The 282,088-nt window shown below is 46.3% G+C and overlaps 11 protein-coding genes across 23 annotated transcripts; 6 read left to right on the forward strand and 5 right to left on the reverse strand.

The window, feature by feature from the left end:
• Positions 1-444: 444 nt before the first annotated feature.
• Tyro3 (TYRO3 protein tyrosine kinase) lies at positions 445-20,349 on the reverse strand. 4 transcript variants are annotated; one of them, XM_060372187.1, is made up of 19 exons: positions 20,329-20,349; positions 17,208-17,391; positions 16,738-16,838; positions 15,660-15,830; positions 14,162-14,248; positions 13,342-13,457; positions 10,564-10,741; positions 9,622-9,767; positions 8,955-9,099; positions 8,486-8,615; positions 8,302-8,402; positions 7,944-8,039; positions 7,565-7,645; positions 6,806-6,898; positions 6,311-6,432; positions 5,797-5,906; positions 5,508-5,667; positions 5,150-5,286; positions 445-1,893 (listed from the first exon to the last, which is right to left on the reverse strand). In XM_060372187.1, exons 2-19 carry the CDS (start codon positions 17,378-17,380, stop codon positions 1,503-1,505), a joined length of 2,538 nt encoding a protein of 845 aa, XP_060228170.1. In that variant the 5' UTR covers positions 17,381-17,391; positions 20,329-20,349; the 3' UTR covers positions 445-1,502. The 4 variants fall into 4 exon arrangements, with proteins under 4 accessions (XP_060228170.1, XP_021496249.1, XP_060228171.1 ...); XM_021640574.2 differs by lacking the exon at positions 20,329-20,349 and adding an exon at positions 19,065-19,403; XM_060372188.1 differs by lacking the exon at positions 20,329-20,349 and adding an exon at positions 18,444-18,458.
• A 10,307-nt stretch (positions 20,350-30,656) lies between these two features.
• On the forward strand, positions 30,657-52,690 carry Rpap1 (RNA polymerase II associated protein 1). 3 transcript variants are annotated; one of them, XM_021640581.2, is made up of 25 exons: positions 30,657-31,054; positions 33,510-33,757; positions 34,216-34,364; positions 34,587-34,676; positions 37,072-37,192; positions 38,511-38,732; positions 40,279-40,458; positions 41,849-41,964; positions 42,204-42,302; positions 43,035-43,136; positions 43,314-43,481; positions 43,713-43,895; positions 44,029-44,163; positions 44,430-44,600; positions 45,215-45,372; positions 45,760-45,918; positions 46,063-46,264; positions 46,748-46,857; positions 47,092-47,287; positions 47,469-47,621; positions 47,841-47,983; positions 48,675-49,431; positions 51,715-51,891; positions 52,021-52,080; positions 52,182-52,690. In XM_021640581.2, exons 2-25 carry the CDS (start codon positions 33,580-33,582, stop codon positions 52,329-52,331), a joined length of 4,179 nt encoding a protein of 1,392 aa, XP_021496256.1. In that variant the 5' UTR covers positions 30,657-31,054; positions 33,510-33,579; the 3' UTR covers positions 52,332-52,690. The 3 variants fall into 3 exon arrangements, with proteins under 3 accessions (XP_021496256.1, XP_060228124.1, XP_060228125.1); XM_060372141.1 differs by having other exon boundaries at positions 30,657-30,977; XM_060372142.1 differs by lacking the exons at positions 30,657-31,054; positions 33,510-33,757; positions 34,216-34,364; positions 34,587-34,676; positions 37,072-37,192 and adding an exon at positions 38,185-38,294.
• Positions 52,691-56,016: 3,326 nt separating this feature from the next.
• Ltk (leukocyte receptor tyrosine kinase) lies at positions 56,017-64,884 on the forward strand. Its single transcript, XM_021640576.2, has 20 exons — positions 56,017-56,180; positions 56,636-56,779; positions 56,875-57,046; positions 57,134-57,284; positions 57,386-57,538; positions 57,670-57,826; positions 58,216-58,398; positions 60,043-60,141; positions 60,702-60,854; positions 61,405-61,500; positions 61,775-61,970; positions 62,390-62,480; positions 62,603-62,667; positions 62,845-62,974; positions 63,068-63,165; positions 63,486-63,578; positions 63,672-63,773; positions 63,897-64,031; positions 64,106-64,196; positions 64,305-64,884. Exons 1-20 carry the CDS (start codon positions 56,138-56,140, stop codon positions 64,632-64,634), a joined length of 2,682 nt encoding a protein of 893 aa, XP_021496251.1. The 5' UTR covers positions 56,017-56,137; the 3' UTR covers positions 64,635-64,884.
• Positions 64,885-64,977: 93 nt separating this feature from the next.
• On the reverse strand, positions 64,978-73,518 carry Itpka (inositol-trisphosphate 3-kinase A). Its single transcript, XM_021640578.2, has 7 exons — positions 72,953-73,518; positions 66,986-67,082; positions 66,693-66,909; positions 66,363-66,567; positions 66,027-66,128; positions 65,683-65,754; positions 64,978-65,570 (listed from the first exon to the last, which is right to left on the reverse strand). The coding sequence occupies exons 1-7, from the start codon at positions 73,433-73,435 to the stop codon at positions 65,367-65,369; spliced, it is 1,380 nt and encodes a 459-aa protein (XP_021496253.1). The 5' UTR covers positions 73,436-73,518; the 3' UTR covers positions 64,978-65,366.
• Positions 73,519-80,797: 7,279 nt separating this feature from the next.
• Positions 80,798-139,733, reverse strand: Rtf1 (RTF1 homolog, Paf1/RNA polymerase II complex component). The gene is made up of 18 exons (XM_021640588.2): positions 139,524-139,733; positions 125,489-125,599; positions 114,393-114,540; positions 110,747-110,951; positions 106,375-106,489; positions 105,632-105,743; positions 99,681-99,816; positions 98,976-99,153; positions 94,860-94,942; positions 93,238-93,325; positions 93,042-93,149; positions 92,071-92,148; positions 91,011-91,132; positions 90,817-90,874; positions 89,699-89,776; positions 88,647-88,742; positions 83,636-83,747; positions 80,798-83,382 (listed from the first exon to the last, which is right to left on the reverse strand). Exons 1-18 carry the CDS (start codon positions 139,728-139,730, stop codon positions 83,276-83,278), a joined length of 2,142 nt encoding a protein of 713 aa, XP_021496263.1. The 5' UTR covers positions 139,731-139,733; the 3' UTR covers positions 80,798-83,275.
• Positions 139,734-142,881: 3,148 nt separating this feature from the next.
• Ndufaf1 (NADH:ubiquinone oxidoreductase complex assembly factor 1) lies at positions 142,882-154,592 on the forward strand. Of its 2 annotated transcripts, XM_021640558.2 has the most exons (6): positions 142,882-143,190; positions 143,288-143,507; positions 147,203-147,860; positions 150,394-150,579; positions 152,247-152,321; positions 153,321-154,592. In XM_021640558.2, exons 3-6 carry the CDS (start codon positions 147,288-147,290, stop codon positions 153,465-153,467), a joined length of 981 nt encoding a protein of 326 aa, XP_021496233.1. In that variant the 5' UTR covers positions 142,882-143,190; positions 143,288-143,507; positions 147,203-147,287; the 3' UTR covers positions 153,468-154,592. The 2 variants fall into 2 exon arrangements, with proteins under 2 accessions (XP_021496233.1, XP_021496232.1); XM_021640557.2 differs by lacking the exon at positions 143,288-143,507 and having other exon boundaries at positions 142,890-143,190.
• Positions 154,593-159,397: 4,805 nt separating this feature from the next.
• On the reverse strand, positions 159,398-214,315 carry Nusap1 (nucleolar and spindle associated protein 1). Of its 5 annotated transcripts, XM_060371599.1 has the most exons (13): positions 214,186-214,315; positions 212,080-212,163; positions 208,426-209,293; positions 181,495-181,563; positions 178,626-178,772; positions 176,664-176,820; positions 175,016-175,108; positions 173,590-173,699; positions 171,255-171,373; positions 169,931-170,091; positions 165,193-165,309; positions 162,160-162,268; positions 159,398-160,283 (listed from the first exon to the last, which is right to left on the reverse strand). In XM_060371599.1, the coding sequence occupies exons 3-13, from the start codon at positions 208,426-208,428 to the stop codon at positions 160,187-160,189; spliced, it is 1,182 nt and encodes a 393-aa protein (XP_060227582.1). In that variant the 5' UTR covers positions 208,429-209,293; positions 212,080-212,163; positions 214,186-214,315; the 3' UTR covers positions 159,398-160,186. The 5 variants fall into 5 exon arrangements, 3 of the variants coding, with proteins under 3 accessions (XP_060227582.1, XP_021496268.1, XP_021496267.1); XM_021640593.2 differs by lacking the exons at positions 208,426-209,293; positions 212,080-212,163; positions 214,186-214,315 and adding an exon at positions 185,706-186,086 and having other exon boundaries at positions 171,255-171,370; XM_021640592.2 differs by lacking the exons at positions 208,426-209,293; positions 212,080-212,163; positions 214,186-214,315 and adding an exon at positions 185,706-186,086.
• Positions 186,130-194,697, forward strand: Oip5 (Opa interacting protein 5). The gene is made up of 5 exons (XM_021640594.2): positions 186,130-186,433; positions 186,654-186,720; positions 190,346-190,468; positions 194,052-194,133; positions 194,593-194,697. Exons 1-5 carry the CDS (start codon positions 186,130-186,132, stop codon positions 194,686-194,688), a joined length of 672 nt encoding a protein of 223 aa, XP_021496269.2. The 3' UTR covers positions 194,689-194,697.
• On the forward strand, positions 213,800-217,305 carry LOC132648976 (putative uncharacterized protein WWC2-AS2). The gene is made up of 2 exons (XM_060371601.1): positions 213,800-214,395; positions 215,630-217,305. The coding sequence occupies exons 1-2, from the start codon at positions 213,941-213,943 to the stop codon at positions 215,646-215,648; spliced, it is 474 nt and encodes a 157-aa protein (XP_060227584.1). The 5' UTR covers positions 213,800-213,940; the 3' UTR covers positions 215,649-217,305.
• A 4,833-nt stretch (positions 217,306-222,138) lies between these two features.
• Positions 222,139-250,516, reverse strand: Chp1 (calcineurin like EF-hand protein 1). The gene is made up of 7 exons (XM_021640572.2): positions 250,306-250,516; positions 240,739-240,811; positions 236,351-236,431; positions 233,006-233,133; positions 227,420-227,481; positions 224,433-224,555; positions 222,139-223,989 (listed from the first exon to the last, which is right to left on the reverse strand). The coding sequence occupies exons 1-7, from the start codon at positions 250,370-250,372 to the stop codon at positions 223,936-223,938; spliced, it is 588 nt and encodes a 195-aa protein (XP_021496247.1). The 5' UTR covers positions 250,373-250,516; the 3' UTR covers positions 222,139-223,935.
• A 119-nt stretch (positions 250,517-250,635) lies between these two features.
• On the forward strand, positions 250,636-277,358 carry Exd1 (exonuclease 3'-5' domain containing 1). Of its 3 annotated transcripts, none has more exons than XM_060371825.1 (12): positions 250,636-250,832; positions 256,043-256,229; positions 257,457-257,525; positions 259,442-259,496; positions 259,770-259,897; positions 260,963-261,021; positions 264,112-264,198; positions 267,999-268,103; positions 268,188-268,268; positions 271,945-272,088; positions 273,204-273,395; positions 275,875-277,358. In XM_060371825.1, exons 2-12 carry the CDS (start codon positions 256,097-256,099, stop codon positions 276,532-276,534), a joined length of 1,713 nt encoding a protein of 570 aa, XP_060227808.1. In that variant the 5' UTR covers positions 250,636-250,832; positions 256,043-256,096; the 3' UTR covers positions 276,535-277,358. The 3 variants fall into 3 exon arrangements, with proteins under 3 accessions (XP_060227808.1, XP_021496271.1, XP_021496272.1); XM_021640596.2 differs by lacking the exon at positions 250,636-250,832 and adding an exon at positions 251,426-251,590; XM_021640597.2 differs by lacking the exons at positions 250,636-250,832; positions 256,043-256,229 and adding an exon at positions 256,236-256,402.
• Positions 277,359-282,088: the final 4,730 nt, after the last annotated feature.

The raw sequence follows: 282,088 nt of genomic DNA on the forward strand, positions 1-282,088 counted from the left end.
GTTGTCTACAAAGACTATGTATTATCTTTAACATGGCCAGAGTGGCTGGGATCTAATCTGCCTATGAGAAAAAGCGCATTGTGTTCAACTCAGAAAATGTAGGAAAGCGGAAGAAAAAGAATTCCTTAATCATATCATGTAAAGCGAACAGCTGTACACACATTGGCACGTCTTTTCCAGGCTTTTCTCTGTGCAGAGATGCTTCATTGTTTTGTGATCGGAAATGGAAAAAAAAAAATTAAAAGCCAAAGCCTTGGGTTGGGCATAGTAGCACATGCCTTTAATCTAGCACTCAGGAGGATGAGGCAGGTCCATCTCTGATCTCCAGGCCAGCTAGGGATACCTAGTAAGTAACCCTGTCTCAAAACAACAACAAAAACCCAAAACAAAACCAATAATAATAAGAATTGTTATTATTATTTTAAAAGCAAAATAAAACAAAGCTTTGATTCTTTAGTTTTCAATTTTATTTGTTTTTGAAACAGCAACTTAACAGCTTGGAAATGTTCCTAACATCAAGAGCCTGCCCCATGCATTCCAGGAGGTTCCTGGAGTCTAGACCCCAGCCCTGACTCCAGTAACTTCTCTAACCTACATCAGCATCAGCTTATTCCCTTTCTAGAGACTTGGGACAAAAGAAGATGTCCATTTAGAGAGGAGAGTGGACCTCAGGGTCACCATGTGGAAGGGCTGGGCTCAGACAAAACTGCCCGTTGGTTTTGGGACGTTTGGGGGCTTGGGAGCATGCTCAGACAGACTGTGGGAAGCTTAGAGTGGTCCTGAACTGCCTCACCCCTGGGCCATCCCCTTAGCTCCCCTCCATCTGCCAGGCTCAGAAGTCCTGCCTTTAGAGGCCGGATCTCTGTAGCCTTTTGTTCTCTTGCATGCCTCAGAGGAGCCTGGCCAGTTCCAGGCTTTGGCAGGGTAGGGAATCAGGAAGGTGATGAGGATTCAGACCTGAGAAGATCCCATCATCTCCTGCCACAGGGTTTTGGGACCCCAGTGTGTCAGTCCCTTCCTGTCACCTGAAAGGGGACAATACAAGGACATCTCTTTGAGAGCTGGAGGGGCCAATGTGGCATTAAAGCCCAAGTGTGGTGGACAATGCTGAGCCTCCAGGCTGCAGGCAGCTCCAAGCAGGCACTAAAAGTAGGAGCAGCTCAGCTGGGAGGGTAGAGGCCCACGGGGCTGCTGCTTACCCACCCCTACTGCCATCCACACCCATGGTACCCATGGAAACAGTCACCTCCCCTCCTGCCAGCTGCCTGCATTCAGGCAACCAGCTCTGGCTCACCTCCTCTATGCCAAAGCCTGAGCTGCTGCCAGGCCGGCCAGAGTGGCTGCAGGAAGAACTGGGATTGGACAATTTGGTCAGTCCAGGTGCCAGCACAGCTCGGGAGAGCTACCACAGGAGCCTCCAAACCTTGCTGCCTGGGCTGTGGTCAGACAGGGCTTACTCCGCCGGCACAGCCAGGTGGCCCCAGCTGCCGTCTGCCCATGGGTTAACAGCTACTGTGAGGCAGTAGCCCTTGCTGCAGCAGCAGCAGCCGCTGGGTCTCATTGAGGGGGCTTTCTGGCTGCTGCTCCGGCTCCCCGGGGGACTCCGCCAACCCTCCAGGGCTGAAGATGTACCGACAGTCACCGGGGACGCCACCTACTGCCCCCACGCCACTGCCATCCCCTGCCTCGCCGCTAGCCTGCTCCCCGCAGGGCAGCTCAGGGCCGCCACTCTCGGCAGGCTGCTCCGCTCTCTCAAGATTGATGTACAAGGGGTCCTGGCTGGTGGACAGCACAGATAGGTGGCCAAGGATGTTCTCCAGTTCCATCCGCAGGCACGTGAAGCTTGGCCGCTGCTTTGGGTCGGCGCTCCAGCACTGGTACATGAGATCATACCTGAGGCAGAAAGAAGGGTTAAGGGGAAGGAGGTTTCTGTTTTGTATTTTCAAGACAGGGTTTCTCTGTGCAGCCCTGGCTGGGCTGGACTCACTTTGTAGATCAGGCTGGCCTCGAACTCACAGCCATACACCTGCCTCTGCCTCCCTGCGTGCTAGAATTACAGGTGTGTGCTACCACGCCTGGCTGGGAAAACAGTTCTTTTAACGCTAGTGTGGAAGGCTTACTATGCCTCAGGTTAAAATTACATGTATTTAGTGTGTGTGTGTGTGTGTGTGTGTGTGTGTGTGTGCGTGCGCGCGCGCACGTGCCCATGTGCGTGTGTGTAAAGGTGTACACGTGAACCCATATGCATGCACCACAGTATACTTGTTGAAGTCAAAGGACAAGTTTCAGGGAATGGTTTTCTCCTTCCACTGTGTGGGTCCCTGGGGTTAAACTCAGGTTGTCAGGCTTAGCCATCCTGCCAGCCCCACGCCTAACAGTTTCTATTTTGAAAATATGGAAATTAAAGCATGGAGAGATTAATAACCTTGACTCCAGCTGGAGAAATGGCTCAGCGGTTAGGAGTGAGCCCTGCTTTTTGGCGGGACCCAAGTTCACTGCCTGCCTTCGTCTCGCTAGTGCTGGGGCTGGAGGCCTGCACCACCACCACCCTGCTTAGGCGTAAGTCTTTTAAAAATCCTTAATAAAGTAGCAAGCGACGGGCAGGCTTGTGTGACGAAGCACACCTGTCACCGCAGAACTCAGGAGGGGAGGCAGGAGGATCGGCACCAGTTTGGGACGGGCTCAGGGTACGTTTCGAGTACAGGGCCAGCCAAAGCTACATGGCAAAGCCCTGTTTCAAAAAGTACAAAACAGGGCTGGGAAGGTGGCCATTTGGTGGGCTGCACACACACAGGTCTCATCTCCAATACCTCAGAGCTGCTGCACTCCTGTACCTCTGGCACCTGGGAGGCGGAGGCAGGAGGCTCTGAAGTTTATAAAGTGCCCCTCAGCCACACAGCTGGCCTGAGTCTGGTCTAGGATGAGACCCTGTCTCAAACAAATTCCCCGAGGTCACAGAGCTATGATTTGAAGCCACAAGGGCTAGTGCCCAACTTTGTTCTGAGCTGTCACGGGATGGGGGGACTGAAATAAAAGTAGTTTTGTCTTACGCAAGAGACTGGAGTTCTCTTGATTTTTGTTCTATGGCGCTGGAGAACCTAGGGCCTTGTGCATACTAAGCAAGTACTCTATCACTGAGCTACCAGACCCCAGACCCCGGGTCAATGTTATACTTTTAGGGGGTAGACTTGTATATTCCTCTTTTTGTCCCAAGTCCACACGCGGCAGCACCCACTCATGTGTGCTTATATTTTCAGAAAAGTTTCCAGCCCTTTTCCTCTTTGAGGAAAACCCCACCTGCACTTATTTCACTAGCCTTATAGATTCTCTTATAACTATCCCTGTAAGGACACACAGACGGATACACACACACATACACACACACACAAACACACATACCTCTCCTCCCCTCCCCTCGTGGGGAAGGTCTGAGGCAAAGTGCCATCAGCAATGCCTGACTTCTGCCCATGGCAAAAGCCCCAAGTACTGTCTCTCTCACACACACACAAAAGTCTTCCTAATAGGGGCCCCAGTGGCAGGAAGAATCATGCCAGACCCCTGGCACACTGTGGGAATGGTCCAGAAGTACGGGTATACAGCCAGACTGGGACGTATTCTCAAGGCTGTGCCAGAAGCCACCTGGCGCCCTTCCACCAAGCTGCCTGGTGGGAGCCCGGCACCCGCCCACCCTTCACCGACAGCAGCAGCTCCAGTCTGGGAGAAGGCTGAGCCAGGCTCGGTCCCGCTCCCTACTGCTCAGAGCTCAGCTTCTGCAGCTCAAGGAGAGGGCTGAGGCTGGGTACGGCCACAAGGAGACCTGAGCTTTCAATTTCAACACTGCCCTGAACTCGGCTTGATGAACAGGTATGCAGGCAGGGCTGCTCCCTGCACTCAGACTTCTATCTAAAGCATGCAGCCAGGGGCTGCATGTAGCTCAGTGGTGGAACACTTGTTTATCATATACAGTCTGGAGTTCAATTCCCAGCATCACGATAAATAAATAAGTAAATAAATGATTTAATTTTTTTTTCTTTTGGTGCCCAGGCTCCAGGCACTCAAACCCAGTGCTCTGGAGGAGAGTGCTGCTCAGCTTTTCTCGGCCTGCTCGTGGCTGGGACACTCTGGAGACCTAACTCCCAAACCACAAAGCAATATGTATGTATTCCCCTGGACCACACTCTGTCCTGACTGGCGTCAGGGAGTAATACTAGAACAGACCAAACACACTCGATTTCACAGTTGAGAACATGAACACTGAAACCACAAGAATCTAGGTTCGAGTACCAACCTAGTCACATAATAGCTGTGTGACCTTGGCTGTGTTACTTAACCTCTTTAATCCTATTTCCTCATCCACAAAGTGGAGAAGCCTTTTCCTTATAGGGTTAGAGGAAGCCTGCCTGGGAGAATGAACACCTGAAGGGCCCAGCTAAGTGACAATTATGTCACCCTGTCACAAGGGCTTGTTTACAGTCCAGTGGGAGTGCCTCCCTGCCCCACGCTTTTGGACTTGCAGCAAAGAAAGGGGTCAGTTTCCTTCTTCCCAGGATCTCAGGATCTCTCCTTCAAGGGGAGTCCAGAGAACAAGGAAAAAGCCCAGCTCCTCACGTTGTCCCAGCCAAGAAGGGACAGCCAGTCAAGGGCTGCTTGTTTCTCCTGGGGCCCTGTGCAGCCCTGTGAGAAGGGTGCTAGAGGCAGGCTTCTGGACTAGCTGCATTTCCAAGACGGGAGACCTGCCGCACTGCAGAGCTCTGTCCTCTGCCTTGTGCGGTCCCTGAGTCTCTCTAGAAACTGCAAACACCGAAGTCAGGAAAAGCCAGAAGAGTGAAAAAGGGGTAGGAGCCAGGCATAGTGGTTCATGGCTGTGATGCCAGCATTCTGGAGGTTGAGGCAAAGGGAATGCAGAGTTTGAGGCAGAGTTTGAGCCGCCTAAGAAAACTGTCTCAACAGTTCCCCTCCCAGGGGAAAAAAAAAAAAAGGGACGAGGAGAGAGAAAACAGGAGCTTGAGGGTAAATATGGAATGCGGGGTAGAGGCCAGTCTTCACTCTTAACTACCAGGACCAGAGGAAGGACTAACAGAAATCCAGTGGAGGTTCTGAGCTCATCGTGAGATAGCAGCTACAGCAGCAGCCCCGAGCCAATACTCACACTTCCTCCATACACTCTGGAGGCTGTTTCAGGCGGTTCCCGCCGATGAGGTAGTTGTAAATCTCAGCATTTTCGATACCAGCGTATGGCGTCTGCCCACGAGTCATGATTTCCCACATGGTCACCCCGAAGGCCCACTAGGACAGAATCGGGGTTGGGGAAGAGTGTTACTAGGTTTCCGGAGCCGAGCAGGGCCATATCTTGGGATTCCAGGGTCTCATGACTAGGCGATTAGGGCTCAGAGAACACAACTTTGCTGGTCCTTTTTGGCTCCTGAAGACACACCCACACACTAACCCTCCCTAGCCACGTTATCAAGCCCACTGGGCGCCCCCCCCCGCCCCCCTCCCCCGCTCACCACATCGCTGTGTACAGTATACAAGTTGTCAGCTAAGCTCTCCAGGGCCAGCCACTTGACAGGCAGTTTGGAGGCACAGCCCTGGCGGTAGTAGTCCCCACTGTAGATTTTCCGGGAGAGTCCAAAGTCAGCCACACACACTGTCATGTCCTCGGCCAGCCTGAGGGGGTGTTGAAAGGCAGAGTCAGTCTTCTCCAGGCTCAGGGCCCTTTAAAGCCAGGCTATCCCCATCAACAGGAGGTTCCATCCTCCATCCGAGGCCCACCCACCAGGCCACCGGGATTCCTACATGCAATTCCGGGCTGCTAGATCTCGATGGATGAAGTTCCGGGAGCTCAGGTACTCCATGCCACAGGCAATGTCCACCATGAACCGGACCAGGGTCTGTAGGGGCAGGTTCTGGTAGGCAGACAGGGAAAGCTCAGGTTGGACCTCCCTGCTCTGCAGGGAGTACAATGAATGAAGTTCCCTGGCCAGAAAGCCTAAACACTATCTTAATCACAGAAAGGGAGGCAGGGGACCAAGGGCCTTCTGAGGAAGCTCTGGCAAGCCTGACAAATCACTGGAGAATCAAATGTCTTCTTCCCAGAAAGGTCTTTGATTCATCTACAATTCCCAACAGGGCTTCAAGAGGGAAAAGAAAGCTAGCTGAAACCCTCAGCTGGGCCCCGACGCCCTCCCTCGACAGCTCTCCGGCTCCAGCCCACCAGGCCTCGTCTCCCCGAGGTTCTTCGCCCCTTTTCCAGACACAGCTCTCCCTCCCACCCTTTCACTCCTGGCCACCCCTCACCCGAGGCACTCACAAAAGGGTTCTCCCCAATTCGGGAGGCGAGCAGAAAGGCATGCAAGTCTCCGTGCTTCATGAAGGGCAGGATGACCATGGGAATGGGGAGGCGACCTTTAGCCCTGCTGCGGAGGCTCACCCCTGGGAGACAAGGGAGAGTCAAGAGGTGGACACGTAGAGGTCTAAGGACAGCTGGGGGTCTGCCTCAGGCCCTAGCTGCTGGCTTCCTTCTGTAGCCCCTCTCTTTCACCACGGCACTCTTCCTCCTTCCCGGGGACTACCTACGAAAGGCTATGCCTGCTGTTCCTTGCTCCGGGTGCGCCTTCTCTGTCCCTCCTCCACCCACACGAGCAATTTGGAGCTCCGCTCCCTACAGCCAGATTTCAGACAGGCCCTCACTCACTACCTGCTTGCTCACTGGGTACCCAAACTTCTCTCCTCCACGCTGCCCTCTCACGTTGGTGGAGCATATTTTTAGCCCTATTCTATATCTGCCTCCTCCAAATGGGCTCACCAACAAGCTTGGCCACGTGCGGATGGTCAAACTCCTTCATGCAAGCTGCTTCCCTGAGGAACTCTTCTATGTCGCTTGAGGCAATGATGTCAGCTGGGAGAAAGGAAGGGGGAGGAATGGAGACAGGATTCACCGACCTTCTCCCAAGGCTCCTAGGAAGCCCTGGGGGCCTGGGAACGGGGCTTTCCAACATTTTCTCTGCCTGCTCATGTTTTCCTGTTTACTTTCTCCTCATCTGCTTGTCGGCGACAGGGTCTCCCTCTGCAGTCCGACCTGGTGACCTCAGGCTTGTGACCCTTCTGCCTTACTCCTCACACGTACTAGAATTACCACTCCAGGCCTGATGTTTTAAACTTTTCTTTTAGGTCTCATCCACTATAGAGCCCAGGCTGGCTGTATACTGAAACTCAATATGTAGCCCAGGATGGCCTCAAACTTGTTAACAATCCCTAACCTCAGCCTCCTCCAGGGAGAGATTACCAGCCTTTCCCTTTGACAGCCCGGAGACTCCACCAATCACAGCTGTAATCACCCAAGAGTGAACCTTGAGGCCTGTCACCGCTGATGGCAGAGAGCAAAGCCGGGGCACAAATCTTTGTGTGGGCTTATGCTTTTGAATTACTCACTCCGTACAGCCAGCATTTCTGCTAGTGCTGACTAGCTTCTTGGGAAAGCTCAGGCGGAGCAGCGCCTGCTTCAGGATCACTCACCCCATCACCCTCCTCCCCAGCTGCCAACAAATCCTACAGTCTCACTCACCCTTTAGCATCTTCACGGCCACTTTCACGAAGGAGCCATCCTCCTGCTTTAGTTGGGCTTCCCGCACTGACCCAAACTCTCCTAAGCAAGAAGCCAATGAACAGGGTGAGACACCTTGGGCTCCCTACTTCCTTCCCTCCCGGGTGACTCTCCACACAGTCATTAAATCATTAACTACAGCTTTTTCTCAGAGGCTGCCATGTTGGGAATGGCTCCCTGTCCTCCCTGTCTCTAGTTACCATTCCTTGTAATACCCCCAGATCAGGCATCCATAGATATATCTTGTTTCAAGCAGCTGGTCCAAATTCACAGCCTGGAAGTCACAGAACAACCCACTCGGAGAGGACAGACTAACACTGGACCCCGCACAGCCCCACACCTTTGCCCAGCATCCGGCCGAGGGTGAACTGCTGCTCTGGGATGAGGACATCCTCCAGCTTCTCCTTCAGCTCGTCGCTGATGCCCAGGCTATCCACTGCAGGGAGGAGAGGAGAAAGGAGTGGGGCTGTAGCCAGATCCACACTCTAGCCTGCCTCCACCCAGCTCTTGGCCCTCAGCACAGAGCCTGCATTTCCCACACTTCGGTGATAAGCTCCCCCAGGCAATTTGGTGTGTCTTTTTTTTAATCACTCTGGGACTTATCAAGGTTCAGATACTTTATCTGTATTAAGGAGTTGGTAAAGGGTAGGGACACAACATAGCTTGTCTTCTCCCTTCTATGATCCTCCACCACTCACACGTAGCTTCAATGCGTTCAGGCCTTTCTCGATTGAAAGACCGGGCAGCCCGGAAGTGTACAGCTGGCTCGCCTCGGGCCATGACACTGTCAAAGGCTTGCCTAAAGAGAAACCCAGGACCTCAGGTAAATTACAAGGCCTCCTGTTACCACCTATTTCATTTGCCACAGCCCCACTTCCTTACCCGAACCGCGTCTCCTTTCGTCTCTTTCGAAGCAGGATGAGGGCCAAGGCAGCAGCAGTGATGAGGGCTGTGAGCACACCCAGGACCACAGGCACCCAGGATGCCCGGCTATGAGGAGGGCCCTGTCTCCCTGTGGAAGGGGAAGGCAATGTCACGAGCCAGGCAGACACTGAAATGTCCTTTTAGAACTTTCCTGGGACGGCCATCTCACTTAGCCTTGTCAAAAGACTTCCTAAGCCAGGAGGAAGGGACCCCAGGGAAAATACAAGAATTTCTACCCGAGCTGTGATGGTGACCCGCAGTGTGACCAAAGCAAAGGGAGGAAAACCATGACGGAAAAACCAACCCTGGTCTCAACTGCCTGACCCCTTCATTTGCGGGGTGCGAGTAGAGGGGCGCCCTGGCAAGACAGGTGTCCCCAGCCTATCAGCCTATCCTATCCCCACCTGTCCCCCACCTGCGTGCCTACCTGCGTGGTCATGGGGAGACACTACCAGTGGCTGACTCCAGGGCCCATAGCCAATTGCATTGGAGACACACACACGCAGAATCAGGTCCTTCTGGGGATCCCAGCTGGTCAGATTGGCCCTGGTCCCTTCCACCATCAGCTCATCCTGCAGCCAAGAAAAGCCCCACCCCCACACTGAGCCCGTGGAAGCCAAGAAAAGCCCCACCCCCACACTGAGCCTCTAGGGAAGACACCAGTGGGGTGGGAGGGTAGAGAAAAGTTCAGCTGGGAGTCCGGGAGCCTCAGGGACGCAGTGAGTGTTAGGGGCTGTAGAAACAGGGCCCAAGAGTCACCTCACCGCATTCCCACCCTAGGCTGCAGGGAAGAGGCCTCTCTGGAATATAAACAAGCCTCATCACTAGAGGAAGCCGGGCTTGGGCTGGGGACAAAGCCTTATCTGTACCCCCCAGCCCCACCCCCTTTTGCAGGGGCAGGGTTAGGCTTCCTGCTTTGCATACAAAGTGGTCACCGGGCTAGCCCAGCTAAGAGACGGGGAGCTTGCCTCACCAGGAGGTAGGTAGGAGGCCAAGACCCTCCAGGACCTTCTAAAGCTCTTCAAAGTCTCAGGAGTAGAGGGCGGAATCTGGAACACAGTAGGGAAAGGGGGGAGGGGGGCTGTCTCCCTTACCTGGGTTCCGTTTTCTTGGACCCAGGACAGCTTATAAGGTCCCAGGGGAGCTTCCCCAGGATCCTCAGGAATCACTTCTTCCCATTCCAGGATAAGGCCTGAGTCGGTTGGAATGGCATGGAGATTCTGGGGAGCTCTGGCTGGTGCTGTCCCCAAAGACAGAAAGTTGTTAGGATCTTTCCCTTTCCCACCATCATCAGCCCACACAAACCAAGAGCTAAACAGCCCAGAAAGCAGAGGATGAGGAAAGGGCTGCAACTGCTAACATCACCTGTGCTGGGGAGAGGAAGCCTGGGCAGGACAGAAGCGGCCCAGCCCCCACATCTCAGTGGTGCTGCTCTGCTCCTCACCACCCTGGTACTGCCTTGTCCTCCCCCCACTCAGCCTCCTTTAACTGCCAGAGAACTTCAGGCAAGTTCCTAGGCAGTGTTCTTTGACTTGCTCTACCTTTAACCTTGCTGCACTTTCCCACAAAACGTTTGTAAGGCTCCTTTTTATCCTGTAGGCCTCACTCATGCCTCTGTCACCCAGGCCTTTCCAACCCAGAGCCCAGGGGCCTTATGAATAAATAAAATCATAAACTTACTTAAAATGTGAGTTTTCTTTTTCACCAGCACGCCCTTCATTAGACAGCCTTCCAGTGTCGGAAGGCTGGCCACCCCAGCAGCATTTTTTTATTTTTAGAGGTATTGGGGACTGAACCTAGGCCCTCTCAAATACCAGCCAAGGGATCGCCACTGAGCTAGCTGTATGCTAGCGTTCTTTAGGGGATTTTGCTTGGCCATCCTGGAGTATTCTTGCCATACTGTCCTGTCTTTTCCAGTTTGCTTATCTACTCTTCCCATAAGAACTAAATATAGAGTGGTATGGAGTAGCATGCAGTAGGTGCTCAGTAATCGCTGACTGAATGAAGCCTTCCCTCCCCAGTCCTGAGTCCCTTACCTAGGCCCTTTGTCTGAAAGGGCACCCAGTCACCGTAAGGGGAAGGCCCCAAGGCGTTGGCACAGCGCACCCTAAGGCTATAGTTGGTGGCAGGGGCCAAGTTCCGAAGCAGGCAGGTAAAGGGTGGCACAGGGGCCACGACAGCCAGGAACTCCCGGTCTCCTGGGGCCTTTGCCACCTTCAGAAAACAAAACAAAACAGAAAAGCACAAAACTGATGACATCAGGTAAGAAGATTCCTGAGGTCTCGGAGATGAGATGGAAGAAAGCATAGAGGTATGGGCCCGGGGAACTTGAGTGAACATTTGCTCTGAGCTTGTCAGCAAACACCTGTCCCAACTGGTCTCCACCCCAAGACCGTACCAGGCTCAACTTCGGTATTTTGCAGGTGCTATTCCTTTTGCTTGGGAAGACCTGCTGTTCCTCTAGAAGTCCTACTTCCTCTGAGACTTAGGGCAAGCTCAGTGGTAGACTGCTCGTGGGCCAGGCCCTGCGTTCAATACCCAGCAAAGAGCAGGGAATACAGGACAAGTGTCCTCTGGTTGTTTTTGAGACAGGATCTCACTATGTAGCTCTGGTTGTTTTGGAACTCACTATGTAGACCAGGCTGGCCTGGAACTCAGAGATTGCTTGCTTCTGCCTCCCAAGTGCCAGGATTAAAGGAAAGGAGTGCCCACTATGACAGGCTAAATGTTCCTCTCTGTCTTTTGTTTTATTTTGTTCAAGACAGGGTTTCTCTTTGTAGCCCTGGCTATCCTGGATGGAAAGCACTCTGTATACTGGGCTGGCCCAGTACTCAGAGCTCTGCCTATCTCTGCCTCTGGAGAACTGGGATTAAAGGCGTGTGCCACTGTGTCATACTGGTGTCACTTTCTTGAGGTCTCAGCAACTCCAGAAAACTTGGCTTTGCCTATTTGTACTTAGTACTTGACTGTTTCAGAGTATCTGCCATCTGTCTACTCATCACCCTAAAGCTCAGAGCTTCTCAAGGTAAGAAAAATGGGAAACAATCTTACGTTTTAGAGGCCTAGAACAAGAGTACAAGCAAAGGCCTATGTGTGTGTCTAGGGACATAGCTCATTCGCAGAGTACTCACTTAACATTCAAAGAGCCCCAGGTTCAATCCCTGGCATCTCCCCCTCCCTCCCCCCAACATCCACACACAATCCATATACACCACGGTTCAATTAACATTTAAATTAAATGTTAAGTTAAACTTTTGAAATTATCCAATACATGTATTTACTTATTTACTTAGAAGTATTGGGGATCAAATCCGGGGCCTTATGCTTATGGCACTGTAACCCTAGCCTAGTTTCTTTTCAGGGTCATATTCGCTTTCTCTCTCCCTCCCCCTTCCTCAACCAGGGTCTCAAGTAATTCAGGCTAGCCTTGAATTCATTCTAGAACCAAGAATATCCTTGAATTTCCTGAGAACTGGGATTAGAAGTGTGTGACACAATGCCTGATTTTAGGTGGTGTTAGGGATAGAATCCAGGGCTTTCTACAAGCTAAATAAGCACTCTACCAACTGAGCTACATCTCCAGGCAACCCTCACTCCCCACTCCTTTGGTGGGGGTCGGGGAGGAAAGAACGAGGGCAAAATCTTACATAGCTGGCCTGACTCTACCTCCCAAGTGCTAGGATTATAGGTGTTTAACAACCATGCCTGGCTCTATATTGCTAACTTGACAAAAAACAAAACAAACAAACAAAAAAAACCTTCAAAACTACCTGGAAGGTTGCATTTCCATTTACAATTCTCTAAATCCTGTGTGTGGTGGCTTGGGAGAGCTGGGCTCAGGAAAGAACCCACACCATGGGGGCCTTCCAGTGCATGGACATGGACAATGCTGGCTGTTCCCCACCCACCTACCCCCAGTGGCTGCCATTAGACACAGAATTTCACACCTCAAGGCAAGGTCTACCTTTGGAAGACCTTTGGGTCGGACAAGAGGCCCATTCAGGCCCTAGACTCAGACCCAGGGCAGCCAGGCACAACATTCTGAATGTATAGTGTTATGTGGCAATGATATCACCCAGATAAGCTTGTCCCATTGGCCCTGCAAACTCTGCCCAAAGGACAAAGGCCTGGGACCAGAGTAAAGCCAGGGAGGGGCCATTCCGTCCTGGGGACGTGATTAGAAAAGTCTCAAAGGTTCTCACAAAAGGACCAGGAATCATATAGTCACAGAGTGTCTACTTAGCATGGCCTTGGGTATGTTCCCAGCATAGGAAAAACAAACAAACAAATAAATAAATAAGCAAGGTTCTCATTAAATACCCTTTGAATAAATATGAAAGCAAGCAAGCCTGTAATGGCTCTAGCCCCCTTTTCTATTCACCAAGGTTTAGCATCCCTTCTTGTCCTCTGGCTTTCTTTAGGGGCAAGTGGCAGGATGTGAGAGGGAAGAATATCAGATATGTTAAAAGAAAAAACTCTTTAAACTTGGTGGTCTAGGGCTTGCCTGGTGAGTGAGAGGCCTTGATTCTTAGCACTGAAAAATGGGGTTGGGAGTGAAAGAAAGAAACTATTCTTCCAGATACCCAAGTCTGCCCTGAACCTGCTTTCTAGCATAAAGAAGGTACGGGTCTTGAGCCTGTCTGCAGTCTCCGCTACTAAAATAAAGGACAGAGAGCCAGGAGCCTGCCTCTTCCTACCGAGGAGCAGCATCTGAATAGTGCTACAGACCCAGAGTCCAGGCAGGCCTGTAAATGTGACTACAGTGTTACAAAGTGTAAATGAACGCAGTAAGCAGCTGTGCTGTTTCAGCCTACCTGTACTGTACAGGAATGCAGCAGAGCCAAGCCGTCAGCACCTGGCACCCAGGCCACACTGGCATTGCTGCTGGAGATCGTTGTCACTGTGATGTTGAAAGGAGCTGCAGGCGGTGCTGTGGACAGGGACTTAGCGTCAGGGCACAGTAAAAACAGGAGGGGAGGGAAGAAGGCATGGGAATCAAGCCCTGAAGCCGTCCTGAGGCCTGGAGCCACCCCTAAAGATGGCATAGCCAGCCACCAGTAGGGTACTCTTGTTCGTACCTAGGAGAGTGCCTAGGTTGTGGGCAGAGGCTGGCTACCCGAATAAAGGCCCTGAACAAAGAACAAGATGGAGGAGGGGGCGTTCTGGGGCTACAAGGAGAAACAGGCAACTGCCTTGCTTCCACAGATAAGTGCCTCTGCATACTGGCTTGTTTCCTCCCTTCCCCTCCTCTGCACCAACACCTTGGGTGCCTTCTGTCATCTGCCAGGCTGCTGCCCCCACCCCCATTCCTTCTATAGGAAGACAGAAACAGGTTGAATAAAAGCCTTGACCATCTCCTGCTGGCTCCATCCCTCCTTCCCTCCCGGGGACTCTGCTTCGTGATGGGAAATCTGCTGTGACGTCAGGATGCTATTCTTGGCTCAGCTGTGATAGGGTCTCAGGTGCTCACACTAGGAATGGGAGCTATGCCAGTTCCCCCTCACCTGCAGATTCCTGCAGGGCCTCTGCTGGCTGGCTGGCAAGCCAGCTAATTCTGCTGCTAGACAGCTAAGCTGGCTGAGGCTGCCCCTGTCCTTTCACCCCCCACCCCCACCGCAGCCTGTGTCCCCCTACCTTGAAGGCGAACAATGGCTGGTCGGGAAGTGGCCAGGCCTTTTATATTATGGGCTTCACAAGAGAACTCTGTGCGCTGGGTCACTCCTGGAGCCAGAAAACCACAGTCAGCCCCCCAAGCAGCGACTCCCACTGAGTTGAGGAAGGAGGGACTTCGATTCAGGCTCTCGCCAGAACATCAGAGAAGTCCTTCCAACCAAAGGAAGGGGTTGGACAGGAGGGTATGGTGGAGCGGGACAAGGACCTTGCAGTCTAAAAGGCTTGGGTGGTGCTCCGTTTCCCCATCTGTTGAATGGGACACTTTTAAGGCAATGGATTTAAAGTAAGCCGTACACAATGCGAGCTTGAAGAAATGTTCTAGCTGTCCCTTCCACCTCAACCCCATCTCCCACAAGCAGCACAGGGCACCTCCCTCTTCTCCTTGACTGAGCTCACCAGAGCCCTTTTGTTTGTTCTCTGCCCGTAACGGTCGAGTCTGGAGAGTCTTAGCTTTTTAAGGCTCAGCTCCTCATGCGCGTGTCTACCCAACCAGCCTAAATTCTTCGGAGGCTGGTAAGGTGGCTTCTCTCCTTTTGTTTTCCTTCCATTCCCTGTGGTGCCCAGCAGTGTGGTGTGTGCGGTAGGAGTTCGGGAGCCGCACTGAATGCTTATTATCTCAGGCTGGCCGCCTGAGGGGCCTAACCACGCACATCTGGAGGGAAGCTGGAAGCTGGGAGCTTCGAGCCAGCGTATTCTCTGAACAGAGCCTGCCATAACCAGCAGGTCCTATGGTACCTCAATCAAGATTCAAAGGCCTGCGTACCTCCCTTTCATGCTCAGATTTATTTTGCACAATTCAAGCCTCAACTGGAAACAGTACACTTAGTTTCACACATCAGTAAATCTCACAAACATGTGATGGATACGCCCAGGATAGCGTGCGTGCGTGTGTGTGTGTGTGTGTGTGTGTGTGTGTCGGTCTGGGAGAGTGTTTGGGTGTGGCTACTTGCAGTCTAAAACTATATAGGGATATGAAGAGATACAGTTATTCAGGAAATTTTCTAGAAAGGATCATCATCAGGTGAGGAGCCCCTGTATTTCTCTGCTGGCCTCTCTCTCCCCTTTGCCCTCCCCCATTTCCCTTTCTATAGCCTGAGCTGTCTTCTCCCTGTTTGCCAGACACTCCTCCCGAGCTCTGCGTGGGCTGGCTTCTGGCTCCTTCCCTGGGGAGGGGGAGGATGGGTGCCCCTAATCTCATACAATGTCTCTCTCAGGGCCAGACTGTTGTGGGTGAGGAAAGGAGGCCCCTGCAGCCTCTTTAGGCACACGCAGCAGGATCACACCTAATCAGCCCACCTAGCCAGCATAGCACACCTGACTTAGCAATGGTGCGGCTCATGCACCCCACACCGGGATCAGCTCTGGACACTCATTCGACAAACTCAGAAACTCTACAGCATTCCTCCCAGGCAGGGACCCAGCTTGCTCTCTGCTCAAAGCCCCTCCTGAGGCTGCTCACCTGTCACATTTAAAACAGAGGGAGAAGGAGCAGGTCCCCCAACCTTAGTGGGGCCTCTCCACCAGAAAATGGTTACAGGTTCCGGAGGGCCCACAGCCTCACAAGACAATTGAAAAGGGACGTTGGGTGGCACGGCCACATCTTTCGGTTCCACTGTGAAGAATGGCACACCTAGAGAAAAAAAGGAGGGGGAGTTAGCCTTGCCACCTCTCAGCTCCATTTCCATTTGAAGAACTCTGTATGGACAGTCACACATGACCCTTACGAATGGGTCAGCTGCAAACAGGCGTCAGGTGTGGTGGGAAGGGGCAGTGTGGGCTTTGTTTTCATCACTTTTTTCCTTTTCTGCTGCCCCCTTAGGCAAGACATATTTCTGCTGCCAGCCCCCACAGTCCCTTCCCAGACCTGATCTGACAGCCGTTCTCAGAGCACTGGAGAGGCTGGAGTGGGGAGGAGGGGAGAGGAGCATCCAGGGAGGGGGGAGCTTTCACAGAGTTCTGCTGGCAGGCCCCAGCTCCTGTTCAGGGCCCTTTGTTACTTTCTTAGTCACTTTGTTTTCCAGGGCTGAGCAGCTCTGAGCTCAGGCAGCTGTGGAGCCTCCTTCCCCTCCCCCACCTCCCTCCCCCTTTCCGTAGGTCCGCTTGGCAGAACCAGGGCCAGCCTCTGATGAATGCTTGACAAAAGGGCTGAAACAGACTGGACGTCGGAGATTGTGGGTCCTAGTGGCCTCCGTGGTTCTTACACAGCCAGACTTCAACAGATAGGGTCCCTGATGACTGGATGGGCCTAGAGCAGTGGTCCTCAACCTGTGGTTTGAGACCCCTTTGGCAAACTCTTATCTCTAAAAATATTTACATTATGGTTCGTAATGGTAGCAAAATTACAGTTATGAAGTAGCAATGAAAATAATTTTACGGTTGGGGGTCACCACAACGTGAACTGCATGAAGGGGCGGCAGGCTGAAAAGGCCGCAGGCCTAGAGGCTAGGCCACAGGAGGCGGTAGGGCAGTCCTTCTGGTAGAGGGATCCGTCTTAACTCCATGCTAAATGGCCCGTGCGGCTAGTACCGCCTTCTCACCTTCTACAGTGAGCCATACCGACTGAGAGATCTTGGTTTCTTCCCCGTCCTTCACCTGGCACCAGTACAGGCCAGCATCAGAGCGCTCCACTGACTTCAGGCTGTGGAAGAGGGTATCAGGCTTAGTTCCCAGAGTCAGGAGAGGCGGGTGGGTCCTCTAATCCAGCACCCCAGAGGTTGAGGCGAGTGGCCTGGGAGTCTGAGGCTAGACCTGTCTATACAGAGAGAGGGTAAACTCCAAGATTGAGACCCTGTCTAAAAACAGAAAACGGGGGGAGGGGAGGAGATACAACTCTGCTGGGCAGACTTAATGGATTTAGCATGGCCAGTTTCTAGGAGGTTCCACCGTTTGCCAAACTGTAGAACCACAGATGGCTAGACATCAGCAACACCTCAGTTCCCTGGGCCTTGGGAAATGGGCACAGGCTGTCTGGCCCCCAGCCGTCACCCCACACCTTCCCCCAACGCACCTGAGTATGCCAATCCAGTTCTGCTCACTTATTGAGATGGACACCTGGCTTGCGTTCTGAACCACACTGCCATCCTTCATCCAGTGTATGTCGGGGTCCTCCATCCCCTCCACACTGCAGTTGAGCTTCACCGGCTGCCCCTGGGACACTGTCATCTTCACTGGGGCTCCCATGAGCTTCAGGCCTGAAGGATAGGAAGGAGACTGTGTCTGTGTGACTGAGACAGCCTTGTCTCTAGGAGCATCTCCCATTCTCTTCGGGAAAACAGTTTCTATGCTGGAAGCCTCATTCTCGGCCAGTGCCAAGGAAGCGGAGGCAGGATGCTATGCGAAGGAAGGTGGCCTGAACCCAGGCCGGGAGAAAAGGCAGGACAAGACTTCCAGTCTTTCTGTTATCGCCCAGTCCCCTAGGCAATAAGGACCTCTTCCCCATAGCTCCCTATTGCCCAATCACCAGAAACAGTGCAGACTTGTCACCTCCAGGAGCAGGCACTGTCCTGGGAGTGACTGCTCTACCCAACCAGTGCAACAGGCTGCCAGCTCGTCTCCCAGGGTGTCAGTCAAGCCCCTGAACCGCTTCCAGTAGCCCGGCACCCCACCCCGCAGAACGAAGGAAGGGAGGCTGAGGAAGGGAAGGAGGGAACGCTCCCCTCAAGTGGGGAACATATGGCTAGAGCACCACGTCAGATCAAACACATGGCAGCCGCCTGCTCTATTAATACCTGAATGTGTGCAGGGGCGGGAGCTAGGAAAAACGGCAGGCAGAGGGGAGGGCTGGGGCCCGAAGCGCAAGCCCCGAGACCACAGAGCTACGGTGGCATCAACAGGGCCCACCTATCGGAACCTTGCCCTCCTCAGGCAGGGGTGGACACACACAAATACACCCCCCCCAAAACACACACACCACACACACACACACACACACACACCCTCCTAGCATGTGTTTTTAAGCAGATGGGCAGGTGAAGAAACTGCACAATTGAAATCCCAGACCTGTTCCCTTCTGCTCTTCACTGTGTAACCCTAGGTAATGTCCCCAGGCTCTCCGAGCACCAGATAGGCACCTCGAAGGTTGTAAATACTTTCCTGTTCTCTTTCTCGTCCCTTCCTTGAGAGGCTGCTAATGGCAAAGAACTCCGTTTTTAAGAAATGCTGGCTGGATGGCGGCTGCCCTGGCCCCTGTCTCGACCCTACTACCCCTTTCACCCTCCCAAGACAGGGAGAAATGGCCTCACACCCCCTCCTGGAGCAGCCAGCAGCTCCTGGTGTGTGCAGGGCGAACTTGCCAAGGGTGCTGCCCTCCTGTCTCGGGGAAATGCCTCGGCGGCTATGTGGCAGCGTAAAGCTAATCTTCCCGAGGAGCAGTAACCTTCACCCAGCCCAAGCTCTTCAACGTTCGGGTTTCCGGGAGCTCCAAGGGCCACAGGAACTGGAGTACCGCCAGAGGTCTTTCAGAACCCCGCGCCTTCACAGCCCCGGGTGCTCGAACCCAGACCCCCGTAGTTTCAGAGTGGGACCTGAGGGGGTGGGGAGCTCGGAAGGCTGAACGGGTCCTTTGGACTGGCGAAAGGGGAACAAACAACTAGGAACACAGAGGCGGGAAAATACAATCCTAAGCACCCCCGGCTGCCCACACCCCCCACTCCCTTCCTTCGCACTGAGCCAGCCCCGGGCGCGAGAAAGTTGGGGGCGGGGGCCGCGGCCGGGGGTCCAGCAGCCGACCCCCGCCGCGTCCCAGCCTCGGCCTTCCAGCCCGGGGCCACCGACCCCCACCTCTGGCCGGCCCAGGCCCGGGTCTCGCCCGCCGCCGTCCCCCCTCCTTCCCGCCGCCTCCCCGGGCCACCCCCCCCCCCCTTACCTGCGGCCGCGGACCCGGGGAGCAGCAGAGAGGCCAGCCCCGCCAGCAGCAGCGGCGGGAGCCCCGGCCGCCCCATGCTCCGCCTCAGCGCCATCGGCGGCGACGCCGCACCATGCCGGGCCCCGGCCCGCGAGCGAGCGAGCGAGCGCCGGGAGAGAGGAGGGCGGCGGAGGAGGAGGGGCGGGAGACCCGCGGGAGGGGCGGGGGGCGGCGCTCGGCCGGGGCGTCCCGGACCCGCGGCCGCCGCCGTCAGCGCCGAGGAGTCCCCGGGGCCGCTGCCGGGCCAGCGCGCTCCTTCCCCAGCCCCAGCCGCCGCCGCCGCCGCTGATTCATGTTCTCCGGCTAGCCGCCGCCTCCTCCCGGCCCGCCCGCCCTCCGCGGAGCTCGTGCCGCGCCCCCTCCCCCCCCCCCCCCGCCGCCGTGCAGCCCGGGTGGCGAGAGCCGAGCGCTACCCTCGGCCGCCGCCCGACCTCCCGCCCACCTCCGGGCGGCGCATCCCGGCCCGCGCCCCGGCCGCTCTGCCGCCGCCGCGGCCGGGAGGACCTGCCTCGCTCCCCGGACGGGCACCCGGCCACGCCCCTGCTCTCCGGTCCGCAGCGCGGCGCCCGGGATCCTCGCCCCAGGACCCCCCACTTGGACGCCCCTGCCGCGGCTCAGCGCGGTTCGAAATCCTCACCTCGGGGTCCCGCACAGCCCTCCCGGAGCGTAAAGCACCTACGACCGCGACCCTCACCTGCCCCCGGGACGGCTGGGACGGCTCAGCCAGGACCTTCCAGCATCCCTGCACCCCTTTCCCTGAGCTTTTCACACACACCCCTTTTTTTCTTATTCGTTCTCTGCAGCCTACCTTTTATCGCCAAAGATTCTCTCCAGCCCACCCTCCCAGGGTCTTTTACAGCTTGTCGGACCTCTAGAGTTTTCCAAGACCCGTTTAGTAAATGCAGCATCCCCGCTGCCAGCCCGCACAGGCCAAAGCCAGATCGCCGGGTACTGGGGGCTGTCTTTCTAACCCCCCACTCCTAGAACATAGTGTGAACACAGGCGTTGCCTTCCTACTGGCCAGCGAAGCGTGTGCTGTTATTAATAGACCACCTTGCGCACAGTAGGCGCTCCGTAAACAAACAGGCAGATCCTGTTGAAGGAATGAATAATTGCCTCTCCACAACCAGTAGTCGCGGGAGGCGGCCCTGCCCACGGACATCCTGTCAGGAAGATGCAGAGCTGGTTCCAGATCACACCTGCCAGGTCCTAGACTTGTCCTTACCTCTGCTTGACCCCTGGAGGCCGACCCACAAAGCCCTTTCCAGAGGTCCTGGATGGGGAGGAGGAACAAGCCAGTGAGCCGTCCCAAGAGGCGCTCTCCCTGGATCCTTTCAAGGGAGCAGCAGCAGCCCCCTCTTCCTCCGCTTGGCCCCATCAGTGCTTGTTTATTAATTATCTTAATGATAACAGCAGTGCTGGCGGCAGCCTCAGACCCAGCTGGGGGCGCCCCCAGGCGGCTGCACAGGAAGACACTTGGGAAGTCTCCTCAACAGTTGGATAGCAGGGGCCCGACTTGCTGCTGAGCTCTCTGCCAATTTTTTGAGGGGGGGGGCGGACTCTTGGATGGCTCCAGGACCTTTTCCTAAAGGGAAAAAAAAAGAAAAAGAAAACCAAAAACCACATAAACCTGCGCTTTCCAAGAGCTTTGGAATCTGGAGTGTCAGACAGTCTGGAATGGAAGCCAGGGTGGCTGAGCTGCTGTCACCTTCTACATTGTCACCCCTCGCTTCTCAAGAGTCTTCTCCATCCCTTCTCCATTGGGGAATTCAAGTCTCCGGTAAGGGGACACTCCTCTTCATTTCAACTGACCTTAAAAAACAGTCTTCCTGGAAGATGTTGAATCTTTAGGCCAAACTCAACTTCTGCTTGCTTTTCTTCCTTCCTGAGTGGATAGGGAATTCTAGTCCAAGGGGTTACAACTCTGTTATCAGTCAAACTGGATCCTTAGGCAAGTCATGGATGTGCCTTTATTCTCCATTTATAAAAATTTCTCATGCTAGCTGCAAGCCTGGGCTACATTACCACCCTGCCAGGGAGCACACTTTCCCTGCAGGACAGGGAGTCCTGGCTCCTTGTTTTCTCCCTAATTTCACTCCAGTATCCCTCCTGGCTCTCTATACTTCTACTTACAGGGCCAAAGTGGCAGGCAGAAACCTGTGGGGTTCTAATACACTTTTTTATCTCATATACAATGATAGTTAGTTCCAAAGTTCTTACAACCCACTCAGTCTCTCTCTCTCTTTCAGCATAGCATAGAAATGTGCTTCTAGGGGTATGTGAGCAGGTGTGATTTCTGTGGAAGAGATGTGTAGGTGGCTGAGAGGGTGTGCATTGTGATGTATGAGGGAGGGTGTGCGTTTGTGCAAATTCTAAATGTGACTGACACTTTGTGGGCGGATGGGGAGAAAGTGTGTTCTTGTGTGTGTCTGTGTGTGTGTGTGTGTGTGACTGGAGGAGGATGGCTGCCTGTGCAAATGCATGCCTGCAAAAGTCCCCTTCCTTCCGTAAATGCCTTGCTTGGAGGGAAACTAATCAAATCAGCAGGAAATGTATTTGACCTAACGGGGAAGCAGCTGTCCCTGGAGTTCCTGTCCTCGGGACAGAACCAGAGCTGTCTGTCTCAGGGGAGGGATATGCTGGTGCATGGATAAAAGAGTGCTGTGAAAGGAAGAGCTAGTGGCAGCTAGTGGACAGGTCAAAGTTGACCATAGCCTCTCCTGACTCTGTTCAATGTTAAAACTTAGGGCTAGTAAAATGGTCCAGTGGTTTGGTGCACTTACTGCTCTTGCAGAAAACCCCAGGTTTCACTCCCTGGTCCCACATGATGGCTCACAACCATCTCTAACTCCGGGTCCAGGGGATGTGACAACCTCTTGTGACCTCCTCAGACCCCAGGCACACACATGAAGCACACACTTAACGTGCAGGCAACACTCATACATGTACCACTACCCACAGTATCGGGACACCGGAGGCCAATTTCCAAGGTCCTAGGAAACAGCCACTTCAATTTCTTCAGATTTGAGGCCCTGTACCCGAGGACCTGTTCTTCCCTAATCACCATCTCTCTAGTGTTGGCATTCAAGGAGTGAGGAAGACTACAGAATATGGTCGTTATCACTTTATAGGCAAACATTGTTTGCTTTGGGGGTTTACTAGGGAAAATAATGCCTATAGTTAAATTCTAAGGGTGCTGGAAACTGTTGCTATGCCTACCAAATGCTAACCAGGAGATCACGCCACTCCTTGCCCCACAGAAAATGAAACAGAAAGGTATGTTCCCAGAGGGGACTACACTTTCCCTTAGACTCACTAGAAAAAGTCTTAAGAATAGTAAGGGAAAAAAAAAAAGTTTGGGCTTTCTGAAAGGGAAGATGGGTCCAAAAGTGTAAGAAAAGAGACATGGCTAGGTGGTTAAGAACACTTGCAGAGGTCCTGGGTTAGTTCCCAGCACCTACATGGCGGCTCATAACCCTCTAGGGACCCAGCACCATCTTCTTGTCTCCTTGGCACCAAGCACACATCTGTTGCATACACATATGTGAATAAAAATAAGTGTTTTGAAAACAACTTCAACCGGAGAGGGAAATGCTTGAGGGGAAGAATTGCATATTTGAATGTGTCTATGTATCTTACTAGTCTTTATTAGTGTTCACAGGGCTCAGTGCACACTTGTGACCCCAGCACTTGGGGAGGCAGAGGCAGGCAGATCTCTGTGAGTTCGAGGCCAGCCTGGTCTACAAAGCGTGTCCAGGACAGCCAGGGCCACACAGAGAAACTTTGTCTTGAAAAAGAAACAAACAAATTACTGTGTGCTTGTGTACAAGATTCAGCCTGTAAGGAGGCTCATGTCACAGCCTGCGTGTAGCCAGCACAGCACAACTTTGTGGAATTAGTGAGGGTTTTTTTTTTTTTTTTTTTTCTACTTTTTCTTGAGTTTTGAGGGATCAAACTCAAGTTTCCAGGCTGGCATGCCAAGCACATTCACTGAGCCATCTTGGCAGCTCCTCAGTTCTCTTTAATTGTGGCCTGGAAGGCGAGGACTTTTCTTATTTATTTATTTATTTATTTATTTAATTTATTTATATAGTATTCTGCCCCCATATTTGTCTGCACAACAGAGGAATGCACCAGATCTCACTATAGATGGTTTTGAGCCACCATGTGGTTGCTGGGAATTGAATTCAGAACCTTTGGAAGAACAGCCAGTGCTCTTAACCTCTGAGCCGTCTCTCCAGTCCCCAGGTGAGGATTTTTCATCTCTAATTTATTCACTTATGTTGAGGTATGTGTGTATATGTACATGCACATATGTGGAGTTTTTAAACATTAACTTTATTTGGGGTGGTTAGGCCTCTACCTCCCTTCCAACTCCCAACCCTACGTAGGAGAGAGAAGGTTAGTGGAGGGAGGGTGTGCAGACCCCTTTACTTCTTCTGCCCGTTTAGGGTTGATGGGCCTTTGTGGGATATGCCAATTTTTGTCAACAGTAAACACAGCCAGCAATCTCCTCCAAGCCGCTGCACCCCAAAGTGTCTGTCCGCTCCAAATCACCACACCGTCCGTCTCTGGTCTCTCCAAACTGCTACATGCCAACAGGCCACCACCGCAGGCCACACCACTCTTTCTGGGCTCTCAAATTTATATCCTCAGAGCTCTAGACCATGACCCTTTCCCTCTGCACAAGGTAGGCCATTCCCAGCTGGCAAAATCCCCACCCAGCAGAAGACCATTAACAGGTGTAGACAAACGATAGCCCAACTAAAAAACTAAAATCTCACACTTGAATTAAAACAAAAACATATTCATATAACATAACTGGGTTTTGTGTGTGTGTGTGTGTGTGTGTGTGTGTGTGTGTGTTTGGTTTGTTTGGTTTTGGTTTTGGCTTTTTGAGACAGGGTTTCTCTGTGTAGTCTTGGCTGTCTTGGACTCGCATAATAGAGTAGGCTGACCTCGAACTCACAGAGATCCTCCTGCCTCTGCCTTCCTGAGTGCTGGGATTACAGGTGTGAGCTGCTGTGCCTGACTCATAACTGAGTTTTTGGAAAAAACCGAAACTTCCATTACACGTGCACATGTCCCTGTGTTCACGTGTGTGCGCGTGTCAATCTCACATGTCGCTTCTTCTCCCAATCCCCTTCTGAGACGTCATCTCACTGTGTTGCCCTGCCTGACCTGGAACTCGTAAGGTAGACCAGGAGGCTGGCCTCAAGCTCTGAGATCCAGCTCTCTCTACCTCTGGAGTGCTGGGATTAAGGACATGTACCATGACCGGTTCTACCTCCTTTTTTTTTTTTTTTTTTTTAATTGTTGAAACAGGGTATCTAAATGATCCAGGAGATTAGACTCGGTAGCTACCAAGCCCAGGGATGTGCTTGTCTCTGCTTTCCCACAAGTAGGCTTAAAAGCGTGTTCTCCACGGTGTCCAGTTTTTCAACGTGGGCACTCAACTGCTCCTTCTGCCATGCCTTTGCTCCCCGATCCTGGACTCTTAACTCTCTGGACCTGTAAGCCCCGTTAAACACTTTCTTTTCTAGGTTGCTTTGGTCATGGTTGTTTTCACAGCAATAGAAAAGTAACGGACACAAACAAAGGAGGCTAGACTTGGTGTTAAACATCTAGAACCCTGGCACTGGAAAGGTAGAGTAGAGGCAGGAAGATTGTCACCTGGCCAAGGCTAGCCTGGTCTAGACGGAAAGTTCAGGACAGCCAAGGTGACAGAGACCCTGTTTCAACAAATCCAAACCAGGGGCTGGAGAGATGGCTCAGTGGTTAGGGCTGACTACTCTTCCTGAGGACTTGGAGTCAGTTCTCAGCACTCACATGGTAGCTCACAGCCATGTGCAACTCTAGGCACAGGGGATTCTTCTGGTCTTTGCAGAGGCTGCACACACATAGCATACAGACATACATTTAGGCAAAATACCCATACACAAAAGCCCATATTGGGCCCTTTGATCTATACCTGCACTTCCAGCTACCTTGGGGCTAGGAAGATGACTCCCTTGAACCCAGGAGTTCAACATAAGCCTGGGCAGCAGCCTGAGCAACAAAATAAAACCTTGCCTCAAAAAGCAAAACAAAAAATCAGGCGTGGTGGTACAAAGCTGTAATCCCAACACTCAGGGAAGCAAAGGCAGGCAGAAGCAGGCATATCTCTGTGAGTTTGAGGCCATCCTGGTTTACAAAGCAAGTTCAGGATAGGGATAGCCAAGGCCACACAGAGAAACCCTGTCTCAAAAAACCAAACCAAACTAAACCAAACAAAAACATGTATAACCTAAGTCTAATCCTAAAAGAAACATCAGAACAATCCTGAGTGAAAATGGGGTGATGCCGCTACTAGGTACATGGCTGAGGAAAGGGGTTTATTTTGGACATGAGGGAGAAGTCAGCCAAAAGCATCTGGAAGGGCCCTGACTTAATCAGGCCATGAGAGGAGAGATCGGGAGAGTGAGAAAAGAGAGCCAAGAAGCCAAGAGAAAACTAAGACAGCACACATGGCCAAAATGGCTGGGTTATATAGACATCAGAAACTAGGGGTAGGGAAGCCCAGCCCCTGGGGTGGAGAGGTAGAGGTAGGGGCCTAGGGGCCAGGGTGAGAAGTACTGGGAGGAGCCGCAGGTGCTGAGTGCCGCTTGTGCCGAGTGCCGCTTGTGCCAGATTTCTTTGGACCTGACAAATACCCTGCCAATACTACCATGAAACTGCCAAAGTCAACAAAACCATAAAATATCTAGAACGCTCAGCTGGGGATGTGGCCCAGCGGTAAAGGACATCCTTAGCATGCTCCAGGTCGTGGGTTCAGTCTTCAGCAATCCCAACTCCCAAAATGCTTAAGAAATTGTTAGTTATAGACATAGAAACCAAACATATGAGACATGCTTGATATGGTCTCAGGACAGAAAAAGAATGTATGGGGAGAAAATGAATATATCTGTGTAAAACTGGTGGTCAATATCCACTATTCATTTTAAAACATGCCCTGTTAATATTATACATTGCTGCTGGGAGGCAGAGGCAGGCAGATCTTTTTGAGTTCAAGGCCAGCCTGGTCTACATAACAACCCAGGACAGCCAGAGATGTGTTACACAGAGAAACCCTGTCTTGAAAAAAAATTTACATATTTCCAAGCTTGGCAACTCAAGACTATAATCTCAGGTATGAGGCGGGAAGGGGGTCAGAGAGTGATTGGACAGGATGAGCAATTTCAAGACCTGAGCAAGGTTGGCAGTGATAGCACAGGCTGGGATTTTTGCTGACAAAGCAGAGGCAGGAGGCCAGGAGTCAGAGGAGTCAGAGGCCAGAATGGGATACACATTTTGGGCTGGATATGGTGGTCCATGCCTTTAATCCCAGGATTCGGGAAGAAGAGGCAGGAGACCTCTGTGAGTTCAAGGCCGGCCTGGTCTACAGAGTGAGTTCTAGGATAGCCAAGACTATACAGAGGAACCCTATCTTGAAAAACAAACAAAAACAAAAAAGAAGTCAAGATCATCTTTGACTACATACTGAGTTCTAGGTCAGCCTGGGATATAATGATACACACACACAAACACACACACACACACACACACACTCCACCCTGCCCATGCTTGTAATCTCAGCTGTGAGATTAACTTGTGAGAGCTTGTGAGAGGCTAATGTGGACAAGACAAGGAGACTCTGTGTCAAACAAAATAAAAGAAAATGTAAGGGGACTGCTGGGAAAGTAAGTCCGTTGGTGGAGTTGCCCGGCCATCATTCAGTTAAACTGGTTGTGGTGAAACACGTGCCTGCAATCTCAGCACTCAGGAAGTAGAGGATCGGGATTTAAGGGTCACTCTCTGTTAGAGAGTAAGCTGGAAGCCAGCCTGGGCTGCTCAGTGCTTAAGAGCGCATCCTGCTCTTCCAACGGAAGCACCCACATCAGGCAGCTTCTCTGCCGCCTGTAACTCCAGCTGCAGGGGTATCTAACACCTCTGGCCTCTGTAGGCAGTTAATGCACGTGCCCTCAGAAGATAGGCACACAGATATGTCATTAAAATAAAAATAAATCTTTAAACAAACAAACAAACAACAAACAAAAGCCACCGGTGGGTTGAATGGCTCATGGTGTAATTCCAGCACTCACGAGGCTAGCCTCAACTACAAAGTGAGTTCCAGGGGAGCCTGGGCTGCACTGCCTTAATGGAGCAGTGATGATAAAAGCAGACAAATAAGGACTACATGTTCAGCCTAAGATAGCTCTATAAGTAATTTTAAATCTACAAGAGATTTTCCCTTCTCTCCTAGACATTTAGTTAATAAAACAAATTGGCTACTGGTGCAGTTGTCCACAATTGGATTTAGCTAATTGTGTTCTTGAGTCCTTGTATATTAAGTTCCTGTACTGCTATTATTCTGACTGCTAGGTTCTCATGCTTGACTATATTCTGATTTTTTTTTTTTTTAGACAAGTGGTGTGCCAAGCGGTGGTGCATGCCTTTAATCCCAGCACTTGGGAGGCAGAGGCAGGTGATCTCTGTGAGTTTGAGACCAGCTTGATATACAGAATGAGTTCTAGGACAGCCAGGTCTACACAGAGAAACCTTGTCTCAAAACAAACAAACAAACAAGAAAGAATTCTTGGATATTTTGTACTTCTAAGCCATCAAATTAAGAGGGAAATTGTGTGCAACTGTTTCACCTTTAGTGATGTTAAGGTTTGTCAGTAAAGGCTGGGTGGATGGAGTAAACATTGAGGGATGGAGGCAGGAGGATCTGAGAATTCAAGGTCATCCTTGGTTGCACAGCAAATTCAAGGCCAGCCTGAGCTACATTAGACCCTGTGAGGGTTCAAAAACATATAGGTTGGATGTACGTAGTTGGTAGAGTATTCACCTGCGTCCATTATTTCATCCTGAGCTACGGCTTCCTCTTTTCATTCTGCAGCTTTCTGCCAGCCACTTCCCCTACCTCCTGAACTTCTTACTAGGTCTAATACTGTTTGAAAGTCTGGCTGAAGACTCTTGGCTCAAGTTTACAGATGTGACAAAGACCTGGAGACTCTGTGAGGGATTCTGTAGATTTGAAGGACCATTAGTATTACCTGAAAAACTTTTTAGAAGTACAAACTCTTGGGTCTTTAAAAAGCTCTGAGGTGAGGCATATAAATGTTTTCTTCTTCTTGTTTTTTGTTTTTTTTCGACACAGGTTTTCTCTGTGGAGCTGAGTAGTTTCTCTGTGTGGCTGTCCTGAACTCGCTTAGTAGCCAGGCTGACCCTTGGACTGCAGCAATCCCATTGCCTGTCACCCTGGCCAGCATCATAAATGTGTTATAACAAGTCTTCCCAGTAAATTATGATAGCTGTTAAAAGTTTTATTTACTTATTTATTTACCTTTATTTTATGTGCATTGATGTTTTGCCTACATGTGTGTCTGTGTGAGAGTGTCAGATCTTGGAGTGACAGGCAGTTGTGAGCTGCCGTGTGGCGCTGGGATTTGAACCCAGGTCCTCTGGAAGAGTAGTCAGTGTCCTTAACTGCCGGGCTATCTTTCCAGACTACCGCCTGCTAAAGTTTTAAGTCACTGAATTAACATTGGCTGTCCTGGGATGGGCTCAAACAATGATTTACTAAGAATAAGAATAAGCACAACAATACACTGATTGCTGAACATTACGAAGCTAGGGACAAGGACCCATGCTCACAGGGAAGTCAGTCTACCCAGGGCTGTTTGTTTGTTTGGGGACAGGTTTTCTCGGTGTAGCCTTGGCTGTCCTGAACCTGCTTGGTAGACCACGCTGGCTTCTGACTCTCTGAGTGCTGGGATTACAGGCAAGCAGCAGCACGCCTGGTAACACAGGGCTTTTTATTTTGTCAAAACAGAGTGTTGGGCTGATGAAATGGCTCATCAATTAAGGGTCCTTGTTGTTCTTGCAAAGAACCCGGGTTTGGCTTGTGGCATCCAAAGTCATTCACAGCTGTCTATAACTCCAGTTCCTGGATATCCAATACCCTCTTGACATCCTCTTTTTAATTCCTTGGGCTCCAGGCAGGAATGTGGTAAATATACACTTACATACAAACAAAAACACTTATACAATAAAATAGACACATATAAAATATTTTCTTGGGTATTTTTAAAAACCTAATTTTAACTTTTTAAAAAAAGATTTATTATATATACAGTGTTCTGCCTACATGCCAGAAGGCGGCACCAGATCTCATTATAGATGGTTATGAGCCACCATGTGGTTGCTGGAAATTGAACTCAAGGACAGGCAGTGCTCTTACCTTCTGAGCCATATCTCCAGCCCCTCCCCCCTTTTTTGTTTTTTGTTTTGTTTTGTTTTTTTGAGACAGGCTTTCTCTGTGTAGCCTTGAGTGTCCTGGACTTGCTTTGTAGACCAGGCTGGCCTCGAACTCACAGCAATCCACCTGCCTCTGTCTCCCTGAGCGCTGGGATTATAGGCATGAACCGCTATGCCTGGTTTATCATCATCATCATCATCATCATCATCATTTTTGAGAAAGGGTTTCTCTGTGTAGCCTTGGCTATCCTGGACTTGCTTTGTAGGCCAGGCTAGCCATGAATTCACAGAGATCTGCCTGCCTCTGCTTCCCTGAGTGCTGGGATTACAGGTATGCACCTGTAAAAAAAACATTTTTTTTTTCAAAGAGCACCTACTTGTTGTTCTTGCAGAGGACCTGGGTTCGATTCCCAGCACCCACATGGCAGCTCACAACTGTCTGTAACTCCAGTTCCAGGGAGGTCTAACTTCCTCTTCTGGCTTCCCAGGGAACCAGGCATGCACATGGTACACAAATACACATCCAAGCAAAACATTTGTATATTGAAAAGGAAATAAATACATCTAAAAATATAAAAGCATGGTCTCACCTGTCAGTGGTGGTGCATGCCTTTAATCCCAGCACTTGGAAGTCTAAGTCTGAGGCCAGGCTGGTCTACAGAGTGAGTTCCTGGACAGCCAGGACCACACAGAGAAACTGTCTGGAAAAAAAAAACAAAACCAACCAAACAACAACAAAAACAGGGGTCTTATGGTGTAGTTCATTGGCCCTTGAATTTGTCATCCTCCGATATCAAGCTTCCAAGTACTGGGATTACAAAAAATATATAAGCCTTCTGCATCACAAGGCTGAAAGAACTTTTGTGAAAAGGTAACTAGTAATTGTTGCAGCTGGCTACCTAAGTAATCAGCACAGGCCACTTAGATTTCCAAGTTCAGAAGTTCAGACCTGATTGGTACACCAAAGGTTCTGCTGTTGGCCCTGGCTAGACCTTAAAGGGGAAAGACTCTGTGGGAGAAGGCAGTAGAGGAAGCTGTTGAATTTCCTGGAAGGGAGAGTGGCAAGAACAAAGGCAAGATGCTCAGGAAGCCCGGAAGCGGGTAACCTTGATGACAACCGGGCCCTTTTCTTTCCAGTCTTTCCAGGAACACAGAGTGCTTACAGTGCTCTCTGGGAGTGTTGCTTCCTTTGGGTCACTCTCACAGTTACCTTCCCGCTCGTCCGTAATCACCCTGGGGAGGTTAGGTTGGTGTTTGGGCAGACTCTTCTCTGCTGACTGCGGGGACTGAAATGTGGGATGCGGTTGAGCACGGCGGTGAGCGGAGAAGGACGGGCTAGTTTGTGCCTCTGCCAGTGATGCTGTGTGTGGGAAGGCCTGAGTCTGCAGTACACCAAACCCCAGTGTCCCGAGGGTCTGTGCAGGGATGAGACGCCTGGGGCTCAGAAGGACGACGCAGGGCAGGGAGCCTTAGAGTGACCGCGTCCGAGCCAGAGCGGCAGGCGGGGCTGCTCTGCGGAAGCTGGACGCCAGTGGCGGCGGAAGTGCCGCTCCGCGCGGGCAAGATGGCGGCGCCCAGGGGGTCCTCGTTGGAGTAGGTGGCTGGTTGCAGGGACCTGCTTGTCCTCAGGCTCACCCGCGGGCGGCTCGGGCGGAGGACCCAGGAGCAAGGTGTCGGATTGCTTTGTCATAACTTGCTTAGGAATCTCTGCAGAGAAGTGGCCGAGGCCCCTGTGCTGCACAGACCTCCGGCTACACACCCCTTCATTTAGAGCCGCCCGAGCAGGCGCTCGGTGGCCGACGTGGGTGGCCCGGGAGGCTTTAACTGAAACCTTAGGCGCAGGCTCGGGACGAGTTGTGTCGCCGAGGTATACGCTGCAGTGTAAGGGGCAATTCGAAAACCCAGTAGATCCATTGTTAGTTTTCCTTCGCCTCAGAGATGATCTGTAGGAATCATCCTTATTTTAATTTGGGGTGTAACTTGTAGGACAAATTGATTTTAGACAACCCCCCCCTCCTGGGGTTTGTAGGAGAGTTTGCTTCTTTACCTAGCACGGGACTAGCTGTTTTCATTCACTGAGGTTTATTTATATAACAGGTACTGTGGTAGGCTCGTTGCGTGAGATAATCTTTCGCTGTTGTTGTTTTGAAAGGTTTCATGTATCCCAGAGTGACTCGAAACTCCTTATCCTCCTTCCACTTCCCAAGTGCTAGGATTATGGGTGGCCCAGGCCTCTGCACTTTACAGTCTTGAAACTGCTTTCGGGATAGCTTAAATAATTTGCTTTACACTAGCAAGTAGTGGAGCTGATACTTGATTTCTGACTTACTGATTTTTTTTTTTCTATTATAGTCTTTTTGTACACTCCTCTGCCCAAAGTAAACTCCCGAAAGCGTTTTTAGTGGTAACATTGTTTTTTTATCTTGCTATATTATAGCACAAGCTGTCTTGGGACTCTCAATCCTTCTTTAACAAACTCCTGAGTGCTAGGGTTCCAGGCATCGCCAGTCACAGCTCACTTTCGGTACTATTCCTTAAGTTACACATTTGTGATTATTTTGACGTTTCTGCCCCCTTTAGCTCTTGTGTTAGGGATATTTTCTCTACTGGTGTAGTAATTCTAGTTATTACATCTGCTCCTGCATAGGGTTGGAGAGTGAGGAAGTATATTGTCTCTGTTGCTATTCAGACCTCTCTGTCTTGTCTCTTCCTGCTTCTTACTGGTCTCAGCCTTTGGAAGATGTTGCCTCACTGGGCTCTCCTGTGGGCCAGATTTTTACATTTAACTTTTATTACATTTATTTATGTATTTTGTGGAGGGGCGGCACACATGCCACACTGCTTGTGGGGGTCAGACGGCAGTTTGCAGGGACTGGTTCTCTCTCCTCACCCTGTGGGTTGGGAATTAGATTCAGGTTGCCAGTCTCGGCAGCAAGTGGTTGAGCCTTTGAGCTCCTGTTGATTTGTTTGTTTATTGTTTTTGACAGTATCTGTGGAGACCAAGGTAGCCTCAGATTCACAGAGATCCACTAGCTTTTGCCACCCTAAAGACATGTGCCACCCTGCCTGGTGAATGTATCTGTTTAAAGTGTACAGTTCAGTGGCTTTTTAGTACATATAAAAGGTCGCTACCAACATCATGTAATCTGAGAGATTTTTGAGAGCTTTGTCACCCATAGATTGTAAACAACCTAATTTGGCTATACTTTTTGGTGGTTGTTTTGTTTTTTCAGACATGGTCTCACTGTGTAACCCTGGCTGTCCTGGAACTCACTAGGTAGACCAGGTTGGCTTCAGACTCACAGAGATCCACCTGCCTCTGCCTCCCAAGTACTGGAATTAAAGTTGTGCACCATTGTGCATGGCTCTTGTTTGTTTTTTTGGCACAGAGTTTTATGGATCTCAGACTGGCTTTTGAACTTACAGTACAGCCAAGGATAACCCGGAACTCTTTACCCTCTTGCCTTCACTCCCAAGCGCTGGGGTTCCAGGCTTGTGCTGACACCCTTGTGTTGGCGTAATTTTTAAAAACTCTTTTATTTACATTTCTTACATCTTTCTCCCTACTGCACCCCAATCCCTTCCAACACCAGACAGGAGAGAGAAGGGGTTAGTGGGAAAGGGGCACAGTTCTCTTAGCTGCTTCCTGCTGGCTAGGGTCGTCAGGTTCCTCAGAGCCAGTGCAGTCCTCATCTTAGGAGATCTCCAGCTTCCTGTCTCACTGCAGCAACAGCAACCAGGAGCTGCAAGGGGGAAGCAGTAGCAGCCTTGCTCTTCCTCGGAGTCACTCCACACTCTCTAGGTTCTGGCATTTATTCTCTCTCCAGAGTCCTCAGATTTAAACTATCTGCAGCTGGCAAAGAGCTCCTCTCAGAGCCCGCAGGAGGCAAATAGTCTGCTGCTGTGGACCATCTGAGTCAGGCCCACATCCCACACCTGGGATTAAAACAGAAACCTTTTTAGATCCACAACACCCTTACCTTGGCTATAACTAATTTTACTAGATTGTCCGCCAAGGAGGACCGAAAGAGAAGGAAGTGGCAATGAGGATGAGGTCACACTAACCCATGAGAAAGATCGATACTTAGTGTTCAGTTAGAAAGGCCGTTGTTTCTTTGCTTTCAGGGGTGACTGAGAGGGATTCTCCCAGCAGTGCTGGAAGGAGTCATACAAAGGTTACCACTCCAGTGTCATCATGCTGTCCAGACCAAAGCCTGGGGAGTCTGAGGTGGACCTACTGCGCTTCCAGACCCAGTTCCTCCAGGCTGGTGCAGCGCCAGCGGTGCAGCTGGTGAAAGGAAGTAGAAGGCGAGGCGATACCCATCCAGACCAGCTTGCACGGCAGGGCCATCGGGATGTGGTGCAACTAGACAGTGAGTTCCTGTGGGCGTGGTCTCGAGGAGAGGGGGGTCGGCCTGAGGGACCCCACTTTTATTCTGAGCTGGCCGAATTCTGCTCCAGCCATAACCTCTGTTGCTGAAAAAAACAGCAGAGGTTTTGTTTTGTTTTTGTTTTTAAGTATTCTATTTTGTTTGTGAGAAAGGCTCTTGCTCTGTGACACTAGCTTGCTTGAAACTCACTATTAAGCACAAACTGACTTTGAACTTGTGACCACCTTCTACCTAAGCTCTGCAAATATTGGGATACCAGGTGTGCACGGCCACACCCAGCCCCGCAGCTCCATTATGTAGATAAAGAAGCTGAGGTTCAGAGAAGTTAAATGTCAGACCCAAGATAACACAGCTTGAGCCGGGGCCCAGAGCAGCTGTCTTCTGTTCTTTTCCTTAGGAAAGTGTGACTATCCTCAACATCTGGATTCTTTTGCTTTCAGATCTCCCGGATTTGCCCCCAGCCCTGGTTCCAGCCCCTGCAAAGAGAGCTAAACCCAACCCTGGCCACCCCCCGCCTCCTGATGAAGACCCTGAAGAGAGTCTGAATAGACATGATCAGCACATCACTGCTGTCTTGTCTAAGATTATTGTACGTGTCAGCCCAGCTGGTGGGGGAGGGCCGCCCACCTGGGGGGGGGTTGGTGGAGGGTGCTGCAGAAAGGCAGAGTTGGACACTCCACAGTCAGGTTGGGGCTAGGTAAGCAGCGCCCAGACTGGATCCAACATGGGTTCATGAGCCCCTGGAATGAGGGAGAGGGTTCAGCCTGGAGAAGCCTGTGCATCTTCATTACTTCGTGTTCTGTTGTCACAGGAACGAGATACAAGTTCAGTCACCATGACTCTCCCCGTGCCCAGTGGTGTTGCCTTCCCTCCCGTGTTCCATCGCTCACAGGACAGACAGGTAAGCAGAAGTCACCTGAGGTCAAGCCTTAGTCAGGTTTCTGTTGCTTTGAAACACAATGACCAAAAGCAATTTGGAGATGAAAGGGTTTATTTCAGTATCACTTTCATCGGGACACGAACTCAAGCAGGGCGGAAACCTGTAGGCAGACGCTGGTGCAGGGGCCCTGAAGGGGTACTGCTCACCGGCTTACTCCTCACGGTTTACTCAGCCTGCTTTCTTATAGAACCCAGGACCACCAGGCCAGGGATGTCACTACCCACAGCAGGCCCGACCCTCCTTAAAGCCAGGCAGTGGTTGGGCACGCCTTTAATCCCAGCACTCAGGAGGCAGAGGCAGGTGGATCACTGAGTCTGAGGCCAGCCTGGGCTGCAGCGTGAATTCCAGGACACCCAGAGCTGCACAGAGAAACCCTGTCTGGCGAAACAACGAGGACAGAGAGCTGACTCTGCCTGAGAGCTGACTCTCCTTTCAGATGGCTCTAGCTTGTGTCCAGCCGACAGGAAGCCGTCCAGCACAGGCAGCGCTTAGGTTTCGAGAGGCTCGCAGAGTGCGCCTTCCCTAGGAAGCGACTTTGGGTAGTGACGACAAAACCTTTTATGTTTTCTAAAGATTTAAAAACCACGTCTATGTATCTGTGTGTGGGTAGGTACATGTGAGTGCTGGTGCCTGCAGCAGCCAGAAAGGAGTTCCCTCGGAGCTGGAGTTACAGGTGCCTGTGAGCTCTCTGATGATGGTGCTGCGGGCTGAATTTAGGTCCTCTGGAAGAATAGGCATCAAGTGGCCTTAGCTGCTGCGCCATCTCGCTAGCCTTGTTTAATATTTTGTTTTTATTTGGATGAGTGTCTCGCCTGCATGATGTATGCATGTGCGCCACGTTGCACGCCTGGTGCCCATGGAGATCAGAAGAGGGTCTCTGATCCCCTGGAATGGCAGTTAATCAGTGTCCGTGAGGCACTTTGTGGGGGCTAGTACTTGAACTCAAGTTTTCTACAAGAAAAGCAAGTGCTCCTAACCACTGAGCCATCTGTCCAGCCCCTCCCCACTCCACCACCCCACCCCCCTTTTTTTTTGAGACTGGGTAGGAGGCTGCCTTAGACTCACAAAAATGTCTTTGCCTCATCCTTCCCAAGTCTTGGAATTGCTTTTTTTGTTGTTGGGTTGTTTTTTTTTTAAACATTTATTTATTATTTATACAGTGTATAGTATTCTGCCTGCATGTGTCCCTATAAACCAGAAAGAGGGCACCAGATTACAGTAGAGATGGTTGTGAGACACCATGTGGTTGCTGGGAATTGAACTCGGGACCTTTGGAAGAACAGCAAGTGCTCTTAACCTCTGAGCCATCTATCTGACCCTGTTGTTGGTTTTTGTTTCGTTTTGTTTTGTTTGCAGTGCTGGGAGTTGAATCCAGTGCTTCCCCATGGTGGGCAGGAGATGCACCCTGATCTCTTCCCACAGTTGAAGTCCTACCTTCTCCCTCCTTTTGGTGTGTGTCTGTATATGTGTGTATGATGTGTGGGCACAAGTTTGTATGTGTGAGTTTTAGAGGGCAGAAGATCACCTCAGGTGTCATTTCCTGCCTTCTACCTTCTTTAAAATAGTACCTCTTTGTTGTTCACCGCTTTGTATGTCAGATTAGATGGCCTATGGTTTTTGTTTTGTTTTTTGAGATGTCTCTCTATGTAGCCTTAGAAAGTCACTCTAAAGACCAGACTGGCCTCAGATTCACAGAGATCCTCCTGCCTCTACCTCTGGAGTGCTGGGATTGAGGGCGTGCACCACCACCCTTAGCCATAGATGGATGGCCTTTGAATTTCCAGGGATTCTTTTTTCTGTCTCCCGTCTTGCTTTAAAAAGTTTGGGATTACAGATACATGCTAATTGTACCCAGTCTTACACGTGTTATAGGGATTCAAGCGCAATTCCTCATGCTTACAGAGCATGTACTTTTATATATGTGTGTGTGTTTGCTTGTGCGTGTGCATGCATGAGTATGTTCAGACCTGAGCATGGAATCAGAAGAAAACCTGTAAGAGTCAGTGCTCTCCTTCCAACATGTGGGTCCCATGGGACAAGCCCATGTTGTCAGGCTTCAAGTACCCTTACTAAGCCATATTGCTAGCCCTCTCTTTTTCTTCCTCTTCCTCCCTCCCTTTTACACTAGGTCTCACTTCTCGTGTGCAGGCTTCAAACCTCCTGAATAGCAGAGAGCGTCTTGAACTCCTTTCTGCCTGTACCTCCAGAGTGCTCGGGTTTCGATGTTTACCATCACATCCCAGAAGTTCTGCTTTCTCTGGGAAAGTTTCTTTTCTTTTGTCGTTCCAGAGCTAAGGAAGAGCAGGTAATTAACATCAACAATTTGGGGTTTTCTTATTTTCCCTTCGCCCTCTAGGCGAAACTTGCACCGTCTGGGAAGAGGAGCATCTTTGCCCAAGAGATCGCAGCAAGGAGAGTCGCAGAAAACAGGGTCTCATCAGCTGGGCATGTTGTCCCCAACCTAGATCCACCGGAGGGTGAGTGCTGCTGGGCTGGAACTGCTTAAGCTTGGGCTCCTCTGTCTCTTACAAACATTTCTTTTTTGGTGGTGGTGGAGCGAGCTGAAACAAGCTCTAGTGTATTGCCAGTCTGGCCTCGAACTCAGAGCTCAATGGAGAATGACTTAAAAATTGCCTATGCATTGCTGGCAATGCAGACTTGTGCCATCGTGCCCTGTGTATGTGGTTATAGGGAGCAAACTCAGGGCTTCATGTATCCTAGCAAGGATCTGCAGCTGCATTCTGTCCCCGGCCTCTCAAAGGTACACTCATTTATTTATTTATTCTTTCTTTAAATTTTTTTGCTGGGGCTGGAGTGATGGCTCAGGTGAAGAGCACTGGCTGTTTTACCAAAGGTCCTGAGTTCAATTCCCAGCAACCACATGGTGGCTCACACTCACCTATGGTGAGATCTGATGCCCTCTACTGGTGAGCAAGAGTACATATAAGCAAAACACTATACATAATAAATAAATAAATAAACAAACTTGAATTTGTATCACTATACCAAAATTAATTTTTTTTTTCTGGGTTTCGTGGCACACACCTGTAATCCCAGCACTCAGGAGGCAGAGGCAGGTGGATCTCTGTGAATCTGAGGCCAGCCTGGTCTACAAAGTGAGTCCAGATAGCTAGGGCTACACAAAGAAACCCTGTCTCGGGCAAAACAAAACAAAAACAAACTGAAAAAAAAAAAAAAAAACCTAATACAAATAAAAATTGTTTAGATTTCTTTAGTTTTATTTTATGTGTGCTGTGTTCTGCTTACACATGTAGGTGTATCGTGTGCATGCGTGGTGCTCTCTGAGGTCAGAAAGGGGCATGGGATCCCCTGGAACTGGAGTTTTGGATGGTTGTGAGTCACCATGTCGGTGATCAGAACTAAGCCTGGGACCTCTGCAAGAAGAGCAAGTGCTCTTAGCCCCTGAGCCGTCTCTCCAGCTCCCCCCAGCATGCTTTTAATTGATTTCAGATACAAACTACTAAGGGAGGGTGAGTCATTAATGCTGCCACTCATCCTTGGAAACTACCTCATCGACAGCATTGAAAGCCAAGACCCTGGGCTGGAGAGAGGGCTCAGGTGAAGACTCCCGCAGAGGGTCCTAATTTGATTGCTAGCTCCTATGTCGGGCGGCTTAACAACTACGTGTGATCCCAGCTCGAGGGAGCTGCCTCAGGTTGATCGCCCCCTAGGTTGATCGCTGGTCTCTGGGCTAGCCGCCTTACTGAAGAGGCCAGAGGGTCTAGGTAGAGCCGAGAGGGCAGAGCAATAAAAGTGATTGTGCCCTTCTTTCAGGTGCTGTGCCCTGTGAGACACCCTCCTCCAGGGACAAGGACAGCCAGCTTCCAGGGAGTAGCCATGGCTTCCGTAGACCAAATCTGATCACAGGGAAGGGGCTCAGGAGCCAGGCGGCTGAGCAGGAAGCCCAGACCATCCATGAAGAGAACGTAGCAAGACTGCAAGCCATGCATCCTGAGGAAATCCTGAAGGAGCAGCAGCAGTTACTGGCTCAGCTTGGTATGGATGCTAGGCCTTCTTGCTAGGGGCAAGCTAAGCAGGAGCTGCCACTTGCAGGGAAGACTTACTGTGAGTGCCGGGCTGTGCCGTGTGTGTGCGTGTGTGTGTGTGTGTGTGTGTGTGTGTGTGTGTGTGTGTGTGTGTGTAGCTAGGATTGAACTCTAGTCCTCACATATTCTAGGCAAGTGCCCTACCACGGAACCATACCCCCAGCCCCTAAAGGAGTTGAGGAAAGCAGTGAGCCACTAAGGTATACAAGTACAGGGCAGACATGTCTGGACTATTTACTTATTTAGTGGCATTGGAGATTGATGAGCTATATGCTGAATACTTTCATGCATGTTTTGTCCTAAAATTGTTCCTCTACTCCTGGGAGAGACATGGTATTAACTTAGTTAGTAATTATGGTATTTACTAATGAAAAAACAAAACAGGCTCTGCTGCTCAGGGTGGTCCATGGCCTTTAACCCCAGCACTTAGGAAGTAGAGGAGGAAAGACCAACGTCCCTGCTTAGCTTCATGGCTAGTTTTAGGCCACCCTGGCTCTGGGAGACCCTTCCTTAAGAACATAAAACCTGACGCTCATGAGATGGCTCAGTGGGGAACTGTTTGTGAGCAGGCTCATGGCCAGAGTGGGATTCCTAGAGCCCACGTAAAGTGGAAGAGCACTGGTTCCGCTGAGCTGTTCTCTGTCCTCCATGTACACCACGGCGCATAGTGCCTCTCCATGCCCCAGTAACAGCTTAGACCAAGAGATCCTCCAAGGAAAACCTGTGAGGCTCAGAAATGTAAGAACTTCTCCACAAGTCCCATAGCTGCCGAGGACGGTAGAATGGATTAATGGGGTGGGGGTCCCAGTGCTACCGCTGGAACCCAGAGCCTTGGACATGCCAGAAAGGACTATGCATCTAGTCCTACAGATTGGATTGAGACACCTAGAGGGTTAAATCCAAGATTCAGTGCTTCTGACGGGTCTAGCCACGCCGGCCCCGTTTGGTGTTGCTGTGCTAGCTGGTGCAGCTCATGCCGCGCTTTATTAAGCCACACCGTGCCCTCTAGTGAAACCACGTACGCTCTGTGGTCCATACGGCAGTGTGCTCTGCCACCCCTTGCTTCTGCTCAGTCTTGTTCCCACTCTGTATGGAGTGCTTGTGTGATACATACTCAGTTTTTAGTCAGTGTGTGTACAACCTGAGAGAAAATGAAAGAAACTGTTTGGCTAAGCGCTTTCCTTTTGGCTCCAGTCACTTGTTTTCTCCCACAGCCACTTCAGACTTCTGACCTGTTGGCAGAGGTTCAGGCATAGGAGCGAGAGCCAGAGGACTCTGGAGGCAGGGGCATGGGGGATAGTCAGGCCCAGGGGCAGGTTGGGCTGCCAGGGTCATTAAAGAGCCATAGAAGAACACAGGGGGCCTGGGCCAAGATGGGGAAGCAATTTGTCTTGACCTTGGCACTCAGAGATGGGGAGCTTCATCAGGCGTCAGGTGTGTAGGAGGCTGGGGAGTGCCCACCCTGCTTCTTCTTCTCTCTCCACCTCTACCCCTAGACCCCAGCTTGGTGGCCTTCTTGAGATCTCATAGCCATGCCTGGGAGCAAACAGGAACAGAGGCCTCTAAGGAGCAGAGCCCGGAAAGACCCTCAGTTCCTATCACTAAGGAAGAGCCCATCACGTCAACTTCTACCGGCGAGCCAAGCAAGGAGGACGAGCTGGAGCCCGGAGCCCCAGGTTTGGAGGAGAGATGCATCTTTTGGTGGGTAAGAGTAGAGAAGAAAGAAAGAGCCAGCAGTGGTGCCGTAGCCCTTTAATTCCAGCACCCTTGAGAGGTAGAGTTAGGCAATGTCTGTCAGTTTGAGGCCAGCCTGGCGTCTACATGTCGGGTTCTAAGACAGCCGCAGCTACGAAAGAGGGGAGTGGGCTAATGAGATGACTCAAGAGAATCCAGGTGCATGCTCCAAGCCTGACCGCCTGACTTAGGCCCCTGAGGCCTGCGTGGTAGAAGACAAAGCAGCTCCCACCTATTGTTTTCTGACTTCCACACCCATAGCACACACGCACACTCCTGCACTTGCACACACACACACACACCACACACACACACCACACACACACACACACACACACACACACACACCCCTCTCCTCATACACAAAATAAATAACTGAAAAAAGAAAAAGGTAGAAAAAAATGTCCTTTGTCCTTGGCCTGGCTGATGGAGAAGAGACACGCTGGACTGCCCTTGGACATGGAATGTTAATCTTGGTTAGTCCTTTAAATTGGCCCGGATTGTCCTCACTTGCTGGAGCACAGCTTCCTGCACACACTTCTGGTTTCTTGTCCTCTTGCTACTGCTTCTCCCCCCCACCCAAAGACGCAGCAAGGTGTGACTGAGGCTCCTTCCCCAGGCAGACCATCTCCTGCTGCAGCTGCCCAGCTCCCCCTTCGCTTACAGTGTTCTGTTGGGGTGGGTGGTGGCAGGACCAGGGTAGGGGGAGAAGAGTCTGGTGCAGGACTACGGACAGGCCTGACCAGAAGCAGAGGCCAGTGGAAGCACTCATTTCCCAGAAACAAGATTATTCCATTAGGGATTAACAAAAGGGGAAATTGAATTATGACAGCCGGAGCTTCCTGCTCCTGGAGGACGGCTGGGCCAGCCAGACAGGTTGAGTGGGGGGCGGGGTGGGGTGAGGAACAGGAGGCCATGTTAGAGGTGTTTCCATATTCTGCCCCCTGGAGCAGCATAGCTGTCTGCTCTTTGTCCCTGTCCCCTTGCTCCTTCAGAGGGCTGGTACCAAAGAGTGGACTTCTGGACTTTCCTTGACGTATGGTGCCTGTCTTCCTTTTCTGTCCTTCCTCTGCTTCCTTTTCTTCTCCTCCTCCAAGCAAATCTTTGGAGTCAGCAGGGGGCTGGAGCCAGGGCCAGCTGTGTCTGCTGTAGTTGAAACATCCATCCAGTTGCCAGGGGTTCCAGCCCCGAAGCCATACCAGTTAGCCACAGCTCAGGGCGGGAGCTGCTAGGTTCAGTGCAGGGGGCCTGAGGCAGCTGCTTTCTGCCAGTAGGGATCTTACAGACCCGGGAGCTGAGCCCTGGAGGAATACTGTGCTTCTCCCTCCCTAGCGCCGAAGCTGCCTGTGACCCCCCACAAAGAGTGGTTGCATATGGACACTGTTGAGCTGGAAAAGCTCCACTGGACCCAGGACCTGCCCCCACTCCGGCAGCAGCAGACCAAGGAGGTGAGGGAAACAGGTGGGATGGGGCTGCTGCTGCTCTTCTGCCCCAGAACCGGGGCCTGAGAAACAGCTCTTCTTAGCATTCAGCTTCTCTTCCATCATGCTGCCTGGTCCTAAGGCCACACAAGCCTTATTTCCAATCAGGTAGAGCCCAGACCTAATCCTAAAAGGCCTGAGATTGAAGGTGATTGAGTTTGGAGAAGCCCCTGCTGTACCCAGCCCAGTCTTTTTCTTTCTCTTAGAGGATGCAGGCCCGATTCAGCCTTCAGGGAGAGCTCCTGGCACCGGATGTGGATCTGCCCACCCATCTGGGCCTGCATCACCATGGAGAAGAGGCGGAAGTAAGGCATGGGACAAGGAAAAATGGGCATCTCTTGGAAGTGTTTAACACTATGCAGTAAAAAGAGCCCTGGTCAGCTGCCTTGTCCTCCAGTGTGTCCTGTTCCAGCTCATGGTCTTGCTGTCACTCAATTTCTCAGAGTGAAAATGCTGTTCTTTCTACTGTGTTCTGGAACTCGACAGCCAGGCCTTGCGTGTTTTCCCTCAGGCCATTCCCTCCTCCCTCATGGGCCGCCATCCTGATTTCTTCTGGCCTAACTCAAGCTATCCCTTATTTTGGAAACTTTCCCAGCTCACCTTTGCTCACACAATAATGTTCTAGTTCCTCATGTTGGCAGGACAGTCCATAGACCCTCAAGCTTTGCCTCCTTTGCTCCTGTGTACTACTCTGCTGATGCCGCCACATGGTACCCGTGTTTTCACAGCCTAACATAGCTCACTCCAAAGAATGTCTGTACCCTAGTCCATGCTGGCCGCTGAGGCCATACCCAAGCACTGAGACCAGGTTCCTCTTCCACACCTGGCCTCTGACTGGAAATTAAACATGAGCCACTCTATCCCTGTTTGCTTTATGCCACCTTTGCTGTGTCGTGTCCTGTATCATCTCTCAGCTTGAGGCTGCAGGGAGAGCAGGTTATCACTTGTTTATCTTACCTTTTTCTTGACGCCTTCTTGGGTATTTAGGGCAACTGCCCTGGGTCTTGATTGCTTCTGACTTTCTGTCCCTGCATCAGAGAGCAGGGTACTCTCTACAGGAGCTGTTCCACCTGACCCGCAGCCAGGTGTCCCAGCAGAGAGCGCTTGCATTGCACGTGTTGTCCCAGATCATCGGCAGGGTGAGTGTACTGCTAGTCTGGTCCTCCTAGCCCTGCCCCACCCCTCACCCCCCAATCTTAGACTTTTCCCTTTTACTGTGGGTCTGACTAGGAATGAGGTAAATGCAGGCTCATGGGTCAGCAAAGGTTCTATACAACTTCTGCTTCTTCAACAAAGTTTATTCCTCCTGTCCCAAGGCCCAGGCTGGTGAGTTTGGGGACCGCCTGGTGGGCAGTATCTTGCGCCTCCTCTTGGATGCCGGTTTCCTCTTCCTGCTGCGCTTCTCTCTGGATGACAGGGTGGACGGTGTCATCGCGGCAGCTGTCCGGGCTCTCCGTACTCTGCTCGTAGCTCCTGGAGATGAGGTATGGTGGGGACAGGAATGGGTTCTGAGGTGGCAGGGCTCTGCTCCTCATTCTGGGTGTGCCCTTTGCCCAGGCTTTGCAGGCAGAATGGAGAATAGGGGGCCAGGTGTCAGCCACTTCTAAAGGCCACAGCCCAGGAGCCTTGCCTCCCTGCTGTTTGTGTGTGTCCTTTATTCCAGAACCATTTTTGCCTTTCTGTCTCTTCCCACCTCTGTTCCCGTGCTCTGGCAGGAGCTCCTTGACAGCACCTTCTCTTGGTATCATGGAGCTTCGGTGTTCCCTCTGATGCCCAGCCAGGAGGACAAAGAGGATGAAGGTGAGGATGAAGAACCCGCAACAGAAAAGGCAAAGAAGAAGACACCTGAGGAAGGAAACCGCCCTCCACCTGACCTGGCCAGACATGATGTCATCAAGGTAGAGGGCAATCTTTTTTCCTACCCTTGACCTAGAGGGCAGGTCAAGGTCAGGAGACCTTTGTTGGGCAGGAGAGGTCACCAAGACCTGGGTGTCCCCCTTATGTGGCAATGGATTTCTTTCTGAGTCCTAGGGGCTCCTGGCTACCAACCTGCTGCCTCGCCTTCGCTATGTGCTGGAGGTGACCTGCCCCGGACCCTCTGTGGTCCTTGATATCCTAGCTGTGCTTATCCGCTTGGCCCGGCATTCCCTGGAGTCAGCCACAAGGGTAAGAAGGAAGGGAGGGCAATGAATGGACAAACCTTTTTCTTGTTTTATGTTTTGCTTTTCTCTTTTCTTTTTGTTGTGCTGTTGTTTTGAGATAGGGTCTTATTATAGCTCAGGCTGGCCTAGAGCTCACTGTATAGCTTAGGCTGGCCTGAAACTTGTGGAAATCCTTCCTCAGCTTCCTGAGTACTGAGATTATAGGCATAATAAGCCTGTGGTCTGTGCTCAGACGGTGGACCTCATCTTGCTCGTCTCTGTCTCCCACAGGTTCTGGAGTGTCCTCGGCTAATAGAGACCGTAGTTCAAGAGTTCCTGCCGACCAGTTGGGCCCCCATTGGGGTGGGGCCTACTCCCAGTCTATCCAAAGTACCTTGTGCTGCTGCCATGAAACTGCTGAGAGTCCTGGCTTCCGCCGGGAGGAATATTGCTGCCCGGCTGGTAAGCAGGACACAGAGCAAGAGATGGAGGGCATAAGACAAGGCTGGTTTGGGCTGGATGAAGCATGACCCCTGGATAGCTACCTCAATCCTCCTCCTCCTCTCTGGTCCAGTTGCTTAGAAATCCAACAGAAGCCAGCAGGCAGACACCTGGTCACCTGGGTCATGATGTAGGAAGGGCTCCCTGACCCCAGCCTGTCCAAAGTTGCTGCATACAGACAGGCACTTATCACCTATAGCCGAGTAGAAGAAGTACCTACCAGATACCATGTAAAAAGAAGGAAGGAGCACTGGCCGGTGAGGTGGCTCAGCAGGTAAAAGTGCTTGCTGCCAAGCCTGATAACCTGAGTTCAGTCTCTGGAACCCACATGGAAAAAGGAGGAAAGTGACTCAAGTTTCATCTGATTTCCGTATGCATGTTCTGACATATGAGTGCCTGTAGCCCCAAATAAATGCTAAAGTAAAAAAAAAAAGACGAAGGAGGGGGCCAAGGTTCTTTCACCCCTGCCCAGAGCCACAGGCCCTGTGGCATCACAGAGACTTAGAAGAGGAGCAGCTTGAGCCCTTTTCCAAGAGAACCGGATGACCCTGATGCCCACACCTTCTCCTCTCCAGCTGAGCAGCTTTGACATCAGGAGCCGTCTGTGCAGATTCATTGCTGAAGTTCCACAGGAACTGGCCTTGCCGCCTGAGGAGGCAGAGACGCTGAGCACCGAGGCCTTCCGTCTGTGGGCCGTGGCCGCTTCCTATGGCCAGGGTGGTGACCTTTACAGGTGAGGAGAGGCAGAGATAGCCTTCTCATACTGCCCTGCCATTCTGCGTTTACTTTTCCTCAGCTTTGTTCACAGTCCCAAGGAAGGGAGGCCAATGGTGAGGGGGTTTCTGCTGGGTGTGAGGTAGCTGGGCAAGAGAGAATAGCTGCATTCTTTGTCAGAAGCACTAGTGTCCTGGGGAAATCAGAGTCTGTTCCCCACTGGGGCCACCCTTGAAGGTTTGCAGCCTTCTCCCTTTCCAGGACCTGGCCTTGCACGAGTGTCTCTGTCCTGGGCCTTTCTCCCTCCTCCTCCCCTTTCACCAGACTGAAGCTCCTGGCAGGACTGTGCTTCGTGCCTTCACCTTGGTCTCTCTTCATACAGTGATGGGCAGTTTTTTTTTCCCAGGGAGCTGTACCCAGTGCTCATGCGGGCCTTGCAGACACTGCCTGCAGAGCTCAGCACTCGTCCCCCACAGCCCCTGTCCGTGCAGCGGATGGCCTCTCTGCTCACTCTTCTTACCCAGCTGACGCTGGCAGCTGGCAGCACACATCCCGAACCCACTAGGTAGGCCGGCTCCAAGCCTGCCAGCAGGCATGCCCAGTAGCCACCCCAGGACAGATGGGGACCCTCCTCCACTGGGAAGGTGGTTGGAGTTCAGGGGAGTCAGGCAGCCAGATCCTTACTTTCACCTCTTTGGCACTCCTGCAGTGGCTCTGCTGAGTCCTGTGTGTCGGCCATCCCTTCCTCAGTCACCTGGACACAGGTATCTGGACTTAAGCCATTGGTCGAGCCATGTCTAAAGCAGACCCTGAAGTTTCTGCCCAGACCTGATGTGTGGAATGCCCTGGGCCCAGTGCCCAGTGCTTGCCTTCTGTTCCTGGGCGCCTACTATCAGGCCTGGAGCCAGCAGGTGAGTGCAGCCTTCCTTTGTCTGAACCATGCTCACTTTGTCCTGCTCCTACTCCTTCCCCACTTCTTCTCTACTGGCACCTTTCCTCCCGCTGCCCTTTCTGTGGCTTTGGATGTAGGTGTGTGGATGTGGTATTGAGTGGAATCCAGAGCCTCACACAGGACAGTTGCTTCTCTACTGAGCCCTACCCTCACCTTTCATGTCTGTTTCTTCTACTGCTGTTTCCCATTGGAGCTTTCAAGAACCATGTTGATGGGACCAGAGACCCCAAGAGCAGTTCAGCTTTCCTCTGTGCTCCTCATGCACCCTAGATGTCGTGCACTAAAGCGAGCTCAGGGCTCTCTTTCAGAAAGGTCAGGCTGTGGAAGTGTCCAAACAGATTTTTGTTTGAGACCCTCAGCATGGTAGGACTGGTCTGGATATATAGGGCTAGGAATATGGGTGTTTTGGCCCATCAGCTCAGTGAACCTCTTGGTCCTCCAGTCAAGCCTGTGCCCAGAAGATTGGCTTCAGGACATGGAGCGCTTTGTGGATGAGTTCCTGCTGCCTCTGCTGAGACATCCTTCTCTGGGCAGTCTGTGGGATTCCTTAAGGTATGTTCTGTGTAGGCAGCTGGGGGTATGTGGGGTGGAGGTAGTTCCTCTCCTGAGAGGCTCCTGGGTCTCTGTCTCCCCAATCCATCCCAGGATGTGGCCCTTCAGGGGCCTGAAGAAACCCAGCTTCCCAGCAGGGAGCAACCCTGAACTCTGAGGAACTGGTCTACACAGCCAAGTCCCGGTTTGACTCAGCAAACCAGAATACCCTGAGCATCTGCATTCTCCCTGCAGGCACTGCTCCCCGCTCTGCAATCCGCTGTCCTGTGCTGCTGCCCCTGAAGCTCTCCCCAGCCTTGCGTCACTGGGCTGTGCAGGAGGTCGGCCCTCTCTTAGTGTGGCTGGCTCAGCCTCACCCTTCCCATTCCTCACTGCCCTCCTCTCTCTTGTCAACATTCTGGCCCGGATCCACAAGGGGCTTTGTGGGCAGGTAAGCCTAGGGTGCCTGTTTAGAGGCCAGGCTTGGGGATAAGATAGCAGAGGTAAGGGGGTGGGGTGGGTGGAAGAAGGGAGGCCTGATTTTTCTAGGTGGCTGGGAAAGGGCAGCAATCTGGGGAGCCCTAGAACACTTCAGAGTCAGTTTCTGGATCTAAACAAACGTGTTTCCTCAGCTGGCCGCTGTGCTGACTGCCCCAGGACTCCAGAACTACACCCTCCAGTGTGTGGCTCCTGCGCCTGCCCCACAGCTCACACCCTTCTCCGCCTGGGCCCTGCGCCATGAGTACCACCTGCAGTACCTGGTGCTCGCCCTGGCCCAGAAAGCGGTGGGTCCCTGTCTGCAGGCTCAGCCCCACCCTGTGGTCCCTCCTGCCCTCTGCTGCCCGTGCTCCTTCTACTCAGCCATGCAAGCTCTGTGTTAGCTCTATTCCCTGCTTTATATCTTCCGTCTTTCCATCTATTCCCTCGCTCTTTTCTGCTTCTCTGCTTTGTGCTCTCCATGCTGCCTTCTTTGCACTGCCTACCTCCCTGTCTTTCCTCCCTAGGCAACATCGCAGCCAGAGCCAGCCGCCAGTACCGCTCTCTACCATGCCATGGCTTTGGTCCTGCTGAGCCGGCTGCTGCCCGGAACTGAATACCTCGCCCAGGAGCTGCTGCTGAGCTGTGTGTTCCGGCTGGAGTTCCTGCCGTAAGTCTAGGGGGGGTCAGGCTTCAGGGGTTTGGCACTTTTGGATACTGCTAAATTCTGTTAACACAACAGCATCTGAGAGCCAGGAAACCCGGGTTTTAGTCTCTTTCTTTCACATGTTACACTTAATTTGATATTCTCTCAGTAAAATAAAGATAAGGCTACTGATCTTCATCCCATCTGAGAGTGATAAGACTTCACAGTATGACAGTGGTAAAAAAAAAAAAAAAAAAGTTACATAAGCTAGGGATGTAGTTGAACAGTAAATCTCCTGCTTGGCACATCTGGCTCTGACTTAAGGGGCACCTGGTATGGTGTTACACACCTATCATCCCAGCACTTGGGAGGTAGCTACCTGCCAAGTTCTAGGTTAGCCTGGGCTACATGAGAATGGGATTGCCTCAAAGATAAATACATAAATAAATGCGTAGGTAAGTACATAAGTAAATAAATGGGAAAGAAGGAGTTGGGTGGAACACACCTTAATCCCAGCACAGCTGGAGCGCAAGCATAGAAGCTTAAGTCAGTTTGCCCCTGTTCCATCTTCTAACTCTCTTGCAATACAGTGGAGTGAAAGGCAGTGGGGGGAGCAGAAAGGCCCACGACTGACCTTGAAACCCTCGAGAACTGGGACAGTTGTGTGGGTGCTATAGTTCCAGCCCTCAGTTTTGGCTTTTGGATCCTGTTACAGGGAAAATGCATCAGGGGGACCAGAGGCGGCTGACTTCTCCGATGGACTGTCATTAGGGAACAGTGGGGACCCTCAGTGTAGACGAGGCTCTCTCCTAGCTCAAGCTTGCCAGGATCTCCCCAGCATCCGCAGCTGCTACCTGGCCCACTGTTCCTCAGCCCGAGCCAGTCTGCTGACCTCCCAAGCCCTGTACCGTGGGGAGCTACTGCGAGTGTCAAGCCTGCTGCTGCCTGTGCCTAAGGAGCCGCTGCTGCCCACTGACTGGCCTTTCCAGCCTTTGATACAGCTCTACCACCAGGCTACAGATACTGCCTCTGGGCTGCCTGCTGCTGACACTCTGGGCATCGCCATGCGTGTCCTCCAGTGGGTGCTAGTTCTGGAGAGCTGGCGCCCTGAAGCCCTCTGGGCTGTGCCTCCGGCTGCCCGCCTGGCACGGCTCATGTGTATGTTCCTGGTGGACAGCGAGCTGTTTCGAGAGACTCCCATCCAGCATCTGGTGACGGCTCTTTTGGCAAGGCTCTGTCGGCCCCAAGTCTTGCCAAGCCTCAACCTGGACTGCCCGCTCCCCGGCCTGTCCTCTTTTCCTGACCTCTACGCCAGCTTCTTAGAGCACTTCGAGGCTGTCTCTTTTGGAGACCACTTATTTGGAGCTCTGGTCCTCCTTCCTCTGCAGCGCCGGTTCACTGTCACTTTGCGCCTTGCCCTCTTTGGGGAGCACGTGGGAGTCTTGCGTGCACTTGGCCTGCCTCTGACTCAGGTGCGTTCTCAGCCTATTTAGGCCTGCTTAGGACCCGTGAACGGGACACTAGAAGCAGTCCTGAGCAGTGTGGAGCTTTGGTGGGCCTCAGGTCCTCCTTACCTCTTTGAAGGTATCAAGATGGTAGAGATTAGAAGGGTTTTTACCATGTGTGTGCCAGAGAGTAGATATTTATATTATTATTAGTGGTAGTAGTACTTTGTTTTTGACTTTTGAGACAGGATTTCTCTGTGTAGCCCTGGCTGTCTGTCCTGGAATTCTGGAGACCAGGCTGGCCTGGACTCACAGAGATCCATCTTCTGCCCTCTGAGTGCTGGGATTACAGGCCTGTGTCACTATCACCTGGCAGTGATTCATGCTATTAACAAGGTTTGACTTCTGCTTATAAACTATAGTCAAGGTGAAAAATATGCTAAGACCAAAAAACAAAGTCATATTTCTGTGTTTTTTGTTTGTTTGTTTGTTTGTTTATGTTTTTTTTCTTTTTCTTTTTTAGGGGGGTGGTTTTGTTTTGTTGGTTTTTCGAGACAGGGTTTCTCTGTGTAGCTTTGGCTGTCTTGGAACCAACAGTAGACCAGGCTGACCTCGGGCACACAAAGATCCACCTGGCTCTGCCTCTTGTTCAAGGACAGCCATAGAGAGTTCTAGTCTGGTCTAGGCTTCAGAGCAGACACTGTCTCCACAGCAGCAGGTTCTAAGTAAGGATTGTAGCTCAGCTAACAGTGCTCGCCGATGCCGCTCCAGCTCCATATTGGATGAGACTGTCTGAAAGGAGTAAGACAGGGAAGCAGAACAGGGGATCCAGTGTCCTCCAGCTCTGCTGCCGCTTGAGCATGCACACCTGCCCACAGAGGTGCATTCACACACAGACACACCTAAAGCATAGACTGAAAAAAATTTAAAAAGGTTTATAGTTACATATAATAATGTTTTTATTTTTAAAAGTTTTAGAGCCAGGGGAGGTGTACACCTTTAATTGCAGCACGTTAGGAGGCAGAGGCAGGTGAGTGTCTGACTCTGAGGCCAGCCCAGTTTACACAGAAGTTCAGAGCCAGAGCTACATAAAGACCCTGTCTCAAGAAATAAGTTTTTGAGATAGTGTCTTCCCTTGTAACCCAGGCTGACTCAGTCTTTTGGTTCCCCTGCCTTAGCCTTCTGTATGAGTTCAGAAATGGTGGGCTTCCACTCCCAGCTCGGCCACAATCATTTTAATTTCTATTTTTTCCAGTCTCTTTTGTATGCTTGTGTATTTTTTTTTAAAGATTTATTTATTATTTATACAACATTCTGCCTGCACACCAGATCTTAGTATAGTTGGTTATGAGCCACCATGTGGTTGCTGGGAATTGAACTCAGGACCTTTGGAAGAACAAAGAGTGTTCTTAATCTCTGAGCCATCTCTCCAACCCCCGTGTGTATTTTTATAAAATTGGAATTACTGCATAATGAATTGTTTCATTTAACCTTACATCATATTTGCCGACATTACATACTCTTAAGAAGGTGACTGGAGAGTTGGCTCAGTGATTACGTACGCTTGTTACGAGGACCAGGGCTGATTCCCAGCACCCATGCAGAGGCTCGCCACCTCCTCAAGCACCAGCACCTGTGGTGCAGACGCACACGAAGGCAAAACTCGCATGTACGTTAAATAATGTATAAAAAAAATACTCTTTAAGAAATGAGCACAGGGGCTGGAGAGATGGCTCAGAGGGGAAGCGCACCAGCTACTCTTCCAAAAGTCCTTGAGTTCAATTCCCAGCATCCACATGATCTGGTGCCCTCTTCTGATGTGCAGGCGTACATGCAGGCAGAGTACTGTACACATAATAAATGAATAAATAAACAAATAAGAGATCAGTACGGGGCTGAAGAGATGGCTCAGGGGTTAAGAGCACTGGCTGCTCTTACTGAGTTCAATTCCCAGCAACCACATGGTGGTCCACAACCATCTATAATGAGATCTGGTGCCCTCTTCTGGTGTGTGGGCAGAACACTGTATACGTAATAAATCTTTAAAAGAAAAGAAAAAAAAGACACACTTTGTGTGTCAGCGCACCTGTGTGCTCTGACAATGAAACCCTGGGCTTTATGCGTCCTTGGATGCTCAGGCTCAGCAATGTTTGTTGCTGGATGCTCCAGCACCAGTCTCTGCTCTTTAGTTCACCCATGTCTTTCCAGGATCTGATCTCTGCCTGATGGTGTGGTGTCATGTGACCAGCAGTCATCCACTGCTGCACATTTCCACACTGGCCCTGAGCATATCATCTCCCTCCATCGCAGCTGCCTGTGCCTCTGGAGTGCTACACGGAGCCTGCTGAAGACAGCCTGGCTCTCCTCCAGCTCTATTTCCGGGCCCTGGTTACCGGGGCACTCCGCCCACGCTGGTGCCCCATCCTCTACGTTGTAGCTGTGGCTCACGTCAATAGTTTTATCTTCTCCCAAGACCCGAAGAGCTCGGTAAGTGACATCCCTACCTTCAAAGGGAGGTGGGGAGCTAGTGGGCCGGTTGGGGATGGGGTGAGGGTTAAGCAAGGCCGGTGGTGGGTACCAGTCCTTGCTTAGCGCCACATCCTCTTATGCTCCTAGGATGAGGTGAAGGCTGCCCGAAGGAGCATGCTGCAGAAAACGTGGCTGCTGGCTGATGAGGTAGTATTGTGGTATCAGGCAGGTGAAAGCTCCAGGGGGCTTAAGGAACCAAATCTCAACAAACTCTCACCACCCACTTTTTGGGTTTTGCCTCTCTACAGGGGCTGCGGCAGCATCTCCTCCACTATAAGCTTCCCAACGCCAGCCTCCCAGAGGGCTTTGAGCTGTATTCTCAGTTACCTCGCCTGAGGCAGCAGCATCTCCAGACATTGCCCTCAGAGGTGCTCCAGAATGGAAGAGTCAAGGCATAGCAACTTGCCAGCAGCCAGGGATGAGTGTTCTCCAGGGCTTGCAAGTGGAGGTCTGCCCATACAGGACAGCATGTCATAAGGAAGAGTGGGAGACAGAGGAGCGCACGGCTTGCCTTCCCGAGGGCACTGTTTGAGCCTTTCTTTCTTGGAACAGAAGAACTCTCATTACATCATGATGCTGGAGGGCAGGGTCTGGGGCCTAGAGAACTGCAAGGAATGGAGGGTGGGTTTGCTGTTTGTTTACCCCATGGCGGGCATGGGACAGTCCGGGTACAGCTCCCCTCACCCCTTCCAGTCTCCACCGGTGCAGCGTGCGTGACTGCTTTGCTCCAGTTGAAATAAATCCTTTTCTAGTCTAACTGATCTGGACTGATTTTTGTCATGTTCAAAGTTGGCAGCGAGGGTGGTTACCTCGAGGAGAGACAAAAACAGTCTTCATCTGGGGACAGGAGAGGTGTGCGTCCCGGGAGTGTGTGACGGTGGCAATGCTCTTGGGAGTGGGTGTGTTCCCGGAGAACTCTGTAGGCCCCTGGAAGCAAAGCCAGCCTGATGGACTGCTCTTCCTATGCCATTCTCAGTGGGCTTTTTGTTTTTATTTTTTAATGTGTGTTTATCTATGGATGTATATATGGCATGTGTACAGAGGCCAGAAGATAATGTTGGATCCCCCTGGAGCTGTAATTGTAGGTGATTCTGAGCTGCCTACTGTAGGTACTAGAAACCAAACTTGGTGCACTAACCACTGAGCCATCCTCCAGCCCCACACAGTAGACTTTCCTGAGTAGGAGCATGGCTAGCAAAGCATAAACTGTCTTACGTGATTTTTACTTTTTAAACACGTGCACACCATTGCCCTCAGCTTTTTAACTTTAAATGATGTTTTATTCAGTTTGTGTGCGTGTGTTTAAGGGGGTGAAGATCAGAGAGGCACTTAGAGAGTTTTCTTCCACCACGTGGGTCCCAGGGATCTGATTTGGGTCATCAAGTTTGGCAGCCTTGGGCCTTGCCAGGACACAGAGGAAGAGGAGACTTGATAAGCTAGGGTCAGGTGGCAGAGAACTCCCCCTCTCAGTGAACTAAGGGAAGGGGACGGGGGAGAAGATGGAGGGAGGGTGGGACTTGGAAGGAATTGAGGGAGGGGGCTACAATCGGGATATACAATGAATAATTGTAAAAAACAAAAATTTAAAGAAGTTCAGCAGCCAACACCTTTTCTCAGTGTGCCACCTCAACTGGCCCCATATTTTCTTGTATGCGGTGCCTCACGCAGCTCAGACTACGCAGCCTAGGCTGAACTCCGTCTGTAGCTTAGGAGAGCATTGAACTGATCTTCCTGCATTTAGCTCCAAAGTGCTGAGATTACAGGCATTTGTCATCACTGCTTGCTTCTTGTATTTCAAATGTTGGGGCTTTTAAAAATTATTTTATTTACGTTTGTGTTTTGCCTTCATGTGTGTATGTATGAGGGTGTCAGATCTCCTGGAACTGGAGTTACAGACAGTTGTCAACTGCCATGTGGGTGCTGGGATTTGAACCTAGGTCCTTTGGAAGAGCAGCCAGTGCTCTTCACCACTGACCCACCTCTCCAGCCCCAGTTTTTGTTGTCCTTAAGATAGATTTTGGTACTTTCTAGATTACCCTTCTCTCTGAGGGTCACTGGCTTTCTTTAACTTTTTTTTTTAATACTGTACCAGGCATTGTGGAGCATGGGTGTAATCCCAGCACTTGAGAGGCAGAGGCAGGCAAAGCTCTGAGTTTGAGGACAGGCTGGTCTACATATGCTGTCTTGAAAACCATATATATGTGCGTGTGTGTAAATATACATATATATGTATATTTATATGTTGCTATACTATGTGTAGCAAGAACTTTTTGCTTCTTTAAAAACACAGAAATGCTATGGGATTATGTTTCAGTCCCAGGTGTGGGATATGGGGCTGCTTCAGATTGTCCACAGCAGCTTATGAATTTGTCTCATGCTCTAGCAGGGTCGTGATTTTGCTAGCTGCAGAGTTTCTGCAAGAGTATGACAGCTGGAATTCTGGGGGCTCGTGAGAGGGTATATAAATGCTGGAGCCCTGAGAGGGGCCCCTTGGTGGCTGCTCCTGCTCCTGCTGCTGCTGTATTCTGCACAGAGAGGAGAAGAAATTGAATATCCTGACAGTGAAGACCAAACTTGCCCCAAAGAACTTGATGCCCCTAATCAGCAGAAAGTAGTCTAACGATAACCTTTCTCCTGTCCCCTCTATCCTTCTTTCCTGGGGGTTGGAAGGGTGGAAAAGAGTAAGGAACTCACAAAGTAGCAAACACCGACTACAGCTATGCAGATGGATGCTTGCTTAACGTATGTGCCTGTGCATCACGTGTGTGCTTGGTACACCTTGGAGGCCAGATAGGGACATCAGGTCCCTCTGGAACTGGAGTTGCAGACAGTTGTGACGCATCCTGTAGTTGCTGGGAATTGAGCGCTGGTCCTCTTGAAGAGCAGCCAGTTCTCTTAAGGGTTGAGCTGTCTCTCCAGCCCAACACAGCCTTTCTTACCTTATCATTTGCTGTGTGGAAGGACACACAATTCATCAGGAGAGGTCCACTATGAGTCAGCGGGCCAGCATAGAACTATGCAAAGTTTTATGAACTGCCTACTGTATAAAACAACTTTCAGCATCCTGGGGGCTTCACACCCATGGCTTAGAAATTAGCACTGTTACCAGGTGACATCTTTTTTCCTGCAGATGGTTGAAGATACCCTTTGCAAAAGATTTATTCTGATAGAGGGGTCTTTTTGTTTTTGTTTTGAGGGAAGTCATAACAATCCTGCCTCAGCCTTCTAAATTTTGGAATTACAGGCATGAACCACTATGCCTAGCTTAACGTTAGCATTTTGAGCAAAAGATAGAGGACACGATATACAAAACTACCCGAAGGCTTAATTCTGGCGGCCCTCTCAGGATTCGGGTGTCTGTGGCTTTCAGAAGGTTCCTTCTGTGTGATTCCGCAGGTGGTCAACTGTGGCTGTGCTGGTCGGCATTGCCTGGGGATGCTAGCTAGCACTTGACTCTTCTGATGCCTTTCTAAAATTCTACGAGCTTTTTGAGAGGAGGTCTCATGTAGCCCAGGCTGGCATCCAGTTTGACAGCAGAGGATAACCTTGAACACCGGTTCCCAGCTCCACTTCTAAGTGTGAGCTACCTGGAAACCTTGTCCAGCCACAGCAGGAAGAACGTGTGCACAGGACAGTGGAACTGTGGGCCACAAATGCAGAAATTCATGTTTCTGAGGTATCGGATGCTGCCTTGTGGTCAGAAAGGGACTGATAAGCACAACAGTGGCAAGCAATAATAACTTACTGGGGACAGTTTAGAAAGTGCTTCCTGCAAGGCATGGTCGTGTGTACACCATTGATCCCAGCATTCGGGTGGCAGAGGCAGTAGCTCTTTGGAGGCCATCGCCATGAAGAGCTAAGATATGGCTAGCCGCCGTTCAGGCTGCTATCTCAAAGGAATAGATAGAGTCAACTTTTTTCTCCTAACACTAACTCACTGTCACCAAGGGCTGGAGACTGAGAGCCTCCGTGTGGGAGTTCAGCAAGGCTCCTCCCGGAAGCTGGGGGACCTCGCTGCCCACATGCCCCGCCTTTCCTGCTCCATTTCCCGGGGTCTGATGTGGGTGTAGCCGGGCCAACGGGAGGTCTGGGAGGTCTGCGGGGCGGCGGTGATGACTCAGACTGCCGGGGACACTCCTAAACGCTTCGGACAGGCCTGCGAGTTCCGAACCATCACCCTGAGCTAGAAGCAAGGCGTCGGGCGATGGGCTGCTCGGGCCGGCTGCTGCTGTGGCTGGGAGCCGCGGGTAAGTGCTGTCCGGTGGTCAGGGGACTAGAGACACATGGGCTTGGGGCCGCTTAGAGACAGACCAGCTTCCAACGGCTCCTTGTAAGGCGCCCCCCACCCCCGCGCTTCTGGAGGGCAGCAAGAAAGGTTGGGAGCGCGTCCAGTTCTAAGAACCAGGGAGAGCCTCCGCACTGCCGGGGAGTGAGGACGCCCATCTAAACCGAGGAAAGGGGTGTGGGGCCTGCCGGGCGCGGCGGAGTCCCACGTCGCTCAGAGAACCTGGTACATGCAGACACCTCGCGGGGCTCGGCTGGGTGGTAGGTACCTGGCTCCAGGCTCTGTGGGCACCAGCTGGGTCGCGTTAAGGGTGTGGTTGCAAGCAGGAGACCGCTAAGTGGCTGTCTCGCTCGCTCATACGGCCCTCCCTTCACATTCTGCACCCTCAGACACCTCTCCCTCCATGTCACCTTTCAGGGACTATCCTCTGCTCCAACTCGGAGCTCCGGGCACGTTTTTTAACACCCTCACCTCTGCCGGCGCCGGTCCCCAATTCCCAGGGACAGAAAGTCAGCCCCGCGCGCAGTGGCCTGGAGCCAGCTTCCCTCCCTAATCCTCTAGGTGAGCTCCGGGCTCCTCCCTTTCCTCCGCTCCGCACCTCCAGATTCCCAGGCCCCGGGCAGGACCCCGACTCTTACCTGTCCCCCTGTCCCCAGGCGCGCGAGGGCCTTGGCTGTTCACCACGTGTGGCGCCAGCGGCCGGAGGGGACCCACACAAACGCAGTGCGACGGCGCGTACGCAGGCAGCAGCGTGCTGGTGACCGTGGGGGCCGCCGGGCCGCCGGGCGGCGCGCAGCTGTGGCGGGTGCCGGCCACCGGGCAGTACCTGTGAGTGCCGGGGGAGGCGGGTGGCGAGCGCGGGCCTGGCCGAGGTCCCGCAGTCCAGGCGCCAACGCTGCGCCCCTCCTCCCGCAGGATCTCCGCCTCCGGGGCGGCGGGCGGCAAAGGCGCCAGGAACCACCTGTCCCGGGCGCACGGCATCTTCCTCTCGGCAGTCTTCCTCCTCCGTGGCGGGGAGCCGCTGTACATCCTTGTGGGCCAGCAGGGCGAGGATGCCTGTCCCGGAGTAAGCGGGGCGCCGGCCTGGGAGCCGGAGGGGGCGTCCTCGGGGGCCTGGACCACTGCCCGGGGAGGACAGGGTCCCCGGTCACGCGCATTTCCACCCAGGGGAGCCCCGAGAGCCAGCTCGTCTGTCTCGGGGAGTCTTGGGCCACCGGAGAGCACGCGACGACGACGACGAACGGGACCGCCGGGGTCCCCGGCCGGAGACGTTGGGCCGGCGGGGGCGGGGGTGGCGGGGGCGCCACCTACATCTTTCGGGTAGGTGCACCGGGTGCTGGTGGCCTGGACCCCTGGCTGGGCGTTAAGTGTCCCAGGCTCCTCTCTCTGTCTGGGTGACCTCGGGGTTAGCCCCCCGGGGCGCGGCCCTTGACCGGCCCCTGGACCCGTAGCTGCGCGCGGGGGAGCCGGAGCCGCTGCTGGTGGCGGCGGGAGGCGGCGGGAGGGCCTACTGGAGGCGACCGGACGGAGGCCGGACTCGGGCGGCCCCCGAGAAGCTGGAGAACCGCGGGGCGGCGCCCGGGAGCGGCGGGAGAGGAGGCGCGGCAGGTGAGCGCGCTGGCCCGGGAAGAGGGGCGTGGCAACGGGGAGGGGCGTGGCGGAGGGCGTGGCGTGGCGATGGAAGGGGCGGGGCGGCGGGAGGGAGGGGCGTAGCTGTGGAAAGGGGCGTGGTGCGGCTGGGAGAGGAGGCGCGGCAGGTGAGCGCGCTGGCCCGCGAGGAGGGGCGTGGCGAGGGAAAGGAGCGTGGCGTGGCGGCAGGGGGCGTGGCGGTGGATGGGAGGGCGGGGCGATGGAAGGGGCGGGGCGGGGCGGGGCGGCGGGGCGGGGCGGCGGGGCGGGGCGGCGGGGCGGGGCGGCGGGGCGGGGCGGCGGGGCGGGGCGGCGGGGCGCGGGCGGCTCCGCCCCGCCACTGCCTGTCCTCTGCCGTCGCTCCGCAGGTGGCGGGGGCGGCTGGACCTCGCGGGCCGCGTCCCCGCAGGCCGGACGCTCGCTGCGGGAAGGCGCCGAGGGCGGCGAGGGCTGCGCGGAGGCCTGGGCAGCGCTCCGCTGGGCCGCGGCGGGAGGCTTCGGGGGCGGCGGCGGGGCCTGCACGGCGGGCGGCGGCGGCGGAGGCTACCGGGGTAGGTGCGCCTGTGGCCCGGTGACGTGAAGGAGAGATGGGGAATGCCCTGCCCTGCGCTGTGCCAGACCACAGCGGGTGCTCTTAGAGAGGAGGTCAGCCCCGGGCGTGGCGGCACACCCGCCTGCACGTGCGTGCCGGAGGCAGGAGGATTTCAAGTAGCTACTGAGTTGAGTTTGAGGCCAGGCGGGACTACAGTCTGGTCTTGTTTTGCCTTTTCTTTCTTTCTTGTCTGCCTTCCTTCCTTTCTTTTTTCCTTCCTTTCTCTCTTTCTCTCTCATTTTCTTTTTTTTTTTTTACCCCGGTTTTTTGAGACAGGGTTTCTCTGTGTAGCTTTGGCCATCCTAGACTCTGCTCCTTTACAGGAGCCTCTGCCTCCCTGGCTGCTGGGATTACAGGCCACCACATCCCGCTTGTTTTGTTTTTTAAAAAGGGCCGAATTAGCCAAGCTTGGCGGCACATTCCTTAATCATACTACTCAGGAAGCAGAAACAGGCAGATCTCTGTGAGTTCCAGGCCAGCCAGGGCCTCAAAGTGAAACTCTGGAAAAAAAAAAAAAAAAGCCCAAATCAATTGCAAATTACACATGCAGTTAAATGGCATTCCCGTTCCAAAACAAATCCTTCCTCTTCTTTAACAGTCTAAGGAATTTAGCTCAGCTTGTTAGCAACCTGAGCTGGGAAGGGGAAGGGCAAGGATGGTTTAAGTCAGTAGTTCTCAAAGTGTGGTCATCATAGAAGTTGTTAGAAATACAAACTCAGGGTTGGAAGCTGGGAAGATGTTGGTCAAACGTTTAAAAAAAATTAGATGAAAGGAGTGAATTTAAGTTATCCTTAGTTCAATAGGGTAACCCACAATTAATAACAATGGTTTTGGTTCTGTCAGTGCAGGGGATAAAGCCCAGCCGGTGGGTTGAACCCTGGGCCTTGAGTATGCTAGAGAAGGGCTCTACCCCTAAGCTGCATCCCTAGTCCCAGTAACAACATCGCTAAGGTAACAGATCTGAGGTGTTCCACAAACAATGAATGAAATGGTACATAGGTCTGTTGGCTTAAATGATTGTGTAATGCATGTACATTTCAAAGTATCATATTCAGTATGTACACAAACCTTGTTAATAAAAATTAATTGCTATGATTAACTTTCAAAAGAAATGCGTGGCCAGTCTCCGGAATCCATGACTCCAGGGGAGGGTACTGGCCATCTGTTTTAATTGGCCCTCGGAGGCTCTAGAGTTCAGGGACACTGATGTGAAGAATTAGAATCTCATCTGTCAGGACTGGACTGTTCATAAATATTTTATGGCATGCCTCTTTGTTCAGACAGAAATGGAAGTTGTGGGCTGAACTCTCATTTCGCAGCTCAGAATGTGGCCTGGAGGGGCTATGACAGAGAAGGGGGGGGTCTCAGCCAGGCTAAGCTAGGTCTTTGGGTTCCAGCAGAACAGCCAAGTCCCCACTTCTCTACCCCCTCAGCAGCTGTACGGCAGTGTCATTGCAGAGAGGGCCACACAGGACTTATACTGGGAGGCCTCAGCTTTCCTGCCGTTCCTAAGCCAGCTTCCCAACTGCAAGGCAGCTATGTGTTCTCCTCCAGCCCCACTCCACGCTTTTGTGCTTAAACCCCCATCACTCTCAATTTCAAGGTGGCGACACTTCTGAGTCTGACACCCTCTGGGCTAATGGGGAAGATGGCATATCCTTTGTACACCCGAGTAGCGAGCTCTACCTGCAGCCTCTGGCAGGTAAGTGCCCCACACCCCTCCCTCTCAGCCTGGTCAGCCATCCTCTGAATCCCTGGGCCCACAACCATAGGTACGAGATACCCAGTACTTAAATGGCACAGGAACATTTGAGAAGTACCTGCAAGTCGTGATTCTAGCATCCTAGACTGCTAGTCAAGTGTCCTTGCTGCAAATTCTCTCCAGATACCCCAGGGCTCAAGTGTCCCACAAAATGTGAGGCTTGACTGAAGGCCCCTGGCTGGGCCAGCAAGATGGCTTGGCAGGTAAAACCCTTACCTCTCAAGTCTGATAAGCCGAGTTTGTTGCTCAGGATCCACAGTGGAAGAAGATGAATTCTGACTTGTACAATCATGTGCACGGACGCCTCTCTTTGTCTCGGAATAAAATCGACCGACAAAAAAGAAGCCCCCAAGCTCTGTGGTCACCCTGTGTGTTGGTGTGACTGGGATCACTGCTTACCTTATAACTCCTGACCAGAATTAACCACGCTGCTGCAAAGTCCTGCATGCCCCGTTCCCATCCCCTTTCCCACTCCGCCGCATCTCTTCTTTCACTCACAGTCACAGAGGGCCATGGGGAGGTGGAGATCCGAAAGCACCCCAACTGTAGTCATTGTCCTTTCAAAGACTGCCAGTGGCAGGAAGAACTCCAGATGGCTGAATGCATATGCCCCGAGGGCATGGAGCTGGCCGAGGATAGTGTCACCTGCCTGCGTACGTCTTGCCTTTGCCCTAAGTCTGACTGCTGGGTCACAGGCAGGTATGAGGAGTGGGGCGCCCGGAAAGACAATGTAGAGGCCTGTTGTGTGCACACAGGCACTGTGTGGAGTGCTGTGTAGAGGGCTGCCAGTACAGCAGGGCACAGTCTGCTGTCAAGAACACGTAGGCCAGGGTGGGAGGCAAGATGGATGTTTTGATGTAGACATGTATCTAAAAATGGCAGTTGCTATGGAAGGTATCAAATAGTTAAGGGGTTCTCAGGAGGGAGAGCTGTTTTTGTCCAGGACAACTGGGAGGCATCGTGGGAAAGTAAACACCAAGCTGAGCCTCGAAGCATGGATGGATTTCAGGGCACCCAGACATGGCACCACACAGGTGCAATCCCAGCAGGGGTAGGCTAGCACGGAACTGAGTCTGAGGTCTGAGGCCAGCCCGGGTTATACTGGGAGACCCTGTCTCAAAATAAAACACAAAACAAATAAGAAATGCATTGGAGGGTAGAGGGACAGAGGAGCCTCACGTAGATGGCTTGCTCCCTCCCTAGACCCGCCAACCACCAGCAGCCCACTGATTCTCATGGGAGCTGTAGTGGCAGCCCTGACACTGAGTCTCCTCCTGATGTGCGGAGTCCTGATTCTAGGTATGGGCACCAGCTTGCATGGCTGGTGCAGGCCGACCCTTCTCTTCCAGGCTTGCAATGGGCTTTGCGCTTCTAGGGTAAATGTGGCTGACTCCGGGGCCCTTATCCCCACAGAGCGATGCTAGACTCCTCTACGCTTCTAGGCGAAGCCGAGGAGTCATGGGAAGAAAGCGCATTTGAAAAGACTTTTTGGAAAGGTGTTCTGGGTGCGGGGAAGCAGAGTGGGCCTGACGGGATAGGCAGAGGGCATGCCTGTGTTCTTCTCACCCGCAAGTGAACCAGAAGAAGTGGCAGAACCTGCGGGGGACCAGGCTGCCAGGCCCCGAGCTTGAGCTGAGCAAGCTTCGCACCTCTGCCATCAAGACAGCCCCCAATCCCTATTACCGTCAGATGGGGCTCAGCCCTGCCCGGTCCTGGCCTCTGCCCCCGGGGCTCACCGAGGTTTCCCCAGCCAACGTCACTCTGCTCAGGTGCGTCTTCTATCTCCCCCTGAGATGGTATACACCCCAACCCCCCTTCTCCATCCTTCCTCCTCTCACGGTGCATATTGACTCCCAGAGAACATCCAACTCAAACCCTTGATGCAGAGGAGATGGAGACCCCACGAGCTCCAAAAGATGGAAGTTCTGAGGTGCAGAGACTGGGAACATCTCCCAGTGTATTAACACAAGCAGAGGCCTGATTCCACTTTACCACCCTCAGGCCCCGTCTGCCCTCTCTTCTGCCCCAGTCAGCCTTAGCTTGTGCCCGTGAACATCCGTGGCCCCAGAGAGTGTTCAGACAGGGTCATTTGGGGCATATTGGGTAGGAACCAAAGAGGGGCACTAGCGCAGCCCCTCTATACAACTTGTGCATGTCATCCACTCCCTTCCAACTTGTCTTCTTGTAGAGCCCTTGGCCATGGTGCCTTTGGGGAGGTGTATGAGGGCCTAGTAGTTGGTCTTCCTGGGGACTCCAGCCCTCTGCAGGTGGCTATCAAGGTGAGAAGGGGCGGGGCTCCTGGTTGGGGTAGGTAACGGAGAGACGGACTGATGCTAGAGCCTTTGTTAATCAGCCTCCTAAAGCACCCGCAAAGCTCAGGAATGCTCCGCCCCCTCTCCAGACTCTGCCAGGGCTCTGCTCCAATCAGGATGAGCTGGACTTTCTCATGGAGGCTCTCATCATCAGGTACAACGGAGGCCAGGCGGGAGGGTGTGGCAGGAGGCGGGACCTGCCTACAGGAATGGCCTTTCCTCAGCTGAGAGGCAGCCTTCTAAGGGCACAGAGGTTTTCTGCAGTTTAACGGGGTCTAGAACATGCTCATCTCCCCGCTGGTGACGGGGTACGTGCTCCATTTCCACTCAGCAAGTTCAGCCATCAGAACATTGTGCGCTGCGTGGGGCTCAGCTTCCGGGCTGCCCCTCGCCTCATTCTGCTAGAGCTGATGTCTGGAGGGGATATGAAGAGTTTTCTGAGGCTTAGCAGACCACAGCCGGTAAGCCCCCTCTCTGACTCCCCAGAGCCCGCTAAGACCTTGGCCCTCTGTCCTAAGACCTCGATCAACTGGGATACCTTTTGCCCCATCCAGGGCCAGCCGTCACCTCTGACCACGTGGGACCTACTCAAGTTGGCCCAGGACATAGCCCAGGGCTGTCGCTACCTGGAGGAAAATCACTTCATCCACAGGTCGGAAGCAATCTCAACCCAGGAAACTGTCACATCCCTCATATACGAACTTCTAAAGAAACGTATCAGAACCAGCTCTGAGTTCTGGCATGACTATTGTCTTTTGTGTTGTTGTTTTAACTTTTTATTATTTATTTGATCAACATTGGTGTTTGACAGTGTGTATGTCTATGTGAGGGTATCAGATCCCCTGGAGGAGGAGTTACAGTTGTGAGCTGCCATGTAGTTCCTGGGAATTGAACCCAGGTCCTCTGGAAGAGCTGTCAGTGCTCTTAACTGCTGAGCCATCTCTCCAGCCTTAATAACTGTCTGTTCTACAGAGACATTGCTGCCCGTAACTGTCTACTGAGCTGTACTGGACCCAACCGTGTGGCCAAGATTGGAGACTTCGGAATGGCAAGAGATATCTACCGGTGAGTAGGAACTGGGGAAGTGGGAAAGCTGCTCCTAGGAGACAGGCTTGACAGCATGTGAAAACCCGACCTCTCTCTTTCTCCTTCATACAGAGCCAGTTATTACCGCAAGGGGGGCCGGGCCTTGCTCCCAGTCAAGTGGATGCCCCCGGAAGCTCTCCTGGAGGGCATTTTCACATCCAAGACGGACTCCTGGTGATAGCATGGCCTCCCTTGTGCTCCTTTCCTCGGCCCTAAAGCTAATCCTATCCTTTGAGGCCACCTCTGTGACAGCAGGGGAGGCTGCCATGACGGATCTCACTTGTCCCTCTGATGTAGGTCTTTTGGGGTCCTGCTCTGGGAGATCTTCTCACTGGGTTTTATGCCCTACCCTGGGCATACCAACCAGGAGGTTCTAGACTTCATCGTCACGGGGAACCGGATGAACCCTCCTCGGAGCTGTCCTGGTCCAGTGTGAGTTAATGGTGCTGCCCGGGGAGGGAGGTCCCTCAAGATTTGGGGAGGCATAAGCCCCTGCCTCTCCCCAGTTACCGAATCATGACCCAGTGCTGGCAGCACCAACCTGAGCTCCGGCCTGACTTTGCCAGCATCTTGGAGCGCCTTCGCTTCTGCACTCAGGTGTGGCCCCTGCATATGCCTTTGGTCCCCTCTAACTATCCTGGTTCTGTAGGACAGAAGCCATAAAATGGCTATACAGATCCCTATTGCCCAACTGTCTCACTACAGGACCCTGATGTGCTGACCTCACCCCTGCCGGTGGAAGCAGGGCCCACTCTAGAGGAAGAAGCAGCTTCTAGGCTGGAGAACAGGGCTCTGGAGGGTCTGAGAGCCCCACAGCCCCTGGAGCTGAGTTCAGAGAACTTGAAAAGCTGGGGAGGAAGCCTTGGCTCTTGGCTGCCCTCTGGTCTCAAGGCCCTCAAATCCAGACACCTCCGACCTCAGGACATCTGGAACCCCACCTATGGCTCCTGGACCCCAAGGGGCCCCAAGGGTGAAGACTTGGGCATTGACCTCAGCAATGGCTCCTCCTTGCATTCCTTTCCAGGCATCCAGTAGCCTCTACCCCCTGCAGTCTGTGCTGCGTGTTCAGGCATGTTTCAGGGCTGTCCTGGCAGCCTGGCCCGTCCACACTGGAAACCAGTCCAAACCCTGTGGGGAAGCACCTGGGCTACTCTCAGTCTTTGGTCTTAGGTCCACCTACACACCTACCCACTGCAGGGGTCAGTTGGAAATCCTGGACTGTCCTCTCCCCATATGTATCCTCCCTTTGACCTATCCCAGTATTACAAATGATGATGATGAAGAACCTTCTGATTCTTCAGTTCTATGAGTGGATGTGAGAGTCTGGAACAAGGACAGGAGACCAGGAGTGACGGGGAGGAGGCTGAGGCACAGAAGCTGCGGCTTTGAGTTTTATTAGGAAGGGTGTCCTCGGTAGTGTAGGAAGTTAGGCCAGTAATTCTATACACCTGTGAAGAACGACTCCGGATCTGGTCCCTCTAGAGAGGTGTGAAGCCACTTGAGAAGAGCTGGGGTGGGGGAGTAGCCCTCTGTTCCCTTCCCCTCCTATAAATTAGTGTCATTGAGCTCTAGGAAACAGGCTTGTGTGGAGGCCAACTCCTGGCGTTGGCAGTGTGCCCCCTCACTGGATGGCACCTGGCCCTGCAGGACCATGTGAACTGCCCGCCCAGCGGGGTTCCAGTCTCTTGCCGGCATGCATGGTGGGGACGCAGCCACAGGTCCACATCTGTCTGACCAGCCGGCCCAAGTGGGGGAAAGGGCCCTGCCTCATCTCTCAGCCAGGCTGGCCAAGATGCCAATGAGATTGTCCAGCCCCAGCAAGTAGCCGTCCTCACGATTGCCCTCCTCCCAGGGCCGCCGATGATCCAGGATCTGGCCATCGGGGAGGGGCGTGGTCTTGCCAAAATCGATGAGCCACACTCCGGCACGATGGCAATGGTCATGCACGAAGAGGAGTGAGCTGCCAATCACCTGCCGACCCCCATGGCAGTCAGGCCACCCGCCTTTCCCAGAGGCCCCCCGCCTTTTCCGTTCTCCACTCCGTAAAGCTCGAACCCAGCCCCTGAGCCCACCCACCTCTTACCTCATGCCTTCTGAAGAAATCTGAGATCTCCAGGGTGTCCCTGATCTGCTGCAGGCGGTTCAGGTACCTCCTCTGGAAGAGTTAGGGTGGACAGATTACTTTCCCACCCAGGGCGGCTTTGCTGCACCATGCATTTCCGCTCGCCTGATACCGTGGTGAGGAAGAGCCCCACCCACGTGGCTCGCATAGGAGAGGAAAAAACAAAACGATTACAGTACCATGAGGGAAATGCCACCACTGGGGATGACATAGTTGAGGGCGCTAGAAAGAATAACCAAGAGGCACCCACCCTCGTAGAGGGGTGCGCCCAAACCTCAGGGTCCTAGAACCCTCCCCTCACTCACCAGCACTTCGGCATCTCCCTGCATGAACTCCTCAAAGACACGCGTCACTTGCTCTCGGCTCCTTGTCGTTTTGAAATCAGTGCTGCACGATCCGTCGGCTTTCTGAAGGAGGTGGGCAAGGAGTGTCAGGGACCCGGACCCATCTGAGGGGAGAGAGGATCATGCAAAGGGCAATGGTCCCTCCCTGGGGCCTTAACCTCTGGGGTCCAAGAGATGGCTACCAGGGCGCGGGCTCGGCTCCTGGTGGCGACTGAGGCAGTAGGCCCGGAAACGGAAGCACGCGCTGAAGTAGGGGCAGGAGAAAGGCCATGCAGAGCCGGGGTTTGCCCAACCCACCTTGATGCCCTCAATGCGGAAGCCCAGCGTAGTGCTGGAGCTGATGCCTTCGCGCCACTGCATGTAGCGTGGCTTGGTGACCGCGCGCTGCGCATGCTCCTCCTCAGTAGGCGCCTCAGGGTCCACAGCCAGCATCTTCTTGTACATGTCCTTCCGCAGCTTGGGCCTCTCTCGGGCTTTGGTCAGCTCCTCCTCTAGGTAAGTTCTGTGAGGCGCAGGCCGGGGCCGGTGCATGAAGGCACGCACACAGGGACTCCCATCTGAGCTTTTCCCCCAGTCCCTTGGTCTCCCCCACCCCCATTCTGCCCGACCAAGGGAGGGGCCACAAACCTGACCCCCATCTTGCAGTCGAGCACACAGGGCCCATCAAAGCCGTCGAGCAGGTCCTGTAACTGCAGGTAGCTCTCGCCATCCCGCTCCACCACGCCGTGGAAGGCGGGCACACACCCGCGCAGCACGTCGGCCATCAGGCGCACCAGACAGTAGTGTTCCGGCTCCGAGCTCCGCTTCAGGATCAGGCCGCTGGTGCCCGCGGCTTTGAAACTCCCTGCGGAGGGGCTCCCGTTAGAAGGGCCCAGCGATTTCCTGTCGCGGCGACCTCACCCTTCCGCACCGGTGCTCACCTGTGTGCCCTGCCAGCTGCACCCACGAGTAGCGCCTTTTGAAAGGGCTCATGACCGGCAGGTTGACCATGGTCCGGATCTTCTGCCAGTGGCTTTTCTGAAAGCAGTAAGTCCAGGGCTGCGCGTCAGCGTCTCAGTAACCTGTAGGCCCTCCCCATCTCACGCAGAAATCCAACCTGACTCTACCTCACAGAGAAGCACTGAAGGTCTTTCATGCAGGCTTTCACTGCTCACTCACTCACCTACCCACCCAAAGAAAATGTGCGGCAGGTACTGAGACAGGCAGAGAAAAGGTCATTTCTAGCTTCGCAGATAGTCTGAATGGAGCCCTGGATTTAGCATCAGAAGGCTCAGGGTTGAAACTAGCTCCGCCACTGGATGAGCAGGTGACTGGACTGCTCAGCCAAGGCTTTTGAACTTGGTGAATATCAGAGTCACTTGATGGCCAGCCTTGAAGCTGATTCTCACATCTACCACAGAGATGGAACTAAAAATCTGCCTATCTACCAAGGCCCAAGGAAGATGCTTCTGGGAAAAGGGGAGACGGTTTCTCTTTCAGCACTATTGGAATGAGGGACGCTCGAGTCTGACTCTCCTCATTCCTTGGCATGGAGAGAATTGGGCCAAATTAAGATACGGGATTTACTAACTTGGGACCCAGTTCTCTCACTCAGGAGGGCAGACCAACCCCAGTCAACCCTTACCACAGGGTCAGGGAAGGGAGGCCAGCCTGCCAGGGCTTGAGGCGCTCTGGACTCTGGCTGCCCTTGGATCCCACACGAATCTTTCTAGCAAACAAAGCTAAAACCCCAAGGCACCCACGGTTGTGATCTGGACGGAGAAACCTACTGCCTGAAGATGAGATGAAAAGCTGAAAGCCTGGTTTCTTCGATAAAACTGCAGGTAAATGCAGCTATTGTGGGCGTTATCTCTTGTCCCCTAGCCATTACTCTGGCTTCTCCTCAATTCTGAAAGCGGCTCACACTTTGGACCTTTCCACCTCCTACCCCAAACTCAGCAGTCCTGCATCTGCTCCCTGAAGTGCAGGGATTTGTGTGTCTTGTCTGTGGCCTTGTCCCACGGACTCCTATCTGATAGAGGAGTTCCTAGAACCCAGGAACAAGCCTCCTTGCTGAAAAAGAACGCTAAGAAATGAGGTAGCTTAAGTGGAAGAGGCAGGGCTGGTGATAACGCGATGGGTAGGAGTGAGCAGTCACTTAGAGCAGTCCTGGCTGGCTCCTTTTCACTTTCTAGCTCAGTGAGTCCAGGCAAGTGCTGTTTCCTCCATGAGGATGTAGCGGCTGCCCTAACACGAGCCAGCATTTCCTGACTGCCTACCGCATGCCAGGCACCTTCTCATCTTCCCACAGGCATCCCTGCTCTCACTTTCCCAACACAGCACACCAGGGCGTGATCACATGTCCAATTCCCAGGGATCTGGGGGTGTAGCCAGAAGCAGCCCACTAGAAACATGACATCTTTCAAAACTCCTTTTATAAAGCTTTAAATACATACAAGGTTTGCATTCTGCTGCATAATGAATCTCAGTTTTCTTATAAAACCCCCCTCCTCCCAAATCCTCAAGTAAAATTCCAGGAAGGTGATGTCTGTAGCGTGTGTGTTCAGCACATGAATCCTCGACCTCCTCTCTCACACTCACCTTGAGAACAATGATGGTCACGATGCCCACACACAGCACGGGTATGAGCTGCTATCAGTCCCATCACACAAGGAAGCCAAGGCTCAGAGAAGTTAGCATCCTCACGTCCTGCTTCTAGACCCCCAGCCTATGGCTTATGCTCTCTATCAGCCCAACTTCCTCCCACAATCCAATCATTCCAGCCGTTTTTTTATAGTTTCCTTCTGGGGGGGGGGGGGGACAAAGGGGATATCACATGACAGGCAGCTTTTACAGGGTGAAACAATTTACAGCTGTAGGGTGCCGTGAAGACTTTAATCTCCGAGATGGACCTGGGCATCTCCCCCTTCTGCCTTTATCCAAAGGATGAACTTGATGGTGAAAGGCTTGGGTGGTTGAAAAGCCTAACAAAATTTTTGGGGAAAGGGGGGGCAAGAATGAACTTAGCCAGGGTACATCTAGTTCTGTAGTCATCCTGGTGGGAGGACCAGCTTGGGCTGTGGAGGAAACTGCACCATCCTTCCTTTTGGGGTTTTGTGATTTCCTGAAGAGATTTAAGGTGGAAGAGGAGTCCCATTGAAGTGGGCTGATTGCACATGGCTGTAGTCCTAGCTACCTGGGAAGCTGGAAAAGGAAGACTGTGAACCCAGGAGTTTGAGGCCTGCCTCTTGTCCCTAAGCTGATAGGAAATAGATCCCTTACCCACTCTCCCTGCCTTGATTCTGTGAGTCTCACATGAGCAAACAGCAGTAGATTCTAACTGCGGGTAACAAGGGGCTTTGACGTCCATTATCTGAGCAGTGCCTCCCAGACAGCTGAGGTTTCTTATAGCAAAATGGAGCTCCCTTGCTAGTCACAGACACGGTCAAACATGAAACCCAGGTGATGCAAACGGCACGGAAGCCACGTCGCCGCCATCTTCCCTCCTTAGCATGATTCCTTCTGCAGGGAACATGATGCACTCACAGAAGAATGCATCCAAAAAGCCTGCTAGGGAGTCAATCTTGGGTTGGTGGGTGGTGAAGATTTTGGCTCATAAACAGGAAAGACATGGTAAAGCCCTCCTTCCGTAGTAAAGAGGCTGTTTCCACCAACCAACACACAGCCATAGGCTACCTGGACATTTGGTGCAAAGGCCAAGAAACCTGCACCCAGGACCCTCTGATGATGATGCAGGAGGAGCCTGATAATTTCTCATCCCTACAGATGAGGAGAAAGTGTGTCTCCATAGGTAGGGCCCTGTTGTGTCCTAGCCTTAGACCCTCCCTTGTCTAAGCTCTGTTTGGAAGCCTTCAGGGCGTCATCCCAGACACCAACCCAGGCAGCCTGTTTCCTACCAGACTACATCCTTTGCTTCTGGCTTTAGTCCCATCTTGTTCCCTGCCTCTACACAGAGGTTCTCCAAATGTGCGTCATGACCCCTTCGGGCGGGGGTGGAGGGGCAAACAAATCTTTCACAGGGGTCATCTAAGACCATCAGAAAACACAGATATTTGCATCATGGTTCATAACGGTAGCAAACTTACAGTTATGAAGCAGCAACAAAAGTACCTCTACGGTTGGGGTCACCATAACATGAGAACATGCTTTAAAGGGTCGCAGCATTAGGAAGGTTGAGAACCACTGCTCCATAGAGCCATCAATGCCGGCTGAAATTTTTGCCAGCCCAACACCCTCCCCATGTTCCAATTGTCCTATCAAGCTAGCACTCCCTGTGGTGATGGTGGGGAGAGCCAGCAATTTAAATTTACCAAGCGATGTGCACTAAGGTATAAGTGACCCACGACTTCGCCTTCCCAAGGGCATCTGCTTTTTAAAAAGGAAGTCTGTTAACCTAAATTCTGCTCTATAATTAGTGGGAAATGATGTGTGGGGGTTCTGAGTCCAGGAGGGGACAGCATTCAGGTCTTCCTACCTAGTCTGAGTTACTGAGAGAATAAAATCAGATGAATAAGAACAAAAAGGCCTTCTCTTCTGCTAGGGTCACCCCCACCACTGTCTTGTTGGAGTAGGCCTCCTGTTTCTTCCTTGGCTTGCTCAGCTTTTCTTGTTTCTGAATGTTCCCTCTATCAGAGAAAAGGAGGCTGGAGCGGAGCAGCGCTGCCCAGCTCTACCTGCCCTGCTATGAGCAGGCTGTACAAGGGCCTAGAAGTAAAGGCAAGGTCACAGAGGCTGGCTGAGGCAGGCAGAGCCTTCTGGGGTCTGGGGTGTGAGGTGCTGGCATTTAGTGTCATCCTTGGAATGCAGCCACGGGGTGCATCCGTAACAGTCAGCGGGACGACTCTGCTTCCTGCCTGGGGAAGCCCTTAAAGGCGGCCGGGGCAGGCGCACTGTGAGGCAAAGTCCGATCCTGGCCCTTCCACGCAGACGCAGGCACAGCCTCTGTCAACAGCTCCAGGCTTATCTGCAGCTCCGGGGCTGTTTGCCTTCGGGGAGGCCCCGGCGTGCTGGGGGTTGGGAAGGCCTGAAGACAGCCTGAGGGTTTCAAAGGGCCCGGAGAGGCTCTCTGGACCCGCTCCTGGAGGCTCCCCGAGACACGGAGGCCCAGGGTGGAAGAGGAGGATGAGCACTTGCAGGGGACGGCTAGCTTCAGCCTCTCCTCGGTGTCCTGGCCCCAGCCGGGGCTGCCTACACTGCACCCAGATTTAGGCTAAGGGACCTCCTTCGCGCGGCCTCTCCCCGAGCGTTTAGACGCGTCCTCGAAGGCAAAACAGGAAAGCGAGAGTGCCTGGCGTCCCAGCCCGGGTCCTCCCAGCTCTTATCGGTCGCACCCTTCCCAGGGGCCCGCCTCTCCGGTGTCAGAGATTGGAGCAGGGGAGTGGCCGATCTGCGGCTCCCGCTCCGCACAGGTCCTCCCCCTGCTCACAAGCCTCGGTCTCGGGGAGGAGGAGGAGGGTCTCGGCGACCTTCGCCTCGTTGCCTAGTCTAGAGTCGCCCTGAGAACGACCACCCGTCCGGGAGGGGGGGGGCGCTGACTCGCCAGGGCAAAGGGCGCAGCGAACTGGAGACTGAGCCCCGACACGCACACCTGGCGACAGGGAGGGGGAGGGGCGGCACTGCACCCTCGCCGGGAGCCCTCCCCACCCCACCCCCGTGTCAGCCCCTCTCTGGGTACCGTAAGTCTCTGAGTCACAACGCCACTGCCTCCCTCGCTCGCTCCAATCCCAGCGAGCAGGGATGCCGGGTTCCAGAAGGCCCGGGACACACCTCGGGGCCTTTCTCAAGGCCTCAGGGCCACACGGGCAAGGTTTCACTCTGGAAGTCCAGTCTCCAGGACCCGGCCTTCTGGGCAGGGCTGGGGGGTCCTGGAGGCAGAGCGCCCTGGCGTTCCCGGACTCTCTCTTTCCACTCGAGGAGCGCTCTCGTAAAAACGCATCGAGAGCAACGCTGCACAAGGTCCCAGGCAGCGCGCTCAGGGATCTGGCCGTGGTTCAGACGAGGGAGACGACTGGAGCGGGCCGGGCGCAAGTTCAAGGCCTGAAGGGGGCTACAGGCTGTGCTTTGTTCTAACTTGGCAATTCAGTACCGCCCTGTCTCGAGGTAAAGGGGGCCCGCGGATGTGTGTAACTCGGCAGCGGAGTGCGTGCCTACCGTGTACAGTCTCCAGGAGAGGGGTGCGAGGTGAGGACGGGGCCAGACCACAAAGAACAACCTCACCTCACGCTGGCCCGTGTTGCCTGAGGGCTGGGTCGGCCCCAGGAAACTCCCACACTGTCAGAGGCAGAGACTACCAAGCAAGCTCCTGTCAGCCTCAGTTTACCTCCCCCCCAGGCACTCGGCAGTGGTCGGCCAGGGCGAGGAGGGGAGGGGGGCGCAGCAGGTGGATCTCGGTTCCGCTCGGTCCCCATCCCGGCGCCCCTCCCTCCCCGCGTCCACGCCTCCCAGGCGCACGCGGGGAGCAGACGGCAGCGGCTCCGGAGCCGAGCCAGGAGCTCCGCTCCACTCCCACTCAGGAGAGGGAAACCGTGGCAACGGCGGGGGTGGGGCCGCGGCACCGAGGGGGGGGTGGAGGAGAGAGCTCACGCGTCCCTTTCTCCCCAGGGCTCCCGGGGCAAGGCTCCCCGGCTCTGAGCTCTCCAAACCCTGACGGTTAGCCCCGGTCCGCCCGCCGACCCCGCCCCGTGGGGCGCCTGCTCCCCACCCACCCCCCTTTAGACGCCCAAACGCTCAGCTACCGTCGCCCGCCCACACACACCCCAGGCGGGAGGCCGTCCTGGGGTCCCCCTCCGTCCCCGGGCCCCTCGGGCTCCTCGGCGGGGCACCCCGGCCCGGTCCCTCCCCGCCACCCGGCGAGCTGCCCCCGCCGGCCCCGCCCCCGCGGCCCGTACCTGCCCCACGTCCTCGCTGGCTTCCAGCTGCACGTTGCCGCGGCTCCGGCTCTCGCTGTCGCTCAGCAGATCGTCCTCCGAGTCCTCGAGCGGCGACGAGGAGCCGGTGGAGGAGAGGGACGAGGTGGAGGGGCGGCGCGGCTGCTGCAGGTGCGAGCCCGCGGCCGGGAGCCAGGCCCCCTCCCGCTCGGGCGGCCCGGGGCTGGCCGGGGCCACGTCGTCCTCGGTGGTCACGGTGAGCTGCGGGATCACCGGGGCGGGGGCGGTCCGCGGGAGCCCGTTGGGCACTCGCCCCCCGCGCCGCTTGGCCCCGCGGGCCCGGGGCTCCCCGGCGGCGGCGGCGGCGGCGACCGCGGCGCAGCGCGCCTCGAAGAGCAGGCGCAGCTCCCCGACGCTCCGGCGCGGGGCCCGCTCCAGCCCGGGGCTGCAGGGCCCCGCGCCCCGTGGCCGCGCCATGCCCGTCGGGCGCCCGGGCAGGGTCATGTCCCGACACCAGAGCGGCAGCCGAGCCCACCAGCCCGCGGCGCGGCGGGGACTGGGGACGCTCGGCGCCTCGGGCTCGGGACTGCCCCGGGGGCGGAGCCTCGGCGACGCCCGCCCCGCCCCGCCCCGCCCCGCCGCGGCCGCGCCCCCCGCCCACTCCTTTCGCTTTCGGAGAAAGCGCGGGCCTCCCGCTGCCCTCGCCGCCCGCCCGCGGAACGCCAGGGGGGCCCCGGGGATCGCGGGGAGGTCTGGCCCGGGGCCCCCGCGGGATCTCTCCACCTGCCCTCGAGGAGGAGGAGGAGGGAGGAGCTGCCCCTCCCCCGAGCCCTGGTGCCCTCCCTCCCCCCACCCCTCCCCCCGGGCTTCCGAAGGATTCCTTCAGAGCGAACCGAGGGTCTTGACCTGCACAGGAAGGAGCTGCCTGTTCCTTCGCGGCCTTCCTCGAGCTCTTTTCCGTGTCCCAACCTTCCTGGTCAAAGGTTTCTGAGTCCCTCAGGCTCTCCTCTGGCCTGGGTCCCTTAATCCGGGGTTCAAGGCCGTCGGCCACCCAAGGGAGACACACGCCAATGCATGCGCCCAGCTGCAGAGACCGCTCCCCACCCCCACCCCTCGGAGCTCCCCACTTCCCGGCGGGCAGAGAACAAGGTCAAGAGGCGGAGCCTGAGTCTCTGCAAGTCTCCCAGCCAGCCCAGTCGTGCCTTTTCCCGGCCCCCCACTAGCTGGAGGTGCTGTCTCCTCCTCCCCCTCCCCCGCCGCTTCCTCTGGAGCCTTGGGGCCGCAGAGCCTTTTCGCCCCTCTGAACTGCTGGTTCTCCTTCGGAGCGGAGCGGTCAGAGGGTTGCTCTCAGAGTAAAATTTAGAGGTGGCTGTTGAGCGCGTAGCTCGGTGGTAGAGCACTTACTTGCCTTGCGTGTGACAAATGCTGGATTCCGTGCCCAACATGGAAGGAAGGAAAAAAGGGCTGATGCTCTAAAATGTGAGAGCCTTTTAGAGCTGTGATAGACAGCCAGTCCCTTAGGCCCACCGCGTCTTAGATGGAAACTTAGGCTCGCCTCTTCCATCATTTCCCTATTTGTAAACGGAAGAAAACCTCACCCGACCTAGAGTTGCGGTTGTGTATTGAAAAGAACACTGACGTCGAAGTTCAGACACCGCGAAGTCCTTGTCACCTCTGGATAGGTCAGTGGACTGTGCGTGCTGGTGGTCAGCTGACCGCAAGGCTACTGTGAGCGGGAGCCAGAATTTTCTGCTTTCCCCTAAATGCCAGAGGATTGAGGGCCCCTCATTGGACACCTGGGATTAGGGCATTTCCAGGAAAATTGCCTCCAAGACTGATAAGGGCCCAGGGGCGTGTACTCACCTTCCCTTTTCTCTGTTCAGCAAGAGTTTAAGCTGGTCCAGGAGACGGGGAAATGAGTGTTGATAGGGAAAATGAGAACCTCTGACAAAGAGAAAAGATTCCTTGGGGATTGACGGAGGAGGAGAGAGAAAGAGAAGAAAAGAGAGGAGGGAGGGAGGGAGAGAGAGAGGCAGAAGGAATGAAAGCACAAGAGAAAGGAAAACACACAAGTTTGAACACTTACCTCTTTCTTGGAAAAGTCAAGAAACAAGATGGACACATGGACACAGACAACTTTTCTGGGGCAGAAGTGTGGAGGTCTGGATTCTTGAGCCTAGAGCTATGCCAGCCTGTAGCACGCGATTCAGAAGCGCTGTCCTCAGAGGGTAGACTGGGACCTGGCAGAGGAAAATGAGAAGAGGGAGAAGGGAACATGTTCCTGGGTGCCAGGCGATGTGTGGGCAATACTGGAAGTAGGCTGGAGTCTGACCTAGCTGCTAAGAGAACGCCAAGAACAATTCTTTTCTTAATCCATGTACTCACTCAAGTCTTAGGTCCACCACAGCAGGAACCAAAGAATTGATCTTTGTTGCTGGGTGTGATGGTGAATGCCTGTAATACCCTTGCTAGGACTTGTTAGGCAGAAGTAGGAGAAGCAGGCGTTCCAGCTGTCCATCCTGAGCGGCAAAGCTGGCCAGCCTGGGCTACAAGAAACCTTTTCTCAACAATAACAACATAAATTGTTCTTCGCCGTGCCTGTCTAGGTGTATTCTGTTGGATGGGTAAGTACAATGTGGAATAGGTGAGCTGAGAGCTAGAGGCCTCCCGTGCATCGTGTCTTCCTCACTTACTACAGAAGAGAGAAGGGCTCCGCCAGGATGCTGGTTAGGACACTTGCTCAAGGCCTGGCTGAGCCCCTGGTTTCTGTCCCTGTGTTCATGTTAAATTTCTCCCTCCCTGCCTTCCTACTTCCTCTTCCCTGCATTCCTTGATATAAAATCTCCTCCTGTAGTCAGACTGTCCTGGAACTCACTCTGTAGACCAGGCTGGCCTCACACTCACAGAGATCTGCCTGCCTCTGCCTCCCGAGTAGTGGGTTAAAGCATGCACCTCCATTGAACCCACTCTGTAGTCCATCTCGGCCTCAGACTCCGAGCATTGAGCGTTGCTTCTATCTGAGCCTCCAGGGCGCTGGGATTTGTAGGCGTGCACCACCACAGCACAGGTGGCAGTTTTTGTTTTGTTTTGTTTTTTTGGTTTTTTTCATCAAGGGGCTTGTAGTTCTTTATACAATGAAGCAAGGGTCTGTCTCCACCTACTTCAGGCAGAAAACACAGGGAACATACTGAGGCAAGGCCTGGAGAGGTCATAATAAAGTCATCAATAGTAAGCTGCCAAATCTAGTAATCTCCTGCCTCGGCCTCTCCAGTACCAGGGCCCCAGATGGAAGCCATCATGCCCAGCTTTTGGTGCTTGAGGAGAAGGGATGTGAAGAAAATCCCATGGCATATGTGGCCTCTTGTGTGCTTAAAAGGAAAGGGCTGAAAGGGACAGGGAGAAAGTAACTGGGCACGGAAGAGTATGTGAAGGTTAAGGGATTGCCCTGAGCTAGGCCATGGGAGTCACTCTGCTCTGGCCACGGACCAGCTTGAAGTCAGTGGAAACAAACTTTCTCCTCCATTTCCTCCTCCTCCTTTGTTTTCCTCTTTCTCTCTCCTCCTCCTCCCTTTTTCTTCTTTGCCGTCCTTCTGAGCGCTGGGATCACAGGCATGTACCCCCCCCAACTTTCAACATGTTTTCTTGGGGCATCTCAATGGCATGGTCTTCCTAGACCTTCAAACACCGGGTCCTAAGGTGCCTGAGTCTTCTTCCTGTGCCTGGCCCTCTGGACTCAATATGTGTCTCTCCTGGACGGTAACAACCATGGGACAAAAATATGGGAAGAGGGGAGGCCTGAAAATGGGATGCATCACCCCCCCCCCCATCAGGTCAGGTGCAGTTTCTAAAGCTTCTTTAAACAAAACAAAACAAAACAAAACATTTTATTTGATGTGTGTGTTCTGCCCAAATGCCTGCCTGTGCACCACGCGAGTACCCAGTGCTCACAGAGGCCAGTAGAGAGTGCCCTTTCCCCTGGGATCAGAGTTGTAGATTGTTGTGAGCTGCCAGGCGGGTGCTGGGAATCAAATCTGGGTCCTCTGGAAGAGCACTGCTGAAACATCTCTCCAGCTCCCCTAAAGCTTTTCAAAGTCAAGCAGAGGGAGAGAAATGGCAGGAAAGCATGCACTCTTGACTTAGGGACTCGTTACTCTGAGATTCCAGGTCCTCCTCCATGGAGCCAGCACTGGGATGGAGGGGACCAGGTGGGATTAGTACAAAAATCTCATTCTAGTAACATATTCCCTAGGGAATTTCTTTTTTTTATTTTTTTATTTTATTCTATTTATTTATTTTTGGCTGTCCTGGACTCTTCTTTGTAAACCAGGCTGGCCTCGCACTCAGCACTCACAGCGATCCACCTGCCTCTGCCTCCCCGAGTGCTGGGATTACAGGAGTGCACCACTGCACCCAGCGAGCTTGGACCTTCTAAGAGATGTTCTGAACATAAGACTCCAGTGTTCTGTGGGAATACTTTGACTCACTCACTGAGCAAGCAAACACCTGTTGAGTAGCTGCAATCAACCGGACACTGTGCTAGGTGCAAAGGAACAATTGGCCCCGTTACTGGGAGTGAGTATCATTTCCCATTTTTATGGAAGAAAACCACTCAGAAGCTGACAGAAACAGTGAAGACCTTCCCTCACTGTTTCCAATGGGTTGTCAGGGGAAACCTATGCATCTTGGTCATGTATTTCCAGCCTTCTCAAGTGGTCGCTCTCCTCTGATGTTTGGCTCTGCCTGGGGCATTCTTGAAAGAGGATTGGTGGGAACCTGGACCCGCCCTCAACTGTGGCGGGGGGGGGGGGAGGGGGGGGAAGAGCAGTCCTGGAAGAGGAAATGTACAGATGTCTTACATGATAGTCCCAACTTCTGACACTTCTCGGCCCCGGGTGTTGGGGACTGCTCTGGTGCTCTGTGTATTCAGATGCTAAATTCTGGGCCCCAGATCTGATGACAGTCTAGACAAGTGCCTTCTCAGCTACACCGAATGATGTGTGTAATCTCTGCTTCCCAGTCACCTCTGACTGGCTAATAAAAAAATGGCTGGACAGCTTGTAACTGGGCAGAAGACAGAGGTCGGTGGAGCGCCTGTTCCTGGCGTTTGGGGTCTCAGGTGGGGACCACGGAGATGGGGAGGAGGAAAAGGAAGATGGAGAGAAAGGACATGGCCTGATAGAGCAGCTACAGCCCAGACGGGACCAATATCGGCAAGTAACTTGGGGTGTATGGCTGGGACCCAGACTAGCTGGAAATTTAGTATAAATCATACTAAAGCCTGTTGAATAAATCAATAAGTTTCAATTATTTGGGAGCTAGCCGGGTTAGAAAAAACTGACGAATTAACAAATTTTCTACAATATCTGAGTTTTTTTTTCCTTCTTTTTTCCTAGCAATCTGCCCCATACCTATAGCTTAGTCTTTGTGACAATATTCTGGAATATTCACGATAGCAGGATTGACCGACCCTCCATAATCTTTCACTCTTGTCTAAAACAAAATGTGTCGCCATGCCTGTGTGTGTGCTTTAACAACTCTCCTACTTCAGGACCAAGGTTTGCGGTCCCTCCAGGAGCCTGGATTCCTGAGTCTCCTGGATTCTCCACCGTCTCTTGAGGACAGGGACCTGCAGGGCCTCTCCCAGTAGCTGGCAACTTGGAGGCGATGACCTCCCGGAGGGTCCGAGGTCAGAGACTCAGAATCCCCACGCACAGTAGCTATGTGCTGGGCCTGTCTAAGAGTAAGCGCTCACCAGGGAACTCCCCTGCCTCTCCCAGTCGCCACGGGAGACTCGGCTCTCAACTAGAACATGGTTCCAGCAGGTATGACTGTCACTCGGGGGCCCTGGTGATGGACTCCACAGAGCAGAGTCGAACTGGGAGTAGGAACCGTGGGAAGCTGCCATTGCATTGGCTCAGGGTGCCAGGGGCTAGGGCCCACTGCAGTTGAGTTTAAGCTACTGAGTAACCTGGCCCAAGTGTCACGACTTCGCTTCCTTAAGACCGGGGGCGAGCTAGGCGGAGTGCAAGCGCGCGCTCTCGGGGCGCGGGCAGCGCAGACGCTCCATCCCAGCTGCTGCTCACCCGCCCGTCGCTCCTCCTGGACCCATCACATCCCAGACACACGTGCGCTCAACGCCAGACCGCCAGCTCCATGCTTCGCAGCCAACAGGCGAGAAGACCGGCCTCCCATTGCCTCGCGCTGTGATAAGGGAGTCCCGGGGCGCGGTGGAAGCTGCAGGGGTCCGCTTGGTGCCTTTCCGGTCCTTCCTTCCTCCCCGTCTGCGCTTCCTGGACAGGTGGGGGAGCTGGAAGGGCTCCCACAGAGAGGTAGGTCCCAGGAAGGCTTCCCCAGAGGTGACTTTCTCAGCTGGCCGGGGAAGGGGAAGAGGGAGGGGAAGGGGAGAAGTCGATGGAGATAAACTCACACTCGGACTTCAATGTAGTTATGGCAAGAACCAGATGTTTGTTGATGAGTCTTTATAGTTTTCTGGCTTGAGTTCCAATATTTTTGGTAGTGGCGTACGCTGGAAGGATAGAGGTAATGACGGGGGCGGGGGGGGCGCTCCGGAAGATTCCCCGAGCCAGGTTGTCTATGGAGCTGAAGATGGCCTTGAATTTTTATCAGTCCAATCTCCACCTCCTTACTCTTGGGGTTGGGAGGCGATTGCTGATGGAGAGTGACTTTAGGGCCTTGTGAACACCAAACACTGCTAACAGCTGTTTTGGTGGCTGTGCTGGGATTAAAGACTCGGGCCACCATGCCCAGTTCATTATCCATTTAAACGATGGGGTACTGTGCCACAGAGAAATAGGTTATCCCTGGGGATTGAGCGGTAGTGCTTGGAGCCCTGAAGCATCTTGCTGACTCTGGCCTTTGGTCTGTCTTGGGTGCAGGGCAGGCTGGAGTTCCCAGGATTAGCTTGTGCTCCAGTGGCTTGGGTGCTACCCTTGGCCAAGAAACTGCATTCCACCGACCAGGCACTGGGGCAGGCCTTGGCAGCCTTCTATCAACAGCAGACCCTTTTACAGATGCTGTTCCTTGTAGCTCCCAGTACAGCCCAAGGAAACCCAGGGTCAGCCTTTGGTCTTTAAAATCATGAAAAAAAAAAACAAAAACCCAAAAACAACAAAAAACCATTTGAGTGGAGTTTGTGCCTCCCCGGGCCACTCAAACAACATTCTCCTCTCCTGGGAGAAGCTGCCCATCTTAGCCCCTTCTCCTCTCCACCTAAATTTTATTGGAGTTGCTTTCTCCAGAGTTAGGCAGCAAGTGGCTGCCCCACAGCAACCAGATCCTGAAAACTAAGTGGCTTATTAACTCATCCTCTGCTCTAATGGACTCATTGCACCCGTCAAGCAGTGAGTGATAAAAAGTGTGGTCCGCTTGGGGGTCCCACCTTATCAACAGCAGACAGCCTTACCCACGGCCTAGACCATCTCGGTGGAGGATGGCTGTAGTTTGCTGCTTAGCCAACACAGTGGTAAAGTACGACACAGCCTCAGCACTGTGGAGGGCCCTCATAGATCTCACCCACGCAGGACAGGACTGCCAGAATCTGCTGGACTCAGTCTCTGGCTCCCTTGGCTCCACACAACAATAGGCAAAAGCTGTGCCTAGGTCATGAGAAAGCCGTTAGGGCCAGGTTCTCACTGGGGTTAGGCAGACATTAGGCACCACTTGCTCAGTTATATGATGCTGAGCTAGCGCTGGGTCAGGGAACTCCCATTATGAGGATGTTGCTTGTGAGCTGACAGCCACTTCATTCTGGCAGAGCAGAACCTGAAAGTGGGGTTGGAGCAAAGGAGGTCTTTGGGATTTGTTAAGGGTGCCACTCGGGATGCAAGCTTTGGACTAAATCTGATCCCTTGTTAAAATGCCATCAAGTTTATTTACAAATATATTTACAGTTTGGGTGACAAATCAGGACTTCACAGAAAAAAATAACAAAAACAGACTTTCTCTGCCCCTGTCAGAAATCAGAGAGACAACAGATCTACAGACAGCATGAGCTAGGCATATGGACACTGACTCTTACTTCCCAGAACTGAAAAAATGTAGGAGACAGCCATTGGTGTTACACTCTTCAACAATGACGTGAAGTTGGGGTGATGGAGGAGCCACTGAAGCTATTCACCAGCAAAGGAACACTGAGCCACCAGGAAGCCAGTTGTTGGGACAGAGCTAATGCCTTCTGACTGGCTGAGATCAGAATCACCAGGCAGGCAGGGCAGTGGCTAGGGTAACTTTCCGTCTTCTTTGGTGGGCTTTTTGCCCTGCCCTGTGCTTTGGCATGAGGGTTTCAGCAGCTGCGGGTGGGGGTGGCAAAGGGGCTACAGTGTGTGGCAGTTTTAATAAAAATTTTATTACACAGCCATATCATTGACACTTGTCCAAAGCCAAATGATAATAGATACAGATCTACATGTGGGTCAGGATGACGCCACAGATTATATGGATTCTATGGTTTTATGTCCTTTAAACAAGAAGAAAAAAAGTCCAAGTATGACATGATGGGAGAGGTCCCAGAAGCTCCAGAGCTTTGCTAGAGTGCACGTGGCCTTCAGTGATCTGTGATTCCACACTGCCATAGCCGTCTATAAAGAGCTTCGGTCAATGGACTCTTCAAGTATGTATGGTCGCAACAAGTCCATCACCACTCCTCTGTCCACAGCTACGACAAAGCTGGGGCACAGCCACATTTCCCAATTCTACAGTCACACACTTCTTCAAAACCTTCGTTGCTGCTTTGTAAAAAAGTAAAAATGTAAACTAGGATAAAGCAACACCCAGGCTTTACTCAACCAGAAGAGCTATTAAGTCCATTTTTGTTTAAATACTACTTAATTCCATGATTTCCCATCATTCCTCCCTCATACAAAAGTCAGTGAAGTCCAGAGCAGAGCTCGGTTCCTCATCACTGTGGAGATCAGCGGCTCTCAGCTGTTTCTTTAGCTTAGTGCTTGGTGAATATCATCAGCTGTACTTTGTTCTGAGAAGATTTGTTAAATGCCACTTTATTTACAGTTGGAGCTTTACACCTGAGAATGATTATCAAGCAGTCAGCTTATCTCTTTTTCAAACATTTCATAATGACATACACACCTCTTTGCTGGCTTCACCCTAGCTGCACAACAGTATATATATATGCTTACCATATATATGCGCTCACACAGACACACACAGGCACGCACGCACGCACCGCTGCACATGCTGGTAACATTTGCAACTACATCTTTTTGTGTTTGCTCTCCACATCCATGTTGAATCATTTCTTCAAAAAAACAGAACAACGAGTTATTCTTGCCAAACATCAAGGATTGAGTCACCAGGTAGACGGGGTGGGGACGAGACACGCTGGGGTAAGTAAGGAAGCGACAGGCTGTGCCTGGGGAGTGAGTAAGGCTCTCCGGCCGCCTTTCCCGGGACCTACCACGAGCTTCCTGCCCCCAGCCAGGACCTAGCCTGTGGGGCAAGTGGGCTAGACGGGGGTTTCCAGAGGGGGAGGGCAGTGCTGGGGTGGAGAGGGAGGGGAGTCACACAGCTACAGCAGTCAGGCCTGTTTAGTAAGAAGAATCACATTTAATCAGTTTCTTTCTTGCAGTTTCAGATGCTCAAGTACAGCTCAAAAAAAAAAAAAAATCTGAAACAGCTATAGACCCATGACAGACTGATACAAAGAGTACTGCATTTTAAAAAATGATAAAAAATCCACACATACACACACACACACACACACACACTCTCTCTCTCTCTCTCTCTCTCTCTCAGATTAGACCCCCTCCCTCCCCATAAATGTACACTTTTTGGAAACTAAACTGGTTTTGAAAATCCCTCTTCCATGGACACAGGAAGAAGAGGAAGATGAGAGAAAAGAGGATGGCAGACGCCCAGCCCCGACTCTCTCTGCAAGGGTTAGATACCAAATGTTCCATGGTCTGACCCAAGGCAGTCTGAAGAGGACACTGAGGTGCTGCCGCTACTGCCACCATGGGCTCCAGGAAGAGCCCCAGCTCCATGGTAATACTGAATGTGCAGCGTGGCCGAACTGTGCTAGTTAAAAACCAAAAGTGGGTGGGGAGGGCAAACACAAATCTAAAGACATGAAAAAAAAATCCCCAACCAACCCAGATCCACCTTGGGTGGGGCCTGGGAGGGCTGGTGGGAGATGGTGCAGACAAGGGAGGTCTATACAGCAAATAGTTTATGTTACAATGACTGGCAGTTTAGAGTCTCTTCCCAGCTACACGGCTGCTCCAGCCCGAAGAGGGCAAATCAGAGGAAAAGAGGGAAGGTGGGAGGACGACAGGGCATGCAGGGTTGGAAGCAGCAGGCCGGGAGTGCTCAGATAAGCCCCCGTCGTTTTTTGTAGTCTTCTAAGTTCAGAGATCTCCTTGGAGCTCCGTCCTTGGCTGGTGGGGCCTTGGATGTGATGGCCAAAGCTTTTGACTCTGGGAAAGGAGAACAAATTGGCAAAATAAGGACCTGTATAGAACTTCTGATTTTTGGTTCCACTTCTTCAGGAAGCCTTGCTGACCGAAGCCTGCTCTTTTTCAAGACTGACCTGACATTGGCTCTATAGATCAGGAGATGTAGGTACACATCCCGTCCCCCCCTTCTTCTCCATAGTCAAGACTCCAAGCTAAGAGATCCACAAACCTATCTGTTCCTTAGGGCCCTCCCTCTGAGCCCCAACATACACACCTGAGCTTGGAACCTGTAAGTCAATCTTCACATCAAAGTCATGTACTTTGAACAAGTCTTCTGAGAGGTCACTGGCTGACTTAGAATTCAAATCTTTATCCTTTCCCTGACCCTGCAAAGAGACAAGGGGGACAAAACACAAACCTATAACACATAAATGCAAGCAGAGGGGTCTGGAGGGCTGACTCAGTGGTTGAGAGCACTGTCAGAGGACCTGGATTCAGTTCCTAGTAGCCACATGATGGTTCACAACCATCTATAACTCCAGTTCCAGGGCACTGGAAACCTTCCAACCTCCGTGGACACTGGGCACATCACGTGGTGTACATACATAAATGCAGGCAAAACATCAGTATACAAAACATAAATAAAATGCAAATAGATTTCAAGAAACAGTAGACACTGATAGTCAAAACGCTCACTCAAGATCATGTGATTTTCTTTTTTTTAGGTTTATTATGTGTACAGGGTCTGCCTGCATGTGTGCGTGCAGGGCAGAAAAGGTCACCAGATGTCCTTACAGATGGTTGTGAGCCACCATATGGGTGCTGGGAACTGAACTCAGGCCCTTTGGAAGGGCAGCCAGTGCTCTTACCCTCTGAGCCCTCACGTGATTTTCATAATAAGCTCCCTATCTTTTTTAATGTACACACATGTGCCACAGAGAAAACAGGGGATAAAGGAATGAATGTTGTGTTTTAGGATACCAGCAAAAAATTTACTGTGGCTGCTACAGCTGGGACATGCCCAGAGGGGATTTTTTTGTTTTTTTTTCCCCTGGGAGAATGGCTGAGCAGTTAGAAAAATTACAAGTAGAAATGGGAAGGCATGAGAAACAAAAAATGGCTGAAATGGAAAAGCAAAGAAAGTCATTCTACCTTTTCTGAAAGGACTGCAGAATTGGTGGGGCAACTGGAAAAAGTGTGGGTGGAAATGGAAGCACTTGGGAATCGAGGAGAACCAGAAAAGGGAGAACAAAAAAAAAAAAAAAAACAAAAAAAACAACTCAGTCCTGATGCCTGAGCAAGAAAGTGGGAGTTTCTCAAGTGAGGAAAGAGGAAAAGAAACTGCACTGGAGGGTGGTCAGGGTAGAGAAAGGCTGACAAGGTGGGAAGATAGTCTGAGAGAGCCCATTTCAAGAGAAAGGGTTAATCAAACCAACCATGCTGCCAGAGGGGGAGGAGGAGGAGGAGTGGTCTGGGCTTATGAGATCACCACCATCACCTTCCCAGGATTTGTACAGCAAATGCCTGCTCAAAGTGGGGACCACGGTTATGATGAGATAGGATGGTGTCCTACAGTAATGACAGACCTAAGGTGGGTTTTTTTAATAGTTAAACATTTATTTATTTATATGAGAGCTTTAGCTGCATGTACATGTGCATGACAGAAGAGAGCACCAGATCCCATTTTTGCGAATTAAACTCAGGACTTCTGGAGGAGCAGCCAGTGCTCTTAACCACTGAGCCATTTCTCCAGCTCCAGATCTAAGGTGTTTTAAAGAGGCCATTATTTCATATGGGATGCACTCACCTTATGTGATTGAAAATTCACCTTCCGTGAAACAAATTTTAAATAACTGAGCTACTCAAAATAGAATTATTCCCCAAGACTGGAAGGGATTGTTGACAGCTGTACTAGGGGACTGTCCACAGTTGGAATAAGTTAACATGGTGGTGGGAAGAAGCCATGAATATTACACAGTGAAAAAGAGGGAGGGGAATGAATACAGTAAAGATCAGTTGCTGGGTGAAGGGCGGTACTCATAAACAACAACAGACTCAATTTGATGAGGCTACTAAAGAACAATGTTGATTAGTGGTTTTAAGGGCTTGAGACAAAATTGAGGAGCTCAGGAAAAAGTCCATCTCATTTACAAAGATTATAAAAGGTTCTGGAGAAGCGTTCGTGGATTTTTACATAGACTAGTTTGAGTTGTGAAAAAAAGCTGTATCAGACCCTGACACAATATAGGTATTGAGAAAGACCTTGGTATATAAAAATGTGAATACCAAATGCAAAGAAGTTATTAAACTATTCCTGTGTTTACAGACAAGTGGATATGGCTAATATTGGTTCTAATGTGTACCATGCTAATATTAAAGGTCAAGCTACAGCAAGTGGTCTCTAATATCAAAATGACCAATGCTTCAACTTCAGAAGGTATGGTCATTTGCAAAGAGACTGTGGCTAAGCTGCTAAAGGTCTCAGGTCTCAAAATGGTCGATGCTTTAATTGTGGGAAATTTGATCAATTGCAACAGAATCGTGAACAAGGCATCTCTAAGGGCAATGGGTTTTCTAACTATAAACCAAAAATAGGCCTAGGCTTCCAGAGGCATGCAGGCAATGTGGTAAGCGTTGCCACTGGACCAATGAGTGTAGGTCCCAGAGAGCCAAGGGAAATGGTTAAGAAAAGGTTTGAGGCCTCAAAGTAAAAATTACAAGTCATTTCAGATAAGAGTAGCTGAGATTCACCAGATTATAGGAAAAAAAGAAAATGTAAAATTAAACAGCCTACATACTATAAGGATGTTTTAACATCAGAATGGAAAAAGTTTTGCATTGGGAACACAGATTTGCTTATATTTCCACAGAAAATGAAAAGCTGGGGGTATCAGGGGCTGGAGAGATGGCTCAGTGGTTAAGAGCACTGTCTGCTCTTCCAAAGGACCCAGGTTCAATTCCCAGCACCAACATGATGGCAGCTCACAACTGTCTATAACTCCAGTTCTAAGGGATCTGACATCTTCACACTGATGCACATAAAATGAAATTAAATAAATTATTAAAAAAAAAGAAAAGCTGGGGGGTACCATCAAAACTTATAAAGATTAGAACTGAACAAATGAGGTCTCCAGAAGATCTTGCCTAATGACCCAAAAAGTGCTTATTTCACTGAAAATGTCTCCGTATCTATTTTCCTGCTACACACAGCATAATTATTGGCTTAAACAGAAATGAGGAAATGCAGTGACAATGCAGGAATTTGTGTTTCTTTTAAAAAACATAGAGCTGGGTGGTGGTGGCCCATACTCTTAATCCCAGCACTCGAGGAGCAGAGGCAGGTGGATCTCTGTGAGTTTGAAGCCAGCCTAGTCTACAGAGTGAGCACCAGGATAGCCACAGAAACCCTGTATCAAAAAAACAAACAACCCATAGAAATATTTTAAGAATGTTTACATTTTAATCCCGGGTGTGAGGATATGGGGCTGCTGCAGCATCTGAAGCAGCTAACCATGACTTGCCTCGTGCTCTGGCAGGGTCATGACTTTACCAGCTGCAGACAGTTTCTAAGATTGTGTGAAGTTTGGAATTCTGGGGACTTTTCAGAGGGTACATAAATGCTAGGGTCCTGAGAGGCAAGCTAGAATGTTGGATGCTGTTGGTTATGGTTTTTTAATTAGCTGTTTCGAAAAGAAAAAACAAGAAATTAGATATCCTGAAGGGAAAGATCCGACCTGCCCCAAGGAGGTCAAGGTCCCTAATCAGCAGGAAGTAATCTCACAATACTGCCATCCCTTTCTGACCCCTGACCTTAGTTAGGGATCTCTTTCCTTTCCTCTCTACTCTTTTCCTTTCTTTTTGAATGGGAAGAAGAAAAGGTAAAGAATGGTAAGAGAAGAACCCACAAAGTAGCTAATGCTGGTTACACACACGTGTGACATGTATGTGGAGCTCAGACAAGCTATTTATCTCCTTTCAGAAAGGAGCTCTCATTGGCCTTGAGCTCACCAATTAGGCTAGGCTAGCTGCCCAGGAATCTTCCTCTGCCTCCTCAGCACTGTGATCACAGACATAATCCACTATGCTAGGTTTTTTTTTAAAACACAGGTTCTGGGGATCAAACTCAAGTCTTCATGTTTCTGAGGGAAGAATTTACTCACTGAGTCATCTCCCTAGCTTCCCCACCCCCCTTGATTGACACTTTTTTCTAAAAAGAAAAAAAATTATTCATATATATGCCCACACATACATACATACATAAGCATTTTACTTTTTAATAAAAGGATTTTTGTGTGGTGCTTGTGGGTGGAACTCAGTGCCTTGTGCTTGCCAGGCACACCCTCTCCAACTGTGCTGCAATTTCCAGCTCTAAGGCCCTTTTCATATTGTTTCTCTCAGGGAGACCAGGAGAGGCCATCAACAAAGCCTTCTCTTACAGAACCTTTTTAGGCTTCAAAGTGAAAAAGAGAAGGAAGACTTGACTGCAGCATGAGTGGAAAGGGTGGGCTTAGGATGACAGGCCCCTTTCAGAACCATGATTTTGAGTCATTAATGGGTTAGTCAGGGAAACTGAGTGTTTTCAGCATCAGCCTCCCTCCTGAGTGGAGCATTATGGGCAGGAGCCACCCACGCCGGCTTCCTGCTGGGCATGTTACATCAGGTGAGCACTGTATCAACTGAACCCCACACCAAGCTCCTATTCATTTCTTGTTTCTTTGAAACAGGGTCTCATGTAACTCAGGCTGGCCTCTAAACTCCTTAGCTCCTAATATTCATTTCTTTACCTCCTGAATACTCAGGCATGTGGCCCCGCATCTGTAATCTCAGCACTTGGAGGAAGCAGACGCAGGAGGGTCCCTGCAAGTTCAAGCCCAGCCAAGGCTAAATAGTAAAAATGTTTCTGAGACTAGAAAAACAAAACAAACAAAAAGCCGATAAATGAGCCTCTCCTGTATTACCATTTTGCCTTCACTGTTAAATCTGTCTCACCCTTACTTGTCACCCATTCCTTCTAACTACCCTGTAAGGTACACAGGACAGTTTTCTACCTAAGAAAACGAGCGGCAGAAGTCTAGAAAGCAGGGGCCTGAAGACATAGACAAGAGTCCGTTAAAGACTGGTCAGGACTCAGGACAGGTGATCACCCTTCTAAGTAACTGAAGAAAAGACTGCAAGCACTTCTCCACGGTGCTGCATGTGCAAACAGGCGAATACAAGGCGAGGCGGCCTGTCAAGCTTCTCGACAGCAGCCTGGCTCCAAAGCCTCAGGGTGGTTTTCTACTTGCCTTGTTCATTTCCTTTGGAGCATCTGGTAATACTCCAGAACCATATTTCGCATTTAGCTGGGCCAAAATGGCAGCCTGAACAGCTGGGTCTCTGGACTGGGAGAAAAAAAATACATAAATTATTTTAAAGACTACTTAACTTCAGAGTCCCATGCCAGATTCTTTCCCATTTACTCCAACTAACATCAAAAATACGACATGTAGGTCATCCATTAGCAAGTGAGTAAAGTTTTCCTCAAGTCAAAAAAGCACAATTTAAAGCCTGGTGTGGTGGCACACCCCTTTGATCGCAGCACTGTGAGAGGCAGAGGCAGGCTGATCTCTGAGTTTAAGGCCAGCCTGGTCTGCAAAGGAGTCCAGGACAGCCAAGACTACACAGAGAAACCCTGTCTTGAAAAACCAAAAGGAAAAAAGCACAAATAAAACCTTTAAAGCCACCTAGGGCTCCATGCTAACTAACATATTCAGGCTGTGCACTTTCTACTATAAAAATCCAAATCCCACAATGCTTCAATGCCTAAAATTTTGTGCACCATCATGGTGCTTCAAGTGGAAAATTCCACATCTGATCTTATGTACTGTCAAAGCCAGGTACTAAAAGTATAATTAAAAAACCCTTCAGGTGATATACACAAACATTGGAAACCAATGCCTTTCTTCTGTACACCTGGGTCTCGTCCCCAGGCTATCTCAATATGAACTGCATATATTTCCAAGTATGAAATGCCCAAGCTCTGGAAGGCTTCTAGTCACAAGCGTTGTGGGTTAGGGATACATATCCAGCACTTACATTTGTTACACTGAAAATGCACCCTGGAACAGGGAGTTAACTCCTAGGTTTTCACTACATGTATGCCCTACAGCAAGATACATACATACATATGTATGTATATAAAAGAATCGAGACCCAAGCTCAAGGCAAGCAGATCCCAGCTAGAAAAAATTATTTTTAACTTCATTACTAATTTCCTAATAGAATTCATTTTATTTCCTAGAATCTAGGCCCCAAACAAAAAAACCAAAAACCAAAAACCCTCCTCTTCAGCACTCACATTGGAAACGATGGTGGGTTTGCATTGCCGCCTGGTAAAGGGATCCATCTGCTGGTTTTTCATGTTGTGACTTTCAGCCTAAAACAGGAAGTATGCATTAGATCTCCTCCTCCTCTCTCAATCATTCTAGGCTTACATATAAATAACATCTTGCAAGAAACTAGGAAAAAAAATCAAAAGCTGTCTGTCCTTTCAGTGATAAAGCACTTGCTTAGCATACAAGGGTTCAAGGATGAGCACTGCAGAGCAAGAACAAAGCAAAACAACCCAAAAGAATAGATGCTGGAGCAACAACCCCCCCTTACAAAACAGATACAGGAGCAGGAACCACCCCTCCCCCCAACGAAACAGATACAGGAGGAATAATGCAACATTCTTCCAACAAAATATAACAGGCCCTCAGTAGATACAGGAGAAACAATCCTCTCCCCAAATAGATACTGGAACAATGATCAAACATTCCCCAACAGAATAGATACAGGAACAACCAAACACAGGCCCACCTACCCCAAAAAACAAATACAGGTGCAACAACCAGCAGGGGTAACAGGCCAGGAGACTGTTACTATGTATCACAGGCTACAAATACTGTGAGAAGATGTGAAGCAGAGACTGCACACACGCTAAGAGGACATGCCATTTCAATCATCTAAAACACACATGGATAACATACAAAAAGAGATTTTATTTTCCTTTAACTTAATAATTTTTTTTAATTTGTGGGGAAACGCACGCCTGCCATGATGTCTGTATGGAGGTCAAAGGACAATTTTGTAGAAGTGTTTCTCTCCTTCCAGGGCTTGAATTCAGGGCACCAAGCTTGCATGCACTCTTACCTGCTAGGCCATCTCACCAGCCCTAATTTTTTTGAACAGGGTCTTCTAAAACTGGCCTTGGACAGTAATGCAGCTGCCCTACTGTCCCAGCACTCAGGAAGGCAGAGGAAGAGGCAGACACACCGATGTGAGTTTGGGACCAGTCTGGTCTACAAATGCAGCTGCAATCTACTGGTCCTCCTGCTGCCATCCCCAAGTGTTGGTTTACAGGTGTGTGCAACATCTGGGAACTCCTACCATTTTACTGGAACTCTCCTTCAGTAATCTATGTCTAAAACTCACCACCAGGGCCTTCTCAGACTCCACAATGTTCCACTCCCGATTCCGCTGGTTGATGTAGCTACAAGGGAAGCGGGATCAGTCAGTGGGCTGTAGGAGGCTGGAACAGCATGGACCCTCAGCACCCCAGAGATCTGTGGGGTCTGTGCCGCACTGAATGTAGAAGGCTACAGGCTGGCCACGGACAGAGTCCTTACCTGATAGCAGATATGTTCTTGGTCCGCTGGCGGTCCAGGGCTTCTGCCCTCTCCTCCAGCTCGTTTAGCTGGTCTTGTATTTGCTTGGCTTTATCCTGATCTCCCAGGTCCTCAGCCATGGCCTGCACAGAAACATGGCTGTAACTAGTTCTCTGTTAAATATCTTGTACAGCACAGGTAAGGCACCTCATGGGATGAACCAATGATAGGAAATGTGAAGGAACAGTGGCAAAGTACCTGACAAAGACAAGATGTCTTTTTCCTTACAGTAAGAATACCTACCTTCTCATTAGTTACTGGGGTCTGCGCCATATGACGCAACATTAACCTTTAAGAATATAGGCCTACATGGCCTAGCATGGTGATGGACACCTTTAATCCCAGTACTTGGGAGGCAGAGCCAGGTGGATCTCTGTGAGTCCATGGCCAGCCTGGTCTACAGAGTGAGCTATAGGACAGCCAAGGCTATACAGGAAACCCTGTCTGTCTCGAAAAATTAACAAATAAATAAAGACATAAAGAATAGACTGAACTTCACATGACTGAACTTCATAGCTAGGTCCATCCTTTCCTGCTGGATGAAATGGGAAACCACCTGCCATAGTGGGGTTCGCAGTACAAACAAAACAAAGGCATAGAAAACTAAGGAAAATGGGAGCTGGGTGAGTGGTGCAAGCCTTTGATTCCCAGCACTCAGGAAGGCAGAGGAAGAGGCAGACAGAATGATGTGAGTTTGGGACCAGTCTGGTCTACAAAGCAAGTCCGGGCCAGCCAAGGCTACACAGAAAAACCCTGTCTTGAAAAACCAAAAGAAAGAAAGGGGGAGGGGAAGAGAAAAGGAAGGGAACAGGGAAGGAAGGAAGACAGAAAACCAAGAATAACTGCATTTACAAGAAGGAAAGATGCCTGGGTTATCGACAATACCCTGTTTTACTTATCACAGAGCCCAGGATGTTTTCCCAATCCTGCCATCACTGAGTTGGTGACAGAGGATAGACAAGTCAGCATGATTTCTCCATCTTAACAAGACAGACAGACAAAAGGGCTTTTTAGCTCTTACCTTTTCCTTTAGCAGCTGAGTCTTCTTCATAGCATAGTTTGGTGGAGCTTTTCTGAACCTTTCTTTCTCTTTCACAATCTGTGAAAGAGAGCAGGACGAGCAGTGAGGTATTCCTAAACTTTTTTTTTTTTTAAAGATTATGTATACAGTGTTTTGCCTGCATGTATATCTGCACGACAGAGGAGGGCACCAGATCCCTGGGAATTGAACTCAGGACCTCTGGAAGAGCAGCCACTGTTCTTAACCTCTAAGCCATCTCTCCAGACACCCTAAACTACTTTTGTGGACAGTGAGGTGAGCCCATTTTGGAGGTAAGCTGCTAGTTAAAGGGGTGTCATGTCCAGAAGGCAAACAAATTCCTTTCAAGGAACACTCTGCTATTTCCAGGCAATTCCGGGATACTCTGAAGGAGCATACACCAATACTCTCTCTCTTTGTGTCTCTCTCTCACACACACAAGAAACAAAGAAAAGCCAGGTGATGATGATACACGTCTTTAATCCCAGCACTTGGGAGGCAGAGGCAGGAGCAACTCTGTGAGTTTGAGGCCAGCCTGGTCGACAGCAATCTCCAGGACAGCCAAGGCTGCACAGAGAAACCCTGTCTCAAAAAAAACAACCAAACAGAACCCCCCCCAAAAAAAAAACAACAACAAATAAACAAACAAAACCCAGCTGCAGCAGTATCAAGCCTGGAATTATACGGCTAGCCACTGTCCAAGAGAACAGAGATCCAAAAATTTTACCACAATGTTTTGGAGAAAGAAGAAGTAAACCTAAGGGAACAAACATCCTAACAGACTGGAGTCTGTAGAGTCTCATTGAGACTCTACAGGGAAAAGCCTGATGAAGTGTGAGTAACAAGACAGCATCCTTTCATTCCACATAATGGAGGAAATAGCAAGACCAGCCTGGTTCTTCTCCAAACTGGTCCTTAAAGAGCCGCCAGGCTCCGGGGTTCCGGCTTCTTACCTCCTCAATGTCCTGATCATTGAATTTATAATTGAGAGCTTCTTTAATTGATAATTCCTTTTTATTGATTTCATCTAGTGTGGGCAGCTGCATGCCAGCAGAAAACATCTGGACCAAAATGTGATAAAAAGCTATCAGAAAGGGATTTAGGAAACACCATGTTTACCAACAGCTGCTAGGCAGTCTAGCCGCTTACCGCTTCTTTCCACTTCATGAATTCACTTTCAGTGAATTCTTGGTTTGACACAAACTCTAGGCGGAACACTCGTTGGTCATTGCCATGCCTGTGTAAGAGAAAGACAGCATCTCAGAGAACGTGCACATGACTATAACCAGCGAAGGGCCTGCCAGACTCTGTACCGTACCCGTGTCCGTGGCCTCATCCTGGCTACCTCCTCAATTACCAAGGAGACTGTAACGCTAAAGCACCAACTACATCTACTAAGCCCAGATTTCTGGGTGTAAGAACCAGGCACAAAACCAACCCCCCAGAGGTTGTTTCAGTGGGCAACCAGGATGGAGCTTACAAAGCTAAGTGGAAGTGTAGGGGCCTGGGGAGTGCATTAGAAGTCTGTTTACTGTAAACCCTCCAGAGTGTCAGGGATGTGTACTCTGCACAGTTCGTGGAATGAACAAAGGAACAGAGTTTCTGCTGAGCAGTGCCTTGGCAAGGATTGAGGGCTCAGTACTATGCTTTTGAGATTTCTCTGAATACTATCCAACCATCTCTTTTTTATTTCTTTAGAAAAAAAAATTGTGTATGTATGACTGTCCACAAGTATCTACGGTGTGTCGGAGAGGCCAGAAATGAAATTTCAGAGGACAATTTACAAGAGTCAGTTCTCTCCTTAAACCACATGGTTCCAGGGACTGAACTCAAACCATTAGTCTTGGTGGCAGGTACCACCACCATCTTGCCAGCCCCCAAACTCTTTTTAAATAAACCAGGGAGGATGTGCAATAAGGATCTGGGAGGGGACTATCTATTACTTGTTATCTGCTACATGATTCTGGCAAACTCCTTTTATACCTTCTGATATGGTTCTTTAAATTTGTTAGGGTTCAAGAGGGAAGGGGCACGGATTTGAGTATTTGTTATTCCCTTTATCCTAATGTCAAGAACAGTGCCAGGCAGAGTAGAAATTCAGGAAACACTCCATTTCCATTTCATTGAAGAGGAAACTAAGTCTAGAAAGCTGACCTTGTCAAAGGTGGAGCTAATTAAGAGACCAAGGTTCAGAAAGAAGCAAGCCTCCTGACTGACCTCACAGAAAATGCATGTTGGCTCTGGTAGGAAGGTCTCAAGGACCTGATTATTATCCTCCTGTACATCAAAACAAGTTGTAGCCTTGTCCCTCATGAGAGGCAGTAACTGTATAGAAAAAAAAAAATAGATCCAAGCTTTTCTCTATATGGTTTCTATGTAGAGACCAGACATAGGGCTCAATGCTATGAAAATTATATTGGAAGCCGTGACAGCCCAAGAGGCAGTGACTGTCCAAAAAGGAAGCTAACGTGGCCATAGAAGGACCTCTTAGAATTGGCACACACCAGTTATGCCAACCCTTGGAAGGCTAAGGCAGGATTATGAGTTTGTGACTAGCTTGGGTTATACAGAAAGACCTTGTCTCAAAAAAGACAAGGAAAAGGGTGAGCACAGGATGAGAGGGAGAACACAGCTCCTTGGGTAACTCTAGGTGGCCTGGAGCGCACCATATCCATCAGGCTGGCCTTGAACTTGAAGCAAGTCTCCCGCTTCTGTCACTGCAGTGCTGGGATCACAAAGGTGTCTTATTATGCCTGGGGAGTGCATCTTACCGTAGCTGTAGCCCTTTGTTTGTTCTGGTGCCACCCAACTGGTAAACTTTGGCAGTTTCCACAACGCCTGTGATCTCAGCCACCTAAGAGAAGAACAGAGACCCCAGTAAAAAGCCTCTTGCAGAGCTTTCTACACCGTGCTTCATTTGATTCCATCTACCCAAACACTAAAGGGCTGTGAAAGAGGAGTCCAGAAAGGGCCTGTCTCCTGTTTAAGAATTCAGATGGCTGAGGCCAGTAAGTCTTGTGCCCGGGGAAAGCAAAGCCCAGAAGAAAAGGCAGTCAGTCTGGAGGGGCCCAATGTGGAAAAGTAAAGGTTTAGTTCTTTCTTGTTTTTGTTGTTGAGTGTTGAACATTAGGTAAGAGAGTGATATTGCCAGCACCTCATGGTTAAACTACAACAAAATGCCAACATTTACTAATTTATGTGTGTGCACATGCAGGCACACAGGGGCCAGAGCATGGAGGCCAGAAGACAACCTGGGAGCGTCATCCTCCTGTATTGATTTCACATTAGTTGTCAGGCTTGGTGGTAAACGCTTTAAGAACTGAAACACCTCAGCCCCACCCCAGCTAACATTCTTGCCAGGGCACATGTGGCGCTCAGAGGACAACTCTCTTCCCACCTTGAAGGTTCTGGGGATTAAACTCAGGTGGGCAGGCCTGCTGACAAATACCCTTCCTACCGTTTTTGTTGTTGTTGTTTTTTAATAAGACAGGGTTTTACTATGTTGACCAGGCTATTCTTGAACTCCAGGCTCAAGTGATCTTCCTGGCTCTGTTACCCAAACATCCAGGAATTCAGGCTTCTAGTACTGGACTAGACCTGCTTCTTATTTATGCTGTTGTTTTTTTTTTTTCCCTTTTTTCTTTTCTTTTTATAAGACAAGTTTGGGCCAGGGTATAGATGGTTCAGAAGGCAAATCAGTTAAGTACAAAAGCCTGACAACACAAGTAGGACATCTAGAACCTATATAATAAGATGTGAGCTGGGCTTGGGGCACATGTTTAATCCCAGCACCTGAGAGGGAGAGACAGGTGCATCTCTGAGTTTGATACCAACCTGGTCTACATAGTTAATTCCAGGACATCAGGTCTCACAGAGAAACCCTGTCTCACCCTATCCTATACCCCCATAAGAAGCTAGATATGTAATCCCAGAACTTCCATGGGGTGATGACAGCAGAGACAGAAGAATTAACCCAAAGCTCACCAGCCAGCTGGCCTCCTAGAGTACACAGGGTGGCAGAGGCAAGAGACCATCTAAGCAAGGCAAAAATACAGAACTGGATTCTTAAACTTGCCCTCAGACCCCCACACATGCACCGTATCACTTACGACAGTAATAAATTAAAGAAAAAAAAAAAAGCAGGACTGGCAAGCTGGTTGAGTGGGTAAAGGGACTTGCTACTTGATGAGGCAAGTCTAACAACGTCCCCGTAGCTCACACAAAGGTGCAGAGAGAACCAACACTGTCCTCTCAATTCTACATGCACACCATACATGTATAACTTCCCTCGCACACATCTTTTATGAAATTATTTACTTTTATGTATATGAGTGTAATCTGTCTTCATACACACCAGAAGAGGAAATCAGATCCCATTACAGATGGTTATGAGCTGCCATGGGGTTTCTGGGAATTGAACTCAGGAAGAGCAGCCAGTGCTCTTAACTGCTGAGTCACTTCTCCAGCACTACCATCCCCATACATCTGACACACAGTAATAATAAATACTTAAAAAAAAAAAAATTCTACTTATCCACTTGTTTATTATGTATGCGGTGTTCTGCTTGCACGCCAGAAGAGGGCACCAGATCCCATTATAGATGGCTGTGAGGCATTATGTGGGTGCTGGGAATTAAACTCAGGAACTTTAGAAGAGCAGCCAGTGCTCTTAACCTCTGAGCCATCCCTCCAGCCCAATAAATACTTTTTTAAGGTTTTAAAATCTGTGTGTGCATGTGAGTGAGTGTGCTTGCCTGTGTGTGTGTGTTCATAAGGAGGCCAGAAGGTCATGTGTCCTCTATCATTTTCTACCTTAGTTTTTTGTGATGAGGTTCCTCACTTAACTGGGAGATTGCTGTTCCAGCTGGACAGGCCAGTGAGTTCCTGGGATGTCTGTCTTTGACCCTCAGCACAGGTGCCAAGTCTTTATGTGGGTGGTGGGACCCGAACTCAAATCCTCATGCTCATGTAGAAGCGCCTTCCCCACTGAGCCTTCTCCCTAGCCTGAGAACCTAGTATTTGAGCACTACTTTTTTTTTTTTTAATTGAGACAGTTTTGAATGTAGTATTACTATGTAGCCCAGGCTGACCTCAAACTCACTGAGTTTGTTCTGCCTCAGTTTCTGACTGTAAGTACTATAAACATGCATTACCATGCCTGGCAATCTGGCCAATTCTGTCACTCAAATGAGAGGAGCATGAAGGTGAGTTTCACGGCTATTAGTACTTCTACAAGGAATGAACTACATGAAAACTAGACCACTGAAAACAAACAAGCAAAACAAAACAATCAAACAATCAAATGAGGCAGCATGGGTATAATTCTGCACGTGGGAGGCTGAGGCCAGAGGATCAGGAGCTCAACGCCAAGCCAGGTACGGTGGTACACACCTTCAATCCCTGCAGGCCACAGGTGAGATTCTGTGTCTGGGTGTGCACACGTGTGAGCGGCGTGCGTGTAAGCGGCACGCGTGTCTCATTAGGTGGCAGCATGCACCTTTGACCTCAGCACTTGGGAGCTGAATTAGAGGACAGCCTTGTCTATAAAGCAAACTCCGGGACAGCCAGAGCTGCAGAGAGACTGTCTTAGGGAAAGAGTGGGGTGGGGAGGAGTTCAAGGTCAGTGTGGGCTATGGAACATGACTAAAAACTTAATCAGAAACAAACAAACAAACAAACAAAGCAGCTAGGCTCTAGTCCCAAAGCACAGCAACAATTCGGAACACACGAGAGCCAGGGCAGAGCCAGAGGTACTCTTTTCTCTTCCTTAGGTCTAGGTGACTTGGTACCATACACAGAAATATTTCATTCACCTAGTTTTCAAACAAACAAAACCTCTATGTTACTTAAGTCTGGACATCTCTGTCATGCTGAAATGAGGAAAGAAAATGGTTCTAAATTCAAGCCCACCAGTTCTCTGGGCTCCCAAGTACTCTGTCAGTCAGTTACGAATGACTGTCGCTGCTGTATGAGCTGCCCCACTGCATTCCAGTGTCTCCTCTGCTAGTCTGGCTCCTAACCGTCCCCCAAAGGCCCATGCGCTGAAGAAGTCTCAGTCTTTGAGTTGGCAATACTGGCAGGTGGCAGAAACCACTGGGAGGTTTCCTTGGCTTGTCCTTATTTCTGAGATGGTCTCACAATGTAGTCTTGCCTTTCCTATATAGACCAGGCTGGCCTCAAACTTACAGAGAGCCACCTGCCTCTGCAGTGCTGGGATTAAATGAGTATACCACCATGTTCAGCAGCTGGGAAGTTCGAGGTCATTGGCATGCGCTCAGGGGAACTATGAGCTTAGACCTCTTCCTCTCATCCAAATCCGGGGAGGTCAGGTTTGCTTCCTTATACACCTCTTGCATAAGCCCCTCCTTCAAGGTCTTTCCCCACCCTGTCCCAAAGACAGGGCTTCTCTCCGTAGTCCTGGCTGGCCTGGAACTCACTCTGTAGACTAGGCTGGCCTTGAACTCATCTGTCTGCCTCTCCCACTGGAGTGCTGAGGCTAACTGTGTGTGCCACCATGCTCAGCCCCTTAATAGCACTGACCAGTCTAGAAATTAATATGTACACTAGACTGACTTGTGGCAGCTATCCTGCTTCTGTCTCTTAAGTGCTAAAATTATAGGTCTGTACCACTATCGCTAGCCCTTTCTGTTCTCGAGACAGGGTCTCACTCTGTAGCCCAGCCTGGCTTCAAACTCGCAGCAATTCTCAAAACAGCCTCCCAACTGCTAGAATTACAGGCGTGGGCTACTTTTCCTAGTTATAAGGGAAGCTGACTAATACAGTCAAATGGTGGAAGAAGAGTAACAGATTTGTTCAGCAGCTCCCACTCCCAGGAGATGATCATTAGATTTAAAATATGGAGAATTGTCCAAGGGAAGAATACCAACCCGGTAAACTGGCTTGCTATTGTGGTTTCCAATGCCAATCCGTACAAAACATCCTGTGACAGTTTTAGCAAAGAAGGGCATGTGACACCAGCGTTCTAGCTTATGCCTTGATAAGCGAACCCGATTCAGTTCCTCAGGTAAGGAGACTGGCTGTGATTTTGGAGGGATTTCTTCTTTCCTGTGAGAAAAAGAGGGCAGTAGTCACTGTAAAACCACCAGAGAAGACAGTCGGCAAATTCTCAATACCCAAAGAACATGTGATTAATTTAGGAGGTGAAATAAAAGACCAGATAAGAACCACAGTCTTATCTATAGAGTCCACTGCCCTGAATGAAAAGAAGCTGCAGGCTAGTCTGAGGTGATATGCAGTCAGTTCCTATCTGTAAGGCCCAGGGGAAATGTCCATGGGTGCAGCCAGGAGCCAGAGGCAGGAGAAATGGAAGATGCAGCCCCTCCATCTATACTAAGCTGATAACTGCCTTGGGAGGGCCCAGGGCACTGTGGGCAGTGCCCTCCCTGGGCAGGTGGCCTGGGTTAGATGAGAGAGCTGACTGGGCAAGAGCCAGACTGAGCAAGCCAATAAGCAGCAATTTTTCTGTTGGTTTGTGCTTCAAGCTCTTGCCTTGGCTCCCCTTAATGATGAAACCTTTATAAATAATAAACTCCTTCACCTCCCTGCCTCCAATCAAAACAGAGATAGCTTACTCTTCTTCTTCATCAGAGGACGACGTTCGGGAGGAGCGGTCTGACTTCTCACTGGACTTGTCGTCATCTTCCTCTTCCTCATCATCGGAGTAGACCTCACTGGTTTTCAATGGCTGTTTTTTGGCGAGGAGTTCAGCTAGAATTAAGAGGGAACATTAACCTATGTAGTCTCCACAAGCAAGAAAGTGACTCGTCTTTAACAGGTGAAAAGACCGGAACCCAGAAAAGGACCCAAGCAGACAGTCTACCTTTTCTAGACTGGTCTGTGATAACTTGAGCCATACTGAGGAAAATCACAATTAAGCATTAGGCACCAAGATCAGGTCCCACAGACAAAAAATAAATAAAAATAAAAATAAAAATAAAAAAAAGTTAGAAGGTTGCTACAACTAGGTACAAGTTAACAATCATACTGACATTCCCATATAGTGGGGATTGAACCCAGGACTCTTCCATGCTAGGCAAGCGTGATACCAGTGAGCTGTATATTCAGCCCTTGTTCTCTTTAAGAAAAGGTATTTAATTACTTCATTGATATACATATGTGTGTGGAGGTCAGAGGAAAACATGCAGGCATCAGGTCTCTCCTTCCATCGTGTGGGTTCTAGGACTTGAAGTCAGGCTGTCAGTCATGGGGGCAGATGCCTTTACCTGCTGAGCTAACTTGCTAGTTCCCTTGTTGTCTTTTACTGTACTCAAGATGCTTGATATCAGGCAGAAAAGAACGAAGAAAACTCCTAATTGTCTTTTGTTTTTCTCTTTCTTTTAACCTGTTGTGTGCAGACACCCATGTGTGCGCTGTGAACTGACTCACGTCTGACAGAAGAACAGTAAGCACTCCTAACCACTGAACCATCCCATCAGCACTGTTTGGCTTTTGACAGTTTCACTACATAGTTTAGGCTAGCCTTGAACTTCGGGAGTACCACTCAATCACCCATGCCACTTCCATTTCAGTAAAGCTGTGAAAAATGAGTGAAAAAACATACAAAAAGAGGAGATGGACTAGAGAGATGGCTCAGTGATTAGGAGTCCCTACTGCTCTTCCAGAGGACCCGGTTCAGATTCAGCACCCACATGAGGTGGCTCACAACCACCTCTAACTCTAGCTCCAGAGGATCGGGTGCCTTCTTCTGGCATCCTCATATACAGAAACACAAGTGCACATACATACAACTAAGAATAAACCTTCCTTTCTTTCTTTCTTTTTAGTTTTTTCAAGAAAGGATTTTCCTGTGTATCAAGCCCCCGCTGTCCTGAATTCGATTTGTAGACCAGGCCGGTCTTAAACTAAGAGATCCATCTACCTCTGCCTCCCGAGCGATGGGACTAAAAGCATGTGCCACCACTGCCCGGCAATAACTCTTTCAAAGGAAGAAAGACATTATCATTTTCTGTGTGACAGGTGAGCTTTAAAGGGCCAGCTGGCAAACACTGCAGGCTTCTGTTTCAGTGCATTGTTTCAACCACCTAGCTGCTGCAGAGCAAAGATGGTCCGAATGGCAAGCAAGCACAGATGACTGGTGCTTTGTTCTAGTTAAGTCCTTCCCTCAGTGATGAGCCTGCCTCGTGAATGCCGTTCCTCTCCCTAGCTGTCAATTCACAAAAGAGGTTGTCTTCCAGCAGCTATAAAAAAGAATGGAAGCAGAGCTTCGTGTAGTGTGGAGTAATGCTTGTCTATACCCCCACCTCCTTAGGAAGCTGAGCCAGGAGGAAGTTGAGTTTGAGGTCAGTATGGGAGCCTTAGAAAGATCTTGACTCAAAATAAAAAAGCAGGGCTGGGGGGTCTAGAGAGATGGCTCAGAGGTTAAGGGTACCGGCTGATCTTCCAGAGGCCCTGAGTTCAATTCCCAGAAACCAAATGGTGGCTCACAGCCATCTATCATGAGATCTGGTGCCCTCTTCTGGCTTGTAGGTGTACATGTATAAATAATAAATAAATAAATCTTAACAAAAAAAAAAAAAAAAAAAAAAAGGGGGGCTGGGGAGGTGGCTCAAAAGGTGCTCGTCACCAAGTCTGACAACCTGAGTTCTATCCCCAGAATCCACATGGTAGAAGGGCAGAATCAACTCTCAAAAGATGTCTTCTGAATTCTAAATATATGGGATATATGTGCCCCCATATACACAAACAAAAGATGAATATAATAAAATAATCTTCTCATATACAAATATGCAGGAGGGGTCTTTCTCCCTATACTTAAAAAACCTAAGCAACAATAAACCTACCCCAAACCCCTATCAGGAATAACCCCCAGAATACAAAATTCATACAACTACCAAAAAGGAAGGAAGGAAAGAAGATTATGTATGTTTATGTATGTATGTATGTTTATGTATGTATGTATGTATGGCATGTTACCCATTGATGGCTGATGGAAGACAGCATGTGAGTCTGTCTTTATGTTTTTAAAAAAAAAATACATAGAGAAATAGGGTCTGACATATTTTAGATTGGCTTTGAACTTGCTATGTGGCCAAGAATAACCTCAAACTTGTAATTATACTGCCTCAAGTACCCCAAATGCTGGGGGATTAGAGGGATGCCTTCATGGCTGGGATCAAACCCCGGGCTTTGTGCATGGCTGGCAAAGCATCCTAGTAACTGAGTGACACCCATCTCCTCGGCATGTATATGAACTGCTTCAGTGATGCCCACTGTAGGAAGAGGGCAAGGAAGGCATCAAGTAGAAGGATATGGAGGCTAAACTTCCCCTTGATATACCTTGTGTGACATTAGGAAATACATCTTCATTCCCTTTCCTGGCACACAACTCCTAAAATCCATGGAATCTTCAATGTGAGAGTGTCTTTTAGTATGCTAATAAGTTGAGTGGTGGCTGCAAGCCCATAGGTAGCTTCAGGACAGGGGCTGGTCCCTGGAAAGACCAAGGCAGTATTAGAGCGGAGAGTCAGATTCTCTGAAGAGAAGAGAGCGCTGAAGGTTAAACAGATTATCAATGGCCAGTGATTTGCTCAATCCTTCCTCTGTAATTAAGCCTCAAAAACACAAACAAAAATAAAAAATAAAAGAATCTTCCATAGGATAATATATAGAGAGCTGGGTGGCTGAACCAGTGGAAGTTCCTAGAGAATGGCCTGGCCCTCAAATGCCCCACCCTCTGAATCATTTCAGCTGGATCCACTGTAACAGCTTTTATAAATAAACTGATAACTGAGAGTACAGAGCTGTAATCCTAGCACTTGGGAAGTAGACACACAAGGATTACAAATCCAAGGTCAACTAAGACCACACAGAATTCCAGGCCAGACTAAGCTCCTAAGACCTTGTCTTTAACAAAACACAGGCAAACAAATTTAAGTCCCGTGCAACACTGTAGCAAATTAACTGAAATCAAAGGGAAGCAGGACTAGGCCCATAGCTCAGAAGCACATAAAAGAACCTGGATATTCAACGGAGGACTGAGCCCTCAACTTGTGGGCAGACAGTGTCAGCACAGCGCTTGAACTGAATTACAGGACACTTAGTCGGTGTCTGGTATAGAATCAGCTGCTAGTTTGCCAGTGGGAGAAATTATGATACCAGAGACCATACAAGCTTTGTGTTGACTACTGTTAAAAAGCATGTAAGAAACCGAGTTTGGGGGCTGAGCAGATGGCTCAGTGGTTTAAAGATGGCACTAGTTGCTCTTCAGAGGACCCTGGCTCAGTTCCCAGCACCCACACAGTAGGTTATACCTATCTCTAACTCTAATTCTAGGGTTTGTGATAACAGCACACAGGCACCAGGTACATAGATATGCATGCAGGAAAAACACTCATACATATAAAACAGATAAATCTAAAGAAACTGAGTTTGTCTTTGCTTTGTTCTCTTTATCTGCAGATGCTTATTAGAAGATCTGAATTTGGAACCATGGATTTTATAATTTATTCATGAAACAGTAAGAATTTAAAGGTTATTTTTTTAACATCAAAATCAAAATATTCATTTGATGAATAACTACACAGAAAGGAACTGTAATGAGTAACTTTAAAAAAATATTTGAGTGTGATATGATGCAAGCCTGTAATTCTAACATTTTTAGGACGGTCTGGGATATGAGTCTTTATCTTAAATAAATCAAGAGGGGAGAGTTGCGCCAATGGCTTAGCTGGCAAAATCCTTCCCAAATGTCATAAAGACCCACGCTCAGATCCCCGGACCTCACATACAAAGCCAGGTGCAGGGTCACATACCTGTAATCCCAGCATAGGCAAGACAGACAAGCAGATTCCTGGAGCTTATTGGCCAGTCTGAGGAGCCAGAGTGTCAAGTTCCAGGTCAATCGAGAGACCCCATCTTGAATAATGAAGTGGAGAGCAACTGAGGAATACACCTGATGTCCACCTTTGGCTTCCACCCCTAAGAAGAGGTGTGTGTGTGTGTTCGAGCTTGTGTGCCTCCATGTATGTGTGTGTATCACATGCATGCAGTAGCTCCCAGAAGTCAAAAGAAGGTACCAGATCCCCTGGAACTGACTCAAAGGTGGTTGTGAGCCACCATGTGGGTGCTGGGAATTGAACACAGGCCCTCAAAAGAGCAGCTGGTGCTCCTAAATGCTGAGTCAGCTGTCCATTCCTCTTATCAACTTTTTTTTCTAAAGACAGCAATCTGTCTATTTTTAAAAGAGCAGCCTTTTATTTTTTTTAAATGGGCAAATGTGTCTTCAACAATGAGTGTTGAAGCCAGGCAGTTGTGGCACCCACCTTTAATTCCAGCACTAGAAGGCAAAGGCAGGCAGGCAGATCTCTAAGCCCAGAATGAGTTCTAGGACAACTAGAGCTATACAGAGAAACCCTGTTTCAAAACAAGATAAAACAATTCCCAAACAAACAACGATGGATACTGAGGAAACTGGATAATAATATAAAACAGAAGAAAGATGTTAATAAGCCCCTTTATGCCATATATTAAAATTAACTGAAGATGGATCAAAGATCTAAATGTAAAAACTAAACTGTAAGTCTTAGAGGAAATGACTGGTGAATCATGACATTGGATCTGGCAAGGATTTCTTGGATGCATTATCAAACGCTCAAACAAACAAAAAAAGAGATATCAGCTGGTGTGGTGGCACATGCCTTTAAGCCCAGCATTTGGGAGACAGAGTCAGGCTGATCTCTGTGAGTTCAAGGCTAGTCTTGTGTACATAGCGAGATACAGGACAGCTCTGGCCTACAAAAAGAAATCTGCCTTAAAGAAGGGGGGAGGAAAGAAGGAAGGAAGGAGGGAGGAAAGAGGGAGAGAGAGAGGGAGGAGGATAAGAGGAAGAAAGGCAGGGAGAGAAGGAGGGAGGGAGGGAAAAGAAAAGGAAAAAAAGCCAGGAATAAAAAGATTACACATATATAATTTCATGTATAATAAATATTTAGAAAGTAGATTAGTGGCTGCATTAGGCTGAGAAATTGTGGATCTGTGAGTTTCTTATGGGTAAATGCATAAAAAGTACTGTTTTACTGTACAGACCTGTGAATACCACATACTAAACGCTGCCTGCTTGTAAACTTTTTGTGAGTATACAGTATTTCATAATCTTTTTCTCAATAAAGTTGGTATAAAAATCAAAGAAATAATACTCGGGCCCTTGTCTATAAAAGATATTGAATTATTATAGTTAAAACATGGCATTGTTGGGGCTGGAGAGATGGCTCTGAGTTAATGTAAGAGGACTGGCTGAGTCCAAAGGTCCTGAGTCCAATTCCCAGAAACTACAGAGTTGCTCATAACCATCTATAATAAGATCTGGTGTCTTCTTCTTGCCTGCAGGCACACATTCAGGCAGGTTACTGTTTAAGTAACAAATAAGCACATCTATAAAAGGTACCCCTGGCGTCGTTGGTATTCATTTTAAAACAATCTGACGGAAAAAGGGAATACAGGTTAACAAGAAAGGCCATGGGCTAAGTAGAGGCTGAATAACGGGATCATCATTCAATTCTCCACTCACCCGTTCTGTTCTTCCGTTTTTCTCGCTCTGCTTTTAGCTCCTCCATGGCTTGAGATTTCTTATCTAGTTTCTCATCCCGCTTGGAGCGCCGTTCTTTGTTGTGGGAAGTCACCTGAGGAGGTATGGAGTTGGCCATTTCACTCAGTGTTGGGAAGAGACCAACACTTTTGGTCCCTGTGAATTACTGACTGTACGAACTGAAAAACCCAGCTGAACACAGTGGCACATGCCTTTAGTTCTAGTACTTGAGAGGCAGAGGCAGGTGGATCTCTTTGAGTTTGAGTCCAGCCTGGTCTATGTATCAAGTTCCAGGACAGCTGAGGCTACACAGTCAGACCTTGACTTAAAAAAAAAAAAAAAGTGAACTCTTCCTAGAAGAACACTCTATATTACGATCTAATTTCTGTTGATAATGTTACTTCAAGTGCAGAGAGGAGTAATTTTTATAACTGTATTTACACTAACTCTAGGGTGACACACGTCTCAGTAAATACAATCAAGGTGGTTATCTGGGAAAGGAGGTTTACCAACTTACCCTGCAAGGGCACCCCTAGCTAGCCAGTCTTGCCTGAACAAGTCCTAAGGAGTTCCTCAGTGTGGCCGACGGTGCAGAGATGTTCAGAGACTAGTGAGACTCCAGGCTGCAGCTGCTGACGTAGCCCGCACTGACTAGCCCAGGCTAGAGCCGCCCGCCCCGAGTACAGTTCACCAAACACACAGCTGTGCTGTCAATGGCCTCCTACCTGAGATTCTTGAATCTGAGTCAGCTTTTTCTTTTCTTGTTCTTCTTCCTGCTTTTTCTTTTTTTCTTTCTTTTCTTTCTTTTTGGCCGTTTTTAGTTTTTTCTTAATTTCAAATCTGGTTAAAAGATATTTGGCTTTTAAAAAGCAATAATATATATATATATATATAAAGACTGTTTTTTTCCTTTTCTTTTTTTTTTTTCTCTCTCTCTCTTTTTTGGCTTTTTGAGACAGGGTTTCTCTGTGTAGCCTTGGCTGTCCTGAACTCGATTTGTAGGGTAGGCCAGGCTGGCCTCAAACTCACAGAGAACCACCTGCCTCTGCCTCCCAGAGTGCTGGGATTACAGGAGTTCGCCACTGCACCGGGCAAGACTGTTTCCTATTGGCTAGAAGACAGGAAATGAGGAAAGGAGTCACACAAAAAATAATTTCTTGGCTTCCTGAAACTCCAATGCTCTGTAAGTATATTAAAATTGTTGACTGTGGTTGTAGAGATGGCCTAGTAGTGACTTAGAACACTGCCTGCTCATCCAGAGAACCCACATGGCAGCTCACAACTGTCTGTAGCTCCAGGAACCTAATACCCTTTTCCGGCTTCTGTGGGCACCAAGCATGCATGCGGTACAAAGACAAGCAAAGCACCTATACATGTAAACCAAACTAAAAAACAAATAATAACAAAAACAAAGTAAAAAAAAAAATATTCAAAAGCATTACGTTGGAGTAGACTTGAGAGAAAATACTCAGATCAGAGTTCCAGGTCATCCTCAGCTATATAATGAGTTTGAGGCCAGCTTGGGATATATGAAACTCTGTCTCAATAAAGAAAATAATTTTGTGTATCAAGTGAAAACACTGCAGAATATACCCAAATTAACTGAAAATAGGTATCCAAATGTTTGAATATCAACATTTAGAATAGCATTATTCATAGTAGAAAAATGCAGAACTGACTCTAATGGCAATTGAGCGAATTCACAAACCGCAGCATGTACGTCTAATGGAATGCCACTCCGCTCTAACAAGGAGTGAAGTGTCAGTGTATGCACATGGACTGATTTTAAAAACATGGTAAGTGAAGCTGAGCACCGCGCATACAGCGGTGTCGCACCAGGAGGTGGGTGCTGAGGTGAAAGGAAAACGGCAAGATTCTGTGTCTAGGGGGCTGGAAAGATGGCTCCTCAATGCTTAGGTGCACAGGCCTGGATTTATTCCCAGAACTCACAGTGGCTCACAGCCTAAATTAGCTCCAGCTCCAAGTGATGTGATATCCTCTTCTAGCCTCTGCAGGTTCCAGGCACACACACGGTACACAGACATACATGTAGGCCAAGCACCCATACACAAAGTAAAATTAAAAAAAAAAAAAAATTCTTTTTAAAAAGACAAGAAAAAAGCTGGGCAATGGTGCCACAGGCCTTAAATTCCAGCACTCAGGAGGCAGAAGCAGGGGGATCTCTGTGAGTTCAAGGCCAGCCTGGTCTACAGAGAAACTACAGTGTTTCAAGAAAGCCAGGGCTACATAAAAAAACCTCCTGTATAATCTCCCCTCTTGGGGTGGGAGCTGAGAGGGATCAGTGCTAGGTTGGACCAGGATTTCAGCTTCTATGTAGGTCTTTGCTAAGGGACCTCAGCCTCTGGATCTGACATCTCCCTTTTAAATAAGAGCCCTAATATGATGAACTCATCAGGTCATAGGAAGAACAGGCCTTTGTACAAGTTGCTCATATTTTCAAAATGTGAAGCAGTTTCTAAATGTTTATTAAAATTAAAAAAAAAAAAGAAAAAGAAAAAAAACCTTAGTGAGTCCAGGACAGCCAAGGATACACAGAGAAACCCTGTCTTGAATGAAAGGGAAGGAAAGGAAGGGAAGGAAAGAAGGGGAGGGGAGGGGAGGGGAGGGGAGAAAGAGAGAGGGAAGGAAGCAAGGAAGGAAGGAAAGAAGGAAGGAAGGAGAAAGAAAGAAAGAGAGAAAGAGAGAGAGAGAGAAAAGAAAGAGAGAGACCAACAAAAGATGAATTTTCTAAGTGAATTTACTGTATTGCTCAGTGCTTCTAAGTACTTTTGTCATCACCTTCAACATTCTTCTAGTTGCTAAAAAATGTCACTCTGCTTCTTTTAAAAAATTATTTATTTATTTATTACAAACACAGTGTTCTGCCTACATGTATGCCTGCAGGCCAGAAGAGGGCACCAGATCTCATCTGATGGTTGTGAGCCACCATGTGGTTGCTGGGAATTGAACTCAGGACCTTTGGAAAAACAGCCAGTGCTCTTAACCTCTGAGCCATTTCTCCAGCCCTATCAACTGCTTCTAAGGGGGGGGGGGGACCTAAGCAAGAGTCTCAGTGACAGTATACTTCCCTATTATTAAAAAGCTTCCTGGGTTCGATCCCCACCTCATCCACTCCCCCGAGATAAAACTCACTGTGTGTGGTGATACATGCTTTTAGTCACAGCACTCAAGAGACAGAGGCAGGTGCATCTTTGTGAGTTTAAGGCCAGCCTGGTCTACATAGCAGGTTCCAGGCCACTCAGAGTTACATACCGAGAAACTGTCTCAAAAATAATAAAATAAAAAGGTAAACGTCAAATATAAAGTTTGGGACAAACTGCTCTCAAAATTTGTGATCCTGGCCTTTTATGTCAACCTTTATGGTCTCCATAATGACCACAGATCCAAACTTTGGAAGTCACCCTTCCTCACTCACAACTCCAGCACAGTATTCCAAATCCTGTTTGTTGCAATACAGGTTACCTCGGAGGCAGACACACTCAAAACGAATGCCTACCACTTTCTGCTGACTGAAAGGGAACATTCTTGTCTAGGATAACTCACTATACTTAATATGGTCTCTAGAAGGGACAAACAGGCTCTCTGAGACAACTGAACCAATTGCCAGAGTGCGTCAATTTTCTTCTCAAGATACTAGGTAGACAGGAAAAGAAACTAGTTCTGAGGACTCCATTACCTAAGACAAAAGCCACGTTTACTTTGATCTTTCTGGGAGATGAGAAAGAACTTCTGCCATTTAAAGTAAAAAAGCCCCAGGAGCCTGAAGCAGCTTCTGATTAAATACGTCAGGATGCAAGGCAATGCTCATGACTGAACCTAGGGTCTTGGGAAAACCATGCAAGCAATTTACACTGAGACACATCACCAGTCCAACATTTCAGCCTTCTGTTTTACTTAAGAGTTTCATTCTAGAGCCCCAGCATGGCCTCCTGAGTGCTGGGATTATTTTCGTTAATTAATAAAATGACATTCTAAACTTGAAGGCTGGAGAGATGGCTCAGTGATTAAGAGCACAATCATGAGATACAGAGCTCATATCCCTGCATCCACGCAACAAGCCACGCAGCCTACACATACCTGTAATCCCAGCTCCACGGGGGATGGAAACAGGACAGTCAATGGAGCTTGCTGGTTTCCAGCTTAGCCAAGAAAACCCTGCCTCAAATGAATAGGTAAAATACAAGACACCTGACAGCCTCTTCTGACCTTCGTGTGCACACACAGTCATGAGTACCTACATATATGTTGTAAACACACACACATACACATGCGCACACGCACTGTAAAAACGAAGACAAGATTATGACTTTCTCAATAATTTTTGTCTGGTAAAAATGAAATAATATACTTTACTTTTTATTTAAAAAATTTAATTATAGCAGGTGGTGGTGGCATATTGCCTTTAATCCCGACGATTACTCCTGGTATGTAGACCATGCTGGCCTCGAAATCCACGAGATCCACCTGCCTTTGCCTCACAAATGCTGGGATTAATGGCAAGTGCTGGGATTAATGGCGAGTGCTACTACACCAAGCAAAAAGTTGTCTTAAAACAAAAATCAAAAAGAGGGACACAGCTCAGTAATCTTGTCCAGCATGCCTGAGGCCCTTGGTTCACATCACCAGAACCACAAAAAGCTTATTGAAAAATGCACATTAGAAAAGGATCAATAAATGTGACCCTCAGCTATTTGGTTTACATTATACTAACAATCACATCTCTAACTGCCTATTCCTATGAACAGATCCCTTCAGCTTATTAAGGGACTACATTTCAACCCACTTGGAGCTGAAACCCTGAAAGCTGAAAATGCAGTTACTATACCCAACCTACCAAACATCACAGCCTAGCCTGACTCAAGCATGCTCAAACTCAAGCATGTTATAGTTTGGCAAAACCATTTTCACAAAGCCTCCTGTGAAAGGAAATGTTTGGCATTCCATGTAATTTATGAAAAATTGTAATGAATGAGAAGACCAATTGTATGGGTAGAAGCTCTCATCACTGTGAAGCTGGAAAAAAGAATCTTCAACTGTGAGAAACAAACTGAGCGCACAGGGTAGCAAGAGCCTTACCTTCTTTTCAACACCTCCCTCTTCTCTATGCGGTTGAACAGCTCCTGCTCCCTCTCCTTCTCCGTCATCTGCTCCAGGCGGGCCCTGTCTTCCTCATCTCCCATAAGATCCTCTCCGTAGCCATCATGGAACTCTTCATCTTCTGACGAGGAGTCTGAGTCTGAACTGGAGGAGGAGCTGTTGCTGTCAGAGTCTGACACTTCACCTGCAGCAAAGGACAAGTGTCAGAGCACCCCATGCTGTGTGACCCCAGGGCGACACCTGCCTCCCCTGGGTACACACCCACTGCCACTCACTGGGGATGTCTCCTTGATCTGCCTTTAGTTAAATACGAACAGACTAGGAAAATCTAGGCAGGAAACATAAGCCAACACACTCTTTTCCTCTTTGAGACAGGGTTTTCTATGTAGTGCAAGACATCTTTAAACTCACGGTCTTCCTGCCTCTGCCTGCTGAGCCCCGGGTTTACAGGCCTGCTGCCTACCATACTTTCACCTCAACTCTGTTACTGTGAAAAAAAAAAAAAAATCACAGGCCCTATAAAAACAACCTGTAAACAAACAAACAGTCACATTTTTGCCGGGTGGTGGTGGTGCACACCTTCGATCCCAGCGCTTGGGAGGTAGAGGCACGAAGATCATGAGATCTCTAGAGTTCCAGGACAGTCAGGGCTAAACAGAGAAACCCTGTCTCAAAAAACCAAAACCAAAACCAAACAACAAAATAAATAAATAAATAAATAGAAAGAAATATAAAGGCTACTTTTTATTAAAGGATACTGGAGAGATGTGTAATGTACAGGCAATGATAACAAATGATCTAAGTAAAGAGAGTATGAAGGTCTAATTAGTCTGTCTGTTTTTGAGACAGGATTTCCCTGTGTAGTCCTGGCTGTCCTGGAACTCGCTCTGTAGCCCAGAACTCAGAGATCTGCCTGCCTTTGCCTCCTGAGTACCACCACCTGGCTATATTTCTTAATTAAAAAAAATTTATTTATTTCTATGTATATTTTGTTGTTTTGCCTACACATATATATGTAGATATCTGTGTGAGGGGGTTGGAGTCCCTGGAAGTTGAGTTGCAGACAGTTGTGAGCTGCCATGTGGTTGCTGGACTTGAACCTGGGTTTTCTGGAGGAGCATCCAATGCTCTTAACTGCTGAGCCATCTCTCCAGCTTATTTCTTAATTTTTAAAATTTTAATTAAATTTTATTACACTTGCTTATTTTGTGTGTGTGTGTGTGTGAGAGAGAGAGAGAGTACGAGAGAGCATGTGTCAGAGCTCATGTGTAGGGGTGAAAGGACAAACCTTTAGAGTGAGTAATTTCCTAACATCTGGGTTCCAGGGTTTGCGTTCTCTTGCTGGCAAGCATCTTGATCCACTGAGCCATCTAGCCAGCACAGTTAATGTTGTGAGGCTCACTATGTTGTCCAGGCTGACCCCCCAATTCTGAGTTCCTGTGGCTGAACTGCCTCAGCCTCCTGAGCAGCTGGGACTACGGGGTGCACCACCAAGCATAGGTCAGCCTCTCTCTCAACAGCATTACAGTTTGAAGAATTACAGTCTGCTACATTGCTTAACAGAATCCTGAGGTGGTAATGAAAATATTTACAATGCGAAGCTTATTCTGTATATGATGGTAAAGACTGTCAACTTGACTCCATCTAGAATCACAAGATTCTGGGCGCGCCTATGAGGGGATATCTTGATTCAGGTAACTGAAGTGGGAAGGCCGACCCTAAAATGAGCGGCATCATTCTCTGGGTTTAAACCCTGGATCAACACAACAAAGAAAGGGAGCCAAGCACCAGCATTCATCTGTCTCTGCTTCCTGACAGCAGACATACTGCGGCCAGCTCCTCAGGCTTCTTCCACCAGGCCTTTCCTGCTACATGATGGACTATACCCCAAAACTGTGAGCTGAAATAAACCTTCTCTCCCTTAGTTTATTACAGCAACAGAAAAAGTTAATAAACCCATGTTACCGTGCAGCCCTGGCTGACCTGGAACTTTCCATGTAGACCAGGCTGCCCCACCACCCCCTAACTCACAAGTGTCGAGACTGAAAATACATACTACCAAACCTTGCCCACCTCTGGAGTGTGTAGTCTTCTCTACCTGAAAAGCTGCAAATGGGGATGCCCTGTCTTACACATCTCAATCTTTATGCCATGAGTGAATAAGCCTGTATTTTTTTAATTTAAATTTTATTTTTATTATGTGCATGTGTCTCTGTGTGGGAATGTGCCCAGGTGTAGTACCTTCGGGGGCCCAGGTATCCAATCCTCCTGGAGCTTGGGCTTCATTTACTGGGAACTAGCTCAGGTCTTCTGTCAGTGTGTATTGCTCTTAACTACCAAGCCATCTCCCCATTTCAGCCTTTTTTTTTTTTTTTTTTAAATAAATAATCCTTCATTCAAATGGTACCTGCCATGGGTGGCTTACAGACAATTGAAATGTGAGTACCGAAACTGAGAAACTAAATTTTAAATACAAATTTAATTTTATTTAAGTTTTAATAGTCATAGTTATCCTCCAATTTGGTTTAGTTTGTTCTGTCAAGAAAGAATTTAGGTTATGAATTTGGCAAGCATTTTCCGAAAGTGATTTATGTTCTTTGCTGCTGTCCCAACTCCATGGTGCTATGGATCAAACTCAGAGCTTTGAGTATAACAGACAAGTTGGCTGCCACCAAGCTACAATCCAACCCCTTTAAAAAAAAGTTGCCTTCATCCCTCCTCTTCCTCACCCTGGCATTCCTGGCTTGGGGGGGTGGTGTCTGGGCTAGGCTCTGGTGCTGCTGTAGTTTTTTCCTCCCCTAGGCAACTCTGCTCTGCCTTCCCTTTCAGGGTCACCGAAGTACGTAATACCTGTCTGTGGCTCCAGGCGTTGGTAGCTTGGATCACCTGATTAGAAACTGCCCCCAGGTTTTCCTGCATGAAGGCTAGAATGTACTAGGCGATGCTTTCAGCCCACATAAACATCTCGTTCCCCACAAACTCAAACCCATCCATTAGATTTTGATAATTCTGCATTCTTTTTTACTTTACTCAGACTCAGAAGTTTGAGAAAGGAAGGAGGATCAACAGTCTCTGGACTGCAAAGAGAGTACAAGGCCAGTTTGACCTAAATAGCGAAAAACCAAAAACAACAATGAAACAAAAAAAGACAGCATATATTACTAATGGATTTTAAATCATCAATTATACCAGAGTTTGCTTGATTCGACTTGCATTCATAAACATGGGCTTAAAACCAGGTAAGGCCATTTTTTGGCTAAAAAAAAAAAGTTTACTATTTTAGTCCTGGAATAAGTTCAGCTGTCAAACGAATATTGACAAAAAAAAAATGCATAATTTCTGAACTGTCTTCATGGAAGAATATTTTCTATGGGATTTAGTATCTGTTTCAAAGATTTCCTTTCTCAGTCAGACAAAATTTCCAGAAAAAAGAAGAGAAGGTACTCAAGACTGAGAGGAGCCCACAGCATGGGATCTATGGCAAACTCCAGTGGCCTCGCCAACCCTTTGGTATTACAAACCCATGGCCACTGAGGAAACAAGCTCTCCAGCAGACGCCCAGCTGTAGGACAGGCCCCTTTTTCCCCGGTCTCACACCTCCTTCTGGGCTGGATGCTGGGCTCACCTTCCTCAGGAGCTGAGCTCTCAGCTGAACTGTCTTTGTCTGAACTGCCCGAGGAGGCAGTTTTGTTGGCTTGTTTCTTCATGGCTCCTTTCTTCTCTATTTTTCTGGCTTTTCCTTTCTTCTTATTTTTATTGCTCCCAAATGTCCACTATAAGGGGGGGAGAAAAGGAAAATTGAAATAGGACTACGCACTTTAATGACGTGATACACGCGTATAATACCAGTACTCCTGAAGTGGAAGCCAGAGGGTTCTGAGTTTGAAGCTAGGCTAGGGTTGCACAGTGAGACTGTGGTTTTAAAAACAAACACAAAACCAACAGAAAACAACTGGCCCTATTTTCTGTGGTAAAATTGCTGAGGGCTGGCATGCTGGGTTAGAGCACTCAGGTTAGAGCCGAGTACTCAGGGGGGGTCTCGGGAAGGCAGAGAGCTTTTTGCAGGCTAAAAATGACAAAAAGCACAGGGAGAAAGGGCCAAGGCCATTTTTTGGCACAAATAGTAGCATCGACAACTCCGAGGAAGCAGTAAGTGAAGTTAGTTTGTTAAGTCTTGTTTTAAAATCTGGACTGTGAGGCTCAAGAGACAGCTCAACGGTTAAGAGTCCATACTGTTCTTGTAGAGGACCCAATTCAGTTACACAGACAGGCACTAAGTTACATTGCTAGTAAGTGCAGAAACAGATTTGCAACAGAGACCTAACTCATAAAATACACTGAGGCAGTGTTGTCTCCTGCTTCCTGTTACTTTTATTTCTTTTTCTGTTGGTAGTGTACATGTGGACGTGAGTGCCCATGCACCAGCCGGAGGTCAAGGTCAAGGGTCTCTTCCCCCACTGCTCTCCACGTCAGTGTGTGAGACAGAGTCTCTTACTGAGATTGGCTGGAAGTGAGCTCCAAGGACCCGTCTGTCGTCCCTGCTCCCAGTGGAGTTACAGACATGCTACCCAGCTTTCGTGTGGGTGCTGGGGATCTGAACTCTGTCTTCACGCCTGCATGGTGGGCACTGCACTGACAGCAGTGACAAAGACTGAGGGCTGGAGATGACTCAGAAGCTAAGAGTTCTGGGTGCCCTTTTAGAGGACCCGGGTTCACTCTCCAGCACCCATGTGGCAGCTCAATTTCAGGAGATCCAAAGTGCTTTTCTGGTCTCCGTGGCACCAGGCACCCAAGTGGTGCAGACATACATGCAAGTAAAACATACAAACACATTTAAAAAAAAAGTAATCTAAGATTACACTGTAATAGTGTTTCATTAGATCACAAACATGAGATCCTGGACTTCTCCACTTCAGGAACCTGCAATCTGGGTCATTAAAATAACAAGCGGCACATGTTTGTAATTCTAGCCTTCTGATAGTCTAACCTGCTGCTCTAGAAAGACTTTAGTAACTGAAAAGTAACTGATGAGTTTTAGTCTACTTTTTAATTTTCATTCTATAAGGAATTTGCACTAAATTATGATGATCCTTTCATCCCCACAGACCATTCATTTTCGTAAACTACACTTTCTACATGTACTATTTAACAAAAGCACAGTGTTTTTGATCCTACTCTAACAGGATGATAAACTTCGCTCCCCCAGGATCAGTACACTAATCCTGGGTAGTTTTTGTTGTTTTGGTGGCTCTGGGGAAGAAGCCACCTTATCGGTGTCTCACAGCAGCTCTTCCTAAGACCATCCCTCTTACTTCATCTTGATAAAAATATTCTTGTAGGTGCTTTATTTTCTTTTTAGAGACTAAATCTTCCTATGGAACCCAGGCTGAACTCAAACCCGCAATCCTCCTTAGCATTAATGGTGTGATATAATTACTTTAATTGCTGTTTACTTTTCATTTAAAGGGGAATGAAAATAAAACAACTGTATGTTCTGGGATAAGATATTATATGAGTGAATAGTGACTTGTATAGGTGAATTTGCTTTCTAAACTGTTAATTTCAACACCTAGGTCATCATCTAGAAAGAAAATGTAATTTTCTCTTAAACCTGAAGTTTCAGGCATTTCTGATTTTAAATGCTTAAGGAAAGTGATTTGCAAGTCAGTTTAAAAGAATTAAAAACCGTTCACAATGTTTTTTAGCTAAAACACACACACACCAATTTTCCATACAGACAGTATTAAAAGTCAATAATGTATACTGCTCCATTGGCTCTTGTTATAAGAAATAGGACAAAAGTATATACACTACTCTAGGTTTCAGTTATGAAAACGGCCTCAATCCACCTTTCCCAAACAGGGTCTGGACGCCTCCCCAACAAAAATATGAGGCAGTTCAGAGTGAGTTACCAGGGTCATGTGTGAGTCAAAGTGGCCAGGTCTATGTTTGCCTACGGGTGTGGGTTTCTAATGTGCAATAGAGCCAAACTCTGGACTCCCGGGGGAGTGGGTGTCGACCAGAGAAAAACTACCTAAGTGTGAAGTCACACAAATGAACCCAGCTGGGAAAGAAGCGTGAAGCCAGGGCTTCCTCATGCTTCTGCTCTTCTTCTCTCTGCCTAAGCTTCAACCGCCTCCCATCTGTTGCATGTGACACTGCTTTATGGGGAGGGACAAAAAACAACAGTAAAAACAGACAAAAATTCAATGCTGACCTAAAGGGGGCTTCTTTGCTGAGCCTAAGTGTGAAAAGGGTGTCGGCTGTCTTTGATTCAACAACTTTCTGAAGATGATGGCAAAGCTGCCCTTTTCCCCCAACGAGGCTGACTCAGGGAGCTCTATGACACCAAACGAAAATAACCAACAGTGCAGTATGTGACCCTCTAGGAAAATGAGAATATTACACCTAAAAATAAATTTCTGGGGGCTGAAGAGATGACTCAGAGGTTAAGAGCACTGCTTGCTCTTCCAAAGGTCCTGAGTTCAATTCCCAGCAACCACATGGTGGCTCACAACCATCTGTAATGGAATCTGATTCCTTCTTCTGGTGTTCGTGAAAAAAAATCAGCTTGACAAGCTGAGTTCAATCTCAAGAACCCACATGGTGGGAGGAGAGAACCAACTCCTGAAAGTCGCCCTCTGACCTCCACGTGTATGCCATGACTCATGCATGCCCAGATGAACGCACACACAAAATTGAAAACTCTTAAAACATTTTTTTTGGCTGAAGGTGTACTCACTGGTAGAAGACTTCGCTATCAGTGAATGCCCTTTGCTCAGCTCTGACACCAGGGTGGGAGAATCACCTCTATTCCCGATACCCAAAATAAACACTGAAAATCTGAGAATTTCAGGAAGACTCAAAGAGTTCCAATAATCAGCCAAAGATTTTTTTTGCCCCTGGAGGATAGATCATATTTGCAGTATTTTACATTAAAATGTATAAACAGATATTCCTAGATGTTTTTTGACCTAAGTACATATATTAAATATTTGTGTAATACCCATTCTATCAAAGTATAAATGAGGATAATCAACACTTCATGTCAAGAGAAACAACAGAGAAATATTTTACTCCAGTCTTTCTGTTAGAGACCGCTGGAGACAGCTTACCTATCACATCAAATCCCTTATTCTTCTGAGTCTGAGACAGAGGAAATACGAAGTCTTTCCTTGTCAGAGTGACAGTAAGTGGAGTGAGGGGAGGCAGGGCAGAATTGATGCTCTGATGATTTGTCCACTGAGGATAAAGTACAGGAAATGAGCTGCATGTTATGATTTTTTTTGGGGGAACTAAGGCAGTAGTGAAGGGAAAGCCCTGTTGCTATCTGTCAAAAGTCCAAGCCTCTATTTTCTTATCTGTGGAATGATGAGTCCAGATGATCTCTAAGACCCTCGGCATTATTGGATTTTTATATTACGTGGATGTTTGTCAGGAGGGCTCTGTATTCATTATCCTAGAAACTAAAAAGCCACAAAAGCAGTATCTGAGAAGGGATAGTTTCTGAACTTTGTGTTTTGTTTACTTTTATCCTGAAGATTAAAAGAGTCACAGAAACTGAAGAGTATATCTTATGTCAGTACAAAGGCCCCTGAACTCTGAGCACAGGGGCCAGAGCATCCCCAGTGAGAGCCACCATAAACTACCAAGGAAAGGAGGAGAACTGGCTGTCAGTCAGGACTCTCATACGTATTGACACCCTGTTGCTTTCCAAAGCACCCTGTTGCTTTCCAAAGCCCCACCCAACACCAGACAAGCAGTGATATAGACACACATCAAAGACAGACCAAAATACAAGCCAGAGGGAAGATGTTTCTTATTTAATAAGACAGGCTACAGCCTGACTCTCACTGAGGTAACAGCTTAATGGCAGCAGTCAAGTAACAAATCAGAAGGTGTGTACCAAACTACCCCACATCATCCTAAGGGTGTGTGGATGTTACAAGCAACCTAGGACCAGTTTCCTTCCAAACACTAAGACGGAAGATGGGCTGGAACAGAGAGTGGAAGTGGTTTCAGACTTGAGAAGCCCTGACTTACTAAGAACTGTGAATATTTTGGAGGCAGGAGAATAAAGAAACTTGAAGATGTCAGACAGCATCCCTAAGATGCCTAGGTCTTGGAATCCAGAGCAGAAGCCATTCTAGCTCTTTGAGCTATAGCACTATTGTTGTTGTTTTTGCCCCCTTGAGCTAGGGTCTCATGTAACCCAGTCTGGCCTCAAATTCACTACAGAGCCAAGAATAAACTTGACCTTCTGACCCTCCTGCCTCATTCTCCAGCACAGAGAATATAGGCATAAATCTCCATGCTGGTTCCGAATTAAATTTATATGTGAAATAAAAACATTTCAAGTAAATAGTGTTCAGGAATAATAGCTAACAAATGATTCTAGAATTGGGTCAAAAGAACCGGAAAAGAGCCACGCCTTTTAACCTGAGACTGTTTTCTTCTCTGTAAATACAAGTAACACACTGACTTGACTGCTTACTATGGGTAACATGAGGCTAAAAGGAGACAGGATACGGAAGGCTTCACTCTCGTAAGCCATGTGCTAGCTGTGCAGAGCTCGGTGGCTAGAGTGCTTACTTGACACGCAGGAAGCCCTGGTTTTGATCCTCAGCAGATCATAACTGGAGACATGGCTCATTAGTTAGTTGTACATACTGCTCGTGCAGAGGCCCTGATTCCAGCACTCACATCAGGTCCACAGCTGTCTGTAAGTCAGTTCCAGATCTGACGTCTCTGGACTTCCATAGGACTGTACTCACAGGCACATACCACATAGACACACATACACAAAATTAAAAATAAAAAGCATTATAGAAAAGGAGAAAGTTCATTTTTGGCTACATAATGAGTTTCAAGCCAGCCTGGAACATATTAAACCCTGTCTCAAACAAACAAAAAACAAAAACAAAATAAGCAAACAAACAAAAACCCAGCAGGGAGTAAAGGTGCACGGCATTTAACTTCAGCACATAGGAGGCAGAGGCAAACCTCTGTGAATTCAAGGCCAGCCTTGAACAGCAAATTCAAGGACACTTAGGACTACATAGAGAGACCCTATCTCCAAAACAAAAGCCCCGTTCTACATAAAAGCAATTCGGTATTTTACGTTGAAAAAAGAAAATCAGAACTTCCATTGAAGCTGTTTTTCTCCTTCCTTCCCTCCTTTCTTGTGCTGAAAACAAAGCAATTGTCTAAAGGGTTCTGTATTCACTTTTACAGATGCTGACAGTGGCCAAAACAAAATTATTTGAGATAGCACGATTCCTCAAGTTGTTTTTTTTCCCCATCCTGAATATGAAAAGGGAGTTGAAGAGTAAATGCAACTTAATATTGGCACCCAACATATCAAGAAGACTGGTGGGCTGGGAAGTGGTGGCACGCGCTTTTAATCCTAACACTCAAACGGCGGATCTCTGTGAGTTTAAGCCCAGCCTGGCCTACAAAGAGAGTCCAGGACAGTCAAGGTCCAAAACAGAGAAACCCTATCTTGAAAAACAAAAACAAAAAACAAATCAAAGGCTGGTGGGATGGCTCAATGGTTCCCGTTGTTTGTTGCTTAACTGACAACTTGAGTTTGATCCCCAGAGCCCAGTGAGTAGAAGTTGCCCTATGACTTCCACAATGGATACTATGGCATGTACACACACACAGACATTATAAATTTTATAAAGAACATAAAAATGGCTTGGCTTTCTTTTTCTTCCATTGTAGTACAAAATTAATGTGCAAAAGGTTCCACTGTATTTTAAAATCTGGTAATCACATAACTTGTCAAAAGCCAAAAAGAAGTGATAAAGAGACAAGTAAAATATAATGAATACTTTATCATCTTGTCTGGTAGGAAGCAGTAATAGTCTTTATTGGAAGCATATGCTATTATCATCTTTATGATACAACAAGAACAAAATGCTCCCAGCCATGTAGACCAACTTACCCAAAAAGCTGCTTTTAAGTAAATTTAAAAGTCAAAGTTTAGGCCAGGCAGTGGTGATGTCAGCCTTTAATCCCAGCACTTAGGATACAGAGGCAGGAGGATCTCTGTAAGTTCGAGGCCAGTCTACAGAACAAATTTCAGGACAGCCATGGCTACACAGAGAAACCCTGTCTCAAACAAACAAACATACAAAAAAGAAAAGAAAAAGAAAAAAAGTAAAAGTTGTATTTTTTTTCAAAGTGTTCTACTCCATTGTTGTTGAAACAGGCTCTTTCTGTGCAACCCAATCTGACTTTGAACTCTTGACACTCCTGCCTTAGTAACCTGCATGTTGGGTTAGCGCCTGCCTGGCTCTATTGACTTTCTTCTATTAATACATGCATTAGACACCCCCAGAGATTACAGAGCGTTAAGCAGTGGCACAACTAGATCCAAGTGAAAAGCCTGAAAAACCAGGTGGGTCAGAGAAGGAGAACGCAGAAGTTTCAGGGAGGAAAAGTGAAATAGATTAACAGCTAGAAGACAGCAGAGTCTAAGAGGTGAGTGTGGGCATAAACACGACTCAGAAAGGCTGGAAGAAGTTCTGGGACAGAAGACACAGCAGCGACAAGTGCTGAACTGCAGGCTGGGCCAAATGCCCAGCTCAAAACTGCTGGAAACAAGGCTATATCCACAATACTTTTAATATAACTCTCTCTAGGTGTGGTAGCAAAATGCCTGTAATCTCAGCATTTGGGAATTAGAGGGAGACAGATCAGAAGTTCAGTGTCATTCTCTGCTACATATTGAGTTTAAGGTCAGCCTGAATTATATGAGAGCCTGTCTCAAAAGTTAATAAAAATTTTAAAATTAGGGGCTGGAGATAGCTCAGAGGTTAAGAGCACTGGCTGCTCTTCCAATGGTCCTAAATTCAATTCTTAGCAACCACATGGTGGCTCATAACCATCTATAGAGATCTGGTGCCCTCTTCTGGTGTGCAGGCATATATGCAGGCACAACACTATATAATAAAATCTTTTTAAAAATTTTTAAATCAAATATTATAAAAGAAAACAAAAATTATTTAGGTAAATACTTCAGCTATTTTTTTAACTTTATTTAAATGTAGCTGATATTCAGCTTTGAAAAAAATAAGCCATTCAAAGGTTTTTGGGTTTTTTTCTCCTTAAGACAAGGGAGAATTCACATTTCCTTATCTAGTTGTTTCTAAAAAGGACTCTGAAAGTGTCTCATGTACATTAAGTTATTTTTATAAAATTGTGTTTCTTTCTCTTAGTTTCTCTCTTAACCAAGATATCACACAAATAACTAGACTCTTTTGTATCTGTTTAATAATAAGTGTCACAACATAAGAACTGAGCAGTTTTAATTCTACACCCTCTGCACAGCACTATAGCTTTCAGCCACTAAAGTGTTCTTTGCAATTTCTGAGGCTTGGTCCCATTGATCTTTTAAATTAGCTGCTCTTGGTCCGTGGCTCAGCAAGTTAAAGGTGCCTGCCACCAAGCCTGATGACCTGAGTTTAGTTCCTGAAACCACACGAGGAAACAAAGCCCGATTCTTCTTGTAAGCTGTCCTCTGACCTCTACATGTGCCACATGGTAAAGGTGCTCACGCATACACTACACTCACTCATACACAGAATAAATAAAACTGTAAAAACTTCAAAGTAACTGTTCTCATCAATTTTCTGACTTACAGAATCTAAGGGGACAAAACATTTCTCCATATGAATACTCATGATTCACTAATGTAAACAGTATCCAGGTATGGCGGCTCATACTTATAATGCCAGCACCTGGGAGATGGAGGCAGGAGGACTGCTGCATATACTAAGACCCTGTCTCCAATGAGCAAAGAACAAACAAACTAAAAGACAAAAATAAAGGAGCATATTCGAAAAAACTCCAGGAAGCATCTGGTGTGTGTACATTTGGTTGGTGAAGAGGATGGCCACTTCACCAACCAAAACTTTTTAAAAGGCTGGTTTGCAAGTCGCAAAGATGTAAAATCAAAGCAGAAATGATACAGCACAGTACTGTTTTTTTCCCCAGACAGATGTGTGGATGGACATCATTACAGCAGAGGAAAAAAAGACAATAATCTCTATCTCAAATTTCATGGATTCCTCAGGAATCCCCAACCCAACCTAAACTATCTAGAGCAACCTTAATTCTGGATCACAGTACTACCACTGAGTCCTCTAGGCCAGATTAGAACGAAACAAGGTTTCACTGTATAGTCTTATGTTACCTCCTAGCTGTCCAAAGAAGTAAAACATGTGCTCTTAGCTGTGCAAGGTGACACACATAAAGTAATCCCAGCACTCCGGGAGGCTGAGGCAGGCAAATCTCTGTAGCTCAAGGCTTGTCTGGTTTACAAAGTGAGTCCAGGACAGTCAAGGCTGAGAAACCCTGTCTCGGAAAACAAAAACAACAACAAAACCATTCTAATTCTCAAGTCTTCTGTACTAGGTGGAAAGATGATCTTTCAGAATAGTTGGCAGAGAGGCTGCTATTCCCCAGCAGACAGGGCTACAGTAGGCCTGTGGGCCTGGGCAGCAGCAGGAATTGAGAATTCGTATGGGCTGCTGAAGAGATGCTGACTGGTTAAGAACCTTTTGCTGCTCGTTCCCAGCACCCACATCAGGCAGCTCACAGCCACCTGTAACTCCAGCTTAAGGGGATCTCGTGCTCTCTTCTGGCCATTTCACTGGCACCCAAGTGCGTGCGTGCGTGCGTGCGTGCGCGCGCGCGCGCGCGCGCGCACACACACACACACACACGTAGATATACAGCTAACTAAAAACAAACTTTAAACAAAACAACCTTCAAAAGGGAAAAGCTACTCCAGACTCCATTCCTTGGTAGAAGGGGCGCACCCTAACAGTCAAGCTTTTCTTTAAGTACATAAATAGCTGAGGTAAAGAATAATGACTTGGGTTGTTTTGTTTGTTTCGGTTTTTTTGTTGTTGTTTTTGTTTTTGCTTTGTTTCTTTTTTGAGACAGGGTTTCTCTGTGAAGCCTTGGTTGTCCTGGACTTGTTTTGTAGACCAGACTGGCCTCGAACTTAGAGATTCACCTGCCTCTGCCTCCCAGAGTGCTGGAATTAAAGGCGTGCTGAGAGAGGATCTTGATAAATAAGTCCCAGCTAGTTTCCATTCAATTCAAGATACTTCTGCCTCTGCAATGTTAAGGTCACCATGTCTGGCTAAGGTAAGAAGTGCTTATGTAACTAGAGCAAAGGCAAGCCTAACTATAAAGACGCATCACTGAGACGACTGTTACGGAGCTGTGGACGCCAACGCTGTGCAGCTGGCATACTTCACCTCTGTAGGAGAAGCAGTCAGGACGGGCGGATGGGGAGATGCGCAGTGGTACAAGCCTCTAAGCCCAGAATCTGGGAGTAAGGGCAGAAGGCTCAGGTGTTTAAGACCAGCCTCAGCTACATAGTGAGATCCCAGCCAACCAAGACTACAGAGGAAGACACCATCTCAAAACAGAGAAACGGTACCAAAACAAAGGTTTTTCTGCACTGTTAATGCACTAAAAAAAAAAAAAAAAAAAAAAAAAAAAAAAGACTCAAAATCAAGTTAGTTCATAGGCCTCACAAATTTTGTATTAGACCACGTAATTTTATTGAGGCAAATTACAGTCCCTGCATTGGAAAAATAAACATTTACTGTCTCTTGCTGTGGAAAGCAATTTTAGGTCTCCTGAATTATTTAAGACCAGGAGAATATTACTACAGTCAATCAGAATGCAAGCATTCTTAATTTACAAACATTGGGAACTGGTAAATAGTTTGGATGTTAATTAAGCTTCATGTTATTAAATAAATGTTTTAAAATTTACTGCTAAAAAGCATTTGCTTGGATTACGGAATAAGAGGCTGAAGAGAAGGGCATTATCTCTCTCTCTCCAGGAAATCACTGAAGGGAAAAGTTCTTCCATCAAGAACACCTGCCTACTCTCCCAACTCCAATTTTCAGGGCTTTGCTTTTGCTACTGGACTTTGAGAAAGTTGCCGTAGCTTAGACAATGACAGCTGTCTGGCTTGGTATTTAACAGCCTCTGAAGTTAACCCCATCATTTAGAGGGGTGGCAGATCAAGCTTCCCAAAGAAAGCTTTGTGGCTCAAAGTATTGACTATTAAAATAAATACATCACATACATTTTTTCTATATTATTTTTCTCTTGGGTCTTGTATAAGCCAGTTAGCCTTGAACTCTTGATCCCACTTCTTCAGCTTCCTGAATGCTGAGATTATAGGCATATACCACAAAGCCTGACTTAAATTTTTTTCTAAAATGAAAGCAGTATTTAAAAGATGACTTTTTTTATTAAAAAAAAAAAAAAAGACTACTGGCTAGGCAGTGGTGGTGCATGCCTTATTCCTAGCACTTGAGAGGTAAAAGCAGGCAGCTCTCTCCAAGCTTCAGGCCAACCTGGTCTACAACATAAGTTCAAGGACAGCCAAAGCTACACAGAGAAACCCTGTCTCAAAAAAATAAAAATAAAAAAAAAAAAAGAGGAGGATGAGGAAAGAAGAGGAGGAGAAGAAGGAAAAAGTGACTAATGTTTGGCCCTTCCACAATAGAGAGAATGACTACCAAGTAAGGCACATAATTCAAAGCTTTGTTCACATAATTTCTTTTTCCTATCAAGTTCTTGTAGGTCTTTAGTTATAGGTCTTAGTTTAAGGTAGCAAAATCACCAGGCATCACCAAGCCAGGAATCTTCAACACACAGGCCTAGCTCCTCCACACCCACCTCATCATCACTGTCTGACGTCTCTGAGTCTGATGAGGCTGCAGGCTGATTCACAGGAGGCTCCTTCTCCTCAGAGTCACTGCGCTTCCGCTTTGCCAGGGACAAGAGCTCCTAATTGGGCAGAAATAGTCACATCAGTTTTGTTCAGCAGAAAAGTATAATGAAATGTCCGTTCTCCCTGATCTCCTCTACATGTCTGTGCTTTCAAAATGACATACACTCATGCGCACTGGGCACATGAGCAGAGACAGAACCAGCATTCACGTGTAAAACCTGAACTTCAAATCTGCCCTCCCTTGAAGGAGTGATACAAACAGGAAATGGAACTGGAGCTACCATTAAATTTTCAGATTCCCCTCTAAACTGCTGAGTCCCTACCACCCATATTGCATGGCAAGATCTATGTCTGCAAAGGTAATCTGCCTCATGATTTAAATGGCAGACAGCCAATACTCCAAGGATCTTTTACAGTATTTCATAGTAAAATTAGCATTTTACTAATAAGCTTGCAAACTAGAAGTTTCTGAGATCATTTTATATTCTGAAAACGTAAATCAGAAAAGAGGAAGTATATTTCTGATATATAATCCAGAGTCACAAAGTAAGTAGGATTACTTTGGCCAGAATTCTAATTGATAATCCCGACATTCGCATTCACTACCCTGTTGATTTAAATACAAGGGGTGATGGTGCTATCTGCCGTACATAGTTTCCTATTACTTTTCCTCCCTTATGCTCAGTCCAGTTACTCAAAACATGACAAAAGGTCACTTGCTCTACTCTCTGCAATAACAAAACAAGCTGACAACTGGGTTGTTCTTACTAGATGCCCGGCTCTCTTCTCAGCATCCGACACGACACAATCTGTATCATTATCATCCCCATTTAAAGATAAAGAAGCAGCTGGAGGGCTGGTGAGATGGCTCAGTGCTTGCTGCTAAAGCCTGATGACCTAAGTTTGGGCCTTAGAACCCAAGTATAAGTGGAAAGAAATAACAGACTCCATTAGCAGTCCTCCAACTACACACGCGCCAGCCCATACACATGCATCACACACACACAATTTTACATACACATCTTTAAAAAAAAATCATCTATTTCTATTTTATGTGCACTGGTGTTTTGCCTGCATACAAGTTTGTCTGTGAAAGGGTATTGGATCCACTGGAACTGGAGTTACAGAGAGTTGTGAGCTGCCATGTGGGTGCTGAGAATTGAACCCAGGTCCTCTGGAAGAGCAGTCAGTGCTCTTAACCACTGACCCATCTCTCCAGCCCTTAAACACACATTTTTAAAAGCAGCATCTGGAGCAGGAGAGGATAAGTAATGTTTCTGAGCTGTATAACATACTTAGCAAAAGAAGTACACAAGAGAACAGGATTTGAACCTGGCAGTAGAATCTCGGCTCCTAAAACAGTTATGATTTACTAGTCTAAAATATTTTCTTTTGTACCAGAGAAGGAGCAGTTAATCAATATTGGTAGTAGCGATCCTTGATGATGGTAGTGCTAAACAATTAGAAGTGAAGAGCAGGACAGATTTTAAAGTAGCACACTGCTGCAAAGCACCTGTTTTCTTCCGCCAGTCCCTTTCTATTTTAGGAGTACCGTCCTTCCTTGTCCAGGATGAGAAAGTGACCTTCTGAGATTAACAGCTGACCCGCTTCTTCTACATAAGCAGTCTTGAGATGTCTGTCACTCTTCTCATGTCACTGGAGAATGAGCACCAGATTCTGGAAAGGCTAGGCGTCTCAAGAACAGCCCTCTGTGACCAGAGGTAACTACAGATTAAATATATAGTATGATAATATCTCTGCTTAATCCCTTAAAAATAATAGCTGGGCATGGTGGCACATACCTTTAGTCCCAGCACCGGGGAGGTAGAGGCAATTGGATATATCTGACTTTGAGGCCAGCCTGGTCTACAGAGTATGTTCCAGGACAGTCTAGGCTACACAGAGAGACCCTGTCTTAAAAAATCAAACCAAATCAAAAACAAATAAACAAAAAACTTCCCTTCATTCCACTATATGAAGGCATCCCAGTGTACATTACCTACCAGATGAAAACCACTTAGACTATTTCCATCTGGGGACAATTTCATGGTCATAGATTCCATTTCACCTAGATAAAATCTAAAAAACAGGATTGTATTTGAATTTGTCATGGTCTTTATTATTATCCTTCCCCCAAATGCAAAATTATAAACATAAATTTTATAATGTATTGTTATTATCTTTTTTTTTTTTTTTTTTAATTTTCAAGACAGAGTTTCTCTGTGTAGCCCTGGCTATTCCAGAACTCATTCTGCAAACCAGGATGGCCTCAAACTCGAGAGATCTGCTTGCTTCTGCCTTCTAAGTGCTGGGATTAAAAGTGTGCACCACTACTGCCTGACTAAACTTAAATTTTTTACGACATTTACTTGTGTGTGTGAGTGTACACAGTGAGGTTGTGGATGTCAAAGGACAACCTGTGCCAGTCAGTTCTCTCCTTCCGTCAGAACCTTTCACCTGGGTCTTAGAGAGTGAATTCAGGTTGTCAAGCTTGGCAGCAGGCACCTGTACCTGCTAAACAACCTTACATCGCTATGAGGACTGCAGAATTCCAGTTTTAATACCAACTCATTACAACAGGTATTTGGATACACTTGTGCTCTGGTTTGAATATGTTTTGTTCCCCTGAACCCTTGCAGTATTTTGTTGTTGTTCTGAGACAGAGTCTCACTGTGTAGCCCTGGTGGCCTGGAGCTCACAGAGATCTGTCTACCTAACACTGGGACTAAAGGCATATGCCACAAAACTTAGCTTCTTGCAGTAGTTTAATCCCCAGAGTAACTTGATGGTATTAAGAGGAGAGGAAGTTGCCAGGTATGGTGCACACCTGTGATCCCAGCACTCTGGGAGGCAGAGGCACTCGGATCTCTGTGAGTTCGAGGCCCACCTGGTCTACAAACCAAATCCAGGACAGTCAAGGCTACACAGAGAAACACTGTCTTGAAAAAAAAAAAACAAAACAAAACAAAAAAAGGAGAGGAAACTGATTTGGCTATGGTGTGCCTAAATGGGGTTTTGGGAAGTTACACCTTCATGACTGAAGCCTGCCAGCTTTTGTAAGCAGACAGACACATGGACTATTTATTTCTCCTACCATGATGTGGTGCAACCTGAGTCTGTACCATGCTGTTGGTTTCTAGCTTTCAAAACCGTGAGCTAAGCACACTTTTCTCCCTAAGAAGTGACCTAATTCATCAGAGTAATGAGATTTTGACTTCAGCTTGCAATCAAGTCCTTCACTGAAATAGCAGCTATTACATTCAGTAGATATTCATTAGAAGTCACTAAAACTGGGCTGGCAAGATGGCTCTAGTAGGTGAAAGGAAGCAGCCACTGAGTATGAAAACCTGCATTCAATCCCTAGAACCCATATGGTGAAAGGACAGAACCAACCACCTCAAGTTGTCTCGATACCCACACACCCATGCCCACACACACCCGTTATGTGGCACCATAAATCTGTAACTTCAGCACCTGGAAGACTAAAGAAATGACACAAGCTTGAGGCCAGCCTGGGTTGAAAGGATTTCCAGACCATCCTGGGCTAGAGAACAAGACCCTATAGCAATTAAAAAACAAAAACAAAAAGCAAGGTGAAGTGGAAGTTTCCGGTTTCTTTGAAGATTCAGCTGAGTCATGTGATGTTGCTGAACGATATCTTGAGAGCATGTGATATTCTTTTGGAGGCTGGCTTGTGAGAGGGCATGTGATGTTTTGCTGTGAGCTCTCTCAGGTGAGTGGTGTGACTTTGGCCAGCTGAGAACATCCCTGGGTGGACTCTGAGGAGAGGCGATACACAGAAGCTCACTGACAGTGAGACACGATTTTTGGATCAACACCGCTGCACTGATCTTCATGCTTTGACATAACTTAACTGAGTCTTGCGGCTTTCTCTGATTCATTCAGATCTTCTGAATCATGCCGATTCGTGTTGCTGCTTGGTGTTGGCCTTTGGACTGGACTGCTGGTATCCAGCCAACAAGAGTGGACACTTCTCAAGGAACTACTTCTAAGAAGGCCCACAACCCCCTTTGCCTAATATCCTTTTTTCTCCCCTACCTCTGGTCAGTGGGGAGAAGGGAGGTAGAAGCTTTTAAGAACCCTAAATAAGAGGTTTGGTGAAAAATCTAAGCCTACAAAGAGGTTCCAGTTGTACTAAAAGCAAATGTCTTTCCACCAATGAGCAAACATACCTGACAGGCTTCCACACTGTGCAGCACATCAGCCACAGCACGACGACAGTGTAGAGACAACAAACACCTTCACAGTGTGAAAACTTGCCCTCTCCTTTCAGAATTCAATACAGAAAGCTACTGGGGAACTTCTGGCCAAATTACTCTACTCTGTGGCTTAGCTCTTTATAGCCTGAGGGCTTTTAGGTACAGATGGCTAGAACAATGTGACAATGAAATGTCTCCATAATTCCGCACACAGGAAGAAGTTATTATTTTTATTTACATGTGTGTATCTGTGTGTGTGTGACTGCAGGACAGAAGAGGGTGTAAGATCCCCTGGAGCTGAAGTTACAGGTCGCTATGAGCCACCTAACAGGGGTACTGGGAGCCAAACCTGAATCCTCTGGAACTGTTTAGCCATCTCTCCACCTACAACACGAAGAGATTTTTAGAGGGTGATTTATTTGGTAACTGTACTGATTTGATATCACATTTTTTTTTTAAAATGGTCCACACACATGGGGAAAACTGAGAGTAAGACAAGAAAATAAGATAAAGAAGTCAGTTGACAAAGCTAAGGCCTAAGAAGGAAGTGAATCAAGAATGTAGGCGCCTACCTGCCCAAGCAGAGTGGGAAAGGAGGGCATGCAGGATTCCCTACTGAGAACTCCAGGACAGCTAAGGCCATCAAGCTGATGCTGGCTCAAAGAACTGAAAGAGAAACTGTTACTGATGTTTAAGCAAGGGAGAGGGGCGGGGAGCAGAGGGGATGAAACAGGTGGGTGGGAGTAAAAAGACAGTGTATCAGAGGATTACAAAGCAGGGTCAGGGGTAGCGATTTTATCTGAAGGCAACAAGAAACCACCAAAGGTGGGAAGCAGCGGTGTAACCCTACCCACTGAGGATTTGAGGAGCCCCTGGGGCCAGGGTGGAAGTAGAGGAGTCAGCTCACCCCGCCCTCAGCAGGTTAGTGGCCTGACAAAGCAAGCAGCCACGGGGGATGAAGAAAACTGGGAAGTCCCAAACAGTGTTAAGAACAATCCACAGTATGTTGTATTATGGCTCACAGAGACACTGGCAGAGGAATGTAATTCAAAGAGTGGGCACTGGTTATTTACTGAGAGTAAAGAGGAGGGCTGGAGTGACGGCTCAGAAGTTAAGAGCCCTGGCTGTCCAGTGAGGGCCAGAGTTCAAATCCGAGCAACCACATGGTGGCTCTCATCCATAACGAGATCTGGTGCCCTCTTCTGGCGTGCAGGCATACATGCAGGCAGGACATTGTATAAATCATAGATAAACAAATCTTAAAAAAAAAAATAAAGAGTGAAGTGGAGTGTGGTGAAGCGATTGCTCAGCATGTGAAGGTGCTTGCTGCCAAGCCTGACAACCAAAGTCCCATCACTGGGACTCGCAAGCCAATTCCCAGAGGCTGTCCTCTCACCTTCACGTGCATGCACACGAAACACCAAAGGGCAAGTAAAATAAAACCCCAGCCATTAAGAAGAGACCGCGATAGAGCTCAGTTAGCAGAGGGTTTATCTAGCGTGTACACGGTCTGATCCCTCACACCATATAAACCAGCTATGGCGGCCCACACTTACAATCTCAGCACGGAGAGGTACAGACAAAAGATCAGAAGCTCAAGGTCATTGGCTACATAGCCTGGACCACCGTGGGCCCTGTCTCAAAACAAACAAACCCTTCTTTTTCTGTTTCTAAGGTTTTTGTTTGGTTTTACTATTGCATCTGTTTACTTCCTGTGTATGGATGCATGCCAGCAGGCCCCTACACACACATGTGTGCCAGAGCGCACATGTGGAGGTCTGCGGACAATGTGCTGCAGTTCTTTCCTTTCACAGTGGAGGTCCCAGAGACTGAACTCACGTCAGAAAGCTCGAGCAAGTGCCTCTACCTGCTGAGCCGTCTCACTGGACCAAACAAAACCCTTCTGAAGCACTAATTTCCAGAGTAGCAGTGTAACAATCCCTTAAATTCCACATAATCAACACCCAATGTTTCAAATTTCCAGCAAAGTTATTATAAGTGGAGGAAAGAATATGGAGCTCTGGAAATGTCTCAACTATTGCAGAACTTGTATGTCACGTCAGAGTGGGCCAGGAAGAAGAGAGAGGGTCTGCTGACATTCCACGGCATTTCCCTTCCCCTCATTTCTTCTATGAGATGATTCTGCCCAAATTCAGAGTAGGGCTCCATGCCTCAGCTAAACCTCTCTGAAACACTCTCACTGATATACCCAAAGCTACCACTTCCAGGTGATTTTGTTGTGGGGTCTCATGCAGCCCAGGCAGGCACCAAATTCACTATGTGTCTCTGAGTCCCTTAATCTCCCTGCCTCCACCTCCCTACTGTGGTATTACAGGTGTCTTACCAGGACTGGCTTTCCTCCCCTCCCCTCCGTGTGTGTGTGTGTGTGTGTGTGTGTGTGTGTGTGTGTGTGTGCGCTTCCTTAGCTCTATGGTTTTCAACTTTTTAAAAAGTATGTTTGTTTATTTACGTGTGTACAGGCTTGAGTTCCATGGCATGTAGGTGAAGGTCAAAATACAACTTGCAAAAGTTGGTTCTCTCCTTCTGCCATGTGGGTCCCAAAGACTGAATTCAGGTCATTAAGCTTAGGAGCAGATGCCTTTACCTGAGCCAGCTCAGGGGCTCCCCCTTGGTCTTTGGAGACACTGTTACTATACCTTTGAAACTGGCTTCCGACTTTTAAGTGTCCTACTTCAGCTGAGAGTAAGGGAACTTTAGACAAGCACCACTACACGAGGCTAAAGACTTATTTGTAATCCCAGTTTGCAGTAAAATTAAGTTATACATCTATCACATAGATAAATGAAATACAAGTTTATTGAAACAATACTTATAATATCCAATAAACGTGAGGTTTTCTATTCAAGTTTATCTTTACTCCTTAATGTTGCCTATAATCCATTAACCTTGACTTCTCCATCCTCAGCTTCTGCTTCTATAGCTAGGTTAGGTGGTTCACATCTGTAATGCTAGCACTTAGAAGACTGAGGGAAAAGGACTGCCATTAATTCAAGGCCAGTCTGCATTGCAAAATGAGATCCTGTTTCAAAAAACAAAACAAGATGCAAAAAGAACCTAACCCCGAGTTTCACATGTGCAGCTTCTTCATTCGCTCTGGGTCCCCCCCTCCCCCCAGTTTTATGACAGGGCTCAGCCTTTCCTGCTTGGCTTCGTCTATACATACTGGCCCATCAAAAATAAAAACAGAACAATCTCTCTCCCCTTTATTCTTCAGTCTCCTAATCTCCTTTCTAAAACATCTGCTCCAGGTCTCATAGGCCAGTAAACGCCCCATATATATTTGCCCTTCCTTCATAACCTACAGTCGAAGTTTAAGAGAACGACTCCAAGCAGTTTGCTCTTTCTCTGCCAACTCTCTCTCTCTCTCTCTCTCTCTCTCTCTCTCTTTCTCTCTCGTCCTTGAAGGAGGCAAACACTTCTGTTTCTTTCATCTAGCCTAACATGTTTGTTGAAAAACAACAATCTCTACTCTTGAATGAACAATAAATATACCAACAGGGCCAAGTCTAAAGTGAGTTTTAGGCTGATGAGATGGCTTAGCAGAAAAGGGTGCATGCCTCCAAGGCTGACAGTCTGAGTTCGATTCCCAGATCCTCAGAACCTACACTGTGGAAGAAGAGAACCACTTATACACTCTGGTTTCTAAACATGTGCCCCCACCCACATAAAGAAAATATTTGTTAAAAGTTTTTTAAATGGTTTTTGTCTTTTCCTTAAAAGCTTTGGTATCAGAGCTGCATAAGGGGTTGGAGATAGAGATCAGTGGTAGAGAGCCTACCTAGCATACCTAGAGTGCCTGGGTTCAATCAGGAATGAACACACAGGCACAGACTGACAGACAGACACACGCACACAGAGAGAGAACTAATCAGAACTGCCAAAAGACTTCACTCTTCTCTAACCATTTCCAAATAAAAGCCACATGAAGTTAGTAAACTATTTACAGCAAGCTATGTAACATTGTTGTACAAACTTAAAACTTCACAGTTACCATCGGCACCCTTTACAGTGGCATTACAGCCTTCAAAATCTGCCTCTGCCTAACATAAGACAGTATTAATAAAAAGATTAACTTTTAAATTTCCCAAGTCTTATGAGCAATATTTATAGAAGGATACTTTATATCAATGCTAAGCAGAGGTCCTAGAAAATATCTAGAGGGCCTACCCAAGATAAAGACTACTGCTTTTTTTCAGCAGGGGGGTTGGAACCTAAAGCCTCCTGCACACTAGTGAACACTCTAACACTAAATCTTTCTAGCTCTCTTTTTGCCTTTTGAGATGGTTTCACTATGTTGCCTAGTCAGTTTAGCTGTCAGCTTACTCTACAGCACAAGCAGGCCCTGTGATTCCTCTGCTTTGGCCTGAGTAGAGTGGCTGGGACTATACAGGCTGTGCCACAAGGCCATCTCCAAAAACAACTTTGATTGCTGCCACTTCAAGTTGATGAGCAAAAACAAACCAACAAAAACAATATAGAATCTATGAAACAGGAATGGTGACTCACACTGTAATCCTGGCACTTGCAAGACTGAGGCAGGCAGACTGTCATTTTTCAGGCCAGCCTAGCTACAAGTGAGGAGAGAGAGAGACACAGATAAGACAGACAGACAGACACACATACGCACACACAGAGAGAGAGAGAGAGAGAGAGAGAGAGAGAGAGAGAGAGAGAAAGAGAGAGGGAGAGAGAGAGAGAGAGAAGGAGAGCGGGTAGGAGGGAAGGAGAAAAAAGAGGGAAAGAGAGAAGGTGAGAGAGCAAAGAAGAAGGGAAGGAAGGAAGGAAGGAAGGAAGGAAGGAAGGAAGGAAGGACAGACTGAAATGAATGAGTCTTATTATGTAGTCTTGTCTGTCCTTGAACTCTTGCTCCTCCTGCTTCAGGTTCCTGAGTGCTAGGATTACAATTGTGCACTCCCATGGAAAGTTAGGGCTGAATAAAGCACCAATGACAAGTACCCTGCAATTTAAAAATGGGAAAGGAATAATGTGGGCAAAAGGAAAACCCTCCAAGGCTTGAAAGTAAACCTTAGTGGCAGGGCATGTGCCTAGCATGTGTGACGCCTTGGGTTTGATTTCCAAGGTTAAACTTGTATGAATGTACACACACATATACAAAGACCCTCCAAAATTAAAAAAAAAAAAAAAAAAAGATCAGTTTTTTAGCTGGGAATGCAGGTTCAGTTGGTACAGTGCTTGCCCACTATGTGGGCAAATCTCTCTAATTCCATCTCCAGCACCACATAATATGGTGGCACACACCTGTGGCCCTACACTTGGGAGCAGAGGTAGTTAAGAAATGAAGACAGCCAGATCATCCTCAGCTACCATACTAAGTTTGAGGCCAGCCTGAGTTCCATGAGACTTCTTTCATCTCTAAACACACAAACACGCATGCATGCACGCACACACACACCTTACCAAGAAGAAAGAATGAATGACTTAAAAAAAAAGAATCTCTAGGGCTGGAGAGATGGCTCTTCCAGAGGACCTGGGTTTAGCTCCCAGCAACCACATGGCAGCTCATCATTATCTGGAACTCCAGTTCCAGGGGATCTGACACAGTCTTCAGTCCTTTGCAGGCACCACGCATGAATGTGGTACACAATCATACATGCAGGCAAAATACCCAAATACATATTTAAAAAAAATTAAAAAGGGGAGGAGATGGCTTAGTGATTAAGAGCACTAGCTGCTCTACCACAGGACCCATTCCCAGCTCCCACATTACAACTTACAACTGTATATAACCCTAGTTCTAGAATATCCAACACCCTCACACAGACACGCAGGCAAAACACCAATGTAAATGAAATTAGAAATAAATAAATATATATGTATATGTTTGTGTGTGTGTGTATATGTGTATATGCACACACACATATTTTAAAGCACCTTCTAGTGACTAGGTATACAGCTCAGTAGCAAAGCATGTACTCGGTATGCATGATGTCCTGGGTTCAATGCTAGCAGCAGCAAAAAAACAAAACAAAACAAAACAAAACAAAAAAACCCACAAAAGCCATCCTACCAATAAAATCACATTAGAGATTTAAATGAGCTAGCAGTTTTGGCACTTTAAACACCTCTATCAAGTTCTCTGGCTTACATGTATGCCCTTAACTTAGATATATTATAGGAAACACAAGCAGCTACTTCCCTCCTCAATGAGTTACAATGTCTTACTAAAAAAGATGAACTTGCAAACAAACAGTGGTCTCAATCATGAACATAAATCATAATTGCCTGGCCTGTACCTGTTACAAATATAGAATCCAGGACTTTGGTCTCTGGGGTCTGACTTAGTAGACCGGAGCTAAGAGCTATGCCTCTCAAGCCCCCAGTCATACAAACTATTGGCTTTATAGCCAGTCTACACCTTAAACATGCAACCCAACCTGGCTTCAACACTGCTTCCTCACCTCCCTTCAAAACATGCCAAGTTGGAGGTGTTAGAGTAATTCCGACATAATGGCATGGATCCGCACTTGGCAACTAAGGGACAAGGCCTCCTTACTAACTGTGCATAGACTCCTATTAGACACTTGCACATCTGTCATGGTTTATTCTTTCTCCAAGGACCATCAACTAAACAAGTCCAGTGTCAAACCTCCAATGAAAACTCGGCATTTGGTGGCACAATCCAAGGCCAAACAGTCAGGAAAGGCACAGAAGGCTATGGTTACATTTGTGGAGTCCTAAGATCCTAAAATCAGGTTGACTATAAATTCCTAAAAGACTCTCGTAAGGCCATCCAGAAGACAGAGATCTTTCTCTTTAATTTCTCTGAGAGCCTGGCACAGTACTAAAGAGACAAAAACAAAACAAAACAAAACAAAAAAAACCAAAAAAACAAAAAACCAGAAGGTACTGGTGCCTCTTTTAGAATGTGCAAGGAAAGGGCCTTTTGATCCATTTCCCATCTGATAGCAAACATGCCAACAATCATTGCTGTTAAAATATTTTTGGTACTACTTAGAATTTCACATTCTTTTTTCAGATATTTAGAATTAAATCTAAAGTTGTACTGTCCTTCACTTCCTAGCTTGGAAAACCTTTTTAAAAAAGATTTATTTTTATTTTGTGTATTTGAAGTGTTTTTGCCTATATGTCTGTTTATGTACCATGTTTGGACCTGGTGCCTTGGGAAGGTCAGAAGAGGGGATCTGATGTCCGGGACTGAACCCAGGTTCTCTGCAAGAGCAGTATGCTGATTTTACCCCATTCTCCAGCTCCTAAAAATGCTCTTTGTAGAGCATTCAGGTGAAATATCTCTGTCTACCACCAATGGAAATACTCCACCCAATCATTCATCAGAATTCTGTGGGAAAATCATTAAGGTCAGAATAACTGGCAGTTTGGTTCATTCCTCTAGGGAAGCCTTAACAGGGCTTTGCCAAGCACTGTAAACAATCTTTCTAATTGAATTGATAAGCATTTAATGTTCCTTAAAAAAAGTGAGTTTTAGCAACTGGGAACTGGCCACAAAGCATTATTCTCTAGCTGGATATGAAGCTGGGCCTGGTGATAGCTCAAGCTTGCAACCCCAGAGCTCTGCAGGGTGAGGCAGGAGGACTGTAAGTTTAAACCCGCATGGACGACATAGCAAAACCCTACTCAAACACAAGGTTCTAGAGAAACGGCTCAGCTCTTACAGAAGCTTGCTGCTTTTGCAGAAGACTTGGAGGCAGTTCCCAGCACCCACATGACAACTCACAACTGTCTGTAACTCCAGCTCCAGGGAGTCTAATATCCATTCCTGAGCTCTGTGGGCAACACGTACACACATGAAGAAAAACCACTCATAGACATTTTTTAAAAATCAAATAAGTATTTTTAAAAGCCCACATTATTTTCACTTTGCAACTTTGTTACAACTATACAACCTCATGTAGTATTTTTATAGTATATTTTATGTAATATGTAATATACTTGTAAATGTTTGAATTAAATTCCATTTCTACTACTTACCAGTGAATTACTTTAGCATCTTTAATCTTGTTTTCTTTATATGTAAACTGGGAAAAATAAGGTCAACTTAACCATGACTTGAAAATGTGACCACGTAAATTGAGCACTTAATCAAGGTATCTAATTTATTACAGATATAATATAAACAAAAACATCTACACTCCATAGACCACAAAACAGAGGGGCAGAGGCATGATATAAATTCGACTCTTCCTGCCAGTCTAAAAACTCTTATCAATAAAACTTTTATAGACAGCAGTACATTTTCAGCAGATTTCAGGAGCTTTTCAATGAAAATGCCTTTAATCTATTCACTCAGTTCTTATCCCTAAACAGGGTTTCCTGTCCTTGGATAGTCTTCCTATTGGCTCTGTTACTTTCCCACCTCTCTATCACCATTTCAAAAGTTTTTTTTTGTTGTTTTTGTTGTTTGATCATGCCTGTAACCCCTCTGCACTTAAGAGGTCAGGGCAGGAGAACTGGCTTAGCTCAATGAGAGACTACCTTATAGTTTGAAACCCTGTATCAAAAAGAAACTTGGGGAAGGGGGTGGTCTTTTCTTTTTAAAACAAAACTTAGCAGTACTTCCCTCTTAAAAGCCTCCCCCTTTCAAGCCCTAATTCAACCTGAGAACTCTTGTCTTTACAAGAGTGCTTCCAAGCCTTTTATACAAAAACTTTGTAGTTTATACCAACATTAAGATTACACATTTGTTGCATGCAACTGTCCAATTTAACACACAAGGCTGATGTTATGTCTCTGTTTTACAGCGGAGACCAACGGTACACGGCTAGAAAGCAGGTAGGATCCAGAATTTCAGACTGCGAGCTCAGTACTCTATCTACTCCATTTATAAAGCTACTGTATTTTATATACCCTTCCTTTAGGTCATGAAACACGGAGGAAACAATCTTTGTATTTCCTGATACCATCAGAGTACTGCTACAAGAAGAGCTTCCTCTCTGCAGCGTTTTCTAGAGGACAGAAGCAATGCGGGGTACTCCAAGACACTCTAAAGCCACAAGTTACTTTCAATACTTGCTCCCCGATTTCCGAGTGAAAAAGAATTCCATGCTGCTGCATAAAAAAGGGCTGAGCTTGGGCCACAGTCCCTGTACGCTGCCCCACACTTCACAACTTCCAGTCATCTACCCTCTTTCCTCCTCCCAAGAGTTTTTGTCAGACATCTCAACGGGAACCCATTTCGACCGTCAGTGACCCTGGTCTCCTACAGTTAAGTCTTCCTCCCAAAGCACCGCGGAGACTCTTCGGGACATTTGTGGGTGTCCGTCCTAGGTCCACATGCCTGGTCTGAAAAACTTCATCTACGAGAGTCCACCCCAGGCTCTTTTTCCCTCCCACCACCCCAAGCTCTAACCCTTGCACCTCCTCCAAAATCTCCCAGCCATTGGTGTTGGCGGGCGATACTTCCTACCTTGCCTAGTCCGGATCTCTCCCGGTCTGCAGTCGTGACGCCCTGATCCGGCCCAAGCAGACAGCGGCCCCCTTCAGTACCCTAAACCCCGAGGCCCATCAGCCCGATCCCTGCCCCGCCTCCCGGCCCAAGGCGCCAAGTCCTAAGGAGCTCCGTCTCCAGGCCTGGCCCGGGCTCCGAGGGCCTAAGACTCAGCAGGGAGACAGGAAGGGGCTGCAGTAGCGGGACACCAGGCGGGCCGGGCGCTCAGGCCGGGCGGCTCCCCGCTCCCAGCTCCTGTGGCCAGGACTCAGCCCTCCCGCTCCGACGGCCCGCGCCTCCGCGGCCTGCCCTCACCTGATCCAGGTTCTCGTCGCTGCCGCTGTCCTCCGTATCCGAGTCGATCACGACACGGCCTTTCCGCTTCTTTACCATGGTGGTCCCCCGGCTCCCACGCCGGACGCCGCCCGGACTCCCCTCTTGCCCGCCTGCCAGTGGGACCGCCACTGCCGCCACCACCACCGCCGCCGCCGCCGCTCGACCCACACAAAGGCGACCGCGCATGCGCGCTCCGCTCCGCCCCTGACCCCGCCCCCAGCCTGCCTCACGCCGTTCGCCGGCGCCTGGCGCCCCGCCCCGCCCCACCTCCTACGCAGCGCGAGGGACGGAGCCACGCGCCTGTAGGTTTCGGGCGGGAGCTGCCGGGTCTCTTTCCGCGGGCCGGAAGCTTCTGCAGGGCTGGTGCTGCCCGTGGGCTCCCTGCTGGAAGCGAATTTGAGCCGCCAGACCGGGATCCGCTCTGAGAGAACTCATGCATCTCCAGCCTTGGAGAGCGACCGCGGGCGCCGGCCACCTGCGTGGACTCCAGTCCTGCCCGGAACATGCGGAGGGCATGGATGGAGGACTGCCTGCCTGGGCTTAAATGACAGCCTAACTGCGACCCCAAAAGAGGGAAGAATATTTCGATAGATAGTATTGTGGGCAGAGGTCCTGCCGTAATAAAGTTAGTTTCGGGGAGCTCTGGCTCAGTGTGGGGAAGCAGCAGGTGTCGGGGGTGTGGAATAAGCTGAGAGGATGCGCCCGAGAGAAGCTGTGTTAAGGAATTTCAAACTCCCTTGGTCGGCCTCTCTCTTTGGAAAGGAAAAGCGATGTCTTCGATACGGAAGAGGATGAGAATAGAGGAGATGGATTCTGGATTCATTGCTAGGTAGAATCCCTAGGATTTGAGATAAGTTGTTGTGCAGGAGAAGCGTGGGTTTCAGATTCTAGTTTAGGAAGATGGGTGAAAGCTAGATCAAGAGAAGAAAATAGAGTTTGGGAGGAGGGTTGTAGGAAATGTTTTATGTCTGAATTTGACGTCATTTGACACTAGAAATGTATTTATATATAATATTTATGTACGGCAGGATTTATATTATTAAGGAGTATAAACTAATTTGAGGCTGTTCTCAAGCCTTCTTAGAGCCCACTCGTTCATTCATTCTGATAGAGAACATTGGAATTCAAGTCTTCCTTGGCCAGGTTGATAAGCTCGCTCTTTCTTGCTCACTATCCCACTTAGACTCCGTAAGTTTATTTTTCTTAGCTACAGTACACTTCACAGATTCCTTACCAGACGTGCTGATGTAAACCCGTAATTCCAGCTACTTGGAAAGTTAAGGCAGGAGGAGCATAAGGAACACACGTTCAAGGCCTGCCTCAGGCTGCATAATGGGTTTAAGGCTAAGACCCTCTCTCAATAAATAAATAAACCAGCAAACAAATAAATGCCGAGTGGTGGTGGTGCATGCCTTTAATTCCAGCACTCGAAAGGCAGAAGTGGGCAGATAGATCTGAGTTTGAGGCCAGAGGTCTACAAGTCAAGTCCCAGGGCAGACAAAGCCTTTACACGGAGAACCCCTGTCTTGAGAAAATATATAGTAATAAGAAAAAGAAGAGGACGAAAATAAAGTGTTGGATGATGTAGCTTAGTACTTACAAGTATCTGTAAGGCACCAGGTTCAATCTTCTGTATTAAAACCAACAATTCATAAGTGCGTGCCTCAAAATAGCAATAGTCCTGGCACTGGGTAGGCTGAAGCAGAAGGGTCACATATTTGAGGGTAGCTTAGGCTACACAGGAAGACCCCATAAATATACATATATATTAGGATGAAGGAAGCAAACTAAATAAAACCCAGGTAGCACTTTACTCCTGAAGAGTTTTTGCATCTGTCCCCAGCACATTTCGCACACAAAGTCCATGGCCAAGATTATCCAAAAGGGCCACAGAAGCTCCTGAATTTCTAGGCATCCTTATGGCTGGTGCCCTCTGGTAAGGACACTAAATGTGTTCACAGAATTGCTGAAAAGAAAGCCATAATATAATCAATGAATTTTAACTATGGTCTTTAGGAGAAGTCTGTTGAATTGTGAGCCATCTACAAGGGGTCCTCTAAGAAATCAGGGACAAGTTATTGAGACTAATCAATGTCTACTTTGAGGGAATAACTGTCCTCCCTAAATCCCTCTTGAATGTTTTCCAAGATGCCAATCAGCAAAATGAGGACAACTGAAACTGCTTCCCTGCTCTCTGTCTTTGAGTTCTTAAAAGCTTTAAGTGAGTTACTCCAAAAATGGGTGTTCAGAAAACGCGTCAGTTATAATTGTTCCACTTTGGGGGTAGCCAGGTAGAGTGATCTAGACCTGTAATCCCAGCACTTAGAAAGTAGAGGCAGAAGGATCAGGAGTTCCAGGCCAGCCTCCGCTGCATAGTAATTTCAAGACCATCCATGCTAGATGAAAGGATAAATTTACTGAAAACCACGTGAGGGCTAACAAGGTGATTCGTTGAGTAAAAGCCTTTGCCATGCCATGAAAGCCAGATCCCCAGATCCCATTCATGAGGGAAGGAGAGAACTGACTCCCAAAAGTTGTCTTCTGTCCTCAACTTTGGAGCACTGGCACACATGTAGGCACACACACACAGAGACTAACAATAATAATTTTTTTCTTAATTAAAAAATAGCCAGACATGGTGGCTTAGACCTATAGTCCCAGCACTCAGGAGGCAAGTAGTTCTCAGTGACTTTGAGGCAACCTGGTCTTCATAGTAAGTACAAAAAAAAAAAAAAAAAAGAACTGATTTTTAATTTTTTTTTTTTCTTAACAAATGGACCATCTCTCCAGCCCCTTCCTTTTCATTTTTAATTTGGCTTTTCTTTTGTTTTTCGAGACAGGGTTTCTATATGTAACCTTGGCTGTGCTGGAACTCACTCTCTAGGCCAGGCTGGCCTCGAACTCAGAAATCTGGCTGCGTCTGCCTCAAGTGTGGGATAAAAGCGTGCGCCACCGTTACCCAGCTCTAATTCGGCTCTTTTAATTGGCTTATTGAGGACTGATGGCTGGAGTTGACTTGGGACACAGGTTGTGAACCCCAAGTTGGGCAACACCTTAACAGAAGCGTGCAGAAGGTATGCAACAGCTCTGCTGGGAGTCCTTGGGACACAGTTGAGGAAAGCCAGGTCGCAAGGGACTGCAGGGAAGCGGAGGCACGAGTGGCCAGGCAACGAAGAGGCGTTAGCAGCACCGAGACCCTATTTGAAAGAAGAGGACTGGTGTTTGCATACGAGGGCGGGATGCAAGGAGAGCGAAAAGCTCGCTCGCAAGTAACAGGAAATTTCAGAAAGCGAACGCGCTGGGAACTTTGTAGACCAAAAGCCTGAGGTACCACCTTTAGAATCCTCTCTGGTACTCACTCTGTGCTGCCTGAAACTCTTGTGTACCTAGTTTGCTGCGGGACGAGAAAAGTAGCTGTACCTCTACCGGAAGTGTGGCGAACCCGGCGAGAAAAATAGATGGACTGAGCGGAAGCCGAGGTGAGTGGATCCTTCGTACAGTTGGAAACGATAGAAGTCGAGAAGCCTTTGAGCGCCTTGACAGGCGAAGGTTGAGCGGCTTCCTGTCCTCGCAAGCGCCTGGCTTCCGGAGGTTGGGGACGTTGTCGACTCCGTGCCCGGCTAGGGGTGAACGCCTGCTCTTCAGAGTGAGTTCTACTGTGTGAACTAGAATTAATGTAATTGCGGAATCTCCTTTTCTTTCTTTCTAACCACCCCCACCCCCGACGGGGTTTCTCTGTGTAGACTTGGCTGTCCTCGACTGACTTTGTAGACCAGGCTGGCCTCGAACAGCGCTGCGCCAGCCTCTGCTTTCATAAGTGCTGTGATTACAGGCGTGAGCCACCGCGCCCGACTGAATCTCCTTTTCTTTCGTCTTTGTACTTGGAATAATACTAGTAATACCTGCCTCAGGGTTATTGTGAGAAGTCGATAAAAACGCACGCGGAATAGTTTCTGGCACACGGTAAGCCTTAGATCTATGATCATTGTACTTAGCAGTCCAATCATACTACTCGGAGCGTAGTCAAAATTCACTGTTAGCTTCGGACCGGTGTCGTCCAGTTCCTGGGTTTGACTGTGTTTACTGCAAGAAATTATTAAACAAAACACGAAGTTGTAGTATTATTAGAAAAGTAGTAAGACATCTGAATGTTTGGAAAACGCGGTTAAATAATTTAGTTATAAACCTATCATTTTACCTGCTTACTACTTTAAGCCCTTTCCCGTCTCAAAAAATTTTGTCTTAAAATAGTTTTTCTTTCCTTCTTTTTTTTTTTAAAGGGTCACATTATGTCTAGCCTGACCTTGAACTTTCTATGTATCAGAAGATGACCTTAAACTCTTGAATCTTTTGTCTCTGCTTCCCAAGTTTTGTATCTGACCAGGACTTTGGTATTTAAAAGGTGTTCTCCATGAGCTAACAAGGCATCACCTGGGAGGTAGAGGCAGGAAGATCAGGAGTTCAAGACCAGCCTGGGCCACATGAGACTTTTACCAAAGGAGGGGAATAAAAATGAGAATCTCTTTGGCTGGGCACAGTAATAAATGCCTGTAATTCTAACACTTAGAGGTTAAGGAAAGAGGAGTAGAAGAAATTCAAGGCCTCTATCTACTTTATCAGAAGCTCATTTTTATTAAAATTGTCAGGTGATTTAAAGGCACTATAAAATTTAAGAAACACCTTGTTCAGGATAATTATATAGGCATGGTAAGGGCCACAAGGTTCCGAACCCTGACGCTTGTGACAGATACAGAAATGTGGAGCTGTTTGTTCAACAAATATTAAAAGTCTCCAGAATGCTGAACATCATACTGGCACCTGGAGGTACAACACTGAATGTTCAGCTCTTACTGCTAGTCTGGGTTAGGGAAAATTGGCGAATGAACTAACTGGTCTGTAAACTGTAGCTGGAAATTTCTAAACTCAGGATTCACTGAACCCAGGATTCACTGGGAATGATTCAGAGGGGCACTATTCTCCCAGTAACATGGCTAACTAAGTCTCAAAGCTATGTTATCCAGGTAGAATCAACAGACAACGTTCTTGGCCTAAGGGCAGCAGTTAGCTAAGGCCTGTCACTCTGGAGGTTTTGATTGGATCACTGTTAGGTTTCTTTCTTTCCTTTTTTTTTTTTAAGAGTTATTTATTTATGTATACAGTGTTCTGCCTGCATGTACACCTGCATGCCAGAAGAGGGCACCAGATCTTGTTATAGTTGGTTGTGAGCCCTCTTGTGGTTGCTGGGAATTGAACTCAGGACTTCCTTTATGTGGATTCCAGGATCCAAGTTATATTGTCAGCACTTTACCTGGTGAGTCATCTTACCAGACCTCCACTGCCTTTTAAATTAAAATTTCTTGTTTTGTTGCATTGCGCTGACTAGTGCTGGAATCTTATTTAGTATTGTTTTATGGTGTTGGAGATAAGTGGAAGGAGAGAACTAAGGCCACAAAAATTGTCCTTTGTCCTCCATGTACTTGGCAGTTACTCTATACAGAGTGACAGTATCAGGTCTTAGATCTTCATTTATATATTTTGGGTGTTGAGACAGGAGGAAGACAAAGAAACTAGCGTTGTATGTTTTATTTCCTCCCAGGACTAGCTGGAATGGGGGGTGTGTTCTGCCCTTCTGGTTCACTCCTTAAATGTTGGGATTAGAGGCAAAGTTGATACTTTATTAGAACAGTAGGAATAACACTGTTAGTGTCTTACTTAAAGGGAACAGCATTATCTAATGAAAGGACTCAAGGTCAGGGTTTTAATTCCAGTTTTAATACTGGGTAACATTATGGCTTTGGACAAGTCTTTTGGTGTGTTTTCCTATAAAGAGGAAATACCTCACTGATTTGCCTCACAGGATTCTTTTTATTTATTTAAAATTTATTTGTATTATGTGTATGCGTGATGGATGTATATAGCACATATGCTGTGCTGTAGGCGTGGAGGACAATTTGAGGTGATCTCTCCACCAGTTTTATATAGGTTCTAGGAATTGAACTCATGTTGCTAAGCTTGTTCGGCAAGCATCTCTACTCACTGAGCTGCCTTGCCCACCCTTATCTCATATGATTTTTCTGTGGATTCAATGAGATAATATATGTCAGAAAATCTGTAAAGATTAATAGTGAGGTTTAAATGTGGTAGAATTATTTCGGTCTCCCATCTTTTTATCTATCTATTTATTTATTTATTTATTTATTACTTTTTACTTTTTCAGTTGTTCAAAACAGTCTTATATAGCTGGGAGTGGACTTGAATTTGTTATATAGCCAAAGATGACTTCCTAGCTGGGTACAGTGGTGCATGCCTGTAATCCTAGCATTCAGGGAGGCAGAGGCAGGAGAATTGTAGTGAGTTCAAGGCCAGTCTGGTCTGCAAAGCAAGTCCAGGTCAGCCAGAGAAACCCTGTCTTGAAAAACAAACAAAGCAAAGATGACTTCCTGATCATATTGCCCCCCCATCCCCCGCAGGGAGGAGCGGCCTTACTAGGCCACAGGTAAGGACACTGTAGCCAGTCCTGAAGATACCTGATAAGCTAGGGTCAGATAGAAGGAGAGGAGGACCTCCCCTATCAGTGGACTTGGAAGGGGGCAGGAAGGAGATGAGGGAGGGAAGGGAGGATTGGGATGGAAAAAGGGAGGGGACTACAGCTGGGATACAAGTGAATGACCTGTGATTAAAATAAAAAATAAATAAATTTTAAAAAATGATAACTGATAGCAGTGGGGCCTTGGCCTATGAATTTGTTAGACACAAAGATCTTGGGGAATCTCATGAAGTGTATGGACTCAGAGAGCCGCCTTACAACTATCATCCCATTTCATCCTCAGAAGTTGTTCTCGGAGCAGATAGGGGCCTAATTGCTGAAGAGAGAGAGGCCTCAAAAGATCAACTGGTTTCTGTGAGGGCAAACTGCTTTCTGATGTTGTTGTTGTTTTGTTTTGTTTTGAGACAGGTTTCTCTGTGTAGCTTTGGCTGTCCTGGACCTCCCTCTAGGACCAGGCTGGCCTTGAACAGAACCAAGTATCAGTACAGCTTTTCTGACTGTGCAGTGATCACTTTAGCCCTTCTTTTTAAAGGAGAAGCACTAACATCCAAAGTCATCTGCCCAGGCTCTAGACTGGATTACTTGAGTATTTTCCTTTTTAGAACCTATTGTTTCATTAAAAGCCCAGAAGAAAAAATTTAATAACAAAATAAATAAAGACCACAAGAAAAAGCTGCTTTAAGGTTGACACAAACCTCTGGAAGTAGCTTGTGGCACACACTTGAATTATTTGGGGGTTCCTGTGTACTGAGGATGTGCTTTTTTTCATGCTGGTAGTTTTGTTTTGTTGGGTGACAGGGTCTCATGTAGCCCAGCTGGCCTTGAACTCACTATATAGCTGAGGATGACTTTAAACTCCTGATTGTCTTGCCTTTGTCTCCCAAGTGCTAGGGTTACGGGCATATGTTACCATTACTAAGCCATATTAGTTTTTTTTTTTTTTTGTTTTTTGTTTTTTCAATAGATAAGATAGTACTCTGCTTCTCATAGCCGCTGCTGAATAAATTAGAAAAAAAATTATGAATTTCACAATGCATGGTTTCTGTTGAGTTTGAACTTCTGATACATTCATTCATCACTGTGCTGATAACTAATGTTTCTTCTCTTATAGGTAGAATCTGGCTGATTGCTGAATTGATTGATTTTTTTTTTTTATCAGCCCAGGGAAATAGTTACATTTTGACTTTTTACTTACAATGGCTTCCATTCACAAATTACTGACTGGTACTTATATTCATAGAACGTTCCTGAAGTCAAGGACTGCATTGCACCCATTTGTGGGTATTCGCTTTGTAGGCTATTCCAGTAATCTTCAGAAACAAGTGGCTCCTGCCGACAGCGCTTCCCAGCAGAGAAAGACTGAAGAGGGTGTTCAAGAACATCACCACAAAGAGGTTGCTGTGGATATAACTTCTTCTGACAAGAAACCTGAACTTAGTTTTGAAAAAGCAATTAGAGAAGAAATAGTGGAACATTTTAGGCGTTTGAAGGATGAAATTGTGGCTCATTTGATAGGTCCAGAAGGCCGCCCACTACAAGAGGTCCTAATGGAACAAGCCAAGGTTGTCTGGAAGTTTCGTGGAAAAGAAGATTTGGATAAGTGGATAGTGACTTCTGATAAGACAATTGGAGGCAGAAGTGAAATATTCTTGAAAATGAGCAAGAACAACCAAAGTGCCCTCCTTTATGGAACTCTGAACTCTGAGGCACCTCAAGATGGGAACAGTAGCCAAAGTGGATACTGTGCGATGATATCCAGGATTCCAAGGGTAGGTGAGACATAGAAGCATTTTCTAGTGATGTTAATTGTAGCATGAACTGTAACAGCTTGCCTCTCTGTAAATGAACACATCTGTTTTGTTATATACAGGTATCTTGCCACCAAATAGGGACCAATAACCACTTGGCCTGAGTGTAAAAGGGGGCGGTAGTTCCTTGTTCCTGGGCATTGTTTTGGATGTAAGAAGAATGGTGTGTGTCTGAGAATCCTAAGAAGATAGTCTTTGAAAACTATCTGGGGAGATTTGCATCTCCAGCTTGGACTAAAGTACTGTCACCCTCTGGCCTTTGTTTTTGGTTTTGAAACAGGGCTTCATGCAGCTCAGGCTGGCCTTGAGCTAACTGTAGCCGAGGATGACCTTGAGCTCGTGATACTCCTGCCTTGACCTACATACTGGGATTAAAGGGGTGTGCCACCATGTCTGGTATTAATATTTCATATTACTATGCTGAGGGCTGGGGAGGTGGCTCAGTCGTGCAAGCATGAGGACTTGAATTTGGATCTCTGATACACATGTAAACATATGTATGTTTAATGACCAAGTATACATATCTGTTGTTATTTTACTGTATCTATGTTATGATACACGTGGATACATACTATTGCTTCTGATTCTAGTACCATATGATCAATCTAGCCCTTCTTTTTTGTTTTTTGTTTTTGTTTTCAAGACAGGGTTTTCTGGTTAGCCCTTGATACTGGCTGTCCTGGACTCGCTTTGTAGACCAGGCTGGCCTTGAGCTCACAGAGATGCTCCTGCCCTGCCTCCCTGAGTGCTGGGATTACAGGCCTGTGCCACTACGCCCAGCCTTTCATCTCTTCTCTGTAACTTCCCTCTCTCACAGTGAGAAATCTTTATCCTGTTACCATCCACTTGTCCAACTCCAGTAAATATAAATGCAGTTTTAGAATTTTTATAGTTGTGCTTCCCGGATTGGTCTGGAGCTCCTGAGTTAAGTGATCCAACAGCTCCTGCCTCCTAAGCAGATGGGATTGCAGGCATGCTCCACCATGCTTCGTGTCCATTCTGCACTGGGGATCAAACCCAGGGCCTTCAGTGTTCTCTGAAAGGATCAGACACTTAGCTACACCCCAGTCCCAGCTTCAGAATTCTTAACCCCAAACCCCGGCAGAAATCACATGTTAGAGAGCAGTGCGCAAAATGGGCCTAGTGATGCAGGCCTATAATCCCAGAGGTGTGGGAGGTAGAAGCAAGAGTTTTGCCAATTCAAGGCCTGCCTAGACACCTGAGTGCTCTCGGGGCTCACTGTTTTTCTAGACTGGCTGGCCACTGAGCCCCTGCGGTCTGCCTCTTTCCACCATCCCCTCTTCTCCAGTGCAGAAGTTACAGGTGTATGCTGGGAATCTGAACTCAGGTCTTTATGCTTTTCCAGCTCTTGTGGGGTCCGCTTAAACCCAACATAACTCAAACACCATGTCAATGCACATGACAAAAATTGATTGCAATCAAGCTGCTGCTGATTGATCAGGGCCGCAGAACAGACTAGGGAGCTGAACTTAGCTTTTTTTTTTTTATTTTATTTTATGTAGATGAGGGTTCTATCTGAATGTATGCCAGAAGAGATCATCAGATTCCAGTGTAGATGGCTGTGAGCCACCATGTTGTTGCTGGGAATTGAACTCAGGACCTCTGGAAGAACAGACCTCTGAGCCATCCTTCTAGCTTCTGAACTGTGAAGGGGCACTGTACAGCATATTTAAAGGATGAAACCAGAAAGCGAAGAGAGGTGGTGAGCTGTAGCATTGTCCAATAGTATTTTGACATAAGGGGATGAGCAAGAGAGTTTCCATCAGTTAGGAGTTGGTTCCTGGGCCTGGAAACATGAACTGTCTCCTGGGAACATAAAATTGTCCCTGAACTGTCTGGACTCAGACAACTGTTTCCATACAACAGAAGCTGTTTAGCTATTGTGAAGTCCCCAGCTCCCTAGCGCCTGGCACTTTGAACTTAGTTTCTCCCTATGATTAAATGGAATCTGAAAAGTGGTAGTACTTAGAATAATTTTCTTTTGCTTGTTCCCAACAGCAACAAGCCATCTTTTAACCCTCATGATTTTTAAAACTTGCCCTTGATTTTTGATGGGGCATGACAGTTGTCATAAGATGGACCCCACAGAAGCCATTGTTCCTTAGAACCAGAAAGGAAAAGTACATTAACTTCCACTTGGCAAACATTGTTCTAGGATAATCATGCCTTGAACATTATGTTAGAAACGTATGTCAGTATTTTGTACTAAAATAATGATGCCCAGGTTTATTTGCCTCCTTGTAGAAAATATACATAGAATGCCATTTGGGTCGCCAAGATGGCTCAGTGGGAAAGGCACTTGCTCCTAAACCTCTGGAACCCACATGGAGAAGGGAAAGCTTCACTACAAAAGATGTCCTCTGGCGTCCATATGCATCCCCTCCCCCCAGTAATAAATCATACTCCCATCTTGGTATGATTCATCTTTTTCTAACAGTGGAGAATGAGCTAAACTTGCCTTGCTGTCTCTTAGGGTGCCTTTGAAAGGAGGCTGTCTTACGATTGGACCCAGTTCAATACGCTATATCTCCGGGTCCGTGGGGACGGCCGTCCTTGGATGGTGAATATCAAGGAAGACACAGAGTATATCCAGAGGAAAAATCAGATGTACAGTTACTTCATGTTCACCCGTGGTGGGCCCTACTGGCAGGAAGTCAAGGTAAAATTTCAATTCTTCAATGTTATGAAAATGGGAGCTATTGAAATTATGGTTACATCGTAGTTTACTTTTTCATACTAATAACTCATATAAAATAGAGGCAGAATGAGTAAAAGTAAGAGGACCTTGGGGGGAGACTTAAAAGACAAATTACTTTTTTTTTCTTTTTCCATTAATAAAAATGAGCCAGGCATGGAAGCACATACTTTTAATTTCAGCACTTTGGAGGCAAAGGCAGGCAAATCTCTGTGAGTTTGAGGCCAGCCTGGCCTATATATGAGTTCCAGGACAGTCAGGTATATATATATATAGACCCTAATTTTAAATTAATTTATGTAGAGATATGTGTCCTAGTTTGGTTTCTATTACTGTGATGAAATAACTGTGACCAAAAGCAAGTTAAGAGATAAGGGTTTCTTTCACTCACCTTCCATATAATAGTTCATCATCAAAAGTAGTGAGGGACTCAAGTAGGGCAGGAACCTGGAGGCAGGAGCTGGTGCAGAGGCCATGGAGGGATGCTGTTTACTGGCTTGCTCCTCATGGCCTGCTCAGCCCTGCTTTCTTATAGAAACCAGGACCACCAGCCCAGGGGTGTCTCCATCCACAATGGGCTGGGCCCTCCCATCAATCACTAGTTAAGAATATATTTCAGGAGAGCTGGCTGTGGTGGCGAAGGCCTTTAATCCCAGCACTTGGAGTCATGGAGTCGAGTCAAAGACAGGCAGATCTCTGTGAGTTCAAGGCCAACCTGATCTACAATGCGAGTCCAGGACAGCCAAGGCTACACAGAGAAACCCTGTCTCAAAAAAAAAAAAAAAGAAAAGAAAGAAAAGATCATGCTCCAAAGGCTTGCGTATAGCCTGGTTTTGTGGAGGCATTTTCTGAGTTGAGGTTTCCTCCTACAGTTTGTGTCAGGTTGGCATAAAACTAGTCAATATAGTATGTTCGCTTACTAACCAATATGTTAGTATGTAAGTGAGGCAAGGGATGTGTGAATGTTTGGCAGGTAGGTGCTCTACCACTGAGCTACATCCTGCCTCATTTAAAAAAAAAAAATCAGTCTTCAGATTTTGCTTTTTTCCTGTGATACAAGTAACCAGCAAACTCCCACCCTCACACTGTACAAGGGCTGCAGAGCCAGGGCTTCTGGCTCGCTCTGAGAGGGCTTCACCGCCCAGCCCTTTGGTTTTTATTTTGAGGACGTTGCCTGTGCTGGCCTGGAATTATTATCTTCTTCCTTTACCCTCTCAAGTAGCTAGGATTCACAGGCCTATTAGCTCTGTGTATGTGTATGTATGCACACACACAAACACTCATACACACACCTGTTGCTTATGTCTATGGTAAAGTGCTAAATTTAGTAGTTCAAGACTAGAGTGAGCAACTTTCCAAAGAACTAGCTATTTCTTATACCTGGATTTGTTTTACTTATTAACTTACCTACTTATTGAAATGTGAACAACAATATTTCTTACTCTAGCCATGAACTACTGAATTTAGGTGATTTTTCTGCCTTAGTTCCTGAGTAGCTGGGAGTATAGCTTTAGCATATGTAAAATATTTAGAGATGGAATTGAAATATTCCTTTATCATTATGGTTCCAACAAATGCCTCAAATCCTCATGTTGCAGCTCTAAAATAACTCCTTTCTTTTTTTCCCCCAGATTCCTTTCTCAAAATTTTTCTTCTCAAATCAAGGAAGGATACAAGATAGCCAGTACCCACTTCTTCTGGACAAGGTAATGTTTTCCACTCAGAATGATGCCTTCTTTAGTGAACTCCAGTTGCTTTGAGGGCTAGCAAAGATGGTAGATGAAATATTAAAATTCCTACTCAGGCTCCTCTATTAGGACAGAAGCCAACTTGGGCCTCTGTCCTGGGGGATGTTAGTGTAATTCTGTTTTCAGCATGCTTCATTTTAGTTTAGCTTTACAGTAAGAGTTCAGAAGAACCTCAAGGAGCTCCATTAAGAGTTGATGCTAGGGCTAGAGAGATAGCTCAGAGGTTAAGAGCACTGTCTGCTCTTCCAGAGCTTCTGAATTCAATTCCCAGCTGCCACATGGTGGCTCATAACCATCTACATTGGGATCTGATGCCCTCTTCTGGCATGCAGGTGACCTACAGATAGAGCATTCACATATGTAAAAGAAATAATTCTTTAAAAAACAAAGAGTTCATGCTGTACTTACTCTCTTAGGGGGCTACTCAGAGGGGAGGAAAGGAAGGACAAGATGGGGTTGGAGAGAAGTCATTCAAGTATGCTAGGTCACTCCTTAAGTCCCAGCACTGGAGGGTGAAGGAGGAGGGTCTCAGAGGTTCAAGGCCAGCTGTGGCTATATGCCAAGTTCAGGGCCAGCTTGGGCTATATGCAACCCTGTCTAAAAGAAAGGAGGAGGAGAAAAAAGGCAGTCTTGCTGGGCACGGTGGTGCATGCTTGTAATCCCAGCACTCAGGGAGACAGAGGCAGGCGGATCTCTGTGCTAGCCTGGTCTACAAAGTAGACCAGGACAGCCAAGGCTACACAGCAAGCCCTGTCTTGAAAAACAAAACAAAACGTAAAAGAAAGCAGTCTTATATTTGTGCTTATAACTTAATACAGCAAGTGAAAAGTATAACACCCTGAGGGCTGGTGGTGTGAAGACGCCGCCAGTGATTTGCTGGAGGCATGTGAGACTTCAGGAAATCATCCCTACATCAGTGTGTGAGACTCTAACCAAGCTCTCTTGTTTTATATTTAGATCTCTTCTATAGGATTCACCCTGGCTGACAAGGTGGATGGACCATTCTTTCTGGAAATAGATTTTATTGGTGTGTTTACTGATCCAGCCCACACAGAAGAATTTGCTTATGAGAATTCTCCTCTTTTACAAAGACTTTCCAGATAGAGAACTGAACTGGGGATAGATTTGAGTAAACTAAGTAGAGTGGTGATCACAAAATATAGACCAAGTAAAGCCTTTCTCTATACCACCTCCCTCCAGCCTTTCTCTGCTATGCTGAGAGCTGAAATGGAGTGCAGGGCCTCATGTATGCTAGACAAATAGGAGCTATGCGCCTGTCCCCAAATGAGCATTTGTTTAATGGTAATAAATGTTGCTATATATTCCTTAATGTTAAATGATGTTGCTTAGAGAGAGAAGGTAAGTGAGAACCCACATGAAACCAGGGCTGGGCTTTAGCTAACAGAGCCACAATGTAAGGAACACATTTGCCAGGTAAGTTGCTACAGGAGCATGTCCTATGTAAGGAGACAGTTTTCAAATAGGTGTCTTTGGGGCAACTGTGGTTGATCGTATACCACTCCACCCTTCTGTGTCCTGACTGGCCTTTGAGGAAAGGAGCCTGCTAAATAGTGTGAAGATAACTACACCATGGAAGTCACTGGGAAATGGGATACCTATGTAGAGAGCTTGCCTTCCAACGACATCTGCTTAGTAGTTATTTCATCTTACATACCTGTTGCTGATGGGAGAGAGACTATGTTTGCTGACGAGCCCCATTCATTAAAAAAATGTCACAGAGGGGCTGCAGAGATGGCTCAGCAGAGTACCCAGGTTCCATTCCCAGCACCTGCATGGCACCCCAGAAGTGTCTATTCTAGGGGATCTGACAGCCTCTTCTGGCCTTCATGGTCACTAGTCTCACCTGTGATGCACAGACATACAGGCACTCAGAACACCCATATGTATTAAATGAAAGGCATTTAAAGGCTTGTTTTTATTTTATGTGCATTGCTGTTTTGCCTGCTTGTATTGTCTGTGCACCATGTCTCTGCAGGTCCATGAAAGCCAGAAGAGGGTGCTGGATCCCTTGGAGCTGGAATTACAGACACTTGTGAGGCAGAACAGCACCCTAGGAGACAAAATTTCAAATAAGATATTCAAGGAAAGAACATTTTTAGCATCTTGCCCAATATCCATTTAATATATTTGCATGTTATTATTCTTAAATTTTGACAGTTTTATTTAGGTATAATTTATGCAATATAAAATTAGCCTATCTATGTATAATTCAGTGGTTACTCTTTAATTCATGTGTGCATGGGTATTTGTGTAGTCTCATGTGTATGAGTGCACATGCATGTGTACCTGCTTGTAGCGATCAGAGGACAGCCTCGGGTGTCATCCTCAGGAATGCCATCCACCTACTTTGAGACAGGGTCCCTCACTGGCCTAAAACTCACTAATTAGGTAGGCTCTCTGGTTAGCAAGCTTCAGAGATCTGCATTCATGTGTGCCTGCAACACATACTTTTATCACACACACACAACCTGTAACTCCAGTGTCCTCTTATGGATTCTGCAGGTACTTGTACTCACATGTACTCAAACACAGATACACATAATTAAAATTAAATCCTTAATAAAGGTGGGGGTGGGGGCTTAGAACCAGGCCTGGAGGTCGGTCTATAATCCTAACTACTTATGAAACTGAGGCAGAAGTTTAACAAGTGTAAGACCAGCCCGAGCCATAGAATGAATTCAAGGCCAGCCTAGTCCTCTTAATGAGACCCTGTCTCAAAACAGGCAATAGAGGGCTTGGGCCGTAGTTAGTGCTGGAATGCTTGTTGAGTGTGCGGAGCGCAGGGCTTATTTTCCCAAAGGTGCCAAAGCAAAACAGAGCAGCTGTACCATTACCCATGGTCTACAACTCTTCAGTTTTCCCATTTTCTCACCAGTATGTTTGTGTGTGAATGTGGTATGGGTGCACCCGACATGCATGTGGAGCTCAGGTGACAGCCTCAGAAATTTTTGTGGTTTATTTGCTTGGTTTGGTTTTGGATTTCGAGACAGGGTTTCTACTGCAGGGCTTTCTGGAACCCGCTTGCAGTTTAAAAAAAACACGAGACTTCTATATAGTTTAAAGCTTTAGATCTTTTGCTGGGGCAGTCTCTCCGCTAGCTTCTAACTTAATGAAACTTCTCAGCACTGTGTCCCAGCCTCGTGGCTAGCTAGCTCTTTCCCCCCTCTTCTGTTCCAGTCTCCCAAGTCTCCCTTTTCCCAGAAGTTCCTCCCAGGTACTTCCTGCTCCAGCTCTTGGCCGTCAGCTCTTTATTATAACCAATCAGCAGTAAAACAACGCCCGATCCATCTCTGGGTTTCTTAAGTCACTGAGGGCCATCTGACCCTTCATCTTTTGGGCAGTTATGGAAGGGCAAGCATTTACCAAGAAAACCCGGGTTTGATGGGTTGGTTATGATGGGCCATAACCAACACTTAGCTCTCTTGCCAGTACAGTAATCAAGAACTGAAAATACAGAGGCACACCACCTCAATGAGAAGGAACCCCAATAGGTTCCTCCATGTAGCCCTGGCTGTCCTAGAACTCACAGAGATCTGCCTGCTTCTATGTCCTGTGCGTCACCATTGCCTGGCAACAACCTTAGATGTTAATTCTCAACTTTGACATTGTTTAGGGAAGGCTCTCAGTTTGACACCATGTATGCGAGGCTAGCTCTCGTTGCCTCCCTTATTGCTGTGTGCAGGCTGGAGTTACAGGTGTGTGCCAGAGTACTCGAGTCTTCGGAGTCTTCGTCCATGTACAGCAAGGACTTGACCTGATGCACCACCTCCTTCCTTCAGTTGATACTTTGCTACAGGGTCTTACTATGTGGCCCAGGCTGACCTTGAACTTGCAGCACTCGTTTTGCCTCTGCCTCCCCAGTGTGCTCTCAGGCACTGGGATTACTGTTGAATATTTCTGTCCATGACTTCCTACTGTTTTCATTATGGTAAAATGTTTTGGTGGCACTGACTAAGCAAGTGTAAATGTTGTGTCACCAAGCTATATCTCAAGACCCAAATTTAACATTTGAATCAATTTATTTTGGGGCTGGTGCCTGGATTTAGGGTCTTTTGCACCAAGGCAAGCACTTCCTGAATTACATCCTCAGCTCAGCTATTCATTTTAAGTCAGGATTTTGACGTGAAGCCAAGGCTGCCTTTGAACTTGTGACCTTGCTGGAGCCTTTTGAGTGAGGCTGGGATTACAGACCTGTCAACTTCAGCATCCATCTTAAAATTTCTTTCTTTAGCCAGGCAGTGGTGGCACATGCCTTTAGTTTCAGCACTTGGGAGCAAAATCAGGCAGATCTCTGTGAGTTCTAGACCAGCCAGAGTTATAGAGCAGTCCACTGTCTAAATAAATAATTTTATTACACTGACTTGTTTATGAACATGTGGAGGTCAGAGGACAGGTTAAAAAAAAGTTAAAAAAAAAAAAAAGTCAGAGCTCCTTCCACCAGAAGGGCTGAGATAGCTATGGAAAATTCTGTAAATTTATGTACATTTAGCTAAAAACTATGAGGTGGATCTAGAACTAGTAATGAGGTTATACTGTGGTGCTTTTTTGATGTCCTATCTAAGAAATCAATTCAGCTAAGATCACTCATTTTTATATAAATGTTTATATTGTGAAAAGGAACCAACTGAAGCCATTTTAAATAAAACTTCAATTTTTGAAGAGGAATCAAATGAAGTTTAAGTTGCCAAGGCCTCCCTGGGTGACTGACATCCTGGTTAGCAAGTTGAGACATGAATGCTAGGCAAGTCACTCCCCCTCTCAACCCCAGTTGAATAACCCAACCAATGGGAGCATCATAAGTGTACCACAAAGACATGTTCCTAAGGAACACCCCTATCCCTAAATACTGATTGGTAAGATCACTTGGCCAGATGTTTCTGGTTTTGAAACTTTAACATTCAGGCTTGGAGTCTGGCTCCTGAGTCTGTTCTGAGATCCTGACCAATCGGGATCAGTAGCAGCCTGAGTACAATGAATTTTGTCATCTGCTTAAATAATAAGATGAAGAGTTTAAAGATCTAATCAGCTCTGGAGTCTGTGTTATTGTCCCTGACTAGCTGGTTTTGCTGCCAGAGATCTTGCTTTGCTGGACCCTTTTTTGCCTGTTTGGATTTTCCTGGATTTTGGGATCCTAAAAATTCAAAGATTTACTCTTGCCCAGGGGTGATGCCAGTACATGCCATTCATCCCAGCACACTGAAGAAAAGGCAAATGATCTCTGAGTTTGAGGCCAGCCTGGTCTACAGAGTAAGTTCCAGGACAGCCAGGACCAAAGAAAAACCCTGTCTCAAAAAAAGTAATCAGTTAATAGATCAATTTTGAATGTCATTTAAATCTTATCAGAGTTAGATATTAAATATTTAGATGTTTACTTTCAGCAATACTTTACTTTTTCTGTGTATAAATCTTGATATAGTTTGAATAGGAAATGTCTCTCATAAGGCCAATATGCCAAAGGTTTGATTCTTGCCTGAGGTGGTATTAGGATGTGATAAATTGTTTAGGAATTAAAGCATTGTTTTTGTTGTTTTGAGACGGTCTCATCCTCTAGCTTTGGCTGGCCTGGTGTTAACTGTGTAGATCAGAGTGGCCTTGAACTCACAGCAGACCTGCCTCTGTTCCAAGTGCTGGTTTGAGTGAGAATGGATCCAATAGGTTCGTATATTTGATTACTTGGTACCCAGTTGGTGGAACTGTTTGGGAAGAATTGGGAGGTGTGTCACTCCACACCATTGAGTGCTCAGGTCATCAGTTGCTCTCTCTGCCCACCATGGTTGAGGATCCAAGTAAGCTCTCAACTATTGCACCAGCACCATGCCACTGTGCATCCCTGCCATGGTGCCAGTGGACGCTGACCCCTGGAATGGTGAGCCCCAAATTAAACACTCTAAGTAGCCTTGGCGAGGGTTTTGTCACAGTAATTGAAAATTAAGACATCACCACACCCAGCTAGTTTTAATTTTGTTTTTAAAGATTGAATTTTAAAACATGTGTGTTGGCTGGGAGCAGTAGGGAGGGCTGTATGCACATGAATGTTGGTACCTGTGAAGGCCAGAAAAGGGTGTGGGAACCCTTTAGCCATTACCTGCAGTTTTGAGTTGCCTGACTTGGGTGCAAAAAATTGAATTTGAGTCCTTTGCAAGACTAGTACATTCCAGGAGCAGTGGCACACACCTGTAAACCCAGCACTCTGGGAGGCAAAGGCAGGTGGATCTCTGTGAGTTTGAGGCCAGCCTGGTCTACAAAGTGAGTCCAGAACAGCCAAGGCTACACAGAGAAACCCTGTCTTAAAAAAACAAAATTAATACATGCCTGCTAGGCATGGAGGTGCACACCTCAAAGAGAGTCAGTCCCAAGATAGCCGGGACTACACACAAACTGTCTGGAAAAACCAGACAACAAAAACAGTAGTATATGCCCTTGACCACTGGGCCATCTCTTCAGCCTTAAATTGTTTTTCACTTATACTGGGAATCAAACCCAGGGCCTTACACATGCAAGGCAAGAGCCCTTCCTCCAAGCCACACAACCTAGTCCTAGTTTTTTTGAAGCAGGGTTTCATGAATCTAAGTCAGCCATCTGATCCTCCTGCTTCTACGGCCTGAGTACTGGATTATAGGTTTATGCCACTGTGCTCAGCTCAGCTTTATTAATCTCCAATATATATAAATAAAACTGTTGGCTATTAACCTTGTTATCTTACTATTTCTGATAGTGAGTTGTAAGACCTTGGATTTAAAATGCAGTGACAAAGATAAAAACACTTCTTTATAGGCAGGTGTGGTGATACACATCTAACGCAGCACTCAACAGGGAGGTAGAGGAAGAGGATTAAGAGTTCAGGGTTATCCTCCGATACAAAATGAGTCTGAGGCCAGTTTGGACTACATGAAACCCTGTCTCAAGAAAAGTTTGTTGTGGGTGAGAAGTGGGTGAGGGGAGGTGTTGGTGCATATTGATCTTTGATGGCCATCCAAATCCTGGGCAACCTATGTTTAAAAAGAATGAACCCACACAGTGAAAATATTTTTATTTATGAAAATCCTAAGCATTACACACAACTCAGAATCTCTACATGGCAAGCTGCTATGCTCAGCAGCCCCACTCACTTGATTCCTACTTGTAAGATTTGAGTCTGACAAAGATGGTAACCCTTACAGTAGCAATTCTGTTTTCTTTTTGGTGGTACCAGGGATCAAATTCAGAGCTGGTGTGTGGCAAAGACAAGTGTTGTACAACAGAGGCACACCCTCAGCCCTGTGGCTTTTATTTAACAAGTAGAAAGAACAGAGGAATTCTATCTTAAGATTATAATGAGCGACAGTTGGCAATTGCATGAAATGATTACCTTTATAAAATATTGATCCATAACCAAATCAATAAGATTTCAGTAGATCATTAGACTTTCCAGACTAGTGAACAAAGTAGTTGTCTTCCAGCCTGCCTTTTCCTTTGAATTTTATCTGACTCATGCTAAGCTTCTGCTGGGGCTGACTGCCGATAGAAATGCACTTGTACAGAAAAGGGTGCAGGTCACTTCCATTAGAACTAGCAGGACCTTGCATGAAAAACCTGTTAAGAGCCTAGGACAGTCTCTTAGAAAGCAGACTTGTATGGACATTGGATGAGAACCACTTCAGGTAGGAACTTGAAGATGATAATACAGTCTCAGAGCACAGAAGAGAAAACACTACACAAATTACGACCAAAAGTTATGGTACAAAAGAGCTTGACTGAAGTAGAGGAAGAGTATGAAAGAAACCACAAACGAAAAGAAGTTGAGAGTACAAAAACAGACAGGATCACTGGGCTTTAGTCACAACCAGGTTTCTTCGGGCTTCCAAAACCTTTGCTCTCCTCTCCTTTTGTTCTTGCTCATGTTTCTTCCGTTGCTCTTCCCTAAGAGGGACAAACAGGTTGCATGTTAGGCTGGACTTAGATGCTGACAGATGCTGACCTAGATAGTTAAATAGCATCTAGCACATGCGTGCAGCAGACATCTCCAGGGCACTGGCCTACGGGTTTCAGCACTTGTCAGCATTGTCTGCAAAGCTTGTTAACTCAGTATTCTTCCTTCCCCCTAACCCACTCCAGCACATCCAGTTGCATCAGGACTGTGTACTTTACTTCGAGGGTCACTTTTTTTTTTTTTTTTTAATTATTTTTAAGGCTTTATTTATTATGTATATGATGTGCTGTCTACATTTACACCTGCACACGGGGAAGAGGGCAGCAGATCTCTTTATAGATGGTTGGGAGCCACCATGTGGTTGCTGGGAATTGAACTCAGGACCTCTGGAAGTACAGCCAGCGCTCTTAACCTCTGAGCCATCTCTCCAGCCCCTTAACTCAGTATTCTAAAGTTACAAATGAAACAAGAACCAGAGGATACCTTGGTGACTGAATTCAGTGCCAGTACTTAAAAAACTAGTTCCAAATGAGAAGTCTTACTCCTAGAAGTCAAATATGTAATCAGGCTACAGTATTAGAACTAAGGTCCACTGACTAGAGACAAGGAAAAAGAAAGTCCAGGTTCGCATTATCCCATGGATAGTAAAGGGTCTTGGTGGAAATGGATCCAGGCAAGATGCAGCTGATAGTTAACCTTTATCAGGAGAGTCCCAGGCAGTAAATCGGACTCCTTTGAGAGCCATGCTTGCCTTGGATCTGTGCAGGGCTTCACTCCTTACATGTGGGTTTTCTTGGGAGTGAAGAGTTTACACCTGCTCATACTTGAGCACTGGTGTCTGCAGGGATAATGTGCTGTTGGGGAGACAAGTCCCATAAGAGCATGCTCTGAATAACCTAGGAAGGCCTGGGAAGCAGGATGTGGTGTGCATTGCAAACCTAATTTGTAATCTATTTTGCTAGAGCCAAAAATACTTAATATTTACATTTCAAGATAGGCTGTCATGTCTGGACAGTGGTGATACACACCTTTCACCAGCACTCAGGTGGCAGAGACAGGTGAATCTCAGTTTGAGGCTAGCCTGATCTATAGAATAAGTTCCAGACCAGCCAGAACTATAGAGAGAAACCCTGTCTCAAAACACAAAACAAACAAAAACAAAAAGGCTATCATGTACCCCAGGTCCCCAACTCACTTTTAAAGAAAGTTCTAGAGGTGACTGGTTTTGTTTTCTTTCTTTTTTTTTTTTTTTCTTCTTTTTCTTTTTGAGACTGTTTCTCTGTGTAGCCTTGACTGCCCTGGACTCACTTTGTAGACCAGGCTGGCCTCAAACTCACAGAGATCCACCCGCCTCTGCCTCCCAGAGTGGGATCACAGGCTTCATGTGAATGATTTTAAAGGTAACTGATCTACTGTGGCTTGAAAATTGTTTATCCACGTTTGGTCCCCAATGTAACAGAGGTGGTGAAATCTTTCAGAGGTGGGGCTTGGAGGAAAGTAAAATAAAATAAAATTAACCCTTGGGATTAATGCAGGAATGAACTAGCTATTCAGGGAGGAGGCTACTAAACAGACAGCCGAACATTGCCTAACCTTCACACACTGTTCCTTACTCTCAAAATGCACCCATGTTATTTGCTATCTAGAGCATAAGGCTCTATCAGTACCTTGGATTTCCAGAAATGCAAGTCAAAATAAACTTTGTTCTCTCTAGCATATCTAGCCTCAAGCATTTTGTTATAGCAATACAATATGGAACAGAACGTTCTACTTCTAACACTATTTTGAAATGCTATCCCTCACATGCTTTGGTGTGCTGTCTTTTGAAATTAGAAAACTTACAACTTGAGATAATTATGTACTCACCTGTTGTGGAGATGAGGTTGTTTATACGTTTTCCTGTGGAAGCTAACTCTGCTTACACATTCATTCAGATTGTTATTCTCTTTAGATTGCCCCCAAGGTTTCAGCTTTCCTAGGTTAGAAAGAGGGGTGTTAAGATGCTTTTATTCACAACTACATTGTCTCCATTTTTTTGGCTACATATCAGCATTTTTACTCTGTTTTGTAGATATTTACATATATTTTCTGCAGCGTGTTTTGATTTCACATTCCAGATATAAACTGTATTTTTTCTCTAAAAATAAAAAAAATGATTCTTCATAAAAATTTTTATTATGACTGTATATGAACATGAGTTCCCACGTCAGAGGACAACTTTGGAGGGCTGGTTCTTTTTTCCCCCACAAGCGTTCTGAGAACAACTCAAGACTGTGAGGTGTGTGCAGCAAGCACTTAGGTACTCAGCACCTCACCAGCCCGCATCATACATGGTCTTTAGTACAAAGACTTTTTTTTTTTAATTTACTTGTGTGCATGTGCCATGGCATGTGTGAGGTCCACAGATGACTTGCTGCAGTTGATCCTCGTTATACTATGTGGGTCCCAGGAATCACAAACTCAGCCTGTCAGATTTGATGGCAAGTAGTTTTATCTACTGGGTCATCTTACTGGCCCTAGTGTCATCTTTTTTCGGGGGAGGTGGGGTGGAAACAGGGTTTCTCTGTGTAGTCCTAGCTATCCTGGAACTCACTCTGTATGCCAGGTTGGTTTTGAACTCAGAGAGAGCCCTGCCTCTGCTTCCAGAGTGCTGGGATTAAAGGCACGCATCACCACAGCTGTGTTCTCCCTCAATCTCTCTCTCTCTCTCTCTCTAACTCTAAGGAAGTCATGGGGGAAAAAACCCCTCAATACAGAGGCTAGGGAGATGGCTCAGTGGTTAAGAGTATATTGTGTCCACAGAATACCCAAGTTCAGTTCTCAACCCCCCATATCATCAGGCTCATGCCACCTATAACTCCTGTTCCAGGGGACGGGACACCTTCTGACCTCCCTGGGTTAGTGCATTTACATGCCCACAGACAGTATACATAATTTAAAAATAATCTAAACAACAAAAGTATTCTAATAAAAAAAAATCTGTTAATATTAATCTAATTATACAAAATAAAGGAATTACAATCAAATAATTATCTTAAAATTATATAAGTATGGGCTGGAGAGATGGCTCAGTGGTTAAGAGCACTGGTTCCTCTTCCGGAGGTCCCAGGTTCAATTCCCAGCACCCACATGGCAGCTCACAACTGTCTGTAACTTTGGCTCCAGAGGACCTGACACCCTCACACAGACATGCATGCAGGCAGGCAAAATACCAGTGCACATAAAATAAAAATAAATCTTTAAAAAATTGTATGAGTATTATGTTTACTATCAAAATTTTAGTTTTTTAAAAAGCATTTAATATTTTAAAGTTTTTGTTTGTTTTGTTCTATTTTTTGAGACAAGTTTTTGGTGTAGTCCTGGCTGCCCTGGAACTCACTCTGGAGACCAGGCTGGCCTTGAACTAAGAGATCCATCTGTCTCTGCTGAGGTTAAAAGCCTGCACCACCAGTGCCCAGCCTTAGAGAAATTTTTAATCTCATTTGTATGTGTGTGTCAACGTTAGTGTGTCCACCTGTGTGGGTGAAATTTGGAGGCCAGAATTGTCAGATCTCCTCAAATTGGAGTTAGAGATAGTTGTGAGCTGCCTGATGTGGGTGCTGGGAATAGAACCTGGGTCTTTTGGAAGAGTATACACGTTCTTAACCACTGAGCATCTCTCCAGCCCCAAGTCTTTGGTTTTAATTTGTGTGTGAACCTGCTGAGTCTATGTGTGCCATGTGCATGCAGGTGCACAGAGAGGCTAATAATAATAATAATAAAGGCTGAATCCCTGGGAGTGGGAGGTGCAGGCCACTCTGAACTACCTGGTATGGGTACTGGGAACTGAACCTCAGTTCTCTGCAAGAGTATTGAATACTGAGAAGTGCTGAGCCATTTCTCCAGCATCCTCAAGAGTTTTTCAGTGAGACTGTTAGATTAGGTTAAAGATCTGCTATAAAATATGATGGCTACAGTTAGTGTATTTCATTGCTGGGCATGGTGGCTCACACTAGTAATTCACACCTTGGGAGGCTGAAGGAAAAGAATAGCCATCAATTCAAGCGCACACTGGGATAAAGAGGGAGTTTCGGACTTGCCTGAGCTACACAAGGAGAACTAGTCTCAAAAACCACTCTCTGCTTCCAGCCAATGCAATGTTCCGGCCTGGCCTCCTGTTCTGCTGCAGTGTCTTCCTGTCACATTAACTGTATTCACCTAAAACAACTGTGATAGAATGTGATGGGCCAGCCTCATACTCTTGCCACATTGCCTCTGCCACCAAAATGAACTCTACCCATCTCCAAAATGTAAGGTACAATAAACTCTGACTTGATTAAAGCATGCAACAGCATACCCAGCTAAGAAAAAAATTTTTAATAAATAAAACAAAGATCCCATCATTCTGAAGTTCAAACTCACTTTTGGCTTTGTGCACATTTGAGGACACCTAGAACACTTCATGCTCTGTCTCAAAACAAAGCAGCAGAAACTGAAACAGATATTTCTATACCCTGATCCTAATAGCCAAAGATGAAAAGTACACACAGGCTAACATTTAGCTGACACTGATCTGTTGACAAGTTACATTCTTGGTTAACAAATGTGTAAGCCTATCAATTGTTTTTTTCCAGGGAAAAATCTTTTAAGTCAGGGATTCTTGTGGAAGCAGGGGCAGAAATTTATATGGTAGGACTTCCTCCCAGTCACAGAATGTTTTTTTCATGTTTTGCAGTGTTTGCTTCACCGCTATATATATATATATATATATATATATATATATATATATATATATACTCTCTCTATATATCCACATACATGCACACGTGCACACATACACCTCTAGCTTTTTGACATCTTTTGATGCAGAACTGTTTAAAGTCTTGTACTAGCTTTGTCTTTCCAAACAATCCCACATACCTTTGTGTGGCTTGTAGTTGAGGGGGCGAGACAAGCTTGCTTTGAGATCAAATCCTGGCTTCTTACTAGAGCCTGGAGTCCGTGTTGCTTCAGTTGTCAACTTGAATGGGGTAATAACTGAAAAACAAACAAAAACCTAAACTAAAAAAAAATACCAAAAAACTTATTAAAACAAAGTATGAAGATTAAAATTTTATTTCTTAGGTTTGTTTGTGTGTACGAGTGCTCTGCCTGCAAGTAGTCTGTGTCCCACATGCGTGCCAGTGCCCAGGGTTTAAGAGGGCTAGTGGGTCTCATGGAGCTGGAGTGACAGACAGTACGAGTTGTCTCACAGGTGCTGTCCTCTGCAAAGCAGCAAGCACTCTGAAGTGCTGAGCCATCTCTCTAGCTGCCTAAATTAGAGGGTTTTTTTAAAAAAGATTTTATTTATTTACACATACATACATACATGCATACAGTATTCTGTCTGCATATGTGCCTGCAGGCCAGAAGAGGGCACCAGACCATATTATAGATGGTTATGAGCTACCATGTGGTTGCTGGGAATTGAACTCAGGACCTTTGGAAGAGGAGCCAGTGCTCTTAACCGCTGAGCCATCTCTCCAGCCCCCCAAATTGAGTTTTTAATCAAAGCATCATTTTACCATTTAAAAAAGATCTACATTATGGATGAAATTTTTTGTTCTCATCTTCCGTTCCATGGTAGAATGGAAACCTAATTGACAGGAGCCATTCACTTCCTGTGATGGAATTAATGCGTTAGGAGAATCCCTACAGCGCACGCTAACTCAGTGTGCTTGAGTGAGGGTGGTGCCGTGGGCTCCTAGGTTTGTATGCTTAGTCATGAGGGGCCCTTGAGAGATTAGAAAGATTAGGAGGTGTGGCCTTTGAGAGGGAGTGCATCACTGGGAGTGGGGTTGTTTGTCTTTTAAAGGTTTAGTTATTATTTATACAGTTTTTATTTATTATTTATTACTTATACAGTTTCTCTGCCTGCACTCCAGAAGAGGGCACCAGATCTCATTATAGATGGCTAGGAGTCACCATGCAGTTACTGGGATTGAACTCAGGACCTCTGGAAAGACAGTCGGTGCTCTTAACCTCTGAGCCATCTCTCCAGCCCCCCGAGAGTGGGCTTTGAAGTATCAAAAGCCCACAGTAGGCCCAGACATTCTCTTCCTGCTGCCTGCTGATCAGAATGTACAGCTCATCTCCTTTCCCAGAACCACACCTGCCTGCTGCCTTGCTCCCTTGCTACCATGGCTCCTGCCAAGATGAAACTGTAAGCAAGTCCCCAGTTAAATGCTTTCTTTTATGAGGTGCCTTGGTCATGGTGTCCCTTCACAGCAATAGAATAGTTACTGAGACACTAAGGTTGCTGTTTGAGCAAACAACTAGAAACCAGCAGCTTGGTACTTGAAGGGCCTTTACTAGGTCTGAGTAGCACTAGAATCCTGATAAAGTCTCTAGAGCTAAGACATTTCTTTCGTCAAAAGCCCCAGTCTTTGGCAGTGTGTTACAGAAGCCCAAACAGGCTGAGTAAGCTCTGTGGAGGTTGTGATGCAGATGTGGGGCTAAAGAGCAGTAAGAAGAGGAACACTAACTATTGAGATCTGTTCCCTAGTTGGCCACCCCTGAATATTCTGAATGGCACCACCTTTTCTAGGATCATCTGAAAACAGTCCTGAAACAGAGGGCAGGGGACATGGCTCAGCAATAAAGGTGCTGGCAGAAGCCTAGCAGCCTGAATTTGATCCCTGGAAACCCACATGGGTCCAAGGATCTATAAGTTGTGAGTTCCACAAGTTGGCCTCTGACCTCTGGCGCACATGCATGTGCTTACACATACATAGTCACCATCATCATGGGAGAGACAGGGCACAACTATAACTGAAGCACTTGAAAGGTGGAGGCAGGGAAGCCTGAAGCTCAAGCCAGCACCAGCCACACAAGCACCTGTCACAAAAAGCAAGTAAGAAGGTGAAAAGAGGGCTGGGGTGGTTTGGAGACCACAAGTCTTTCCAGAGGACCTGCGTCCAGTTCCCTGAACCCCCATCACATGTTCACAACTTCCTGTAACTCCAGCTCCAGAGGGGAACTCACAACTTTTAGCCTCTGTGGGTACCTGTCTTCATGTGCTCTGACTTACCCCAGATACACATAATTATGTAAAATTTAAAAATTAACTAATTAGTCCAGCACATTTATAATCCCAGCACTCAGAAGGCTGAGGCAGAAAGAATTGGGAGGTAGAGACCAGCCTGGGCTACACAGTCACTTCCAGGCAGACTGGAACAGTATAAAACCCTGTCTCAAATAAATAAATTTTTAAAAATTCATACTATTATAACTGAAATAGAGAAAAAGAACTAAATTATATATGGGCCAAAGATCTATAGCTGACTACAGTAAAAGCTTAGTAAAAGCTACTGTTTAAGAATATAACTTTTTTTTTTTTTTTTTTTTTTTTTGTTTTTCAGGGCAGGGTTTCTCTGTGTAGCCTTGGCTGTCCTAAACTTGATTTTATAGACCAGGCTCAGAGAGCTGCCTGCCTCTGCCTCCCTGAGTGCTGGGATTATAGGCATGCACCACCACACCTGGCTGAATATAAATTTTTATTTCATAGAGGATGGCATAGTTTATCAAGCCTTATATTGCTATATTTGAGCACCAAATATCTATCATATTTATATTTATTTCCCATCACAGGGGAAGCTACTCAATCATGTTTAACCTTAACATTTGAAAAGGAGAGCTAAAATCCAGAGTCACCCAGTTAAATAGTCACAAAAGAGAACTCCGGTCCTCTGCTGTGGTAGCGGCACAGGGGAGGGTGCCTCGCAGCGCAGTGAGAACGGGAGTGGCGTTTGCCCTTCAGGACACTGGTCTTGATCCTGGATCTAAGAGAAATTCTTGCATTTCCACAGCATATGATGTGTTCTGGAGGAACCTATATGTCTTTGGGGATAAACTGAAATATATCCATATTTTAACGTTAAAATAACTGAACATGTTTAAATCTTGAAACATTCTGCTGAGTGAGTGAAGTCAAAGAAAATCAGAGTTAAATTTTATTCATGTAAAATTCAAATCTGGTAAGGATGGTGGGGATAAGACCAAAATAACATCTCATTTCAATGAGGCCCTGAATTACTTGGCAGAAACCACTCAAAATGAGGTAAACATTTTGGTCTGTGCCTCACGTCTTTATCTCTGAACACGTTTGAACCCTCTTGTACTGTGAGGTAGGTGCTGTTCAGGCTCAAGCCCACTGTGAAATGACAGACACTAACCATTTTCTCTGATCACCCCTGCCCAGGCCATTTCTTCATTTTAGAATGCTAGGCAGAATGTTTGCTGGCCGATGCTGATACGGATAAGGCTTAAGATGATAGAGCCAAGGGCTGGAGAGATGGCAGAGAAGTTAAGAGCACTGACTGCTCTTCCAGAGGACCTGGGTTCAACTCCCAGCACCCATATGGGAGCTCACAACTGTCTGTAATTCCAAGAGCTGACATCCTCACACAGACACCCATGCTGGCTAAACATCAGTGAACATAAAATTAAAAAAAAAAAAAAAAGATGAGGCTCAGAGGTTAAGAACACTGGCTGTTCTTCCAAAGGTCCTGAGTTCAATCCCCAGCAATCACATGGTGGCTCACAACCATCTATAGTAAGAACAGGTGCGCAGGCAGAATGTTGTATAAATAATAAATCTTTGAAGAAAATAAAAAAAAAATGATAGAGCCAGATGAGAGGTCATTCAGGGGAAGAATTCTGTAAACTTACTATTCTCATCTCTGCACTGTGTATGTGTGTTTGAGGGAGAGATGTGAGGTCAGGCACCATCCACTTTTTCTCTGAGACACAGTCTCTCATAATAGTCTGGATCTCACCAAATGATGAATTCCAAGGAGCCGCTGTCTCTGCCTCCCCAGCAGTGGGATTATAATAAGCATGTTATTACATCCAGCTTTCTTCTTCAACAGAGGTTCTAGGAACTGAACTCAGGTCCCCGTGCTTAAAAGACCAGTGCTTATACTCACTAAGACACTCCCTAGCCTTCAATTTAATTTTCTTTCTCACTATTCAGTTAGGCTGTTAACCCACATAGAGACCCTCAGTCTCCACACCAATTATCATCACCATGGATTGCTCTGGTATTAGAAACTTGGTGATGTCTTCTGTATAATCAAAGACTGACAATTTTGAGGAAACTCTAAAGAGAATCTTGGTGTGTGCGTGGGGGGTAGTAGAGATGATCAACACTAGGGCCTTGAACACAATAGGAACGTCTCTACTACTGAGGGGTACATTTTGATTTGAAGAGTGACGTCACTATTACAGTGTTCTTCTCAAAATCACCGCAGTGGCTAAGCAAGTGCTTAGTGTGTGTAAGGCCCTGGATTCAGTCCCCAGTAAGAAAACACAAAGAGGAAAACAGAAACCAATTAGTGGGAACTGAAGGTGGCATCTAAGTAGATGAGAGTGTTGAGAGCAGAGAGTAGCTCAGGGAGCATCCCCTCACCATCTTAGGGCTGCTTTTCAACAGAAGGGACCCGGCAGCAGGGCTGCTGTGCTTTTAGCCCATGTCTCTGGCGCATCCCTCACCTGTATAAACGAAGACTATGCTATGACTTTTTTGCAGCTGGTTTTACGCATATGTGGAGACCTTAGAGGAAGAGGCATGTTTAATTTCAGAAAGCTACAGGTTTAAAAACTTTTTTTTTTCTTTTACCTGCAGTAGAATTCCTCCCAGTGGTCTTTAACCCGGGTGTTCTAAACACAGCAGCCTGGGCTTTTGAAGCACTCCCAGGCAGGGTCACATGTGGAGACTTTCTAGCTGGAGTCTTGGTCAGTGAGTACTTATGTTCATTATCTTTAGTAGCAGCTGAAAACCTACGTGCAATAATGGAGGAGAACGTGAGCACTTGTAGCAGGAGTAACTAAGGCTTGTAAATGACACCACTGGATCATCACCAGGCAGCTAGCGAAAATACTCTGGAAATACCTGCTATGAATCAACCTCTCTTATACAAGAGACATGTTTTTAAGCAAATAATTTGTCAACTTGCATTATTCGTAAAATAAGTTTTGAGGGGCTAGAAGATAGCTCAGCAGTTAAGAGCACAGACTGCTCTTAGAGGATCCAGGTTTGGTCCCCAACACCCACATGGCAGTCTATAACCATCTGTGACTGCAGTTCTGGGTACCTGACACCTTCTTCTGGACTCTGAGAGCAAGAGGCAAATGTTCTCACACATCAAATAGTAAATCTTTGAAGCTAATAAATAAGATACATTATTTAATAAGATATATATGTGTTTTCCAGTATTGTGTTGGCCAATGGCAGGCCTTGAGGGGAATGCCTGTGGGATTCAGGTCACCCCTCAGGAGCCTTCTGTCCTTTCCCCCTGGCAATATCAAGTCAAAGGGACAGAACAGTCTCCAGAGAAGTGATGATAACATCTGCCTCAAATGCTCTCCTTTGGGGAGTGATGTAAATGGGCACGCCCTACTCATGCCAGATGTCACACGTGTATTTGAGACGATGCCTCCATCATCTGCCCTGTTAAGAGTTCCTGTTCTAATTTCCTCCAGTGATGAGCAGGGATGTGAACATGTAAGCCAAATAAATGCTGTCCTCTTCAGCTTGCTTTCGCTGATGGTGTTTCATCATAGAAATAATAGTAACTCGAAGACATGATCCTATAGTTTAATATATATGAAAACGATCGGTGTGGTGGTGTTGGTTTAAAATCAAATAGAGATGTGGATTTAGGGCTAGCAAGTCAGCAAGACTAACCTACTTGCAAGTGGGAGACTGTCTCAAAAAAAAAAAAAATGTAGATGGGTATTGATGACAACTGAAGGCTGAAGGCTGTCCTCTAGGCAACAAATCTACACATACACACCCAAGCATTTCGGAACACTTGGGGTACAGCTCAGTGGTGGAGCCCCTGTCCAACAAACCCAAGGCCCTGGGCCCAAGCCCCAGTGTGCATATGTGTATACTGTGTGTATACATACCTACATAACCTCTTAAGAGAAAATCTTTTTACCTGACGTTCATTTTAGTTGCTGACTGGCCCTGTGAGAGCTGCTGTCTGGCAGGAGTACATGGTACGGAGAGTCTTCCTCTAGGTGGAACTGGCGTCACTATGCCTTTTTTGTCCAGCTGCTTTTGAAAAGAAGAAAAAGCCCCATTTTAAAATCTTTGCCTCGGGCCAGCAAAGCTCAGCGGGTAAAGGCCAAAATATGATGAGCTGTGTTCCTTCCCCACAGCCACGTGGAAGAGGAAAGATCCAACCCTCATCAACTGTCCTCTGACTAACAGACAGACACACACACAATGTAACTTTACAGTAAGAGCTTGTTCTCAAACAAGGCGAGGCAATATATCTCTCTAATCCCAGATGGGGTGAACATGATCAAGGGTTCAAGGCCAGCCTCAAGGCTATCTTAGACTACATAAGAACTTATTCTCAAAATAATAAACAACAATTAAAAAAAGAAAGAAAAAATCTCCTGGAAGAGCAGCAAGTTTTAGCTTTCTTTATTATATGTGTATAGGTATTTTGCATGTATATCTATACATCTTGTACATGCTTGGTACCCATGGAGGCAGAAGAGGGTGTCAGATTCCCTAGAACTGGAGTTACAGGCAGCTTTGAGCGTCCATGGAGGTCCTGGGAATTGAACCCAAATCCTTTGGAAGAACAGTCGGTGCTTTTAACCAGTGAGCCATCTCTCCAGTCACAGTAACATCTGCTCTTAACTGCTGAGCCACCATTCCAGTTCCACTCAGTCCCTTTTATTTTATTTTTGGTTTTTGAGACAGGGTTTCTCTATGTAGCCCTGGCTACCCTGGAACTTGCTTTGTAGAGCAGGCTGGAGTGGAACTCACAGGGATCTGCCTGCCTCTGCTCCAGAGTGCTGAGATTAAAGGTGCGCACTACCACTGCCCCACCTCAGTACCCTTTTAAATTTAACCTTATACTTTTTTTTAAAGTTTAGTGTTATAACTGGCTAGCATCTGTTTTGAAAAATATCAAGTTATATAGTACTAGCCCTCATATGAATGTTTCTCAGCCCTTTTGGTACCTTCAATTACAGAGAGCAGTAACACTGACTTCCTATGATGTCATCAATTCCTAAATCTAACTCAGCTAAGAGTTGGCTCCATCACCTTGAAGGAGCAGCAAGGCCAACAAAGCCTGTACTGAAGACCCCTGAAGGAACTGTTACCACAGAAACCTTAAGATAGCCATTATAAATCCCTCATTTGAAGATAGAAGCTCAAGCCAGAAACTAATTCATTCTCAATACAAGTAAGGCAAAATGATTGTGGAAAATAGAATATATGCCACTGTGGATGAGGATATCTATTTGTCTGTCTATCTATCTATCTATCTATCTATCTATCTATCTATCTATCTTATTTTTGTTTATACACAACTATATTATTTCCATTTATTTTTTAATTAAAAAAATTTTGTGGCAGGTGGAGGTGGAGCACATCTTTAATCCCAGCACTCAGGAGGCAGAGGCAGATGGATCTTTATGACATTGAGGCAAGCCTGGTCTACAGAACTAGTTCTAAGACAGCCAAGGCTACACACACACACACACAAAATAAAAAAAATAAAAAAACAAAACAAAACAAGCTGTCTTGAAAAGCAATACAACAAAAAATTGTGAGAGCACTCAAACATCCAAAAAAGTCTCCTTCTGCCGCAATGGCTGAGCTGGAACGCACCATGTAGCCCTGTGCTAGCCTCAAGCTCATCTGCTTGCCTCTGCCTTCCGAGGACTGGGTTAAAGGCGTGTGCTACAACATGGCAGGGTGCAGTTTTATCAGAGTGCTTGAAAAACTCTGAGGGCAGGAGAAAGCAATTTGAAGAAAGATGTGTCAAACCCAAATAAGTTCATACACAAATACAGTCATATGATGATAGCTACATTCACTATAGTGTTCAATTATTTAAATAATTAACATTAATTCAGGAGACAGAGGCAGGTGAAAATCTGTGAGTTCGAGGCTAGCATGGTCTACAGAGTAAGTTCCAGGGTAGTCAGGGATACACAGAGAAACCCTATTTCCAAAAATAAAACCAAACCAAACCAAAACAAACAAATAAATTAACAAGATAGGGCTGGAGAGATGGCTCAGTGGTTAAGAGCCATATTCTTCCAGATGACCTGGGTTCAATTCCCAGGGCCCATATGGCAACTCATAACCATCTGTAATGCCTATTCCAAAGGATCAACCCCTTCTTCTCACCTCCCTGGCCCCAGGCAGGTATATGGTACATATAACTACATGTAGGCAAAACAAATACACACACACACCCCCCAAAACAAAACAAAAAACCATGCATTTTGTCTGTTGCATACCTTTAGTTTATTAAGTGAATTGTTTTCTTTAAGGTGTTTCTTTTTTCTCACAATATATTCATCAATGGATTCCATTTTCTTAAAATGAGCCTCATGAAGCTTCTTAAAGTCTAGAATGTTCCAAATCATGAGAAGTAGTAAGATAAAAATCTATTTTAACCTTTGCTATGTTATCAATATTTATCCTCTTTACTTTCCTGACATTCAATTTTAATATCATCTCGGCTAAAACATTAGCCAAATTAGCTGAATTCCAGAACATTCAGCTTTCAGAACTCAGGGAAAAGCTCATCTTGGAGGCCAGCAACAGCAGCACCCTCACTGACCAGTTCCCTGGCATCTGGCTTTGGAGAACAAGAGATTTGTCTTCTTTCACCTAGGTTAGTTTAAGGGCCTTTATTTAATCATGACACAACAGACTGTGCCTAATGTGCACATGTGAGATGGGGACTGAAAGCCAGGGCCTCCTACATGCTAAGCACATGCTCTACCATTTGAGCTACAACCCCTCCTGCCTATGAACACTGACAGTTTTTATGCTGAGACAGCACTGAGTTAAAGACGTCCACGAAGGTTCAGAAAATAAATATGTTAGGCTAGCATGGTTTTTGTCTCATTTTGTTTTAATCCCTTTGAGAATTTTAAAGCCATACTGAGTGCAGGGGCACGTGTCTATAAATACAGCACATGGCAGGAAGAGACAAGAAGATTAAAATTCAAAGCCAGCCTTGGCTACAGCATGAGTTTGAGGCTTCCTGGGCCACATTAAGACTCTGTCTCAAAACAACAACAACAACAAAATACAAAACCATAGGGCAAAAACTTAGTATGAATACTATACCTACACATGTGCAAAAGCAGCTAGTGCGCTTAATCTCTGCACCATCTCTCTATCCCCTATTACTAAATTTTTAATAAACGAACAGTATTCTGTTATAAGTATATAATAATCTATGTGTCAGGCAATGTAAGGCCAATGAGAAAATTGTTTTTGTCTTTTTGACATACTAAGACAGAATGACACAATAAGACAGGCTGGTACAAAACCATGTAAGCAAGATCCCACATGCTGAGTATGGCATGTACCTAGTACATAAATATTAACCTAGTATGTAAATATTATTCCATCAGGTAGTTATTGAAGCCTTGCTGTGTGCTTTTTCATGTGCTGGGTATTAAGCAGTGGAATACTATTCTCAAGCTTTACACCAGCCCACTGAAGCCTGAAGGACAGCCACTGCCACTTTACAATGAGAGAGTCAGTTTGAGTATCAGGTGCCCATGACCCTCCAACTGGCAACCTGGAACAGTGGACCACGAGTCCTGGCCACCACGCCTAGATCTTAGCTGCTGCCAAACACTGCCTATTCAACGAGAGTCTGAAGGAGGAAAGCCGCTCTTTTGTTTCTTTGTGTACAAAACTTACTTGGTGTAGTGGCTGTAGTCCTTTTCTTATTCCTCAGTTTGGATTCCACACTTAGAGGTCTTTCTTCCAAAGGTCCCTTCGAATCTTTACTGTCTGAATAGACAAATACAACAAAACAAAAACTTTTTTTCCATTAAACTGTTGACTTGAATAACCAAAGATATAAAAAAACTTCTATATTTCTCTTTCAACTAACATTAAGAAACTATGATTTAGGGGGCAGTGGTGGGGCATGCCTTTAATCACAGCACTCCCAGAGGCAGAGGCAAGAAGATCTTTGTGAGTTCAAGCCAGCCTGGATTAAAGAGAGAATTCCAGGACAGCTAGGGTCACACAGAGAAACACTGTCTCGAAAACAAAAGCAAAACAAACAAACGAAAAAAGGACACAGGTTCTCAGTCTGTGGGGTCATGCAACCAAACATGGAGGCCAGATGGAATCTGGAAAAAGTAAAAGGTTTCTGAACATGAAGTAATAACCTTGTATGCATCCCAATCAAAGAAACAGGCAAGTGTTTTTATCAATAAGTTCTGCAAAAAGGCAAAATGGGCTCTTGTCACCAAGGAGAGAATGACCTTCCCTAACTTCCCAGAAACCTCTTATTTTGGTCAGGATAAAAGTTACGGCTTAGGATGTTGCTTAGTCATAGAGCTCTTGACTTGCGGCTCCTGGGTTTGATCCCAGTAACAGTTGGGCATGGTCACATGCTTCTAATCCCAGCACTCTGGGAGGCAGAGGCAGGTGGGTCTCTGAGTTTGAGGCCAGCATGGTCTACAAATCGAGGCCAGGCAGCCAGCACTACACAGAGAAAGCCTGTCTCAAAAAAAAAAAAAAAGAAGTTAAATACGACTCAGTGCTCTTTTGCATTTATTTATAGGTTTTGCTTTAATTGTAAAACATGTCAAAGTTCCAAGTGTGGCCACGGTGACTGTGCTCCTCTAAAGATGAGTTAGTTCCCAACTCTAGCATCTGTGATGTCACCTCACTTAAGAACAGGTGATATAACCTCAAACAGAGGTTGTTTTGGTAGGTAGTAATACAGTAAGACCAGTTCCTAAGAGATTCAGACAATCAGTCACAAGAACTCTTAAAGCGGAGGCAGGAAGATTGCTGTGAGTTTGAGGCCAGCCTGGGATATAGTGTAAGGCTCTATCACAAGCCAAATAAACAAAACAAATGTCATGTGATAGCAGAGCAGAGCATGTGACAGCAGGCCACGGAAAACAGACATTCACAGCCACTACAAGGTACAAGAACAAAGAAGGTACACAGTGTCTCAGAAAAGCATGGTTAATTGACACTTTAGAGTTGCAGCTCCTGAATCTATACTACAACCAATTTCTGTTCTTTTTCTTGCTTTTTTTTTGGGGGGGGAGCATGGTACGTTTATGTTTTTGTTATTTTGTTATATGTTTGTTTTTTGAGACAGGCTCTTCTCTATTATTCGCCTCTGGCTATCCTAGAACTCACTATGTAGACCACACTGCCTCAAACTCACAAAGATATACCTGCCTCTGCCTCCCAATTAAAGGCATACAACCACACATGGCTTGATTTCTTTATTTTTTTAACTGCCTGGTTTGCATTCCTGAGAAAGTAATGCACATGGTCCCCTTAGCAATGTCAGTCTGAAAATGTTAGTGCTTACCATTTCTCTCACTGTTCCCTGAGGAAGCTGTACTCCTGTCTTCTTGGTTCTGGTCTGGCAGAAAAGAAACTTTTGTAGTAGCTCTGAGTTCTTGGTTTTCCTGATTTTCTTCATTTTGGGATACATCAGTATCACTTCCTTTTATCTCAGAATGATCCTGCAACAAAGTTTGGGGAAAAAAAAAGAATTGCTACCTTCTAACAAAAAGGGTATGAAAATAGGTGATGTGGGAGTGGGTCAGAAAAACAAAAGAGGAATAAGACTTCTGAGTGTTTGAACCTCTGCTCTGAGAGATAAATTTAAAAGCAGATACTAGAGGCCACTAGAGAGGACAAGAAGATTTATTTCCTTATGGATAATAAACTAAGACTTAGACTCAGCTTCTAAGCGCGGCATGGTCACACACACCTGTAATCCCAGCATTTGGGGAGGCAGAGGCAGGTGGATCTCTGTTGAATCTGAGGCCTTCCTGATCTATAAAGTGAGTCCAGCCACGGCTACACAGAGAAACCCTAAACAAAAAAATTATTAAGACTGAGCATAGTGGCACACCTTTAATCCCTGCACTTGAGAGGCAGAAGCAGGTGGATCTCTGTGAAGTAGTTCAAGGCCAGCCTGGTCTACCAAGTGAGTTCCAAAGCAGGCAGAAAGGGCTACATAGTGAAGCCCTGCAGGGTCTAGTCACATAATGAGTACCAGGCCAGAGCTATACAGTGAGATCCTGTCTCAAAGGGAAAGGGAGGGAGGAAAAGAGGGAGAGGACGAGAAGAGAGATACTATGTGGTAAAAATTATATTTGATTTCTGTTGTTGTTTCACTGTGTAGCACCAATTGTCCTTGAACTCGTGCCCCTCTGGCCTCTGCTTCCCCAACACCGAGATTATAGTTGTACACCTTCCTGCCTGGAAAAGGAAGTTTCGTTTGAATATGATACAAGAGTAAAATCTGTGTAATCAAAGCAAGCAAGGAGAGCTCCTAGTCACCGTGATCACACACTATTGACAGGCTGTACAGGATGATCACTAGGCCAGGAGCAAAATTAAGAAAGAGAACTTAAAACTCCATTTCAGGTTGGCCTCTTTTTCTTTCATATTTATCACAGACCCTCTATGAACAACACATGAGCATTCACATTAATTCAATCAATTTTTTAATGAGTTGTGTATGAGTGCATGTCCCAGTGCATGCTAAGTAACCAATCAATAACTTAGGAACCCACAGTCTCCACTGGTTTCCAGTGTGCACGAGTATGCTTATGATGAATGCTAGAAGAGGGCATTTTGGGGGTGTGGCTGGAGGAGGAGGCCCTCTCTTTATTCTCCACTTTGTTCCTTTAGAGCATGCCCACTCATTGAACCTGGAGATTTGGGTTTTAGGTTAGCCTGGCAGCCAAAAAGCCCCAAAGATGCTGCTTGCACTCCCTTGCTAGAGTTACAGGTGTGCACGAGACATGGGTACTGGGATCTAAACTCCATAGCAGCAAGCACTCTGAACCCCTGAGCCAGCTCTCATCTTTCTCCAGACCCTTAGATGAGGATTCATTTATTTATTTACTCGTTTGTTTGTTTGTTTATTTATTTTTTATTTATGTGCTCCACTGTGAAGGTGTCAGATCCCTTGGAAATGGAGACAGTTGTGAGCTGCTATGTGGGTGCTGGGAATTGAACCCGGGTCCTTTGGAAGGGTAGACAGTGCTCTTAACCACTGAGTCATGTCTCCAGACCCAGATAGGGATTTAATGTAGACTTAATACTAGTAATTTCTTCCAGAGTGCTAGGGACAGGAGTGAAGTGGGAGCAGAGCAAACACAGGTCTTTGCCTCTGAGGAACTTGCAGCACATGCTATGTTTTAGCTAGCTGGCATCATAAGGGAAGGTAAAATGGAAGCTTGCTAATGTGCCGTTACGTTAGCTTATGGTAGTTACGGTGCCTTCTCTTCAGTTTTTGCACAGTGCCATTCACCTGGAAGCTAGGAATTCCATGGACGGTCTTGCGCTTCCTCTTCCTCGTTTTGGTGACATGACCAATTGTTACCCTCTCAGTTTGCTCCTCACCATTAATTTGTATCTCAGTCTCATCACAGGAGAATGCAGAAGATTGATTTTCATCCTGGAAAAGATGGAGACAGTATGGGCCATGTCCTGCATGAATGGTCACTAGCAACTTCTTTCTAAGTCAAAGTAACTTGTCACAGATAAGGGAACAGCACTTGCATTGTCATAAACTAAACTAAAAAGTTACAATATGAATACAGCATGGTCAGAAAGCAGAGCATCCAAACCAGATGTGCTCATATAAGAAATCACTGTTAAAAAAAAAAAAAAAAAGAAATCACTGTTATGTTAATGCTTATGTATTAGTAGGGAAGGTTTTTTTTTTAAATAAAATACATAATGCTATTATCTATATTTCTTATATTTGTAGAAGAAAAAAGATCCTTTGTTTTCCTCCTAAACCAAAGAACGTGGATGGCGTATAGCTGTTTCTTAGGTGTCCACATGCTAGGGAAGTACCCTAGGGGTAAACATTATCCAGCACTTTTCTCACTTTTTATTTTGAGAAGGGTCTCACTAAGTTTGCTGACTTGATCCCAGGCTGACTTTCACTTTTGATCCTCCTGTCTCAGCCTTCTGAGTGCTGGGTCACAGATACGATTCACACCACATGAGCTTGAATTTTTTTTTTTTTTTTTCAGATAAACTTACATGTGAATATGGCTTAAAATACTAAATACAAGATCTGGAAAGTATGTATTTCGGCAGTTAAGCACTCACCTACTATGTACAAGGCCCAGAGTTTGACCATCAGTACTTTGGAGATGTACAAGTACAAAAACAATCATGAAAAGCAATTGGCCTGTCACCCTGGCTATTGTAGCTTTTTGTCTGGAGGTTCCTCATTTGTCTCTAGGGAATCCTGGCACACTCATTCATATAATCAGGGCTTCTGTGTTAAAATGTAGCTTTTATCTGTACTCTTCTCTCACACCTGTCTTCCTAGTAGACTAATACCATTTTAGCCAGTGTGCCACACCTTTAGAGCCTTAAATTCACCTTCAAATGTTGTTATAGTTTTGTAATAAGTTTTGTAAACTGTAGGTATAAGCATCTTTAGTTACTCCTCTTCCTATCCCATTTAGCTTGTGTGTGTGCTGAGAAATTGAAAATAAGGCTTCACGAATGCTAAGCCAGTGCCCCACTTCTCAATTTCTGTCATCTGTTGAGACAGTGTTTTGATATGAAGTCCAGACTATCTTGAGCTCTAAATATGCTTCAGGTTCCCTAGTGCTGGGAGTAGGTGCATGTGCGGCTCTTTCTGTTCTCCTTATCAGCGTTGGCCATGTTTGTGTTCTGTGTAGTCTTAACTGAAACATCTCTTGATTCTATGGACAGTTCACCCAATAAGTTATTGTAAAGTGTGTTTTGTCTGTAAGTTTTCGTTTGTTTTCTATACCAGCTCCATTCTTCGGGGCTGTTTCTCTTACTTATCTTAGTGTCCTTCAGGCTGCAGCTTTGTCACAAATGTTTATTATCTGGGTTGTTTGTTCCTTAGGAGCTTGAATGTGGGAGGAAGCTTTCTTTTTTTTCTTTCTTTTCTCTTTTTCAAGACAGTATTTCACTGTGTAGCCATGGCTGTCCTGGAATTCATTCTGTAGACCAGGCTACAGAGATTCACCTGCCTCTGCCTGCCAAGTGCTGAGACTAAAGGTATGTACCACCATCACCACCTACTTTTTTTAATTAAAGTGAAAAAAATTTATATGCATTGGTATTTTGCCGGCATATATGTCTATGTGAGGGTGTGGGATCCTCTGGACCCAGAGTTACAGGCAGTTGCCATGTGATACTCTTAAACACCAAGCTATCGATTCAGCCAAAGAAGGGAGCTTGTCGTAAGACAAGATTCTAACAATAGATCCTTGGGTGGAAGAAGTGCATTATGCCCTAGGCTCCTTGAGTGCCCAAAGTCAGCAGCTGGCTTTGCTTGACAACCAGTTATCTTTCAGGGAAATCTGGTACTCCATACCCTCCACATATGGAGGAGGGTGTGGACTTCTTTGTCTCCCAACTTTCAGAGCAAAGTGGTTGAGCATGAATGCACACATCTATCATCCTAGATACTTGGGTAAGACAGGAGGGTCTCAAATGTGAGGACAGTCTGGGCCACATAGAAAGACCTAGCATATATAAACAAACAAACAAAGATGCAAACCTAAAAACAAACACAAAAAGAGGAATTCAGACCCGCTATGTAACCAGGGTATTTATGGCTCTAAGTCTAGTTTTTATCCTGCTCCTCTCCTGCTGTCTCTCTGTCTCATAACTTATAATTAACTTTTGCTTTCCCTGTTTTTTTTTTTTGTTTTTTTTTTTAAAGAAAGGGACTTATATTAGCTTAGACTGGTATTGAACTCAAGAACTTCCTGCTCAGCCACTGGAATGCTGGATTACAAGCATGTGTCATGACACCAGGTATTCTGCATTTGTTTAAAGACTTCTATTCATTAGATAACAGCTTTTTCATCATTTACAACGAAGGAGACAATTCAGTCCCTGGTCCTGTTATTATTTGATAATAACACCATATAACAATACACATCCTATCTTTCTCTTTGTTCATGGTTTTTGTTTTTTTTTTTTTTTTTTTTGAGATAGAGTCAGGGTGTAGCCTAGAACTCTCTGGTGGCCTGTCTTGGCTCTACCTCTCAATGTTGGACTTATAAGCATGATACCCTACATCATCTATTACATCTTAAATCATCACTGATAAGTATTAATTGCTCACTAAACACAACTGTTTAACTAGGTAAGTGATAAAGAACATTACTCACCTGATTTGTATTTTCTCCCCTTGTTTCGGGATTCAGGCGAGCTTTCAAGGCTCTTAACAATTTGTCTGCCTGTAGAAAGAACAGCTCATCATTACAGTCAAAGTCAATTAAGTGAGAAGGCTGTGACAAACACCTCTTTTCTTCTGTTTATTGAATGTATTCCAGTCGGCCAGCTGACTACAACAGTGGCCTGGGCGGAACTGGATTTCACACCCTAGTGACAAAGTCAATAAAGACAAAGACATACATTGTAATACAGTGGGTTAAGTGTGTGAGGAAGCTTTGGCTTCTGTGGCTCAAGAGGATAGATGTCAGCAGGTGATGGGATGTCCCAGCTTTAAGATAGATGTCCTGGCTGGAGCTGCTGAGATCTGAGAATGGAGAAGAGGATCAAACAGAGAACAAGATGGAGAAAAAGCAAAGGAAGCAAAGTAGGACGGATCATGAACTAAATTCAGTATGGCTAGAGCACAATTAATAGGGAGGGGGCTGAGACAGAAGGTGGGAAAGCAGTTAAGAGCACAGTTTTGCTAGCGAGACCTGCCGTGGAAGGCTTCTTGAGGATAAACTTTATCCTTGCAACAAAGAGCAGTCTCTAAAGAGACAGGGCAGCAGGTGACCACCTGATGCTTAGGAAATCAGAACTGTAGAGAGGGATACAAACCTTCTCAGGAATAAATCAGCAGACTAGGAAAACGTTTTTTGGGGGGGCAGTTTCTCTTGTGGGCAGGTGGTAGCATGTAGTGAGGGTCTTACTCTGTCTGGGAAAGACAGACCTCCTAGATTTGCTTTCCATTCTAGGAAAGCTTCCCTTGGTCTTTCCTGAAAGACAAATACTAATCTGACTGGCTTTCTTTCTTTTTTTTTTTGAGACAGGGTTTCTCCGTGTAGCACTGGCTATCCTGGAACTTGCTCTGTAGATCTGCCTGCCTCTGCCTTCCAAGTTCTGGGATTAAAGGTATGTGCCACCACAGCCCAGCTTGACTTTAAAGGTCAAATGTAGTGAGGCATAGAAATTCTATGAGATTTACAGGACTGCCTGGGCTACAGAATGAGACTGCATTTCAAACAATCAAAAATCAAATATATTAAGTTCTTTTTCTTTATGTGTCCTTTAAAAAAGAAAAATAGGTGGTTGGAGAGATGGCTCAGGGGTTAAGAGCACTGGATGCTTTTCCAGAGGTCCTGAGTTCAATTCCCATCAACCACATGGCAGCTCACAATCTGATGCCTTCTTTTGGTCTGCAGGCATACACACAGACAAAGCACCTGTACAAATAAAAAAATAAATTAAAAAAATTTTTAGCTGGCCATGGTGGTCCGTGCCTTTAATCCCAACACTCAGGAGCCAGAGATAGGCAGATCTTTGTGAGTTTGAGGCCTGTCTTCATAGTGAGTTCCAGACAGCCAGAGCTATACAGTGAGACCCTGTCTCAAAATAAGATAGTAAAATAACTATAAATTAACAAAATAACTTTAAACTTTTTGTTTGTTTTTGGTGTTCTGAGACAGGGTATTCTTTGTGTAACTCTTACTGTCTTGGCACTAGCTCTGTGGATCAAGCTGGCCTCAAATTCAGAGATTCACCTGTGCCTGCTTCTAGGATTAAAGGAGTACACTACCACCAATTGGCTTACATTTTTTAAATTAAAATATAATTACTAGCTGGGCATGGGAGCACATGCCTTTAATCCCAGCACTTGGGAGGCAGAGGAAGGGGGATTTCCAAGTTTGAGGCCAGCCTGGTCTACACATTCAGTTCCAAAATAGCCAGGGCTGCACAGAGAAACCCTATCTCAAAAAAACAAACAAAAAACCAAACAAAACAAAATTGTTGTTACACATACCACTAAGTATATAAACACAACCTTCTCAGTCCATGTTTCTATGTTTCTTGTATGTATATGATTTGATACACTTAAGAGGGACTCAACCAGCTGGGTAGTGGTGCATGCCTTTAATCCCAGCACTCAGGAGACAGAGGCAGGAGGCCCTCTATGAGTTCAAGGCCTGGTCTATGGAGTGAGTTCCAAGACAGCCAAGGCTAAAACAGAGAAACCCTGTCTCGAAAAACCCAAAAAGAGGGCTCAACCTCCACTTGGCTCTTTCCTTCTCATACAGCTTATCATTTACCAGTAGTAAACGGTAAAGCTTGAAATCTGCTCTGCCCTTTAAGTTCAGGAATTTTGTTGAGGTGTGAGCCTAAGCCACATACTTCAGCTGTACTAGACTTCTCTGCATGAAGACATCCAGCTATTAATAAAATGGTTATTTCCTACAATGAACCTTACCTGAGGTTTCCTCTCAGACTAAATAATCTAGGTTTGTTTGTTTGTTTTGAGAAGGGTTTTACTATGTAGAGTTGTCTGGCCTGTACTCAGGAGGACGAGGCTGGCCTCAACTCAGAGTTGGCCAAACCTAGGGTTTAATTCAGGGTTGACAAGCCCTTTACCAGCTGAATCATATCCTCAGGCTTGTTTTCAAGACAGGGCCTACAATTTATGATCCTCCTGTCTCTGCCTCCCCAGGGCTGGGATTATAGTTCTAGCATTCAGAAATTAAAAACTATTTCTTTTCTTTGTTTCAAAACAGAATCTCACTTTGTAGCCTGATTGTTCAGGAACTCACTACGGAGAGCAGACTGGCTTCTTTCTCCTTCCCCTGGCGCTGGGATTAAAGGCCTGTACCACTATGCCCAACTAGATGCAAATTCTTGTTTGTGCTCCTGTATTTAGCATGTGTGCCACAGTGCAGGTGTGGAGTTCAGAGGACAATTTTGTAGAGTTAATTCATTCCTTCCATGATGTGGGTCAAAATACCAGGCTTCTGTACCAAACACCTTTATCCAATGAGCCATCTCATTGCCTGACCAGGATACGGTTTCTTAACATACTATCCAAATCTCACCAAGTATGCAACATGACAAGTGAGGTGTCTGAGGCAGATACAAGTGAAGACATTTAGCAGGTCAAGTAACATGAGATGAAGCTCAAGAGCTGACCAGAAGTGTTATTCATTAGCATTAGGACTGAATGGCTGTCCGTATATTGTGGAGAGCACTGCTCTAGGAGCTAGAGAGACTGGTGAGCAAAACAGACAACCTTCTGCTGGACAAGTGGGAAGATACATAACTAAATAAGCTGGAAATAGAGAACACATCAAGGCTAGGACACAGCACCAACAACGTGATAGAGGTGGGATGGGGTGCTCCATTCAGATGGTGGTGATCAGTTGAGATGCAGATGAGATGCGAGGTGACAGGTGTAGGCTGATAAACAGTCACAGTCAGGCCACAGGGAGTGGTTCAGGTCTATATGGTCCTAGCAGGGGGATCCCAAGTTTCAGGCTAGTCTAAGCTGTATGCTGTTTTCCAGGATACTTTGGGCTGATACTGAGACTTTGATAAAGTCTAATTAAAAAAAAAATCCAATCCAGATAGCGAAAGCCTGAAGGGCTAAGCTTTATTCACTACATTGAGGAGCCATTAAACTTAAATAACTAAAAAACATTTCCAAGTACTCTTCATTGCCATTCAGACACACCCAAGGGGACATCGGTGGCCTCATTGTTCCGTTTAAAAACATTTTAAACCATTTGTGATGACTGATTAGACATTTAGTGTAAGTATCAGTTTACTGTACAAATCTGTGCTGTATCCATGTGGGAAATCTCAACTCCAATATAGCAAACCCGAATCTCTCAATGAGGCCCCACATTTCTCTGAACACCTTGCAACTCAGGATTCAAAGACCATACCAGTTTTGAAAAAGCCCACCATCACAACAGTGATTAATGTACGGACGATCATAAAAGATCTCGGTCGCCAGCCATCCCATTAAAGGCCCATGAGAGTGAAGGCACTACAACAGTTCACTGAAGAGTAGTTGGGAATTTCCCAGAAGCCAATTCAGTTTTTTCTTCAACTGCCTAATAACCGGCATAGACAAGTCATTGATTATGCTCTATGACCCTTCATTTCCCCTCTCATTAACGCTTCCATGAAGAGGCTTTTATGGGCTCCTGAGAAAAGTTAGCCTCCGAATAATGTAACAGCCGTGGCTTTTCTTTCCTTTAACACATTCCAGCCACCGTGAACGGAACCGACTTACCCCCAAAACAGCGTTCCCCGGGGACTCCTCTTAGTCTCTTCGCGTCCTGCACCGCGGCTATCCCGCCCACCCAGCTGCCCGCCCCGCCAGCCAGCACCGTACCCTCAGGTTAGCCCGGAGGCCCAGCCTTTTGGCTAAATTCTGCAGGTCACTGTACTTGAAGGAGTCCAGCTCCTCTGCAGAGGGGACGGCCATCGCGTTCTGCAAGCCCGGCGGCATCCAGAAAAGCAGCCGTACAGCTCAGACAGTTCAAAACTGGCGCCGCCGGAGACGTTGCCAAGCCGACCTCTATTTTCAGTTTAAATGAGGACCGCTGTGCGTCCATTGGCTGACCTGCTCCGAGGCGGGGTTTCCGACGCGGGCCCCTGGAGCCGCTGCGGCGCGCTCCTCCTCAGGCCCCACTAATGCGCAGGCGCCCGGCGTACTACGGGCGTGTCCTAGGGCATATCGTCCAATGAGGACGCAGGAAACTTCGGCTGGGCGGGCCCTGGCGCGAGCGAGGAAAAGAGGCGCGGGCTCCAAAAAGATGGCTGCCGGGTCGCCTCGCCCCGTCTCGGTCCTGGAGACGCCGTCCTGCAGCGACTCCTGTGACACGCCTTGCTCTCCCACTTCCTCCATGGAGTGGGACACTCAGGTGGTGAAAGGCTCCTCTCCTCTCGGGTCCCCCCGCTCCGGGGTGGCGGCATCACCTGTCGACCCGCGGCTGCCGGCGTGGTTGGAGCCGGAGAGATGTGCGGTGTTCCATTGCGCGGGTTGCCACGCGGTGCTCGCCGACACCGTGCACCTCGCCTGGGACCTGTCGAGGTCCCTTGGGGCTGTGGCCTTCTCCAGTGAGTGAGGGGAGGGTTGTCATCTGAGACAGACAGACGGAGGCCAGAGAAGTGTCGTATCTCAATGAGCAGGGGGAGGGAGGCTCGGTTTTGTTTTCCTCTCGCGAGCTGAGCTAGCGGCTTAGGCTGAGGTCCCTTCCCCCTGCCCCCTTTTAGGACTTCTATTGACGGGATGAATCTGGTGGGAGGTTTTCCTTTTCAAAACCGGTTTGTCTTCCAGGAGTCACAAACAATGTCGTTTTGTTAGAGCCCTTTCTGGTTGGCATTGAAGGTTTTCTCAAATGCAGGTAAGAGAATTCCAGAGGTAGATCCGTATGTAATTCCTGATTTAATGACACCGAGGAGTACCTAACTGTTGTAGACCAAAAAATCTTTATTTCTGTTATGACATGTTTACTCTCTTCATACAGTATGTTTGAATGATATACTCTTTACCGTTTGAAACATCAACAAGGGATTAGTGAAATGAAAGTCAGTGTTGGATATAGGTTTTAAGATCTGACGACCACACCTTATGAAATGACTAGGACTATTTACATTTTAATTTAACTTGGAGTTTAGAATATAAATCACAGCCAAGACTATTTCTGTAATAATCTCAGAAACTGGAGAAACGATTGAATCTTAGGTGTTTAAGTACTGCTGGTAAGTTATGCATCTTCTCTTGCTAATACTTTCCCCATGACAATAAAGTTATGAGCAAACTCAGGCTTATAGCTGAGGCCCTACCTCCATTCCAAGTTGCCAAACTAGACATTCCTATCCATATAGGAAGGAGTCCCTTCTCTCAACAAGGACAGGGAAGGAGTGGTAGCCTGTTGCCACTGAAATTGTTTGGAGCAAGAGGTAGAAGTGCTCTGAACTGACTCTGAGGGGTGCATGTGTCCAGTAGTGTCATCACTGGCCAGCCATACTGGACCATTCAGATGTGGACATCGAATTGAGATATACTTTGAAATCACACAGTATTTCAGAACCTCTTCCCTTCCTAGACAGGAACTCATTATTCACCCATGCTGGCCCCACGCTTTTGGTGATCCTCCTAATACAGAAATACAAAGATATTTCTTTGTACGACTGTATCTGTGTGGAGAGGGGTGAGAGCGAGCATATTGAGGTCCAAAGGTAACTTGAAGGAGTAACATGCTGGTCCCAAGGGTTAAATTCAGCTGCTCAGGATTGGCAGCAAATGCCTTTACCCCCTAAGTCATTTCACTGACCCTGAAGTAACATTTTTGATATATTTACTTACATGAAATTGTAAAAGAATGTTAATTCAGAACATGGCTGTTCTGGCAAGAGATCACATCCAAATCCTCTAGGTCTGTGTGATCCTGCTGGAGTACAAACACATCTTTAATCCCAGGAGACAGAGGGAAGCAGATCTCTGAGATCAAGTCCAGCCTAGTATAGAGCAAGTTTCAGGTAAAGAAAAAAAGCCAGGTGTGGTGGCGTGCACCCAGAATCCCAGCACTCTGGGAGGCAGAGGCAAGTGGATCACTGAGTTCGAGGCCAGCCTGGTCTACAAAATCAGGACAGCTAAGGCTACACAGAGAAACCTGTCTGGAAAAAAAAAGAAAGAAAAGTTTAGGTCCGGGTATGTTGGTACATGCCTTTAATCCCAAACAATGAAGGAAAAGTTAGTTTGTAGAAGGAAGCACTCATGTTTGAAAGTGGCAGAAACAGTGAAAAATCAGAGAAGACTATCTAGAATAGTATATGCCCAACTCATGAGAAGAGAGAGGAAAGGGAAGCTACTTAGCAGCTTAAGGGGCAATGAGAAAGAGAAGAGGCAGTTTTCATAGGAACAAGTAATAGAGAGACAGGTTGCAGAGAAGGAATTCAGGTGAACACCAGAAGAGCCAGAGAATGAAGAAGAACCAGGAGATTATAGCAGATTGCTGGAGTTAGTTTGAATCCAAGCAGAGCAATTCAGGGCCCAAGAGAGAAGCCAGATTGATTAAATCAGCTGGGGAGGAGACTGAGCCAGAATAGCCTAGCTGAATCAGCCAGCCCAGAGCTCAGAAAGAACAAGAAAGGGTGAGCTAATTAAGCAGTAATTCTCAGAGGCTGAAATATTTTAGGCCTAGTAGGGAGATTGTACGGAGGCTCAACTTCCGGGACTAGGCCTGGGTTAGAAGACAAGGCCACTAAGCCTCTGAGACAACTGAAGCCAGCAAATAAAAGTTACTTAAAGGGGGCTGGAGAGATGGCTCAGTGGTTAAGAGGTCCTGAGTTTAATTCCCAGCAACCACATGATGGCTCACAACCATCTATAATGAGATCTGGGGTCCTCTTCTAGCATCAAAACAGAGCACTCATATACATAAAATAAATAAATACTTTTTTTAAAAAAGAAAAAGTTACTATCTTAATTTCACAAATTCATTTAAAATTTTAATTATAAGCCTGTGGTAACGGCATACACCTGTAAACTCAACACTTGGGGTGGCAGAAGCAAGAGGATCTTTGTAAATTCGAGAACAGCCTGGTTGGTATATAGAGCAAGTTCCAGGACAGCTAAGTCTGCACAAAGAAACCCTGTCTGAAAAACCAACCCAACAAAAATTAATGTACTTTTACAGCTCAAAAGTGCAGTGCTTGCCTAGCTTGTATGAGGTACTAGAATTGATCTACAGTACTTCAAGAAAAAAATACATAGATTTGTTTCACATTATAATTTGTAAAATGTATATTATATATTTATATGTCTATATAAATATGTATGTGCTTATATATTGGTTTCTCAAGGTTGGGTTTCTCTGTAACAGCACTGGTTGTCCTGGAATCACTTTGCAGACCAGGCTGGCCTTGAACTGAACTCAAAAACATCTGCCCGCCCCTGCCTCCCGAGTGCTGGGATTAAAGGCTGCGCCACCACTGCCTGGCCTAAAGATAATTTTACTCTATTTAGGTAGGGTGTGTTTCTGTGTATATTCACATACCAAGGTTCACATGTGAGGGTGAGAGGTCAGCTTTCAGCAGTCCGTTCTCTCCTATTCATGTCCTGAGGTCTGAAGCTTAATAAGCAGGCACCTTTACCTGCTGTCAGTGCAGCCATGATTTCTTCACTGTGTTGTTCATCTCCTTGTGTCCTTGTGAAGGTAAATGGTCGTTTTTACTAAAAAACTTGAGGTCTTGAGATAGCTGTTTCAGTGTCTTTCAATTCAGTAGTTGATTATTAGCTTATGTCGTATGTGGTACAACACTTGTAAATCATATCAAAAGTTTAATCGAAGCACTCTAGAAAATAGATGAGAGTGGAGGAAAAATCTTTATTCTGCTCCACTGCTTGATAGTCTTCCAGACTGACAGATTATAATGAATAGAAATTAAAATCTATTTTCCCTTGTTCTATATAATGGAGAACCAATTGTATTTATTTATTTATTAGAAGTAACTGCCTTAAGTCCTCCAGTGTTCATGATCCAGTGGCCCAGCAAGTTACAGGATCCTAACTTTTTAGCATAGAGCAGGAAAAAAAAAAAACATCATAAGGAGAGTAGTAAATTTCTTTATGAAGTTGGGAGCTGTGAATTATACAAGTAGTCAGAGACAGTGACATTAGGGTCTGGTTTGGTTCTGTATCCCTAGCAGGGTTTTCTTGTTTAGCCCTGGCTGGCCGGTACTCTGCCTCCTGAATGCTAGGATTAAAGTCACCACACCCCCCTTTGTTTTCCTTTCTTTTTTCATCATAAATTCTTATCTCTGCTTTTGTTTTTTTGAGTCAAGAGTCTTACGTGGCCCAGGCCTGTGAACTTGAACTCTTGGTCCTGAACTTGAGCTCCTCCTGCCTCAGCTTCTGAGTTGTAGGGTCACAGATGCTGTCATCATACCTGATGAGGGCAGTTGTTTTCATTTCTTCTCTGGCTTCTCCTTATTTTACATTCTGCTTCTCTGTTTCCCCATCAGCACATACAACCTGTTATTCTGCGATTCCTGTGGGACTCCTGTTGGTTTCCATCTGTACTCCACCCATGCTGCCCTGGCTGCCTTGAGAGGCTACTTCTGCCTCTCCTGTGACAAAATGGTGTGGTGAGTACATAAAGCTATTACTTATCAAATAAGATTTTTAAATTTTTCTTAAAAAGGTTCAGGTGTCTGTAACCAAAGAAGATGCAAAAGGCCAGGTCCTGTTTATTATACACATGCCTGCAAGCATAAAATATGATCCTATAATAAATACTATCATTACTTTAGGTGTTTTACTGTACTGTCTTAAAATGGAATAATTTAATATTCCTTCATTCAGAAAAATTCTAGAAGGTATGCTTTTGCAAAATAGCGTTTTCGTAGGTGACTTGGTTTGCAGCTGGGTCTGATGCCCTTCTCATGTATGGGACTCGGCCTACATGGGACGCAGCCTCCAAGATAGACATATACACATATATTACACCTAACCCAACTCAGCCAGACTTTTCTACCCCTGGAATCTGAGATGAGGGCTGTGTTGGCTTGTCTTATGAAAAGACGTAATACCTGACAAAAACAACCTCCATGAAAGGAGGGCTTCTTGTGGCTCACAGTTTGAAGGTTGTCTTAGATAGGATTTTCTTCTCTATGAAGAGACACCAGGACCAGGGCAACTATATCAGCAGTCAGGAAGCAGAGAGACAAGTGTGTTGTTTTTAGAAACAAAGTCCCAGCTGTGGAGATGCATGCCTTTAATCCCAGCACTCAGGCCGGCTGAGGCAGGCAGATCTCAGTAGATTCAAGGCCAGCCCGATCTACAAAGTGAGTGTAGGACAGCCAAGGCTACACAGATAAACCCTGTCTCGAAATCACCCCCACCCCACCCCCCAAAAAAGTATTAAAGAAAAGGTGTTAGAGCTGAACCACACCACAACCACCTGTTCACAATAAGAAACTTCTTGGATTAAAGGTGTGTGTTAGGCCTGAACCACACCAAACAAAAGACAGGTTTTTATAGTTCATGATCTCGGGCTTCACAGTGGGATCAAATATTCTACAACACAAATGCTAATGAATGTTCAGCTTTCTTTTTTAGTGGTTTTATTTTTTACATACATTTGTGTTATGTGTGCATGTATCTCTGTGTGAGGGTGTCAGACCCCCTGGAACTGAAGTTACAGACATTTGTAAGCTACTATGAGGGTACTGGGATTGAACCAGGGTCCTCTAGAAGAACAGCCATAGCCATCTCTCTAGCCTTTGCTTCCTCATTTTTATTTTTGGCCTATTTTTATTTTTGGCACCGTGGAATGTTGCTGCTCACATGTAGATCAGGCCTTTGCACCTCAGTGAATCTAATCTAGTCAGTTCTTCATGGGCATGCCTTGATACTTGTCTCCCAGCTGATTTCAGATCTTTCAGGGTGATGATTAATCACAAGGACCTAGAGCTGTTTTCAGATGATACTAGTGCTACAGTTGGGGTAACTATTGCACTTTACTCCACATACAGAGAAATTAGCCAATGAAAAAGAATAGTGAAAGGAAGAGTACAGTAATGACTATTTTTTCCCATAGATTTCATTGGATATTATTACTGTTTAATGTATCTAATATTTATACCAATAAAGACATTTAAGGCCTGAACTGAGGTAGAAACTTGCTAGTTCAGTGAGGTAACTTTATTTCCTGTACTATACACAAAATATCCATTTACAAGTCTGACTCTACAACTAAGCTGCTAGCTGTTTGGAAATCTTTGTGTCCTTTTACCTAGCTAAAGCTTACCTTTCTTTTGAGCTCCCTCAAACCCCAGGGTTCCTTTGCTCTCTTTCCTAGATTGTTTTACCTGCAACCTGCCAGCAGCTTCTCTGTTGTTCCTGCAAGCCCACAGAGAGGATCTCTCTTACCTAAAGCTCCTCTTAAAAAGGGGCTCCAAGCCTAAAAAAGGTTGCTCTCAAAAGTCCAAGTGCTTACAGAAGTCTCCAGCCCCTCCCCCACACTGTTGGCTCATCTTGGATGGGGGCTCCAAGCCAATTCAGTAGGGGCCAAACCATACCACTTTACAGTGGGGTAGCTCAAGGTCACCTGGCCACAGAGCTGGTCACTCGGGTCACACAGCAAAGGCCACAAGAGCTCTCCCAAGCAACTTGCCTTCAAAGAGGGAGGAACTTTCTATTCTTCAGCATTCTTAGTTACAGAGGCACACCCAAACTGCACCTCTTTGGGACACACCTAACTACATCTGGCAAGTGCAGTATCTGTTTAGCCTCTCATATTTTGCTAACAATTAGTTTTTCTATATATACAATAATGAATTATCCTATAACAGGATATTTCATCATCATCTTCCTGATGAACATTTACCTTTTTTTAAAGATTTATTTATTTATTGCTTATACAATATGCTGCCTGCATGTGTGCCTGCATGCCAGAAGAGGGCACTAGATCTCATTATAGATGGTTGTCAGCCACCATGTGGCTGCTGAGAAATGAACTCAGGACCTTTGGAAGAACAGCCAGTGCTCTTAATCTTTGAGCCATCTCTCCAGCCCTTAACTTAAGGTATTTTATTACAAGAAGTGCTAAGAAATGTCCCAGAGGTTAAGATTACTTACCATGGCACAGTAGCACAAGCCTTTAATCCAGCACTCAGAAGGCAGAGCAGGCAGATCTCTGTGAGTTTGAGACCAGCCTGGTCCACAGAGTGAGTTCTAGACAGGCAGGACTACCCAGAGAAACCCTGTCTTAAAAAGCAAGTAAATAAGTCAGGCAGAGTGGCACACCTGTAATCCCAGCACTCAGGGAGGCAGAGGCAGGTGAATCTCTGTGAGTTCAAGGCCAAAGGGAGTCTAGGACAGCCAAGCTACAGAGAGAAACCCTGTCTCGAAAAGAAAAAAACAAAAACAATAATACAGATACTTCCAAATTTTCGTATGCGTTTGTAGTGACTTACGTATGTGTTTGTGTGCGGTGCCAAACAGCAGAGCTTATGAAGAGTCATCTTTAACTATGAGACCAGTCAGTGCACACTAGCTTTCCCAATTTTCTGATTTCTCTGTTTGTTTGAGTGGGGAGGTCTGGCTCTTTTGCCTGGCTGGCATACAATTACTATGTGTAGACAGACTCATTTCCATCCTGTGATCCTTGTGCCTGTTTTTCTAGAGAACCCTGACAAATACATAGGCATAGACTATCATGCCTGGCTTCTATTTTCTTCCCAAGTAACTGCTATTTAGGATTATATTTCAAGAGAAAGCAAACCATGGGCTTTCTACAAACACAGAAGTATAATAAGTGAAAAACTTTCAAGCATTAAAAAGCATCTTTTGTTGTTTTGAGACGAGATCTCTATGCATCCCTGGCTGTCCTGGAACTAACTATGTAGTCCTGGCTAGCCTTCAGTTTACAGATATCCACCTGGCTCTGCCTTTAAAGTGATGGAATTAAGGCGTGCACCATTATACCCAGCCTAGAGTGAGTTTTTTACCCATGGTGGTTATTCATGTAATTCTGGGTTTGTTTTTCCTGAGACAATTTTGTCACTAAGAATGGGAAAGGATGAGGCACTTTGTGATGTTAATTTGTTTTTCCAATAAAAATATACCATGCTCCTTGAAGCCATTACGGCAGGCTTAATAGATATTTTAGAGGGTATATCTGGGTCATTGATAATAGTACTAATATTTTCTCTGTTTTCTCTCTAGCTATCTCTTAAAAACAAAGACCATAGTAAATGCATCTGAAATGGATATTCATTATGTACCTCTACCAGAAAAGATTGCAGAGGTAAACTTGGTTGTGTAGATACTTAATATATACTACCTTTTAATTTTTTTCTTTTGGAGATAGTATTTTACTTTGTAACTATGACTGGCCTCGTATTAACTATGTATATCAGGCTGTCCTAGAACTCAGCTATATCCTTTCTGTTAACACAGGCAATTTTTAAGTATACGTGCTTGTTTCCACATTATTTATTTATTTATTTAGCTAACTAGCTAGCTAGCTGCTGTGTCGTCCCCCCCCCCAAGACAGGGTTTCTTTGTGTAGTCTTAGCTGTCCTGGACTCTATTTGTAGACCATGTTGGCCTCGAACTTAGATCTGCCTACTCTGCCTCCCCTAGTGCTGGGATTACAGGTGTCTAATACTCCACCAAGCTTAGATTTATTTTTAAATCTGGTAATTTTATAAGCAGCAAATTGAGGGTTGAGTATAAAATGTCCTCAATCTATGTCTCTTCACAGCTGAAAGAGAAGATAATGCTAACGCATACTCGGTTAAATTCACTGATGAAGACTCTGAAGGAAATGACCCCTGATCAATCTAACCACAAAAACTGAAGAAACAAGGTACAGAACTTTCTCCCTTCTTCAACAACATGGGTTGTTTGGTCATTTCTTCTTTCTTTTTTTTAAGATTCGGTGTGTGTTTATGTGTGTAGGTGTGTGTGCTCAAGGAAGCCAGAAGGCGTCATGGGATTTACTGGAGCTGGAGTTACCGGTTCTTATTGAGCGCTGCGAAATCTAAACCGTACAAAAGCTGGAAGCACACAGCTGATCCATCTCTCTGGATAAGAAATCCCCAGTGGTCTTTTTTAAGACAGGGTGTCACTGTATTTCCGGCTGTCCTAGAACTCAAAGGGACCTGCCTGCCCCTGCAGAGTACTGGGGTTAAAGGCATGTGCCATCACACTGCTTGGTCTTTTATTTTTTAAATACCACTAAGAACGGAAAGGACTGCCAGGGGTGGTAACATGCACCTATAATCCAAGCACTTGAAATACAGGGAGGAAGAACTGAAGCTCAAGGTTATTCTTAGCTACACTTCCAATTTGAAGCCAGCCTAATCTTCATGCGAAGCTGTCCCAGAATCCCAGCTCCTCAGAAAATTGTCTGAGACTATGCCTTTGACCCTGTGCCTCCCCAGCTTACGAGTCCACTCTTGCTTAGGGGAGTATTTTTCTCTTTCTTAATAAACTGTGACTTATCATTTTCAAAAACTTTATTATATTTATTCCACAATGTCTATCTCTGAAAATATCCTTCACTACTATTACCAGTTAGCATGGGGTGTTCCTTTTATCCACTGACTTAAAGATGCAGTTGGCCAGGATAGAGAGATGGGGTTTTAGTGAAGGCACTTACACATGCCAGTTACATGAAAACTGATGAAGACTTGTTTGTTTTGAGCCAGGTTCTCTCTGTGTAGCTGTTCTGCTGTCCTAGAAATTTCTATGTAGACCAGAGTACCTTTGAATTTACACAGATCCGCCTACCTCTGCAGCCCAGTGCTAAAATTCAAGGTGTACATCACCATGCCTGGCTCATGTAAAATAGGTATGTATACTGGGTGGTGGTGGTGGATACCTTCAGTCCCAGCACTCTGACGGCAGAGAGGTGGCTGGATCTTTTGAGTTCAAGGCCAGCCTGGCCTACAGAGTGAGTTCTAGGACAGCCAAGGCTACACAGAAAAACCCTGCCTCAAAGAACAAAACTAGTAGCTATACACACCTGGAATCCCGTACTCGGGGAGGCAGAGGCAGGAGGATCTCTGGGAGTTTGAGGCCAGCCTGGTCAACAAAGAGAGTCCAGGACAACCAAGGCTACGCAGAGAAACCCTGTCTTAAAAAACCAAAACTACAACCCCCTAACTACGTATGTTACATGTATGTGTGTGTACATACATAGCACACATATAGTACACTTGTATAGATTATGTACATATATACATGCATGTGTATGTAATATGTATTACATATATATGTAATAAGTATCAATTGATAAATGAGTAAATTACATAGTAAACACTGCCTTTTGCTACTGTTTTTAAATAAGGTGTCACTGTGTAGTCCCACTTTGAAACATGTTGTGTGGATCAGGCTGGTTTTGAAGAGAAATCCGCCTGCCTTTGTCTCCCAGATTCTGAGATTAAACATGTGCTCCACATGCCTTTGTGCCTGCAGAGGCTGTAAGATCTGGAACTAGAGTTATAGGCAGTTAAGGGTGTTAGAAATCGAACCCCAGTTTTCTGCAATAGCAGTAACTGCTGTTACCTGCCGAGCCACCTCTTCAGCCTCACAGAATGGAACCTAATATATTAATAATACATTGAATCATTTTTGAGGCAGGATCTTTCTCTGTAACCCAGACTTGCTGCTAACATGGCAATTCTCCTGCCTCAACCTCCTGAGTGCCTCGTGGGCTACCATGTCCAAGTGTGGACTTTTAAAATACATATAAGTGCATTTACCTTAACATTACCATACTTCCTTTATCACAGTTTAAAAACTGTTGGTGTCATTGTGTGTATGTTGCTGGGGTCTCACACAGTTGGTAAAGGCCCTGCCACTCAGCTACATCTTTAATAACTATTTTAAGAAACTTCTGGGTTTGCCATGTTGAATGAGACTTTCTATAGAAAATTAAGTGCTTAAGCCTGACTCAGATTAAGCTGGGCATCACATCTGTGTATTTACATATACATATTTATGTGTATATCCAGGAAATATATTTTCCTCACAAAATAGATGCCCCCTGTAGAAAAATTCAGTTTTGTTGCAAATATTTCCCTTCCTTTTTGGAAAAAACCATTTTTTGCATCTGGAGGTCAGATGACAACTAGGAGTCATTTCTGTCCAGAGGATTGAACTAAGGTGGTCAGGCTGGTGGCTCAGCTCCTTTACCCGCTCAGCTGACTTGCTGCTTCTTTCTTTTTTATTCTTAGGTTTTTCTCTGGCTTTTTAAATTACACTTGTGTGGGGGCATATATTTGCCATGGCTCACATGTGGCATCAGGGGCTTAATGTCAAATGCCTGTACTTCTGAGCCTTCTCACTGGTACCCACTTCCATTTTTGAGAGGCACAGTATAACATGCTGCTAAGTGAGCAGATTTTAGAAAGAAACCCTTGATATTCAGACTGTGTTCTAATTGTTATTAGTCATGAACTTGAACTAACTAAACTATTCTGTTTCTGTGTAAAATAGGAGTAAAAACAGTAACCACGCCTTTGTTGAGGATTATTTGAATTAATACTGGAATAACTGGTTAACCCCATGAAAGAAAAAATAAATTGAATGCTGTCCTATGAAAATCAATCCAGGCAGTGTAAGATCTGCATGTTAAATGTGAAGATAGAACTCTGAAGAAAAGCTTCATTATCTCACAGTAGAAGAATGTTTCTTAAGCATCGCTCCTTTGAAGACAACAGAACTTTAAAATACAGAATTGCAACTAAAGCAACATAGAGTGAAAACCTGAGCCAAAGCAGAAAATGTCACATCTAAACAACAAAAATGCAAAATACAGAAGCTGTAGACCAACTGCTGTACATCAGGACAAGTAACCCACTTACAAACTGGCAAAATACTTGTGCAAGCATTTTAGAGAAGACACTGGGCTGAGGAGTGTGACTCAGGTAGAATACCTGCACTGCGTGCACACAAAAGCTCCCACACTACAGGAAAAGGCTAAGGTTTGAGAAGTGTTACCCAGCCTCACTACTAACGACCAAAAAATAAACACCAAATTGGTAAATTTAAAACGTACCATGTAAAGACAAGGAAGAAGCCCTGTAAACTAGTACAAGTAACACCCTGGCACAACTAGCGGCCAGTCTAGCACAGCTTATAGAGACTGAAGACACACAATGGCCACTGCGGCCAGTCTAGCACAGCTTATAGAGACTGAAGACACACAATGGCTACTGCAGATCACAGCCTAATCTCTAGGCACCTGTATCAAAAACATGCAGCAGGCTTTCGACAACGCTTGCACAGCAGGCTCACAGTCACAGTATTTGTAATCGATAAACCCCCGTCATGTTTCTGTAAGAGTAGTGTGACTAGGACAGGAAGAACCCCATGTTTGTGATGTGACTAGGCATGGCAGAACTCTCACTAGTGCAGACTGTTGTATTGCTTGTTATTGGTGTTCCTTCTGTGGGTTTTTGTTAAACTAAATGTTTCATGCCATTTTTATATCTAACTTGAAAGAAAATAAACCATTAAGCACTCAAGTAAAAGATGTAATGTAGTATATAACTGCTCAATGAAATCTGGCAGCTGCCATGGATGCAGTGGCCTTTACCTGTCATACTAACACATCTGAGGCTGAGACAAGGCAAGCCTGACTAGAGATCTGCCTCCTACTATCTAAAGGAGCCTTAGGTCTCATGGTTGACTCTAACATGTGTGTTTGTCCACATCCACTTTAACATGTTCCCAGCTGTCAGAGGCCTAGGGCTCAGGAGGGCCTTTTATTCCCTGAGGATATATATAATTTATGGGGCAAGAAAGACATTTTCTTTGGTGGTGTAGACACTGGTAAAGTGCCCACGCTCCTGTAACTAATGAAGCTCATTGGGTAACACACAAAAAACATGAAAGCAGAAGAGGAGCTGTGGGTAAAAGGTAACTGGGATGTGGGAGATGTATGATCTAAATACAGTATATGTATGTATATATATATGTGTGTGTCTATATCACAAAATCCTTTGTGTATGTTAATAAACACTTTAAAAAAAGATACATGTCTTTTTGAGCCTTTGGTAGCCTGGGTAGTTCAGGGACGCGGCTGTTGGCTTTTGGACTGGAAGAGAGGAACCTTGAGCTCAAAGGTTCTGCTTCTCTCAGGAATGGCTAGAGCACTCAGGGTGAGGCCCATGTGCTGGGCAAGGCTCCCGGTCTCACCAGAGGAAGTGGAAATGAGTTTTTCACTGGGTGTTATGTTAGCTCTTTTAAATAGATTGAAGGTAGCAGGTGTGGTGGCACACGCCTGTAATCTTAGCACTCTGGGAGGCTGAGGCAGGCCATCCTTGTGAGTTCAATGCCAGCGTGGTCTAAAAAGTCCAGGACAAACAAAGATACACAGAGAAACCCTGTCCTGAATTAAGGAAGAAAGAGAAGATTGCAAGTATCAGAAGGCCGGAGTTCCAAAAGCCTTTGACACCGCAGTGCTGCAGCCCTCTGGTAAGCAGCTGTATTGATGGCAGGGGTGTGGGCAAAGGCAGAAACAAGGCCTGGTGGGGGCTTCTCTGCTGGGCAGCCCCAACCTGTCGGGCAGGCTCAGTGGCGACCAAGGGAGATGTCGCCTGGCCAGCAGCCAGGCCCCAGCAGTTTTCAGGGAGGGGAGGCCTTTCCCCAGAATAAATGTCTACTCTGTCAGGAAAAGCTGATGGTAGCCAGCAGCATGTTTATTCCACGTGAAATCAGGACTTACAAACCTTGGGCAGTGGGAGAGGTTCTGAGGGTGAATGTGTTAGATTTGCTGGGGCTAGAGATGCCAGGGTTACTTGACTCACATAGCCACACAGCCTGTCGTAAGAGGGGAAAGTAGCCCTTAAATATCCTATAGGCAGGGGAAGAACTTCAGCTACGGCTAAAGGTCATTGGTTGAAAACCAAGACACCAAGATATCTCATTAGCATAGGGTTGGTGGGTGTTTCCAGGAATCCCCAGCTGCATGCTTCTCAGACAAGATTTGGGTTTATAATCTCCCTGAAGGCTATGTGATGCTTCTCAGAAGATGTTGGGGTTCCCCAGATTAAGCAGAGAGGTAGTCAGCCATATTATACTGAGCTCAGAGGCTATCCGGAAACGTCAGATTTCAACCTTAATGGCAGGGTCCAAAAGATACGTTTCTTTCGGAGCATGCTTTGTTTATATAGGAGTGCTGAGATGCATTTTATAATTCCACTTGACCCTGTAAAGAATTTTAAGACCCAATCCCCACATACATACCAGAAACATGCTGATATCCTAACAAGGTTTGATGGAGGTCCATGTCACACAAAACTGAGTAACAGGCCTGTGCCATATCAAGGCTTGAAGAATGGACACGTCACAGGTATGGATGCCGGTATCTTACATGGAACCTCTGGAATTTACTAGTAAATTTTGCTCATCACAGCACTGAAAACCCTCAAGTCCTTTAGCAGTTGGGTAATAAGGCCAATTGTTTGTTTCTCTTTGACAACAGCCCATCTTGAAGTTTCTAACCTCTTTCTTTAGGGGATAGGGGAACACCTGTCCTTTCCTGTAAGTAATTACAGCGTCTACTTCTGGACGGAGGCTTGGACCCCAGGCTAACCTCAGACCTGTACACTCAGGCTCTGAACGGACCCTGCTGCCATCTTCCAAGTGCTAGGGCCGCACATGCACATCACCATGTCCAGTCTGCAACCTGTGTTTACATTTATTCTTTGTGCAAGTGTGGAGTCAGATGACAAACTTGTAGGAGTCATTTTCTTCCTACAATGAGGAAGATCAAACCCAGGTCAAGCTAAGCAACAAATGCCTTTATCTGCTGTTTTATGCTCCCCTCCCCCTTTTAAATGTGTTAAATCTTGTTAAGTAACCAACCCAGTGCATCTTGAAAACGACTTCAGCTCTCGTGTCATTCAGCTTTAGTGTCATTTTCCTTGTACAAATGCCTGTGCCAGGAGTATGGAGTAAATGGGAGGAGTAAATGGGAGCAGCAAACTTGAGCACCCATTGGGATACAAGAGCATAACTGAGAATGCTGGAGCCAGTGGGACAAGTGGTTGCTATGCTGCTGTCACTGACTGTCTCAAAGGATGAGGCAGCTTCACCATGACTGAAGACCAACCCTGAGAAAGTCTTTGTTCAAATCAAACAGTCCCTGATAGCCCTCTGCCCAATACCTATGGCATCCTGGCCCAGTTCTTTTCCTCCCTTCCCCCCCCCAAGACAGGATTTCTCTGTGTAGCCCTGGCTGTCCTGGAACTAGCTCTGAAGACCAGGCTGCCCTCAAACACAAAGATCTGCCTTCCTCCGCCTCCCAAGTCCCGGGAGTAATTTAATGGCACCACCACTGCCCAGTTTTCCTTACCAGAAACTAAGAATTTATCTAGATGAAGTATAAGGTGGTCCTTGAAAGGGAAACAAGCTTGGTTAAGTTAAAATGTGATGTTCCTTCTCTTCAGATGGTTATATTACCACTGAGCAGAAACTACCACAAGTATTAAACCCAGAAAAAAAAAAAACAAAAAACAAAAAAAAAACCCAACCCTGACATGGTGATACACAAATTTAATCTTAGTATCACAAGGCAGAGGCAGGGAGAGCTCTGTGAGTTCAAGGCCAGCCAAGGCCACCTTGTCTCAACTCCACTTCCCAGCCCACCACCAAAAAGAAAACAGACACCTAAAGCCTACTTTAACCTGGCCCATGGAAAGGCTGCTTTTTCCATTGTAACAATATTACCTGAAATTACCCATTTCAAAGTAGCAACACACAATGAAGTTTCAGTGCATTCTCAGCTCATGCTTTATTGCTAAAAATATATACATACAGGTGCAGTTTCAGGCTCTCACAACAGTTCCTTTTCCAAGGAGTCAAATTTCTTCAAAACTCCCAAAGATGCATAGATTAAGAAGCTGCCTTTTGTAGTGTGCTTGACACGTTCAATGAAGCTCTTTAAACATCACCTCATACACTGATGGCGCAATGGAAGGTACAAGGAAGAGCAAGCGAACAGTGACACCTGTGCTTGAAGGGCAGAAAACTCAACATTCTCTCGAGTAGACTACTCTAATATTGTTAATTTTTCTTCACTAAAGGGATGGCTGTGTTTAAGGTTAATGCCCAGATTAGTAATGTTGCTTAAAGACTGACAAAACACTGACCAATCACCAGTGTGCTCCTTGGGATAAGGTGCTGGTGCTGGGCACTAGCCCCAGGGCACAAGTGTTCTCCAAGAGCTATATCCCAAGCACAAAAGCATATTTCAATTAAGGACACAGCACACCACTAGCAAAGGTGTCAAAATGTTTTGAAAAATCACCAGTAATCATAACCATATTCTCTACTTTTAAGGTGTTTGTAAGTGTGAGCTCTCCCAAATATCCATCTAATCTTCCTGTGTGATGTTTTGACTTTAGTGTACTATTAGGAGAGAGTGCTAGAAGGAAGAACTTTGACCTTACATCTTTATTGGCTGGTATGTGGCAAAGAATATTTCTATGTGGGATACATCCTATACCTCAATTCCTGTGTCTCAGTGGAAAGCAAACATCACACTGACAACTCTATTTCCAAAGGATGGAACATACCTTTCTAATTGAAATCCTTAACAAAGTACCACAACAACAACAAAAAAAAACACAAAATAAATTTGAAACTATTTTTCCATCACATAACATGTAAATTGGATTGAACCCAGTGAAGGTTTTATCTGAATTCTATTTAGGCCTTTCAGACATTATAAATACTTACTATTTGTCAAACAATTTGTTATTTGGATCATTTCAAAGTCATGAAATTCTTATGCAACCCCATGAGGCTTTTTTGGTAGTGCTGGCAATTGAGCCCATTCTCTTAAGCGCTCTGCCACTAGATCATACTTCTGCTCCTTTTGCTGCTATCAAGCTGATGTTCATTCAGGCAAACAAATGTCTCTTTTGGAAGAGAAACTTGACCTGTTCATCAAGTTTTAGGCATGATATGAACTTTGAGCAACTCTTCTAAAGTAAAACTCCAGTTTCACAGTTGTAAAATCAGCCACAGGTGCAATCAGCAGAACAATGGCAGGACTTCTGCAGCTCTACAAAGATGCTCCTGCTGCAGGCAGGTCCCTGCTGACAGTCAGGCAGCACCTTCCGGAGCAGATGCCTCAGCACTGAAGAGCAGCAACAGGCACACACCTTGCCCTTCACTTCCAAGACACTAGCTTTCCGTGAGGGAGTCTGGCTATCGCACTCAGGCTGGTTTCTGCCTGTGCAGGAACCGCAGACCATGCATCCGGCTCAATCTATAGTTTTAAGAAACCCCAAATTTAATCTACATAAATGTAATCAGGTAAGTACCACAGCTATCTGGTTTACACTGACTACTGTCGTTTCTGAAGGAAGATGACTCTACTTAGCCTCTCCCCACTCTTCCGAACCCTGCACCATCCTGATGACAGCAGCTTATGCAGCATGCTTAGTTTAGCTTTTATGCAAACATGCTTGGGAATAAATAGAGCTAGGACACAGAGTCAGCACTGCTTGCTGTGTTCCTAACAGTTTGAATGTCTTGTGGTTGCCCCTTGTTTATCTTGTACTTCCAATTTTCAATGGAAGTAAGACAATCTTTAATTAGAAGATAAAAATAAAACCAAGCCATTGGTTTAAGTATCTATTGCTTCATTATTGATAAATGCATATGTAAATTTACTAGTAACTACCTAACAATGAAAAATTTCAGCCATGCATTAGAATGTTAGCATTCTGGAATCAGTTATGGGCCTGCCACTATTGCTTACATTTTCAACCAGGCCTGGTTTTAATAAACACGCAAACCCTTTGATTCAGAACCATGGGAAAAGCAATGATACATGCAAAACTTCAACTGAGTATGTCAAATTCTTTACAGATGCAGTCAGGTACTCCATTATCTACTACAATGGTGCTTCAAAACAAAAACAAGTCATACACAAAAAGGCTAAACTTAAGACTTCTATTTAGCCCTAAAAGGCTTAGCTAGAAAGCCTGGCCCTTGGAGGGTAATGAATAGTTTACAGCCCTGGGGGGGGAAAAAAAGGAACTGAGGTGACCGTCTTTAAGGAGCAGTAAGTTTTCCTGGCCACTTATCGGGAGCTGTAGGGGTAGTAAGGATTCTTAGGCAGAATGGTTTCTTTTCTGATTCACATTAATGAACAGCTCCCTGGGGAAAAGTTGAGGAGCAGAGCTAAAACAATGTAAACTCAAGCAGTAATGCCCTGAAATTTGGCATAGCCCTCTGCATTTTAAAACTCTTGGCCAAGGGGTTCTTCCAAAATGGTATAATTACTAGCCAAGCAATGTTCTGAATAAACTAGAGTCAGTTTGCTTGCACCTACAGCACCATGAGAATGTAAACTCCTGAAGGCTAGGGGTCTCTTCATATATTGCATATCACAGTACATAAAGAGTAAACAAGAGACTACAGTAAGATTGAATACTAATTACCACACATTTGGAGACCACAAAATCTTGTAGCATACTTTTGTATTTAGAACCACAGACACGGCTGTCAAGGGTAATCTCCGCTGTAACTGAAGTAGCCACGTCTCCATGATCATGCAGGTGTTCTGAATATTGCTTGGTTGTCCCAAAACCTAACACGGACAGCACGGGACATTTAAAGAGAAACTACACTTAATATAGCCTTTTCCCTACCCTTAGGCTTATAATAAAATAATTCATTAGAGTCTCAGATCTACAAAACTACTTTTACTTTTTTCCCCCCTGGGAAAACAAAGGAACACGGACCCAGATCTTTTCAGGAATGTTCAAGGTGCTAAATGGCCATGATGTACATGAGGTAAAGGAAGTGAGGAGTCACCCAGTTCCTGCTTACATCTTGATGTGAGTTGTATGACTCCTCAGATCAAGAAAGAAATGTGTCTGCTGGGTTCTCCTTATTAAAAGAATAAGCAGTCACACACAGGCCACAAGCTTATCACATACACATATCCAACATTCAGATAACCCCCATCCTGGGTACTGCCCAGTTATTTTGTTCACCTTTAATTCCTAACTTCCTTGATTCTAAGGACAAGGAAAACAGCAAGTTCTCGAGGCTCCCCCTCTCCTCCGAAACATACCAACCACACACAAAAACACACTTTTCCTTTTGAAAAAGTAGCCAGGAAGCCAATGAAAAGATTATAAAGCATCCATCATTCTACAGTAAATAACTATTAGTAAAAAAACAATTTAAGACCCCTACATGTTGGCTTCACTGGGACTGTAGAAGTACATTTGCTTCCAGATTAAGCACTAGAAAGATTTCAACAGCTGTAAACTCTGGGAAACAAAAATGAGGTCTTTAACACATATACGAAAGTTGGTATTTTTTTCACATAGATATATTCATATACATTCATAGTTTAAATGCTTCTTAACCGAGGATGTATTTTCCCTTTTATGGAACTCTATAAAACTGCAGAGCCCCACAAACTCAAACAGTAATCACTCAACCATATAATTTACTATACATGCGAAATTCTTATTGCTACTAAATTCCACCTCTTCAACATTATTAGTTCATTTATGGCTTTTATTTCTTGCAATAGGAAAATGTCCTTTCCTATGTACTGTGCTACTTTATATGCATTACTTTTTCAAGTTTTTTTTCCCTTTGTTTCTTAAATTTAAATGCTTTTCCGAAGCAGATTCTCCCAGGTGCTAACCACATACTTGAGCTAAAAAGTACAAATATTTCATATTCTATAAGGGTCTATTCCTGGGTCCCTGTATATATAAAACGCTACACTAATACCTACCATATGTGGGAAGTTTTACAATTCTTATCATACTAATATAATAAAGGTTAATAAATCCTAGAATCTCTTTCCTTTTTTTTTTTTTTTTTTGAGACAGGACCTCAGGTATCCCAGGCTGACCTCCAACTCACTATGTAGCAGAAGATGACCTTGAACTCTTGATTCTCCTGCCTCAACTTCCCAAATGCTGAGATTACAGCATGCACCACCACACCCAGCAGGACTCTAATTCTAAAATTAAAAAACAAAAATAAAACACTCCAGAAAACTTCTAAGTTTTCTAGTTACTAGTTTCCTAGGCAGCTTTTAGAGGTAGGAATTCCATTGTACAGAAAACTTTTGTTTTTCAGAACAAAGCAACTACTTTATTTCCATAAGGAAAGAAGAAAAAAAGGGAAAGCTGTCAACAATTACCAAAGGAGAGACCAACTCACTTCTTGGCTACCTACAGGGGCCCCACTGAACTACCAGTTCTCAAGAAAAAGTCTGCAATCAACACCAAAGTCAGATTTGGAACTGGGCAAAGCCTAGAGTACCAGATACTCCAAACTGCTGATAAGGTTCTGCAATTTGCATACATGCTGCAAACAGGAAAAAGTAAACATTCCAAGCAATTAGCACAGCATCTCAGACATGCAAAATAAAAAATAATTTTCTGGACACAAAATAGGAAAAATGAACCAAGACATACAAGCAAAGACAAAATAAGAACAAGCTAGCTTCAAACTAAGACAGCAAGACAACCATGAAACAAGGCCTTGCTTTGAGGGCTGAAAAGCTACAAAGGCAGCTATTTCTAGCTACTGTCTGAAAGGCTAACACTCCCTCAAGCACAATGTTTCCCAATGTGAACCCACATTGCTGTTCTGGCATTAGCTGTTTGGCCTTTATCTCCTAGTCCCAGGGAGAATATCACAGATTCATACACAAAAAAGTAAAGGTCTAGGATTTTCCACTCTTTTTACACTATTGGTTATTATCAATATTTCATCTTGAAGTTTAAAATTATACTAAATTCATGCACTAACCCTAACATAGCACTACAATATGCTACCAAGCACTACTGCTTACAAAACTATACACATCTCAAAATGGAAGACATTGGTGATTTTGTTGTTCTTAAACAACTTGTAACACTTGTCCACAAGTATTAAAATATACATATATATATATTTATATTGCACATATCCCATTTTTGTTTAGTAACTTCAAAAGAAAAAACATGGAGAAGGGAGGAGGCACAGCCACAGATGGAGGAATATATTTAAAAGGGTAGCTTTTGCTGCTATTAAGGAGAAACCCAAGTCAAGACTATAAATGGAAACATACCACAGACCAGGCGACTACAGCTGTTATCTACCCATGCTGCAAAACGCCATTTGATGCTAACAATGCAGGATGCAGGAGCTTCTCCCACAGAGAACAGAGAACACTCACTTGAAGGTTTAGGCTAAAGCCCTGAAGCATCTGGAGCAAACGGATGACACCTCCCCAGTGGTGACAGCCCATGCCGGGGGCAAGGTGAAGGATGGCTCAGGCATCTGTGAGATGTTCTCAATCACCAACTGCCTTCCACTGCCTTCTAAATGAAAAATATAAGTGGCTGGGGCACTTAGAAGAATATGGGGTTTTTTTTGTTTGTTTGTTTGTTTTTGAGACAGGGTCTCTTTGGCCTTGATCTTGTGGCCAATCTTTCTGCCTCAGTCTCCAAAATGCTATGGTTACAGGTGTGAGCTATGAAGCCCAGACATTAAGGTTACCTTTGTTATTTCTCTAGTGTTTTATCATTATTTGCTCTCATTAATAGGTTATTTATATAAATATTTTGTGAAAAAATCTCTTAGTATAAATTCAAATTTGTTGCCCAATCTGACTAACCATGAATGTTCAACATCTCCCAATATTGATCACTTCTATGACTCAAATTTACAGCACCTACAGCACAGGAAAACTGTTCCAGAAATCAGCTCTGACAACACCTGTTCCTAATTCATCTTTCTCTGCTGGTAGCCACTGCAAACCATGGCATCCGTCCTCTCATGCAAAAGCCTGGCATCCCATATAACAGACCCTGTTGATTTGGAAGCAAAGAGATGTTTCCACGGTAGTTCCTTATAACGCAACTGTTAAAGGAAAAAACAAACACGCATCACTTCTTACTGGAGCTAGTTTTCTTGAGTTTTCCCCCCTCCCCCAGGCCCTGCATTTCCTTTAAATCTACAGTGATTGGCAACAATATCCATACTTCTTATTGGAGCTGCTTTTCTTATTTGAAGTTTTGTTCAGATCTCAAAGTTCTTCCAAGATTATAGTGAACCAACTACAGGTCTGGGAACACTGTTTCTGAGGCCCATTCTCTGGTAAGATAGTTCAGTTCAAACTGGGAAAATTTACCTGAGTCCCAGAATTTCAGCCTAACATTACATAATCACCTAGAAAAATAAATGTCCAAGTACCAATCTTGAGTTGAAGGAAGTTATTTCTGCTTTTATAAAAAAAATGCAACTACATAATGTAAAAACGCTTAAAAGTCAGATGATGCTACATTAGACATCTTTGCTTCTTTTTCTTAGAAGAAAGGATTTATATGCCACGTGTTATTTTTTCTTTCACTCCTGTATGTCCAAAGCTGAAGGCAAGTAACACTACAGGCTCTGTCACATCTCCTTAAGTGAGAGACCACATTTGCCACTGTCCTTCCAGGCAGAGCCACATGGAAAATCCAAGTCTCACATGCTACATGTGATTCCACAAAAAAAGAATATAAAAGTGGTGTTACTGGGATCAGTTTTTTCCAGCTGTTCTCACCATGAAGCCCAAGCCTGCACTTCTGGTCTTCCTATCTTGCCTCCCAAGCACTGGCAGTATGAGGTGAGCATCACCCCATCCTGTGTTTTCTTCTCACTCGGAACTAGCCACAGGGGCAGGTGGTCCCTCCTGAGAATGATAAAGAGAGCAAAGCAAAGCAGATGAAACCCAAACATTTAAGACCATCACACTGTCCAAAGCCTTCTCATAAATGACAAGTTTCTTCTCCAAGAGAAAAATCTTGTTTAAAAAAGGTGGATTTGTACTCATAAAAATGTGAATCTGCACACACAAACTGCAATGGTTTTACTCCCATGTGAGACCAAACCTGGTATCTTGCCTTTCTGCTTTGATCTTATAGATTTGTTTCTGTCCAGAAAATCTGTCAATGGATGAGCGAGGATTTAGATCACAATTCTTTCACCTCAAATTATAATAAATACTTGGGATCTACCACTGCAGTTTCAACTGTGCTTATATCATGTTAAAGTCGGAAGACACTTAAACAATCTGGAGCCACCCACACTTGGTCTTTGTTTAGTCTTGTTTGGAGCGTTGAATAAGGGGACACTTCACGCCACACAATCTAAGCACCTGTTTCAAATTAAACATCTTTCTACTTGCAACCGTGTTTTTCTGTTTATAAAAACTGCAGAAGACCCAAGCCAGTTGTTTTCCTTCCTGAAGTCAAAAGGACATCTGCCTCCTCAGAGCTTCTCTGTGTCGAGTCTGAGGTGAAGTAAAGGAAAAGCAGTCTTTCCATCCCAAACCACTGAGGTAATCTGTAGAAAGACATCCGAATTTCACTGGGGAAGGCAGCTGGACAGAAGAACCAGGACACCGCACTGAGAAGACAACATAGAAATTCCTGGAAATACAAATCATATTTCAAATAGCAAGAATGGGACAGGCCCTTCCATATAAAATCATTTTTAAAATCACTGTTTAAGACACACACAAACATGTGCACAGGAGTACTTTAGCCTATGTTCACTTGTCTGTCGCCTACACTACTGAGGCTGAGAGGCACAAGGACTGCAGAGTTCAAAGCCAGGCTGAGGCACAAACAAAAGACTTCCATCCCTCCAAAAGAAACCTGTGGGGCTGGACAGAGGCTCAGCAGTTAAAAACAGAGGACCCTAGTTCAGTTCCCAGCATCCACACACTTGATGGATTGTAACACAGTGCACACACACAAAGGAAAAAATTCCTATACACAAGATAAATCTAAAAAGAAATTTTTAAATTAAAACAAAAACCTTTGGGTGGCAGAAGCCATAACTCAATGATAGAGTGCTTTTGTAGAATAAGGGAAGCCCTGGGTTCAAACTACAGAGTGGCTAAAAAAAAAAAAAGTGGGGGTTAGGAGCACTGGCTGCTCTCCCAGAGGTCCTGAGTTCAATTCCCAGCATCCACATGGTGGCTCATAACCATCTACAATGAGATCTGGTGCCCTTTTCTGGCCTGCAGGCAAAACACTGTATACATAATAAATAAATCTTAAAAAAACAAAGTACAATCCCACATCCATTCTGAAACAGTTTTAGATTATAGAGGCGTAAGCCTATAATCATAGTGCCTGAGAAGCAGAAGGAGTACCCTCAATTTAAAGTCAGCTGGTCTACATGGAAAATTCCACACCAACCAGAGCTCTATAGTAAGACCCATTTGAAAAACAACAGAAGACACAGTTCTTAAGTTGAGCATGGTTGCATAGGTCTGTATTCCCAGGATTTAGGAGGCCGAAGCAGGAAAATTATTGTCAAATTTGAGGCCAACCTGAGCTTACATGATGAGTTGAGACCAGCCTGGGCTATAAAGTAAGATAGTCTCAAAAACAAAAAAAAAAAAATTTTTCTTTATTGTCTCTCTACTGCAGGTCCTGGAAACCACATTTTGTTGCTTGCTTTTCATGACAGGGTCTCACTATACAGCCCTGGCGCTCCTGGAATTTGCTATGTAGAGCAGGCTGGCTGACTCCAACTATGGCTGCTTCTCCTAGGGAGTAAAGGCGTGCACCACCACACCTGCTCTCACTCCACCTTTGAGCAGGTTCAGTTCCAGAGAACTCAGGCTGCCAGGTTTGCACCTCAAATGCCACTGTGCCATCTTGCCAGCCACCACTTTGATTCCTATTTCTGATTCTTTTTACTCTAACTACGTCACATAAATGGTACACAAACTTTAAGTCTGACTGGTTGTACACTTAATGGTTTTTCATAATACAACCAATGTATTTAAGTGGGAAATACAGTGATATAAGCATCTTGACAAATTCCTGTGCTGAAGTCCTGAATCTAATACTTGAGCATATGACATTATTTGGGGATAAGGTGACTACAGATGTAATCAGTTGAGAAGACACTGGAGCAGAGTGGCCCCTTCATTCAATGACTGTCCTTAGAAAAAGAGGCAGGCCAGGTGATGGTGGTGCACGCCTTTGATCCCAACACTCAGGAGGCAGAGGCAGACAGATCTCAATTGAGGCCAGCCTGCTACAGAGAGAAACCCTGTCTCCAAAGTGACCCTCCCCCCACCCACAGAGTCAGAACACAAGCATGGTAGTAATCCCAGGTAATTTGGAGACCAAGATTATCTCAAATTCAAAAACACTCTGGGCCAGATGGATCAGTAGATGTGGTTTGAACGAGAACAGCCCTATGGCCATGGCAAAAGAAAAACATTATATTGGGGCTGGCCTACAGATTAGCTGTTTAGTCCATGACGGTCATGACAAGATGCCTGTCACCATGCACGCAGACATGGTGCTGGTGAAGAAGCCGAGAGTGTTACATCTGGATCTGAAGGTGGCAGCAGAAGACTGCCCTACTAGGTACCTTGAGCACACGAGTTCTCAAAGCCCGCCTCCACAGTGGCACAATTCTTCCAACAAGGCCACACCTCCTAACAGTGCCACTCTCCATAAGCCTGTGGGGGCCATTTTCTTTCAAACCTCTACACTTGGGAAAGTGCCTGTTGTTCAAGTGAGTTTGGATCCCAGCTCCTACGGTAAAAAACTTCATGTGACAGCACACACACACAGCAACCCCTGTGCTGGGAAGCAGCAAACGGGAGGATCCCTGGGGAGAACCAGCCAGCCAGAACTGGTTAGCTCCAGGTTCTGGGAGACAACTATCTCCAAGTCAGCTGCGGCACTTGTGAGGTAGACGGCTGACATCAACCTCTGGCCTCCACAGCATACCTAACACACATGGACATGCACACACAAACTTAATGCTTAGCAACATTGCTTTTAAAATCAGTTTAATTAATTTATGCTTCTGTACACAGTGAAAATTCCTGGTTGGGTAAGTGATTTATCACATCACCTACTACAAATGTTTTGGTTAAATACAAAATTGAAGCCAGGAGTGTGGTCCTGCATGCATGCACTAGATAGTAGTTATCAGTAACTATATCTTCTAGGTTCACTGATTAAACAAACGTCTTGCTATAGCCCAGATTAGCCTCAAACCCCCATTTTGCCCCTCAGTCCCAAGTGCTGGGAATAAAGGCGTGTGCCATGGTGTCTGACTTACAGTCATTTTTCATATTCCCCTTCTGTTGAAGTTAATCGTTTAGTGTTTTGCCCCTATCCAGCCCTTTTCAAGCTGCCACAACACTATTTGGAATGATTATCACATTACTACTTACTTGCCAACTCCTGAGTTCAGAATTCTGAGCTGAATATAAAAGCACCTATGGTCAGGAAAAGACTCATCTTGTATGATAAGGTTCCTGAAAATAAAAACAACATAAAGGTAAGCATCTTACCTTCTTTTTTGTTTGGTTGCTTCCAGACAGGGTTTCTCTGTGCAGCCTGGCTGTCTGGACTCACTTTGTAGACCAGGCCAGCCTTGAAACTCACAGATTAGCTGTTTAGTCCATTATGGTCATGACAAGATGCCTGTCACCATGCATGCAGACATGGTGCTGGTGAAGAAGCTGGGAGTTTTATCTGCCTCTGTCTCCCAAGTTCTGGGATTAAAGACGTGTGCTCCCATGGCAGGCTTTAGCTACTTTTCTATCCATGTGGTAAGACACCAGGACCAAAGCAATTTATTTAAAAAAAAAAAAAATCATTTAATTAGGCTTCCAGTTTCAGAAAGTTAGAGTCCTGCCTGGTGGCAGGGACAGGTGAGCTCACATCTCTAAAAGCCAAGTAAGAGGCAGAGAGAGACCCAACAGGAACAGCTCTGAGTCTCTGAGCCCTCAAAGCCAATATACTCCTCTAACAAGGCCACACCTCCTAATCCTTCCCGAAGAGTTCTACCAACCTGAGACCAAGTAGTCAAACATATGAACCTACGGGGGCCATACTCATTCAAACCACCAAAGGGAGGGTACATACGTACATACATATACACAAATACACACCCTGTGCTTATGCTGCAAGTATCCGTTTGCAAAGATACTCCAACCACACTATTCTTCAAAAATCCACTCTCGTAAGCAGTGTAAGGGGATAATTATAGAGTCACTGTCTATCTACCTTTACTGGAACCCATGTTTAAAAATATCCAAATTTTTAGAGTAGTTCTGAAAATTTTATGCAACACTGTCATCTCTGAATTTATGATACTGTCTGTGAAGTCTTTCTGAAGGGAAAACTGTGATTGTGCATAAAACTCCTAGTGCAAATATAGTTTCCTTTCTACAGTGGGGAAGAGTGTTATATTCCTTTCCTCTGGCTCATACTTTTTCTTGTGGATTAGATTAAAAAACAAAAACTACTCCTGCTGAAGGGGAAGGTTTTTTGTTTGTTTTTCCCTAAGCAACTGCTTCTTTACCGACCTCAGTTCTGCTAAATCTAGGGCTAACAAAATAAACAAACAAAAAGCATATAATCCATCACAAACAGTCACTCACATTACAATACTTCCTTTTCAACTGGCTCCCACTAATGTGCCAGTTTATTCTGAGACAAGGTTTTGAGAGACGTATATTCCAGGCCTGCGCCACCAACCTGCCCAGCATACGCCTGCCTATAAAAATTCTCCAAGTTAGAGAGATGTCCTATAAAATTCACCAAGAACTAAATACAAATATCTGAGCGTACTAATACTTCGTATTCACACCAACTACACAACTGCCATTGCAACAGTTATTTCCAAAACTATAGTGCTAAAAAGAAAAAAAGCATCGTAACCCGTTTCCCTTAATTCCGGTTTAGACATCAACACCGGTGAATTCCACTGGAACCTTTCAGCCGAAATTAGTGCGCCATAAGGACATTATCAGGACGTACAGGGACAAAGCTGCTTGCTATGGTCATAAAAGTTTGGCAGGGAGGAGTATGAGGTAAAGGCTGCATGAGCCTATCTGTAATAGACCTACTCCAAATTAAAAAAAAAAAAAAATGCCAGGAGCCCGTTCCGGCACATCTCAAGGTCAACGCGCTAGGGACACAAAACACCCAGAGCTGCAACAGGCCTCGCCGTCACCTGAACCGATGACGCCTGCGGTAGTGGGTCACTGGGGACGTTAAAAACAATACGGAGGTATTCTTCCAAGGATGAATGGGTGTGAACGGGTGCTAACAGGCCCGCCGGAGTGCAGTCTCGGGGACCCGGCGTTAAGGCCCCCCAGGGCCGAGGAGGAGGGCGTGGAGCGCCGGCAAAGGAAGGACGCGGCCAGGCTCCCGGAGGCAGCCGCAGCCGCAGCCGCGGAAAGCTCGGTCTGGCCCAGGCCCCGCCGGCTCCCGCGGGAGCCTCGCCTCCACCGGCCTGCTCCGTACGCTCGACGGCCTTCCCAGCTCACCTCACAGACTCCAGCACAAACACCGCGTCTCTCCCGGGAGGCCCGCCCCGGGCCCGGAGGCCAGCTGCCCGGGGCACGCCTCACTCCGCCATCTTCGCTCCTTCTCAGCTCCCGCAGCCCGGGGGCGGAGACCCAGGAGGTCCCGCCCCGCCCGCTGATTGGATGGCACCTTGCTCGCGCGCTCGGCTTCCGTCGCAGATTGGCTGGCAGGTACATCAATCAGCACGCTCGCCCTCACTGCTTCTATTTTTTGTTGTTGTTGTTGGAGCCCTGCGCTGGGTCGAAGTTAACAAGGGAAGAGGTTATTGTAATTCACTTGAGGGGGAAAAAAAAATTCCGCACGGAGGCAGTGTCACTTTTTAGTAAGATAACGTGGCAGGGCCGAATGACCATTTTAAACCACCGTTAAAATATATTGTTACTAGTAATTTCTGTCTTGGTTGGCCTAAAGGATTTTCATCCCGGGGCTAATACTACACCCAAAGGACCGATTTCTTGGTTTCAGTTCTTTGACTTTGACTCATTTAGATTCCTGAAAGCCTGAACGTCGCCTGCTGTTTAAAGGTCAACCAGTAGCGCGGTTTTCCTCACCTTAGAGGGCCTGTCTGCTGAATGAGAAAATGTTAAATGGCAGTTTTGTTGTTTCATCCAACTGTGGGATGTAGAGATCCTTTCAGGATGTTTCCAGGAGAGCTAGAGAAGGGTGACTCTTCCAGGAAATGACAAGTGTCCTCCTGGGTAAGCAGTGCTTGCTAAACAGGATTACCGACTGGGCCATTGGTTAAGTCTAAATTCCTAGGCTTCCCTCTGTGGTAAGGGTGCTATGCCATATAATCTATTGAAGAAGAAGAAGAAATTCACAAGCTTCATTGATTCATTGGCCGCAACTTACCCAGCAGCCTTGATTTCCTTTATAGCTGGCTGGTGGCGAAGACTGCGTCGTATCCCAGGCTGACCTCAAATTCACTATGAAGCAGTCAGTATGTCCCTACGTATCAACTGAGCAACAATGTTCTCAGCGCAAACCCAGGTTCTTCCAATGTTAACTACTATCAGTGTACAGAAAGTATTGCATATAAGTATTGTATATACGTAGGCTACAGAATGCCTACAAAGGGCTGCACAAACCCGTAGCCCATGTTTGCTACTTTGTGGTTTACATTTTTCTTCCACCTCTCTCCACCTTTTCCATCCCATAACACTAGACAGGATAGAAAAAAAAGGATAGCGGGGAAAGGGGACGACTTTACCTTTAGGCTATTTCCTGCTGATGAGGAGTGTTGAGCTCCTTGAGGAAAGTTTGATCTTCCCCTTCAGGATATATAATTTCTTCTTGTTGTTTCTTTTTGGTGCACGACTTCTTAACAACTTCCAACCACCAACCAGCCACCCACCCACTGGGGCTCTTGTTGTGGATGTAAACACGTTTTTGTTTTAATCCCAGGTGTGGGATGTGGGGCTGATTCAGGTGGTCCACAGCAGCAGACTATTTGCCTCATTTGGCCTCTGAGAGGAGCTCTTTGCCAGCTGCACAGTCCTTACTTCAAATCTGGAGAGAAAATAAATGTCATCACCCGGAGAATGTGGAGTAGCTCTGAGAAAGAGCAAGGCTGTTCCTGCTTCCCCCTTGCTGCTCCTGGTTGCTGTTGTGAGACAAGAGGTTGGAGATCTCTTGAAACGAGGACTGGATTGGCTGCAAGGAACCTGATGACCCTAACCAGCAAGAAGCAGCAAAGAGAACCGTGCCCCCTCTCCCACTAACTCTTTCTCTCTCCTATGGTGTTGGGGTGTTGGAAGGGATTGGAATGGAGTAAGGAGAAAAAAAAATAAGAAATGTAAATAAAAGTTTTTTTTTTAAGTACGACAACAGGCTGTAACACTTATATAGCCTCTGAAAAGTTCCCAGAGTTCCAAACATCACACATTCGCAGAAACTATCTGCAAATGGCAAAATCACACCCTGCCAGAGCACAAGGCAAATCACAGTCAGCTGCTGCAGAGCAGCCCCTCATCCCCACACTTGGGATTAAAACAAAAATATGTTCTTACAATCTTTCTGTGTTTCTTTAAAGTTTTTTTTGTTGTTTGTTTGTTTGTTTTAATGTACACTGGTGTTTTGTCTACCTGTATGTCTGTGCTGGGGTATTAGATCCCTAGGAACTGTAGTTCCAAACAATTGGAAGCTGCCATGTGGGTGCTGGGAATGGAATCAGGGTCTATCTGGAAGAGCTGCCAGTGCTCTTAACCACTGAGCCATCTCTCCAGCCCCTCTTTCTGTGGGTTATTTTTGTTGTTGTTGTTTTGATTCTTTGAGACAGGGTTTCTCTGCATAGCCTTGGCCATCCTGAACTCACTTTGTAGACCAGGCTGTCCTGGAACTCATTCACCTGCCTCTGCCTCCCTGAGTGCTGGCATTACAGGCATGTGCCACCACGCCCCACTATGTTTTTTTTTTTTTTTTAAAGAAGCCAAAAAATCCAAAAGTCTTACTATACAAACCTCTATGTTCAAAGAGGTTTTACTGCATTCAGACAGAGCTAATATTAATGGGAAAAGTCACTGCAGACAGACAGATAATACTGAACCCAGTTAGGACACAGCAAATTGAAGCCAGCTGAAGGGTCCAGGTGAGCTCCAAAGGAGGACTGTGATGAAGTGCAGGACTGAAAAGGGACAGACAGATGCACAGACAGAGTAATTCAAGAGAGCAACATCAAACAATGGGGCCCTGCTCGATTGAAGCTCAGAGAACTGGCAGAAATACTCTGCCTTAATCACTTACCAGGGGTTCAGATGACAGTGGGCAGGCTGTTACCATTAATCACAGTGCCGTGTTCTTCCTATTTTGTAATGGAAGTTTTGGTTTCTTTGTATATTATGTAAATGTGCTTTTGTTTTAATCCCAGGGGTGGGATTTTAGTTGGGCTATAGTTTGTCCACACCTGTAAATTGTCACATGCTGGAATTAAATTTGAGCATCACCAGACACAGCTTATAACCTTTTGTTTTGCTTTGTTTTTGTTTCAAGACAGGATTTCTTTGTGTAGCCCTGGCTGTCCTGGAACTCTCCATAGACCAGGCTGTTCTGGAACTCAGAGATCCGCCTGCCTCTGCCTCCCAAGTGCTGGGATTAAAGCGCCACCACCGCCCAGCTCCAAGTAAATCTTGAAATTCATTTCTCCAGCATTGATAACTCTGGTGTTCTACATTTTTAGTATGTGGTATTCACCTATCATCCAATTAATTTTCTTCCATTTCAACCACATGAATAGTATCAGTAACACCGTGCCACTGATCTGACACCTACAAACTTTTGTTTATTCACTTTTTTGGAGACCGGATCTTATGTAGCAAAACTGACCTTGAGGGACTAGAGATGGCTCAGTGGTTGTGTGTACCGTATGTTCTTACAGAGGAAAGGTCAATTTCCGGCAGGTGAGTGGTGGCTCACAACCACTTGTAACTAGTTCCCGAGGCTGAGACACCTTCTTCTGGCTGCGATGGACGCTGCATGCACGTGTGTGTGTGTGTAGGTACCCGTACACATAAAACAAACAAACAAAAACATTTTTAAAGGATGATCTAGAAATTCCGATTCCCGTCCCCCATCTCCACCTCCCATGCCGGGATGTCACCACACACACACACACACACACACACACACACACACACTTTATACCTGCTTTATACAGTGCTAGGAATGGAATCCAGAACTTTGTGCATGCTAAGCTAAGCAAGCACTCTCCCACCAAGCCATGTCCTCAGTCCTATCTATTTATATTTTAAATTAATTTTTTAGATGTGCTGGTTAGTTTCTGTCAGCTGGACACAAACTAGAGTCACCTGGGAGAGGGAACCTCAACTGAAGAATTGTCTCCATCAGATTGGCCTGTGGACATGTTTGTAGGGACATTTCCTTGATTAATGACTGATGTGAGAGAGCCTGGCTCACTGTGTATGGTCCCGTACCTGGACAGGTGGACCGGTGTTGTATCAGAAAGCAAGATGAGCAAGTCATGGGAGAGGACCCCAAGCAGTCTTCCTCTGTGCTCTCTGCTTCAGTTCCTGCCCTGATTTTATTGGTTTTAATCCCAAGGGTGGGATTTTAGTTGGGCTATAGTTAGTTCATCCATACCTGTTAACTGTCTCCTTTGGGGCGTGGCTCTGGCTGCTGGTAGAGGCTTTCCATGTGCTGTAAAGAGAGGGGCGTGGTCTAGGACTCAGACTATAAATACGAGAGCTGAGAAAGAGAAGGTGTGGTGTTAGGTGTGGCCTGTAGCAGTTTGGAGCAGACAGGCTGAGGGAAATGCTTTGGGGTGCAGCAGTATGGAGGAGACTGCTGGCTATGTCTGTGTTTGACAGAGATTGGTATAGAGCCCTAAAAGAACCCCTTCACTCTAAACAGCCAGGAAAAGGAGTCTAGACCTGTGTCCCTACTAACCCTTTCTGTCCCATGTAAGGGTTGGGAGGTTGGAAGACTGAGGCCTCAACACCCCACATAAAGTAGTTTTTAGAAAGCGCACTACGAAAACCAGTCTGTGCAGACCAGCAACGGCACCTCCTCCTTCCAGATGCTTCCAGTCTGAGGGAGGACTACAGAGATGAGTGTGTGAAAACCGGCAATCTGGCCTCCTCCTCAGAGAAGCCTGCAGTCTGGTTACAGTCCGAGATCGCTGACTGCAGAGGCCTCCTTGAGAAATCAGCTAACCCCTCCACCCGTGCTCCATCTAACACACCAGGGTTCCAGGGTGCAGAGGCAGCCTTGCAGAACCCTAACTTATCATAGTTTTATTGTTGTGCGTGTGTATTTGTCCTTCCTCCATTCCCTGGAAGACCCTGGCCCAGGTTCCAGCACCCAAGCTGGAATCAGTACCCTCATTCTCTCCACCGCCTTTTTCTCCATTTCTGACATTTTGGTGATTACAAGGTTAAGAGACATGCCAGCGGTGATTGGGTACAAATGCACTCACAGAACAGTCATCTCTGCGAACACAAATTACAAAGCTGTTTCGGCAACCTGTGCACCAAAAGACACAGCACACTATACCCTTAAAATAGCACACACATTCTCTGAAACGGATGCGATTTTGAGAAAATTCGCTCAAATAATGAGAATCTCCGTGACCAATCTCCCGAATGACATCCTACAGGACGTATTTGGACAGGAGTTTACAATGTTTTCTTTCACTGTTGGCAAAGAAGAGAACTCTGCCCTTGAGAGACTGAGCACCACGAGAATGGGGGCACCTCCCTTCACTCCAGAGGCAGAGGCAGGTTCTGAGTTTACGAGCTTAGCCTACATCTTGAGTTCCATGCCAACCAAGGCTATACAGTGAGGCTCTGTCTAATGAACAAACAGACAAACAAAGAGGGTGGTGGTGGTGGTGGCGGCACACCCCTTTAATCTCAGCACTAGGGAGGCAGAGGCAGGCAGATCCCTGAGTTCGAGGCCAGTCTGGTCTTCAGAGCAAGTTCCAGCACATAGAGACCCTATCCCAAAAAGCAATAAATAAATAAACAAGTAAATAAAAAAATTTAGCATCCTGACACAGTTTGTTTTGTTTTTGTATTTTTGGAGACAGGGTTTCTCTGTGTAGCCTTGGCTGTCCTAAACTCACTGCCTGACTCTGCCTTCTCTATAGGGCTGGGATGAACACAGGCGTGAGCCACGAAACCAGGCACAAAGGGCTCCCCCCACCAACAGTGAACGCTTCTCAGATTGGAAGCTTCTAAGTTGTACCAACAAAAATTTCTGATTTCAAGGTCATTAAAAAACAATCAGACAAGAATGACTGAGCTTAATCCTCCTTAATCACATTCAGGTATGATCCAGTCTAAATAATATACAATAACATTAAATTTCTTTTTTTAGTATCACCAGAAATCTTTCATTTATGTAATTTCCACTGGAGCTTAAGCCTATAAGCACCAATACATTTTTATTCCTTGAATGTTTTTTGTTTTTCAAAGACAGGGTTTCTCTGTGTCCTGGAACTCATTCTGAAGATCTGGCTGGCCTCAAACTCAGGGATCTGCCTGCCTCTGACTCCTGAATACTGATATTAAGGTGTGTGCAGCTGATCTTACATGTTTTTTTTTTTTTAAAGATTTTTTTTAATTGCACTTGTTTGTGTGTGTGCGTGTGTAAGAGAGAGGCCAGAGCACTGGATTCCTCTTGGGTTGGATTCACCATGAACAATAAGGGTGCTGAGACCTGAACCCTGATCATCTGCAAATGCAGTATGTTAACTGCTGAGCCATCCTTCCAACCCTATTGTTTTTTTTTCAAACAGGGTCTCCTGTAGGATATAGCGGAACCAGACTTGAGGAGTGGGATATTGCCTTGACCTCCTGAGCCTCTGGTCTCTGTCTTCTAGGTGCTAGAATCACCAATTAGCTCCACCACAATGGACTTTAAAACCTTTTATACAGGTGGACGTGGTGGTACAAGCCTGTAATCCCTCTATCTGCAGGTACTCTTGCAGATGCTGAGTCATCTCTCCAGACTCCTTTTTTTCTTTTTTTGAGACAAGATCTCATGTAGCCCAGGCTGGCCTCAGACTCAGGATATAGCTAACCTTGACCTCCTGATCCTCATATCTCTGCTTCCAGAGTTCTTGGACTGAGGTATACACCACACTAAGCTTGCTGCTTAATTTTTTTCATAGCATCTCCTCCTTTGTAAGCAATGCTTCTTGGATTTAGGGAATAGAGAAAACAAAACAAAACAAAACAAAACTGAGGGGTGGAGATACATCTCAGTTGTCTGGCACTTGCCTAGCAAGCTTAAGGCCCTGCCTGAATTTCCCATATCACACTTGCCCCCACAGACTAAATTAGCTTGTTATTTGGATTACACATTATAACCACAGCACTTGGGAAGCTACTGTGGAAAGATTGTTGCAAGTTTGAGGTCAGCCTGATCTACATGGCATATTTCAAGCCAGTCAGGCAAATAAGACTGTGTTTCCACAAAACAACAAAACAAAACAGAGGGAGGGAGGGAGGGAGGGAGGGAGGGAGGGAGGAAGGAAGGAAGGAAGGAAGGAAGGAAGGAAGGAAGGGGGAGAGGGAGGGAGGGAGGAAAGAGGAGGAAGGAGGAAGGAAGGAAGGAAGAAAGGAAGGAAGGGGAAGGGAAAGGAAGGAAGGAAGGAAGGAGGAAGGAAGGAAGGAAGGGGGAAGGGAAAGGAAGGAAGGAGGAAGGAAGGAAGGAAGGAAGGAAGGAAGGAAGGAGGAGAGGGAGGGAGGGAGGAAAGAGGAGGAAGGAGGAAGGAAGGAAGAAAGGAAGGGGAAGGGAAAGGAAGGAAGGAAGGAGGAAGGAAGGAAGGAAGGGGGAAGGGAAAGGAAGGAAGAAGGAAGGAGGAAGGAAGGAAGGAAGGAAGGAAAGAAGGAAGGAAAGAAGGAAGGAAGAAGGAAGGAGGAAGGAAGAAAGGAAAGAAGGAAGAAGGAAGGAAGGAAAGAAGGAAGGAGGAAGGAAGAAAAGAAGGAAGGAAGAAGGAAGGAAGGAAAGAAGGAAGGAAAGAAGGAAGGAAGAAGGAAGGGAAAGGAAGGAAGGAGGAAGGAAGGAAGGAAGAAAGGAAGGAAAGAAGGAAGAAGGAAGGAAGGAAGGAAAGAAGGAAGGAAGGAAGGAGGGAGGAAGGAGGAAGGAAGGAAGGAAGGAGGGAGGAAGGAAGGAGGGAGGGAGGGAGGGAAGGAGAAAGAGAGAGAGAAAGAAAATATTTTAGATCTTACTCGGAATTAATATGAAAAGGCCAGAGCTGAAACTTTTTGCCACGTGGCAGACTGAGCCCATACAGGGACATCTGTGTCACAGGCCCACACAGCAGTGATATATCCTGCAATTGATACTATATAAGCATAAATCTGAGCAAGGGACAGAATACATTATTTTAAACTTAGAACACTGGAGTTACATAAAACTGTCTTAAAACACACAGATAAAGGCCAACCATATTCTTCTGTTCAATTAATTTATTGATGGATTGAGGAATACAATTTTAATGGGACAATAAGGCACAACTGTGGATTAAAACAGTTTGCTATACAGCCAAGGGGGGGTATAATTTTAGAAACATTAAATATGAAAATCAAGAAGCCACTGAAGTACTTCTCAAACAGATCAGTATCAGACAATTCTTCCCTTTTATACAATTCTTATAGTACATCATTTGATCACAAAGTCTGACAGATATTTCAGAGAAAATTCCCCAATTCATGTAGACTCCAGCCATCCATCCTGGCCATTCCCCTGTTCCTCATCTTTACCCATTCTTTATGCAGTGTTTCTGGTTGGGTTTTAATAGCAATTTCTTTCCTAAGGAATTGCTTACATATCTTGGGTAGCCTTCCAAAGCAACAAAGCAAGCAAGCAAGCCAACAACAGAGCAGATTCACAGGGACGTAGAACAGAAGCAGCCTGATTTAGTGAAGTGTAAGCCAAGCTGACACTGTCAGAGAAGCTGAGCTGGGTCACTCAAAGACCTGTAATGTCACCTCAGCTGGTGCCACCACTGCCAGGCTCCATGCTTCTAAAGGATCTGTGTGGTTTATACAAGGAGCTATGAAGGTCCTGTGACTAGGAAGCTCATGAGACAACACACTCCACGCCTGGACCAGGACTGTGAACTGACTAGACACCTGCCAGCATTAAAATTTGCCAAGTATACAATTCTTTCAGAATTTTGTGCAAAACTTTAAGACACTGAGGACAATCTAATTCTTCAGGACTGAGATAAGTCAGGCACTTCCATAGCACTAGTCTTTCTGTTTGGAAATGTGAAGAATCTTCCAGTGTATGAACACTGAGGCATAACCCATGTTGCAGAGCAAATGTGGGCAGCTCTCAACAGGCCGAGCCCCTACCACATTGTCAGGACAGACACTTGGGGGTGACAGTGTCCCAGAGAGAAGCAAAATGGCAGGCATAAGACTGTTTTCTGAATGTCAACAATGTACTCAGAGAAGAAGCCACATAAATATGCTGAAAATAAAAAGCCAGAGGTAGAGAGACCTGGGGAAGTCACCTAGGAGACATGGCTCTACAAGCCTACCATGACCACCTTTCAAGAACAACTCTGCTCATAACCCCTGTGATGACAGAGCAATAAAGGGGAAGGAGAGAGTCGCATGCTTCCAAGAGTACCCCTGGCTGCTGAAAAGCTCCTGGATAGCAATGTCCCAGAGACACAATCAGGAGATGGTAGATGTAAACCAGCAGCCACTCGCCATCCTGCCACATCAGAAACAGGCTCGACAGCAGAGCCTGGAGTCAAGCAGAATGCAGGGAATCTCAATGAAAGGAGGGAGGCTGAAAGACTGAATGCACAGAAGGTCGAGTGATAGCAAGGTAGGAAGACACAGGAATATGATGGAGGCTTGATGAAGGGAAGGCAGCAAGGACATGGTCCCCATCCAGTGCGAGCTTTGCTGGCCGGTTCTTGACATGAGTCCCTGTCTCATTTCCTCAGACAAGATGGATGCATGGCACTCAGCAGCAAAACAGGGGAAGATGGTACTTACAAACAGAGACCTGATGGGTGGATACTGAACAGAAATAAACAGAGGGTACCATTCTGTAATGCCCTGTTTATACACAAAAGGCAAGTTTGTGTCAACAGGAGAGACTTCAGGTTGTCATGCAAGAGCAGTAGTATTCTGGGAGGGGATGACAGGCTGGGGGTGGGGCTGGAGGACAGCAGGAAGTTCCAGTTCTTAAATACGAGAAAGCAAGAATAATTTGGTCTCTGTCCTTTAGTGAAGAAATCGGATGCTCATTTTCTGTTCTACATCCACCTTCTCCAAAACCTGAAGATGAAAAATAAAAACAATTCATCAGTAAGGTTATGACTACTCTAAGCACCTTTCTAAACCATGGGTGTCCTTCTCCTCCTATGCAACAGAATTTAACTTAAAATCAAAAGGAAAGGTAGGGGGAAGAGTCTCATAGGGCGGACCCCTCCCTGAAGATCCACACGGAGCTGCTGGTTGCTGGGGAGAGATCATACATTCCCCACATGCTCCTGTAAGTAGCCCCGATTTAAACTCTTCACCCCGCACCCAAAAGACATGAACATAAAAGAGTAAGTCTAGTTGAGAAAAATAAGGGAATCAGCAAGTGCGAGAGGGACAGTGTGACTAAGATCAAAATATATACATGTATAAAAATGTTATAATGACACCCATATATATAATTAATAAGTGCCAATAAAAAAGAATTGAAAAAAAAGTCAAAAAGGTAATAGACAGACCTTAACAAATTCTGTGAAAGATATGGCACTATCCCCGTCTTGATCAGCCTCCTGGATGGTCCTGTCTGCAATGCTGCCCAGCTGCTCATCCGAGATATTCACCCCGACCATCATCCGCAGTACCTGCAAGACCAGCAGAAAAAGCCCCCTCAACCCCCTTCCTTTGATACCCTCAGATTCACTAGCTACAGAATTGGAATCCTTAGTGTCTTCTGGAGGCCATTCTGAAGAAGGGAGCAAGCAGACCTCTGGCTAAGGCACTCTCCTCGTCAACAGTTCTTACTCCTGCTCAGACCATAGACGTGACCGTCTGCCGGCACAGCAGGCACGGGGGCTGTGAGAGACATCACACATGATGAATTCCAGAACAAGAAGCCGCTGAAAAGACAGCTGGCTGTGTTTGCTGTTGACAGAGAACTGGTATAGCCCCAAAAGAACCCACCAACCCTAAACATCTGGGAGAGGGAAAGGGGCCCTCTCTCTCCACTAACCTCTCTCCTATGTAGGATTGGGAGGCTGAGACTCAAACACCCCAAATAAAGTAGAGCTTTAAAAAAAGTGCTACATAACCATGGTACCTTAAACAAAATATGTAACTTCAATGTTCTCTAGCCTAATGGCTCACAAATTTTCCTTTCCCTACTCCTTTACATCCTGCTGAAGACATTAAATTGCATGACCAGTGGGTTTTTGCTTCTTACCATATATTTTTTTGAAGCATGGGGAGAGGACCGTTTTCCAGACTGACCTGCTATGCGGTTCAAGCTGGCCTTGCATGCCTGTACTCCAACAATCTTCCTTCGCTTTCCAAGTAGCTGACACACACTATCTTACATAGCTCTCAACCAATTCTTAAAAACTAGAAGTTGTGATTCAGGGGTTAAGAGCACTGGCTGCTCTGTCAGAGGACTGGGGTTTGATTACCAGCACCACACGGTGGCTCACACCTGACCGTAATCCTAGTTCCAGGGGAGAGAAGAGCCGGTGTTCTTAACTGCTGAGCTGTCTCTCTGCCCTAGGTTTGGAATTTTTTTTTTTTTAATCTGTGGGGGAAAAAAAGCTTTGGGTGGTATTTTCCTCATACTGTCTTATAAAGTCTGAGTTATGCTAGCCTCATGAAATGAGTCAGTAAATCGAGCAACCATCCATACGTAAGTATAACTGACACAATAGACTATACATATTTACCAAATGCTTTAGAAATTACAGTGCCTAGAAAGACAAACTTTGTTCTCTTCTACTTTGGAAAACTGTTCTCTTCTTGCTAGGCTAAAACTAGTTACCTGGATACTTCAACAGTCTAGACGCCCATCTGTGACAAAGTCATTTCTGGTCCACAGTAACTTTCCCACCCCATGTCACATAATTCCTTAGAAATCATAATAAAGAAAATAAACCAACTCTCCATTTCAAAATCATCTTTCTGGCAGCCAGAGCTGGACCACAGGCTGAAAATATGTAAATTTGGAATGGCTAATCCCACCTTTTCAGCCCTCAAAGGCAAAGGGTGTGACTTTCAGTCAGACAGTATGTTTTTCACTGAAAAAAGCTATTCCCACTTCAAAAGCAAAGGGCAAGATCAATATCCATGACGGGTGGGGAGGGGCTCAGGAGACTCCCCACCCACGGCCGAGGCGCTCCTGGCATCTGGGGCTGCAGGGGCTGCAGTCACTTTTTGTAGGGACTTTGGCCACCACTAGCAGGTTGCCCCTGCTCCAACGGATGGTCCAACACCCATTAGCACATAGGTAGCACTAACTAGATTCAGTGGGATATGTTTTTCAAAAAGAACACACCTTGGGAGAGGGATATATTGGAGGGGATAATAAAGTGAAGGGGGAGTGCAGATATGGTCAAAAATATCACACACATGTATGAAATTCCCAAAAGACTAAGTAGTAAATATTATGTGTATTTTTTTTCAAAGTAAAGGCCAAAGGATACTACCACTGGCCCGCTGTTTCGTGTTTTCTCATTGAAATGTAGGAACGCTGAGTTGGTCCCTAATCTCATCTGGGTAGGCTTCAACTTATGAGTTTTTTGAAGATATAAAATGAGTTTCGGTTTACTAAAAGCAGAAAGCACTTTTCCTTTTAAATATATCTTGAGGGCTGGAGAGATGGCTCAAAGGTTAAGAGCACTGGCTGTTCTTCCAAAGGTCTTGAATTCAGTTCCCAGCAACCACATGGTGGCTCACAACTATCTATGAGATCTGGTGCCCTCTTCTGGTATGCAGGCATACATGCAGACAGAACACTATGTACATAATATATATATAATATGTAACATTATATATTACTGTATATATGATATATAACTGCATATATAATATATAACATTGTATATATAACTGTTCATACACTGCATATATAATATATGTGTGTGTGTGGATATATAATATAATCAAAACAAAGAACTTGCCCCATGGAAACTCCTCAATGTGCTAGCTACCTGGAGTCTTCCAGATTCAGTGACAGGGACAGTTTCTTACTGTGCTAAACTTATAAAAAGAGAAAGAGATGGCGAGCAATGCAAATCATGCAGTACATCAGTCATAGCCGGGAAGCAGGGAGGCGCTCAGTGGAGCTGCCGACGACGGGGAGTGTTGGTTAACTGGGCGGGTGGTGGCCATAGCAGCCCCTCAACTCTGACTGAAGAGCAGAAGTTACCTCAGAGCCCTTGGGGCTAAATGGCTGCCAACACGCTGACCCATCGACAACTGCGCTATCTGACCTAGCCGCTCTGTACTTCCCCTTTGTCACTCAGCACCTCAGAGACAGTCAGTGTAAGTGCTGGCGACTGCCCAGCCGTGAAGACTCAGTGACCCGAATCAAGTATTTTCAGGTCTTCTCTGCCTTTTATCTCCAAGAGGATTCTTTCCAAGGCAGGGATTAACAATGTTTACTGAAAAGAAAGAACGACTGCTGCCCATAAAAATAAACAGTTAGGACCCGAAACACACGCTGTTCCTAAACTTTCCCACGTACCTGTAACAGCTCGTCACGGGAGATCTTGTCATCTTTATCCAGATCATATAGTCTAAAAGCAACTGGTACGAAAACACAAGAAGTCAGTGGGAAATCCTTGTCCTTTTCAAGGAGCTAAACACACAAAGGATAAGAGACAGAAAACGGATACCCAAATAACAGATTTCTTAAGAAAACTGTCATTCCTAATAGGGCTTTTTTTTCCCCTTAGTTTTGTTTTGTTTTTCTGCATAGCTCTGGTTGTCCTGGAACTCGCTCTGTTGACCAGGCTAGCCCGAATCTCACACATATCTGCCAGCCTCTGCCTCGCTAAGGTTAAAGGCATGTGCCACCACATGTGCCTTACTTTCTTAAAAGTTCTACTAAGGCTGAGCGGTGGTGGCACATACCTTTAATCTCAGCACTGCGGAGGCACAAGTAGGTAGATCTCTGTGAGTTCAAGGACAGCCTGGTCTATAAAATGAGTTCCAGTGCTGTTACACAGAGAATCCATTTCCAAAAACCAAAAAAGAAATTGAGACTTGCTGTAAACATCTTAGACTTGATGAAATGTGATGTCTTAATCAGAAAAATTGATAAAAGAAAAGCCAAGAATTCCTTTTCTTACAGTAAAATGAGGGACTAAAGAAAACTTCCTGTAACCCGTGATCCCTTAAGTAGTGTGGCAAGTTAAGTCACTGTACAGCACCCATCAGTTCCACCACCCACAAATCGGCGAGACCAAAAAGAGCCACACAAGCGCCAGGACTGAGGCCTAACATAGCCACGGGGACTGAGCTTGTAAAGATCTTACGTCAAATCTCCCACTCTTCCTTCGAGCAAAGAACTCGAATTTCTTTTTTGTTTTTGTTTTTGTATTTTGAGACAGGATTCTCTTGTAGCTGAGGGTGGCTGTAAGCTACAGCTGGCCTTCAACTCTTGATCTTTGCACCTCTACTTCCTAAGTTGGTGGGGTTACAGGTATCCCGATGCCCAACAAGAACCGGAGTTTCAAATGACATCACTAACTCTGACATCTAGACGGAACACCCCACTTGACCACCAGAGCTGGGGCTGCATATGTACAGTATCTTACTTGTCACTTGAGCGGAATACATAAATTCCAGGCCCCAGCAAGTGCCCTAAAGAAGTGTTTCTTCTTTAACAATACATAAACCTTTTAGGAATCAGGCTATATAAAAACTTGGCTTATATGTCAGTGTAAGAAAGAAAAATCAGGAGAGCAAAACTACTCAGTTTTTTGCTCTGTTGTTTAAGGCCTACTGTGTGAACAGGGTTTCAGAACACTAAACGAGTGACTGCTACATAACTCAATACAGGTTGGTTTTTAAATTACTGGTTATTTTAAATTTCTGGTTACTTATTATGTGTTTTGAGTTAGGATCTTGCTCTAGAGCCACACTGGCCTATGTGGTCCAGGCTGGCCTCAGACTTACAATAATCTTCCTACTTCAGACCTGCAGCAGGAGGGTCTACGATGGACGGCTTCAATTTTTGGCTTTCAAAAGGTGATTGCCAAGATAGGCACTAGGATGTACACCTACAATTCCAGGACTCAGGAGACAGGAGGATCAGGAATGTAGGACCAACTTCAGTAACACAGGGTGCTCCGGGCCACCCGAGGCTCCAGAAGACCCTGTCTTATGAGCAAAAATAAGTAAAAGGGACCTGAACCTGGGTCCTCTGGAAGAACAGCAGGCCCCCTTAACTCCTGAGCCAGCTCTCTAGTGCTTTGAGACAGGGTCTCACTGCTGCCATGCTACCTTTGAACTTTGAACTAACAGAGTTCTCTTGCCTCTGCCTCCCAAATGCTGGGGTTAAAGTCACGCTTCATCATGCCTAGCTCTTAATTTCTTGACTAGACAAATGGAATGAAGATTTTCCTTACCCCAACCCCCCTTTTTTGAGTTAGGTCTTATGTAACCTTGAATTCACTCTTCCAGAGAACTGAACACACAATAGGAGGCTCACCAATACCTTCCAGCACATACACACACAAACACAAGTATGTGTACACACAGAGAAATTTTTAAACTTTTTTTTTTTTTTTTTTTACAGAAGAGGGTTTGGGTTCCAGGGCAGCCAGGGCTACATGGAGAAACCTTGTCTTGAAAAACAAAAACAAAGAAAAAGAAAAAAGAAGAGGAGGAGGTGGGGTGCAGACTCAGTGGGTAAGAGTGGCCACACAGCAAGCTTCAAGTTCAGTGAGAGATCTTGTCTCAAGGAAAGCGGCAGAGAAAGATGGAGCAGAGCACCAACATCCTGCTCTGGCCTCCTCACGTGGATGTGGACCTACAAACTCACATGGCCACACCCGTGAAAGAGGAGGATGACTAGCAGGAAGAGGGGGGCGGGAGTAGCAGTGGCAGCAGTGGCAGCGGCAGCAGCAGCAAACTCAAAGCAACAGTAGTTTATTTTTTTCAAAGACTGAGGTGAGAGTTCCCATGTGGCCCAAACCTTACCGACATCCACATTGCTCACATTACTATCAGGCCTTAGCACGGACAGTGTACATTAAATTTTACTGTCCTGCAGAGTCCCTGAGTTTTGACAAATGCATAACTGGTATTACTACTGCAATGTCATAGAGTACAGTTTTATGCTTCTCCAAATCCACCTTGACCCCACCTCCTTTAAACAGCCCCGCCTACAGTTCCTGAAAGAGAACCCCATGGACCTAATTCCTTTGGTACTAGGTCCTCTCCTAACCCCAACAACCTCCATCAGTTTGTCTGTCTTTATCTGTGTTTTTTCTCCCTGCCCTAAAACAATGTATTAAGCCATGGCAATAAAATACACTATACAGAAGAGAAGAGCTGTTGAGAGAACTGGATCCAAGAGATATACCACAAGTTTGAAAGTGCTGAAGCCTATCAGTCATTATTACAGTAAAGATTTGTTTGTTTGTTTGTTTGTTTGTAGACAGTCTCACTGTAGCCCTGGCTGTCTTGGAACACACTAGGTAAACTGAGCTGGCCCCACAGAGACCAGCTTGCCACCGCTTCCTGAGTGCTGGTACCAAAAGCCTATGCCATCATGCGCAGTCAACACAGGTATTTTCCTTCATTCACTTATTTAAATGTTTAGTTGCGTGTGTGTGTGTGTGTGTGTGTGTGTGTGTGTGTGTGTTCACTCAGGTACTAAGGCAGGCACACATCAGAGAACAACCTGGAAGAGTTGGTTCTCTCCTTCTACCAAATCCCAGAGCCTACCAAGTGGGCTCTGGGATTTGAACTCAGGTCATCAGGCTTGGTGGCAGGTGCTCTACCTACTCTACCTCTTTGACTGTTTTTTTACCTTTTTTTTTTTTTTTTTTTTGAGACAGGGTCTCTGACATAGCTCTGGCAGACCAGGAGCTCATTAACATAGACCACCAGGGTGGCCTCTAACTCAGAGATCTGCCTACTGCGACGAAAGGCAAGATCCACCATACCCTATACATCCCTGGCCCTTTTCTAAGACAACTGACTTTTTCAATTATTCCTTAACACCTAGTCTTGAGACTGGCAAGAAAAGGTTTACAGTATAGTATCAAGATCATGATACTATATCATAATAACAAGACATGTCTAGAAAAAGCAAAAAAGTAAAAATAAAATAAATTAAAATAACCTAAGCTAGGTGTGGGGGTGCATGCCTTTGATCCCAGAGACAAGAGAATCTCTGATCTCTGTGAACTGAAGGCTAGCCTGATATATAAAGTTCCAGGACAGCCAGAGCTATTATACAGAGAAACCCTGTCTTAAGAAAGAAAAGAAAGAGAGAAAGAGAGAAAGAAAAAAGAAAGAGAAAAAGAGAGAAAGAAATAAAGAGGAAAAGAAAAAAAGGAAAGATGAAATGAAATGAAAATGACAATAAATAAAAACACCAACAACCAATGGACCAAAAGCTTTGCATGAAGCAAACAGAATTCGGTCCTGAAAGAAAATGTGGCTCACTGGTACAGTTTATAATAACCATGAGAGAATTCACACAACTCTGTTGTCTGTATTCAGCTCTGCTCCTACTGAGAGTTTCTGCTCTTCTCTAAGCACCAAAATGTTGAGGTAAAAGCTCAACATTATTTTAGTACTTTTGTTCGAAATCTTCTCTGGCCTAAATAACAAGATTCACGTTAGTGATTCTCAAACTGCACTATGAATGCCAACAAAATATATGGACAAAGCCCAAAGGCCACAAACTGAAACTGCGGGAAACATCTGTCAAATATATGCAGATGCAGCACGATGCACTCCATTTTTTCTTAAGGCTCTTTTTGTTGTTGCTCTATAGTATTTTAAAACCTGCTCTATCTTTAAATCATCATGACTCCGTTTAACCTGTGGCTTCACAAACTTCTGGGCACCCCCCTAACACTCTCTTCAAGGCAGGGTTGGGCTCAACTAGTTTCATACAATTTCAGTATCAACTTATCTTGGAAGAAAAGCAGAAATTCAACTTCAACTTCCTGGAAAATGTTGTAAGGGATTGGGCAATCGTCAGTGAAGCAACAAGGGCAAAGGGAAATCTAAAGAAAAGAGGCAAGAGGCACAGAAAATTGCCACTCTGGTACTGGTACTTTAGTCAAATCCACAATCTACCAAGTTATAAAACAGGCAGGGGCCAACAACCTCTCAATGGCAGGGCCTGGGGTTTTGCTTTCAATTGTCCCTTCAGCACCTTCTATGCCATCTAGAATCAACTATAACAGCAGGTAACACTGACGGAGAACCCGGTACACACAGGTATAACAGCAGGTAACACTTACAACAGGAAAACTCTCTCAATGGGGACTATAGATGCAGCTCAGTAGAAGGGTGCTTGTCTAGCATGTATTATGCCTTGGGTTCTATCCCAAGCCTCTCAAAAACGCATGCCTGTAATCTCAACACATCAGAAATTCAAGGCCAGCCTTAGCTACGTAGTAAGTTTGAGGCTAGTCTAGGGAACATGTGATCCTCTCTCTAACAGCAATCAAAATCCCTGAATAAGCTATGAAAATGACCTATAAAATCCCTTAATATCAGGCAGAGCACAGTGGCAGATGCCCATAATCAGAGCACTTGGGAGATAGAGGCAAATGGACCTTTGTGAGTTTGAGGCCATCCTGGTCTACAAAGCCAGTCCAGGAGAGCCAGAGCTTGTTACACAGAGAAACCCTGTCTGGAAAAAAACAAATAATCCCCTCCCCAACCCCCACCCCCCAAAAAAAAACCCTTAATAGCTCATTAAACACACAGAAAACTGCACCCCAAAGATCTCAAGTTAACCTGTCCAAAGTCTCATGGGCAAAAAATGGTAAACCAAGAAATTCCAACTCAGCTCCATCCAGCTGCATTAACAGTCTGCATTTGTAAGCGTTGAAAGAGTAAATGAGTGGGACGGCAGTAGTGCCTGCCTTTAATCTCAGCACGAAACAGGCAGAGGCAGGTCCATCTCTGAGTACAGAGTGAGTGCCAAGATAGCCTTATAGCCAAGGCTACAGACAAACCCTCTCTGGAAAACACAACAAAAGAAAACAGAAAGAAAGGAAGACAGAGCAAACGAGCACACAGATAATGGGGGGAGGGGAGGAAATAGTTAAGCCCCAGGACTGATGCTCCTTACAGTGCAGTTTGTTGCTTCGGCTGTTGAGTGGCTCAGGTCCATTCACATCTTTGCTCTTTTCGTTATCCTCAATGGGTCGGAAATGAGCCAAAGTTCTCATGAATCCTCGGAAGTTTACCTGGTCCTCCCTGATTAGAAAATACAAAGGAACACCATGTCAATGAGAGTGAAGTCTTCTGTTTGTATGTTTTGTCTTCTGCAGTGTTTAGGGATCAAGCTCTAGCTCTTCCATCAGCTAAGCACTGCCACTAAACCCATACTGATTCACGGTGATTGTTTCTTACGGACAAGAAATGGTCAACACTTTGAGCCTGTGTAGTCCATTTAACAAGCTTTCTTTCCATATACATGCATAATACTTTAGGGCTTAATGCAGTATCTACATCTAAAAAGTCTCACCTCAACTGTGTGAAGTGGTATATTATTCTCATTTATTAAATGATTAGGCTGAAAGAAAGAAAACACATAACTATAGTCAGTTATCAACTGAATTTACTTATCTCTTTCTAAAAACTGGATTTTTTTTCTTTAAGATAGGGTTTCCCTGTGTAGCCTTGGCTGTCCTGGACTCCCCTTTGTAGACCAGGCTGGCCTCTAACTCACAGAGAGCCACCTGCCTCTGCCTCCCTGAATGCAGGGATTACAGGCGTGCACCACTACACCACTGCTAGCAAAAAATGAATTTAAAATAGGGCCAGCACCACACATGAAAGCCAGTGCTTAAACTCTCTTTGCACTGAATTCTGGAACAACCAACATGTTAGTCTTCCAAACTACAATAAGATATGCCAAGAGGTATTTTAAATTTGAAGCACATCCTAGAAAATCTTTCTTGTTTATTTGCGGCTCTGAGACAGAGCCTGACTCTGTGGCCAGCCCGGCTCTGAATTCACAGCAGTCAGGTTGGCTTTTCAAGTCCGAGGGAACAGGGATAAGCCACCAGGCCCAGTAACTTCGCTTTCCTCTCTGTCTTCCTTTTACGCTGGGGGATAAACAAAGGGCTTCACCAGTATTAGGCAAGCACTTTACCACTGAGTTATATAGATCCAGCCCTATGGTTTTCTTTTTATTTATTTATTTCAAATCTTACAGGTATAGGTGCTTTTGTGCACCACTTGCAAGCCTTTAGACTGTGGAGGTCAGAAGAGGGCTACATAAGCCTCTGTCTTAAAAAAAAAAAAAGTTTGGGGGTGGACATGATGGCAGCACTAGGGAGATAGAGTTAGGCAGATCTGTTCAAGTTCAAGGCCAGTGAGCACATGTCTCAAAAAAAAAAAAAGCAATTTCAGACTGAGGATGTAGCTCAGGCAATAGAATGCTCTTCTAGCGTGCCTTGGGTTGAACTTCAGCACTACATAAACAGGTCATAGCAGTGTGCACTAACAGCTCCCTCCACTCAGTAAGTGGAGAGAGGAAGGTGGGAGACGCAGGGTAGCCGATACCAACACATTTGCTGCGAAGCCTGGTAACTGAGCTGGATCCCGAGAACCCACATGGTGGAAAGAAAAGAACTGACCATGTACAGTGGCATGCCCGCAGCACACACACGCAAGCACCTGCACACACACACATGCACACTGAGACTATAATAAAAAAAACAAAACAGCAACTAAAAGGAAGCAATGCAAAAATTGAACAAATGAATTAGTTCCAGGGTGACCCATGTGACTTGTTTACTTGTCAGCAGCAGGTGGCCTGCTTCCCAGTTACTTACAAAAATCCTGCAAGTGGTGCACGCCTTTAATCTTAGCACTTAGGGACAGAGGCAAGTCGATCTCTATAAATTCAAGGCTAGCCTGGTCTACAGGGTAGCCTGGTCTACCCTGTATCACAAATAAAACAAAAGCCCAGTCTTAGCTGAGTTATACCAACACTAGGGAGGCATCAGGAGAATTCTGAATCTGAGTTCATTTTGTACTACAAAGAACCATGTCGCAAAATGAGACAGAGTTTAAAAAAGAAAACATAAAACCCTTCTATGATGGGCAGTGTCTTAAGTGTCAGGTAGATAATACAGTTCAGGGACCTACTGATGGGAGCGATCAAAGAAAAGCTATCTCAAAAGGGTGACCTTTGCTTCTTTCATGTAGCTTCTATCATGGAGTATGACAGTATCTGCACCAAAATGTAAGCAATACCAAGTAAGACTTGAGTCATGTACCAGGGCAAAATAAAAAATAATAATAATGTTATTAATAGTGCCTATGTAACAGAGATAGTAGAAAACACCTGTGTTCTACTATCAAATTTCAATCTGAAGAAAACAAACTGAAAAGTCTTCCTCTTTAAGACAGAGGAGAAACAGAAGCCTGGGAGCCAAGTATCTGAGTGTGATAAGAAGCAGAGGCACACGTGGCCGCAGGCCCAGGCCGGCAGGCAGCCTCAGTCTCAGTCTCAGCAGCAGACTGGAGAAGATGGCAGGAAGTAACCAGCCAGGAAATATGGTTTTGCCTTTCAAAACAGACTTCCAGGGCTAGCGAGATGGCTCAGTGGGAAAAGGCTATTGCCAAGCCTGATGATCTGAGTTCGGTCCTCAGAATCCAAATGCTGCAGAGGAGAAATGATTCCTGCAAATTGTCCTTAAATTTACATGTGCACAAAATAAATGTTTTGATTTTTTTTTTTTAAAGAAGAAAGACTTCCACAAGCTGTTTTTCCAAGTAATTGATGGTACCAAGGAGCTCTGAAAAAGAAGTTTGACAAAATGACTCTAGTGAATTTACTTTCAACTGTAAAGGGCTTGTGTATAAAGCACATCAGTGAAAGTTATCTTCTGGACAGAGTGCAGTGCTCTGCAGGCTCTAAAAGCACAACTGACAGAGGGTCGTGCAGTTTTGGCTGGCCTGGGCTATGTAGACCAGGCTAGCCTTGAATTTATAGAGATCTATCTGCTTCTGTCCCCACATGCTGGGATTAAAGGCATTCGACACTGTATCTCGGAGGGCTTTTTAGGTAACTCTGGGAAGCAGGCCACCTGATACAGATAGGATTTTCTTACGTAAGCATGTCACATGGGTCACCCTGAAGGAACTGGGTCTGATTTCCAACACCAACATCCACAACCACCCACCCCTCCCGTTCCGGCAGGTCTCATATTCTCCGATGGCAACATGGAGGTACACACACAGACACAAAAATTAGAAGGAAAAGTCAAGGTGGTTAGAACACAAGAGATAATCTACATATGAAAATTGGGATGCCCAATTTAATTCTGGGCAACCATGATCTGAGACGGCAACTACCATCATTGTATTGTGCATTGTTATTACACTAGCCATTGATATAGGCTAGACAACAAAGGGAGGGATCAAAACTAAGGGCTGGCCAACGGCTGCCCCCACTCACCCCTCTGAGAAGAAGGCATTGATAATCCGGTCCCCCAGTGGGTTGATGGCAAGTTCTGGAATCCTCTGAAAATCTTCCCGGCTGCCAAGAGAATCACCTTAAACTAGAGATCACGGGCCTTTGGAATAAACTCTTTTAAAGCCAAAAGACTCTTGCCTCCTGGAAGTACTTTTGTGGCAAAGTAAACAAGAGTAATTAGATTCTCTACCAAATGTTCCTTGCACCAGCGCAGGTGTAAATGGAGCATGATTTAATTTTGCTATGTCCCTGTCCCAGCAAGCCCAGCAGACAGGTTATGTCAATAAACCAAACAATGAGCAAATACTATGCTGTTCCTTAGTAAATGATTTCTTGAACATTACCATTTTGTAGTTATTAAGCTTGGCACTGATGTGAACAGCAAACAGACATGATCAACTGCCACAGTACTTGAATGTAGGAGCAGGCGGTTAGAGGAGCCTAAAGACGCTTGCTTGAGATGAGCTAAAACAACTATGAAATGCAAGAAATTCTTAAGAGATGTTTCCAGCTAAGAAAAGAGCTACAGCGCACAGTGGCCAGCCTGAGCTACAAGTCCTAGCACAAGCTGGATTATCAGAATGAGACCCTCTCATAGTTTTCCAAAAAACTAACAGAAAAGGAAAATGAAGGAAGAGAAAGAGGGAAACAAAGAGGAAAGGGAAAGAATCCTTTCCCCAGTGAGAAGTGGGGCAGAGTTAACCTTGACCATGTTAAGAGCAGCCAGCTTCATGTAACATGGGGGCTGCGATACCATCCACACACACATCCCGTGCTGCTCCAGCTGCTCCAACTTGATACAGTATCGCTCTTTCCCGTTTATCTGTCCCCTGTGGAACTGAGGAAACGGAACTAGACAAAGTACTTGCCCTTGCCACAACTAAAAGCAGAAAAGGCTTAAATCTAAGACTTTAAGTCAAATGTGTTCCCCACATTACATTGTTTTTAAGATAGCAGCCTGATAGAGCACAGCCGCCCAGGCTGGCCTTGAGCTTGCTCTGTAGTGCAGGCCAGCCTGGGACACATGCTCTTCCTGCATCAGCCCCTGAGCTGGAGTCATTCTTGATTACGTAATAAGCTTAAGGGCAGCCAGGGACACAAGAGACCTGTCTCAAAGAACAAAACAAAGAACAACGAGCCGGTAACTTGGCTCTGTTGGTAAGAAGCTGAGTTCAGAGGCCCAGCACTCATGTAAAAAAGCCAGATATGGCAGCGCCCGTCTGTGATCCCAGCACGGGGGAGGTGGACACAGGCAGCCCACCAGCCAGTCAGCTTAGCAGAATTGATAAGTTCTAAATCCATGGAGACCTTATATCAAATATTAAGATTGGCTGGGCCAGGTAGCTCATGCCTTAATCCCAGCACTAAGGAGGCAGAGGTAGGCATATTTCTGAGTTAAAGGCCAGCCTGGTCTACATAGTGGGTTCCAGGACAGCCAGGGCTACATAATGAGAACCCTGTAAAAATAAAATAAAATAAATAAAAGAATGAAGAAGACACCCAATGTGGACCTATGAATTCTACACCCTCATATACACAAATACACATAAATCCGTGCACATACACAGGTCCACAAAAAAGTAACAAGAGATAAGTCGTCAGATGGGACACTGGCCACGAAGCCCAGGTTTAGTCTCCTATGTCCGCATGGCAGCAGAGAGAGCCAACTCATTCTAGGTTCATCTGTTTTAGCTCAATGTCTGTAAGTGTTTTATCTATGTGTGTGTCTGCGTACCAGTTGCTGTCTGGTACCCATGGAGGTCAGAAGAGAGCACTAGAGCCCATGGAACTGGCGCTACAGACAGTTATGAGCCACTGAGTAGGTGCTGGGAATCGAACCCATGTACTCTGTAAGAGCAACATGTCCTCTTAATTGATGAGTCATTGCTCTGGCCCTTAAGAGCCAACTCTTTCAAGTTGTCAGCTGACCTGCATTATGAACACACTTGTGTACACACACAATAGTGCAAACAGACAAAAACAAGAAATGAATATATAAACTCTATACGTTGTGATTTTTTACTACAAAAATTGCTGCAAAGGATATCATAATCAACTATATAGAATGTAGACATATTTGATATAGACTGTTACAGACAATACTGCATCAAATTATTTAAATTACTTTCTGTGTATGGGTGTTTTACCTGCATGTATGTCTGTGTATCGTGTGTGTATCTAGTGCCTGAGGAGGCCAGAAGACAGCAGATCCCCTGGAACTGGAGTTAGTAGATGATGGAGTCGCCCTGTGGGTTCTGGGAATGGAGCCTGGATCCTCCTGAAGTGTAGTCAGTGCTCCTAACCACTGAGCCACTTTTCCAGCAACCCCACCTTCTTTTCTTGTGTGTGTGTAGGTCTCCTGATGTAGCCCTGGCTGACCTCGAACCCCAAATTAAAATACATACTGTCAACTGCTGAGCCATTTCCCTACCCCCTTCTAGTTTTTCAAGGACAGGGTCTCATATGATTCAGGCCATCCTCAGTCAGACTCGCTACCTAGCTTCATTAAACTCTACATCCTCCTCCCTCTTACCTACTAAATGCCACGATTACAGGCATGCTACACTGCAGTAGGCAGACTGTTGTTCTTATGACACGAGGGCACGCCCTGAATGATCCCAAAATTCGAACCTTCCTGCCAAACCTCCGGAATGGTGGGATTAAAACACCATGCGTGGATCGAATTATGCTTTAAAAAAAGAAAAGCAACAGCATGTATTCCTCTATTGGTGCCTGCGCGTCTGTAAGCGGGTACTAAGCGAGGAACTCAGACAGTGGTCGGCTCTCCTTCCACCACGTGTCCCAGAGATCGAACTCAGCTTCGTGGTGAAAGGGCGAGCACCTTACCTACTGAGACATTTCACTGGCCCCAAACAGAACTATTTTTAAAGATAACATGTAGGCCAGGCTGGCTCCACCTAAATGTGCTGGGGTCACTGTGCCCCACAAAATCAAGTTTTCAAATTTTTTGTATTTCTTTTAATATGCATTGATTGCTTACCTGCATGTGTGTCTGTGAGGGTACCAGATCCTCTGGAATGGGAGTTACAATCCCCATCACTGTTGTGATAGGAAGTTAGGAGACATACTCCCAAGTACACGACAAATGTTAGTATGGGGGGGTGGTGAGCTGCACAGATGGCCCAGCAGTTAAGAGCACTTACTGCTCTTGCAGAGTGCGCTCAATTCCCAGCACCAACATGGCAGCGCACAACTGGTTCAGGAGATAAAGTCCAGGTGCTCACCACCTGGACTTATGATGCCAGTTCAGTCCTCAGAACCCAAATAGTAGAAAAAGAGAACTGACTCCAAGTTGTCCTGTGACTCTGCCCCTTCCAACGCCACAACCCCCACACAATAAATAACTGTTAAAAAAAAATCCCAGAAACTTGACTGTATCTGATTCCTGCCTCCAAGAAGTTTATTAACAGAACACAGAACACACATTCGTCGACTCCAAGTGCTAATGATGACAGATTATTAAACATTCCTATCCCTGCTGTGGTTTAAACTTTACACGATCAATGAACTGAGCTAACTCATCTCCCCACATCTGGTAACAGGGAGAAACTGACCCAGTGAACTGAGTGCAGAGCTCTGGAGCAGTATCTCTGGATTTAATCTTCCTTGATCATTTAAGAAACTGATTTCTGTTATCAATGAATGAGCAAAAATAACCATTCATAATCTATTAAGATGATAAAGATTCTGGATTGTTTAATTCAGAAAAAAAAAAATATATATATATATTACATAATTTGTTCTATAATACAAAGTGTATCTGTTCATCAAAATGTAAAACATCTTGTCTAACAAAAGGGTAAAAAACAATCCTAGAAGCCGGTGTGGTGGCACATGCTTTTAATCCCAGCACTCAGGAGGCAGAGGCAGGCAGGTCTCTGAGTTCAAGACCAGCCTGGTCTACAGAGAGAGTACGATAGCCAGTGCTACATAGAGAAACCCTGTCTCAAAACAAACAAACAAAAAGGAAATAATCCTCAGGGCTGGAGAGGTGGCTCAGCGATTAACGGCACTAACTGCCAGAGACCCAGGTCCACTTCCCAATACCCACATGGCAACTCACACCTGCCTGTAACTCCAGGGCCAGGGCTTCTAACACCCTCACGCAGACATACCTGCAGACAAAATACTAATGAACATACAACCTAGCCAGAGTCAGTTCAGACTCAATTATGGGCCCTAACATGGATTTTCAATGTCATAAGGACCTAAGTCTTTCAATACCAGCAGAGACACTGTGGTCAAAATGGTCCTTGTTCTCCAAATGCAGGACACCTAGCACCTACCCTTGGAATAAAGGCAGCTGCTGGGGAGTGCCTGGCTGGGGAAGAAGGAAAGGACGTGCTCACCTGAGAGTCCCGTTCTCCCCTTTGTCCAGGCTGGTGAAGCGGCTGTACAGGCGTGTGATCTGACTGTGGGAAACTAAAGAGCACAAAATTAGTCTCAACTGGAGAAGCAGGCTGCACTCACACTATGCCCACAGCCCTCCACATGCTCCAGTGTAGGGAAGGTGGGGAACCGTGCAACTCTTTCTAAAATGTCAAAACAGCCAATTTAAAAAAAACTAAAGAGTAGGAGGAGCTGGAAAGAAAACTAAATCAAAAGCAATGAAAACTCGTTCTTAAAATGAAGTGTAGGCTTAATTAAGACCGGATCAGGTGCTTCTTGCCAAGATGGCACCGAAAGCGGAGGAAGCTCCTGCCCCTCCCAAAGCCAAATCAAAGGCCTTGAGAGCTAAGAAGGAGGTGCAGAAAGGTGTCCACAGTCACCAAAAGAAGATCAGCATGTCACCCACCTTCCAGTTACCCAACCCTGCGGCCCTGGAGGCAGCCCAAATACCCTTGAAGGAGTATACCCAGGAGAAACAAGCTTGGCCACTATGCCATCCTCAAAGTCCCCCTGACCACAGAGTCAGCCATGAAGAAAATAGAGGACAACACATTTGTGTTCCCTGTGGATGTGAAGGCTAACAAGCACCAGATAAAACAGGCCGTGAAGAAACTCTATGACATTGATGTGGCCAAAGTCAATACCCTTACAAGGTCTGACAGAGAGAAAGTGTATGTTTGGTTGGCTCCTGATTATGATGCTCTGGATGTTGCCAACAAGAATGGGATCATCTAAACTGAATCGGCTAATTCTTTTTTTCTTTTTTTGAATCGGCTAATTCTATGCTTTTTCCACCATTAAAAAAAAGGCTGTATCAGACTAGGAATGTAGCTCAGTGGTAGAGTTCTGCTTAACATGCATGAAGACTTGGGTTTATCTCCAACACACACTCACACACACAGACACACACAATCACACACAGAGACACACATACTATTTAGGCAGCCTGCTTCTGGGTTGCCTAGCAACCTCTGACGTCATCGCGTGTGGTCTGCCAGGTAGTCACAGCAGGCAGGCGCGGTTCGGGTGCTCCATAAGAAGACCACCCTGCCTCTCTGTCCTTTCCTCCCTCTCTCCCTCCCTTCCCTTCTCTTGCTCTTCCCCTCTTTCTGTTGGTGCACCCCTCCCCCCATGTCTCTCTCTCTCTCCATCTCCATCCAATAAACCTCTTTCATGATACCTGCTCCTGTTGTCTGCGTGGCATCATTTTTATATAAATGCTAACACACGCTACAAATGACATAAAGTTACAGGAGGAAAAAAACCCAACTCAAACTTACTAATTAGTATGGCTCTTTACACTGGAATTTCTAAGCAGGTAACAGCGTCCATCTAAATGTCGGGGCACGCCAAGGCCTGTCAAACAATTCTGTTTCTAATGTCCAGGTGACGGACCACTACACCCTGGAATCAACGTGTCTGATGGAACAAAGTGGCCACGCTGTGACCAGATGGCTCCTCATTTTGGGTAGCCTCCATAAACCCCAGCCCAAGCTGACGGCTAGAAGCAGTTTCTAATTGCAGGGGGGTGCTACAAGCCTGAAAGTGTAAAAGGGCATTTCTGGGAAACAGTTTTGCCTCCTGGAAGATTGGAGGCGAGGGGAAAAAAAAAAAATCGAGTGACCACAGGAGAAAAAAAAAAAAAAAAGACTCCAGCCCCAAAGCAGGTAACAAGCTCAGAATTTATCTCGGCGGCACCTGTGAAGCATGAAGGGTTAACGGAAGTTTGGTTCTGGTGGTAGTCCTCTTCTGGCCACAAACCTTGCTGTGTGAGGAACAGTGAAACAAGGTAAACACAGCAGGAGGTGAAGCAGGAAGTGGATGGCAGGCAGAGAGGGCACACCGGGCAGCTGTGATCTCTTTGGCATTGGCTTCATCCTTGAAGGGGCACTCTAATGACTAGGTGTGCAGAGAACAGGAGGAGGCACAACCGCTCCCATCCAGGCACAGCAAGCAGGGGTCGCTCTGCTAAGGGCCACAGGCGGGGACTCGGGATGCCAGCCAGGCAGCTTTGAGCAGCTCTTTGTAAAGGATACACACTTATGAAGGCCAGGTAGACTGATTCTGATTCCATTCATGGCACCACACAGGGTAAGTTAATGGGTCTGTAAGGAGGTCAGTGATGGAAGGAAAATGCTTGGCAAAGTGCCTGAGTTGGGAAAGCACACCAAGTTAACTATTGTCATCACCTCATCACCCCTACAAAGAGCCTGAGGCTTTTTTTTTAAGGAATCTGACCAATTTATCCCAGCCTGGCATCTGGCCTCAAAAGCTACTCTTACAGCTGGACAGGGTGGCAAACGTCTGTAATCCTAGCACTCAGCAGGCAGACGGGGGTGGTTCTCTGTGAGTTCGAAGCCAGACTGGTCTACAAAGTGAGTCCAGGACAGCCAAGGCTACACAGAGAAACCCCACCTCTTTAAAAAAAAAAAAAAGGCACTCGTGATAAAATTCCTTTGTTAAGCAAAATTAAGTCAGTTAAAGAATAACTACATTTCCCAAAAAGTTTTGAAATCTGTTTTTACCATCTCAACATTCTTTTCATTTCTTCAATATACCATCTAGTATCATTCATTTGTGTAGTTTGGTTCCAACAGCTTAATTTTCTCTTTTTAATTTTTAAAACTAATTTGTTTTTATTTTATGTACATGGGTGTTTTGCCTGCATGTATGTCTGTATGAGGGTGTTGTACTTAAACAAGAACTTCAGACAGTACATGGCTGGGACTTGAACTCAGGTCTTTTGGAAAAGCAGCCAGTGCTCTTAACCACTGAGCCATCTCTCCAGCCCCACTAATAGCTCAGTTTTCAATTAGTAATTCATACTTTCATATTGGTGGAGTATATTATGCTTCTGTGTCTGTGTTAAGTGATCATTTTCTATCTTAATAGACTGTGAATTCAGTCTCAAATGAAGCTGTAGTCTACTCTGCTGATGAGCAAATAATGATTTTCTACTGGAAGACTGAAAAGACCCTGCTACTGTGGAGTTGAGCGCTCTCTATCATTCCTGCCTTTTGTTCAGGACGGGAAGGCAGTTCGAGCACACGCTAAGCAAGGTGGACTAGCAGGTAGAAGCATGGAAAGTTAGAGGAGATAAGCAGAGCTACTTTGTGTCGCCTTCATCCTCTCCTAATGGAGAAGACCACCTGGGTTAAAGTGCACAGCTGCAGGCACCAGCAGCTCCAGGGACATGCCGCTCAGCTGAGCCTGCAGGCCCGGCCATTTCTTTTAATGCTTCGCCCCCTGACATTTTCCCAACAGAAGGACTTCAGGATCTAACCCATTCTCCTGAGAACAAGCAGAGACCACCAGGTCGTAGCGGCACATGCCAGCTTTAATCCCAGCACTCAGGAGGCAGAGGCGGGCAGGTCGCTGAGTTCAAGGCCAGCCTGGTCTGCAGAGTGAGTTATAGGACAAGCAGGGTTCCATAGTAAGACCCTGTCCCTGTTCTCTGCCCCTAAAACACACACAAAAAAATCAAGGGCAAAGGTGGAGCTCAACGGTACACCCTTCCTAAGCATATAGGCCAAACTGTAGGTTCAATCCCTAGCACCAAAATAAGTAAGTAGATAAATGAGAGAAAATAGATATGGAAAGAAAACACGACAACGTACGTGTTAAACAGGAACAAGCTTCAGTGCTCATTTGCTACAACGTTTCTGTATGTCACTCGCTTTTGTTTGCTTGTTTGGGTGGTTGGTACTCCCACTGTTTCTTGTTGTTGTTTGAGACTGTATTTTTTTATTTTAAGAGCATCTTCCCAGAATGTATGTATGTGTAGCATATGTGTCCTTAGTGCCAACAGAGGCCAAAGGAGGGAGGTACAGGTAACAGTTAGCTGACGTGTGGGTGCAGAGAACCAAACCCGGGTCCTCTGAAAGTGCGGCAAGTACTCTAAACTGCTGAGCCATCTCTCCAGCCTCTTTTTGTTTTAAAAATAGTTATGTGTGTATACACGCACATATGTGCACATGTGTTTAAGCCACAGCCCATGTAAGGTCAAAGGGCAACTTGCCAGAGTCAATTCTCTTTCCACCATGTGGGTCCTGGTAATCAAACTTAAGCCAGAAGGTTTGATGGTAAGCACCTTTACCCAGGGAGACATCTGGTCAGCAAAAGACAGCATCTTGGGCTGGAGAGATGGCTCAGTGGTTAAGAGCACTGTCAGCTCTTCCAAGGGACCCAGGTTCAACTCCCAGCACCCACATGGCAGCTCACAACTGTCCGTAAGCAGTTCCAGGTGGTCTGACATCCTCATGCCAATGCACATAAAATAAAAATTAAATACATTATAAAAAAAAAAAAAAGAGTATCTTGCTACACAGTCTAGTCTGGTCTTGAACTCAGAATCCTCTGGTCTTAGCCCCTTCTAATGCTGGGGTTATAGGGATAAAATAAGCTTCCACATACAGATCTGGCATGAAAATCTAATCTCCCGAATCTGATATATTCAGGTCAAAGTTTGCTGTTTACTACATATAACCTAAGGTGTCTGCTCCTCTCTGCTCCTGCTCTTGCAAAATAGTGTCTACTGCATGTAACACACATACTGCTGTTTTGTAGCACACTGTATTTCTGCTTAAACTCTGAACACTTGGCTTATATATCTGTAGCTGCTTCTAGGGTCAGTGAATTTCTATGTAAACTTCAAGCAGTCTACACTTTGAACCTGCTTCCTCGTTCATAAGGATCCATCCATTCTCTATCTTGATACACAGGTCTCCTTATCCCTTTCTAGTAAGAAATGGGAACTCTGGGAGAAAACTAAAGATGTATAGAACTTTACAAATTATTTCAAGCCTACCAAAGCCTCTGCATTTCCAACTCACTGGGTGACAAGACAGAAGGCAGCAGGGTCCTCTGTACTCAAAGTCCCCAAAACTAGGGTATGACAAGGTGAGACCAGGAAGGGGCCCCAGAAGGAGGCAGGAGCACCCAGAGGCTCAAATTTTTGAAAAAATTATTCTCAAGCAATTGCCTTTGTCAGGCTTGTACTCTGTTGGAAATAGAGAGAAGCCCACACCCTTCTTATCGTCACTACACCCTTTCAAACAAACAAAAAGCCACTGGTCTGTACAACTTGCTTCCTAAACCTGTCCAACACCCTGCCCATGACCACAGGACACACACCAAAAGGCAGAGACCAACGAGAGGCCGATCTGCATTTACCACTGTTTAACTGGCATGAACCTTTGCTCAAAGTTAAGGCAACCCTATTCTAAGGCAAGGCTGTTCCTACGGTTAAGGGTACTAAGGGAAGGGTCATTACAGAAATCCCTAAGACACAGTGACCTCCCTCCCACTATATCTTTTATTCAAATGTCTAACTTATAAAAATGTAAAGTGTGAAAGGTGACAGGATAAAGGCTAAATATAGTAGGCATTTTATAACAACAAAGGTCAACAAAGTGTTTCGTTTCTTTCTTTCTTTCTTTCCTTCCTTTTTTTTTTTTTTTTCTTGAGACAGGGTCTCACTGTGTAGCCCTAGTTGGCCTAGAGCATGGAGTTCCACCTGGCTTTATTTGTGAATCTGTGCATGTCAGTGAGAGTACCCTGGGAGCCCACAGGCATTAGATCCCCTAGAGCTGAAATTATAGGTGGTTGTGAACCGCCTGCCCAATATGGGTACTAGGAACCAAACTGGGGTCCTCCTAACTGCTGAGCCATCTCTCTGCCCCTAAAGTGTTCCTTAAACTCTGAGAAACCTCACCACGTTAGGTGGTACATGCCTGATATCACAACACTCAGAAAGTTGAGGCAAGGGATTGCATTTCCTGAGCCAGCCTTAAAAACAAATTAAAAAGCTGGGCACAGTGATGCACACCTGTAACCCCAGCAAAGGCAGAGGCAGAGGCAAGGCAATCTCTCAGTTCCAGGCCAGCCTGGTCTACAAAGTGAGTACAGGACAGCAGAGGCTACATACACAGAGAAACCCTGTCTTGAAAAACAAAAAACAAACAAATAAATAAAACAAAATCTGGGTATATCTTCTTTTAGTTTTTTCCTTTTGGTTTGTTTTCTTTGTTTTTTTGGGTTTTTTTTTTTTTTGAGATAGGGTTTCTCTGTGTGTAGCCTTGGCTTTGTAGACCAGGCTGGCCTTGAACTCACAGAGCTAAGCCTGCCTCTACCTCTCAAGTGCTGGGATTAAAGGCGTGCACCACCACTGCTGGGCTAGTTTTACTTTCTCAGGATTGACAAAATGTTAGTATTTGATTCCTAAGGCACACTGAAAATAAGCAATGTATAAAATGCTGCCACCTCTAGTTATATAGCCATAGACAGGACCTAAATGGTTTTTCTATCTAGCACATTCAAAGGTGATTGTTATCTATGGTTCAAAATGTTCATAGATGGGCCTGTGAGGCTGTCAGCAAGTAAGGTGCCTGCCTCCCAAGCATGACAACCTCAGTCTAAGCCCTACAATCAAAGGAGAGCAGAGATAACACCACGAGGTTCTCCTTTAACCTCCGCACGAAGGGGCAGGTTTGCCTTCCCCACACCCCCTATTTAAAAACGCTGGAGAACTGGGCGTGGTGGCACACACCCTTAATCCCAGTGCTCAGGAGACAGAGGCGGGCAGATCTCTGACTCTGAGGCCAGCCTGGTCTGCCTAACAAACTCCAAGATAGTCAAATTACATAGAACTTGAGACCTTGTCTCAAAAAGCAAAAAAAGAAAATAAAACCCCTGAAAATTAAATATCAATAGCTAGCAACTATACAACATACCAGCACCAGCTAAAAGAACTTTTTTTTCATTTTATCAGGCTAAGGATTCTAAAATGTAAAACGTATGGTGGTGCACGCCTTTAGTGCCAGCACTCAGGAGACAGAGGCAGATGGATCTCTGTGAGTTCAGGGCCAGCCTGGTCTTCAAAGTGAGTCCAGGACAGCCAGGGCTACACAGAGAAACCCTGTAAGCCTGTCAAAGGTTGGGGGGGGGGGAAATGAAACAAATCTCTGCTGATGGGTGCTAACTAAATAAACTGATTGTTCAATCCCTTGGGTAGACGAATGACTTTGTAGCCAACTGCTTTGTAGCCGCTGCTGAAAACCACTGAAACACCCTAGGTTAATTTATCCAAAATGAATCCATTTATGCATCAAGACCCGATTCCCTTACCCCACAAAGACAACTCAAAGGCTCTCTTTCCTAAATTCTGAAGGTGGGTGCTGCACGATTTCAGCTTCCTTCTGTCCTGATGCTAAAACTCTTTGGCTGATCTCCCTGGCCAGGTTGTGGGTGTCTCATGTATCTCCTTGCCATCTGCTTTGAACAGCTAGCAAATTAAACAGACACTGCAAAAATACCGTGTTTGTTTCATTAGGTTTTCCCAAGCAATACATATACACTGGTTTTGATGGCAACCTTTCTCATACTTGAATCCCCTTGAGTAACCAGGATAATAGTTCTTTCATGACTACTTAGGTTTGTCCATGTATCAATCACAAGGTAAAACTCAGTCCTACAGCCAGGACTAATGAAAAGAAACTGTTTGATGAATGACATCACTGTTCTATTCATTCTGAAGCAAAAACAGCCTTCCCACAGTTGAGCAACATCCTTAAAACTGCATTGAAGAGGCTGAGGAAGGAGAATTGTTCAAAACCTATTACAGAGTAACTCTTTTGGTTTTTTTGTGTGTTGTGTTTTGTTTCATTTTTCAAGACAGTTTCCCTGTGTCACCCCAGTTATCCTGGAGCTTGTTGTGCAGACCAGGCTGGCCTGGAACACAAATGAAATAGACCTGCTTCTGCCTCCTGAGTGCTGGGATTAAAGGTGTGTGCTACCAGGTCCAGTTTATAGTTTATGTAGTAAATTTTATTTGGTTTTTCCAGACAGGGTTTCTTTTTGTAGCCACAGCTGTCCTGGAACTCTCTCTATAGACCAGGTGTGGCCTGGAACTCACAGATCCACCTGCCTCTCCCTCTTGAGTGCTGGGATCAAAGGCGTGTGCCACCACTGCCCAGCCTATGCAGTGACTTCTAAGCAAGTCTGGGCTACAAAACTCGGTAAGACCTTGTATCAAAAATCAAAAGAAAATAAAACAATAGCTTGTCCTGTGCTCACTATTCTTCCTCATGATGTATCACAGATGCTTTGATTTGGATGTCACCCCAGATGTAAAGAAGTCATTATATTTACAAGTGTGGGTCACAGGTAAGTGCTTGCCAAGTACAAACTGCCTGTATTTCTACTCATGGAATCAAAGTCATGAAATGTCCACAATGGAGAGGAGCTAAGCAAAAGCTTTAAAAAAGTGAAGAATTTTTCTGTCGTTCATTCAAAATTGTGAAAAGGATCACCCTGGTTAAGTACACAGGTCAGCACGACTAAAGGTCTTGGCAAAGCTTATCAGCCATGAGTTAGTACGGGATGGCAAAAGAAGCAAAGCAACCTGATAGGAGTGGAGGCCAGATAACATCTCTTCCAACTTGCATACTCTAGAAAGTTTAACTTGTCAGACAGCCAGGACAACTTTTCACTTCTCCAAGGACTCCATCCCTGGGGACTTCTGTAGCTTCCTGGTACAGCTTAGTACTATTTGCCATTGTGTTATTTGCTCACATTATCATCAAAGACACAGGTATCATGAAGACACGGCTTACAAAACTAGAGTTACAAAGGATCACTGAGAAAGCACTGTAGCAATACAATTGTATCATGCATCATCAAGGGCTTTTCAGACGTATTCAAACGTATGCTTGCGTTTTCTGTGCTTCTGAACTCCTGAAACCCTATGGTTCCTTTGTTTAGGTTAACAAGAAAGAATACTGGAGTATACGCTTAACACAAAATATCTGTTCCTAGTACAAATTCACAGATTTCGCAGTACAGGCCGTTTCAAAACCAACTACATCAAGTACAGCAACACAGAAGAAATCAACATATATGAAAATAGGACAAGTATCTTCAATGTGTCTTTAAAACCTTGGTCACTATACTCGTGCTTTTTCTCCAACAGTTCGATTAAAAAGCCTCACTCGGGTTTCCGGACTCCTGATTGCTTAGAGGTCTCCCGTCCCTGGTCACAAGCCTTACTACACGATTTTCTTTTCTCAGTTTATTTTTCCCTGTGTGTGATTTTTGGTATTTTTAGGTCCTTGCTTAGAAAACTCATTGGGATGTGTAACGTTTTCTCCAGGAACCATTCAGGTTTCCTGGATTTGCTTCTGCTTTAGCTCCTGTTCAGGACACCCCTGTAAGAGGAACCGTAAGGGTAGAAAATGCGCGGACTTTCGTGGGCAAGACTGGAGTGGTGGTGGTGTCAGCTCCGTTGCTGGCTCGAGATCCCAGGCTTTGAAGGCGAGACAGCACCAGGAGAGCCACGTCCCGGCTCCGGGAAGCTACAGATGAACGGACGGGTACCCCAACCTTCAGCGACCCCAAGCAGCAGAGGCTGCACACGGGATCCCTCCCCACAGAGCCACCGCACCCCAGATCAAGACCTCAGCCGCCACCGCGGAGAACCGAGGCCAGCCGGGAGGCGCCGGGCCGCCCTCCCGCCTCCAACCCGAACTCACAGCCGGTCTCCTTCTTGATCTCCTCGAGCTCCTCGTCCCGCAGTAACGTGGAGGCCCGAGACCCCATCACCGTGGACGGAGCTGCTCCGGGAGCGGCGGCGCCAGAAGCAACGGCGGCGAGACGGGAGGCGGTGGGGAAGGGCCAGGGGTCAAGAAGGGAGAGGGCACTGTTTCTCCTGCGGCCCCGGGGAGGGAGAGCAGGGCTGGCGCGCGGGGGAGGGCGGCCCGACCCCAGCCAATCGCCGCGGAGGCCGCGCCCTGCGCAGGCGCCAACGTCAAAGCCCGGCGCTCCGGCCCGCAATGAATCAGCCTGGCGGCTGCGGGAGTCTACGGGCGGACAGACCCCGCCCCCGGCCCCACGGCCGCCGCCGGCCTTAAAGCGGCGATGCCACCGTGGCGCTAGCGACCTGCGCTTAAAAGGGCAGCGCCGCCAAGCAACCGTCCTCAGACTAGTCGGGGCGCACACCCCACCGAGGGGCCGGCGGGCTTCTCACCGGACTCCCCACGCCGGCAAGCCCGCCCCACAGGTGACAGGACGCGAGAGGAACGAAACCGACCAAACGAGTCGGGGGGAATCCCGGGGGTGGATGCCCAGAGACGGGCAGGTTCGCTCCGCCCGGGCAGGCTGTCCTGCTGCCTGGCTCGCTGGCGTGCGCGCCCTCTCTCCCTCTCGGTTTTGGTTTTTCGAGACAGGGTTTCTCTCTGTAGCCTTGGCTGGCGAGGCCTCGCCTTGTAGACCAGGCTGGCCTCGAACTCACAGGGATTTGCCTTGCCTCTGCCTCCCCGAGTGCTGGGATTTTAAGGATGTTGCGCCGCCTCTGCCCCGTCTCTCTTTCGATCTCCTTCCCTCCCTCCTTTTTCCCTCTCCTCCCCGTGGGCCTCCCACACTCGCTCCCTCGGCCACAAGAGTAGGGTGTTGGAAGCTGCATTGGCCGCACGTCCATTGGATGCATGTTTCCTGCGCTCCCCTCCCCGGCCGCAGGGGGCGCTGGGAGCCCACTCGAGGCCGCTCGCCCATTGGCTGTGGCTTTTCTGTGCTTCCTTCCCCGGACGCAGGGGGCGCTGGGAGCCCACTCGAGGCCGCACGCTGATTGGCTCCTCCGGAAAGAGGCAGGTCGTTCGCCCCGGGGGCGGGCTTATGGCCGGCGCTGCGAGCTTTCGTGCAGGCGAAGCTGTGCCGCGATAACTCCCAGATTTCTCGACAGTAATCTTTTCTTCAGTTCACGGAAATCACTGAAATTAAGTTTCCCAGAGTTCTTTGCTGAGGGGCCAGAGAACCCTAAAGGTGAGGGAGAGGGACTACTTCGAGCAGGGGCGTTCGTATTTATCTATTTGAAATTTGTTTTGTTGTTAAGAATAGGATATTTTTTTTTTCTTTCCGGGTGGTGGTGCAGCACGCCTTTAATCCCAGCACCCGGAAGGTAGAGGCAGGCGGATGTCTGTAAGTTCGAGGCTAGCCTGGTCTACAAAGTGAGTTCGGACAGCCAGTGCTATACAGAAAAACCCTGTATCTAAATAAATAAATCAAGGTTTTTTAAAACGTGACCCAGCACTTGTTAGGTGAAAGCAGAAAAGTTGCAAGTTGGGCAATATCGGGAAATCCTGTTTAAAGAGTTTTTGGGTTTTTGTTTGTTTTGCCGCTCCTGGAAACCATACTTCTAATTCAGGAGGTGGAGGCCGGAGGATTAGGAGTTTCTGCTGCCGCATAGTGAGCACAAGGCCAGCCTGGGCCCGGAAAACCCTTTCTAGAAGGAGGGAAATGCTTTTCTTCCTTTTTTCCAGAGGAGCGCAGGCTAGTCTCAGCCTCTTAAAGTGGCTGCGGTTATAGGCTTGAGCTTGCAGTGCAGATCCTGCATTTTGTTCTTTTCTCTTTTGTTTTGTTTGCGACAGGTTTTCTGTGGTAGCACTGGATGTCCTAGAACTCACTATGTAGGTCAGACTGGCCTCTAATTTAACAGAGGTCCACCTGCCTCTGCCTCCTGAGAGCGGGGATTAAAGCCAGGTGCATTTAATTCTTGGTGCATTTTGTTGTTATCCTCTGCTCTAATGAGGAAAAAGTTAAAAGCCACGTTAGTATCCGCCCTCTCAAGTGAAGTCGTTGTTTTCCTGTGGGATCACCTGTCTTGCCCCTTCTCCCCTTTGTTTAAAATCAGCTTGAGACATAGAAGGAATTCTCATCACTATTAGTACCAAAATATCTTGGCACCTTTCTCAAATCCCCTTAGGCTACAACTTCAAAGTTACTTAAGGCATTTCAGCTCAGAGTCCCCAAGACTTCCCTGACCACTAAATTTCTGGTCCGACTCAGTGGTTTTCCTAATTAACCCCTCTTGTCTTAGCCCATTTGAGATCATGGTAATGTGATCATATACTATGGTGATGGCAATGTTTGGAAACGCCAGTTTAAGAAACCCGTCGATGGAACCATCGATGTCAGACACACATACACTCCCTTTCTCGTTAAGCCTGAACATTCATCTCTTCATCCTGACCTCTTTTCCTTCCTAATTTTTGTAAAGATATATTTATTCATTATTTATACAATATTCTGCCTACATGTGTGCCTGTGCATCAGAAGAGGGCACCAGATCTCACTGTAGACAGTTATGAACTGCCATGTGGTTGCTGGGAATTGAACTTGGGACCTTTGGAAAAACAAACAGTGCTCTTAACCTGTGAGCCATCTCTCCAGCCCTTCCTAATTTTTAATGTAAATTTTGATGGCTGTATCCAGTTAAACCCTTCTGTTAGGCCTGGTGCCTATAGTCACAGCACTGAGGAAGCAGAGGCAGAAGGAACTTTGCAATTTCAAGGCCAGAATGCTGTAGCTAGGACATTCCAGGCCAGCCAGGGCTACTCAGAGAGACCCTAAGAACCAAAAACAGTGACAACAATTTCTTTGCTATGTGGGCTTTTATAATCTGATTTGTTTTAACCTTTAAAAATGTTGTTTGTGTGGGAGTGAGAGGTGCGAGGGTGCGAGAGCGTGCGTGTGTGCGTGTGTGTGTGTGTGTGTGTGTGTGTGCGTGCGTGCGTGCGTGTGTGCGTGCGCTTACCAGTGGAGGCTACAGGAGGGCATCGAATCCCTTAGAGCTGGAGTTGGAGGGGTTGTGAGCCACGAGCGTGATGCGGGGTAACACCAGGCTTCCGTGTGTTCTCTAGGACAGAAAGCACCCTTTACTGCTGTGCAAGACTCTGGATTCAGTACTCAGCATCACTAACGTACACAGATAAAAGCACTTGGGAGCTGGGAAGGTTCCTCAGTGAGGACCCAAGTTCAGTTTCTATGTAGAAAGCTAAATGTAGCATATGTCTCTAATCGTAGCATCCAGGATGCAGGGGAAGGTCAGTCACTGAGTTCTACACCAGGCTGGTCTTTACAGCAAATTCTATGCTAGCCAAGACTATATTGTAATACTTTATCTCAAGAAAATAAGTAAAACGCCTTTATTTAGCTGCTATGAGAAAGGAGGTATCAGGGCCAATTTTTAAATTAAAAATAATTTTTTTCATACAGTGTGTTCTGATCAGTTTCTCCTCCTTCATTTCCTACCAGATCTTCCCCATCTTTCCATACTTCCAACTCAGTCTCTTTTCTCTCTCTAGAAAGCAAACATACATGCATTTAGTCCCAGTGCTTGGGAGTCAGGTGGATCTCTGTGAGATAGAGGCCAGGCTTGTATGCATAGTGATTTCCGGGGAAGCCAGAGCTACGTAGTGAGACTCTGTCTGGAAAAAAGGGGGGAAAAAAAGCAATTAAACCAGAATAAAACAAAAGAAACAAAAAGCATGAGAAACACACAAATAAAATCCATACAAACACAAAATTGGGGCTGGAGAGATGGCTTTGGGGTTAAGAGCACTAGCTGCTCTTCCGAAGGTCCCGAGCTCAATTCCAACAACCACATACATGGTGGTTCACAACCATCTATAATGAGATCAGATACCCTCTTCTCCATGGTATATGGAGACACAACACTGTATACATAATCTTAAAAACACACACACAAAATTGGAAACTAATATACAAGCAAAAGTCTAGTAAGGTTAAAAAAATTCCCAAAGAAAGCAATATGAAACAACATTTCCAAAACTACTGTTGAGTTCATTTTGTGAGGCCATCTATTGCTCGGCATGGGACCTGCCCTTAAATGTGGTTTGTATACCTCCTGAGACTCCACTGGAGAAGTAAATGTTTCCTTTGTGAGCAGGCATCAGTTGGAGATTGGTTTGTGTTTAGGGATGGGCTCTCGTGTCCACTTCCCCTCTCAACGCTGGGATCCCATCTGGTTTGGACCTATGCATGCTGCTGCAGTCTGTGAGTTCACGTCCCTTGGTCCCATGGTGCCTGGAAGGCGCTGTTTTCTTGGTGTCATCCATCTCCTCTGGCCTTTACAGTCTTTCGGCCTCCTCTCTCCTGCACCATGCCCATTTTATAAACAAACAAACAAACAAAAAAGCTACTCCTGTCTTGTCCATGGATAGCCCTAGAATTTTGAGTTTCTTACATATGAATTAAAATTATGGGCCTGGAGAGATAGACCAATACCTAAGAACACTTAAGCTCTTGCAGAAGACACAGCTTTAGTTCGCAGCAACCACTTGACAGCTGCTTTCACCACCCAGTTTCCGGGGAATCTGGTGCCCTCTTCCTCAGGCACTAAACTAATGTGGTGCACAGACATACATGGAGGTAAATCCCTTATACACATAAAATAAAAATAAATAAGCCGGCCCACGCTTGTAATCCCAGCACTTGGGGAGGCAGAGGCAGGCGGATCTCTGTGAGTTCGAGGCCAGCCAGGTCTACAAAGCAAGTCCAGGATAGCTAGGGCTCTGTTACACAAACCCTGACTCAAATAAATAACAGAAACGGTCTCAAAAACCCAAAGATAGATAGACAGACAGACAAGATAAAATTGGCTGTGGTTATTAGCATCCTAAAGTAATGAGCAAAGTCAAAGTACTTATGAGGACAGTTGTTCTCAGCCTTCCTAATGCTACAACCCTGTAACACAGTCCCTCATGTCCTGAACCCCCCACCATAAAATTATTTTTGTTGCGGTTTCATAACTGTAATTTTGCTACTGTTATGAATTAATGTTGAATATATGATCTACACGAGATCTGATCTGTGACCCCTGTGAAAGGGTGGTTTGCTCCCCTGGGGTGAAGGGTCAAGACCCACAGGTTGGAACCACTGCTTTGGAAATCTGGAGAAATGTAAGCAGGGCAGTAGTGGTGGCACATGCCTTTGATCTGAGTACTCAGGAGGCAGAGGCAGGCTCCAAGTTCAAGGCCAGCCTGGTCTACAAAATGAGTTCCATGTCAGCCAACGCTACACAGGGAAAACTCTGTGTTTGTTTGTTTGTTTGTTTGTTTGTTTGTTTTTGAGAGATGGTCTCCCTGGCTGGCCTGAAACTTGCTATGTAGACAGAGCTATGGAGTTCACAGAGATCCCCTTACCTCTGTCTTGTGGGATTAAAGGTCTGCACCGCCATAGCCAGATCAAAATAGTCTTTTCAAAATACTGATCTCTGAGGGCTGGAGAGATGGCTCAGTGGTTAAGAGCACTGTCAGCTCTTCCAAGGGACCCAGGTTCAACTCCCAGCACCCACATGGCAGCTCACAACTGTCCGTAAGCAGTTCCAGGTGGTCTGACACCCTCACACCAATGCACATAAGATAAAATTAAATAATTATCTTTGAAAAGCACTGACCTCTTTTTAATTTTCAGGTGTTTGCATGCGTAGGGAAGAGTCTTTGAAAGCTGCTTTTGGAATGAACAAGCATGGATCCCAGCAGTGACTACCACTTCCTCAACCAGATTTTGTGGAGAAGAGTGAAGCTCACGTTGGTTTCTGGCATCTTTGAGGGCGTGCTCCAGCATGTGGACCCTAACAAGATTGTGGTCCTGAAAAACGGTTTGCCCCTGTTTGTCATGTCCTCTGCCTCTTTAAGAGATTAGTGGCTGGGTGCAGGTGGTGACTGTGGGCAGCATTAGACTGGCAAAGCAGCGCTGTCCCTATTTTAAGAAAGGCATGAGAAAGCCATTAGACCACTGTTCCCCGACAGAGCACTGTGGCTACCTGTGCTGGTTAGTCATCGCTTATGTACCTTCCTTGGCATCATAGTGGGCATTTTCTTTTTTTATTAATTATTTAAAGTGTGGGGGGGTGTCTGCAAGTATGTCTGCGCGCTGTGAGCATGCCTGGGTACCCACAGAGGCCAGAAGAGGACATAGAATCCCCTGGAACTAGATTTACAGATGGTTTTGAGTTGTTATATAGGTTCTAGGAATCCCTGGTCCTCTGGAAGCACATTCAGTGCTCCTAAATGCTGAACCATCTCTCCAGTCCTGATGGTGGTAGTTTTCAATATATAGTTTTTAAAAACTGGGGACTTCTGTTAATTTTTGTTTATGTGAAAATTAAAATTAATCTTGTTATTAAAACTGATTTGGGCTTCAACATAAGGGGAAAAAGCACAGCTATAAAAGATTAATTTCTCGCAGGCAAAAAGAAGTCCAGAAGTCAAGACTTCAGGGCCACTCTCAACTACATAATGAGTTAGAAGCTGGCCTGGAATACAAGAGAATCTGTATCAAAATCCCCAACCCGGCCTGGGGATGTAGCTCAGTTGGCAGAGTGCTTGCGGAGCACACAGAGAGCATGAGGTTCAAACCGCAGCACCACCCAGGCGGGTGTAGTAGCACATGGCTCTAATCCCAGCAGTCGGGGATTTTTTTTTTTTTTTCTTTTTAGTTCCCTTTTCTTTCCCACCTCCTTTTGGCCAGGTCCCATTATGTAGCCTTAGCTGGCCTGTAACTTGCTGTGTAGACCATACTAGCTTTGAACGCAAGAGATCTGCTGGCCTCTGCCTCCCGGAAGTGTTGGATTTAAAGGCCTGTACCACCACACCTGGCTTTTTAAAAGACTTTAAAAAAAAAAAAAAAAGAACATTCCTGAGGTTTATTATGCAGTTACAGAATGTAGTGTTACTTTGTAATTTAATGGACTCTACATTTCTTTGGGAACCAAAGAATTTTTATAAAACTCATATTTCAGTAATTTTAAGAGATTTAATAGTTTCTTGCAATTTTTGAGAAAATAGTATGTGTTATTAATCAGATGAGTTATTTTCTATCACAGTGAAGAATGTGGAGACAGGCCGGAGTGTCCCAGGAGTGAAGATGTTTTTTGGGCATGAGATATTGAATGGTAAGTTCTGTGTTCCCTGAATGCACATTGAAATCTGCCATAGGAAACTCACTTCTCTGTCTCATTTAGCTTTCTGAAAGAAAATGAGGTTTTTCTTGTATTCAGTGCTGTATATGTGACCTTGTTTTTCTGAGACAGAGTCATAGACTTGATGTATAGGAGCCTGGTATATAGATTTGGCTGGCCGCAAACACATAGAGATCTTCCTGCCTCTGCTTCTTGAGGGTGGGAACTAAAGATTATGCCATAGTCCCAGCTTGTATTTATAAACTTTTGTTTATTTTAACTTTAATTTTTTTTTTATTGTAGGTTTATGGGTGCTTTGCCACATGTCATATCTGTGTACTGCATGTGTGCAGTATCCAAGGAGGCCAGAAGAAGGCATTGAATATCTTGGGACTACAGTTAGAGACGGTTGAGAACTGCCATGTGGGTGTTGGGAACTAAAGCCAGGCCCTCCAGAAGAGTAGCCAGTGTTCTTAATTGCTGAGCTAGCTCTCTATTCCCTGTTTCTGCACTTTTAAAGATGGCATGTGAGGGCTAGAGAGATACCGCAGTCCATGAAATGCTTTCCTTGCATTTCAGCTGAGAACATGAGTTTGATTCTTAGATCTATGTAAAAACAGTGTTGGGGTTGTTTGTATTCATATTCCCTGTCCTAGAGAGGCAGAGACAGGCAAGTCTCTGGGGCTTTCTGTCCAGCCAGCCTACATGGCAGGAGGATCAGGAGTTCAAGGTCTTCCTACCACATAGTAAGCTTGAGGCCTTCCTTGGTTACATGAGACCTTAAATCAAAAACAAATAAAAAATCTGTCTTAGACTGGGTGAAATATATATCCTGCACAATTAGATTAAAAATCAGCCAGGTGGTGGTGGTGCACACCTTTAATCCCAGAACCTAGGAGGCAGAGGCAGGCAGATCTTTGAGTCTGAGGCCAATCTGGTCTACAAAGTAAGTTCCATGACAGCCAGTGCTACACAGAAAAACCCTTTCTTGAAAATGAAAACAACAACAATAAGTTGGTTTAAAAGTCTCTGTGAAATGTTTCACAATTCTTTTGGGATTTCTGCTCTACCTTTCATTATCTTTCATGGCATCAAAACAAGCATAAGAGTGTCAGTAACATATTGGTGGCTGAAGTGCGTTAGGATTGAGATGGATACAGATGAAGTCTGTAGGACCTGGAAAGACTCAGGAGGTAGAATGGATTGCTTGTACAATCCTGAAGACCTGAGCTCAGGGATGGTTTGCAGGTCTGTAACTCCAGCTCTGTTGGGGCCAGAGGCTTTAGTATCCCTATGCCACCCACCAGCCCAATTCCAGGTTCAATGACAGCTACTGTCTCAAAAGAATAAGGCAGAGAGTGATGATGTAGGAGGCCAGATATCTACTACCCTCTGGCATCTGTTGTGGATATTTGTCCTATGCATCCATATACATGTGTATCACCACATACAAACACATCTCCTACACACACACACACACACACACACACAAATAAATAAACACCTGTATGTGGTGTTACATGCCTTTGACCCCAGTACATGGGAAACAGAAGTAGAGGCAGGCAGATCTCTGTGAGTACCAAACCAGCCAGGCACATATGGTGGGACCCTCTCTCAAAAATAATAAAAACATGAATGAAAAAGAGCCTATAGAACCAGTGAAAAGAACACATAGGCACGATGGGGGCTAAAAGAAGAAGGAAACAAGCAGAGAGAAGTTTGCGATCCTGCTAAGTGACCAGGAACCTGAGGACCCATGCTGGGAAGCTGTGGGCTTCAGACCCTGTTTTCTCTCCTTGTTCCTGGCCACTGTGTCTTCACTCCCTTTCATAGTGTGCAGTTGGGCGTGGTATGTGGGGCGGCGTGGCTAATGGCTTTCCACTGTGGGAAATCTTTTGGTTGTTTTTCAGTGGAACTAACGGAAGAAGCAGAAGGTGGATCGGGAGAAAAGGCGTCCTTTGTTAGGTATGAGATGGCTTCCTTCACTATGAGGTTTCCCAGGTGAGCACACAGGAGGAGAAAGACTTCACTCTAACCCACTAGCTGCTTGCTTCTCAGATGGGCTAGGGAAACGAAAACAAGCGGGCCAGTGTGGCTGTCTCTTGATAGCACCTCAAGAAGTGAGTGTGGGCAGGGTTGGAATGGGCCACAGTCCTTGGTGTTGCCAAGTAGGAAGATCTGTACAGGCATCAGCAGCAATGGGCAGGTTCACCTGAATATGATTTTTTGTAAGGATAGCATAAATACAGAAAGAGCTGGAATAGAGAAAATGAAAAACGAAGACTTAAATTTATGTGAGCCTGCTTCCCCTGCGCCAGAGGTGCCAACCAGCTCTCCACTCGGTGACCTCAAATACTGCCCATCAGGTGAGTCCTGGGACTCTGAATTTGCCAGACTGTTCTCACTTTGACTTGTGAATTAAAATAAGCATTACGAAGTCCATATTTAGTTGATATGGGAGTGAATGCTGTGTTCTGGGACTGGGGTGCCGCCCTCATTGAGCTCTGGTACAAGAGATGCTGAATAAGATAAATGAATGAGTAGGAAATCTGTGTGGTACTGCAGCACCTGCAATCCCCCTCACTAAGAGGTAGAAGTAGAGGCTGGAAAGATGGCACTGTCTCCTCTTCCAGAGGTCCTGAGTTCAATTCCCAGCAACCATACAGTGGCTCACAACCACCTTTACTGGAACCTGATGCCCTCTTCAGATAAAACACTCATACATAAAATAAAGGAATAAAATCTTTTTAAAAAAAGAGATAGAAGGAGGAAAATCAGGAGTTCAAAGACAAGCTGGGCATGGTGGTGCATTCCTGTAATCCCAGCACTTGGGAGGCAGAGGCAGGCAGATCTCTGTGAGTTCAAAGCCAGCTTGGTCTTCAAAACAAGTCCAGTCCAGCCAGGACTACAAAAGAAACCATGTCTTGAAAAACCAGAGAAAAAGAGCGTGTTCAAGGATAGCCATGGCTACATAGCAAGTTTGAGGACAGCCTAAGCTATATGAGACCCTGTCTCAAAAAAAAAGGGCAGGGAGGGGGCCGGGCAGTAGTGCACCACGCTTTTAATCTGGAGGCAGAGGCAGGAGATCTCTGAGTTCAAGGTCAGCCTGTTCCAGGACAGCCAGAGCTACACGGAGAAACCCTGTCTCAGGAAAAAAGAACTAATTAATTAATCTTTACGTAAGTCTTCAAGGTATTCAGTATGCAAACTTAGGAAGAGAGAATCAGTACTGGGTTATGATAGGAAGTTTCTAAGGTTATCCTTGGTGGGCCTCTGATTTATTCTCAGTTGACAAAACAGGATAGTAGTTAGTACTTACCATGTTTGATGGGTAAGGACTTAACAGGTGAAAAGGAGGATGTCTGAAATTAACAGGAGGTTCGTTCTCTTGTCAAGAAAGAGAGACGTTCAGTGTCATCCTTCTCTTGTAGAAGAAGAGGAGGTAACGTACACAGTCATTGATCAGTTCCAGCAGAAGTTTGGTCCTGCGGTAAGTACGGCCCATCATTTCCAGTGTGATCTGATAGACAGCCTGTCCAGGTCTTAAAAGCTGATCTTAAGATCTTTGATGTTTTCCACACTAAGAGTATTTTGGTAGTTTTATTATTTTAAATAGTCTTAAATGATTCTATTTATGTGTATGGGTGTTTTGCTTACATGTATGCTTGTGCATCACGTTTACATAGTTCGTGTGGAGTCCAGAAAAGGGCACTGTTGTGTGGTATTTACCAGAGAAGACTGCTCAGACATGGGGTTAAGCCAACAGAAAGTCCTTACTAGCCAGCTGGTGACTTACACTGGGTGTTCAGGATCCCAGTGTAACCCCAAGCCTTTCTCAGGGTGAGATTTAAAGCACAAAAACCATGTCTTGGGTGACGTACTTAGTTAACAAAAAAAGTTAGCCAGAAGCAGAACAACAGAAACCAAAAAGCAAGGTTAGTACATTTAGAGACTTTCCTGTAGCCTTTGATGGATTAGGCCTGTGTTTTAGTTTTGGGAGGTGGTGCTGGCTATATGATGACTTTTACAGTCTGAATGGAACTTCCACCATGGAGTCAGTTGTGCTAAGGTCTCAGGCCCTACTAAGGTCTGGGGTCCTGTTTTATTATCAGATCCCTTGGTACTGGACTTCCATGTGGTTGTGAGCTGCCATGTGGGTACTGGAAATCAAACCCAGGTGCTCTGCAAGAGCAGCCAGCTTTCAACCATTGAACCACCTCTCAAGCCCCTTTGGTGGTTTTTTTTTTTTTTTTCCCTTTTCTTTAAATTTTTATACATATATGTATATGGGTGGGTGGACAGACGGATTGGATGGATGGAGGGATGGATGGATGGACGGATGGTCAGATGGATAGTCATGAGTGCCATGGCATGTATGTAGAGGTCAGCAGACATCTTTTGGGAGTCAGTTTTTCCTTCCTTCCTGTTTAAAGCAGGGTATCTCTTGTTTCTGCCACTGTGCTGTGTGCTCCAGGAGAGTTAACCTGAACAGGTCTCGCGTCTCTATCATCCATCTTGCAGTAGGAACGCTGTCATTACAGATGTGCACTACTGCATCAAACTCAGGTCATCAGGTCTGCCTAGTTAGTGCTAGACCAGGGTGGCCTAGAACTAGCTCAGCTCATCAGGCCCGCATGGTAAGCACTTTACCCAGTAAGCCATCTCACCGGCCTTATTTGCACATTTTTGAGAAAGCGTCTAGGCTGGCCTTGAACTCAAATCTGCCTCCTCCCTCAGCCCCTTCAGAGTAGGAGTACAGGAATGTGCTGCCATGCCAGGCCGGCTCACCTTTTAGGGAGAGCCATTGAATTTTTGAGACAAAGTCCAATGCACCCCATGCAGTCTCAGACTTCCTATGTAGCTAAAGTTGACCTTAAACTCCTGACCCTCCTGTCTCCACCTCCCAGGGATTATAGGAGTACATCACCACACTCAGCTCCTGACTCAGATGGTGTTTAGGTAGTGCCTCAATGAATTTGACAAAAGGAAGTAATTATCCTCATGTTGAGATGGACTCAAAAGAGTCACTGACATTTGTGTTGGATATAAACTTATAGTAGGTCACTTTAGTTTGTTTTGATTCAGACACAAGGTCTCCAGAATTTTCTCAGCCTGTCCTCCAACTCAGTCCTGCCTTAGCTTTCAGAAGTGCTAGAAGGACAGGTGAACACCACCAGACCTGCCATATGTGTCTCTGAAGGGAGAACTGACTTCTTATTTATTTTTTTAAAGAATTTAATCGTTTCATGTGCATTTGTGATTTGCCTGCATGTATATCTGTATGAGGGTGTTGGAAAACAGGATCTCCCTGGAACTGAGATTACAGACAGTTGTGAGCTGCCATGTGGGTGCTAGGAATTAAACCCAGGACCTCTGGAAGAGCAGCCAGTGCTCTCAATAGCTGAGCCATCTCCCTAGCCCCGAGAACTGACTTTCATTAGCATTTGGGGTGTAAGTGACTTACCTTCCACTTATGTGTTTATACGTCTGCTAAACTGTATTGAGGAGCAAATAGGTTCAGTGGTAGTTTATATGAATATGTGAAGCAAACTCTGGCTTGTGTTAACCAAAGTTGTAAATTTAAAATGATGGAAAAGAATGCCATTTGGTGGTAGCCAGCATCTTTAATTCCAAGACTCAGAAAGCAGAGGCAGGCAGATATCTGTGAGTTCAAGGCCAGCTTGGTCTACAGAGAGAGTTTCTGGATAGCAAGGGCTACACAGAGAAACCCTGTCTTGAAAAAAAAAATGCGATCCCAGGGCTGGGGAGATGTCTTAGTCATCAAAATGCTGGCTGTGCAAGCATGAAGAAATAAGTTTGGATCTCTAGCACCTAGTTAAAAATAGGGAGCGTGCGGGCCTGAAGAGATGGCTCAGCAGGTTAGAGCACTGTCTGCTCTTCCAGAGGTCCTGAGTTCAATTCCCAGCAACCACATGGTGGCTTACGACCATCTGTACTGTGATCTGATGCCCTCCTCTGGCATGCAGGCATACATGCAGATAGAGCACTCATATATATAAAATAAATAAATAAATCTTTAAAGAAAATGGGGAGCATACACCTCCACCCTCGCTCCTGAGGAGGCAGAGATGGGCAGACTCCTGGAGCCAGTGTACCAGCCAGTGAACATGGTCACTGAGAACCTGTCCTCAAAACTGTAAGGTGGGAAGTGACTGGGGGAGACCCCAGACATTGGATCTCTGTCCTCTAGATGCACATGCACACACGCACATATGCGACCCAAGCTGGTGTTTGCTACATTCTTATAATCCCAGCACTTCGAGGATAGAAACAGAACCACCAGGAGGACAAGACTTAGCTTAGTCAGAGGCCAGCCCGAGGTGTATGAGACCTTTTCTTAACCCACCTCCCAAGCACGGTGTTAACATCAAAGTACCCTGAAAGACATCTGTACCCCAAACCTCTTCCCTTGGTTTTGTTTGTTTGAGACAAGGTTTCTCTGTGTAGCCCTGGCTGTCCTGGAACTCGCTCTATAGGCCAGGCTATATTCGAACTCAGAGACCTGCCTACCTCTGCCTCCCAAGGGCTGGGGTTAAAGGTGTGCTGCCTCTCCTAACAGATACTCCACATCAAGAAGCAGAGTGTCCTGAGTGTTGCTGCAGAAGGAGCTAACATGTGTCGCCATGGGAAACTCTGTTGGCTTCAGGTAAAAGATTTTCTTTGATTTTGTTTCTAGAATGGTTTTATGTAGCCTAGACTGACCTTGAACTCAGTTGTGTATCTGCTAGCCACTGAACACTTGTTCTTCCTTTATCCACTTCCTGAGTGCTCAACTGAATGTGTATGTGTGCGTACATACATACATACATACATAAATGTGTGTGTACATGTACATATACATATGTGTACACACATACGTACACATAAACACACACATATGTTGTCCTGGAACTCGCTTTGTAGACGAGGCTGCCCTGGAATTTATAGAGACCTGCCTGCCAGGGCCAACTGCTGGAAGTAAAGCCATGTACCACCACCATCCAGCTATAATGTATAGTTTTAGTAGTCTTGTTTCTGCCACTTAAGCGATGTTCTGTAACTCACTTAGGACGTCCATTATTGGCTGGGTGAGGTGGCACACGCTACACAGAGAAACCCTGTCTCATAAAACCTAAATAAATAAATAGGATGTCCATTATTGGTTATCTTTTTTTTTCTCTGGATGTACGGGGGATTGAACCTAGAGCCTTGTGTATCCTAGGTAAGCACTCTTTCACTGAGCTACAGCCTAAGCCCTTGGAATACCCATTCTTCCGTTACTCGTTTATTCTTTTTTAAAAAGAAGGCCAGTGGGGATTGGAGAGATGGATCAAGGGTTGAAAGCTCATATTATTCCTGCAGAGGAGCTGGGCAGTGGTGGCGTACACCTTTAATCTCAGCACTGGGGAGGCAAAGGCAGGTGGATCTCTGAGTTCAAGGCCAGCCTGGTCTACAGAGTGAGTTCCAAGACAGCCAGGGCTACAGAGAGAAAACCTGTCTCAAAAACAAAAACAAAAACGAAAACAAAAACAAAAACAAAACAACAACAACAAAAAAACACAACAACAAAAATATTCTTGCAGAGAAACCTGGTTAATTCTCAGCACCCCGTAATAGCTTACAACTGCTTGTAACTTCAGTTCTACTTCTGACCTTGGAGGATATCAGGCACATATACAGTGCACAGAAATAACATGAGGCAAAACATTCTATGCATAATATTTTAAAAAATTAAAAAAATATACTACATAAGGGCTGGAGAGATGGCTTAGTGGTTCAGAGCACTGGCTCCTTATCTAGAGGTCCAGAGTTCAACTCCCACAACCACAAGGTGGCTCACAACCACTATAATGAGATCTGGTGTCCTCTTCCGTCGCGCAAGCATACATGCCAATAGAGCACTTACATACATAAATAAATAAGTCTTTAAAAATATACTGCATGTATCTGTTGGGGTCAGGGTAGTATATGACAGTGCCAGAGCATGTGGAGATCAGAGGACAATTGGCAGGAGTCAGTCTCCTACCATGGGTATCCTTCAGATTGAGCTAGGGTTCTCAGGGTTGGTGGCAAGTACCTTTACCAACTCAGCCGTCTTGCCTGCCTTCAGTAATTTTTTTTTCTGTAGTTTTCTCACTTGCCATATTTTTTACTTCAGTATGGATGGCCCCCACCAAGAGAAGTTGTCAGAGGGGTAGGGAGTATTAAAGGCATACCTACTTTTTAAGTCTATTGTGTTTAAAGGGCTGGGGCAGTAGTTGAGCTGTTAGGACCTCAGTTCTTTACCTAGAACTCACAGCCTTGAAGAGACAAAGTGTGTTTGCAGTCCCAGCACTGGAGAAGCAGAAACAGGCAGGTCCTGGGGCTTGTTGACTAGCTGCTCTAACCTAGTTTCCAGTAAGAGACCCACTCTTAAAGAAAAAAGAAAAAGCTTCAGAGTGGCGGCCATGCCTTTGATCCCAGGACTTGGGAGACAGGCAGAGTTTGAAGCCAGCCTGGTCTGCAGAGTGAGTTCTAGGACAGCCAAGGTTACACAGAGAAACCTGTCTCAAAAAAAAAAAAAAAAAAAAAAAAAAACGGGGGGGGGGGAGGTAATGGGTCAGCAAGATTGCTTCCTACCAAGATTGCCAAACTGAGTTTAATCCCCGAATCCACGTGATGGAAAAAGAACTAAGTCCTGTCATCCCCTGGGTAATGTGTCCTGGGTCACATGTGCCGTGCCCACACAGAAATGAAAAAATAAATGTAATGTTAAGTAAGGTGGACAGCACCCGGGGAGCAACAACCAAGGTGGTCTTCTCTGCTTCATGCACGTGCACATACATGAACAGATGCACAAGTGCGCACGCACATGCAGTGTTTGCTGTCCCGGATGGGGCTCCCCAGGCCTACCCCTGTTTATTGGCAGTTGACAGCTCCTGAGAGGGAGAGCAACTTTTCCTTAGGAGTGGGGCCACCGGAAGGTTGTCCACGCTCCATGAATGACTCCATGCTCTAGTGTCCATGGGCAGCACTGACTGGTTTCAGTGGGTTAAAAAAAAGAAATCAAAAAAGGCAGACATGAGGTTGCAAGGGAGAGGGCACAGTTCCCTCGTGGGAGTTGGAGGTGATGAGTAGGGGGTAAATATGATCAAGATGTATACATCCATGAAAATTTGAAAAAGCAAATTAAAGAACTAATAAATATCATAGGTGATAGAAATGAATACATGTATTCATTGTCTTTACTATTCATTGTCCTAGTACTTTACTGTACCTTTTGTTGATGTGTTTTCAAGACTGGGTTTTCTGTGTAGCCCTGGGTGTGCTGGAACTTGTAGACCAGGCTGGCCCGGAACACACACAGATCCGCCTGCCTCTTCCAAGTGCTGGGATCAAAGATGTGTGCCACCACCACCCAGCTTTTTTTTCTTTTTCTTTTTTCAGGTTATTTACTTTTCATCCTTCTCTCCTCCCAATATTTCCCTTCTCCTTCTTCCCCATTTCTGTCTTCCTTCCCCCCCCCAGAAAAGAGTCTGCCCTCCCCCTATATCAACCCTCCCCAGCACATCAAGTCACATCAGAACTGAGCATATCCCCTGAGGCCAGGCAGGCAAGGCAGCCCTGCCAGGGGAAAGTGATCCAAAAGCAGGCAATAGAGTCCATGTTAGAAACAGCCCCCACCTCTACTTGCCAGGCAACCCACATGTAGACCAAGCTGCCCATCAGCCACATATGTGCAGGGGCCTAGGTCCAGACCATGCATGTTTCTTAATTGATGTCTCAGTCCCTGTAAGGCCCTGTGCATGGTCTGGGTTAGTTGGTCTTCTCGTGAGGTTCCTGTCCCCTCCAGGTCCTTCTGTTTTTCCCTCAACACTTCCACAGGACTCCCAGATCTCCTCTTCATGCTTGGCTGCAAGTCCCAGCATCCATCTCCTCCTGTGTACTGTATCTTAAAAGGAAAAAAATAAAAGAAACTGTCCTGAATGATATAGCAAGTTTACCCTTTTCTTTACTCCCGAAAATCCTAGTAATTATATCTTTAATCTTACTTATTCAGTATTAATATCAAATCAGATACTCATGGCTTCACCCGTATTAAGTGAGCATTTTACCACAGAGCCACACCCTAAGCTCTACTGCATCTTTTTTTTTTTTTTTAAGATTTTATTTTTTCTTTATACATCATTCTGTCTGTGCACCAGATCTCACTATAGATGGTTGTGAGCCACCATGTTGTTGCTGGGAATTGAACTCAGGACCTTTGGAAGAACAGCCAGTGTTCTTAACCTCTGAGCCATCTCTCCAGCCCCTGTGTCTTTTATTTTAACTTACGATGAATTTGAAGTTGTTTTTCTTAAGTATCATTGAATATCCACTGCCAGCTTAGTAGTAAGGAAGCTCACCATTTTCATCTGTGTCCTATGCTTTTAGTCCCCAGATCCCCTGCTCTGGCCTTTTCTTATGCTGTGGTATTGTCTGTTTTAGGTGGCCACAAACAGCCGAGTTTACTTGTTTGATATTTTCCTTCTGGGAAGTCGTGCTTTCAACAATGGACTTCAGATGATCTTAGAAGACAAGAGAATCTTAAAGGTGATTCAGACAGATGCTGATTCCTCTAGTAACAAGGTTAATGGCCAGGTTCTGCTAACTCTGTCTCCTCTTCTGTCCCTGTAGGTTATCCACGATTGTCGCTGGCTTTCTGACTGCCTGTCTCATCAGTATGGAATCATGCTGAACAATGTGTTTGACACACAGGTATGAAGAGGAATGTTGGAGTCAAGCCAGCACGCATGGATCCTGGTAGAAAAGATTCCCTATCAGAGAAATGATTGTGCTAAGCATGGTGGCTCCTGTCTTTACTCCTAGTATTTGAGAAGCAGAGGCAGGGGGAGCCCTGTGAGTTGAAGGCCAGCATATTCTATATAGAGAACTCCGCATCATTCAGTGCTATAGACGGAGACCCTTAAAAAAAAAAAAAAGAGAAAGATTGAGCCTCTTTTTTTCTTGGTGCCCATTTCTCCCTGTTTCCCACATGAATTATGTGTGTAATTTGTGAGAACATTTGATGAGCTATTAAAAACTTTGGAGCCAAAAAAAAAAAAAAAAAAAAACCAGCCAGTGGTGTCACATGTCTTTAATCCCAGCATTTGGGAGGCAGAAGCAAGCAGATGTCTATGAGTTGAAGGCCAGCATGGTCTATAGAGTGAATTCCAGGACAGCCAAGACTACACAGAGAAACCTTGTCTCAAGAAACCAAAAGAAAGAAAATTTGGTTTCTGATTTGACTATGAAAGCACTAAAACGACTGGTTCCACTATGGTGTTTTCCCTCTCTCTCCCTGTTCTTTCCTTCCCTCCCTTTCCTTGTTCTTTTTTTTTTTTTCTTCTTCTTCTTCTTTTTGGTTTTGAGGATTAATTATTTCTGAAGGTCAATTCCTAAAAGTTCAATTTCTTGTTTAAAGATGTAACTTGTTTTTACTCTTTATGTATCTACTTATAAACTTTGTACATTTCTTATGTTTGCAGTTCCTTTGGGCTTCTTTTAGAGTCTTTCAGTGTACAGTATTGACACTGCTTCATTGTTCCCATGAAGCTCAGATAAATATTTTTTCTTTGCTATAGAAGGAATTCCAAGCATCATTGCTATAACTGGTTTTAGATTTAGCACAACAGCCTTAATTATTCCTTATAGATGAGAAGGTTCACATTACTTTTCATGAGTAAGACTCAAGGTGTCATCAAGATTGTTTTTAGAGTTTCTCAGGGAATGACTGCTCCTTTGCTTTAAAAAAATTTTTGGCAGCGTTTCTCAGTCTATGTAGGAAACTTGTTCTGTAGCTTAGTCTGGTATCAAACTTGCAGCTATCCACCCAAACAGGGTATCTTAGGTAGGGTTTTATTGCCGTGAAGAGACACCATGTCCAAGGCAACTCTTACAAAGGAACACGTTTAACTGGGGCTGGCTTACAGTTCCGAGGTGTAGTCTAGTCTCATCATGCTGGGAAGCATCCTGGCTTGCAGGCAGACATGGTGCTGGAGACAGAGCTGAGAGTCCTACGTTTTGATCCAAAGGCAGCTAAAGGATACTGCCATCCTGAGTGTAGCTTCAACATAAGAGATTTTAAAACCAGCTGCTACAGTGACACACTTCCTCCAGGAAGGTCACACCTCCTCCAACAAGGCCACACCTCCTAATAATGCCACTTAATATGGGTCAAGCATTCCAACATACGAGTCCTGAGGAGGCTATACCTATTTAAACCACCACACAGGGCCTCATAAAGCCCTAACTACATATGTAGCCAAAGATGATCTTGAACTACAAATTTTTTTTTCACCTCCGGACCCCATTGCATTTTTCCATAGCTAGTAGCCACTTATATTCATTGGCTTATTCCTCCATCTCCAAAGTATGACATTCTATAGGTAGAAAACAGGGGAATTCAGAATTTCAAGGCCAGCCTGAACCACATAAAGCCCTGTCTCAAAATTAAAAACAAACAAGCAAAAAACAGAAGAAGAGGGGTGCATGGCAGGATAAATGGCTGAGCAAGTTAAAAATGCTTGCTGTGTAATGATAAGGATTGCAGTTTAGATTCCAGCCCCTCCACAACAAGCTGAGTGTCTCTGTAAATACCTGTAACCCCAGATCTGAGAGAGGCAGAGACAGCAAGACAAGCTGATGCTTGCTGACTTCCAGCCTAGTTGAGAAAACAAGCCCTAGGTTCAGAAAGAGACTCTGCCTAAAAAGAATAGGCAGATGATGACTCCCAGTGTCCTCTTCTGGCCTTCATTTGCATACATAGGTGCATACATTTGTGCACACATGTGCATGCACTAACATAGACACATACATATATGTAAAAATACACAGGAGGTGGCTCCATGGTTAAGAGTACTTGCTTTTTTTGTAGAGGACACGAGTTTGGTCCATACCAACCATATGGTGGCTTACAGCTGTCCATAATTCCAGTTCCAGAGGATCTGGTGCCCTCTTTCATACACATGAAATAAAACTAGATATATCTTTTAAAATGTAAAGATAAAAACAGGCAGTGGTAGTGTAATCCCAGCACTCAGGAGGCAGAGGCAGGTGGATCTCTGTGAGTTCCAGGCCAGCCTGATCCACAGAGTGAGTTCCAGGACAGCCAGGGATACGCAAAGAAACCCTATCTTGAAAAACCAATGTGTGTGTGTGTGTGTGTGTGTATCTTTTGTTTTGTCTGCTTAAAGACAAAGTCTAATGCCAGAGACTGGTCTCAAACTGAAGATGACCTTGAAGTCCTGATTCTCCTGCCTCTACCTTCCAAAAACTAAGATTACTAGCAAGCTCTACCATACCCAGCATAGACATACATACATTAGAGTCATTATTTAGCCTGTGGCATCGAGGTAAACTATTATTGCAGGTTTTCTTTTTAAAGTCTTTCTATTGGTGGTACGTGTACATGTGTGTACGAGTGCAGGTACAGGCCCAAAGATACCAAGTGCACACGTGGAGGTCAGGAGACGACCTTGAGCATGGGTCCTTCCCTTCTACTTTTCGACAGTCTCTCACTGTTCACCACTACATAACGTCAAGCTAGCTGGCCGTGAGCTTTGGGAACTTCTGTCTCTACCCCCTCTCTTGCACTGGGATTACAGTGCTGCCATGCCTGGGTTTCTGTGGGTTCTAGGGATCTGATTCAGATCCTCATGCATGAATGCCATGTGCTTTCCTCACTGAGCCATCTCCCCAGCCGGTATACCAATTCTTAGTTTTATAGTCATGTTCCTTATGGAAACATTGCCAGAGGGCCTGTTAAGTGATAAAAGAGTTCTTGAGCTCTGCTGCCTCTGTCCTGTCTTCAACTCCCTTTTTACATATTCAATAAACTTGGTTTTTCTATTCTGAAGGAAAAAAAAATACCAAATTCTTTGTTTTTCCATTCTTCAAAGCTACCAAGGTATAATAAACAAAAAGAGAAAATAGACAATACAGAGTTGTGTTATCCCTAACTTTTTTATTGTTTTCTTGTCCAAGTAAGTTAACTAACCTACTTTAAATTTACCTGTGGCAGCTATGGCATGACTTTGGGGAAAATGGTAAAGACCTTCTCTGTCTCTTTATGTCTCTGTCTGTTTCTCTCCCATCTCACGTAGTCCAGGCTGGCCTCGAATTCGCCATGTCTTTGATGATGGGCCTCTTGCCGCTGCCTCCCAAGTACTGGGATTCTGGGCTTGCATCAGAAAACCTAGCTTTTGCCAACGTAGAGGCCAAGGCCTACAGCATGCTGGGTAGCATGGTACCAGTATAGCTACACCCCAGCTCTTACACATGAGTCTCTCAGGACACCCTGATGGGACATCCTTTTTCTGTGTATTGCTTAAATTTCTTTCTTACTGTTTTTTTTTTTTTATTCTTTTTTATTGTTTTATCTTTCTTATCTCAGGTTGCTGATGTCCTTCAGTTTTCCATGGAAACGGGTGGCTTTCTTCCAAATTGTATCAGTACTTTGCACGAGAGTTTAGTCAGACACCTTAAAGTCACCCCTAAGTACCTCTCCTTTTTGGAAGAAAGACAAAAGCGCATTCAGGTAAGTGTGGAAAGCTAAGCTGTTCAGTTTCCGGGGTGCCCTGCACAGGCCCGTCAGCCCGCTGGACAGGGAAGTGACGGCTGCCGTACAAGCGTAAGCTCGCCAGAGTCCTAGCTGTGCCAGTGAGAATCCACCTGCGGTTTCAAGCCGGCAGAGCCAGGGTTTACATTTGTTTTCAATTAAGAGATACACCTAACTAAGATACTGGGGAGGAAGGGGCCTATGATTGGTACGTAAAGTGACTAAATAAATAAATAAAAACAAAAAGCTATTGGAACCAAGCTGGGTGCAGTGGCACACACCTGCAATCCCAGCACTCAGGAGGCAGAGGCAGGCAGATCTCTGTGAGTTCAAGGCTAGCCTGGTCTACAAAGCGAGTCCAGGACAGCCAAGGCTTCAGAGAAACCCTCTCTCAAAACAAAAAGCAAAAACAACAACAAAAAAAACATATTGGAACCAAAATGACCTTAGTTGCTTTTCCTAAAGCAATGTCCATTTTCGTCAGTGCATAATATGCCTACGCGCAGACCTGGGTCATGATGACCTGCAGTTGGTAAAGTCTGCTCGAGCCAACATTTTCCCTTCACTGGTGCTGGGGATAAACTCAGGGCTTTGTTTATGGTAAGCAAGTGCTCTACCACTGAGCTATACCTTTAGCCCTTCCTCCAACTTCATGGGTTTTTGTGGGATTAACAATGAATCTAGGGTCCTAGACATAGAAGGCAAGCTACATGACTGGCCTGCCCCCTCCAACCTGGTTTAACAAATCCTGATAGAGCAGCCTCCTCCCAACCCTACTTTTCTCTGACTCACAGGCACCGTGTATGAGGAGAGGAATGCTGTATACCTGCTCAGAAGGCCACTGATAATGTGAACATAGAAAGCAGTAGAAGAAAATTGAACTGTTTAAAATTGGTTTTGTTTCTTTGAGACAGGGTTTCAAGGTTTCTCTGCGTAGCCCTGGCTGTCCTGGGACGCACTCTGTAGGCCAGGTAGCCTCGAACTCAAGAGATCTGCTTACCCCTGCCTCCTGAGGGCTGGAATTAAAAGCGTGTGCACCACTGCCCAGATACCTTTTTCTTAGAATTAACTAAAAGTCGTTTTGCTGTCTCTAGGAAAATCCAGAAATATGGTTGACAAGACCTCTTCCGCCCTCCTTATTGAAAATCTTGGCCCTGGAGACAACCTACCTGCTTCCACTTCGCCTTGTGCTCTTGGATGAGATGATGTCAGACTTAACCATGCTGGTGGACGGGTACCTGAACACCTACCGAGAAGGCTCTGCAGACCTGCTTGCGGGCGCAGAGGTGGGTACTGCTTTGGGAGAGTGTATTCTGTGTTCTCTGCCTCCTCCTCACGTGTAGCACAGTAATGTCCACTGTTGGTGTGGGGACTGTCATGTGTGTTTGTGTGTTTGCAGTGCTGGAGAGTAAGCACAGCACCTCATACTTTCTCAGCAAACTCTACCATAAACTATATTCACAGACCTTTCGAAATTTTTGTTTGAAGAAAAGGTCTGACTGCGTTGTCTAAGATGGCCTTGATCTCTGTCCTGTCTCCTCCCTCCTGAGCAGCTGGGATTACAGTCTTGTGATACCAGATTTGACTGTGGGACCTACTCTTCACATAAAGCAACTGTCATGAGACAGCCCTGTGGTGAATCCTTTTTTGTTCCAACAAGACTGACCTTGAGTTCCTGACCTTTCTGCGCCCATCTACCCACCCAGTGCTGGGCTGCAGGCAAGTGCAAACATGCCCATTCTCTGTAACGCTACATGTCAAACTCAGGGCTTCATTTATGTTTGGCAAGTAGACTGCCAACTGAGCTACAACCTAGACATGCTTCTTTTTGCCTTAAAAAAAAAAAAATTATTCTTATGTCTTTGTGTGTGTGTGTGCACTATGTGTGTGGTATGGATGGAGGCCAGCAGAGGGCACCACCAGGTCCTCAGAAACTGGAATTATGGATGGTGGATGGTGCAAGAAACCATGTGGGTGCTGAGAACCAAACCCTGCAGCCCCAAGAAGAGTAACCTTTGGTCTTAACCGATGAGCCTTTTCTCCAGCTCCTTTTTTTTTTTTTTTTTTTTGAGGCGAAGTCTTATACATATGAGGTTGACCTTGAACTTACCTATACATTTACAGATGATCTTGAACTCCTGATCCTCCTGCCTCTACCTGTCACAAGCATGTGCCACCATGTTGATCTTAATACATGGTGTTTGTGTGTGTGTGTGTGTGTGTGTATAAGTGTGCGTGCATGCGCGTGCCTGTGTGGTGTATCTGTGTTTGTACCCGTGTATAGAGTGCTAGCCTGTTCTTCAGATTATGGAGGCCAGAGATCAATGTGTATTTTCTTTTACTGCTCTTCAGTTTACTTTTTAAAAATTACTTACATTTATTTATTTATTTATCTTAAATTCATGCATGTGTGTGGGGCCAGCTTTTAGGGGTTGGTTTTCTCCTTCTACCAATGTAGGTTCTGAGGATCAAACTCAGGGATGAGATCATCAGGCTCCATAGCACATCTACCCACTGAGCCGTCTCACCAGCCATTCCCAACTTAGTTTTTGAATTGTGTTCTCATGCTAAACCTGAAACCCACCCATTCAGCTGGACTGGCTGGCCAGCTGGCCCCCAGGATCTGCCTGTCTCTGTCAGGATCCAGCACTGTGGTAACAAGCACACAGCTGGCTCTGCTGTGGATGCTAGAGATCCAGTCCCAGGTCTCCATACACTCAGAGCGAGCACTTCAGCCACTGAGCCATCTTCCCAGCCTTAACCCATCCTTTACTCCGGTATTCCTGTAATCAAGAAAGTTCACTAGGGCTCAGTAAAGTAACTCACCACACACACATACAGGCCTTGGAGGTGCTAATACTGGACCAGCCTCAAGACAGATTTTTATATTATAAATAATGAGATAGCGGAGCCAGGGTTGTACCTCATTTGGTAGTGTTCTTGCCTCGTGTGCATAAAGTCCTTGGTTTGAGCCCTATAATCACACCTGTAACCCCAGAAGATCAGGCTTTCAAGGTCATCTGGGACTACTCGGGGACTTCTATGCCAGCCTGAGCTCCATGAGACCCTGCCTTAAAACAAACAGCAACAAACTCCTGCAAAATACATGAATATACTAACACAATACACACCTGTATTTCTAGTCCTCAGGAGGCTGAGGCCAGGGGTTGGTGAGGGCCAGAAGGCATGGGCTGCATAGTAAGTTTAATATCAGTGTGAGGTACATGATGAGACCCTTCCCCCCTAAAAAGGGATACTGAAAAATTATGCAAAAAAAATTTTAGAATGTTACAAAAATTCATACTTAGGGAATGATTGACATGCAACGTAGAACGTGGGATGTGGGTCAGCATCTCCCTTGTACAAAGCCTGGGTGGCATCTTAGTTACCACACACAAGAGAAGTCATTCTCTTGTGCAGACAAAACTAAGGCACACACACATACCTGCTATCACATGCACACAGGCTGCACTGGATATACAGCTTTTCGGAGGGTGCACTTTCCAAGGCAAATAAAGCCAGGCTGGGAAAGTCACATTGTCTGTATTTATACACACACACAAATACTTAATTTTCTCGAGTATGTAAGTATTTAAATTACTCAAAAAAGATACAGTCCGAATTTTTATATAATTATATTGGAAACACTAGAGGGCACTGCAGGAGCACATTTGAATAAACTCACTGGCCTAGTCTCCTGAGGGATCTTAGGGACCATGTCTTGTAAACAGTGCCTTGTAAACCTGTGCTTGTCTGCTTTCCTAGCCTGCGTGTATGGAGCTGCCCGCAGAGCTTCTTCAACTCCAGGACTTCCAGAAGCAGCGCAGAGAGATGGCTGCAAAGAAGTACAGAGCGAATGCACAGGGCCTCCTAATAAGGACGGTGCTGCACCCCAAGGAGCCAGTGGCTCCCATAGCAGGGAAGGAGGACCGAGTCAGAGGTGTCCTGTTTTGTAAGACCTCTGGTGTAGACAAAGCCCCACACTTCGTGTGTCACGAAGCTCAGAAGGACGAGGATTTTCTGGATAAAGAATCTAAACAAACCACAGCAACATCTCAAGTTCTGCCTCCCATGAAGGAAGGCGAAGCCAGTGAGGATCCTGAGAACAAACCAGTGTATCAGGAGTCAGGGGACCCCAAAGACTCGAGAACCCAGAAAGCCTACCCACTGGCCCCCTCACAGGAGCTCCACTCTCATTTCTCTTTGAAAGAGGAGATAGAACAGTTGCTGATGGTCGAAAATAAGGGAGCTTTAACAAGCCCACAGCAAGACACTTTGATGTCATCCACTGTTCCTCAAGAAGCCTGGGTGGCCCCGAGTAACACCTTCCATCTTCCTGAAAGAGCTGTGGCTTCCACACTTCCACCCTGTCCAGCCCTGGAGAAAATAGATTCCTGGATAAGTCCGTCTCTCAATCTGTTTTAGGATTTAAAGTCTGATGCTGAGGCCATTACGGGTTCTCATCTACCTTGCCAACAGAGTTGTCTGAGTTTCTCATGAGATAGGTTGCTGAGGTCTCAGCCACAGGCTTCTGGGGAAATGATGGCCTTAGATTTCATGCTGAATCCTGGTGTCCGGATTAGGAGGGAACAAATAAGTGAAATAATGGGCGAAGTCAAACTTCTGATTCTGTCAGTCCATGAGGAAATAGTCCCAGTAGCCTGAGTAATTCTCATAATTTAGGTTTAGAGGTTTTGAAGAGGAGGGGAAACAAAAGCTCGGGCTCAGCATCTGGAAGGATCTGGTTTAGGGTGCTGTAGGCAGCTCCTGTGGAGGCAGGGAGCTGGTGCAGCCACGTAGCCCTCTGCTTCAGTCTGCAGCATCACCAAAACCAAAAGTCTTTGTGGACTGCTTAGGTTTAGCTTTGGTTTCTGCCCTTTGGATTGCAGTAGATCTAAAAACCCCTACTTAAAGTTTTAAAAGTCGTCTTTCTTTTCTCAAAATATTACTCGAATTGTGAATTTGTATGTATTGTATCCTAGCAAAGAAGAGGTAATATAGGGTTCTGTCTCTCAATTTTCTTTATATTTCATTAACCTGAAGGCTTTGTTCACTCTGCTAACAAAGCAGGGATCAGACTTCTTTGTTGTTATTCCCTCCACGCAAATGTAAGACTTGAGCTCATTGTATTTGCCTAGAGCTGTCTTACTTTCTTAAAGGGGGAACAACTCCACACAGGAGGGCCGTTTGTGTTGAGTGCTCGCCAGTCACCCTTACTCTTGTGTAAAACAACCAATAAACCTGTTTTGGCAACAGATCATCTCTCTTTTTCCTTTTTGAGTGAGAGTGGGAAGATTTTAGAGTAATATCTGAATTTTAGGGCTAGAGTCTTGTTTAAAAGTCTATGTTCTTGCTAGGTACAGTGGTGCACACCTGTAATCCCAGCACTTGGGAGGTTGGGCAGAGGGATAGGAGTGTGAGGCAGCCTAGGCGACATGGGAAGACACTCCTTCACTCATTTTTTAAGTCTGTAGACCGCCTGTTAGAGGACTGTTGGTACAGGATGCAGGGACAGTCCAGGATTAGCAACAACATTGGACAACCAATTATTTTATGGGGCGAGTCTCACTGAAGGAATCCCGGTACCCTCGAGGTTTCCAGAAAAAAGCCGGGTGTCGTGAGCCACGCCTGCAGTCCTAGCACTTGGAAGGAAGGAGCAGGAGGAGCCAACATTCAGCGGCTTTCTCCACTATGTAGTGAGTTCAGAGCCTGCCTGGGCACAGGAAACCCATCTCAAAACTAAAACTAAAGGAAGTGCTCTTAAATTAAAAAGCATCGGGGCTGGAGGGATGGCTCAGCATGGGTTCAAATCCCAAGCACCCACATGACCGCTCACAACTCTCTAATTCCAATACATGGAGGCAGAACACCAATGTAAATTAAAAAAAAAAAAATTAAAAAGCATTTTAAAATGAAAGGTTTAAAAGTTTTGTTTTTGTTTTATTTATATGGGTGTTTTGCCTGCATCTATATCTGTGCACTGTGTGCTCTCAGAAACCAGAAGTGGTGTTAGATCCCAGCCCTGACCAAGACATTTCTACCATTTCCTCTAAGGCTCTGAGAACATCGCAGAACAGGAGGTAGAAAAAGATGAGGCGCCAGAGACAAGGGCTCCCGATACCATCTTCTGGGCAAGACATAGCCATTGCAACACAAACTCAGACCATCTGTAGATGGCTACACAAGAATGGACCCATCTCCTGAGAAAGAAAAGAGATCTCTGTGGTGGTGCCACCCGCCTGGAATCCCAGCACTTGGGAGAAAGAGGCAGGTGGATCTCTGAGTTTGAGACCAGCCAGGGCTACACAGTGAGACCCTGTCTCAAAAAACCAAAACAGCAAAATAAGAATGGGCCGGTCAATGAAGGTTAAGTGGAAGGGGGCCTCAGGCGCCTACCCCTCAGTGCTGAACTATCTCCTGCTGACAGATTCCGGGAGCAGGGAAATCACCGTCATTAGTTTTGTACCTACTGGTGACCCCACCAGGCTCTGGTGTTTAGTTCTGATCCTGTGGTCACCCAGTCGGCCTTGGTTAAACTAATGGGTCTTTAAAAACCGCAAAAGTCACGTATTTGCGAAAGGAGCTGGTAGGAAGGAGGGGCATTTGATGAGGAGGGGAAGGAGATGAGAGGCTGTGGGAGATTAACCAGACTATACTAGATGCACGTCTGAAACTGTCGAAGAATGAAATAAAGCAATGTATGAATGTCACCCCAACAAGCTGCACAATGAAGACAACTCCCTCCCTCCTCTCCCTTCCTGGAACTTGCTGTTCCTAAAGACTGCTGGCCTTGGTTTGTTTTCATTACACAGTTCTTATTTAAAGTACTTAGCCTTTAGTTGTCAGGTGGCTTTCAAGTCGTAAACAGTAACTGCACTTGGGGGAATTTGAGGGCTGCAGAATGCAGAAGTCCGCTCTGAGACCACTGATGCAATGCGCAGCCATCAAAGCCCTGGGCTTCACTTACTGGCCTCTAGTTTACATTCTAGGCAGATAATTCTCATCAGCTGTTTACGTCTAACAGCTGTCACTTTTCACAAGAAAAGGAAGAGGGGGGTTAAAAATTAAAATCGTATGGCACCAAAAATGAGAGAGGGAAAAAGTGGGCTGCAGGTGGGCTTCTAGTTACTGCTTAGATACTGTTCTCTTTTTAAATTTATATACATGTACAACATTTATATATAAATGTATATTATGTATATATATATATGTATATATATAATATATGGGTTGTGTGTGTATTTTTTGTTTGGTTTTTTTTTTTTTTTTTGGAGACAGGGTTTCTCTGTAGCCCTGGCTGTCCTGGAACTCACTTTGTAGACCAGGCTGCCCTCAGAGATCCACTTGCCTCAGCCCCATGAGTGCTGGGATCAAAGGTGTGTGCCACCAGCTCCCAGCTATTGATTTATTTTTATGGGTAGGAGTATTGTGCCTATGTGACTGTCAGGGAACCTCCTGTATGTAGTACTCATGGAGGCCAGAAGGATCTCTAGGACTGGGGTTATTGATCGTTGAGAGCCACCCATGTGGTGTGTGCTGGGTATCAGACTCAGGTCCTCTGGAAGAGCAGCCAGTACTTTCAACTGCTAATCCATCTCTCCAGCATCCACCCATTGTTTTCTAGCTGGATAGTTAGATAGGTAGGTAGGTAGGTAGATAGATAGATAGATAGATAGATAGATAGATAAAGGAGGCAAGGCTGTAAGCTAGCTCAGCGGGCAAAGGTGCTTATCATCAAAGTCTGATGACCTGAGTTCAATCCCTCAGCGACAGATGAAAGTTCCTCTTTAAAAAAACAAACAAAACAAACCAACAACAACAACAAAAAAACCCTTAGGATCTTGTAGGAGACGTGCATGAAAATGTTTAACTAAAATCACAGTTAACGTTCAGTGGGTACCAGTCTGTGCAGGTGGTGAGAGAGAGAGGCAGAGATTTGGAGAGGAGATGACCCTTGTTCTGGAGCTCAAGTGTGTGGACAAGGTGGACAAGCTGCTTGAGAGGTGGGAGGACAAGCTGCTTGAGAGGTGGGAGGCGGTGCTGCACAGCAGGAAAAGAATTCCACTGTCAGTTGAGGAGAAAGCACTTAGGACCTAACCACCTAACCGTGAGAGGCAAGGCGGGGAGAGAAGATAGCATCTGTGTGTGTGTTCTGCTTTGTTGTTTGTCTGTTTTTGGTTTCCAAGCCAAAGAATGGACTCTCCTAATGTAAGCAAAAAGAGAATTTATTGGAAATATGGGTGTCTCTTAGAAGTGATGGGAAATTGAGAGAGTTAAACTTGGAAATAGAATCAAGGACGCTGCGGAAGTGGAGGTAGCAGGAACTACTCAGCTACTTAGTGAGTGCCAATTGGACTTTTTTGTCATTGAATAATCTGACTTGGGATTCCAAATCCTGAGGCAGGGAGGGGGATGGGAAATGGGATCAACAGTTATAATTAGAAGTATGTTATTACACAGTAGGTGAGCACATTATACAAAGCTTTATTGGCATATGCTAGATTTTGCTCTTAAAAAAGAGGACGTGGCTCTTGCTCCCTCTTGCTCTTGCCTTCTTGTCCTCTCCCCTTTCTCTGTCAGGGCACCCCTCTCTCTTTCTCCCTCTCTTTTCCCCCCATCATGTCTCCCTTTCTCCTGCTCTCCCTCTCTCTTCATCTCCATCTAATAAACCTCTTTCATATATATATGGATGTGTGTGCTGGTGCACAGAATCCCAGCACTTGGGGGATGGAGTGAGAATACAAAGAATCTAGGGGCCAGTGAGATGGATCAGGGCTTAGAAACACTTGCTGCTCTTTCAGAGGACCCAGGTTCGATTCCCTGCACCCATGAGGGGCTCAGAACCATCTGTAACTCCAATTCCAGAGCATCTGGCCCCTTCTTCTGGCCCCCCTAAGAACAAGGCACACATGCAAATGGACACACATCCAGGCAAAATACTCATACATGGAGAATACGAAGAATCTAGACTCCATGGCATGAGTTCTGCTACCGGGAAAAACAAGTACCAGGAGCTGAGGCCATGGCTCAGAGGGTACGGTGAAGTCATAGGACATGAACTTGGAATCCCAGCACCCATGTAAAAATCTGGTCATGGTAGTTCTCTGGGGCTCACTGGTCAGCCAGTTTAGTCAATTGGTGGGTTCAAGTTTCACCAAAGAAACTTTACTTAAAAGTGCACAGATACACACACAAACACACAAACACACAAGTGCAAAGTGTCAAACGGTCTCAATACATCACCCTGGCTGCACTGGAACTCAGAAGGATCTGCCTGTCTCCGCCTCCCAAGAGCTGGGATTAAAGGCGTGTGCCGCCACCACCCCCACATAATTTTCAGAGTACGTGTAAGGAGGCACCTGAAGTGCCTAAAATCATTTCTGTGTCTGCTTCCTGAGCCTCCCAGGGGTGCACTGCCAGAAGATGAGGAGAACTTCCAAGGACAGTTTGTTAACGAGTTGTGTGTTTAAGAAAGGAAGTGGTCTTTGGAGTGTGCAATTAGAAGAAAAAAAAAAAATAACAAGGAAGGGAGAGATTGGGAAATCAAAGTCAGACAGCTGAAAAGCTGTCTATTGAAATTTTCCCTTTAATCAGAAAAAAAAAAATCCAGTGATGATGAAATGCGAACAGAAAAATTGTGTGACTCATTGTTAATGTTGGAAAGACAACAGGGAAATTACGATATTGTATATTAGTCCTGTTTCTCTTACATGTTGGGTTAAATAATTCTTTTTTTCTTATTTTCCTGGAAGGTAAAAATGCAGGGACTCACCCGAAGGGAGCCTGTGCCTCCGCTGGGCAGTCCTTGCTAGTGTGTGTGAAGCGCCCGTTGTTCCCAGCACAAGGTTAAAGGTGCACTCCTCAAACCACTCAGAAGGTGGAAGCAAGGAAGGTCAGCGGTTCAAGGTCATCCTCTGCTGATTGGAGGCGAGCCTGGAAAATGTCGTTGTAATTTTCATGTATTTCTATGTGTGCCTCC

The sequence above is a fragment of the Meriones unguiculatus genome, chromosome 18 (genome assembly GCF_030254825.1).
Source record: "Meriones unguiculatus strain TT.TT164.6M chromosome 18, Bangor_MerUng_6.1, whole genome shotgun sequence".
NCBI classification, from domain to species: domain Eukaryota; kingdom Metazoa; phylum Chordata; class Mammalia; order Rodentia; family Muridae; genus Meriones; species Meriones unguiculatus.

Coding starts and splice junctions, on each gene's coding strand:
- Tyro3 (XM_021640574.2), bottom strand. CDS start 19,158: ATGGCGCTGAGGCGGAGCATGGGGCGGCCGGGGCTCCCGCCGCTGCTG. Junction 16,839..17,207: donor AACTGGATTGGCATACTCAG/GTGCGTTGGGGG, acceptor CCTCTTCCACAG/CCTGAAGTCAGTGGAGCGCT. Junction 5,907..6,310: donor GAATTGGGGAGAACCCTTTT/GTGAGTGCCTCG, acceptor TCTGCCTACCAG/AACCTGCCCCTACAGACCCT.
- Rpap1 (XM_021640581.2), top strand. CDS start 33,580: ATGCTGTCCAGACCAAAGCCTGGGGAGTCTGAGGTGGACCTACTGCGC. Junction 33,758..34,215: donor GGATGTGGTGCAACTAGACA/GTGAGTTCCTGT, acceptor TTTTGCTTTCAG/ATCTCCCGGATTTGCCCCCA. Junction 43,137..43,313: donor TGTCCCAGATCATCGGCAGG/GTGAGTGTACTG, acceptor TCCTGTCCCAAG/GCCCAGGCTGGTGAGTTTGG.
- Ltk (XM_021640576.2), top strand. CDS start 56,138: ATGGGCTGCTCGGGCCGGCTGCTGCTGTGGCTGGGAGCCGCGG. Junction 63,166..63,485: donor GAAAATCACTTCATCCACAG/GTCGGAAGCAAT, acceptor TCTGTTCTACAG/AGACATTGCTGCCCGTAACT. Junction 64,032..64,105: donor CGGAGCTGTCCTGGTCCAGT/GTGAGTTAATGG, acceptor GCCTCTCCCCAG/TTACCGAATCATGACCCAGT.
- Itpka (XM_021640578.2), bottom strand. CDS start 73,435: ATGACCCTGCCCGGGCGCCCGACGGGCATGGCGCGGCCACGGGGCGCG. Junction 66,910..66,985: donor GCAGCTGGCAGGGCACACAG/GTGAGCACCGGT, acceptor GCCCCTCCGCAG/GGAGTTTCAAAGCCGCGGGC. Junction 65,755..66,026: donor AGGGAGATGCCGAAGTGCTG/GTGAGTGAGGGG, acceptor TAACTCTTCCAG/AGGAGGTACCTGAACCGCCT.
- Rtf1 (XM_021640588.2), bottom strand. CDS start 139,730: ATGCGCGGTCGCCTTTGTGTGGGTCGAGCGGCGGCGGCGGCGGTGGTG. Junction 99,154..99,680: donor TCCTCTGATGAAGAAGAAGA/GTAAGCTATCTC, acceptor TTTTTCTCACAG/GAAAGAAGAAATCCCTCCAA. Junction 92,149..93,041: donor ATGATCAGGACATTGAGGAG/GTAAGAAGCCGG, acceptor TCTCTTTCACAG/ATTGTGAAAGAGAAAGAAAG.
- Ndufaf1 (XM_021640558.2), top strand. CDS start 147,288: ATGGCTTCCATTCACAAATTACTGACTGGTACTTATATTCATAGAACG. Junction 150,580..152,246: donor CCTACTGGCAGGAAGTCAAG/GTAAAATTTCAA, acceptor TTTTTCCCCCAG/ATTCCTTTCTCAAAATTTTT. Junction 152,322..153,320: donor ACCCACTTCTTCTGGACAAG/GTAATGTTTTCC, acceptor TTTTATATTTAG/ATCTCTTCTATAGGATTCAC.
- Nusap1 (XM_021640592.2), bottom strand. CDS start 185,822: ATGCCGCCGGGCTTGCAGAACGCGATGGCCGTCCCCTCTGCAGAGGAG. Junction 181,564..185,705: donor GCCTCCGGGCTAACCTGAGG/GTACGGTGCTGG, acceptor TTCTTTCTACAG/GCAGACAAATTGTTAAGAGC. Junction 178,773..181,494: donor GGGGAGAAAATACAAATCAG/GTGAGTAATGTT, acceptor CATCTTTTCCAG/GATGAAAATCAATCTTCTGC.
- Oip5 (XM_021640594.2), top strand. CDS start 186,130: ATGGCTGCCGGGTCGCCTCGCCCCGTCTCGGTCCTGGAGACGCCGTCC. Junction 190,469..194,051: donor TCCTGTGACAAAATGGTGTG/GTGAGTACATAA, acceptor TTTTCTCTCTAG/CTATCTCTTAAAAACAAAGA. Junction 194,134..194,592: donor TACCAGAAAAGATTGCAGAG/GTAAACTTGGTT, acceptor GTCTCTTCACAG/CTGAAAGAGAAGATAATGCT.
- LOC132648976 (XM_060371601.1), top strand. CDS start 213,941: ATGAATGGGTGTGAACGGGTGCTAACAGGCCCGCCGGAGTGCAGTCTC.
- Chp1 (XM_021640572.2), bottom strand. CDS start 250,372: ATGGGGTCTCGGGCCTCCACGTTACTGCGGGACGAGGAGCTCGAGGAG. Junction 227,482..233,005: donor CCGAAGCAACAAACTGCACT/GTAAGGAGCATC, acceptor TTTTCGTACCAG/TTGCTTTTAGACTATATGAT. Junction 224,556..227,419: donor CCCGTGACGAGCTGTTACAG/GTACGTGGGAAA, acceptor CTGGTCTTGCAG/GTACTGCGGATGATGGTCGG.
- Exd1 (XM_060371825.1), top strand. CDS start 256,097: ATGGATCCCAGCAGTGACTACCACTTCCTCAACCAGATTTTGTGGAGA. Junction 259,898..260,962: donor CCTCAAATACTGCCCATCAG/GTGAGTCCTGGG, acceptor CTTCTCTTGTAG/AAGAAGAGGAGGTAACGTAC. Junction 268,269..271,944: donor ACAATGTGTTTGACACACAG/GTATGAAGAGGA, acceptor TTCTTATCTCAG/GTTGCTGATGTCCTTCAGTT.